Genomic DNA, 288,358 nt, shown 5'->3' on the forward strand with positions numbered 1-288,358 from the left:
CATCCCGGAATCTTAAGAATACACAGTGGGAAGTGGTACTGCCTGATGCCCTGCATTCCATTAGATCATTGCTTTCAATGGCTACTAATGTGACCCCCCATGAAAGGCTCTTTAACTATCCGCGGAGATCTACTACGGGATATTCGGTACCTTCATGGCTTACTATGCAGGGACCTGTGTTGCTTCGACGCCATGTTAGATTGTCAAAATATGATCCTTTAGTGGAGGAGGTGGAGCTGTTGGAGGCAAATTCCCAATATTCGATTCCAAGATGGGAAAGAAAGTACTGTTTCAATTAAAGACTTGGCTCCTTGTGGTGGCCAGCCCTCTTCCGAGGATACTAATAATAGTCATGATTCAGATAATGTGGATGTTGTTATAGATACTACGAATGTTTCCAATCCTATTGCAGATAATTATACTTCTATTAGTCAGCCTTTGAGGGATGTTCATGACTGTCCTAGTTTACTTCCTGATGGGATTTCCAATCCGGAAACCGTTGATAATCAGGATATGGATAGCCTTCCTGCAGAAGATACTTCGGTGCCTCCGGGTGTGGGAGGGCAAGGAATTTCACCAAGGTTAAGGAGGTCGACACGAACAAGATATCCGGTCGACCGATTGAAAATGGACTTTTAAATTGATAGTAATGTTTTAAAGTTGTTGAAATATTATATTTGTATTTTAGTTGTAAATAAATTAATTATAAATTGTAAAGGTTATTTAGGTTGGAGCATGTTTTAAAAGGAGGGGTGAATGTGGTGATTATTTCCTATGTTTAATAAGAAGTATTGTGAATGGGGTGGTTGTTCTCTGTATTAGTAAGAAGTATTGTAATTGGTTGGTTGTTTCTACCTTGAGATATATGTTGTAAACTCATTGGTAGTGGATGTCAGGTGATTTGTGGTGGCCATCTTAAATTCAGTTCTCTAGTCATTGTTGGAGACTGGTGTTGAAAGATGTGCTACTGGGTTTTTAAAGTTAATAAAGCCTAGATTAGAAAGGCAAATCTATTCTTTATTTCAGGGATAGAAGTGACAAGCAGGGAAGTCATGTTAAACTTGTAGAGAACCTTGGTTAGACCACACTTTTATCAGCCGTGGCTCAGTGGGCAGCACTCTTGCTTCTGAGTCAGAAGGTTGTGGGTTCAAACCCCACTCCAGACACTTGAGCACAAAAATCTAGGCTGACACTCCCAGTGCAGTGCTGAGGGAGTGCTGCACTGGCAGAGGTGCCGTCTTTCGGATGAGATGTTAAACCGAGGCCCCGTCTGCTCTTTTCAGGTGGACATAAAAGATCCCACAGCACTATTCCGAAGAAGAGCAAGGGGAGTTCTCCCCGGTGTCCTGGGCCAATATTTATCCCTCAATCAACATCACTAAAAACAGATTATCTGGTCATGATCACATTGCTGTTTGTGGGAGCTTGCTGTGCACAAATTGGCTGCTGCATTTCCTACATTACAACAGTGACTACACTTCAAAAGTGTAACGTGCTTTGGGACGTCCTAAGGTCGTGAAAGACGCTATATAAATGCAAGGTCCTTTTTTATAATGGATTGCTACCTGATTCTCCACTTCCCCCCTCTCCCACCCACCCCCTTTCTTCTGCCTCCTGGAATTCTCTTTCAAAATCACTTTTTGCTGATACCAGCTTCCTTAAAACCAATATCTCCGTTCGCACTTTGTCTCTTCCTCTTCCTGCTCAGTGTCTACCTCACCACCTTCTGAAGCACGTGTGACATTCTGCTAGGAGCTGAGCGCTATGTAAGTGTGAATTGCATGTTTCAAGACCACTAATTATATTTTTACGACTGTAATTACTGCTATTGGATGTGGACATGTGCCTTTTTCTAAAAATTTGATCTTTGAATATGGGCGTCGCTGGCAAGGCCAAACTTAATTGTCCATCCCCAGTTTCCCTGAGAAGGTGGTGGTGAACCTACTTGAACCGTTGTAGTTCGATAGCAAAATACTGCAGATGCTGGAAATCCGTTCAGTCCGTAAGGGGACCCCGAGCTTCCGGTCGCCTGTCATTTTAATTCACCGCCCCATTCCCACTCGGACCTCACCGTCCTCGGCCTCTTGCATTGTTCCACATAAGCTCAGCGTAAACTCGAGGAACAGCACCTCATCTTCTGATTAGGCACTTTACAGCCTTCTGGACTCAATATCGAGTTCAACAATTTCAGATCATAACCTCGGCCCATATTACATTTTTACTTATATATTTTATCCACACCTTTGTTTTTGCCTTCCCCCCTGTCCACACCCCCCCCCCCTTTTTTCCTCTCTCCCACATGGCAGCTGTGCCCCATTCTGCCAGCGCATTTCACACCTAATCTAGAGCCGTCTTTTGTCTCCACTAGTCCTATCACCATCTCGTCTCGTTTTGAATACCTCTTAATGTCTCTTCTCTTTCGTTCTCTCCCAGCCTGACCTCTTAATCTATTTCATTCCCTGTGCCTCTTTAGTCTTGATAAAGGGTTTTGACCCGAAACGTTGACTCTATTTCTCTCCACGGATGTTGCCTGGCCTGCTGAGTTTTTCCAGCATTTTCTGTTGTTATTTTGAACCGTTGTAGTTCTTGTGCTGACTGTTCTTCATGCAGCAATTGCCAATTAAAAGTCAGCCATGTGCCCCCTTTTTAAAGGGGCACAAACAATAAAGACTGTAACTTAAAACAAGTGAAAAGGAACCTTAACAAATCAAATTAAAATTCCATTTCCAGTGGAGATGATGCACTCCAGTCCCTCTGGTGCCTCGTTCTTGTGCTGATGGTGCTCCTACAATGGTGTGAAGTAGAGAATTCCAGGATATTGACCCAGCCACGATGAAGGAGCGGTGATATATATTCAAGTCGGGATGGTGTGTGACTTGGAGGGGAACTTGGAGGTGGTGGCGTTCCCGTGCGCCTGCTGCCCTTGTCCTTCTCGGTGGTAGAGGTCGCGGGTTTGGGAGGTGCTGCAGTGCATCTTGTAGACGGTGCACACTGCAGCCACGGTACGCCAGTAGTGGAGGGAGTGAATGTTTAAGCTAGTGGAGGAAGTGCCGATCATGTGGACTGCTTTGTCCTGGATGGTATCGAGCGTCTTTAGTGTTGTTGCAGCTCCACTCATCCAGTAGCAGTGCTGATGTTCCAGGATTGGCCTGGAGTCTCCAGGAATTGAAGATTAATCTGCTGGACATCCGTGACCTCGACTGCCTAGAATGACAAGAACAGCGGGAGCACGAGAACACCACCACCTCTAAGTCACACAGCATTCTGGGAGAAAAACCATCGAGGCATGAAAATAAATAATTTTTTGTCATTTGCTTTGAACACCTTTGCTTATTGGTTATTACATAGGATTACACAGCATATTTGGCCCAACCAGCCCATGCTGGCGTTTATGCTCCACTCGAGCCTCCTCCCATCTTCCCTCATCTAAATCTATCAGCATAACCCTCTATTCCCTTCTCCCTCATATGCTTGTCTAGCCTCCCCTTAAATACGTCTATATTATTTGCTTCAACCACTCCCTGTGGTAGCGAGTTCCACGTTCTCACTACTCTCTGGGTAAAGAAGTTTCTTCTGAATTCCCTATTGGATTTCTTGGTGACTATCTTATATTGATGGCCTCTAGTTATGCTCTTCCCCACAAGTGGAAACATTCTCTCTCTATCCACTCTATCAAAACCTTTCATAATTTTAAAGACCTCTATTAGGTCACCCCTCAGCCTTTTTTCAAGAGAAAAGAGATCCAGCCTGTTCATCCTTTTCCTGATATGTATACCCTCGCATTTCTGGTATCATCCTTGTAAATCTTCTCTGCACCCTCTCCAGTGCCTCTATATCCTTTTTATAATATGGCGACCAGAAATGTACGCAGTACTCTTAAGTGTGGTCTAACCAAGGTTCGATACAGGTTTAGCATAACTTCCCTACTTTTCAGTTCTATCCCTCTAGAAATAAACCCTAGTGCTTGGTTTACTTTTTTTATGGCCTTGTTAAGTCGCAACTTTTAGTGATTTATATATTTGTACTCCTAGATCCCTTTGTTCCTCCACCCCACCTAGACTCACACCCTCCAAGTGATAAGAATTTCTACCCAAAATTCACAAAAATATGCCCGGAATTCAGAAATTTGAATGACGACCAAAAACTCCCATACCTACTAGGGGAAGAGAGAAATTGTGTAACCTTAGCGGCACACTATGTTACAGCTTGCCATAAACAAAGGGATAACCACTAAATATAAGAAAAGAGTATATACAAATTATATGAATGTATATTTATACACTCAGGGATATATCTGTTTATACACTGTATGGATAGATCTGTATTTATGTGTTCAACCATGAATGTTTTTCGATGCTTTGGCAACATAAGATGTACCTTGTCATGCCAATAAAGCGATTTGAATTGAATTGAATTGAATTGATAAGTGACCTCCCTATTCTTCCTACCAAAATTTTACACCTCACATTTATTTGTGTTGAACTTCATTTGCTAATTATATGCCCATTCTGCAAGTTTATTAATGTCCTCCTGTAATTTGTCGCAGTCCTCCTCAATATTGACTATCCCCCCTAATTTGGTGTCATCTGCAAATTTAGAAATTGTGTTTTTGATTCCAAAGTCTAAATGGTTAATGTAAATTGTGAACAGCAGTGGTCCCAGCACTGATCCTTGTGGAACACCACATCCCACCTTCTGCCACTGTGAATAGCTACCCTTTACTCCCACTCTCTGCTTTCTGTCCTGAAGCCAGCCAGCAATCCATTCTGCTACTTGTCCCCTGACTCCGCATTCTCTGACTTTGTTCATCAGTCTATTATGGGGTACATTATCGAAAATATTGGCGACGGGGGAAACAGGTTGGCCTGAGAGTCAAGAATCAACCAATACGGTAACGAGGAGTCTATTTGATTCCCAATTGGCCATGGGAAGGCATTGCCCCGCGTGGATAGACGCATTAGCGACCGATGGCGAGAGTGTTGGGGTGGGGGGGGGGTGGTTTGCAAGGAAGTCATCTGAGAACGGTAGTGTAGTGGTTATGTTACTGGACTAGTAATCCAGAGGCCTGGACTAATGATCTGGAGACATGAGTTCAAATCCCACCACAGCAGCTGGGGAATTTAAATTCAGTTAATTAAATAAATCTGGAATAAAAAGTAATGGTGACCATGAAACTACCGAATTATCGTAATAACCCATCTGGTTCACTCAAGTCCTTTACGAAAGGAAATCTGCTGTCCTTACCTGGTCTGGCCTATATGTGACTCCAAACCCACAGCAATGTGGTTGACTCTTAACTGCCCTCTGAAATGGCTGAGCAAGTCACTCCATTGTACCAAACTGCTACAACATGGCACACAAACTCCAGTGGTTGAAGAAGGCGGCTCACCACCACCTTGTCAACAACAACAACTTGTATTTATATAGCACCTTTAATGTAGTAAAACGTCCCAAGGTGCTTCACAGGAGTATTAGAAGACAAAAAATTTGACACCGAGCCGCATCAGGAGAAATTAGGGCAGGTGACGAATAGCTAGGTTTTAAGGAGCGTCTTAAAGGAGGAAAGAGAAGCGGAAAGGTTTCGGCAGGGAATTCCAGAGCTTAGGCCTTGGCAGCTGAAGGCACGGTGGTGGAGCGATCATAATCAGGAATGGTCAAGGGGACAATTAGGGATGGACAATAAATGCTGACCTTGCCAGCAACGCCCAAATCCCAGGCGTACAAAAACAACTTGTCTTTAAGAAAGAAAGACTTGCATTTATATAGTGTCTTTCACGACCACCGGACATCTCAAAGTGCTTTACAACCAATAAAGTACTTTTGAAGGGACGACCAGAGGTCGTCCCATCCTCTGTCGTCGAATTACAGTATGCAGACGACGCTTGCGTCTGCGCACACTCGGAGGTTGAACTCCAAACCATCATTAACACCTTCACCGAAGCGTACGAGAGCATAGGCCTTACACTAAACATCCGTAAGACAAAGGTCCTCTACCAACCTGCCCCCGCCACACAGTACTGCCCCCCAATTATCAAAATCCATGACAAGGCCTTGGACAATGTGGACCACTTTCCATACCTTGGGAGCCTACTGTCAACAAGGGCAGACATCGATGGCGAAGTCCAACACCGCCTTCAGTGTGCCAGTGCAGCCTTCGGTCGCCTGAGGAAGAGAGTGTTTGAAGACCAGGACCTCAAACCCAGCACTAAGCTCATGGTCTACAGGGCAGCAGTGATACCCGCCCTGCTGTATGCCTCAGAGACATGGACCATGTACAGCAGGCAGCTCAAAGCATTGGAGAGGTATCACCAACACTGCCTCCGCAAGATCCTGCAAATCCATTGGCAGGATAGGCGCACCAATGTCAGTGTTCTCGCTCAGGCCAACATCCCCAGCATCGAAACTTTGACCACGCTCGATCAGATCCAATGGACGGGTCACATCGTCCGCATGCCCGATACAAGACTCCAGTGCAGTGCTGAGGGAGCGCTGCACTGTCGGAGGTGCTGTCTTTGGGATGAGACGTTAAACCGAGGCCCCGTCTGCCCTCTCAGGCGGATGTAAAAGATCCCGTGGCCCTATCCCAGGGTCAGGACCAGGTACAGGGTCAAGGGTCAGGAGCGTGGGAGTTCTCCCCGGTGTACTGGGGCCAATATTTATCCCTCAATCAACATCACTAAAAACAGATTATCTAGTCATTATCACATTGCTGTTTGTGGGAGCTTGCTGTGTGCAATTGGCTGCCGCATTTCCAAAATTACAACAGTGACCACACTTCAAAAATTACTTCATTGGCTGTAAAGCGCTTTGAGACGTCCTGAGGCTATATAAATGCAACTCTTTCTTTCCAGCCAGGCATGGACAGGTACATGGAGAAGCTCCCTCTCCAGCATGAGCGGTCGGCCCCGCCCCCTAATTGTATATGCAGATTTTTAAATGCTGACCCCGCCCCCTTGGTGCGCGCGGCCGCTGCAGGCCAATGAGCGGGGCTGCAGGCCAATGAGCGGGGTGGAGGGAGTGAGTGAGTGTGGGGTGCGGCTGGTGGATGGAGATTGTCCGCTGCCTCCTGTTCGGCGTGGCCGTGCTCCTCGGGCCGGGCCCGCTGCCGGCGGCGGCGCTGGAGCCCTTTAGCACTTTCTTTGCTGCTGGAGCGGCCGGAGCGGCCTATTATTATTTCAACTGTCGTTTCCAGGAATGCTGCACCAAGGACTGGATACCGCTGAATGTGACAGGTACAAGGCAGGAGTCAGGACTAGGTACAGGGCAGGGGTCAGGACTAGGTACAGGGCAGGGGTCAGGACTAGGTACAGGGTCATCAGGGGTCAGGAACCAGATACAGGGGCAGGGGTCAGGGACCAGGTACAGGGGTCAGGAACTAGGGGCAGGGGTCAGGACCAGGGACAAGGTCAGGGTCAGGGACCAGGCACAGGGGCAGGGATCCAGGCGCAGGGGTCGGGGACCAGGGGCAGGGGTCGGGGGTCAGGGACCAGGCGCAGGGGTCAGGGACAGGGGGCAGGGGGCAGGGGTCAGGGACAGGGGGCAGGGGTCAGGGACCAGGCACAGGGTCAGGGACCAGGTACAGGATCACTTGTCTGGGTCAGGACAAGAAACGGTTCAGGGTCAGAGTTAGGTTCAAGGGCTGGGTCCAGGTAGGCTGCACACAGCTGTAAGCTCTGCCCTGACTTTGTTCAGGAGTGTTGTCAGTATTTAATATTCCATAAGACTGGTTGTTTTTTGGTGGGTTTCAGTTCAGTCATCCTTGGAAAATCCCCATGTAATGTTTCAGATAACATTTGTAAAAGGTACATTTTAAACCAAAAGTTTTAAAAACTTTATTTTTCAATCCTTTCTTCCCATTTTCTCTCCTATTTATGGTACACTCTTTTTTCCCACTAATACTTATACTGCACACATTTTAATTTTTCTTATATTTAAAGTTTAAGTGATCTTGCTGATTTTTTTTGCTGACCTTTTTCCACCTGCAAACCCCCCCCCCCCCCCCCCCCCAACAGACATTCTGTCCCTCATTTACTTTCAAACTGGACCAAGTTGTCGGCACCTGAAGTGAGAGTGGATTCACTGCAAGCATTTAAAAGGGAGCTGGACGAGGTCCAGAGAGTGTCCGTTGTAACTGCATATAGAAACATAGAAGATAGGAGCAGGAGTAGGCCATTCGGTCTCTCGAGCCTGCTCTGCCATTCAATGCGATCATGGCTGATCATCCAAAATCAGTACCCTGTCCCTGCTTTCTCCCCATATCCCTTGATCCCCTTAGCCTTAAGAAATATATCTAACTCCTTCTTGAATATATTTAATGAATTGGCCTCTACTGCCTTCTGTAGTAGAGAATTCCACAGGTTCACCACTCTCTGGGTTAAGAAATTCCTCCTCATTTCTGTCCTAAATGGCCTACCCCTTATCCTTGGACTGTGACCCCTGGTTCTGGACTCCCTGACCATTGGGAACAGCCTTCCTGCATCTAGTCTGTCCAGTCCTGTCAGAATTTTATAAGTTTCAATGAGATCCCCTCTCATTCTTCTAAACTCCAGCGAGTACAAGCCCAATCGTCCCAATCTCTCCTTATACATCATTCCTGCCATCCCAGGTATCAGCCTGGTGAATCTTCGCTGAACTCCCTCCATGGCGAGAACATCCTTCCTCAGATAAGGCGACCAAAACTGCACACAATACTCAAGATGTGGTCTCACCAAGGCCCTGTACAACTGCAGCAAGACATCCTTGTTCCTGTACTCAAACCCTCTCGCTACGAAGGCCAACATACCATTTGCCGCCTTAACCGCCTGCTGCACCTGCATGCTTACCTTCAGCGACTGGTGCACAAGGACACCCAGGTCTCGTTGCACTTCCCCTTCTCCCAATCTGTTGCCATTCAGATAATAATCTGCCTTCCTGTTTTTGACACCAAAGTGGATAACCTCACATTTATCCACGTTATATTGCATCTGCCATGCTTCTGCCCAATCACCCAACCTGTCCAAATCATCCTGGAGTTTCTCGGCATGCTCCTCACAGCACACACGCCCACCCAGCTTTGTGTCGTCTGCAAATTTGGAGATATTACATCTAGTTCCCTTGTCTAGATCATTAATATATATTGTGAATAGCTGGGGTCCCAGGACCGATCCCTGCGCTACCCCACTAGTCACTGCCTGCCACTCGGAAAAAGACCCGTTTATTCCAACTCTTTGCTTTCTGTCCGCCAACCAGTTCTCTATCCAAGTCAATACCTTGTATTGGGGGATGTGTCACCCAGTCCCCGAGGTCTCCTCGAACTTGTTTGAACACCTTTTGGGGTCGGAGAAGAATTTCCCAATGTATTTTTCCTAAATGATCTAAAAGTTTTTTTTTTTTTTGCTTCTCCCAGGAGATTGCTGGTCTGGTGGGGGACGGGGAATGATGGCATGTAGAGGTTACACACTGACAGTATAGGACAGGCTTGATGGACCAGCTGCTCTTTATCTGATCTGTGTCGTATGTGCAAAGCACCTTGAGCACTTAACAAGGTACAGCAGCAAAAATGAGATGATCAGAACTGTTTGCCCCCTTCAAGGAAGGGGGGGGGGGGGGGGCGGATGGAGAAATAAACATTTCTTGTGCAGGTGTTTTGTTTATTCATTCATGGGACATGAGTGTCATGGGCAAGGCCAGCATTTATTACCCATCCCTCATTGCCCTTGAGAAGGTGGTGGTGAGCCGCCTACTTGAACCGCTGCAGTCCGTGTAGTGAAGGTTTCTTTGTAGCAGTTTGGTATAAAAAAAATTCTAGGCCACTTCAGGGGGCAGTTAAGCACGGCAGATTCCCTAAAGGGCATTAGTGAATCAGATGGGTTTTTACAACAATTCGGTAGTTACATGGTCACCGTTACCGATACTGGCTTTTTAATTCCAGATTTATTTAATTAACTGAATTTAAATTCCCCGGCTGTCGTGGTGGGATTTGAACTCATGTCTCCGGATCCTTAGTCCAGGCCTCGGGATTACTAGTCTGGTAACATAAAATGAAAGACCTTGTAACTCGTGCACAGCACAGATGCAAGTAATTTATTATAGCAAAATACTGCGGATGCTGGAAATCTGAAATAACAACAGAAAATGCTGGAAACACTCAGCAGGCCAGGCAGCATCCGTGGAGAGAGAAACAGAGTTAACGTTTCAGGTTCTGATGAAGGGTCCCAGACCAGAAACATTAGCTCTGTTTCTCTCTCCACGGATGCTGCCTGGCCTGCTGAGTATTTCCAGCATTTTCTGTTGTTATTGCAAGTAATTTATGTTGATTAAAGGATATGCTGATAGGGTGAGATGAAGTAGGGTGGGAGGAGGCTCATGTGGAGCGTGAACACCGGCAGAGACCTGTGGGGCCAAATGGCCTGTTTCTGTGCTATACTTTCGATGTAACTCGAAGATTGTGTCACAAGTGGTTTCTTTTCTATAATCTGAAATGGGCTTTCATTACGGTGCATCTCCTTCTGACTTCTAGTGGTGTTTGTTTGGCATCTTGTGTTGAGGAAGGGGCAGCTGGCCCTTTGATATTAGTCCGGTTGTTTTTCACTAGGATAATTAAATCCTTCCTTTGCAGCGGGGAGCTCCCAGATTGGGCAGAATGGAGATCTAGGAAAGTTGAGCAGGGGAATGAAAGAGGGAGGGACAGACTAATGGAGCACCCTGAGTGGGGGTAAGTCAATTGATGGGTTAGCAAAAGAAAAGAAAGACTTGCATTTCCATAGCGCCTTTCACGACCACCAGACGTCTCAAAGCGCTTTACAGCCAATGAAGTACTTTTTTGAAGTGGAGTCACTGTTGTAATGTAGTAAACACGGCAGCCAATTTGCGCACAGCAAACTCCCACAAACAGCAACGTGATAAAGACCAGATAATCTGTTTTTGTTACGCAGGAGAGGACCGTGTGATAATGAGTTGTGAACTAGTTCCCACAGTTACAGATACAATCCATGGAGAGCAGCCCAGTGCTGTCATGTCTATCTGCGCTATAGATAAGAGGATGTACACTTGGCGACTGTGGTGTATGGAAAGGGTAGCCTCGGCCCCATTTACCCGAGCACTGTTGGTATGAATGGGTTTACTCCTGTTGCAACGAGCATATTGTTTCTGTAGATCCCACATCAGCTAATTGTTACATGGTGCTTGCAATGAACTGTCCTCTGTAGACCTTACTTCCTGTTTTTCTCATACTTTTACGGCACTTCTATTATAAATTTCTGTGTGCACATTCTAATGCCTGTGTAAGCTTATTATGTTATAGCTGCACTCTCCAACCTGTGGTAGTGTTATAGTGCCTTTTTCTGTGTCCAAGCCCCTACTTTCCCCAAGTTGACGTAAGTTGTGCTGGTTAATTAAACTATAAAGGATATAAAATCAAAGTTATTGTGTAAAAATAAGGACAGAATGTACGACTTTTTGAAAGTGTCAGCCGTGACTCTGTGGGCATCGCTCTCACCTCTGAGTCAGACAGTCGTGGGTTCGAGTCCCACTCCAGAGGCACAAGCACAGAAATCTCGGCTGTCACTCCAGCGCAGCACTGAGGGAACACAGCACTGTCGGAGGTGCCGTCTTTCAGATGAGACATTAAGCCGAGGCCCCGTCTGCTCTCTCAAGGGGACATAAAAGAGCCCATGGCACTATTTCGAAGAAGAGCAGGGGGAGTTCTCCCCGGTGTCCTGGCCAATATTTATCCCTCAACCAACATCGCTAAAAAAAACGGATTATCTGGTCATTATCACATTGCTGTTTGTGGGAGCTTGCTGTGCGCTAATTGGCTGCCGCGTTTCCAACATTACAACAGTGACTACACTTTTAAAAAGTACTTCATTGGGTGTAAAGTGCTTTGAGACGTCCAATGGTCATGAAAGGCGCTATAGAAATACAAGTGAGACCACACCTTGAGTATTGTGTGCAGTTTTGGTCGCCTTATCTGAGGAAGGATGTTCTTGCCATGGAGGGAGTGCAACGAAGATTCACCAGGCTGATACCTGGGATGGCAGGAATGTCGTATGAAGAGAGATTGGGTCGATTAGGCTTATATTCGCTGGCGTTTAGAAGAATGAGAGGGGATCTCATTGAAACTTATAAAATTCTAACAGGACTGGACAGACTAGATGCAGGAAGGATGTTCCCGATGGCGATGGAGTCCAGAACCAGGGGTCACAGTCTGAGGATAAGGGGTAAGCCATTTAGGACAGAGATGAGGAGGAATTTCTTCACCCAGAGAGTGAGTGGTGAACCTGTGGAATTCTCTACCACAGAAGGCAGTTGAGGCCAATTCATTAAATATATTCAAGAAGGAGTTAGATATATTTCTTAAGGCTAAAGGGATTAAGGGATATGGGGAGAAAGCAGGGACAGGGTACTGAATTTGGATGATCAGCCATGATCTCATTGAGTGGCAGAACAGGCTCGAGGGGCCGAATGGCCTACTCCTGCTCCTATCTATGTTTCTAAGTCTTTTTTTAAAAATGAACACTAAATTGACTCCTTGCGTGCAACTCCATGAGAGATTAACTTAACATATGTTTAAAATAATTAGTTTCACTTCCCTGCATTTTGACTGCATGCAATAGTTTCAGTTTCGGGCGGTTTTTTAGTCTGCTTATTTTTTGGAGCGTACATAAAGGCACCAAGCAAACAATCTAGAAACGAGCTTTTCACGCGGGTATATTAAACAAGCACTTCCTTGTACTACGCAACCCCACTTCCTTTTGCAGTCACTCGGGAGAAATACACTTCCCCAAGTCGCTTACAGCTGCACTTTCAAACTCCAAACTCGCCTTCGGCCCTCCCTTTTCCACAATATTTCTGCAAGGCCGGAGACGCGGAGACCCTGCTGTTAAGCTAGGCAGGGCCCCATTTAAATAATTCTGTGCAGACTCCAGGCCAGATTGATGGGCTGACCGGCGGGCGGGCGTGAGTGGAAATTTAGCGGCAGGAGGCCGCTGCCGAGGACCCCATGGGAACGGTCCCCTTCAGTCAGTGAGAAGCCTCAGGGCGTGGGGTGCGGGGAAGGAGAGGAAGGGTCCAGGCCATCATGATTTTGGGGGGTGGGGGGAGGAGGAGGATCCAGGCTGTGATTTGTGGGGAGGAGGAGGATCCAGGCTGTGATTTGTGGTGGGGGGGGGCGGGGGGAGGATCCAGGCTGAGATTTGGGGGAGGGGGGAGGATCCAGGCTGAGATTTGGGGTGGTGGGGGGGCGGAGGGGGATCCAGGCTGTGATTTGTGGGGGGCGATCTGTGGTTGGGAGCCTGCCGATGGCAGCGATCGGGGAGGTCGAAGCCTTTCCTTGTGGGTGGGGTGCAACGTTCCCCCTAAGCTGCGCGACCGCTCAGCCCGGGACCGGTTTTCTTAATGTTAAATTTCACGCATGCGGGAAACTGTGAATGGGCAGCGCAGGCCCTTAAAGGGCCGCCCACCCCAAAAAAATTAGGGGAACATTGGTGGGGTGTAGCGGAGAGGAAGAATTGAGGCCAGGGCGGCTGATGTGGCACTGGGCTTCAGGATGTTCATTCACTCCGACGCACGCCTGCGTAGCGCTGTAATGCAGTGAATCTGTCGACGGTGGAATGCTAAAGCTCCTGTTTAGCAGCTGGGTGGAGGGGGGGAGGTTTTTCTAGCTCCGTCATTCCAGAGTTTTTTTAGGCCATTGAACAGAAGATCGAACGGCCTTCTCCATAACAGTGCACACTTTCGAAATCCGGCCACAACTCATTCCGCATCATTGGGCCAGATCTTGCTGGAGCAGCACATCGGAGTTAGTTCAACTTTGTTCAGCATCCTTCGGCTGGAAATTTTGAATGCGCCGTCACTTGCTGGAAGTGCGAGCTGATAACAGCGCAGCGAGGGCGACGGAGCACTTGGGACCTTGGTGAACGACGGGACCAGCGGCCTGTCTCCTTAACCAATAAGATTTAAAGATTGAGGGGAAAAAAAACTAGAGGAAGGACTGCGAAGGAGGGTGAATTTGAGTTAGATCAGGTGTAGAAAGAGAAATAAAGAGAAGGAAAGAAAGATTGGATTGAGAGAGAAAAAAGGGACAGAAAGGAAAAGTAAGAACAAAAAAGTAAAAATTTTATATTGACTTTTTTTTAAAATCTCTAACGGCAATTTATTACCTGCAGGAATGAGATGGAACAATTGAAACTGTTCACTTTCTGGGCCAGAGAGGTTGATTGGTATTGCATTAACAATTATTACAACGTTATAAGGGTACTTATGCTCTTAATTAGCAGACTTGACTTTCTGCGGTGCGTTAGAATGGGAGTTAGTTTCCAGGGTCTCTTACTGGTGTTTTGAGGATTGTATTCTGTGATTATGTCCATTTTTCTTCTTGTGAAAAACAGTTATTCGCCTTGATTGCCTCTTGCTGGGACATGCATTAGATCTCGGGTGACCAACTCTGATTGGATGTATTCCTGGAGGTGTCATCACGTGAACTCCTGCCTTCAACTGCCCCACCCCGCCCCCACGCTCCTGCCATTGGTCGCCCATACTTTCCCGCCATTGGTCGCCCAACACGCCCATACTTTCCCGCCATTGGTCGCCCAACACACCCATACTTTCCCGCCATTGGTTGCCCAACATGCCCTTCCCACAGCCAAAGGAAAAGCGAATAGCCTCTCCGTGAACCCATTGGATGATTCTTCACTCAGTCAAGTAGCCTTTTTCCCCCCCCCATGTATGATATTTTTTATGGTTAATAAATGAAAGTGTTTAAAAGAATTTTTTTTTAAACACAATTTTTATTGCCCTAATGATTTTTCTCCTGGGTGTTGCTTGCAGCAGTGTACTGGAGACTTCAGGCCAATCCTGGAGGGTTAGGCCAAGGGGAAATCTGTAACTTGTTCCATGGAACCCCAGCGTAAGCTCGAGGAACAGCACCTCATCTTCCAATTAGGCTCTTTGCAGCCTTCCGGACTCGATATTGAGTTCAGCAATTTCAGATCATAACCTCAGCCCCTATTATATTTTCACATTTTTTATCCGCACCTTTGTTTTGGCCCTTCCCCCTTTTTTTGTCTCCCATTCTGCCAGCGCATTTCACACCTAATCTAGAGCCGTCTTTGTCTCTTTACTAGTCCTATCGCCATCTCGTCTCATTTTTGAATACCTCTCAATGTCTCTTCACTTTTGTTCTCTCGTCCCATTTCCCAGCCCCCAAACTGGCCTTTTTAATCGGTTTCATTTCCTGTGCTTTTTCAGTCCTGACGAAGGGTTTTGACCTGAAACGTTGACTCTATTTCTCTCTCCACGGATGTTGCCGGGCCTGCTGAGTTTTTCCAGCGCTTTCTGTTGTTATTTCGGAATCTGTAACTTGCCCGCTGGATGTCCCAGAACAATTTCTCCAATGCTTTCTGTTTTTTTCCGCAAATACCCGATGGAATTCTGAGGCGCTGTCCCGTACACTGTTGTGATACCACCTAATACAGTTGCTTATATCAGTAGTGTCCTGCTTGTATAATTACCAGACTTTCTGTTCGATTTTAAAATAGGTTTAGAAACGGACTTGAAGAAGAATCTGTTTGGACAGCACATTGCAATCGATGTGATTCCGAAGGCAATTGAAGGTTTCTTGAGTAACTCTGAACCGACGAAGCCTCTCGCCTTATCTATACACGGCTGGACTGGTACTGGCAAAAACTTTGTCAGCAAAATAATAGCTAAAAGCCTTTATAAAGAGGGAGAGAACAGTAAACATGTTCATTTCTTTGTGGCTTCTTTGCACTTTCCCATTGCTCAACATACCAACCAGTACAAGGTAATTACCAGCCTCTTCCTCTTCTCTGTATTAGTAATGTGTCCCTTGTACAAGATTCAAGATTAGAACAAACACTCCCAGGGCAGGTACAGCACGGGTTAGATTAGAGTAAAGCTCCCTCTATACTGTCCCGTCAAACCCTCCCAGGGCAGGTACAGCACGGGTTAGATGCAGAGTAAAGCTCCCTCTACACTGCCCCATCAAACCTCGAATGTGTAATTTAATCCAGTCAGGCTGTAGACAGAGTACTGCATTAAAGTCATCCATTGGCTCAACAATGGATAGCACTTCAACACAGCACAGCACCATCACTTGGGCCGGGCTTTGAGTGATATCATGCATGTCATCGGCCTGGCGGCGGTGTCAATATTCGCTCTGTTTCAGTGTTTAATTCACTGTCTCTTCTTCCCCAGGCCTTGAAGTTCTGCTCTCCTCTCTCTCTGATGAGATTTCCGTTTGTCTCTTTTACCCTGTTCATAGAATAGAATCAGAATGGTTACAGCACTGCAAGAGGCCATTCAGCCTGTCGAGTCCGTGCTGGCTCCTTGCAAGAGCACTTCAACTAGTCCCACTCCCCTGCCCTTTCCCTGTAGCCCTGCAAATGCTTTTCCTTCAGGTACTTATCCAACTCCCTCTTGAAAGCCACGATTGAATCTGCCTCCGGCACCCTTTCAGGCAGTGCATTCCAGATCCTAACCACTCACTGCGTTAAAAAAAGCTTTTCCTCATGTCGCCTTTGGTTCTTCTGCCAATCACCTTAAATCTGTGTCCTCTGGTTCTCGACCCTTCCGCCAGTGGGAACAGTTTCTCTCTATTCTGTCTAGACCCCTCATGATTTTGAGCACCTCTATCAAATCTCCTCTCAACCTTCTCTGCCCTAAGGAGAACAACCCCAGCTGCTCCAGTCTATCCACGTAACTGAAGTCCCTCATCCCTTCTTGCATTTGATTGCATGTTTGCTAACGCTCGCTTTCACGCACCGCCGCATCTGTGTTTTTTTCTCAACAACTGCCTTCCAGCCTTAACAGCATGTTTAACAACTTTTAGATCTTAACCGCCACTCCCGTTTGCACTGGGTGTTGGAGGATGGCTGCAGCAGAGCCCCCGGGAGTGGAGGAGGTGTGGGCTGGTGCTTGTGGTGGGGATCCCCTTTTCGGTACACAGCCAGTGGGGTGGTCCGCGCTTCTTGGGTCTACCTGCCTTTCTTCCGCCACGTTCCCAGGCTAGGGGAGCCTTCTCCTCTTTGCCAGATCTTCCATGCTTCCCTCCCCCTCTGCTATTCCACTGTAGCCATTTACACCTCCTCTGGACGCAGCTTTTGTTTCTATACTTCTCCCATTACCACCCCCTTTTGCCTTGCTCCATCATTCCTTTTGTCTTTTAATCTCTCCTGCCTTCCACCCTATCACAGACCTCCCCCTTTGTTCGTTCCCTCCCCTACCCTTTTCCCTGCCTCTGTACTTGCTTAAAAGCTGTTAAATCTCTTAACTTTTCATGAGAACTGGAAGGTGTTATCATGAAATATTAAATCTGTTTCTTTCTCCGCAGATGCTGCCTGACCTGCTGAATGTTTTCCAGCATTTTCAGTTTTTATTTTGTACTATTCTGTGTGTTGGTTCCAGGCCAATAACATTGAACATTGCCAGGACACCTCTCTCTCTTTTGGGGGGGTTTCAAGGAAGTACATTCCCATTTTATGAAGCTATTGTATTGTGTGTATGCAGGCATGTTTACGTCTACATTCACAAGCACACTTTCATGAAAGTGCACATTGCCACGCATATCCTACGATGCTGCCGCATGAGGCTTGCGGGAGAAACACATTTACACATCCGGGCTTCTTGGCATAAGTGTGCTTGCACTGCGAGACTGAAGCAGTTGTTTGGTCTTGGGTTCAGGGAAGGGGTAGGGGCGGTGGTGATTATTTGGGCCTAGGGAGAAGGCAGAGTGTCTATTGACACCACTGTTGTCGGCCACTGAGTTGGAGGTGGGGCAGAACATAATGGCAGGACTCACAGCAAACAGTCTATCTTGCAGCCAACAGAGTCTTGTTTAAACAGCGCACTGCAGCAAACAGTCTACAGAGTCTATTTTTTTTAATTTTTTTTAATATAAAAAGAGTCCCTACAAACTACAGCAAACGGAACCCGTGACCGAAAACTGCAGACCAATAAAATCAGGGTGATTTCTCCAACAACATGCAGTGAGTGCAGGATAGTTACAGGATACAAAATCTGCATAAAATCAATCCCAGTCACTTACAGCAGCACGTGATTGGCGGGGGAATTACCCAGTCGTTTTCCATTCTGGCCGGGAATGGTGGTGTCACTATCTGCTGCCACATACTGGTGGCTGTGTTGGTTGGCGACGGTGCCCATTCTGGGCAGTGGTTTTATTTATCCCTGCATAAATATTAAGTTGAACTATCCAGGATATTAAAAGTGCATTCCCATAAATTAATTCAATCAGCGCAAACAAATATTTGCACCTGCAAATGTGAATAATTTGTCTCTATTGTAAATAATAGAGATGTCTGCAAGAACCTTAAAAGGGAATAGTGCCAGAGTTAGAACCACCAGGAATAGTGCTGTCAATTGAATTGATGATTTAAAAAAAAAAAATTTTTAAAAAGGGGCTTGGCGTGCATTCAAACACTCTTTAATATTTTTTTCCTCAATTAATTCAGCAACAGTTGCAGCAGTGGATTAAGGGGAATATTAGCGCATGTGAGCGATCCTTGTTTGTTTTTGACGAAATGGACAAAATGCACCCAGGACTCATTGATTCCATTAAACCGTTCTTGGATTGCTACAGCCACCTCGATGGAGTGAGTTATCGAAAGGCCATATTCATCTTCCTGAGGTAAATATGAGCTGGTTTTGGGGTCTGTTGCACCTGTGAGGTGTGTGCCTTTTTTTTTCTCTCGTGTCTGAGTGGGCAGGCCAGGCAGCCTGCTCCTGAATTCTGAGATAGATAGATTGATTTATGGACTCTAGGGGAAGCAAGGGATATGGGGATAGAGCAGGAAAGTGGAGTTGAGGTGGAAGATCAGCCATGATCTTACTGAATGGTAGAGCAGGCTCGAGGGGCAGTACGGCCGACTCCTGCTCCTAATTCTTAAGTTCTTATGGTAATCTTGCCCAGCTGCCAAGAAGTGGACAAGAGTTGCCTGATGGACACATCCCGTATGACATTCCCAGTGGGTTTCCCTCTCTTTATTCTCGTGGGAGGGACGTAGGGACTTGCTCTGGGGGGGTCATGTTGACTTTGGACAATAGTGTAAAACTGGCGATATCAGATCAACAGTCCATATACACCTTTCCCAATGGAAATGGAAGATCGGGAAAGATGTCTAACAACAATAACTTGCATTTATATAGCGCCTTTAACATAATGAACATAAGAATTAGGAGCAGGAGTCGGCCATATGGCCCCTCGAGCCTGCTCCGTCATTCAATAAGATCATGACTGATCTTCAACCTCAATTCCACTTTCCTGCCCGATCTCCATATTCCTTGATTTCCCCTAAAGTCCAAAAATCTATCTATCTCAGCCTTGAATATACTCAACGACTCAGCATCCACAGCACTCTGGGGCAGAGAATTTAAAGATTCACCACCCTCTGAGTGAAGAAATTCCTCATCTCAGTCTTAAATGGCCGACCCCTTATCCTGAGACTATGCTCCCCTAGTTCTAGACACTCCAGCCAGGGGAAACAACCTCTCGGCATCTACCCTGTCAATCTCAAGGAGTTATCAAACAAAATTGAACATGGAGCCACATAAAGAGATATTAGGACAGTTGAGCAAAGACTTGGTCAAAGCAGTTTTTATGGAGTGTCTTAAAGGAGGACAGATGGACGGAGTGGTTTAGGGAGGGAATTCCAGAGTTTAGGGCCCAGATAGCTGAAAATTTTGGTTGCACAAGAGGCCATAATTGGAGGAGCGCAGAGATCTGAGTTGTAGGGCTGGGGGAGGTTAGAGATACGGAGGGGCGAGGCCATGGAGGGACTGGCCTTTTGTGCTTGGCACATAATAGCAGCGCTAATGATCCACAGTACAGAAGTACTAGCGTGTCAGATGTGGCTCAGTGGGTAGCGCTCTCGCCTCTGAGTCAGAAGGTTGTGGGTTCAAGTCCCACTCCAGAGACCTGAGCGCACAATCCAGGCTGACACACTAGTGCAGTACTAAGGCCTCTGGCCCTCCATTCACCATAACATTTCTGCAGCTGCTGATCTACTCAACCACACCCTCACCACCACCTTTGATGCCCTAGTCCCTACTAAAACAATTACCCTCTCTCACCCTGGCCGTTCCCCCAGTACGGCCCTCATCTTCGCTCCCTCAAGTCCAAGGGACGCAGACTTGAATGGATATGGTGGATAACTGGTTTAGCCATTCACTGCCAGATCTGGTTGGACCACATAAAGCATTATCGGGTCCTACTCTTGTCTGCCAAAACTGCTCACTATTCCAGCATCATTCTGCAATGCAAACATAACCCCCGGCTAGTATTCTCTACTGCTAACTGTCTTCTTAAACCCCTCTCCCCTGTCTCCTCCACAGTCACCTCCAACAATAAGTGCAAAGAGCTCATGGACTTCTTTGTCTCTAAGATTGAGACCATCTGATCAGCTGCCACTTCCCTCCCTTCCTTCCCCATGCCCACTGGGCCAAACTTCCTCTAAGGTTCGCTCCTGCCCTAGCCCTAGCCCTGAACTCTCATCTTTATCCGGTTTCTCTCCGATCTCCCCTCTAGACCGTTCCACGCTCATCTTGTCAATGAGGCCCACTTCCCACTCCCTCGACCCAATTCCCACTAAACTGCTGAGCACTCAACTTCCTTTTCTGGCTCCCATGCTAGCTGATATTGTTAACAGATCTCTCTCCTCAGGTACTGTCCCCCTCTCCTTCAAATCTGCCGTCATCACCCCTCTCCTCGAAAAACCAACACTTGACACCTCCGTCCTTGCAAACTACCGCCCCATCTCCAACCTCCCTTTCCTCTCAAGTCCTTGAACGTGTTGCCACCTCCCAAATCCGTGCCCATCTTTCCTGAAACTCCATGTTTGCGTCCCTCCAATCCGGTTTCCGCCCTTGCCACAGTACCGAAACGGCTCTCATCAAAGTCACAAATGACATACTTTGTGACTGTGAAAAAGGTAAGCTATCCCTCCTCGTCCTTCTCGACCTGTCTGCAGCCTTTGACACGGCCAGAAAATCACCTGCAACGGCTTCTCTTCCCACTCTCACATCGTTACCTTTGGGGTCACCCAAGGATCTATCCTTGGCCCACTCCTATTTCTCATCTACATGCTGCCCCTTGGCGACGACATCCGAAAACACAGCATCAGTTTCCACATGTACGCTGATGACACCCAGCTCTACCTCACCACCACTTCTCTCGACCCTTCCACTGTCTCTAAATTGTCAGACTCCTTGTCTGACATCCAGTTCTGGATGAGCAGAAATTTTCTCCAATACTGGGAAGACTGAAGCCATTGTTTTTGCTTCCCACCACAAACTCCGTTCTGTAGCCAAGACTCCATCCCTCTCCCTAACATCTGTCTGAGGCTGAACCACACTGTTCGCAACCTTGGTGTCACATTTGACCCTGAAATGAGCTTCTGACCACATATCTGTGGCATAACTAAGAACGCCTATTTCCACCTCCGTAACATCGCCCGTCTCTGCCCTTGCCTCAGTTCATCTGCTGCTGAAACCCTCATCCATGCCTTTGTTACCTCTAGACTTGACTATTCTAACGCACTCCTGGCCGGCCTCCCACGTTCTACCCTCCGTAACCTTGAGGTCATCCAAAACTTGGCTGCCCGTGTCCTATCTCGCACCGAGTCCCATTCACCCATCTCCCCTGTGCTCGCTGACCTACACTGGCTCCCAGTTAAGCAAGGCCTCTGTTTGAAAATTCTCATCCTTGTTTTCAAATCCCTCCATGGCCTCGCCCCTCCCGATCTCTGTAATCTCCTTCAGCCCCACAACCCCCCCCCGCCCCCCCCGAGATATCTGCGCTCCTCTAATTCTGCCCTCTTGAACATCCCTGATTATAATCGCTCAACCATCGCTGGCCGTGCTTTCGGCTGCCTAGGCCCCAAGCTCTGGAATTCCCTGCCTTAAACCTCTCTGCCTCTCTACACCTCTCTCCTCCTTTAAGATGCTCCTTAAAACCTACCTCGTTGACCAAACTTTTGGTCACCTGCCCTAATTTCTCCTTATGTGGCTGTCAAATTTTTGTCTTGACACACCTGTGAAGCACCTTGGGACGTTTTATTGCATTAAAGGTGCTATATAAATGCAAGTATTTGTTGTTGTATTGTGTGACAAGAAACTAAAGGGAAATAAGTTATTTGATTCATTTTTTGAAACCCTGGAGATTGGGTGGAATTGTGGGACCATGATGCCTTTATTTTATAGAATCTTGCAGCACAAGAGGAGGCCATTCAGCCCGTTGTCCCTGTGCCGGCTCTTTGAAAGAGCTCTCCAATTTAGTCCCACTCCACAGCTGTTTTCCCCCAGAACCCTGCAAATTAGTCCTCTTCGTGTACGTGTCCATTTGCCTTTTGAACGTTCCTATGGAATCTGATTCCACCACCCTTTCAGGTAGTACATTCCGGATCTTAAAAACCCTCTGAAGAAATTTCTCCTAACTTCCCCTCTAGTTCTTTTGCCAATTACTTAAGGTCGTTGATCTCCTTACTTTTGCTCCTACCTACACTCTTTGAAATAAACACTGGTTTGAAGAGAACTAAAATAATACATGTCTGTAACACAGCTGGTTGCAGACTCGCCTCTGAGTCAGAAGGTTGTGGGTTCAAGTCACCACTCCAGGGGCTTGAGCACAAAATTCCAGGCTGACACTCCAGTGGAGTGCTGCACTGTCGGAGGTGCCGTCTTTCAGATGAGACGTTAAACTGAGGCCCCGTCTGCTCTCTCGGGTGGACGTAAAAGATCCCATGGCATTATTTCGAAGAAGCGCAGGGGAGTTATCCCCGATGTCCTGGCCAATATTTATCTCTCAATCAACGTAACAAAAATAGATTATCTGGTCATTATCACATTGCTGTTTGTGGGAGCTTGCTGTGTGCAAATTGGCTGCCGCGTTTTCCACATTACAACAGTGTCTACACTTCAAAAGTACTTTGGCTGCAAAGCGCTTTGAGATGTGCAGTGGTCGCGAAAGGCACTATATAAATGTAACTTTTCTTTGTTGCTAGCAATGTCGGTGGTGAGAAGATAAATGAAGTTATGCTAAATTTCTGGGAGCGTGGGATGAAAAGGGAAGATATTCGAGCTAAAGACTTGGCAGACAATCTGTCCTTGGAAATCTATAACAACAAAAACAGTAAGTGTTTGACGTTTATTGAGCAGGGAACAGAAAAGATCATGTGATGAAACTTCATCTCCTTGACGACAAACCTGCTGACTGACCAGCCCAATGGTGTCTCTTCACATTCATTGCCATGCTCAGTTTCCCTGGAAATGGCTCCAAAACCATCACATTATACTGCTGCTTTGCAGCATTTCCCGCCACTTGTTTTTGTAATATTGCCTTTTGTTTCACTTTCTGTATATTTTTTTAATATAAAAATAAAAAGCTGTCCCCACCACAATTCAAAAATTCTGTCTCCGAGAAGTCTGAGAACATCAGACTGAATACCAGGTTCGGGTATTGTGTATATTCATCTCCCACGCTGAGGACTTTCTAATATTATTGCTTTGCCCATTTATAAAATCTTACAGCACAGATGGAGGTCATTCAGCCACTGTGCCTATGTCAAATCTTTTGAAAGCTATCTAATTAGTCCCCATTCTCCCTGCTCTTTCCCCATAGTACTGCAAATTTTTTCTTTTCAAGTGACTTTCAAAAAAGAATTGGATGTATACTTGAAAAGGAAATATTTGCCCGGCTATGGGGAAAGAGGAGGGGGAGTGGGCTGGATCGCTCTTTCAAAGAGCCAACACAGGCACAATGTGGCCAAGGCTGGGAACTCAACATCCAGGGGTATTCAATATTCAGGAAAGATAGGCAAAAAGGAAAGGGAGGTGGGATAGCATTGCTGGTTAAAGAAGGGATTAACACAATTGTAATGAAGGATATTAGCTCTGATGATGTGGAATCTGTATGGGTAGAACTGAGAAATACCAAGGGGCAGAAAACATTAGTGGGAGTGGTATATAGACCTCCAAACAGTAATGCGGAGGTTGGGGATGGCATTAAAAGGGAAATTAGAGAAGCGTGCAATAAGGGCACAGCTGTCATCATGGGTGACTTTAATCTGCATATAGATTGGTCTAACCAAATTAGTAACAATACTGTGGAAGAGGAATTCCTAGAGTGTATACGGGATGGTTTCCTGAACCAATATGTCGAGGAACCAACTAGCGATCAGGCCATCTTAGACTGGGTATTATGTAATGAGAAAGGATTAATTAGCAATCTTGTTGTGCGAGGCCCCTTGGGTCGGAGCGATCATAATGAGATAGAATTCTTCATTAAGATGGAGCGTGAAGTAGTTGATTCAGAGACTTGGGTACTGAATTTAAATAAAGGAAACTACGATGATATGAGGCGCGAGTTGGCTAGGATGGATTAGGGAATGTTACTTAAAGGGTTGACGGTGGATAGGCAATGGCAAACATTTAAAGATCGCATAGATGAACTACAGAATTTGTTCATCCCAGTTTGGCATAAAAATAAAACAAAAAAGGTGACTCAACCGTGGCTAACAAGGGAAATTAAGGATAGCATAAGATCCAAGGAGAGGACATACAAATTGGCCAGAAAAAGCAGTAAACCTGAGGATTGGGAGCAGTTTAGGGTTCAACAAAGGAGGACAAAGGGATTAATTAAGAAGGGAAAATAGAATGAGAGTAAGCTTTCAGGGAACATAAAAACTGACTGTAAAAGCTTTTATAGTTATGTGAAGAGAAAAAGATTGGTGAAGTCAAGCGTAGGTCCCTTGCAGTCAATCAGGGGAATTTATAATGGGGAACAAAGAAATGTCAGACCAATTTTAAATACATATTTTGGTTCTGTCTTCACAAAGGAGGACACAAATAACCTCCCAGAGATGTCAGGGAACATAGGGTCTGATGAAAGGGAGGAACTGAAAGAAATCAGTATTTGTAGGGAAATGGTGTTAAGGAAATTGATGGGATTGAAGGCCGATAAATCCCTAAGACCTGATAATCTACATCCTAGGGTACTTAAGGAAGTGGCCCTAGAAATAGTAGATGCATTGCTGATCATCTTCCAACATTCGATGGAATCTGGAACAGTACCCATGGATTGGAGGGTAGCTAATGTTACCCCACTATTCAAAAAAGGTGGTAGGGAGAAAACGGGGAATTACAGACATCGATAGTGAGGAAAATGCTAGAGTCCATTATAAAAGATGTAATAGCAGAGCACTTGGAAAACAGTGACAGGATCAGACAAAGTCAACATGGATTTACAAAAGGTAAATCGTGCTTGACTAATCTACTGGAATTTTTTGAGGATGTAACTGGTAAAATAGATAAGGGAGAACCAATGGATGTGGTATATTTGGACTTTCAGAAGGCTTTCGATAAGGTCCCGCATAAGAGATTAGCGTGTAAAGTTAAGGCACATGGGATTGGGGGCAAGGTATTGACTTGGATAGAAAACTGGTTGGCAGACAGAAAGCAAAGAGTTGGAATAAACGGGTCTTTTTCCGAGTGGCAGGCAGTGACTAGTGGGGTACCGCAGGGATCAGTCCTTGGACCCCAGCTATTCACAATATATATTAATGATCTAGACAAGGGAACTAGATGTAATATCTCCAAATTTGCAGACAACACAAAGCTGGGTGGACGTGTGTGCTGTGAGAAGGATGCCGAGAAACTCCAGGATGATTTGGACAGGTTGGGTGATTGGGCAGAAGCATGGCAGATGCAATATAACATGGATAAATGTGAGGTTATCCACTTTGGTGGCAAAAACAGGAAGGCAGATTATTATCTGAATGGCAATAGATTGGGAGAAGGGGAAGTGCAACAAGACCTGGGTGTCCTTGTGCACCAGTCACTGAAGGTAAGCATGCAGGTGCAGCAGGCGGTTAAGAAGGCAAATGGTATGTTGGCCTTCGTAGCGAGAGGGTTTGAGTACAGGAACAAGGATATCTTGCTGCAGTTGTACAGGGCCTTGGTGAGACCACATCTTGAGTATTGTGTGCAGTTTTGGTCGCCTTATCTGAGGAAGGATGTTCTTGCCATGGAAGGAGTTCAGCGAAGATTCACCAGGCTGATACTTGGGATGGCAGGAATGACGTATGAGGAGAGATTGGGTCGATTGGGCTTGTACTCGCTGGGGTTTAGAAGAATGAGAGGGGATCTCATTGAAACTTATAAAATTTTGACAGAACTGGACAGACTAGATGCAGGAAGGATGTTCCCGATGGTAGGGGAGTCCAGAACCAGAGGTCACAGTCTAAGGATAAGGGGTAGGCCATTTAGGACAGAAATGAGGAATTTCTTCACCCAGAGAGTGGTGAACCTGTGGAATTCTCTACCACAGAAGGCAGTAGAGGCCAATTCATTTAATATATTCAAGAAGGAGTTGGATATATTTCTTAAGGCTAAAGGGATCAAGGGGTATGGGGTGAAAGCAGGGACTGGGTACTGAATTTGGATGATCAGCCATGATCGCATTGAATGGCGGAGCAGGCTCGAGGGGCCGAATGGCCTACTCCTGCTCCTATCTTCTATGTTTCTATGGGACGAATGGCCTCCTTCTGTGCTGTACGATTAGAGCACAAATTCACGTTTGGGCTTTTCTTTGATTTTTTTTTTTTTATTTGAAGATTAAGGAAACTTAAACACGGAATAAAAACAGAAAATGCTGGAGAAACTCAGCAGGTCAGGGAGCATCTGTGAAGAGAGAAACCGAGTTAACGTTTCAGGTCGATGACCTTTCATCAGAACTGGAAAAAAGCAGGAAATGGAACAGATTTTTAAGCAAGTGTATGGGCTGGGACAGGGGGGAGGGGGATGAAAGAACAAAAGGGAAGGTCTGTGATAGGATGGAAGGTGGAAGAGATTAAGAGATATTCAAGGCAAAAGGAGATGGTAATAGAACAGGTTAAGAAACCAGGGATGCTCTAGATGAAGTGTAAATTGTGCTGGCAGAATGAAAGACCGCTGCCATATGGGGCAGAAGAAATAAAGACACTGACAAAAAGTGTGGAGATATCTATATCTATCTATCGAGGTTATGATCTGAAATTGTTGAAATCGAGCTTAAGTTAAGCTTCCGTGGAACAATGCAAGAGGCCGAGGACGGTGAGGTCTGAGTGGGAGTGGAGCGGTGAATTAAAGTGACAGGCGACCAGAAGCTCGGGGTCCCCCTTACGGACTGAACGGAGGTGTTAAACACGGAAGACCAGCTAGTGAATACAGAGGAATAATACAGTGTCAGCTGTGGCTCAGTGGGTAGCACTCTTGCCTCTGAGTCAGAAGGTTGTGGGTTCAAGTCCCACTTCAAAAGATTTGAGTGCAAAAATCTAGGCAGTGCAGAGCTGAGGGAGTGCTGCACTGTTGGAGTTGCCATCTTTCGGATGAGACATTAAACCGAGGCACCATCTGCTCTCTGGTCGATGCAGGAGATCCCGCGGCACTATTTCAAAGAAGAGCAGGGGAGTTATCTCCGGTGTCCTGGGGCCAATATTTATCCCTCAACCAACATCACTAAAACCAGATTATCTGGTCATTATCACATTGCTGTTTGTGGGAGCTTGCTACATTACAACAGTGACTGCACTTCAAAAGTAGTTCATTGGCTGTAAAGAGCTTTGGGAAGTCCGGTGGTCGTGAAAGGCTCTATAGAAATGCAAGCAGACCTTTTTTTAAAATAATTAAACAATAAAAGTAGAAAATGCTGCACAAGCACAGCCGGTCTCTGAAGACAGGCCCCCACCTGAAATGTTAACCTTTCATCCAAACTCCTGACCTTTTTATTTCCGATTTCCAGCACTTATTATTTTTTGTAATGTATATTTCACATCTGTAAGTGTTAATATTTATGGTTGTTGCTGCTCGCATCTGAGCAGTTTTATGTTAGCCGTGGCTCAGTGGGTAGCACACTCACCTCTGAAGCAGAAGGTTGTGGGTTCAAGCCCCACTCCAGAGACTTGAGCACATAATTCAGGCTGACACTCCAGTGCAGTGCTGAGAGAGCGCTGCACTCAGAGGCGCCATCTTTCGGATGAGACGTTAAACCGAGGCCCTGTCTGCTCTCTCGGGCAGGAGGACATAAAAGATCCCATGGCACTATTTTGAAGAAGAACAGAGGAGTTCTCCCCAGTGTCCTGTCCAATATTTATCCCTTGACTAAAATCACTAAAAACAGATTATCTGGTCATTACCTCATTGCTGTTTGTGGGAACATGCTGTGTGCAAATTGACTGCCGTGTTTCATAAGAACATAAGAATTAGGAGCAGGAGTCGGCCATACGGCCCCTCGAGCCTGCTCTGCCATTCAGTAAGATCATGGCTGGTTTTCGGTTTCAACTGCACTTTCCTGCCCGATCCCCATATCCCTTGATTCCACTGGAGTCCAAAAATCTATTGATCACAGCCTTGAATATACTTGCCGACTGAGCATCCACAGCCCTCTGGGGTAGAGAATTCCAAAGATTCACAACCCTCTGAGTGAAGAAATTCCTCCTCATCTCAGTCTTAAATGGCCGACCCTTTATCCTGAGACTATGCCCCCTAGTTCTAGACTGTCCAGCCAGGGGAAACAACCGCTCAGCATCCAGCCTGTTAAGCCCTGTAAGAATTTATACATTTCAATGCGATCACCTCTCATTCTTCTAAACTCCAGAGAGTATAGGATCAATCTACTCAATCTCTCCACATAGGACAGCCCTCTCATCCCAGGAATCAATCTAGTGAACCTTAACCTGCCCGGTACCAGGGTTAAGGATATCCCCTTGCGGCTGGAGAAGAATTTGGAGGGGGATGTTCCAGTTGTTGTAGTCCACGTAGGAACCAACAACATAGGTCAACCGGCACCACGCCGGTCCCATCGGTGCCGGATAAAAAAAGAGTTTCCTGTAATAATCTCTGGATAGTTACCTGAGCCATGTGCAAATTGCCATAGGGACAAGCAGATCAGAGAGTTAAATGTGTGGCTCAAAGAATGGTGTGGGAGCAAGGAGTTTCCATTCATGAGGCATTGGCACCAGTACTGGGGAAAGAGGGAACTGTTCCGTTGGGACGGGCTCTGCTTAAACAGGGCTGGGACCAGTGTCCTGTCGAATCGAATAGTTAGGGCTTTAAACTAAAAAGTGGAGGGGGGGGAGGGGTCAGGTGAGGGGAAATTTAGAAATCTAAAGAGAAAAGTCAAGGCAATGGAGCAGTGTAACAATTTGGGTAAAGATAAGCAGTGTGACAGGAAGGGACAGAGTTTAACAGTAATAGTGCTTCAGCGAATAAGGTGAAGGGAGGTAATAATGGTAAAAAGTTAAAATTAAAGGCTCTTTATCTGAATGCACGAAGCATTCATAGCAAGATAGATGAATTTGTGGCACAAATAGAAATAAATGGCTTTGATCTAATAGCCGTTAGAGATGTGGTTGCAAGGTGACCGAGGTTGGGAATTAAATATTCCAGGGAACTTGACATTTCGAAAAGCCAAGCAGAATGGAAAAGGAGAGGGGGTAGCCCTGATAATAAAGGATGACATAGGAGAGTAGAGAGAAAGGATCTCGGCTCGGAAGATCAGGAAGTAGAATCAGTAATGGTGGAGATGAGAAATAATAAGGGGCAGAAAATACTGGTGGGAGTAGTTTATAGGCCTCCAAACCGTAGCTACACTATTGGACAGAGTAGTAATTAACAAATAATAGGAGCTTGTAACAAAGGTAATACAATAATCATGGGAGGCTTTACTCTTCATAGACTGGGAAATCAAATTTGCAAAGGTAGTCTGGAGGATGAGTTCATGGAATGCATTAGAGACAGTTTCCTAGAACAATATATTATGGAACCAACCAGGAAATAGGCTATTTTAGATTTTTGTCTTGTGTAATGAGGAAGAATTAATTAGTAATCTCATGGTAAAGGATCCTCTGGGGAAGAGTGATCATAATATGATAGAATTTCACGTTGAATTTTAGAGTGAAATACTTCAGTCCAAAATGAGAGTCTTAAACTTAAATAAAGCCAATTACATGGGTATGAGGGGCGAGTTGGCTAAGATAGATTGGGAAATTAGATTCAAAGGTGTGACGGTAGATAAGCAGTGGCAAAAATTTAAAGAAATATTCCAAAATTCTCAACAAATTTACATTCCACAGGAAAAGTGATCTATCCGTGGCTAATTAAAGAAGTATAGCATTAGATTGAAAGAGGCTTATAATGTTGCGAAGTATTGTAGTAAGCCTGAGGATTAGGAGAGCTTTATAAACCAGCAAAGGATGGCCAAAAATTTGATAAAGGGGGAAAATAAAATGAGTGTAAACTAGCAAGAAATATAAAAGCAGATTGTAAGAGCTTCTACAAGTATGTAAAAAGGAAGAGAGTAGCAAAAGTAAGTGTTTGTCCCTTAGACAGGTGAAATTATAATGGGGAATAAGGAAATGGCAGAGACTTTAAACAAATATTTTGTATCTGTCTTCACAGTAGAAGACACAAAGAGCATACTAAAATAGAGGGGAACCAAGGGGCTAATAAGAGTGAGTAACTTAAAGTAATTAATATCAGTAGAGAAAAAGTACTTGTGAAACTAATGGGACTAAAAGCAGACAAATCCCCTGGACCTGATGGCCTACATCCTAGGGTTCTAAAAGAGGTGGCTGCAGAGGTAGTGGAGGCATTGGTTGTGATCTTCCAAAATTCCCTAGATTCTAAAACGACCCCAGTGGATTGGAAGGTAGCAAATGTAACCCCACTATTCAAGAAAGGAGGGAAGAGAGAAAACACAAATTACAGGCCAGTTAGCCTGACATCAGTCATCTGGAAAATGCTGGAATTCATTATCAAGGAAGTGGTAACCAGGCACTTGGAAAATCATAATATGATTAGGCAGAGTCAACATGGTTTTATGAAAGGGAAATTGTGTTTAACAAATTTATTAGTTTTTTTGAGGATGTAACTAGCAGGGTAGATAAAGGGGAACCTGTGGATGTAGTATATTTGGATTTCCAAAAGGCATTTGATAAGGTCCCACATAAAAGGTTGCTACGCAAGATAAGAGCTCATGGGGTTGGGGGTAACATATTAGCATGGATAGAGGATTGGTTAATGGACAGATAACAGAGAATAGGGATAAACGGGTCATTTTCGAGTTGGCAGGCTGTAACTAGTGGGGTGCTGCAGGGATCAGTGCTGGGGCCTCCGCTATTTACAATCTATATTAATGACTTGGATGAAGGGACCGAGTGTAATGTATCCAAGTTTGCTGACGATACAAAGCTCGGAGGGAAAGTATGCTGTGAGGAGAACACAAATAGCCTGCAAAAGGATACAGACCTTGCCTCAACTCATTCGCTGCTGAAACCCTCATCCATGCCTTTGTTACCTGTAGACTTGACTATTCCAACACACTCCTGGCTGGCCTCCCACATTCCACCCTACGTAAACTTGAGGTCATCCAAAACTCGGCTGCCCGTGTCCTAACTCGCACCAGGTCCCGCTCACCCATCTCCCCAGTGCTCGCTGACCTACATTGGCTCCCGGCTAAGCAACGCCTCGATTTTAAAATTCTCATCCTTGTTTTCAAATCCCTCCATGGCCTTGCCCCTCCCTATCTCTAATCTCCTTCAGTCTCACCCCCCCCCCCCCCCCCCCCCCGAGCTATATGCGCTCCTCTAATTCTGCCCTCTTGAGCATCCCTGATTATAATCGCTCAACTTTTGGTGGCCGTGCCTTCTGTTGCCTAGGCCCTAAGCTCTGGAATTCTCTGCCTAAACCTCTCCGCCTCGCTACCTCTCTTTCCTCCTTTAAGACGCTCCTTAAAACCTACCTCTTTGACCAAGCTTTTGGTCACCTGCCCCAATTTCTCCTTATGTGGCTTGGTGTCAAATTTTTTGTCTTTTAATACTCCTGTGCGGCGCCTTGGAATGTTTTACTACTTTAAAGGTGCTATAAATACAAGTTGTTGTTAAGTGAGTGGGCAGTATGGTGGCAGATGGAGTATAATGTAGGGAAATGTGAAGTTATTCACTTTGGTAGGAAGAATAGGACAACAGAATATTTTTTAAATGGTGAGAAACTATTAAATGTTGGTGTTCAGAGAGATTTAGGTGTCCTCGTACAGGAAACACACAGTTAGCATGCAGATCCAGCAAGCAATTAGGAAGGCAAATGGCCTGTTGGCCTTTATTACTAGGGGGTTGGAGTACAAGAGTTAGGAAGTCTTGCTACAATTGTACAGGGCCTTGGTGAGACCACACCTGGAGTACTGGGCACAGTTTTGGTCTCCTTATCTGAGGAAGGATATACTTGCCTTGGAGGCGGTGCAACAAAGGTTTACTAGATTGATCCCTGGGATGAGAGGGCTGTCCTATGAGGAGAGATTGAGTAGATTGGGCCTATACTCTCTGGAGTTTAGAAGAATGAGAGATGATCGCATTGAAACACATAAGATGCTGAGGGGGATTGACAGGGTAGATGCTGAGGGATTGTTTCCCCTGGCTGGAGTGTCTAGAACTAGGGGGCATAGTCTCAGGATAAGGGGTTGAGTATTTAAGACTGAGATGAGGAGAAATTTCTTCAGAGGGTTGTGAATCTGGAATTCTCTGACTCAAAGGGCTGTGGATGCTGAGTCGTTGAGTATATTCTATGCTGAGATAGATAGATTTTTGGAGTCTTGGGGAATGCAGGGATATGGAGATCAAGCGGGAAAGTGGAGTTGAGGTCGAAGATCAGCCGTGATCTTATTGAATGGCGGAGCAGACTCGAGGGGTCTTGTGGCCAACTCCTGCCCCTAATTCTTATGTTCTTATGTTCGTTGCACTGTCTCTAAGGCAATTATATCCTTCCTCAGATAAGAGACCAAAACTGTGCACAGTATTCCAGGTGTGGTCTCGCCAAAGCCCCGTGCAACATTACAACAGTGACCACACTTCAAAATCACACTTCATTGGCTGTAAAGCATTTTGGGGCATCCTGGGGTTGTGAAAGGCGCTATATAAATGCAAGTTCTTTTTTTTATTACTGCGATGTCGCAATTTATGTCAGCATTATATTGAAGGAGCCGAAAACATTTTATATTAAAGAATCTGAGCAGCCTGCAGTCTAAGAATTATATGAATGTGACTGAGATGCACATTTTTTTTTTGTTTTATTTCCGCAGGTGGATTCTGGCACACTGGCCTCGTCGAGAAAAACCTAATAGACTATTTTATTCCTTTTCTCCCATTGGAGTACAAGCACGTTGTGTTGTGTGCAAAAGCTGAGATGCAATCAAGGCATTTTAAAGATGTTAAGCAAACGGCTATCAAAGTGGCAGAAGAAATGATATACTTTCCAAAGGACAGTAGGATATTTTCAGTCAAGGGCTGCAAAACTGTGGCTGCAAAGGTGGATTACTGGGCAGCCGCAGAAAAAAACTAGATAGAATAATGCCTTTTATTTTTAAGTAAATCCCTTTATATATCATGGTGTGGCAAATTAAATGGTATCATAGCTTTTTATTTGGACAAATTGGGGTTCAACGCTTTAATATTTACATAAATGGCAGACTTGATCCTGGATTTTTCTAAACTTTGAAGTCTCTCCTGCATGAAACTGTGTTTTAGGACATTTCAAAAACAAAATATTTAGACCAGAAGTTTTCCCTTTTTATATATTAGTATAAACGGTGACTCTTTGAATCTTGGATTTTCATTCACTCAAATGTCAGGATGGTTGGTCCAGTACTGCCTGGTGTTTCAAGGACAATGCAGTCCGCTTGATTTGCACCCCATCCACTACCTTAAACATTGACTCCCTCCACCACTGGCGTACCGTGGCTGCAGTGTGTACCATCTACAAGATGCACTGCAGCAACTCGCCAAGGCTTCTTCGGCAGCACCTCCCAACCCCGCCACCTCTACCACCTAGAAGGACAAGGGCAGCAGGTGCATGGGAACACCACCACCTCCAAGTTCCCTCCAAGTCACACACCATCCTGACTTAGAAATATATCGGCCGATCCTTCATCGTCGCTGGATCAAAATCCTGGAACTCCCTCCCTAACAGCACTGTGGGAGCACCTTCACCACACGGACTGCAGCGGCTCAAGAAGGCGGCTCACCACCACCTCAAGGGCCATTAGGGATGGGCAATCAATGTTGGCCTTGCCAGCAATGAATGAATAAAAAAAATGCACTGAAGGGAAAGTGGGTGGGGGAGAAACTTCTAATTGTGGGAAATGCTCAATCTGCAACAGAAATTCTCCTTTTCCTTTTTACATGACGTTAGCTGTGATGTTGTTCACACATGAGAAGCTGAACAGCATAACAGAATAGAGATGTTAAGCACTTAATTTTGTTTTAAAGGTACTATTAAGGGTCATCTATTAGTCTCTCCAGACACATTGCAATTTTGCCCTGGTGCAATCACTTCCTAGCTCACAATTAATATTAGGTTATCCTGCTGCATATTTACTAATTTTATTATCTATCCAGACAATGCGATTCAGTGAGAGGCAGTACATTGGGATGTGCGAGAAAGCTGCACAACGGGACTGACTGCACTGCTGCTAAACGTGTAAAGAGTAATTCACTCTTGGGCATCACACTAGCCGTACTGAAGGAAAGTTTTGGTGAAACCAGTTTTGAAGCCCATGTGCTTAGAGGGCTCTTCGTCTGTAGTGGCCGTTTAACATCTGTTCCAACCACAAGTCTGAGTTTGGAGTTGAATCTGTATTTGATCTTTCAGGCAGACTTGGGGTGATAGGTTTCACTCTGTTCCGCAGAGTTGGTAGATCACAGATCTCGTGTCCCACATTGCGTTGAGTGGTTGTGAAGATCTTTTAGTTTAATTCCTGGGAACTCACTCCCTAACAGCACTGTGGGAGTACCTTCACCACACAGGCTGCAGCGGTACAAGGTGGCTGCTCACCACCACCTTCTCGAGGGCAGTTCGGGATGGGCAATAAATGCTGGCCTTGCCAGCCACGCCCACATCCCATGAATGAATTTTTAAAATGCACTGAAGGGAAAGTGGATGGGGGAGAAACTCCTAATTGTGGGGAATGCTCAATCTGCAACATAACCACTACGCTACCGTTCCCCCACCCCACGGGAGACGTATGCACCCAGACCATGGTGCCGACTGACTGGTTCAGGGTGCGTAGTCCTGGGTTACCTGCATAGGAAGAAAAAAGTTTTTAAAATATTTATTAAAAAAACAAGTTAAACTAAGATATAAAATTAGGATTGGATGATTTTCTATACAGTAGAAATCAGTGTAATGACTAATGATAAAACAATGGGGGTGTTTGTCTTAAGACATTCTGATTGGGTCTGCGTGAGTATGCTATGGTTTAGAAGTACTTTAGGCTGTTAAGTACTTATTCCTGTAGGGCGGGGTCTTTACAGTGAAAAATGTGTTAATGCAATAAATGTAGGTCATATTTTAATATGGGAATCTTCGCCCTCTCTGTCTCTCCTTGCTCGCCCTCTCCGCTCTCTGTCTATGTCTCTCTCTTCGCTGTCTCTGAAAACATCTCTCTTTGCCCCCTCTCTCTCTCTATATATATATATATATATATATATATATATATATATTATATATACACACACACACACACACACACACACACACACACACTGCCTCTCTGCCCCCCCTTTTTCTCTCTCTCTCTCTCTCTCTCTCTTCACACTCACACACACTCTCTCTCTCTCTCTCTCTCTCTCTCTCTCTCTCTCTCTCTCTCTTCACCCCCTCTCTCTCTCTTCACCCCCTCTCTCTCTCTTCACCCCCCTCTCTCTCTCTTCACCCCCCCCTCTCTCTCTCTTCACCCCCCCCTCTCTCTCTCTTCACCCCCCCCTCTCTCTCTCTTCACCCCCCCCTCTCTCTCTCTTCACCCCCCCCCTCTCTCTCTTCACCCCCCCTCTCTCTCTCTTCACCCCCCCTCTCTTCACCCCCCCTCTCTCTCTCTTCACCACCCCCCTCTCTCTTCACCCCCCCCTCTCTCTCTCTCTCTTTGACCCCCTCGCACTAATGCTCATTGTGCTCACTCCATTTCTTGCCTTTTCTCTTATAAATATCAAATGTGAAATGAGTATTGGCAATCTTAATCTAGCTCCCAGTGGGTTTGGCTTAGCAGCACAAAAATGTCTATAATTTTGCACTAGAGACATTGTTCAGACTAAGTTTGGGTGATGTGCGAAATGGCCCCATGGAGCAAGTGGTACTGAATCTTCTCCAGCCATCACCATATATTTAAATAATTTTTTGTAGACTATTTTTGCCAAAAGAAAATGCTTTTGAGCAGGAAATCCAATGGTGACACTGAAATAAACATGCACAGGGACCCGAAGAAACTTCATTTACTGAGGAAAGCTCATGGTCATTCTCACAATGGCAGCGCTTGATGTTGACACACTGGGTGACTAAAAGTAGAAACCTGTCAAACTAATAACCTAGCAACTTGCTTTTTGTGACAGTTTTGTATGTAAACGTTTATATTTTGTTTCTCCCTCAGCAATGAGTAACACTGGTTTTAACATTGTATTTGCACTATTGCCTTTTACCCACATTTGTACAAATGTTGAGTCAAATTTTTTTTTATTTTTTAACTAAAACTATGCAACACTGTTCTGTCTGCTCTGGGTTTATTTGCTGCACGAGCCAAGAAAAGGTTTTGTGTATTGGATTTCTTTCCCTGTTTTTGAATGGCCAATATCAGATTGATCTCTCCCAATGTATGATAGCAAAATACTGCAGATGCTAGAAATCCGAAATAACAGAAAATGCTGGAAAAACTCAGCAGGCCAGGCAACATCCGTGGAGAGAAATTAGAGTCGACGTTTCGGGTCGAAACCCTTTTTCAAAACTGGAAAAGAAATAAAATAGATCGAAGGCAGGGCTGCGATAGAACAAAAGAAGTAAAGAGACATTAAGAGGTATTCAAAACCAGACGCGATGGTAATAGGACAGTGGAGACAAAAGACGGCGGAGATTAGGTGTGAAGTGTACTGGCAGGATGAGAAACAGCTGCCATGTGGGAGAGAGAAAAAAAAGGGGGGGGGGGGGGGGAAGGGAAGACCCAAAACAAAGGGGTGGAAAAAGATATAAGTAAAAATGTAATAGGGGCTGAGGTTATGATCTGAAATTGTTGAACTCGATATTGAGTCCGGAAGACTGCAAAGTGCCTAATCGGAAGATGAGGTGCTGGTCCTCGAGTTTACGTTGAGCTTCCGTGGAACAACGCAAGAGGCCACGGACGGTGAGGTCCGAGTGGGAATGGAGCGGTGAATTAAAATGACAGGCGACCGGAAGCTCGGGGTCACCCTTACGGACTGAACGGAGGTGTTCCGCAAAGCGGTCACCCAATCTGCGTTTGGCCTCCCCAATGTAGAGGAGACCGCATCGTGAGCAGCGAATACAGTATACTAGATTGCAAGAAGTACAAGTAAATCGCTGTTTCACCTGGAAGGGGTGTTTGGGGCCATGGACAGTGGGAAGGGATGGGGGCAGGTGTTACATCTCCTGCGCTTGCACGGGAAGGTGCCAGGCGAAGGGGAAGGGCTGTTGGAGGTGATAGAGGAGTGGACTAGGGTGGCTCGGAGGGAGCAGTCCCTACGGAATGCTGAAAGGGGAGGGGAAGATGCCTTTGGTGGTGGGATCACTTTGGAGGTAGAGGAAATGGCAGAGGATGATCCGTTGAATGTGGAGGCTGGTGGGGTGAAAGGTGAGGACAAGGGGAACCCTATCGTGGTTCCAGGAGGGAGGGGCAGGGGTGAGGGCAGAAGTGCGGGAGCTAGAACGGACACGGTCGAGGGCCATGTCAACTACGGTAGAGGGGAATCCTCGGTTGCGGAAAAAGGAAGACCTGTCTGAAGCACTGGTGTGGAAGGTGGCATCGTCGGAGCAGATACGGCGGAGACAGAGAAACTGGGAGAATGGAATCGAGTCCTTACAGGAGGCGGGGTGGGAGGAAGTGTAGTCCAGGTAGCTGTGGGAGTCAGTGGGTTTGTAGTGAATATTGGTCGATAACCTATCCCCAGAGATGGAGACGGAGAAGTCGAGGAAGGGAAGAGTCAGAGATGGACCATGTGAAGGTGAGGGAAGGGTGGAAATTGGAGGCAAAGTGAATTAAATTGTCTAGTTCAGGGCGAGAGCAGGAACCGGCACCGATGCAGTCATCAATGTATCGGAAAAAGAGGTGTATCCTTGATTTCACACGGACCGTCCCAGTTAGCCTCCCAGGACTGCCCCAACCCCCCTCCCCACTTTTAACAATTCCATCAGCTCACCGAACAACAGGAGATGTTCAACAGAAAGTGCTGGAAACACTCAGCAGGTCAAGCAGCATCGAGGAGAGAGAAACAGAGTTAACATTCCGGGTCGAGCCTTTCGTCAGAACGTTGGGTTCGGATTCGACCCGAAACGTTATCTCTTGTTTCTTTCTCTCCTCGATGCTGCCTGACCTGCTGAGTGTTTCCAGCACTTGGTTGTTATTTCAGACTTCCAGCATCCGCAGTATTTTGCTATTGTAACAGGAGATGCTCCTTTGTTTTTTGTAGCTAGCAACAAATCATCTACATATGGCAGCAGGCATTCTGGTTTAGCCTGCCTTTCCACTCAAAAGCAGATTGAAGTGCCGGAAGCTCTAAAGGTGTGAGACCAACTTTAAAAAAAAAACTAGTACAGCGAGCAATTAACTCCACTTATGAAACCGTAGGGGTGGGGGTGGAGTCAATCATACAATGGCAGTTTGCAGAAGCTGTATTTCCTTTTTACTTTTTAAAACTCTTTTGCGTACTTACCACTTGTACTTAAGTCAAAATGAATCCACACCACCCGTCTTTTTAATTTAAAATGTATAAAGCCAATTTTCCCTTAGCTCTCCCATTCCTGGGGGTACAATATTAAATTGAACAACCATTCACACCTTTTAAAAATGTTTTCCTGTAATTTTTTTTTTATGTATTCGTTCACGGGACGTGGATAATGCTGCATTAATCGCCCATCCCTAATTGCCCTTCAGAAGGTGGTGGTGAACCGCTGCAGTCCTTGTGTACTCCCACAGCTGGATTGGTGGTAAAAACAGGAATTGCTGGAAACACTCAGCAGGTCAGGAGAGAGAAATAGAATTAATGTTTCAGGTCGATGACCATTCGTCAAACCCGAAACGCTAACTCTGTTTTTCTCTCTCTCTCTCAAATTCAAATTTTCAAATTCAAAATTCAAATTCAAACGCTTTATTGGCATGAAAGTTTACAGGGAACCATATTGCCAAAGCTTACATAACAAAAAGTACAGGTTTCCAACATTCTGTAGGTGTCAAACAATTTTGACCTTCGTTGGGTACCGACAGTATTAATTTAAACAGTCGTTGACCCTCGTTGGGTACATTCTCTCCACAGATGCTGCCTGACCTGCTGAGTATTTCCAGCATTTTCTGCTTTTAGCATCTGCAGTATTTTGCTGCTGAATTTGTCATAGTGGTTTAGAAACATAGAAGATAGGAGCAGGAGTAGGCCATTCGGCCCTTCGAGCCTGCTCCGCCATTCAATGAGATCATGGCTGATCATTCAATTTCAGTACCCTATCCCTGCCTTCTCCCCATATCCCTTGATCCCTTTAGCCTCAAGAAATATATCCAACTCTTTCTTGAATATATTTAATGAACTGGCCTCCACCGCCATCTGTGGCAGAGAATTCCACAGGTTCACCACTCTCTGGGTGAAGAAATTCCTCCTCATTTCAGTCCTAAATGGCTTACCCCTTATCCTTAGACTATGACCCCTGGTTCTGGACTCCCTGGCCATCAGAAACATCCTTCCTGCATCTAGTCTGTCCAGACCTGACAGAATTTTATAGGTTTCGATGAGATCCCCTCTCAATCTTCTAAACTCCAGTGAGTCTAAGCCCAATCGACACAATCTCTCCTCATACGTCATTCCTGCCATCCCAGGTATCAGCCTGGTGAATCTTCGCTGCACTCCCTCCATAGCAAGAACGTCCTTCCTCAGGTAAGGTGACCAAAGCTGCACACAACACTCAAGGTGCGGTCTCACCAAGGCCCTGTACAACTGTAGCAAGACATCCTTGTTCCTGTACTCGAACCCTCTTGCTACGAAGGCCAACATACCATTTGCCTTCTTAACCACCTGCTGCACCTGCATGCTTACCTTCAGCGACTGGTGCACAATAACACCCAGGTCTCTTTGCACTTCCTCTTCTCTCAATCTATTGCCATTCAAATAATAATCTGCCTTCCTGTTTTTGCCACCAAAGTGGATAACCTCACATTTATCCACATTATAGTGCATTTGCCATGTTTCTGCCCAATCACCCAACCTGTCCAAATTGTACTGGAGTTTCACAACATCCTCCTCAGCTTACCCTCCCACCCAGCTTTGTCTCGTCTGCAAATTTGGAGATATTACATCCAATTCCCTCGTCCAGATCATTAATATATATTGTGAACAGCTGGGATCCTAGGACCGATCCTTGCGGTACCCCACTAGTCACTGCCTGCCACTCGGAAAACGACCCGTTTATTTCAACTCTTTGCTTTCTGTCCGCCAACCAGTTCTCTATCCAAGTCAATACCTTGCCCCCAATCCCATGTGCCTTAATTTTGCACACTAATCCCTTATGTGGGACCTTATTGAAAGCCTTCTGAAAGTCCAAATACACCACATCCACTGGTTCTCCCTTATCTATTTTACCAGTTACACCCTCAAAAAATTCCAGTAGATTAGTCAAGCACGATTTACCTTTTGTAAATCCATGTTGACTTTGTCCGATCCTGTCACTGCTTTCCAAGTGCTCTGCTATTACATCTTTTATAATAGACTCTAGCATTTTCCCCACTACCGATGTCAGGCTTACCGGTCTATAATTCCCCACTTTTTCTCTACCACCTTTTTTGAATAGTGGGGTAACATTAGCTACCCTCCAATCCATGGGTACCGTTCCAGAGTCTATCGAGTTCTGGAAGATGACCAGCAATGCATCTACTATCTCTAGGGCCACTTCCTTAAGTACCCTGGGATGTAGACCATCAGGCCCTGGGGATTTATCGGCCTTCAATCCCATCAATTTCCTTAACACCATTTCCCTACAAATACTGATTTCTTTCAGTTCCTCCCTTTCATCAGACCCTATGTTCCCCGGCATCTCTGGGAAGTTATTTGTGTCCTCCTTTGTGAAGACAGAACCAAAGTATGTATTTAGTTGGTCTGCCATTTCCTTGTTTCCCATTATAAATTCCCCTGATTCTGACTGTAAGGGACCTACGTTTGACTTCACCAATCTTTTTCTCTTCACATATCTATAAAAGCTTTTACAGTCAGTTTTTATGTTCCCTGAAAGCTTACTCTCATATTCTATTTTCCCTTTCTTAATTAATCCCTTTGTCCTCCTTTGTTGAATCCTAAACTGCTCCCAATCCTCAGGATTATTGCTTTTTCTAGCCAATTTATATGTCCGCTCCTTGGATCTTATGCTATCCCTAATTTCTTTTGTTAGCCACGGTTGAGTCACCTTTTTTGTTTTATTCTTATGCCAAACTGGGATGAACAAATTCTGTAGCTCATCCATTCGGTCTTTGAATGTTCGCCATTGCCTATCCACTGTCAACCCTTTGAGTGACATTCCCCAATCAATCCTACCCAACTCGCTCCTCAGACCATCGTAGTTTCCTTTATTTAAATTGAGGACCCTTGCCTCTGAGTCAACTACTTCATTCTCCATCTTAATGAACAATTCGATCATATTATGATCACTCCAACCCAAGGGGCCTCGTACAACAAGATTGCTAATTAATCCTTTCTCGTTCCATAATACCCAGTCTAAGATGGCCTGATCTCTGGTTGGTTCCTCGACATATTGGTCCAGGAAACCATCCCGTAAACACTCCAGGAATTCCTCCTCCACAGTATTGTTACTAATTTGGTTGGCCCAATCTATATGTAGATTAAAGTCACCCATGATGACTGCTGTGCCCTTATTGCATGCTTCTTGAATTTCCCTTTTAATGCCATCCCCAACCTCCGCCTTACTGTTTGGAGGTCTATATACCACTCCCACTAATGTTTTTTTCCCCTAAGTATTTCTCAATCCTACCCATACAGATTCCACATCATCAGAGCTAATATTCTTCATTACAATTGTATTAATCCCTTCTTTAACCAGTAATGCTACCCCACCTCCCTTTTCCTTTTTGCCTATCTTTCCTGAATATCGAATACCCCTGGATGTTGAGTTCCCAGTCTTGGCCATCCTTGAGCCATGTTTCCGTAATCCCAACCAAATCATATTTGTTTACCTCTATTTGCGCAGCCAATTCATCCACCTTATTACAAATGCTCCTCGCATTAAGACACAAAGCCTTCAGGCTTGTTTTTTTAACGCTCTTAGACCGATTCGAATTATTAGTTACTGTGGCCACGTTTGATTTAAACCGTTGATTTCTCTGACTGCCACTTTTGTTTTTCTGCTTCCTATCTTTTGCTTTTATCCCTGTTTTCCTTTCCTCTGTCTCCTTGCTCAGGTTCCCAACACCCTGCCATTTTAGTTTAAACCCCCCCCGAACAGTGCTAGCAAACCTAACCGCAAGGATATTTGTCCCGCTCTGGTTCAGGTGTAACCCGTCCGACTTGTACAAGTTCCACCTTCCCCAGAAGCAGGCCCAGTGCTCCAGGAAACGAAAGCCCTCCCTCCTGCACCAACTCTTTAGCCATGCATTCATCTGCTCTATCCTTCTATTCCTATACTCACTAGCACGTGGCACCGGGAGTAATCCAGAGATTACAACCTTTGCGGTCCTACTCTTTAATCTGCTACCTAGCTCCCTAAATTCTTGCTGCAGGACCTCATCCCTCTTCCTACCTATGTCGTTGGTCCCAATGTGAACCACAACCTCTGCCTGTTCACCCTCCCCCTTCAGAATGCCCTGCAGCCGTTCAGTGACATCCTTGACCCTGGCACCAGGGAGGCAACAAACCATCCTGGAGTTACGTCGACGGCCACAGAAACGCCTATCTGTTCCCCTTACAATAGAATCCCCTACCACTATTGCTCTCCCACTCTTTTTCCTCCCTTCCTGAGCAGCAGAAGCACCCCTGCTGCCAGGAAGTTGGCTGCTGCTGCCTTCCTCTGGTAAGTCATCCCCCTCAACAGTATCCAAATTGGTATACCTGTTTGAAAGGGGGATGGCCACAGGGGTCCGCTGCACTACCTGCCTGCCTCTACTGCTCTGCCTGATGGTCACTCATTTCCCTTCTGCCTGTGCAGCCCTACCCTACGGCGTGACCAACTCATCAAACGTGTAATCCACGACCCTCTCAGCATCGTGAATGCTCCAAAGTCCATCCATCCGCAGCTCCAGCGCCTCCATGCAGTCTGAGTGGCTTGCGAGGCCATTTAAGATAAGAGTCAACCACATTGACTGTGAGTCTGGAGTCACATATAGGTCAGACCGGGTAAGGACGGCAGGTTTCTTTCCCTAAAGGGCATTAGAAACATAGAAGATAGGAGCAGGAGTAGGCCATTCGGCCCCTCGAGCCTGCTCTGCCATTCAGTGCGATCATGGCTGATCATCCAAATTCAGTACCCGGTCCTTGCTTTCTCCCCATATCCCTTGATCCCTTTAGCCTTAAGAAATATATCCAACTCCTTCTTGAATATATTTAATGAATTGGCCTCTACTGCCTTCTGTGGTAGAGAATTCCACAGGTTCACCACTCTCTGGGTGAAGAAATTCCTCCTAATTTCTGTCCTAAATGGCTTACCCCTTATCCTTAGACTGTGACCCCTGGTTCTGGACTCCCCGACCATTGGGAACATCCTTCCTGCATCTAGTCTGTCCAGTCCTGTCAGAACTTTAAGTTTCAATGAGATCCCCTCTCATTCTTCTAAACTCCAGCGAGTATAAGCCCAATCAACCCAATCTCTCCACATACATCATTCCTGCCATCCCAGGTATCAGCCTGGTGAATCTTCGCTGAACTCCCTCCATGGCAAGAACATCCTTCCTCAGATAAGGTGACCAAAACTGCACACAATACTCAAGATGTGGTCTCGCCAAGGCCCTGTACAACTGCAGCAAGACATCCTTGTTCCTGTACTCAAACCCTCTCGCTACAAAGGCCAACATACCATTTGCCGCCTTAACCGCCTGCTGCACCTGCATGCTTACCTTCAGCAACTGGTGCACAAGGACACCCAGGTCGCGTTGCACTTCCCCTTCTCCCAATCTATTGCCATTCAGATAATAATCTGCCTTCCTGTTTTTGACACCAAAGTGGATAACCTCGCATTTATCCACGTTATATTGCATCTGCCATGCTTCTGCCCAATCACCCAACCTGTCCAAATCATCCTGGAGTTTCTCGGCATCCTCCTCACAGCACACACGCCCACCCAGCTTTGTGTCATCTGCAAACTTGGAGATATTACATCTAGTTCCCTTGTCTAGATCATTAATATATAATGTGAATAGCTGGGGTCCAAGGACCGATCCCTGCGGTACCCCACTAGTCACTGCCTGCCACTCGGAAAAAGACCCGTTTATTCCAACTCTTTGCTTTCTGTCCGTCAACCAGTTCTCTATCCAAGTCAATACCTTGCCCCCAATCCCATGTGCCTTAACTTTACACGGTAATCTCTTATGTGGGACCTTATCGAAAGCCTTTTGAAAGTCCAAATATACCACATCCACTGGTTCTCCCTTATCTATTTTACTCGTTACATCCTCAAAAAATTCCAGTAGATTAGTCAAGCACGATTTACCTTTTGTAAATCCATGTTGACTTTGTCCGATCCTGTCACTGTTTTCCAAGTGCTATGCTATTACATCTTTTATAATGGACTCTAGTATTTACCCCACTACCGATGTCAGGCTTACCGGTCTGTAATTCCCCATTTTCTCTCTACCACCTTTTTTGAATAGTGGGGTAACATTAGCTACCCTCCAATCCATGGGTACTGTTCCAGATTCCATCAAATGTTGGAAGATGATCAGCAATGCATCTACTATTTCTAGGGCCACTTCCTTAAGTACCCTAGGATGTAGATTATCAGGCCCTGGGGATTTATCAGCCTTCAATCCCATCAATTTCCCTAACACCATTTCCCTACAAATACTGATTTCTTTCAGTTCCTCCCTTTCATCAGACCCTATGCTCCCCGACATCTCTGGGAGGTTATTTGTTTCCTCCTTTGTGAAGACAGAACCAAACCAATAACAACCTGGCCCTCAACATCAAGAAAACCAAAGAAATCATTGTGGACTTCAGGAAGTCTAAAGGCGGAAGTCACACCCCCATCCACATCCATGGGGCTGTGGTGGAAAGGGTGGACAGCTTTAAGTTCCTCGGAGTCCACATCACGGAAGACCTCTCCTGGTCCCTCAATACCTCCTCTCTGGTGAAGAAGGCCCAGCAGCGCCTATATTTCCTAAGGAGGCTGAAGGGATGTAACCTGTCACCCCTGATCCTCTCTAACTTTTACCGCTGCACAATAGAGAGCATCCTGATGAACTGTATCACAGTATGGTATGGCAGCTGTAGCTACTATGACCGGAAAGCCCTGCAGCAGGTAGTCAAAACTGCCCAACGCATTACCGGCACCCGGCTACCGACTATAGAGCACATATACCAGAAACGCTGTTTACGGAGGTCATGGACCATCATCAAAGACCTTACCCACCCCAGCCACAGTCTGTTCGCCCTCCTGCCATCTGGGAGACGCTACAGATGCATTCGCACCCGAACGACCAGATTTAGGAACAGCTTCTTTCCCAGGGCTGTCATCCTACTGAACTCCACAAATAAACTCTAAAGCCTGCACATCTGCCAATGCACTTTATTATGTTTATGTTAATGTATTACAAGCCAAATGAATGTTGAATGTTTAAATGTCTTAATCTAAATGTACACTTTTGGGAGCCGCAAGCCTACATTTCGTTGTACTGCACTTGTGCACCAACAATGACAATAAAGTTGATTATTATTATTATTATTATATGTATTTAATTGGTCTGCCATTTCTTTGTTCCCCATTATAAATTTCCCTGATTCTGACTGCAAGGGACCTACGCTTGACTTCATCAATCTTTTTCTCTTCACATATCTATAAAAGCTTTTACAGTCAGTTTTTATGTTCCCTGAAAGCTTACTCTCATATTCTATTTTCCCCTTCTTAATTAATCCGTTTGTCCTCCTTTGTTGAATCCTAAACTGCTCCCAATCCTCAGGTTTACTGCTTTTTCTGGCCAATTTATATGTCCTCTCCTTGGATCTTATGCTATCCCTAATTTCCCTTGTTAGCCACGGTTGAGTCACCTTTTTTTGTTTTATTTTTATGCCAAACTGGGATGAACAAATTCTGTAGTTCATCCATGCGGTCTTTGAATGTTTGCCATTGCCTATCCACCGTCAACCCTTTGAGTGACATTCCCCAATCAATCCTACCCAACTCGCGTCTCATACCATCGTAGTTTCCTTTATTTAAATTCAGGACCCTAGTCTCTGAGTCAACTACTTCACTCTCCATCTTAATGAAGAATTCTATCATAATCTGACCGCTCTGACCCAATGGGCCTCGTACAACAAGATTGCTAATTAATCCTTTCTCATTACATAATACCCAGTCTAAGATGGCCTGATCTCTAGTTGGTTCCTCTACATATTGGTCCAGGAAACCATCCCATAAACACTCCAGGAATTCCTCCTCCACAGTATTGTTACTAATTTGGTTAGCCCAATTAGTGAACCAGTTGGGATTTTTTAATAACAATTTCATGGTCACCATCACTCATGCTAGCTTTTTAACTCCAGATTTATTTAATTAACTGAATTTAAATAGTGAAATCAAATGGTGGGATTTGAGCTCACGTTTCTGGATCATTAGTCTGTATTACTAGTCCAGTAACATAACCACTATTCTACCATTCCTCAATGGGTAAGGAACTCTGGAAATAACAATTTTTTCTTGATCATCCCAAGTGGCGCACTTGGGGACTATTCAGACAATTTGGCCTAGAAATTCAGCTGCTTGCGCCACCAGTTTGCGCCCAAAGAGGCCACTCAGAGGCTTTAGCGCCACTGGCCACAACCACCGCGATATTTAGCGGGGCGCTAATGGCGGCGTTAGCCTGTTGCGCTGCGCCGCCACCGATGATGTCATCGGTGTGCGCAGCGCCCCGCTACCGCCCCGAACGCCATATTAGGTCGCGCCCGCCTCTTTCGCGCCAGCCGCAAATAGCGACCGGTACACAGGGGCCAACCTGTGGCAGTAGTGGCGCGAGTTAAGGTGGAGGTGCGGCCGGCCGCTTTTTCGGCGGCCGCCTGCCCGCACCTCCGTCCCCGGCCTCCTACACCCCCCCCCGCGGCATTGCCGGCTGTTTCCCGAGAGCCCGGCACTTCTCCTTGGTGCCGGGCTCATTTGCTGGCACTCGCGAGCGGGGATCGCGCTGTTGCAGCCACCTCCCCCTTAACAGTGGGAGGAAGGCCTGCAGTACCGCAGCGTGCCGTGCCGCAGCGGGTGGCGCTGCGGCCCTTTGCGCGCCGATATTCAGTTTCAGCACCCCAAGCGGGGCGCGGGAAGCCTCGTTTAGCGGCTGGCTTCCATTTGGGGCGCAGAAACTGAATATCCCGATGGCGCAAGTGGCTCCGCGCACAGCGGTAATTCCGGCGCCCAGACGAGCTTGGCGCCCCAAACTGAATTTTTAGCCCTTTTTATTACTAGCTGGCTACAATGCAAATCCGCAGAAACCCAGTTCCATCATTTAATCAAACACTCCAGTGAATTACTCCAAATCAGGTCAAAATCAAAAACAGAAAACAGCAGCAAATTCTCTAACCAAGTTACCAGTTGCTAACATCACTATTAACTTTCAGGATCCTGTAGCCAGCAGCAAACTTTTACACGTTCACAGACACTTTCCGAGACTGAACACCGAATCCAGCAGCTACTTCCTTTTTAAATAAAAACAGAAAATGCTGAAAATGCTATTTGTAACAGCAATTTTAACTTTCGCTGTGGGCTTTGCTGTCAGCCGTGGCTCAGTGGGCAGCACTCTCATCTCTGAGTCAGAAGGTTGTGGGTTCATAGTCCCACTCCTGGGACTTGAGCACATAAAGCTAGGCTGACACTCCCCATGCAGTGCTGAGGGAGGGCTGCACTGTCGGAGGTGCCGTCTTTCAGATGAGACGTGAAACCGAGGTCCCGCCTGCTCTCTCAGGTGGACATAAAAGATCCCATGGCCCGATTTCAAAGAAGAGCAGGGGAGTTCTCCCCCGGTGTCCTGGGGACAATATTTATCCCTCAACCAACATCACTAAAACAGATTATCTGGTCATTATCACATTGCTGTTTTTGGGAGCTTGCTGTGCGCAAATTGGTTGCCGCGTTTCCTACATTATAACAATGACTACACTTCAAAAGTACTTCATTGGCTATAAAGTGCTTTGGGATGTTCTGTCTAAAAGGTGCTACTACCTAGAAGGACAAGGGCAGCAGGCGCATGGGAACATCACCACCTCCAAGTTCCACCTCCAAGTCACACACCATCCTGACTTGGAAATATATCGGCCGTTCCTTCATCATCGCTGGGTCAAAATCCTGGAACTCCATCCCTAACAGCACTGTGGGAGCACCTTCACCACACGGACTGCAGCGGTTCAAGAAGGCAGCTCACCACCACCTTTTCGAGGGCAACTAGGGATGGGCAATAAATGCTGGCCTTGCTGGCGACGCCTGTTGAGTCGGAGTGTTCCAGATATGCTTATTCTAAATCACTGGACACAGACAACAAGAATAACTTAAACAGGTCTTTACTAATCGAAGGTCAGGGCTGAACTGCTTAGCAAATTACTACACAGAGTTTATATACCGGTGTGGTCACCACCGGTACTACAATATACAGTAGCCAAGAGAAAGTAGTCCATCTCTTAAGGTAGACTCTTAAGGTGGTACAGGTTACATACACCACAATTCCTCCCTTTTTAGCTTAACAGTGTACATCCCAATTTAAACATAACATGGATAACATATATACAACTTCATGCAAAACTGTTCAAAGATTCAGTCTCTGAGGAGGCCTCCTGATCCGAGTTGGATAACGCCTTTCAGGGGTCTCTGATTCTCGTTGCTGGGGTGACTCATCTAGTTGATCTCTTTGGATTGGACATCATCAGGTACATTTGCGTCTGAGGTAGATGCTTCAGGTTCACTAACTTCTTCCACTGGTGTCTCTGTCGTAGTCATGGGTTCGACCCTTGTTCTCGATTCTACAAGTTGGTCAGCATGACGTCGTATTACGTTTTCACCAATATCCACCGTGTACATCAGGGGTCCTTGTCTGGCACGAATTGTTCCAGATTGCCATTTCTCATTCTTATAGTCCCGGGCTAACACTGGTTGTCCTATTTCGAAACTCCGAGTGATCTTGTTATTTATATGCTGGAACTGTTTGTTTTCGACTTCCCTCCGCACATTTGGTTTTAACAAGTCCAACCTGGACCGCAACTTCCTGTTATAGAACATCATGGCAGGGCTTTGATTTGTCACTGCATGAGTGGCGTTTCGATATGCCATTAGGAAATTGTCCACCTTGTGTTGTAGTGGAATCTGGTCTTCGCTCATGGCCTTTATCGCCTTTTTGAACGTTTGTACAAATCTCTCGGCCAACCCATTTGTAGCCGGATGATATGGGGCAGAGGTATAATGTTTCACCCCATTCTTCTTCATGAATTTCTGGAATTCTTCTGACACGAACTGCGGTCCGTTGTCTGAACATATTTGTTCTGGCAATCCATTTCTTGCGAATATCGTTCTTAGAACTGCGACCGTCTTTTCCGAGGTAGTGGTCGCCATCTTAATCACTTCTGGCCATTTAGAATGTGCGTCTACCGCAATTAAAAACATGGAGTCCATGAATGGACCTGCGAAGTCAATATGTACATGTTGCCATGGGGTTGAAGGCCATTCCCATGGATGCAGCGGTGCAATTGGAGGTGCATTTTGAACTTTTTGGCACCTTGAGCAGCTTTTAGTCAGATCCTCTATTTGTTGGTCGATACCTGGCCACCACACATAAGCCATAGCAAGGCTTTTCATCTTGACTCCCCCCAGATGACCTTCATGCAGTTCCTTTAGAACTCTCTCCCTTAATTTAGGAGGAATAATCACCCTTGTTCCATACATCAATGTTCCTTGACAGACGGACAGCTGTTCTCGTCTGGCTGAGAATGCCGGTAACAGTGGTTCACCATGAGCTGGCCATCCCTTCACTGTCAATTCGTAGACCCGAGACAGTGTCGGGTCGTTCCTGGTTTCTCTCCCAATACTTGCATTGGTGATTGGTAAACATTCGATGATGGTCGAGTGAAATAACTCAACAGGGTCAACTGTCGGTGCCTCTTCCGCTGTAGGTAGTGGCAGGCGCGACAGCCCATCAGCATTACCATGTTGCTTTGTACCTTTGAATTCGATCTGATATTGATGTGCCCCTAGGAAAAGGGACCACCTCTGGAGCCTCTGCGCTGTCATCACCGAAACCCCCTTCTTAGGGTTAAAAATGGAAACCAACGGCTGGTGGTCTGTCAGCAGCGTAAACTTTTGCCCTTGCAGGTAATGATTAAATTTTTTTACTCCCCACACAAGGCTGAGAGCCTCCCTATCTATCTGAGCATAGTTGCGCTCAGCGGAGGTCAATGATCTGGATGCGAACGCGACTGGTCTTTCCAAGCCATTTGGCAACTTATGTGAGAGCACTGCCCCAATACCATATGGAGAAGCATCACAAGCTAAACGAATAGGCAGCGTTGGGTTAAAGTGAGCCAACACTTCCTTAGAGGTGATCAATGCCTTGCTTTTGTGAAAGGCCCGCTTACAGTCCTCGCTCCACTTCCATGGCACTCCCTTCTGCAAAAGAGCGTTCAGCGGGTGTAGCACCGTGGATAAATTTGGCAGAAACTTATGGTAATAGTTAATCAACCCTAGGAACGACCTCAACTGGGATGCATTTTCCGGAGCGGGAGCCTTCACAACAGCTTCGATCTTGTCAGGTGACTTGTGAAGCCCCTCCTGGTCAATGACGTGACCACAGTACGAGATTTGCTTCTGAAAGAACTCACATTTCTGGCGATTAACTCGAAGTCCATATTCTTTCAATCTGGTGAGCACCTGTTCCAAATTTGTAAGGTGTTCCTCATCATCATCTCCTGTAATCAGAATGTCGTCCAGGTAGCATTGTGTGCCTGGAATTCCCTGTAATACCTGCTCCATGGCCCTTTGCCAATCGCTGGAGCCGATGCCACTCCAAAAACCAGTCTATTATACCGATATAAGCCCTTATGCGTGTTGATCGTGAGATACTGGCGTGACGCTTCCTCAACTTCCATCTGTAAGTACGCCTGCGCCAGGTCTATCTTGGTGAAGTGTTTCCCGCCAGACAACGAAGCGAAGATATCCTCAATCCGTGGAAGCGGATATTGCACCGTGTGAAGCACTGGATTAACAGTGATCTTGAAATCACCACAAATGCGAACCTTCCCCGGTTCCCCCGGCTTGTTACTCAATGAACGCTTCATGACGGGAACAATGGGCGTAGCCCATTCACTCCAGTCCACCTTTGACAGTACTCCGGAACGTTCTAGTCCCTCCAGCTCAGCTTCCACAGCAGGTCGTATCGCATAAGGTACCGGTCTAGCTTTGAAAAATTTCGGGTTTGCATGTTCTTCAACCTTGATGTTTGCCGTAATTCCTTTCAGTGTTCCCAGTCCCTGCTGGAACACCTCTTTAGCATCGTCCAATATTCTGGACAGTCGTTTAGGTTTGACATCGTCCTTTTTACCGGAATCTACAGATAGTGCTTTTAAGGAATGCCAGTCCATATTTATTTTCCTAATCCACTCCCGTCCCAGTAGTGGTGGACCTCCCTCAGGTAACACATATAAGTCCATTCCTCGGCTTTCTTTACCCTTGTGGACCACCTTTACCTTTATCTTTCCGATGGGGTATACTCTTTGCCCCGTGTATGTTTTCAATACAATCTCCGTATCCCTTAGGGGAATGTGTGGAAATAACCTTTTGTAATCTTGCTTATTCATGACCGTCAATGCCGATCCAGTGTCCAATTCACATCCCGTGAATGAATAACAAAATATTTAAATGCAAGTCCTTTCCTTCCTTTATCAGAGTTCATGATGCATGTATTAGTTAAAAAAAAGTCCTTGAATTGATTTGAAATAAGTCAGATGGGAATCCACTAAGGGAAAAATTGCATACATTGATTCATTTATCGGGTCACGGGACAGCATCTGTAGAGAGAGAAACCGAGTTAACCTTTCAGGTTGATCATCGAACTGAAACGTTAACTCTGTTTCTCTCTCCACAGATGCTGCCTGACCTGCTGAATATTTCCAACATTTTTCTGTTTTTATTTCAAATTTCCAGCATCCACAGTATTTTGCTTTTGGTTTAGTTCTTTATTTATGTTGTGCCCCTCTTTTAAAAAAAAAAGGAGGCATGTTTGTTTAAAGTTTTTTGCTGGATGGCACTGGGGCAAACCAGTGTCTCCTTATGGTTTAATTTTAAAAAGGCATCTGTGGAGAGAACAAACAAGCTAATCCAAAACTATGCTGCCCTGTATCCTAACTCGCACCAAGTCCTGTTCACCCATCACCCCTGTGCTCGCTGACCTACCTTGGCTCCCGGTCCGGCAACGCCTCGATTTTAAAACTCTCATCCTTTTTTTGCAAATCCCTCCATGGTCTCGCACTCCACCCCGCCCCCCCATTTCTCTAACCTCCTCCAGCCCTACAGCCCTCTGAGATCTCTGCGCTCCTCCAATTCTGGCCTCTCACGCATCCCCGATTTTCGTGTCTCCACCATTGGTGGCCGTGCCTTCAGCTGCCAAAGCCATAAGCTCTGGAATTCCCTTCCTAAACCTCTCCGCCTCTCTACCTCCCTCTCCTCCTTTAAGGTGCTCCTTAAAATTTACCTCTTTGACCCACCTGTCCTAATATCTCCTTATGTGGCTCGGTGTCAAATTTTGTTTGGTAATCGCTCCTGTGAAGCGCCTTGGGACGTTTTACTAGGTTAGTTTCCACTTGAAGCTAGAAAAGTACACGAGGGAGAAAGGAATAGAAAGGTACGTTGATAGGGTGAGAAGAAGTAGTAGGAGGCTCATGTGGAGCATAAATACTGGCACTGACCTGTTAGGTTAAACTTTAGGGGTATGGTAGTATAGTGATTATGTTCCTCTTAAATTCATCTACATATATTCTAACCATTCTGTGGGTAAAGAAATTTCTCCTGAATTCTTTATTTGATTTATCAGTGACTACCTTATATTTATGACCCCTAGTTTTGGACTTCCCCCACAAGTGGAAGCTTTTGGTCACTGTTATATCCATGTGTCTTAATGTTGTGTCCTTCAATAATCAGACAAAGACTGCAGGGAACGATCAACAGGTGTTTACTGAATGAGGGTTCAAACTGCAACTGACTGTACAGATCACTACTCAGGGTTTATATACAGGTGTGGTCACTGCCGGTACTACAGGATACAGGAGCTGTAAAAAGTAGTTCTCCCCCTTAAAGGTACATACATTACAATTCCTCCCCTTTTAGATTAACAGTACCATAACACTCATTTAACAATTAAATATCAACTAATTACAATTAACACTTTTAACATGCAACATTAACTGAAAATAGTCTATTTATAAATTCAGTCTTTGGGGAGGCTTCCTGATTCTTTCTGGATAACGCCTTTCCCGAGTGTCTCGCTCTTGGTGCGGAGGCGATTCTAACACCCTGTCGTCAGTTGATTCATCAGCTTCCAATGCTATTGTTTCTGAGGTAGATGCGAGCTGTACGTCGGGTTCCTCACCAGGTACGTATGGCCGAGACATGGGGTTGACTCGTTCCTGTGACTCTCGGATCTGGTCAGCGTAGCGTCTCACAATGTTCTCCCCAACATCCACTGTGTACATTAGTGGCCCCTGCCGTGTGCATATCATTCCTGGTTGCCATTTCTCTGTTCGGTAGTCGCGGGCCAAGACTGGTTGCCCTACATTGAAGCTCCTTGTCGGCTTCTCATTGATGTGCTGGAATTGCTTACTCTCAACATCTCTTCGTACATTTGGTCTGAGCAAATCCAGATGAGATCTCAACCTTCGGTTAAAGAACATCATGGCCGGGGCCTGGTTGGTGACTGCATTTGTCGCATTTCTGTAGGCTAACAGGAAATTGTCCACCTTATGCTGCAGTGGAATGTCGTCATCGCACATGGCCTTTACTGCTTTTTTAAAGGTTTGTACGAACCTCTCAGCCAATCCATTTGTGGCTGGATGATACGGGGCGGATGTGTAATGCCTTACCCCATTCCTTTTCATAAATCTTCGAAACTCTTCGGAGACAAACTGTGGTTCGTTATCAGAGCAAATCTGCTCTGGCAAGCCGTTCCTGGCAAAAATAGTCCGTAGGACTGCAATAGTTTTCTCCGTGGTGGTGGAGGACATTTTGATGACCTCAGGCCATTTCGAGTGCGCATCCACAGCTATTAAAAACATTGAGTCCATGAATAGACCAGCAAAATCAATATGCACCCATTGCCATGGAGATGAGGGCCACTCCCATGGGTGTAGAGGGGCATGTGGTGGTGCATTTTGGACCTTCTGGCATCCTGAGCAACTCTTTGTCAGGTCCTCGATTTGCTGATCGATCCCCGGCCACCACACAAAAGCCCTAGCAAGGCTTTTCATTTTCACCCCTCCCAGATGACCTTCGTGAAGCTCATTGAGCACTCTCTCCCTTAACTTGGGTGGAATTACCACTCGGGATCCACACATCAAGGTCCCCTGGCATACTGACAGATGTTCTCTTCTGGATGAGAATGCTGGCAACAGTGAGTCACCGTGTGCTGGCCATCCCTTCACCGTCAAATCATATACCCGAGACAGTGTCGGGTCATTTCGGGTCTCCTTCTCTATACCAGCGTTAGTTACTGGCAAGCATTCAATTATAGTCGAATGAAATATTTTGACAGGATCCACTGCTGGTGCTTCCTCCGCAGTAGGCAGTGGCAGGCGTGATAGCCCATCAGCGTTTCCATGCTGTTTCGTGCCCTTATACTCGATTTCATATTGGTGCGCCCCTAGAAAAAGGGACCATCTTTGTAGCCGTTGCGCAGTCATCACCGGAACGCCCTTCTTTGGATTAAAGATGGAGACAAGTGGTTGGTGGTCAGTCAGCAAGGTGAACTTCTGCCCGTGCAGATAGTGATTGAACTTTTTCACTCCCCACACTAGGCTGAGGGCCTCCCTGTCAATCTGGGCGTAGTTACGCTCGGCTGAGGTTAGTGACCGAGACGCAAAGGCTACTGGCCTCTCCGAGCCGTCCGGGAATTTGTGCGACAGCACCGCTCCAATGCCATAGGGTGATGCATCACACGCCAACCGAATTGGTAGTGCTGGGTTGAAATGAGCCAACACCTCTTTTGATGTGATCAATGCTTTGCTCTTCTGGAAAGCTCGTTTACATTCGTCACTCCACTTCCATGGTACCCCCGTTTGCAGTAGGGTGTTCAGTGGGTGTAGTACGGTAGACAAATTCGGCAAGAACTTATGGTAGTAATTCACCAGCCCGAGGAACGACCTCAGTTGTAACACATTTTCCGGTGCTGGAGCCTTGACTACTGCCTCAATCTTTTCAGGGGACTTATGTAACCCCTCTTTATCAATAATGTGGCCACAATACGAGATCTGCTTCTGGAAAAACTCGCATTTGTGGCGATTAGCTCGGAGCCCATATTCCTTCAATCTAGTGAGCACTTGCTCCAGGTTGGCGAGGTGATCACTGTCATTTTCGCCCGTGACCAGGATGTCGTCCAAATAACACTGGGTCCCTGGAATCCCTTGCAGGACTTGTTCCATTGCCCTTTGCCAAATAGCCGGAGCTGATGCTACCCCGAACACCAGCCGGTTGTATTGGTAGAGACCTTTATGAGTGTTGATCGTGAGGTACTGTTTTGAGGCTTCTTCTACCTCCATTTGCAGGTACGCCTGGGCCAGATCAATCTTAGTGAAGCGTTTCCCTCCAGATAGCGAGGCGAAAATATCTTCAATCCGCGGAAGCGGATATTGTACAGTGTGAAGGACTGGGTTCACTGTCACCTTAAAGTCCCCACAGATGCGAACCTTCTTTTGTTCCCCAGGCGTATTACTCAACGACCTCTTCATTACAGGAACGATGGGTGTAGCCCACTCACTCCAGTCCACTTTGGACAGTACTCCTGAACGTTCCAAAGCTTCCAGCTCTGCTTCGGCGGCTGGGCGGATTGCATAAGGTCTGGGCTTAAAAAACTTTGGGCTTGCATTTTCCTCTATTTTGATCGTTGCTGTTATGCCTTTTAGTGTTCCGAGTCCCTGCTGGAACACTTCTTGTGCGTCAGTTAGCATTTTTGACAGTCGTCCAGGTGTGACGTCGTCATCCTTTTTGGCATCTACAGTCAGTGCTTGTATGGAATGCCAATCTAGCTGTATCTTCCGGATCCATTCACGTCCTAGTAGTGGTGGTCCTCCATCTGGCAATACATATAGGTCCATTTTTGGTGTTTCCTTGCCACTATATATAACGTTCACCCTTATTTTTCCTTTGGGGTAGACTTTTTGCCCCGTGTACGTCTTCAAGACAATCTTTGTATCTCTCAAGGGTATATGTGAGAATAGCCGCTTGTAGTCCCTTCGGTTTATGACTGTTAGGGCTGATCCTGTGTCCAATTCCATTTTCACTTGGACTCCTGCTATCTTGAGCGTGACCCAGATAGTTTGGTGATCCTCCGTTTTGATCACATTATGTAGTTTCAGACAACCCAGCTCCTTGCTTCCGGAGTCTGTATCACTCTTCAGTTCGTCTGAACTACTCTCCGTCACCTTATGTACCTTCTTGTACTTCTCCTGTGGAGATTTCTTGCTGCTGGTTTTCTTTCCCGACCTGCAGACTCTTGCTATGTGTCCTACTTTTCCACACTGTCTGCACACTTTGTCCTTGAACCAGCAATCATTACGGTCGTGTGTTGTTCTGCCGCAGCGATAGCACTTCACTGTTCCGTATGACATTTCATTTGTGCCATATTCTTGCGGTCTCCGTTATATCTCTGCAGCGCCCCGTGCTGCTGCTTCGTGTGATACTGCAATGCTGAAAGTCTTGTCCAGCGTAAGATCCTTTTCTGATAGAAGCCGTTTCTGGGTTCCTTCACTTTGAAGCCCACACACAAACTTGTCCCTTAAAGTATCTGCTAGTCCCGTTCCAAACTGGCAGTGTTTCGATAGCTTGCACAGTTCCGTCAAATACTCAGCATTACTTTCATCTTTATGCTGGTTCCTTTTGTGAAACTTAAATCTTTCTGCTATCAGCAGCGGTGTGGGGTTTAAGTGATCCTGTAGGATTGACACTATGTTTTCAAAATCCTTTTCTACTGGCTTCTCTGGGGTTACTAGGTTTCGTAGTAAGCCATACGTTTTTGCACCCATTGAATTCAACAATACCAGCGCTTTCTTGTCATCTGGCACTTCATTCGCCTTGCAGTATACTTCTATGCGTTCGACATATGTCGTCCAATCTTCGACTTGTCGAACGCTGTGATACTGCCACTCTTCGGCATTTTTGGGTGTGGTTAGACTGGCTTAAAATGGCATCTCCCACGCTTTCCTTTCTTCCCCGCTGCGGCTTAAAATGGCGTCTCCCGCGCTGCTGCCAACGCCGCTCTCGGTGGTCCTCGTGGCAAATGGCGACGCCCTGTGGGTTTCGTGCGCTGCTCCTGCGCTGCTGCCAACGCCACTCTCTGCGGTCCTCGTGGCAATGGCAGTGCCTCGCGTTTTCCTGTGCGCCTCTCTCCCCCGTTGACGCTGCACGGCCCTTGAACACCAGCTGCGCTCTGCTCTCTCTCGTCTCTCTCCCCGTTGACGCCGCTCGGTCCTGAACACCGGCTGCGCCCTGTGCGCTCTGCCCTCTCTCTCTCCCCTGTTGAAGCTGCTCGGCCTTTTTCTGTGCCGCTCGGTCGGCTCTAGCCGCCGCTGTCCGGGAAGGGTCTGCGCAGTATCTGTTGCCAGCCCGTTTCGCTGGACCACCGTGACTGGAAAGCCAAGCCTGGCTCTCGACAGCCTCCCCTGTGTAGTGTCCAAGGATCAATAATACTCAGACTGCAGGAGAACAATAAAACAGGTATTTACTGAACAGGGAGTAATTCAAGACTGAAATACAGAAGCCTGCTATGGCTTTATATACAGGGGTGGTCACTGCCGGTACTGCAGTATAGAATCAGTTCTTCTCTTAAAGGCACATACACAACAATTCCTCCCCTTTTAGATAAACAGTACATAACATTCATTTAACAACTAAATAATAACTAATTACAATTACAATTTTCTCTGTACTATATACATCAACTGAAATAATCATTTATAAGTTCAGTCTTTGAGGAGGCTTCCTGATCCTGACTGGATAGCGCCTTTCTCGAGTATCCTGTTCTTGTGGCGGAGTTGATTCTGGCTCATTGTCATTGGTTGGTTCGTCAGCTTCCAATACCACTGCTTCTGAGGTAGACGCAATCTGTACTTCGGGTTGATTACCAGGTGCACCTGCTCGTGGTATGGGTTTGGTTTGTTCCTGTGACTCTAGAATCTGGTCAGCATGGCGTCTCACAATGCTCTCTCCAACGTCCACTGTGTACATTCGTGGTCCCTGCTGTGTGCATATCGTTCCTGGCTGCCATTTTTCTGTTCGGTAGTCGCGGGCCAAGACTGGTTGCCCTATCTTGAAGCTCCTGGTTGGCTTCTCATTTATGTGCTGGAATTGCTTATCCTCAACATCTCGTCTTATGTTTGGTTTGAGCAAATCCAGGCGACATCTTAGCCTTCGGTTGAAGAACATTATGGCTGGAGCTTGGTTGGTGACTGCATGTGTCGCATTCCGGTAAGCAAACAAGAAATTATCCACCTTGTGTTGTAGTGGTATGTCGTCATTATGCATTGCCTTTATTGCCTTTTTAAAGGTCTGAACAAACCTCTCAGCCAATCCATTTGTGGCTGGATGATATGGGGCAGATGTGTAATGCTTCACCCCATTATTCCTCAGAAACCTCCGGAAATCCTCTGACACAAACTGTGGCCCATTGTCGGAGCAAATCTGTTCTGGCAAGCCATTCCTGGCGAAGATGGTCCGTAGGACTGCAATTGTTTTTTCCGTGATGGTGGAGGACATTTTGATGACCTCTGGCCATTTCGAATGGGCGTCCACAGCGATTAGGAACATTGAGTCCATAAATGGACCAGCAAAATCAACGTGTACCCATTGCCATGGAGATGAGGGCCACTCCCATGGATGTAGCGGGGCCTGTGGTGGAGCGTTTTGGACCTTCTGGCATCCTGTGCATCTCTTGGTCATATCCTCGATTTCTTTATCGATTCCCGGCCACCACACAAACGCCCTGGCTAGGCTCTTCATTTTTACCCCTCCCAGATGACCCTCATGAAGCTCATTGAGCACTCTATCTCTCAACTTGGTTGGAATTACCACTCGGGATCCACACATCAAGGTCCCCCGGCACACTGACAGCTGTTCTCTCCTAGGCGAGAATGCTGGCAACAGTGAGTCGCCATGTGCTGGCCATCCCATCCTCGTCGCCAGTGTAGTGTCCGAGGATCAATAATACTCAGACTGCAGGAGAACAATAAAACAGGTATTTACTGAACAGGGAGTAATTCAAGACTGAAATACAGAAGCCTGCTGTGGCTTTATATACAGGGGTGGTCACTGCCGGTACTGCAGTATAGAATCAGTTCTTCTCTTAAAGGCACATACACAACACCCTGCGATGCTCAAATCTCCGCTGGATGACTGGGCGGTTGCCCGTGGTCGACACCCGTGCTTCTGGACTCGACCTCCTTCCACTGTTCTCCAGGAGCGAATCCCAGGGAGGTGATGCAGAGTTCCAGGTAGGCGCGAATCTGCGTCGTCGCCAATGTTATATCCATGTATCTTAATGTTGTGTCCTTCAATAATCAGACAACAGACTGCAGGGAACGATCAACAGGTGTTTACTGAATGAGGGTTCAAACTGCAACTGACTGTACAGATCATTACTCAGGGTTTATATACAGGTGTGGTCACTGCCGGTACTACAGGATACAGGAGCTGTAAAAAGTAGTTCTCCCCCTTAAAGGTACATACATTACAGTCACCTGCCCTAATATCTCCTCATGTGGCTCGGTGTCAAATTTTTTGTCTTATAATATTCCTGTGAAGCACCGTGGGATGTTTTACTACGTTAAAGGTACTATATAAATACAAGCTGTTGTTGTAGTTGTTTGAACCTTTTCCTGTTTCTAGTGCTAGTTGTTGTAGTGTGAGCCTTTTCCTGTTTCCAGCGCACAGTGTTGTTGTTGTTGTAGTTTTTGCCCCGCGCAAAGATGGCGGCCGTGGTGTGGGCCAGGGGCAGGGCGGAAGTGACGGCGGCTGGTTTCCGGGGTAGCCTGAGTCGAGTTGTTGGGTTTTTTCTTTTCGCGGTGTTTTGCCGGCCCGAGGAATGAAGCCGGTGTCCCGGGCCGCGCTGCTCCTGCTCCTCCTCCTGTCCCCCCCGCGGTCGGTGGCCGAGGAGCCCATCAGTGTGGGCATCGCGGTCGGGGTGGCCACCGCTCTGACCGGCCTCCTCAGCACCTTCCCCACGCTCTACTGCAAGTTCCAGGAGTGCTGCGAGGCCCAGTGGGTGCAGCTCAACCTCACAGGTAAAGCCTCATCCAAATGTTACAATGCACTGGTGTCTACAATGCACAGGGTGTCTACAATGCACAGACTATTCACAATGCACAGGGTGTCTAAAATGCACTGGGTATTTATTTACAATGTACAAACTATTTAAAATGCACTGGGTATTTACAATGCGCATAATACATAACATGCCGTTTATTTAAAATGCACAGGGTATCTACGATGCACAGGGTATCCACAATGTACTGTTTATTTACAATGTACAGGCTATTTTGCAGAACCCCCCTCTCCAGGGATAGATATTACAATGATTGGCACTATAGTATGATGAATAATGCATTTAAAAGATCTCAATTGCCAATAATAATTTGAGCCCAGATTGTAGGAAGAAGAAAGACAGACTTGCATTTCTGTAGCGCCTTTCATGACCTCCGGATATCTCAAAGTACTTCATAGCCAATGAAGTACATATGAAGTGTAGTCACTGTTGTAATGCAGGTAATGTACTACTAATGTAATAGTTACTCAGTTAGTTTCTATATATTGTTAGGCTCTGGCCGTAGTCCATGTCCTTTATTGCTCTCGCTGAGCATTGTTAAGTCTGTGTGTTATAATGAGAATTATTACACAGACCACAAGAGTAAATTTTAACAGTTCTTTACTAGTCGAAGGTCAGGGCGGAACTGCCCAATAAATCCTTACACAGCACTTATATACCGGTGTGGTCACCACCGGTATTACAGTATACAGCAGCCAAGATAAAGTAGTGCAACTCTTAAAATAGTTCTCTTAAAGGTGGAACGGTTACATACACCACAATCCTCCCCTTTTAGCTTAACAGTATATATTCCCCATTAACATAACATAATAACATATATACACAACTTCATGTACAACAGTTCACAGATTCAGTCTCTCTGGAGGCTTCCTGACTCGGTCCGGATAACGCCTCGGTGGTGTAGTAGTTTTCGGTGGTGTAGTAGGTTCTGTTGGCAAGGTCGATTCGGCTTGAATGCCAGTGTCGGGTTCATCTGATTCCAGTATCACCGGATCGGAGGTAGATACTATGGGTATCTCTGCTTCATCATTAGGCGTATAGAGTTGTGGAGTAGGTTGTCCCTTTTCGGATGACTCTATGATCTGGTCAACATGGCGCCTTATTATGCTTTCACCAATGTTCACGGTATACATCAGCGGTCCTAGTCGTGTGCAAATAGTTCCAGGCTGCCATTTCTCGGTACGGTAGTCCCGGGCCAAAACTTGTTGACCTATCTGGAAGGTTCTAGTTGGCCTTTCATTCATGCCTTGAAATTGCCGGTTCTCTACGTCCCTTCTGATGTTTGGCTTGATCAAATCCAGCCGGCATCTTAGTCTTCTATTGAAAAACATCATGGCGGGAGTTTGGTTTGGAACCGCATGTGTTGCATTCCTGTACGCCAACAAGAAGTTATCTACCTTATGTTGTAGATTTATGTCTTCATTACCCATGGCCTTTATGGCCTTCTTGAAGGTCTGGACAAACCTTTCAGCTAATCCATTGGTGGCGGGATGGTATGGGGCAGACGTGTTGTGCTTAACCCCATTGTTTTTTAAGAACTTCCTGAATTCTTCGGACACAAATTGCGGTCCATTATCAGAACAGATCTGTTCCGGCAGCCCATTCCTGGCAAATATGGTCCTTAATACTGTGATGGTTTTTTCCGTGGTGGTGGAGGACATCTTTATTACCTCCGGCCACTTGGAGTGTGCATCCACCGCGATTAAGAACATTGAGTCCATAAATGGACCAGCAAAGTCGATATGTACCCTTTGCCATGGAGATGAGGGCCACTCCCATGAATGTAGAGGGGCTTGTGGTGGGGCGTTTTGGACCTTCTGGCATCCTAGACAGCTCTTGGTCATTTCTTCGATGTCTCCATCGATACCTGGCCACCACACAAACGCTCTGGCTAGGTTCTTCATTTTTACTCCACCCAGATGCCCCTCGTGAAGCTCCTTTAGCACTTTATGCTGGAGTTTGGGTGGAATCACCACTCTGGATCCACACATCAACGTTCCTCGGCACACTGACAGCTGCTCTCTTCTTTGCGAGAATGCTGGCAACAGTGGTTCGCCATGTGCTGGCCATCCCTTCACCGTTAAATCGTAGACTCGTGAGAGAGTCGGGTCATTTCTCGTTTCCTTTTCAATAGTGGAATGTCTACCAGTAACAAATTCTACCATGGTTGAGTGGAACATCTCCACTGGGTCCACTGTAGGCGCCTCTTCTACCGTTGGCAACGGTAGGCGCGATAAACCGTCAGCATTCCCATGCTGTTTTGATCCTTTGTATTCTATGTCATATTGGTGTGCCCCTAGGAAAAGGGACCACCTCTGTAGTCTTTGCGCTGTCACAATGGAAACGCCCTTTTTAGGGTTGAATATGGATACCAATGGCTGGTGGTCTGTCAGCAGTGTAAACTTCTGGACCTGCAGGTAATGATTAAACTTCTTTACTCCCCACACCAGGCTGAGAGCCTCCCTATCTATCTGAGCATAGTTGCGCTCAGCGGAGGTCAATGATCTGGATGCAAATGCGACTGGCCTTTCCGAGCCATTTGGCAACTTGTGTGAGAGTACTGCTCCAATACCATAAGGAGAAGCATCACAAGCTAAACGAATAGGTAGCGTTGGGTTGAAGTGAGCCAACACTTCCTCTGAGGTGATCAATGCCTTGCTTTTGCGAAAGGCCTTCTTACAGTCCTCGCTCCACTTCCATGGTACTTCTTTCTGCAAAAGAGCATTCAGCGGGTGCAGCACCGTGGATAGATTTGGCAGAAACTTATGGTAATAGTTAATCAACCCTAGGAACGACCTCAGCTGGGATACATTTTCCGGAGCGGGAGCCTTCACAACAGCTTCGATCTTGTCAGGTGACTTGTGCAGCCCCTCCTGGTCAATGACATGACCACAGTACGAGATCCGTTTCTGAAAGAACTCACATTTCTGGCGATTAACTCGAAGGCCATATTCCTTCAACCTGGTGAGCACCAGTTTCAAATTTGCAAGGTGTTCCTCATCGTCATCTCCTGTAATCAGGATATCGTCCAAGTAACATTGAGTGCTTGGAATTCCCTGTAATACCTGCTCCATGGCCCTCTGCCAAATTGCTGGAGCCGAAGCCACTCCAAAAACCAGTCTATTATATCGATACAAGCCTCTTTGCGTGTTGATTGTGAGATACTGGCGCGACTCTTCCTCAACTTCCATCTGTAAGTACGCTTGCGCCAGGTCTATCTTGGTGAAGTGTTTCCCGCCAGACAATGAAGCAAAGATATCCTCAATCCGCGGAAGCGGATATTGCACTGTGTGAAGCACTGGATTAACTGTGATCTTGAAGTCTCCACAGATGCGGACCTTCCCCGGTTCCCCTGGCTTGTTACTCGATGAACGCTTCATGACGGGAACAATGGGCGTGGCCCACTCACTCCAGTCCACCTTAGACAGTACTCCTGAATGTTCAAGCCCTTCCAGCTCAGCTTCCACAGCAGGTCGTATCGCATAAGGTACCGGTCTGGCTTTGAAAAATTTTGGGTTTGCATGTTCTGCAATCTTGATTTTTGCCGTAATTCCTCTCAGTGTTCCCAGTCCCTGTTGAAACACCTCTTTAGCCTCATCCAATATTCTGGACAATCGTTCAGGTTTGACATCTTTTTTTCCGGAATCTACCGTTACTGCTTTTAGGGAGTGCCAGTCCATATTTATTTTCCTGATCCACTCCCGTCCCAGAAGTGGTGGACCTCCCTCAGGTAGTACATATATGTCCATTCCTTGGTGTTCTTTGCCCTTGTGTACCACCTTGACTTTTATCTTTCCGATGGGGTATACTTTTTGCCCCGTGTATGTCTGCAATACTATCTCCGTATCCCGTAGGGGAATATGTGTGAATAACCTTTTGTAATCTTGCTTATTCATGACCGTCAACGCTGATCCAGTGTCCAGTCCCATCTTCGTCGCCACTGTTAAGTCTGTGTGTTATAATGAGAATTATTACACAGACCACAAGAGTAAATTTTAATAGTTCTTTACTAGTCGAAGGTCAGGGCAGAACTGCCCAATAAATCCTTACACAGCACTTATATACCAGTGTGGTCACCACCGGTATTACAGTATACATCAGCCAAGATAAAGTAGTGCAACTCTTAAAATAGTTCTCTTAAAGGTGGAACGGTTACATACACCACAAGCATGGTTCCAGTTATTGGACAATTCTAAAAGGGGGTTGGTTATATATAACAACTTGCATTTATATAATGCTTTAAATGCAGAAAAATGTCTGTGCTTCACAGACGTGCCACTGAGGTTGCAAACCGTCTGGTTCAGCCTGAGGCAGTGGCCAGTGGAGAGGGATGGAATCACTGGTAAGGCTACAGAGTTTGTGGTGGGGTTGCGAAGACGATGGCTTTGGTTTGCCCAATATTTAACTAGAGGAAGTTACAGCTCATCCAAGACCCGGATGTTGGACAAGCAGTCTGACAGCACGGGGTCAGTGGAGGGGCTGAGATAAGTGGTGGGGAGGTAGAATTGGTTGTCACCAGCATACACACCCATTGGGCTGTAAGAAGCAACAGTGTCAGTCATGGTTCAGTGGGCAGCACTCTCGCTTTTGAGTCAGAAGGCTGTGGGTTCAAGTCCCACTCCAGAAACTTGAGCACAAAAATCTAGGCCGACACTCCAGTGCAGTACTGAGGGAGTGCAGCACTGGTAGAGGTGCCGTCTTTCGGATGAGATGTTAAACTGGCTGCTGCATTTCCTACATTAAAACGGTGACTGCATTTCCAATGTACCTAATTGGCTGTAAAGCACTTTGGGACGTCCTGAGGTCATGAAAGACGCTATCGAAATGCAAGTCTTTCTTTGGTTCTTTTTACAAGTGGAAGCTGGCCCCATGGCTTCAGATGATATGGCCAAGGAGATGCAAGTAGATGAGGAAGGTGGTGGGGAGGCAAGGATGGACCCTTGGGTGACTGTAGAGGTGACAGTGGAGGAATAGGAAGAGAGGTCATTGCCAGGGACGCTCTGGCTACAATTGGAAAAGTGGTACCAAGCAAGGGAAGACCCCATCGGACTGGGCAACAGAGGGGAGGTGTTGAAGGAGGTTCACGAGATCAACTGCGTCTTGAAGGCTGCAAGACGAGATGGGATAATGCACGACATTCTCAAAGTCAACAAATGAAACAGTGAAAAGGGAAGTAAAATTGTGGCATCGTTGAGGAACAGTGGAAGAGTTACGGAGCCCAGCAGAAGCCTGAGAGTGAAATTAATAGATTTACACCACTAAGGGGTAGGACATGATTGTTTTTCCTCTGGGCTGTGAGTACCCAATCTTGGTGGTGCGGACATGCAGAAGCACCAGCCATCGGCCAGATGCTTTCCCTTGACAGAGGTATGATAACTGGCGTCTCGCTCTCCCTCACAACTAGAGACAGTATATGACAGGAGGGAGAAGAGGGATGGGAAGAAAATACATTGTGAAATAACTCAGGCCTTGGCTGGAGTATTGTGTCCCATTCTGGGCACCACACTTCAGGAATGATGTCAAGGCCTTAGAGAGGGTGCAGAGGAGATTTACTAGAATGGTACCAGGGATGAGGGACTTCAGTTACGTGGAGAAGCTGGGGTTGTTCTCTTTAGAGCAGAGAAGGTTAAAGGGCGATTTAAGAGGTGCTCAAAATTATGAGGGGTTTTGATGGAGTCGATGGGGAGAAACTGGTTCCACTGGCAGGAAGGTCGGTAAACAGGAGACACTGATTTAAAGTACAGGAAACTCTTTTTTTTATCCGGCACCGGCGTGGTGCCGGTTGATCAAAAAGTCCGGATTACAGAGAGGTGTACTTACCAAGGTATGAGAGCCCCGTACATGGCCATAGATCCAGGCGTCCCTGTTGCATGGCAACAGGTGCAGGAACCCCGGTTACACGGCCAGTAATATGAAGTAAAACTTACCTGAACCTACTCCTGAATTTTGCTGGTTAAGAGAGGTTTCCGGTTATTTAGGTGCCGGTAAAGAGAGTTTCCTGTAATTGGTAAAAGAACCAGAGGGGGAGAGGAAATATTTTTTTCTTTGTGACTCCTGACAACGCAGGAGCATTCTACGCATTAGTGTCCGGTCCCAAATGTAAAAAATATCGCAAATCACACAACACCAGGTTATAGTCCAACAGCTTTATTTGAAATCACAAGCTTTCGGAGCGCTGCTCCTTCGTCAGGTGAAGTGAAGAGAAACATACAGGCACAGCATATATAGTCAGAGAAAACTGCCAGATGATTACAGGTAATCTTTCTAACTGCCCTTTATCACACCTCGGCAGAGAGATAATCACAGCAATCAAAGGTGTGAATGGTGTCCAAACAGGTCAGTCAGGAAAACATTACATCAAAGAACAATGAGGTGGGGTCACAAGGGGTCAAATGTTGCAGATGCTGGGGTCTGTATGAAAAACAGAAAAAAACCAAAAAACTTTGCTGGAAATCACAGCAGGTCCGGCCGCATCTGTGCAGAGAGAACAAGCCAACGACGACTTGAGTCTGGATGACTCTGTCAGGTGGGGTGTTACATGTAGTGTGACATGAACCCAAGATCCCGGTTGAGGCCGTCCTCATGAGTGCGGAACTTGGCTATCAGTTTCTGCTATCAGGACATCATTGCCAGGGACGCTCTGGCTACAATTGGAAAAGTGGTACCAAGCAAGGGAAGACCCCATTGGGCTGGGCAACAGAGGGGAGGTGTTGAAGGAGGTTCACGAGATCAACTGCGTATTGAAGGCTGCAGGACGAGATGGGATAATGCACGACATTCTCAAAGTCAACAAATGAAACAGTGAAAAGGGAAGTAAAATTGTGGCATCGTTGAGGAACAGTGGCAGAGTTACGGAGCCCAGCAGAAGCCTGAGAGTGATATTAATAGATTTACACCACTAAGGGGTAGGACATGATTGGTTTTTCTTTGGGCTGTGAGTACCCAATCTTGGTGGTGCGGGCATGCAGAAGCACCAGCCATCGGCCAGATGCTTTCCCTTGACAGAGGTATGATTTTTTTTTTTATTCATTGATGGGATGTGGGCGTCGCTGGCTAGGCCTGCATTTAGTGCCCATCCTTAATTGCCCTTGAGAAGATGGTGGTGAGCCGCCGCCTTGAACCGCTGCAGTCCATATGGTGTAGGTACACCCACAATGCTGTTAGGAAGGGAGTTCCAGGATTTGGGGCCAGCGACAGTGAAGGAACGGCAATACAGGTCCAAGTCAGGATGTTGTGTGGCTTGGAGGGGAACTTGTAGGTGGTGATGTTCCCATACGTCTGCTGCCCTTGTCCTTCTAAGTGGTAGAGGTCGCGGGTTTGGAAAGTGCTGTTGAAGGAGCTTTGGCGAGTTGCTGCAATGCATCTTGTAGATGGTACACACTGCAGCCACAGTGCGCTGGTGGTGGAGGGAGTGCCAATCAAGCGGGCTGCTTTATCCTGAATGGTGTCGAGCTTCTTGAGTGTTGTTGGAGCTGCACTCATCCAGGCAAGTGGAGAGTATTCCATCACACTCCTGACTTGTGCCTTGTAGATGGTGGAAAGGCTTTGGGGAGTCAGGAGGTGAGACACTCGCCGCAGAATTCCCAGCCTCTGGCCTGCTCTTGTAGCCACAGTATTTATATGGCTGGTCCAGTTCAGTTTCTGATCAATGGTAACCCCCAGGATGTTGATAGTGGGGGATTCAGCGATGGTAATGCCATTGAATGTCCTGAATGTCAAGGGGAGATGGTTAGAGTCTCGCTTCTGACCTTATGATGGAGGGAAGGTCATTGATGAAACAGCTGAAGATGGTTGGGCCTAGGACACTGCCCTGAGGAACTCCTGCAGTGATGTCATGTGATTGAGATGAATGACCTCCAACAACCACAGCCAACTTCCTTTGTGCTAGGTATGATTCCAACCAATGGAGAGTTTTCCTCTTGATTCCCATTGACTTCAGTTTTGCTAGGGCTCCTTGATGCCACACTCGTTCAAATGCTGCCTTGATGTCAAGGGCAGTCACTCTCACCTCACCTCTGGAGTTCAGCTCTTTTGTCCATGTTTGGACCAAGGCTGTAATGAGGTCAGGAGCTGAGTGGCCCTGGCGGAACCCAAACTGGGCGTCAGTTAGCAGGTTATTGCTGAGTAAGTGCTGCTTGATAGCACTGTCGACGACACCTTCCATCACTTTGATGATTGAGAGTAGACTGATGGGACGGTAATTGGCTGGGTCGGATTTGTCCTGCTTTTTGTAGACAGGACATACTTGGGCAACTTTCCACATTGCCGGGTAGATGCCAGTGTTGTAGCTGTACTGGAACAGCTTGGCTAGGGGCGCAGCTAGTTCTGGAGCACAAGTCTTCAGTACTATTGCCGGAATATTGTCAGGGCCCATAGCCTTTGCAGGTAAGTTTTACTTCATATTGTACTTGTCTTCCTCGATCTGTTGCTGTGCAAGGGTGTGGCTGCAGCTGTTGCTAAGCTACAGAGACGCTTGGAACTTGTGGCCATTGTTCTGCACTTGTTGCTAAGCAACAGGGTTTGTTGTTTTATACGGAGCTGTCAGCTCTCCATATCTTTTACTATAGCTTTCGGTTATCCGGAATTTTTGATGAACCGGCACCACGTTGGTGCCGGATAAAAAAAAGTTTCCTGTACCACACTTCAGGTAGGATGTCAAGGCCTTGGAGAGGGTGCAGAGGAGATTTACTAGAATGGTGCTGGGGATGAGTTATGTGGAGAGACTGAATAAGCTGGGATTGTTCTCTTTAGAGCAGAGAAGGTTAAGGGGCGATTTAAGAGTTGCTCAAAATTATGAGGGGTTTTGTTAGAGTAGATGGGGAGAAACTGGTTCTACTGGCAGGAAAGTCGGTAACCAGAGGACTCCGGTTTCAGGTAATTGACAGAAGAACCAGAGAGGAGGGGAGAATTTGTTTTACACAAGTTGTTGTGATCTGGAATGCGCTGCCTGAAAGGGTGATGGCAGCAGATTCAATAGTAACTTTCATAAGGGAATTGGATAAATACTTGGAGGGTAAAATCATTTGCAGGGCTGTGGGAAGGGACAGGGGAGTGGGTCTAATCGGAGAGCTCTTTCAAAGAGCTGGCACAGGCACGATGGGCCGAATGGCCTCCTTCTGTGCCACATGATGCTATTCTTTAAAAAATAAAATATATTTGCTGTTTAAAAAATTGAGTAATGATGGCGAAACTCTGCTTTTAAAAGAATGCTTTTATTTGTGTGATAATCTAGTCTTGTTTTATTTACAAAACCAGGGTTGAAGATGGACTTGGAAAACAAACTGTTCGGACAACACATTGCCAAGCAAGTTGTTTTGAAGGCTATCAAAGGTTTCTTGTCTAATCCAACCCCCAAAAAGCCCCTAACTCTGTCTCTACACAGTTGGACTGGGACGGGCAAGGACCTAATTAGTAAAATAATAGCTGAGAACATTTACAGAAAAGGGCTGGAGCGTGACTATGTCCATCAGTTTGTCTCCCATCTGCACTTCCCTTATGCTCAGCATCTCAACCACTATAAGGTAACGTCACGGTTTGATTGAAACTTGTATTGTTCGATGGGATGTGTTCAGTTAAGTGCTTCTCACCGGCTAAGGAGCCGAAACAAAGTGAAATTAGAACCAGGGATATGTGGAGAGTAATGGAAACCCAGGTTGTCTGGGTTATATATAAAATGATGGATACCCAGTGAGTTGGAGTTTGTAAATTAATTGAGGGGTTCAGGTGATGCCATAACCTAGAAAAGTGAGATTTAAGCAATATGTAAACACCATCTGAACCCTGAGGTCTAATTAGTGCCTGAAAATCGCTCCCATGTATTTAATTTTTTTAAATAATGTACAGTGTAAAGTTGCTGGTCATTTCATTTATTTATTTTGATTCTATTCCCCTCTTTTCCCCCCCCCCCCCACGCCCCCACCGGATGTTGATGTTGGTGACTGGGTAACATTCGCGTTGAAGAACCAACGAGCGTGACAATTAATATTTAGACCTAGGGAAAGGGGCCTACCTACTGGCAGAGTGTCTATTGACGCCACTGTGTTAGCCAATGAGCTGAAGGCCTGACGGGACAGACGGCAGGACTCACAGCAGTCTCTTTTTACAGCAGGCGGAGTCTCTTTTTACTGCAGAGTCCATTTTTACCGCCGCACTATATTTTATAGTCCACGGAGTTAATTTAAAAAGAATCCTTACAGACTACAGCAAACTGAGCTCGTGACCGAAAGTGCAGACCGATAAAAGCAGGGTGATTCGGTGGATCGTTTCTTAATACAAATTCTGTGTATAAAATCAATTCCAGTCACTTACAGCAGCGCGTGATTGACGGGGGAAATACCCAGTCATTTCCATTCTGGCCGGGAATAGTGGTGTCACTATCTGCTGCCACATACAGGTGGTTGTATTGGTTGGCGATGGTGCCCATTCTGGGCAGTGGTTCTATTTATCCCTGCATAAATATTAAGTTAAACTATCCAGGATATTAAAAGTGCATTCCCATGAATGAATTCTATTAGCTAGAACAAATATATGTATGTGCAAATGTGAATAATTTGTGTGTAATAGAGAAGTCTGCAAGAACTTTAAAAGAAATAGTGCCAGAGTTAGAACCACCAAGAACAGTGCTGTCAGAATTGATATTTTTTTTTAAAAAAGGAGCTTGGCTATTTTTAGGGGATTCAAACATTTTTTAAAAGTTTTTTCCTCAATTAATTAATTCAGCAACAGTTGCAGCAGTGGATTCACGGGAATGTTAGCGTGTGTGGTCGATCCATGTTTGTTTTTAGTGCAGCAGACAAAATGCACTCTGGACTCATTAATTCCATTGAACCATTCTTGAATTATTACAGCCACCTTGATGGAGTGAGTTATCGAAAGGCCATATTCATCTTCCTGAAGTAAGTATGAGCTGGTTTTTGGATCTGTTGCACCTGTGAGGCGTGTGCCTTTATTTTCCTCTTCTGCATCTGATTGGGCAGGCCAGGCAGCCTGCTCCTGAATTTATGGTCATCTTGCCCAGCTGCCAAGAAGTGTACAAGAGTTGCCCGATGGGCATGTCCCGTATGACATTCCCAGTGGGCTTCCCTCTCATGGGAGGGATGTAGGGACTTCCTCTGGAGGGGGCCATGTTGACTTTGGATAATAGTGTAAAACGGGCGATATCAGATCAACCGCCCATTATACACCCTTTCCCAATGGAAATGGAAGATCGGGAAAGATGTCTTAACAACATTAACAACTTGCATTTATATAGCGCCTTTAACGTAGTGAAACGTCCCACGGAGTTATCAACAAAATTGGATACTGAACCACAGAGATATTAGGACAGGTGACCGAAAGTCTAGCCAAAGAGATAGGTTTTACGAAGCATGTTAAAGGCGGAGAGGCTTAGGGAGGGAAGGCCAGAGTTTAGGGCCTAGACAGCTGAAAATTTTGGTTGCGCAAGAGGCCAGAATCGGAGGAGCGCAGAGATCTTGGAGGGTTGTGGGGCTGGGGGAGGTTACAGAGGTCGGGAGGGACGAGGCCACGGAGGGATTTGAAAACAAGGATGAGAATTTTAAAATCGTGGCATTGCTGGATCGGGAGCCAATGTAGGTCAGCGCGCACAGGGGAGATGGGAGAATGGGACTTGGTGCAAGTTTGGATACAGGGTCGCAGAGTTTCGGATGAGCTCAAGTTTATGGAGGGTGGAAGGTGGGAGGCCGGCCAGAAGAGCGTTGGAATAGTCAAGTCTAGAGGTAAAGGCGGCTGATCAGATTATACCCCGTTTTACACTATCGCCCAATGTCAAAATTACCCGCCCCCAGCACCCCCTAGAGACTCTTCCTCTGTAGCCCTGCTGTTATTGGAGCCCCAGAGTGAGAAAATAAAACATGCTTCCCCTCATGAGCTGGCACTCAGCAGGCACAATAGCACCAAGTGGTGCTTGCCTTTGATGCTCTTGTGCGCTGGTCAAATCTTTCAACTGAACCCACAATTGGGTAAACCATGCCTTATTGCTACGGCTGCCCTGGGTGTGTCTTGCTGCTGGTGGCTGCCTGGGAAAGCTTTCAGTTGGTGGGCCCTGGGTCACGAGAAGGGGTATAGTTCAAGTTCAACTTCAAAGTGCTTAGACATAAGAAAAAAAGGTAATTTTGTCAGAACCAATCTTTTAAATGGACACTGGAGCCCGTGCTTTTGAGCTTAAGCCTCCTCTAGCGCCATACTGATATACCTATCAATTCATCCAATGAAAAGCGACGAGTTAAGATAGTAACTATAGGTTTTTATTGGCTAAATAACAGAGCCCACCCTCGTGGGTGATCGGGTCCAACAAGGAGGAATACCAGCCAGTCGACCACCTTTATACCTGGGCAAGCAGGCGGAGCCATGGGCGGAGTCAGCTGTGGTCAGCCCAGGTATAACAGCGTGACAAGAGGTGACCTTGTGTAGTGATACAACAGTGTAAACAGTGATAACCATAGTGTAACGATAGTGAACGATAAAAGTGGTTTACCACATTCACCCCTTGTTTAGATTTGAGTCCGGCGGGGTGAAGTGTACTACCAGTTCGGGTATGTCAGTCTGTCCGGAGGCCTCGTAAGTCTCTCTGATCGGCGCGGCGGCGGTGATGCAGTATCCGATGTTAATGCTGGTGTCTGCGTGGTCGGCGAAGGCTCGTGGGGTTCCGGCATGCCGTCTACCTGGGGTGGATTTGGGGGTGTGGTGGGGGGTAACGGTGGTGTCTCAGGGGTGCCCGAGGGTGCAAGGTCTCGTAAGGAGACTGTGTCCTCCCGCCCGTCTGGGTATGCCACATAGGCGTACTGGGGGTTGGCGTGCAGGAGGTCCACCCTCTCGACCAGGGGGTCCGTTTTATGGGCCCTCACGTGCTTTCGCAGCAAGACGGGCCCCGGAGAAGTCAGCCATGTTGGTAGCGAGGTTCCCATAGTCGACTTCCTGGGGAAAACAAACATTCGTTCATGGGGGGTGGCGTTAATGGCCGTGCAAAGCAGTGACCGGATGGAATGCAGCGCTGCCGGGAGGACTTCCTGCCAGCGAGAGGTTGGCAGGCCCTTAGACTTTAAGGCTAAGAGAACGGCCTTCCAGACAGTCGCGTTCTCTCTTTCCACCTGGCCGTTCCCTCGGGGGTTGTAGCTGGTGGTCCTGCTTGCAGCAATACCTCTCGCTAGTAGGAACTGGCGAAGTTCCTCGCTCATGAAGGATGAGCCCCGGTCGCTATGTATATAGTTCGGGAACCCGAACAAGGCGAAGAGGTCGTTCAGGCATTTGATGACCGTGGTACTGGTCATGTCTGGGCAGGGGAAGGCAAAGGGGAAACGGGAGTACTCATCAATAATGTTGAGGAAGTACACATTACGGTCAGAGGACGGGAGGGGCCCCTTAAAATCGATGCTCAAGCGCTCGAAGGGGCGGGTGGCCTTGATCAGGCTTGCTCTGTCCGGCCTAAAGAAATGCGGTTTGCATTCGGCGCAGGTTTGGCAGTTCCTGGTCATGGTCCTGACCTCCTCGATGGAGTAGGGCAGGTTGCGGGCCTTAATGAAGTGGTAAAGTCTGGTGACCCCGAGGTGGCAGAGGTCGTTGTGGAGGGTCTGCAGTCTATCAATTTGCGCGTTGGCGCATGTACTTCGTGATAGAGCATCTGGGGGTTCGTTCAGTTTACCAGGCCGGTACAAGATATCATAATCATAGGTGGAGAGCTCGATTCTCCACCTCAAGATCTTGTCGTTCTTGATTTTGCCCCTCAGCTTGTTATTAAACATAAAAGCGACCGAACGCTGGTCGGTGAGGAGGGTAAATCGTTTGCCTGCCAGGTAATGCCTCCAGCGTCGTACTGCCTCCACGATTGCCTGGGCCTCCTTCTCGACTGAAGAGTGTCGGATCTCAGGGCCCTGGAGGGTCCTTGAGAAGAAGGCCACAGGTCTCCCCGCCTGGTTAAGGGTTGCTGCTAGGGCGAAGTCGGATGCATCGCTCTCCACTTGGAAAGGGATAGACTCATCCACCGCGTGCATCGTGGCCTTAGCAATGTCTCCCTTTATGAGGGAGAAGGCTGCGCACGCTTCTGCTGTCAGGGGGAAGGAGGTGGACTTCATGAGGGGTCTGGCTTTGTCCGCATAATTCGGCACCCATTGGGCATAGTAGGCGAAGAGCCCCAGGGTTCTCTTCAGCGCCTTTGGACAGTGGGGGAGGGGTAGCTCCATGAGGGGGCGCATTCTTTCGGGGTCGGGGCCGATGACCCCGTTCTCTACTACGCAGCCGAGGATGGCGAGACGCGAGGTGTTAAACACACATTTCTCCTTATTGTAAGTGAGGTTCAGCCGTTCGGCCGTACGGAGGAATTTCTCCAGATTAACATCGTGGTCCTGCCGGTCGCGGCCGCAGATGGTGACGTTATCTAGATAAGGGAACGTGGCCTGCAGCCCGTTCTGGTCAACCATCCGGTCCATCTCCCTTTGGAAGACCGAAACCCCGTTGGTGACGCCGAAGGGAACCCTAAGGAAGTGGTAGAGGCGGCCATTCGCCTCGAAGGCGGTATACTGGCGGTCCTCAGAGCGGATAGGGAGTTGGTGATAGGCCGACTTAAGGTCGATGGTGGAGAATACCCGGTACTGTGCAATCTGATTGACCATATCAGATATGCGGGGAAGGGGGTATGCGTCCAGCTGGGTGTACCGGTTTATGGTTTGGCTGTAGTCGATGACCAGGCGGTTTTTATTGCCGGTCTTAACGACTACGACCTGGGCACGCCAGGGGCTGTTGCTCCTCTTGATGATGCCCTCCTTCAGGAGACGCTGCACCTCAGAGCTAATAAAAGCTCTGTCCCCGGCGCTGTACCGCCTGCTCTTGGTGGCGACGGGTTTACAGTCGCGGGTGAGGTTAGCGAACAGGGAGGGGGGCGGGACCTTGAGGGTGGATAGGCCGCAGGTGGTATGCGGTGGGCGGTTTAAAGGCTGCTGGTTGTCGACTGTGAGTGGGGGGAGGGGTCCACCGTATGCCAAAGTGACACTTTGAAGGCGGGATTGGAAGTCCAGCCCTAGTAGGACGGCAGCGCAGAGCTGGGGCAGGACGAGGAGTTTAAAATTTTTATACTCCGTGCCCCTAACCGACAGGGTCACAACACAGTAGCCGCTGATGTCTGTAGAATGGGACCTCAACGCCATCGAGATCCGGTTGCGCGTTGGCCGGACAGTGAGGGAGTAGTGGCTCGCCGTGTCTGGATGGATGAAACTCTCCGTGCTTCCGCTGTCGAACAGGCAGGTCGTGGCGTGGCCGTTTACTTTGATGTCCATCATGGACTTGGACAGGTGATGCGGGCGAGCTTGGTCCAGTGTGACGGAGGCTAGTGTATGGCTGAGCGAGCTGCTGTAGTCTGCGGGTGAGGCGGTGGTCGGGTCTGGAGACAAGGTGGCGGTCGAGTGTGGTGGGCAAAATGGCGGCGCCCACGAGGTTGAATAAAATGGCGGAGGAGATGGCCGCCCCCACAACTCACATGAGGTACTGCTGGCGTCGGTGGCCTTGATCAAAGATGGCCGCCCCACGACTCTCGAGGGGATACTGGCATCTGTGACCTTGATGAAAGATGGCCGCCCCCACAACTCGCATGAGGCACTGCTGGCGTCTGTGGCTCTCCCCCTGCAGGCCTTAGCGAAGTGGCCTTTCTTGTGGCAATCGGAGCAAGTCGCGTTTCTTGCAGGGCAGCGTGTCCTCGGGTGTTTCGCCTGGCCACAGAAGAAGCAGCCGGCGGCCTGATCGCGGGGCTCCGATGTTGCAGCCGGTACCGGGGGTGGCGGTCCCGATCGGTTCTGGGACGCCGACGCTGAGGTAGGTCCCAGAGGTGGCGGTGCGAGGGGTATTGCGGCCGGGGTCGGGCCGGAGTCCCAGCGTCGCGCAGCACAGTACCTGGAATACGCCTCGAGGTCCCGATGGGCCACTTCCAGAGAGCGAGCGAGGGCTGCAGTTGTATTCAGGTCGAGGTCCTTTGATTCGAGCAGTCTTTGCCGTGAGTAGTCGGACCGAAGGCCTTTCACGAAGGCATCGCGCATATTCCCTTCAGTATTTTCTGCAGCCGTTACAGCTTTAAAGTCACAGTCCCTGCCGAGTGTTTGTAGCGCCCATAAAAATTCATCTACAGACTCTCCTGGCTGTTGCGAGCGGGATCTTAGGAGATGTCTGGCATACATAGAGTTTACCGGGCTCCGGTACTGCTCTTTCAGCAGGTTGAGGGCGTCCTCGTATGTAGTAAGGTCCTGGATGAGTGCAAATACTTTAGGGCTCACTTGGGCGGTCAGAACTCTTAGTTTGGATCCCGGAGGCACGCCAGATTCTCCCAGGTAGGATTCGAAACAGCTCAGCCAGTGTTTGAAGTCGAGGGCTGAGTTCGCTGCCTGTGGGTTTAGATCCAGGTACGGCGGTCGGCGGGCTCGCAGCCAGGCCGGCTGCTGTGGCTGTTGTAGCTGGCCGTTTGGCTGGTCGTTTGGCTGCTCCGATCCACTCATTTCAAAATTTAGCCAATAAAATTGATATACCTATCAATTCATCCAATGAAAAGCGACGAGTTAAGATAGTAACTATAGGTTTTTATTGGCTAAATAACAGAGCCCACCCTCGTGGGTGATCGGGTCCAACAAGGAGGAATACCAGCCAGTCGACCACCTTTATACCTGGGCAAGCAGGCGGAGTCATGGGCGGAGTCAGCTGTGGTCAGCCCAGGTATAACAGCGTGACAAGAGGTGACCTTGTGTAGTGATACAACAGTGTAAACAGTGATAACCATAGTGTAACGATAGTGAACGATAAAAGTGGTTTACCACACATACTTAACAGGGTTAAAGGCACACGGGGCGCCCAGTACGTACCACGAGGTGTTGTTTGGATACTGAGCCCCAAGAAGCTGGCAGGAAAGAGGGAATGGCTTTTTGTGCTTAGCGCATAATAGACTGCTTGCCTAGCCTGTGTAGTCCACAGTGCTAATGATCCACAGTACTGAAGCTTCATCTGACCTGGCAACCAGGCTGAAATTGCTGTTTCAGTTTGCCAGTACATTTCACTTGAATGTACATTTTACCTTGTACAGCATGGATGAGCAATCATTTGGGCTGGAGGGCCACTTAACAAAGTTTTGGTGAGCTGTTGAAGGCCGCACACCAGTGTTCCCTCCCAAGGTGTGCGGCTGCACGACCGCGCACCAATCGCGAGGTTGCGCTCCGACTGCTCACCAGCTGCTGCCGCTGGAAGAGATTTTTTGCTTTCCCAAATTATTTGCAGAGAGCCCACGGCTCCTATCTTGAAGTCTAGCAGCAAAACCAACCTGTTACCGTGCTCGATTTGTCTGGAGTACACGATCCCATTTAAAACTGTACTTGTTCACTTTTGTTAAAGTTCATGTTATCATTGCAAAATATGTAATATTTTAGTGTACATTTTCTCAATGTGTCGTTTTTTTTTTAGAAAATTCCTTTTTGTAATTTTTCTCCGTGTTTGCATGAGCTAACTTTATCAAGGGCTCTTCACTCTGCTATTTAAAAAAAAAAAAAAAAAAACACCAGAAACCCAAGCAGGAAGAAGTTGGGCTTCTCAGTGTGTGAGAGAGAATGAGTGTGCATATTTATTTTTGGGAAGTGGGAGTACACAAAAGGTTCAAACGGGGACAGTTTTAACTGTGGAGCAGTGTTGGCTTAAGCCAGGGGATGGGTTTATTTATCGTTTTTATCTCCCTGTAGAATGTCCGTTCACTTGCGAACAAGGCCCTTGTCATCCATGAGCTTATCGTGGATGACTGCATCGACATCATGGCCCTGACGGAAACTTGGTTGAGGGGTGATGACACCTTACCCTTAAATAAAGCCTCCCCACCTGGCTATACCTTCCACCACTTGCTCCGCTCAGACCGCCGTGGTGGCGGTGTGGCTCTCATCACCAAATCGCACCTTGGTCTGTCCCCCCTATTCCTCTGGCAGTTTCTCCTCCTTTGAGCATCTCCTCTTATTCCACCCCTCCCGCCTCATTTAAAATTCTTGTTCTCTACTGCCCATCCAAGTACCATAAACATTTTATTACTGAGATATCTTAACTGTTCTCCCTCAGACTCTGCACCCAGCGAGTTCTCATCCTCGGTGATTTCAACCTCCATCTCAATTCATCATGCTCTCTCTCCTCTGTGTTCACTAGTCTCCTATCCTCCCTTAATCTCTCCCTCCATGTAAACTCCCCAACCCATATTTACGGCCACCCCCTCGACCTTGCCATCTCTCGTGGCCTTGCTACTCCCATCGTGTCAATTGCAGATAAGGCCATCTCTGACCACTTCCTTGTATCGCTCTCCACCCACATCCCCCTTCCCCCACCCAAACCTACTTCCTTCTGTGTCTGTCCCTGGAAAAAAAACTCTCTCCAAACCCTTACAGCTGCACTTATGAAATCCCAACTGTCCACCATGACATTTCTGCAGCTACCGATCTGCTCAACCACACTCTCACCACCACCTTTGATGCCCTAATCCCTATTAAAACTATTACTTTCTCACCCTGGCTGTTCCCCCTGGTACGACCCTCATCTTTCATCTTCACTTCCTTAAGTCCAAGGGACGCAGACTCGAATGGATATGGCGGACAACTGGTTTAGCCATTCACCGCCAGATCTGGCTGGACCACATAAAGCATTATCGGGTCCTGCTCTCGTCTGCCAAAATTGCTCACTGTTCCAGAATCATTCTGCAATGCAAAGATATACCCCGGATACTATTTCCTGCTGCTAACTGTCTTCTTAAACCCCTCTCCCCTGTCTCCTCCACACTCACCTCTGACAACAAGTGTGAGGAGCTCATGGACTTCTTTGTCTCTAAGATTAAGACCAGCTGCCTCTGCCATTTCCTTTCCTTCCCCATGCCCACTGGGCCAAACTTCCTTTAAGATTCCCCCCTGCCCTAGCCCTGAACTCGCATCTTTCTCCAGTTTCTCTCCAATCTCCCCTCTTGACCTCTCCGCGCTCATCTTGTCCATGAGACCCACTTCCTATTCCCACTAAACTGCTGACAACCCAACTTCCTTTTCTGGCTCCCATGTTAGCTGACATTGTTAATGGTTTACTCTCCTCCGGTACTGTCCCCCCCCCTCCTTCAAATCTGCTGTCATCACCCCCTCTCCTTAAAAACCGACCCTTGACCCCACTGTCCTTGCAAGCTACCGCCCCATCTCCAGCCTCCCTTTCCTCTCAAGTCCTTGAACGTGTTGTCGCCTCCTAAATCCGTGCCCATCTTTCCCGGAACTCCATGTTTGAATCTCTCCAATCAGGTTTCCGCCCTTGTCACAGTACCAAAATGGCTCTCATCAAAGTCACAAATGACATCCTTTGTGACTGTGACAAATGTAAACTATCCCTCCTCGTCCTTCTTGACCTGCCTGCAGCCTTTGACACGGTTGACCACTCCATCCTTCTCCATCGTCTTCCAGCTGAATGGGACTGCACTCGCCTGCTTCCATTCTTATCTTTATAATCATAGCCAGAAAGTCATCTGCAATGGCTTCTCTTCCCACTCTCACATCGTTACCTCTGGTGTCCCCCAAGGACCTATCCTTAGCCCCCTCCTATTTCTCATCTATATGCTGCCCCTTGGCGACATCATCCGAAAGCATGGCATCAGTTTCCACATATACGCTGACGACACCCAGCTCTACCTCACTACCTCTTCTCTTGACCCCTCCACTGTCTCTAAATTGTCAGACTGCTTGTCCGACATACAGTTCTGGATGAGCAGAAATTTTCTCCAATTAAATATTGGAAAGACCGAAGCCTTTGGTCCCCGCCACAAACTCTGTTCCCGAGCCCCCGACTCCATCCCTCTCCCTAGCATCTGTCTGAGGCTGAACCACACTGTTCGCAACCTTGGTGTCATATTTGACCCTGAAATGAGCTTCCAACCACATATCCGTGACATAACAAAGACCGCCTACTTCCACCTCCTTAACATCGCCCGTCTCCGCCCCGCCTTAGCTCATCTGCTGCTGAAACCCTCATCCATGCCTTTGTTACCTCTAGACTGGACTATTCCAACGCACTCCTGGCCGGCCTCCCACATTCCACCCTACGTAAACTTGAGGTCATCCAAAACTGCCTGTATCCTAACTCGCACCAAGTCCTGTTCACCCATCACCCCTGTGCTCACTGACCTCCATTTGCTCCAGGTTAAGCAATGCCTCGATTTCAAAATTCTCCTCCTTGTTTACAAATCCCTCCATGGCCTCGCCCCTCCCTATCTCCGCCTCACAACCCCCTGAGATCCTCTAATTCTGCCCGCTTGAGCATCCCTGATTATAATCGCTCAACCATCGGTGGCTGTGCCTTCAGCTGCCTCAGCCCTAAGCTCTGGAATTCCCTGCCTAAACCTCTCCGCCTCTTTTTCCTCCTTTTTAAGACGCTTCTTAAAACCTACCTCTTTGACCAAGTGTAACCACTACTTATTGGGTTAGGGATGTAACAGGTTTTAAGCAGGTGCAGAGGCAGGGAAAGGGGGGGGGGTAGGAGAGGGGAGGAAGGACGGTCTGTGCTAGGATGAAAGGCAGGAGAGATTAAATGTTGCAAATGGGAATGGCAGAATCATCAACAGCAGCAGCCTGAAAAAATGGGGGCAGGAGTTATAGTCTGAAATTGTTGAACTCAATGTGAGTCCAGAGGGCTGTAAAGTGCCTAATCGAAAGATGAGGTGCTGTTCCTCGAGCTTCCGCTGAGCTTCACTGGAACAGTGCAAGAGGCTGAGGACGGTGAGGTCTGAGTGGGAGTGGAGCGGTGAATTAAAGTGACAGGCGACCAGAAGCTCGGGGTCCCCCTTACAGACTGAACGGAGGTGTTCCGCAAAGCGGTCACCCAATCTGCGTTTGGTCTCCCCAATGTAGAGGAGACCGCATCGTGAGCAGCGAATACAGTATACTAGATTGCGAGAAGTACAAGTAAATCGCTGTTTTACCTGGAAGGGGTGTTTGGGGCCCTGGACAGGGGGGAGGTATAGGGGCAGGTGTTACATCTCCTCCGCTTGCACGGAAAGGTGCCAGGCGAAGGGGAAGGGCTGTTTGGGGTGATGGAGGAGTGGACTAGGGTGTCTCGGAGGGAGCAGTCCCTGCGGAATGCTGAAAGGGGAGGGGAGGGGAAGATACGTTTGGTGGTGGGATCACTTTGGAGGTAGCGGAAATGCCGGAGGATGATCCGTTGAATGTGGAGGCTGGTGGGGTGAAAGGTGAGGACAAGGGGAACCCTATCGTGGTTCCGGGAGGGAGGGGCAGGGGTGAGGGCAGAAGTGCGGGAGATCGAACTGACATGGTCGAGGGCAGTGTCAATCACGGTAGAGAGGAATCCTCGGTTGCGGAAAAAGGAAGACATGTCTGAAGCACTGGTGTGGAAGGTGGCATCGTCGGAGCAGTGGGCTTGTAGTGGATGTTTGTTGATAGCCTATCGCCAGAAATGGAGACAGAGAAGTCGAGGAAGGGAAGGGAAGAGTTGGAGATGGACCATGTGAAGGTGAGGGAAGGGTGGAAATTGTGAATGAAATTTTCTAGTTCGGGGCGAGAGCAGGAAACGGCACCAATACAGTCATCGATGTACCGGACGAAGAGGTGAGGGAGGGGGCCTGAGTAGGACTGGAACAAAGAATGTTCCACATAGCCCATGAAAAGGCAGACATAGCTAGGGCCCATGCGGGTTCCCATAGCAACACCTTTAATTTGGAGGAAGTGAGTGGAGTCAAAGGCGAAGTTGTTCAATGTGAGAACAAGTTCAGCCAGGCGGAGGAGGGTGGGGTTGGATGGGGACTGATTGGGCCTCTGTTCAAGGAAGAAGCGGAGCGCCCTCAGGCCGTCCTGGTGGGGGGTGGAGGTGTAGAGGGATTGGACGTCCATAGTGAAAAGGAGACGGTTGGGGCCAGGAAACTGGAAAATTTACAGCCTTCTGGACTCAACATTGAGTTCAACAATTTCAGTGTTTCCAGAATTTTCTCGTTATTTCAGATTTCTAGCACCCACAGTATTTTGCTATTGTCCAAAGTATAGAAACTGTCTTCCGAAGCCCCTCCAATCTTTCAAAGGATATCCAAGGTAATACAACACCCAGCTGAACACCCCCCCCCCCCCCCCCAAATTAAAACTGCTAGAATTTGCACATCTCAAAAGGCTACAGAGAAATGTAATTCTATTTCAAAGATATGGTGGATTTAAAAAGCTGTAATTGTCTTGTGAATGTGCCAGATGGGAAATGACATTGAAAGTGAAGGTTGTATTGTGTGAAGAGAAACTAAAGGGAAAGAAGTTACTTGATTCATCCTTGAAACCCAGGAGATTGGGTTGAATTGTGGGACCATGATGCCTTTATTTTATACAATCATAGACTTACAGCACAGGAGGAGGTCATTCGGCCCGTCGTCCCTGTGCCGGCTCTTTGAAAGAGCTCTCCCATTTAGTCCCACACTCCAGCTTTTTCCTCCATAACCCTGCAAATTAGTCCTCTTCATGTACATGTCCAATCGTCTTTTGAAAGTTTCTATGGAATCTGATTCTACCACCCTTTCAGGTAGTGCGTTCCAGATCTTAACAACACTCTGAAGTAATTTCTCTTCATTTCCCCTCTAGTTCTTTTGCCAGTGACTTAAAATCTTTGATCTCCTACTTACTTTTGCTCCTACCTACACTCATAAACACTGGCTGAAGGGAACTAATATAATACATGTCTGTGGTTCCTTTGTTGCTAGCAATATCGGTGGTGAGAAGATGAATGAAATTGTGCTAAATTTCTCGGAGCGTGGGATGAAAAGGGAAGATATTCAATGGAAAGACTTGGAAAACAGTCTGCTGGAAACCTATAACAAAAAGAGTAAGTGTGTGTTGTTTCTTGAGCAAGGAACGGAAGAGGTCTTGTGATGAAACTTCGTCTCCCTGACAACAAACATGCTGACTGACCAACCCAATGGTGTCTCTTCACATTCATTGCCATGCTCAGCTTCCCTGGAAATGGCTCCAAAACTATCACATTATACTGCTGCTTTGCAGCATTTCCCTCCACTTGTTTTTGTAATATTGCCTTTTGTTTCACTTTCTGTATTTTTTTTTTTTTTAATCTAAAAATAGAAAGCTGTCCCCACTACAGGAAACTTTGGTTTATCCGGAGGTTGTATGGCCGGAAACTTTGCTCTAACGGCAGAAATCAGCAGCCGTTTTGGTTAGTTTTTCTTTCTCCTAGCATTCTTTTAACAGGCAGGCTCTGGAAAGTGTCTTTATAGCTTAGCAACAGCTTCAGAGACGCTTCCAAGGTACGGGCCGAGTGTTTACAAGCTAAGCTGTTGCTGAGCAACAGTGTTTGTTGTCAAATACGGAGATTTTCATCTCCGTATGCTTCAACGTTGACTTTGCATGTCCGGCAATTTTGATATATCTGCAACACGTCGGTGCCGGATATCAGAACTTTTCCTGTACTATTAAAAAATTATGTATCCGAGTAGTCTGAGACCATCAGACCGAATACCAGGTTCGAGTATTGTGTATATTCATCTCCCTGGCTGAGGATTTTCTAATATTTCACAATCCATTGTCCCATTCCAGAGACTTGAGCAAAAAATCCAGGCTGACACTCCCGGTGCAGTGCTGAGGGAGTGCTGCACTGTCGGAGGTGCTGTCTTTCGGATGAGACGTTAAACCGAGGCCCCGTCTGCGCTCTCAGGTGGACGTAAGAGATCCCGTGGCACTATTTCGAAGAAGAGCCGGGGAGTTATCCCCGGAGTCCTGGGCCAATAGTTATCCCTCGACCAAAATCACTAACAACAGATGATCTGGTCATTACCTCAGTGCTGTTTGTGGGAGCTTGCTGTGCGCAAATTGGCTGCCGTGTTTCCTACATTACAACGGTGACTACAAAAAAGTTTCTCATTGGCTGTAAAGCACTCTGGGACATCCTGAGGTTGTGAAAGGCGCTATATAAATGCAAATCCTTTTTATTACTATAATATCTCAATTTATTTCGGTATTGTATTGGACGAGCCGAAACATTTTATATTAAAGAATGCCTGCAGTCTAAGAATGATACGAATGTGACTGTTTTTTGTTTTATTTCCACAGGTGGATTCTGGCACACTGGCCTCGTCGAGAAAAACCTAATAGACTATTTTATTCCTTTTCTCCCATTGGAGTACAAGCACGTTGTGTTGTGTGCAGAAGCTGAGCTGCAATCAAGGCATTTTAAAGATGTTAAGCAAACGGCTATCAAAGTGGCAGAAGAAATGAAATACTTTCCAGAGGACACAATGCTATTTTCAATCAAGGGCTGCAAAACTGTGGCCTCAAAAGTGGATTTTTGGGGAGCCACAGAAAAAAACAGATAGAATAATGCCTTTTATTTTTAAGTAAATCCCTTTTATATATCATGGTGTGGCAAATTAAATGGTGGTATAGCTTTTTATTTGGACAAATTGGGGTTCATCGCTTTAATATTTACGTAAGTGGCAGACTTGATCCTGGATTTTTCTAAACTTTGAAGTCTCTCCTGCACGAAACTGTGTTTTAGGACATTTCAAAAACAAATATTTAGACCAGAAGTTTTCTTTTTTTTTATTAGTATAAACGGTGACTCTTTGAATCTTGACATTTGAGTGAATGAAAATCCAGGATGGTTGGCCCGGTACTGCCTGGTGTTTCAAGGGCAATGCAGTCTGCTTGATTGGCACCCCATCCACTACCTTAAACATTCACTCCCTCCACCACTGGCGCACCGTGGCTGCAGTGTGTACCATCTACAAGATGCACTGCAGCAAGTCACCAAGGCTTCTTCGGCAGCACCTCCCAACCCCGCCACCTCTACCACCTAGAAGGACAAGGGCAGCAGGTGCATGGGAACACCGCCACCTCCAAGTTCCCCTCCAAGTCACACACCATCCTGACTTGGAAGTATATCGGCCGTTCCTTCATTGTCACTGGGTCAAAATCCTGGAACCCCCTCCCTAACAGCACTGTGGGAGTACCTTCACCACACGGGCTGCAGCGGTACAAGGCGGCGGCTCACCACCACCTTCTCCGGGGCAGTTCGGGATGGGCAATAAATGCTGGCCTTGCCAGCCACGCCCACATCCCATGAATGAATTTTTAAAATGCACTGAAGGGAAAGTGGGTGGGGGAGAAACTCCTAATTGTGGGGAATGCTCAATCTGCAACATAACCACTACGCTACCGTTCCCCCACCCCACGGGAGACGTATGCACCCAGACCATGGTGCCGACTGACTGGCTCAGGGTGCGTAGTCCTGGGTTACCTGCATAGGAAGAGAAAAGTTTTAAAAATATTTATTAAAAAACCAAGTTAAACTAAGATATAAAATTAGGATTGGATGATTTTTTATACATTACAGTAGAAATCAGTGTAATGACTAATGATAAAACAATGGGGGTGTTTGTCTTAAGACATTCTGATTGGGTCTGCGTGAGTATGCTATGGTTTAGAAGTACTTTAGGCTGTTAAGTACTTATTCCTGTAGGGCGGGGTCTTTACAGTGAAAAATGTGTTAATGTAATAAATGTAGGTCATATTTTAATATGGGAATCTTTCTCTCTCCTTGCTCGCCCTCTCTTCGCCCTCTGTCTCGCTGTCTGTCTGTGTGTCTCTCTCTCTTCGCTGTCTCTGAAAACGTCTGTGTCTCTCTGTTCGACCCCCCTCTCTCTTTGCCCTCCTCTCTCTCTCTCTCTCTCTCTCTCTCTCTCATCACCCCCCCCCCCTTTCTCTCGGCCCCCCTCTCTCTCTCCGCCCCCCCTTTCTCTTTCTCTCGCCCCCCCTTCTCTTTCTCTCGCCCCCCTCTCTCTTTCTCTCTCGCCCCCCCCTCTCTCTCCACCCCCCCTCTCTCTCCACCCCCTCTCTCTCTCCACCCCCTCTCTCTCTCCACCCCCTCTCTCTCTCCACCCCCTCTCTCTCTCCACCCCCTCTCTCTCTCCACCCCCTCTCTCTCTCCACCCCCTCTCTCTCTCCACCCCCTCTCTCTCTCCACCCCCTCTCTCTCTCCACCCCCTCTCTCTCTCCACCCCCTCTCTCTCTCCACCCCCTCTCTCTCTCCACCCCCTCTCTCTCTCCACCCCCTCTCTCTCTCCACCCCCTCTCTCTCTCCACCCCCTCTCTCTCTCCACCCCCTCTCTCTCTCCACCCCCTCTCTCTCTCTCCACCCCCTCTCTCTCTCTCCACCCCCTCTCTCTCTCTCCACCCCCTCTCTCTCTCTCCACCCCCTCTCTCTCCACCCCCTCTCTCTCTCCACCCACTCTCTCTCCACCCCCTCTCTCTCTCCACCCCCTCTCTCTCTCCACCCCCTCTCTCTCTCCACCCCCTCTCTCTCTCCACCCCCTCTCTCTCTCCACCCCCTCTCTCTCTCTCCACCCCCTCTCTCTCTCTCCACCCCCTCTCTCTCTCTCCACCCCCTCTCTCTCTCTCCACCCCCTCTCTCTCTCTCCACCCCCTCTCTCTCTCTCCACCCCCTCTCTCTCTCTCCACCCCCTCTCTCTCTCTCCACCCCCTCTCTCTCTCTCCACCCCCTCTCTCTCTCTCCACCCCCTCTCTCTCTCTCCACCCCCTCTCTCTCTCTCCACCCCCTCTCTCTCTCTCCACCCCCTCTCTCTCTCTCCACCCCCTCTCTCTCTCTCCACCCCCTCTCTCTCTCTCCACCCCCTCTCTCTCTCTCTCTCCACCCCCTCTCTCTCTCTCTCTCCACCCCCTCTCTCTCTCTCCACCCCCTCTCTCTCTCTCCACCCCCTCTCTCTCTCTCCACCCCCTCTCTCTCTCTCCACCCCCTCTCTCTCTCTCCACCCCCTCTCTCTCTCTCCACCCCCCCTCTCTCTCTCTCCACCCCCTCTCTCTCTCTCCACCCCCTCTCTCTCTCTCTCTCTCTCTCGCAGCCCCCCCTCTCTCTCTCTCACCCCCCCCCCCGATTCTCTCTCTCTCGCCCCCCCTCTCTTTTTCTCTCTCTCTCTCTCTTGCCCCCCCTCTCTTTCTCTCCACCCCCTCTCTCTCTCTCTCTCTCTCTCTCTCTCTCCACCCCCTCTCTCTATCGCAGCCCCCCTCTCTCTCTCTCTCTCTCTCTCTCTCTCTCGCAGCCCCCCCTCTCTTTCTCTCTCTCTCTCTCTCTCTCTTCACCCCCCCTTTCTCTCTCTCACGCCCCCCCTCTCTCTCTCTCGCCCCCCTCTCTCTCTCTCGCCCCCCCTCTTTCTCTCCACCCCCTCTCTTTCTCTCCACCCCCCCTCTCTTTCTCTCCACCCCCCTCTCTCTCTCTCTCTCTCCACCCCCCTCTCTCTCTCTCTCTCTCTCTATCGCAGCCCCCTCTCTCTCTCTCTCTTTCTTTCTCTCTCCGACCCCCTCGCACTAATGCTCATTGTGCTCACTCCATTTCTTGCCTTTTCTCTTATAAATATCAAATGTGAAACGAGTATCGGCAATCTTAGTCTAGCTCCCAGTGGGTTTGGCTCCGCAGCACAAAAATGTCTATAATTTTGCACTAGAGACATTGTTCAGACTAAGTTTGGGTGATGTGTGAAATGGCCCCATGGAGCAAGTGGTACTGAATCTTCTCCAACCATCACCATATATTTAAATATCTTCACCAAAAAAAAAATGCTTTTGAGCAGGCAATCCAACGGCGACACTGAAATAAACCTGCACAGGGACCCGAAGAAACTTCATTTACTGAGGAAAGCTCATGGCCATTCTCACAATGGCAGCGCTTGATGCTGACACACTGGGTGACTAAAAGTAGAAACCTGTCAAACTAATAACCTAGCAACTTGCTTTTTGTGACGGTTTTGGTTTTGTATGTAAACATTTATATTTTGTTTCTCCCTCAGCAATGAGTAACACTGGTTTTAACATTGTATTCACACTATTGCCTTTTACCCACATTTGTGCAAATGTTGAGTCAAATTTTCATTTTTTTAAAAATAAAACTGCAACATTGTTTTGTCTGCTCTGGGTTTATTTGCTGCATACTTTAAACTAGTCCGGAAAAGGTTTTGTGTATTGGATTTCTTTCCCCATTTTTGAATGGCCAGTATCAGATTGATCTCTTCCAATGTATCCTTGATTTCACACGGATCGCCCCAGTTAGCCTCCCGGGACCGCCCCGACCCCCTCCCCACTTTTAACAATTCCATCAGCTCACCGAACAACAGGAGATGTTCAACAGAAAGTGCTGGAAACACTCAGCAGGTCGGCAGCATCGAGGAGAGAGAGAAACAGAGTTAACGTTCCGGGTTGAACCCTTCGTCAGAGTGTCGGGTTTGGATTTGACCCGAAACGTTAACTCTTGTTTCTCTCTCTCTCCTCGATGCTACCTGACCTGCTGAGTGTTTCCAGCACTTGATTGTTATTTCAGATTTCCAGCATCCGCAGTATTTTGCTATTGTAACAAGAGATGTTCCTTTGTTTTTTGTAGCTAGCAACAAATCATCTACGTATGGCAGCAGGCATTCTGGTTTAGCCTGCCTTTCCACTCAAAACCAGATTGAAGTGCCGGAAGCTCTAAAGGTGTGAGACCAACTCTTTTTATTAAAAAAAAACTAGTACAGCGAGCAATTAACTCCGCTTATGAAACCGTAGGGGTGGGGGTGGAGTCAGTCATACAATGGCAGTTTGCAGAAGCTGTATTTCTTGTTTACTTTTTAAAACTCTTTTGCGTATTTAATACTTGTACTTAAGTCAAAATGAATCCACATATCTTTTTAAAATATAAAGCCAATTTTCCCTTAACTCCCATTCCTGTGAGGTACAATATTAAATTGAACAACCATTCACACCTTTAAAAATGTTGATTCCTGTCATTTTTTAAAAATTTATTTGTTCACGGGACGTGGATAATGCTGCATTAATCGCCCATCCCTAATTGCCCTTGAAGGTGGTGGTGAACCGCTCCAGTCCTTGTGTACTCCCACAGCTGGATTGGTCGTAAAAACAGGAATTGCTGGAAACACTCGGCAGGTCAGGAGAGCGAAACAGAGTTAATGTTTCAGGTCGGTGACCCTTCATCAGAACCCGAAACGCTAACTCTCTCTCTCCACAGATGCTGCCTGACCTGAGTATTTCCAGCATTTTCTGCTTTTAGCATCCACAGTATTTTGCTGCTGAATTTGTCATAGCGGTTTTGTATAACTGAGTGGCTTGCGAGGCCATTTAAGAGTCAACCACATTGACAGTGAGTCTGGAGTCACATATAAGTCAGACTGGGTAAGGACAGCAGGTTTCCTTCCCTAAAGGCCATTAGTGAACCAGTTGGGATTTTTTTAATAACAATTTCATGGTCACCATCACTCATACTAGCTTTTTAACTCCAGGTTTATTTAATTAACTGAATTTAAATGGTGAAATCAAATGGTGGGATTTGAGCTCATGTCTCTGGGTCATTAGTCTGTATTACTAGTCCAGTAACATAACCACTATGCTACCATTCCTCAATGGGTAAGGAACTCTGCAAATAATTTTTTCTTGATCATCCCAAGTGGCGCACTTGGGGACTATTCAGACAATTTGTATTACTAGTTGGCTACAATGCAAATCCGCAGAAACCCAGTTCCATCATTTAATCAAACACTCCAGTGAATTACTCCAAATCAGGTCAAAACCAAAAACAGAAAACAGCAGCAAATTCTCTAACCAAGTTACCAGTTGCTAATATCACTAACTTTCAGGATCCTGTAGCCAGCAGCAAACTTTCACACGTTCACAGACACTTTCCGAGACCGAACACCAAATTCAGCAGCTGATTCCTTTTTAAATAAAAACAGAAAATGCTATTTGTAACGGCCATTTTAACTTTCGCTGTGGGCTTTGTTAGCTGTGGCTCAGTGGGCAGCACTCTCATCTCGGAGTCAGAAGGTTGTGGGTTCGAGTCCCACTCCTGGGACTTGAGCACATAAAGCTAGGCTGACACTCCCAGTGCAGTGCTGAGGGAGTGCTGCACTGTCGGAGGTGCCATCTTTCAGATGAGACGTGAAACCGACGTCCCACCTGCTCTCTCAGGTGGACATAAAAGATCCCATGGCCTGATTTCAAAGAAGAGCAGGGGAATTCTTCCCCTGTTGTCCTGGCCAATTTTTATCCCTTAACCAACATCACTAAAACAGATTATCTGGTCATTATCACATTGCTGTTTGTGGGAGCTTGCTGTGTGCAAATTGGCTGCTGCGTTTCCTACATTACAACAGTGACTACACTTCAAAAGTACTTCATTGGCTGTAAAGTGCTTTGGGATGTCCTGTCTAAAAGGTGCTACTACCTAGAAGGACAAGGGCAGCAGGCGCATGGGAACATCACCACCTCCAAGTTCCCCTCCAAGTCACACACCATCCTGACTTGGAAATATATCACCGTTCCTTCATCGTTGGGTCAAAATCCTGGAACTCCATCCCTAACAGCACTCTGGGGGTACCTTCACCACACGGACTGCAGCGGTTCAAGAAGACGGCTCACCACCACCTTCTCGGGGCAATTAGGGATGGGCAATAAATGCTGGCCTTGTCGGTGACGCCCACATCCCATGAATAACAAAATATTTAAATGCAAGTCCTTTTCTTCCTTTATCAGAGTTCATGATGCATGTATTAATTTTAAAAAGTCCTTGAATTGATTTGAAATAAGTCAATTGGGAATCCACTAAGGGAAAAATTGCATACACTGATTCATATATCGGGTCACGGGACAGCATCTGTAGAGAGAGAAACCGAGTTAACCTTTCAGGTTGATCATCGAACTGAAACGTTGACTCTGTTTTTCTCCACAGATGCTGCCTGACCTGAATATTTCCAACATTTTTCTGTTTTTATTTCAAATTTCCAGCATCCACAGTATTTTGCTTTTGGTTTAGTTCTCTATTTATGTTGTGCCCCTCTTAAAAAAAAAAAAAAAAAGGAGGCATATTCGTTTAAAGTTTTTTGCTGGATGGCACTGGGGCAAACCAGTGTCTCCTTATGGTTTAATTAAAAAAAGGCATCTGTGGAGAGAACAAACAAGCTAATCCCTTATTGTAGTAAACTTGAGCTAATCCAAAACTATGCTGCCCTGTATCCTAACTCGCACCAGGTCCTGTTCACCCATCACCCCTGTGCTCGCCGACCTACCTTGGCTCCCGGTCCGGCAACGCCTCGATTTTAAAACTCTCATCCTTTTTTTGCAAATCCCTCCATGGCCTCGCACTCCACCGCCCCCCCCCCCCCATTTCTCTAACCTCCTTCAGCCCTACAGTCCTCCGAGATCTCTGCGCTCCTCCAATTCTGGCCTCTCACGCATCCCCGATTTTCGTGGCTCCGCCATTGGTGGCCGTGCCTTCAGCTGCCAAAGCCATAAGCTCTGGAATTCCCTCCCTAAACCTCTCCGCCTCTCTACCTCCCTCTCCTCCTTTAAGGTGCTCCTTAAAATTTACCTCTTTCACCCACCTGTCCTAATATCTCCTTATGTGGCTCGGTGTCAAATTTTGTTTGGTAATCGCTCCTGTGAAGCGTCTTGGGACGTTTTACTAGGTTAAAGTTTCCACTTGAGGAAGCTAGAAAAGTACACGAGGGAGAAAGGAATAGAAAGGTACGTTGATAGGGTGAGAAGAAGTAGTAGGAGGCTCATGTGGAGCATAAATACTGGCAATGACCTGTTAGGTTGAACTTTAGGGGTATGGTAGCATAGTGATTATGTTCCTCTTAAATTCATCTACATATATTCTAACCATTCTCTGAGTAAAGAGATTTCTCCTGAATTCTTTATTTTATTTATCAGTGACTGCCTTATATTTATGACCCCTAGTTTTGGACTTCCCCCCACAAGTGGAAGCTTTTGGTCACCTGCCCTAATATCTCCTCATGTGGCTCTGTGTCAAATGTTTTGTCTTATAATATTCCTGTGAAGCACCGTGGGACGTTTTACTACGTTAAAGGCGCTGTTGTTGTAGTTGTTTGAACCTTTTCCTGTTTCTAGTGCTAGTTGTTGTTGTAGTTTGAGCCTTTTCCTGTTTCCAGCGCAAGGTGTTGTTGTAGTTTTTGCCCCGCACAAAGATGGCGGCTGCGGTGTGGGCCAGGGGCGGAAGTGACGGCGGCTGGTTTCCGGGGTAGCCTGAGTCGAGTCGAGTTGTTGGGAGGTGGAGGGTTTTTTCTTTTCGCGGTGTTTCGCCGGCCCGAGGAATGAAGCCGGTGTCACGGGCCGCGCTGCTCCTGCTCCTCTTCCTGTCCCCCCCGCGGTCGGCGGCCGTGGAGCCCATCAGTATGGGCATCGCGGTCGGGGTGGCCACCGCTCTGACCGGCCTCCTCAGCACCTTCCCCACGCTCTACTGCAAGTTCCAGGAGTGCTGCGAGGCCCAGTGGGTGCAGCTCAACCTCACAGGTAAAGCCTCATCCAAATGTTACAATGCACAGGGTGTCTACAATCACAGGGTATTTAAAATCCACAGTTTATTCACAATGCACAAGGTATCTACAATGCACCGGGTATTTATTTACAGTGCAATTTATTCACAATGTACAAGGTGTCTAAAATGCACAAGGTGTCTAAAATGCACAGGGTATCTACAATGCACAGGGTATTTATTTACAGTGCACAGACTATTTACAATGCACTGGGTATTTATTTACAATGTACAAACTATTTAAAATGCACTGTGTATTTACAATGCACATAATACATAACATGCAGTTTATTTACAATGCACAGGGTATTTAAAATGCACAGGGTATCCATGATGTACAGGGTATCCACAATGTACTGTTTATTTACAATGTACAGGCTATTTTGCAGAATCCCCCTCTCCAGGGGTAGATATTACAATGATTGGCACTATAGTATGAATAATGCATTAAAAGATCTCAATTGCCAATAATAATTTGAGTCCAGATTGTAGGAAGAAGAAAGACAGACTTGCATTTCTGTAGCGCCTTTCGTGACCTCCGGATATCTCAAAGCACTTTATAGCCAATGAAGTACATATGAAGTGTAGTCACTGTTGTAATGCAGGTAATGTACTACTAATGTAATAGTTACTCAGTTAGTTTCTATATATTGTTAGGCTCTGGCCATAGTCCGTGTCCTTTATTTCCCTCGCTGAGCATGGTTCCAGTTATTGGATAATTCTAAAAGGGGGTTGGTTATATATTACAACTTCATATAATGCTATAAATGCAGAAAAATGTCTCTGTGCTTCATAGAAGTGCCAGGAAAACGGATGCTGCGCCAAACAAGGTGACCAAAAGCCTGGTCCAGGAGGTGGGTTTTAAGGAGAATCTTAAAGTGGGAGTGGATTCTGGAGAGTGGGACTTGGGCTGTTGAAGGGAAGGCTGCCAATGATGGGGCGAAGGGACACGGGATGCACATGAGGCTGGACTCGGAGAAATGGAGAGTTTGGGCTTGAGGGGGGTTAGAGATCGGGAGGGACAAGGCCATGGAGAGGTTTAAAAAGCAGGGATGTGAATTTTAGATTTCAGATGTCGGGGGACCCGGAGCCACTGTAGGTCAGTGAGGACAGAGGTTTTAGATGAATTGAAGTTTCGGGAGGCCGGCCAGGAGATTACTGGAGTAATTGATTCTGGAGGTGACAGAGGTATATGAATGAGACTTTCCTCGGCAGATGGGGTGAGGTAAGGACAGAGGCAGATGACGTAATGAAGGTGGAGGTAGGGGGTCTTGGTGATGGAAAGGATAAGGAGTCTAAAGCTCAGCTTGTGCTCGAACATGTCACTGAGGTTGCAAACTGTCTGGTTCAGCCTGAGGCAGTGGCGAGGGATGGAATCATTGGTAAGGCTACAGAGTTTGTGGTGGGGTTGCGAAGACGATGGCTTTGGTTTGCCCAATATTTAACTAGAGGAAGTTACAGCTCATCGAAGACCCGGATGTTGGACAAGCAGTCTGACAGCACGGGGTCAGTGGAGGGGCTGAGATAAGTGGTGGGGAGGTAGAATTGGTTGTCACCAGCATACACACCCATTGGGATGTAAGAAGCAACAGTGTCAGTCATGGCTCAGTGGGCAGCAGCACTCGCTTTTGAGTCAGAAGGTTGTGGGTTCAAGTCCCACTCCAGAAACTTGAGCACAATAACCTAGGCTGACATTCCAGTGCAGTACCGAGGGAGTGCAGCACTGGTGGAGGTGCCGTCTTTCGGATGAGATGTTAAACTGGCTGCTGCATTTTCTACATTAAAACGGTGACTGCATTTCCAATGTACTTAATTGGCTGTAAAGCACTTTGGGACGTCCTGAGGTCATGAAAGACGCTATAGAAATGCAAGTCTTTCTTTGGTTCTTTTTACAAGTGGAAGCTGGCCCCATGGCTTCAGATGATATGGCCAAGGAGATGCAAGTAGATGAGGAAGGTGGTGGGGAGGCAAGGATGGAGCCTTGGGTGACTGTAGAGGTGACAGTGGAGGAATAGGAAGAGAGGTCATTGCCAGGGACGCTCTGGCTACAATTGGAAAAGTGGTACCAAGCAAGGGAAGACCCCATCGGACTGGGCAACAGGGGGGAGGTGTTGAAGGAGGTTCACGAGATCAACTGCGTATTGAAGGCTGCAAGACGAGATGGGATAATGCACGACATTCTCAAAGTCAACAAATGAAACAGTGAAAAGGGAAGTAAAATTGTGGCATCGTTGAGGAACAGTGGAAGAGTTACGGAGCCCAGCAGAAGCCTGAGAGTGAAATTAATAGATTTACACCACTAAGGGGTAGGACATGATTGTTTTTCCTCTGGGCTGTGAGTACCCAATCTTGGTGGTGCGGGCATGCAGAAGCACCAGCCATCGGCCAGATGCTTTCCCTTGACAGAGGTATGTTAACTGGCGTCTCGCTCTCCCTCACAACTAGAGACGGTATATGGCAGGAGGGAGAAGAGGGATGGGAAGAAAATACATTGTGAAATAACTCAGGCCTTGGCTGGAGTATTGTGTCCCATTCTGGGCACCACACTAGGAAGGTTGTCAAGGCCTTGGAGAGGGTGCAGAGGAGATTTACTAGAATGGTACCAGGGATGAGGGACTTCAGTTATGTGGAGAGACTGGAGAAGCTGGGGTTGTTCTCTTTAGAGCAGAGAAGGTTAAAGGGCGATTTAAGAGGTGCTCAAAATTATGAGGGGTTTTGATGGAGTCGATGGGGAGAAACTGGTTCCACTGGCAGGAAGGTCGGTAAACAGGAGACACTGATTTAAAGTACAGGAAACTTTTTTTATCCAGCACCGGCGTGGTGCCGGTTGATCTAAAAGTCCGGATTACAGAGAGGTGTACTTACCAAGGTATGAGAGCCCTGTACACGGCCACAGATCCAGGCGTCCCTGTTGATGGCAACAGGTGCAGGAACCCCGGTTACACGGCCACAGATCCAGGAACCCTGGTTACACGGCCACTAATATGAAGTAAAACTTACCTGAACCTATTCCTGAATTTTGCCGGTTAAGAGAGGTTTCCGGTTATTTAGCTGCTGGTAAAATGAGAGTTTCCTGTAATTGGTAAAAGAACCAGAGGGGGAAGAGGAGAATTTTTTTTCTTTATGACTCCTGACAACGAACCGCAAGCTGCGCAGAAGCATTCTGCGCATTACTGTCCGGTCCCAAATGTAAAAAATATCGTTCACCGCAACAGACGGGGGATCTGAGAAGTGCTGAAGCACGTCGCCAATAAGTTTCATTAATGTTCGCGATTCCCAATCTCCCGTCCCCACGACCGTTACAGGAACCTGCGACTGCTTCTCGTCTCAGAAGAGTAATTTGCAAAAATATTAACAAACCCAACCCACCCGTAGGCAAACTAGACGGCGCTGGGGGCCAAACGCTCCCCCGCCTGCGAGCTGTCGACTCTGACCAACCACAATTTAGTGCATTAAACAAGTGTCTGACAGCTGAATAAATTCTACAATTCATGCAATTAATTAAATTAAAACGACAACTGAACAAGATGTTTTTTTTAATCCGCTTCTTTATTCCTAATTTTGGGAAGTCTGACGACAACGAACAAAAAAAAAGCCGCACTGGAACTGCGCCCGTGCAGTGACTCGCAGTTTGTTGGCGGCAGTCGCGTCTGTTTTTTTTTTACGCGAGTTGTAACGATCTGGAATGCGCTGCCCGAAAGGGCGGTGGAAGCAGATTCAATCGTAACTCTCAAAAGGGAACTGGATAAATACTTGGAGGGGGAAAACGTTGCAGGGTGTACGGGGAAAGAGCAGGGGGAGTGGGACTAATTGGAGAGCTCTTTCAAAGAGCCGGCACAGACACGATGGGCCGAATGGCCTCCTTCTGTGCCGTACGTTGCTGTTCTTTAAAAATAAAATATATTTACCATTTAAAAAATTAGAAGTAATGACGGCGAAACTCTGCTTTTAAAAGAATGCTTTTATTTGTGTGATGATCTGAGTCTTGTTTTATTTACATAACCAGGGTTGAAGATGGACTTGGAAAACAAACTTTTCGGACAGCACATTGCCACGCAAGTTGTTTTGAAGGCTATCAAAGGTTTCTTGTCTAACCCAAACCCCAAAAAACCCCTAACTCTGTCTCTACACGGCTGGACTGGGACGGGCAAGAACCTAGTTAGTAAAATAATAGCTGAGAACATTTACAGAAACGGACTGGAGAGTAACTATGTCCATCAGTTTGTCTCCACTCTGCACTTCCCTCATCCTGAGCATCTCGGCCACTATAAGGTAACGTCACAGTTTGATTGAACCTTGTATTGTTCGATGGGACGTGTTCAGTTACGTGCTCCTCGAGACTTAAGGAGCCGAAACAAAGTGAAAATAGAACCAGGGTTATGTGGAGAGTAATAGAAACCCAGGCTGTATTGTAGTCGAAGAGTTCAAATGGGTTCTAAATAAAATAATGGCTACCCAGGAGTGAGTTATAGTTTGTATTTTAATTGAGGGGTTCAGGTGATGCCATAATCTGGAAAAGTGAGATTTAAGTAATATGTAAACAGCATTTGAATCCCGAGGTCAAATTAGTGCCTGAAAATCGTTCCCATGTATTTAATTTTTTAAATAATGTACAGTGTAAAGATGCTGGTCATTTTATTGATTTTGTTCTATTCCTCCGACCCCCCGAATGTTGGCTACTAACTCTGTGATGTTGGCGACTTGGTAACAATCTCATTGAGGAATCAACGAACGTGACATAATTATTGCATTCATCAAGTGATGAGAATTAATCAGCAAAAAGAACAGCGCAGCACCAACACGTATGTGGCCTGCAAAACACCAATCTCCGTGGCGTTACAATCGTTCAGGAGCAATAGTTGCCCAGGTCACGAGGGACTGTTTTAATTGCTGTGAAGTGAGCCATATTTAATTTAAAGTAAGGGATGTTGCAGTGATAAAAATAATAAAGATAGGAACAGGAGGAGGCCCTTTAGCCCCTCGAGCCTGTTCCACCAGTCAGTGAGATCATGGCTAATCTGTGACCTAACTCCATATACCCGCCTTTGCCCCATATCCCTTAATACCTTTGGTTAACAAAAAGCTATCAATCTCCAATTTAAAATTAATTGATCCAGCATCAATTGCTGTTTGCAGAAGAGAGTTCCAAACTTCTACCACCCTTTGTGTGTAGAAGTGTTTCCTAATTTCACCCCTGAAAGGTCTGGCACTAATTTTTAGACTCTGCCCCCTCGTCCTAGAATCCCCAACCAGTGGAAATAGTTTCTCTCTACCCTATCTGTTCCCCTTAATATCTTGACAACTTCGATCAGACCATCCCTTAACCTTCTAAATTCCAGGGAATACAACCCTAGTTTGTGTAATCTCTCCTTGTAATTTAACCCCTGGAGTCCGGGTATCAGTCTGGTAAATCTACGCTGCACTCCCTCCAAGGCCAATATATCCGTCCTAAGGTGTGGTGCCCAGAACTGCTCCCAGTGCTCCAGGTGTGGTCTAACCAGGGCTTTGTATAGCGATGTTTCTTAAGTTTATAGAATCTTACAACACAGATGGCGGTCATTTTTTAAAAATTCATTCATGGGATGTGGGCATTGCTGGCAAGGCTATCATTTATTGCCCATCCTTAATTGTCCTTGCGAAGGTGGTGGTGAGCCGCCGCCTTGAACCGCTGCAGTCCGTGTGGTGAAGGTACTCCCACAGCGCTGTTAGGGAGGAAGTTCCAGGATTTTGACCCAGCGACGATGAAGGATCGGCGATATATTTCCAAGTCAGGCTGGTGTGTGACTTCGAGGGGAACTTGGAGGTGGTGGTGTTCCCATGCGCCTGCTGCCCTTGTCCTTCTAGGTGGAAGAGGTCGCGGGTTTGGGAGGTGCTGCCGAAGAAGCCTTGGCGAGTTGCTGCAGTGCATCTTGTAGATGGTGCAAACTGCAGCCACGGTGTGCCGGCGCTGGAGGGAGTGAATGTTTAATGTGGTGGATGGGGTGCCAATCAAGCGGGCTGCTTTGTCCTGGATGGTGTCGAGCTTCTCGAGTGTTGTTGGAGCTCCACTCATCCAGGCAAGTGGAGCATATCCCATCACAATCCTGACTTGTGCATTGCAATTTTTTTTATATCACAAGGGCATTGAGCCTCTTTTGCCTACAGTGCACAGCATTAGATATAATTGATATTTTCTAAATAGGAAACATTAGCAAGTGCACTGTGTGGAGTTACTAAATCCTAACTTTCTGTGTGTTAATTGGAAAGTGGTGGAATAAATAAACTCTCCAAGTTGCAACATGATATTTTTAGGTCACGTGTTTAGTAATGGTTAATGTGATGACGTTCTTGTGGAATTATCCTGGGCTTGCTCCACATTAACTTACTGGATGCCCTTTGATACTATATAGATCCTTAGAATTGCTTCATTGATAAGTATGTGATCTGGCAAGGTGAGTCACTCGTTCCAATTGGTCTCCATAGAAATGGCAGCAATATCAATGGGGACTTTGATAGGAAGCAGCGATATTCAAAACACTAGCAGTAATCCACGTAAAATGTGCATCTGAGATTGTGTTTCGTGTGCGGGAGTGGGAGGGTCACATGGTGTTAATGTACATTTTCATGCAAAGGATTGGAACACATTACCACAGGTGTCTTCTGAAGCAGATTGAATCACATTTAAAAGGGAATCCGATTAATCACCCAAAGTAGCAAAATATTAGAGTGTAGGGAAAGAGCAGGAAACGGAGATTAGTGTAGATAGTTCTGGTGTGCAGCTACCAGTGGCACAGGCACGATGGGCCAGTCTGGCGTCTTTTTCTATGCTTAGATTTCTATGATGTATGTCTTGACTGCACAAAATTCCATTGCACCATGTGTACATCAGGAACAGGTGACACGCCATTACTGTACTCCCTCTTTAACAGCCAAGCCCTGCTGTTATAGTGGCATTTTGTTCATGCCACACTGAAAGAAAGATTTGCATTTATACAGCGCCTTTCACGATCTCTGGACGCCCCAAACCGCTTTACAGCCAATGAAGTACTTTTTGAAGTGTAGTCACTGTTGTAATGTAGGAAACGCGGCAGCCAATTTGTGCACAGCAAGCTCCCACAAACAGCAATGTGTTAATGACCAGATAATCTGTTTTAGTGATGTTGATTGTGGTATAAATATTGAGCCAGGACACCAGGGAGAACTCCCCTGCTCGTCTTCGAAATAGTGGCCGTGGGATCTTTTACGTCCACCTGAGAGAACAGACGGGGCCTCGGTTTAACATCTCATCCGAAAGACGGCACCTCCGACAGTGCAGCACTCCCTCAGCCTGGATTTTTGTGCTCAAGTCTCTGGCGTGGGGACTCAAACCCACAACCTTCTGACTCTGAGGCGAGAGTGCTACCCACTGTGGCAACCGTGCTGTAAACTCAATCAGCTCTGACTCGAGGCAACATGCTAACATGCCAGCGAGACTGTATGAAACAGAGTTGGTGCTGTGAATAGGTGTGTGGGGTGCAGAGGGTGTGGTGCGGGTGGGTATCGGAGAGAAAAGGAATGTCACTTCTGTGAATATATAATACAAAAATAAATGTTTCCCCTCAGGAGCAGCTACAGAAGTGGATTCGCGGTAATGTTACCTTGTGTGACAGGTCCATGTTCATTTTTGATGAAATGGACAAAATGCAGGCGGGCCTTATTGACGCCATCAAGCCTTACTTGGACTACTACGATAACATTGATGGAGTGGTGTACCGGAAGGCCATATTCCTTTTCCTAAGGTAAGTCCACGTTTGTTTATTGCAGACCGCATGGACACAGTTGGGTCACCAACTTAATTGCTTTACAAAGTGAATTAGAAATTTTAAAAAATGTAGGTGGGTAAACCAGCCCATTTTAATACAGACAAGTGTAAAAGTATTGCATGTCGGAGGAAAGATTTGTTGAAACAGAAACATAGAAGATAGGAGCAGGAATAGGCCATTCGGCCCCTCGAGCCTGCTCCGCCATTTAATGAGATCATGGCTGATCATCCAAATTCAGTACCCTGTCCCTGCTTTCTCCCCATCCCTTGATCCCTTTAGCCTTAAGAAAGATATCTAACTCTTTCTTGAATTGGCCTCAACTGCCTTCTGTGGTAGAGAATTCCACAGGTTCACCACTCTCTGGGTGAAGAAATTCCTCCTCATCTCTGTCCTAAATGGCTTACCCCTTATCTTTAGACTGTGACCCCTGGTTCTGGACTCCCCTGCCATCGGGAACATCCTTCCTGCATCTGGTCTGTCTAGTCCTGTTAGAATGTTATAAGTTTCAATGAGATCCCCTCTCATTCTTCTAAACTCCACCGAATATAAGCCCAATCGACCCAATTGTTGAAATAGACTTGCATCTCTACAACGTCTAGGTTTACTAGGTTGATTCCTGGGATGAGAGGGTTGTCCTATGAGGAGAGATTGAGTAGATTGGGCCTCTACTCCCTGGAGTTTAGTAGAATGAGAGGTGATTGCATTGAAACTTACAAGATTCTGAGGGGGATTGACAGGGTAGATGCTGAGAGGCTGTTTCCCCTGGCTGGAGAGTCTAGAACTAGGGGTCACAGTCTCAAGATAAGGGGTCGGCCATTTAAGACCGAGATGAGGATGAATTTCTTCACTTGGAGGGTTGTGAATCTTTGGCATTCTCTGCCCCAGAGGGCTGTGAATGCTGAGTCTTTCAGTATATTCAAGGCTGAGATCGATAGATTTTTGGGCTCTAGGGGAATCCAGGGATATGGGGATCAGGCGGGAAAGTGTAGTTGAGGTCGAAGATCGGCCATGATGTTATTGAATGGCGGAGCAGGCTCGAGGGGCCGTATGGCCTACTCCTGCTAATTCTTATGTTCTTCCACGATCCCAGAGTGCTGTACAGCCAATGAAGTGTAGTCACTGTTGTAATGTAGAAAACGTGGCAGGCAATTTGAGCACAGCAAGGTCCCACAAACAGCAATGTGATGATGACCGGATAATCTGTTTTTAGTGATGTTGATTGAGGGATAAATATTGGCCCAAGACACTGGGGAGGACTCCCCTGCTCTTCTTCGAAGTAGTGCTATGGGATCTTTACGTCTGAGAGAGCAGACGGGGCCTCGGTTTAACGTCTCATCCGAACGACGACATGTCCGACAGTGCAGCGCTCCCTCAGCACTGCACTGGTGTGTCGGCCTAAATTTTGTGCTCAGTCTCTGGAGTCCCACTGTGGACAATGGAGGAGAGGTGTTGTGGTTAACCAAAGGCTGCGTTGAGGTTGAGGAGGACGAGGAGGGATAAATGCACCACGGTCGCAAGTCACAGAGGATGTACTTTGTGACTGTGGTTAGGTACTTTGTTACACACCACAGTTTTCCATTGTGTTTGTCCTAACTTTCCCATTGTGAACAGCAATGCAGGTGGAGAAAGGATAACTGATATTACGCTGGACTTTTGGCATAAAGGAAGAGAAAGGGAGGACCTTCTCTTGAAAGACCTTGAGAGTAAAGTGTCCATTGGAGTCTTCAATAACAAAAAGAGTAAGTGTGTTGGCCACATTTTGGCAGGGTTTGAAATGGGCTGTACTGGTTCATCATGTCGGTATCGGCTCTCCTCCCCACAAATTGATTAGCAGGCACTTTTTGCGCAAGAACGGGGGAATATGCAATGAGAGCAAGAAAACATTCACCAGTTGTTGGAAACCTTGTGTAAGCAACGTGTGGGTCACTATTGGATGTTTTCAGAGTGTAAACTGCTTATCGGTTCATCAAATTTTCTCTCTCAAACACATACAGACGTACTGTTCCAGTGGTTCCAGTATCTTGCTCAAGCTTTTTTTTATTCGTTCATGTGATGTGGGACGTCGCTGGCAAGACCAGCATTTATTGCCCATCCCTAATTGCCCTCGAGAAGGTGGTGGTGAGCCACCGCCTTGAACCACTGCAGTATACTTCCTTGTAGTGGTTTGGTACAATTGAGTGGCTTCGCTCGGCCATTTCAGAGGGAAGTTAAGAAACCAGATTGCTGTGGGTCTGGAGTCACGTCGGCCAGACCGGATAAAGATGTTCGTGAACCAGTTGAGTTTTTACAACAATCCAATAGTTTCAGGGTCACCATTACTGATACTAGCTCTTTATTCCAGATTTATTTAATTAACTGAGTTCCCCAGCTGCCGTGGTGGGATTTGAACTCTTGTCTCCGGATCATTAGTCCAAGCCTCTGGATTACTGGTCCAGTAACATAACCACCATGCTACCCTGCCCAGTTATGAAGTGGTCATTCTTCCTGTATGAGTTTAGACGGTGAGTGGTGGGGAGGCTGCTCTCAGCCAAGCCTGATCCTGCCCATGCCCGGTGTCTGCGCTCGTGTACTTTCCAGCGCTGATTGCTCGAAGCTGGTACAATGGCTGAGTGCCTTTTCCTCTAGCGAACCCAGGGGCACCGAGATCAGTTGCACTGTTGCCGACGCTGTTTGGCTGAACGCTAATTCAGTGCAGACCGGGAATGGAACTTGGGAACTTAGTGACCCCGCACGGCCTCGCTTCCACATCGGGTGGTGTGTCTATCCATTGAGCTTAATGGGAGGGAGTGTTTAAAAGCTGGAACTTCTGAGTTCCCTCCTTCAGATGGGGACTGGGTGGTCACGATTTGTCGGTACATCTGTGGACTTGAACTTGAATCCATCCTGGACGATGGGCCCTCCCTCCTACCTCTTTACTGAATAGAGACGGGCAGTCAGTCTGCTGTCAAGACTCTGCCCACCTTGGTGCAGTATGGGTGGGGTGGGGTGGATTGACTTCCCGTCTCTTCCTATGGCACCCATCCTAATGGTTGAGTTTGGAAACTCCCTGCATCAACAACGAGTTGTATTTGTACAGCACCTTTAACACAGTAAAATGTCCCAAGGCGCTTCACGGGAGCGATTATCAAACAAAATTTGACACCGAGCCACATAAGGAGATAATAGGACAGGAGACCGAAAGCTTGGTCAAAGAGGTAGGTTTTAAGGTGCAGCTTGAAGGAGGAGAGGCGGAGAGGTTTAGGGAGGGAATTCCAGAGATTCAGGCTTAAGCAGCTGAAGGCTCGGCAGCTAATGGTGGAGCGATGAAAATCGGGTATGCGCAAAAGGCCAGAATTGGAGGAGCGCCGAGATCTCGGGGGTGGGGGGTGTTGTGGGGCTGGAGGAGGTTACGGAGTTAGGGAGGGGCGAGGCCATGGATGGATTCGAAAACAAGGATGAGAATTTTAAAATTGAGGCTTGCTGGACCTTGAGCCAGGACTTCTAGATGGATAGCTATAGCGGTGTGGATGAAATTCAACTCAAAACTTGTGTGATTGAGAAACTTTGCCTGTTGACGACCGGTGACTTATTAAATCCAGGTAACCGATTCATTTTTTTTTGTTGGATAGGTGGGTTCTGGCACACCAGCCTCATTGACAAAAACTTGATCGACTACTTTGTCCCTTTCCTTCCCCTTGAGTACAAACATGTGAAGTTGTGTGTCGGGGAAGAGCTGAAAGCCCGGGGTTACGAGGAGGACGAGCACATCATTACCGAAATAGCCGATGAAATGACGTACTTTCCAGACAACGAAAAGATCTATTCAGACAAAGGCTGCAAAACTGTGGCCACCAAGGTGGACTTTTACTTGTAGTGTGCGCTTGCGGGGGGAGGGGGGGTGTTTTTTTTAAATTGGAAAAAACTTTGTTTTTTTCTACACTGGACACTTTTTATATTTAAAAAAAATTAAAATTGAAGGGACCATTGTGTGCTGCAGTTGATGACACTTATAATCTGCTTGTCTTGGGAGTGGGGGGAGGTGCGCAGATAACGCCTGAAGCCCCTTCCACCCTATCTGAGTTTGCCACAGATATCAAGCTGCTATTTACCAATCCGGAGTGTCACACTTTGTTTACATAGTGGGGGAGAGATCAGGCCATTGCAAAATCTTCTCATCAGATAGTCTGCTGTGAAAACCTAACCTCTTGAGTAAATATCCTTAGCGTGTGCACCTTGCTATCAAATCTGTTGATTTATTGTGACTTTATTACCTTCTCTTCCCCCCCCTTCCCCCCTTCTCTCTCCCCCCCCTCCCCCCTTCTCTCTCCCCCCCCCCCCCCTCCCATGTAGTTACAGTGAGAAGACGTCCCACCCATACTCAAGTTTCTCATTCTTTGCAGTGGACATGCAGATACAGGGAGAAGCTTGTCCAAAATGAGCCTTTTGATTACTGAATGACTTGACTTTTTTCAGTTCTTCTTTTCCTTTACACAAAACGCGAGGGAGTTTGTGTGTCAACATTTTTACCGGTAGAAACGTAAAGACAGAACTTTCCATTTTTATGTTTTAATCAGGCCAATTAAAAATAGTGAGACAGTCCTCCAAAAGGGCGAATCTCGTGTCCGTTTTCAGCAGTTGCTTTTGCTGTACAAAATATTTCACGCAGATAACCTGGACAACCTTGGTGCCATATTGTAGCGTCCAGTTATGTGACAAGCCCAATATAAAGAAAAATACATACAGGAAACTTTGGTTTATCCGGAGGTTAACTGTCCGGAATGCTCGATCCACCGGCAAAAATCAGGAGCCGTTTAGTTAGTTTTTTTTTCTTCTCGTTGCTTTTTTTTCCACCAGCCAGGCTCTGCAAGGTCTCGCTGAAGCTGTTGCTAAGCTACAGAGACGCTTACAAGGTATGGCCGACTGTTTAGAAGCTGTTGCTAAGCAACAGCGTTTGTTGCCAGATACGGAAGCTCCGTATGTTTCAACATTAGTGCTGGTTTGTCCGGCAGTTTTGATGGGACGGCAACAGCTCGGTCCCGTCGGTGCCGGATATCACAAAGTTTCCTGTATGTATTAAAACTTTTACAGTGTGACTTTTTTTACCGATTTTTTTTCACTGTTAATAGGAATTTTTTAAAAATTAAATTTTAACGTGAGAACGCGTGTGTTATTTTCCAGATTGTCTTTGACTTTGGAAATTTTTGTGAATTGGATTTCTAATGCAATTTGTATTTAAAATGACTAGGAAAGAGGAAAGTGTTAAAAATTGAATTCAGTAACACAAATTATAGAGGCCTTCTCATCAGCCTACAGGAAACCCAGGACGAGATTGTAAGGCCTATTCATATTTCAGTTATGGGCTTTGACTCAGTGGGTAGCACACTCTCGCCTCCGAGTCAGAAAGTTGTGGGTTCAAGACCAATGCTCCTGCTAAGCTGCGCCGACACGCAGCGGTCTGGAGGTCCCGCGCAGGCCGCTCACAGGCTTTTATATTGGGGGGGGAAAAACAGCGCATGTGCGAAAATTTGAATGGGCCGCGCAGCCAGTTAAAGTGCCTGTGCACCAAAAAAAATAAAAGAGGGAACATTGTTCGAGACCCACTCCAGAAAGAAGGGATTTAAGGTTGGGGCTGTTGGTTTTATAATAAATAGTAAATTAATTTTTTGTAAAAACTATTATATAGAAATTAAATTGAATAATAATTGTAGTTTGAGATTTAGAATGGCACTGGATTGTGGAATCAAAATTGAGGTCCGATGGTGTGAGGATGATTATATATATATATAGTTTTTAAGGTGAGATGTATAGAGTTTAATATAGTAATGGAGAGTTTGAAACTTTAATTGGGGAAATTGACAGTAGCAAAGTATAGTTGAAGTAATTTATTTTAAAATATTTGTTTTATTAAATAAAAAGTAGACTTAAGCTTTGTCTTAATCAGCCAATCAGTATACCTTCCATCCCTTTCTCTCCAATCCCAGGCCCACCTGCATGTGTTGCTGGAGCTCCCACGTGAACCCGCACCAGTTGGGTGGTGGCTCCAGACTGAGCACCGTGTCGAAGGGAAGACCATCTGGCTAGAGTACAGATAACTTTCTTTTATCCGGCACGGACGGGACCGACGTGGTGCCGGTTCATCAAAAATTCCGGATAACCGAACGCTATAGTAAAAGATAGGGAGAGCTGACAGCTCCGTATAAAGCAACAAACCCTGTTGCTTAGCAACAACTGTAGAACAATGAACACAAGTTTCAAGTGTCTCTGTAGCTTAGCAACAGCTGCAGCCACACCCTTGCACAGCACAGATGGAAGGCGGCAAATAAATATGAAGTAAAACCAACTCCTGAATTTTGCCGGTTAACTGACATTTCTGGTTATTTAGGCGCCGGTAAATCGAAAGTTTCCTGTACCTTGGCCTGTTGCTTCCTCCTGCCCTCTCAGCTTTGGGTGGGTTAAGAGATGATGACTACCACTTGCTTTTCAACTGTTTGGCATTGTGCATTTCCTTGGAGCAGTTCAGCAAAGGAAGAGGGTTGGGCCCCATGTCTTAGAGAGGAAAGACATGCATTTATATAGCGCCATACACAAACTAAGGATGATCCAGAGCGAATTAAGTAGATTTAAAGTGTAGTCACTGTTGTAATGTAGGAACTCTGGATGATTCCTCTCCTCCAGTAGCCCAGATACAGCTGAATTTGTAGGGTGGTGTGACAGTGCAGTGGGTTAGTGCTCTGATACGCACTTTCTGAAGCCTGAGAAATCTCGAGTCAGTTGAGAGAACCAACTGAATTTGTAGTGATGTGGTGTGGGAACCTAAAATCTGTACCCCTTGATGTCCTTTCTTACTGCCTTGCAAAAAGTTAGTGAATTTTACAGCGCTGTGAAGGGTTATCCCTTGTGGTGATAGCGAGCTTTGTTGCCCAACATATTGAACTCATGAAATAACAGAAAATGCTGGAAAAACTCAGCAGGCCAGGCAACATCTGTGGAGGGGGAAACCGAGTTAACGTTTCAGGTCAAAGACCCTTCGTCAGGAGTGAGAAAAGTCCCTTTTCTCAGTCCTGACGAAGGGTCTTTGACCTGAAACGTTGACTGTTTCTCTCCACGGATGCTGCCTGGCCTGCTGAGTTTTTCCAGTGTTTTCTGTTATTTTGGATTTCCAGCATCTGCAGTATTTTGCTATCGTATTGAACTCATGACCTTGGATAACCTGTTGGCACATATACTTCCCCTCTCACCGAGGTACAATGCTCCTATGCATTTTCTAAAGGCTGCCATTTGGCATCAACCTGGGAACAAAGGACCACCCCGCTGCCTTGGCTGGCTGAAGTGGCTCGGGAGTCTAAAAAGGGGAAGAAAAAGTGCACTGAAACCAAGGCAGCAGTTTTTTAAATTTTCTATTTTAAATTGTGTTTTTGCTGAGCTGTTGTGGATCATCATGTGGTGCAGTGCTTTGGTTTCTTGAAGAAATCTTCCACCATGGTCTTCACCTCAAGTATTTATCCACAAAATACACTTTTGTCTAATGGAGGAGGGCAGGGAGGTGCCCGTGGCGGCTTTATTGGGTCTGGCAGCTTTAGAGTTTCTGGAGGTTAGGTATGGAAAAATGACATTTCCTTGCCTCGCCTTGGCTCACTGCACTGTCTCTCCTGCAATTCATTGCTGTCAATGCAAGTTGTCTCTCTCTTTCCTGTTTATATATGTTTCTGCAGTCTCTTGTAGCCCAACTTTGACAGTTGATGGCTGTGATCGATTAAAAAAAAAAATATTTTGATTTGAAAGTTGATCCATCAATTCATTACTTTTTTGGCTCCAGGTTAGAGCCCTGCATTGTAAGCAATGTTTTTGTCACTTATGAAGCAATGAGGGGTTTTATCATGAATTTATAATCCCATCCAGTAAACTGTCTTGGGAGTAAAAGTCCCCGTTACCCTCTGAAGCCACCTGGGCAGCAGCATCTGTGTAATGTTAATTAAAATACCACTAACAACTGTGGTACATGGTCACTATATTGGAGGTTCTGTAATGATTGCCACTACAGGATGAAATTTACTGGATCATTTGAGCAAGTCACGTGAGTTAGAATTAGCATCTCATTTTATACATAAAACATACTTGAAATATAATTTGTAAACTCGTTTTAACATTGACACCGGAGAGACTTGGAAAAATGGCTGCAGCGCCCAGACCACCCTGGTTGTACATATGTTGATGATTTCTTAACTTTTAAAAGAGAGACAATTTTTTGAGAATTGGCGCTCTCTATTTTTGTCCTCTTTCAATAAACAGTCAAACCATCCCATCATGGAATTCAGTGGTAATGTAGAAAGCCATTTCACAGCTGTTGTGTGATATATATCTGGAAAGCTGCCACACATGATTGAAAGCGAGTGCCACTGACCACACCAATAAATCTTGTGGATGAAGCCCACCAGGAATAATGTGGGATAAGCCAAAACACTTAAAATGACTGAGTGGGTGAGAGAGAGACTTATACTCACATTATCTTAGTTTTGATGATCCTGTGTTTCAAATTGAAAATGCATACAACCACTATTTGGTCTATCAAGCCCATTCCTCCAAATGTTAGACATTTAAAAACAAGAGTGTGCACAGTCTGCATGGGGTGGGGGTTTGAATAATCACCACTGGCCATCCAAGTGAAAATTCTGATTCTTTAGCATGGAAGGGTCAGGACAATGAATTTAAAACACCTTGGTATATATGCCTGTGCTCGCTGACCTACACTGGCTCCCAGTTGAGCAGCTCCTCTAATTCTGCCCTCTTGAGCATTCCTGATTATAATCAACCATTGGTGGCCGTGCCTTCTGTTGCCTTGGCCCTAGGTGCTGGAATTCCCTGCCTAAACCTCTCTTTCCTCCTTTAAGACATTCCTTAAAACCTACCTCTTTGACCAAGCTTTTGGTCACCTGCCCAAATTTTTTCATCTTATAATATACTCCTGTGCAGCGCCTTTGGACATTTTACTATGTTAAAGGCGCTATATAAATACAAGTTGTTGCCATTACAGCCTACGTTCTTCACCTGATAGTTTGTGTTCCTTGATTGAACCATTCCTCTGATCCCAAAAGGGCTGTTGGTCATTCCATTGCGGGGGGGGGGTTGGTCACTGATCACCTTTGCCCATCTCCAGAGCCTTTAATTCACGTCAAAACCAGATACTTGGTGAGCTCCATTTTTGAAGACATTAAACAGCGTAACACTATCTACATTTGATGGGAAACTATTGTAGATATTATACACATACACACGGCGGGAGAAATTATTTTCTTCTATCCTTACTTGAGGCTTTGTATCTGTGCCCTCCAATCCTGTGATCAAAGTTTGACGACCTTCCATCCACGCTATCCATACTTTCCACCACTTCACAACTAACCGTTCACGCATAGCTTTGGGTTTTGAGTCTTGCTGTAATTTACCCGATTCTTGTATCCTCTACACTATCAATTTATTATTTAAGACATGGGGCCTGCAGTTGTACTTAATATTCCAAATATGGTTTTACCATTGTTAAATTGCATCCATCAAATTGCATAAATGATTTCATACAAGCCATAGTGGCTGTGGAAGTAATGTTAATTGATTTTCAAACACCAGCCATTGCCCCATTACTTGCTGACTGATGGTCACCTGTCTTGTGAAACTTTGCAGAGAGAACCATGAACTTAACTTTTTTTAAAAAGTGCATCAATTAAACGATGTAAAAGTAGGAATAGACTGGATGTTGGATGCTTCTCCCCCCCACCCACCCACCCAGAGAGTAGTGAGCCGCTGGTGTGGCGGGTGCCCACTCTACACCTTCAAGAGGGAGCTGGACTGGGGCAGAGATCGCATCATCTAGAAGGTAAGTGTCTTTATAGACAATACGTGATCTGGACTGGTTTTGATCACCTGAGGGGGGTCAGAATCTGAGTATTTTTTCCCCCTTATTGGCCCTGGGTTTTCCCAGATTATATAGTTGTGAGGGTAGGAGGGGCAGAAAGGGGAGAAGTGTCTAGTCATGGTGGTGAGGCAGGCTTGACGGGCCAGCTAGTCTTTTCCTGCTTGTTATTTTTGTATGTTTGTCAGCCAGAAATTTTCCCTTCATTATGTCGACCTAATTTGTGCAGGGCGCTTGAATGCAATGAACCTTTTGCTAGACTGGTCTCGTGGCCCAATGCCAGCAACAGATTTAATGCTACCAGAAGGACCTTCCTTCCTCAATACTGTAGATGAAGTAGCAGAGGATCTAAAACAGACAGAAGTTTGTTTTGCTCTCGGACAGCACGTCTGGGTTCTTGAACCGTCTGCTAATGCAAGAGTAATGCGGATGGCTCATCCTCTCACTTACTGATTTATCTTGTCTACCTTAGGTACCCTAGCAGAGTTTGGGAACTCTATGGCACAGTACCACGAATATAGGTTTCCTAATTGCATATAGAATGCCATGCAAAATAAACCAGGAAAGCATTTTTATAAAATTAAACAAGGATAAGAAATTTATTTTGGATGCAATTACAGCACAAAGAAGGTAAGACATTAACCATAAACCTGAAGAATGAATGTGAAAGCTACCTCTCCTCAACTTAATTTACAAACAGAAATTATTGTATCACATTATTGAGTGAGTGAGTTATTGAGCAGTTTTGTGGATGAGTGAGTGAATTAAATAGGAATCGAACCCGATTTTAGGAGATGAGATTACTTGGTTCTGGAACAGTGTGTCACTGTGCATCACGACAACACCATATGTGACACAATCCCGTTAAGATAATGTCACTGTCAGAACTACAAACTGGTGCACTAGAGCTACCCCAGTTCTGCAGAGGTGATAAGATTGTCCTGTGCCATCATAGATTCCTCCAATTCAGCTTTTATACAGGATTCAGAAGTGGAAATTGATATAAACGACCATGGCACAGAGGACGACGGTCAAGATAAGCTCACACCTCACTTATTATTCCCCGTTATATTGAGATATTTTTGAAATTAAAGTTATATTTTCCATTGCAGTCTGATCTGCCACTCAGCTTAGACACAAAGCAATGAAAACAGTTCAAAGATGGTGTGAAGCAGGGAACTTTTCTCCGAGTCCATTATACCATGATGTACTCTGACGTAGCATTAGACAGAACAGTGTAGGTTCACTCCTGAAAGCCAAACTACTGCCCATTTTCCCCCCCAAACAGTTTTAAACTGATCAAGTCTTGTTTTTACACGAGGAGTTTAGGATGCACTAAAAGCTGGATTTTCTTGTTGTTTAAAACAGAACAATCGAGCCGCCCGTCAGTACCTTCTGCTCATTTTCTTGAACTTTTCGTAATGGTAGTCATCTGTTGCCTTTTCGTTGGAAGGGCGTTTGCGATTTGGAGGAGATTCTGCACAACAAAGGAAGGGCATTTTTAATACTTGCGCTGCAGTGACCTCTTAAAAAGCAACAAATCATTAGAATTTAAAACAGAAAATACAGCTCGCCCAAAACTGACTTTAAAGAGATGGAATACGTAGACAGCAATGATTGAGTGAAGTACTTTGAAGGAATCGCCTTAACACCATCACCCACGTCCCTGCGGCAAACTAATGTGTACAGGAAACCAGTGAGGATCACCGGGGGAGGAGGGGGGGGGCTTAAAATGGGATCTCCATTGGTAAGCATTACACGGTAGCACTTACCCATAACATTACCATCTCCTGTTTAATGTGGAAAAAGCTCAGATTAGAATTACAATGTTCATTACTCTTTGTATTTCATTTTATAAAAAAATTCACCACAGCAAACTGGGCTGAACTATTAATGGGTAAACCTACAGTGGGAAGTAATCAAAGCAGCATTTTGTACGATACAAAACTAGTAAATAGCCATAAAAGGATCCATTTCTGGTAGTTAAGCAACCCTGGTCAACAAATGAGGTAAGAAACTGTATCAAGCTAAAAGGGGCTTACGCACATGCAAGGAAAAGTGGAAATCCAGTGGACTGGAAGAGCTATAACAAGCAACAAAGGGATACAAGGAAAGCAATGACTGGTGCAAAAAAGGGAATACGAAAGGGCTATCAAAGCTAACCGTAAATGTTTTTATAAATATATTGAGAGCGTGGTAAGGGGGAAATATGGGCCCATTAAAGACAGATGCAGGTGAGCCTATAATGAACAATAAGGAAATGGCAGACTTGTTAAATTAGTACTTAGTATATTTTTCACTGGAGGAAGAGGACAAGATACCAGTGATATTTAAACTGAGTCAAGTGCAGGAACTTACTGGACTTAATACAAGTAAGAAACTGGTAATGGAAAAAATAATGGGACCCAAGATAGACAAATCTACAAGACCTGATGGTTTCCACCCCAAGGTATTAAAATAGGTGAGGAAATTGCAGATGCGTTAATCATAATTTTTTTAAAGCTCTCTGGATTGGAAAATTGTAAACGACACTCCATTATTTAAGGGAGGGAGAAACCAGGAAACTACAGAACGGTCAGTTTATCAGTTGTGAAGAGGTTACTGGAATCTATCATCAGGGACAGAGACACTGAGCACTTGGACAAGTATGAGCTGACCAGAGTCAGCATGGAATAGTGATGGGCAGAGGATATATCTGACTAATCTAGTTGAATTTTCTGAGGAGCTCACCAACATGGTGGTTAGGGGAGTGTCTTATATATGTTGTCGATATGGACTTCCAGAAAGCATTTGATAAAATAAAAGTGCATGGAATTGGAGGTAAACTTATGACATAGGTTGCTTATTGGTTGGGAGGCAGGAGACACAGCAGGGACATAGGGAATGTAGTGATTGACATAAGTGGTCTTTCCCAGGGATCTGTACCTTTCACTATATATTAATGACTTGGGTAAAGGAATAGAGAGTTGTATATCCAAATTTGCATATGGCATCAAGTTAGAAGACACAGTAAGTTGTATTGATGGAAGCAGGAAGTTACAAAGGCACAAAGTGAATGGGGAAAACTGTGGCAGATGGAGTTCAACGTGAGGACATCCACTTTGGATCCAAGAAACGCAAATCGGAATATTTTCTTAATAGCGAGCGACTAGGAACTGGAGGAGCAAAGGAATTTGGGTGTCCATGTACACAAAGCTAGTGCACAGGTACAAAAGTAATCAAAAAGGCAAATGGAATGTTGGCCTTTATCTCAAGGGTTGGAATACAAAGAGGAAGAACTGAGGCTTCAGTCGTACAGAACCTGGGTCAGACCCCATCTGGAGCACTGCACCTCAGGAAGGATCTATTGCCCTTGGATGGAGTGCATCGCAGATTCACCAGAATGAAACCGTGGCTCAAAGGATTAAATTATACGGACAGGTTGCATAAACTTGGCTTGAGTTTAGAAAGTTGAGGGTGATCTAATTAAGGTGTTTAAAATGATGAAGGGATTCAAGAGAGAGAAACTATTCCCTCTGGTGGGGGAATCCGGAACAAGGGGGCACAATTTTAAAGTGAGAGCTAGACCATTTAGGAGTGAAATCAGGTTCTTTCCACACAGTAAAAGGTATCAGAAATTGGAACTCTTTTCCCCCCAAAAGGCTGTGGTTGCTGGGTCAATTGAAATTTTCAAGATTGAGATCAATAGACTTTACTTGGGTAAGGGAATCAAGGAATATGGATCAAAGATGGATATGTGCACAAATCGTTGAAGGTGGCAGGGCAGGTTGAGAAAGCAGTTAAAAAAAAGCATACGGGATCCTGGGCTTCATGAATAGAGGTATAGAGTACAAAAGCGTGGAAATTATGATGAACCTGCATAAAACACTGGTTTGGCCTCAACTGGGAGTATCGTGTCCAATTCTGGGCACCACACTTTAGGAAGGATGTGAAGGCCTAAGAGAGGGTGCAGGAAAGATTTACGAGAATGATTCCAGGGATGAGGGACTTCAGTTACGTGGGTAGACTAGAGAAGCTGGGGTTGTTCTCCTTAGAGCAGAGAAGGCTGAGAGGAGATTTGATCGAGGTGTTCAAAATCATGAGGAGTCTGGACAGAGTAGATAGAGAGAAACTGTTCCCATTGGCAGAAGGGTCGAGAACCAGAGGAGACAGATTTAAGGTGATTGGCAAAAGAACCAAAGGCAACATAAGAAAAAACTTGTTTACGCAGTGAGTGGTTAGGATCTGGAATGTACTGCCTGAGGGTGGTGGAGGCAGATTCAATCATGGCTTTCAAAAGGGAATTGGATAAGTACCTGAAGGAAAACATTTTGCAGGGCTACGGGGAAAGGGCGGGGGAGCGGGACTAGCTGAAGTGCTCTTGCAGAGAGCCAGCATGGACTCGACGGGCCGAATGGCTTCTTGCTGTGCTGTAACCATTTATGATTCTATAAAGGTGGGTATAAATTGAGTTTAATTACAGATCAGCCATGATCTGACTGAATGGCACAACAGGCTCAAGCAGCTGAATGGCCTCCTCCTGTTCCTATGAGTCCTTCTCCTTTCCCTCTGCTAATGCTCTGTATCCAGCGATAAGGAGGGGTGCAAGACCAGTGTCGGCCAACAGGTGCTTAGATCTTTGTTCTGTAGAACCAACTATGCTTCCCATGTGGCCTCCCTTGGATAGCCTGGCTCAGACCAGGAACCCGCTGTGTGAGGAATTACGGGTGTCCTGGCTAACCACCCTCCGAATGAAGTGGAATTGAAAGTAGAAAACTGCGAGTTTTAATCTGCAGCCAGTAGTCTGAATTTTTAAAGTATTATTGGTGTGATCCATTGCCTTACTAAGACTGACAATGAAATGCTGACATTCTCTACTTACGTTCAGGTTCTGGTTTATCAGTGTCTCCCACTCTCAGGGGCCGAGGTTTGGCCTCCTCTTTATTGCGTTTTGCAGGTGCGTGCAATTCCTCCCGGTAGACTACAACAGAGAACACAACAGCAATGGGAAACGTTTACCGAGGACTCTGTCGGCACTTAGCTCAAAGCCTTCTGAACCATTTTATATTTTTTAAACTACTGCACTTTATAAGAAAATGTAATTTAAGTCCCTGCAGCTGCAATGTCATTCCTCGAAGCAGAGGTCTATAATCAGGATCAATGGGAAGAGACACAGACTTTTTCAGCAGTAAAGATGACCATTTTTCCCAGCCTAGAATATAGGTTCCACTTTCTTGACTGGCGAGTCTCAAACAGTGCAAAGTTTTACTTGGTTGTGTAGGACGTGTGAAATTGATGGGCAGGAACAGACCAGCTGGTCCATCCAGTCTGCCTCACACCATGATGGCTGATGCAGCAAGACTAAACACTCCCCTGCAGCCATGGCATCTCCTGGGAGAGGCAAAATATGAGAGAAAAACCACAGGGCCAGTAAGGGAAATAATACTCTGGAAAATCCCTCTGTGCCCCCTTGGGCAACCAGGAGAAGGGAAGTAGAAGCTGCCCCCCGACCTCCACTGCTGGGATGTGGGTGTCCCTGGCAAAGTCGGCATTTATTGCCCATCCCTAATTGCCCTCGAAGGTGGTAGTGAGCCATCTTGACAACCGAGTGGCTCGCTAAGCCATTTCAGAGGGCGGTTAAGAGTCAACCACATTGCTGTGGGTCTGGAGTCACATATCGGCCAGACCGGGTAAGGGCGGCAGATTTCCTTCCCTATGGTGAACCAGATGGGTTTTTACGACAATCCGGTAGTTTCATGGTCACCATTATGGATACTGGCTTTTTTATTCCAGATTTATTTAATTTACTAAATTTAAATTCCACAGCTGCCATGGTGGGATTTGAACTCGCGTCATTAGTCCAGGCCGCTGGCTGAATAGTCCAGTAACACAACCACTATGCCACCGTTGCCGACGCCTGCCAACAGTGCAGGCCTGGGGGCAGTTCCAATACGGGAAATGGTTTGTACCGCGAGAAGAATATAACTTTCAGACCGTCTGGGGTCAGAGGGGAAACAAATGTCAAAGAAAATCCCAAAGAAAAAGGAATGGGATAAACTCCACACCCTCCCCCTCTATTGTGTACTCAGTTTGTAACAGCCAAGAACACAGCCTATTATTTTCAGGTAATTTTTATTCTTCCAAGCAATAGCTTTGAATCCAGAAGTAGGCTATGCAAAGGCTGTATTAAGTGAATAATGGAGCATCCTGAGGGAGTGGTTCACATTGGAAGGGAGGATCCCTGCACACACATACAGGGGTCCCTTACCGACAAGACCACACATGAACCTCAATCAGCCAAAATGGATTGTCCCTCATGCATTTTGGCATTTAAAATGAGCACTGTGGTACTGTCATAAGGAACAAAAGTCCTGGTTCATATAGCAGCTTATCATGTGCCTCAAATATCAAGATGCTTCATAAGAACATAAGTAGTAAGAGCAAGAGTAGGCCATACAGCCCCTCGAGCCTGCTCCGCCATTCAATAAGATCATGGCTGATCATCGACCTCAACTTCACTTTCCCGCCCGATCCCCATATCCCTTGATTTCCCGAGAGTCCAAAAATCTATCGATCTCAGTCCTGAATATACTCAAAGACTCAGCATTCACAACCCTCTGAGTGAAGAAATTCCTCCTCATCTCAGTCTGAAATGGCCGACCCCTTATCCTGAGACTATGCCCCTTAGTTCTAGACTCTCCAGCCAGGGGAAACAACCCCTCAGCATCTGCCCTGTCAATCCCCTTCAGCATCTTGTATGTTTCAATGAGATCACCTCTCATTCTTCTAAACTCCAGAGAGTATTGGCCCATTCTACACAATCTCTCATCATAGGACAGCCCTCTCATCCCAGGCAAGGAATTGCTTCTGAAGTGCAGCGGCCATTATGTATGCAACACAGCAGTCATTTTGTACGAAGTTAAGATCCCACAAATAGCAATGACTGATCAGTTGAATGATTTATTTATATTTTGGTGGGTGTAAATGTTGACTAGGACACTGGGGGGGAATCCCCTGCTTTTCAAGTAGTACCATGGGATATTTGACATCCCCCTAAACAGGCAATCGGGACCTCGGTTCAATGTCTCACCTGAAGGACAGTGCCTTTGATAATGTAGCACTACTCCAGCACTGCACTGGAGTCTCAGCCTAAGTTAGTGGCTTAAACCCACAGCCCTCTCGCTGCCGAGTCAGAAGTTACCAACTAAGGCAACGTGACAGCACTGGGCTATAAACCTGCCATTTAGTTACAGTTACACGCCACAGTCCACCGTTAGTCAGAATTAACAAGCGGAGATCCAATGCTGCCCCCTTCCGTCCTTGCAGATCAAAACCAGTGAATACTGCAATAGTGATCAGGACAGATTTGACTCCTTTCAATGGAGCTCCATAGTAAATTCACCATTAGAGCCCTTCAGCCCCCTTGCAGGATTCCTGCCGCCCCGAGACGTGAATTGACAAAATGTCTCCCTGTCCTCGAACAACCCGAGAAGGGAAAAAGCTTGTTCCCTTGGCAATGATCGATCGAATGCTGGCCAAAGCCACGATCCAAACCACTCCCTTTTGCCTTACACCATCATCCCTTTTGTCACTCCTGCCCTCCACACTATCGCAGACCATCCCCATTGTTCTTTCCTCCCCTTTTTCCTGGCTCTGCGCTCTTTAAAAACGATTGAACCTCTAATATCTTCAATTCTGACAAAAAGTCACATAGAAACATAGAAGATAGGAGCAGGAGTCGGCCAGTCGAGCCTGCTCCGCCATTTAATGAGATCATGGCTGATCATCCAAATTCAGTACCCTGTCCCTGCTTTCTCCCCATATCCCTTTAGCCTCAAGAAATATATCTAACTCCTTCTTGAATATATTTAATGAATTGGCCTCAACTGTCTTCTGTGGTAGAGAATTCCACAGGTTCACCACTCACTCGCTGGGTGAAGACATTCACCCACAGACCTGTAGCATTAACTCGGTTTCTCTCTCCACAGATGCTGCCCGACCAGCTGAGTGTTTTCCAGCATCATCGGTTTTTATTGTCGGATTTTCAGCATCCGCAGTATTTTGCTTTTGTGTTCGGTCTAAATTGAAGCTGACTGGTCATCTGGGACACATTTACACAAGGCAATCCCTGTGCAGGAAACTGCAACACTAATAAAGATCGGTATCGGAGACGTGTCGATACTTACAGCGGTTGTGCTGAACGTAATTGACCGCGATGTTGGTGGGCACGAAGGAGGTGCTGTTATCCTTCTTCTTGTTGCGTTGTTCTGCCAGGAGCTGGGCTTTTGCCTCTTCAGTGCTGATAATATTCTTTATTTTTGCACTTAAAATTAAATTAAAAAGTGCAGTCAATGGCAACATGAGGGGAAAAAATGTTTTCCCACAGCGAGTTATGAGCTGGAATGCGCTGCCCGAAAGGGCGGTGGAAGCAGATACAATATTAACTTTCAAAAGGGAATTGGATAAATGCTTGAAGTGGAAACATTTGCAGGGCTGTGGGGAAAGAGCAGGGGGAGTGGGGACTAACTGGAGAACTCTTGCAAAGAGCCGGCACAGGCAGAACCGACTGAATGGCCTCCTTCTGTGCTGTATTATGCTAGGATGCTGCTGTAACTAGAAACAAACATCACTGGTTCCTTGAAGTCTTGCTCTCTTGGAAATAGAAGACCTGAGGGTAATTTGATACAAGTATTTAAGATTATGAGGTGTTTGGAGAAAGTGGATTCAGAATCATTTTTTCTCTGCAGAATACCAAATTCAAGAACATATTAAGGATGACAAAAGAAAGTGGGAAACTCAGGCAAGAATTTTTCAGTGAAACAACAACAACAACTTGTATTTATATAGCGCCTTTAACGTAGTAAGACGTCCCAAGGCGCTTCACAGGAGTATTTTAAGACAAAGAAATTTGACACCGAGCCACATAAGGAGGAGAGAGAGCCGGAGAGGTTTAGGCAGGGAATTCCAGGGCTTAGGGCCCAGGCAACCAAAGGCACGGTCACCGATGGTGGAGCGATTATAATCAGGGATGCTCAAGAGAGCAGAATTAGAGGAGCGCAGAGATCTCGGGGGGGGGGGGGGGGGGGGGGGTTGTGGGGCTGAAGGAGATTACAGGAGATAGGGAGGGGCGAGGCCATGGAGGGATTTCAAATTAAGGATGAGAATTTTGAAATCGAGGCGTTGCTTAACTGGGAGCCAATGTAGGTCAGCGAGCACAGGGGTGATGGGCGAACGGGACTTGGTGCGAGTTAGGACACAGGCAGTCTTATCAAAGGGTGATAAATGTGTGTAACAGGGTATCTGCAAGGGTGGTAGAACAGGGAACTATGACTGGTTCAAAAAGGGGCTGGAAAAGTTCCCGTCAGCAACTAGAATTCAGGGTTAAGATTTAGAAATGCGTCACGATGATCTTGTGGGAAGTTGGATGGGTAGAGTAGGTGAACCAGCTGTCTACCCCTGCCTGAAAACTGGGCTTTGTTACTATGTAATTGAAAGTATACAAGGAGTCTCAAAAGGTCTAGTGGCAGACTATTGGAATTCCAGTACCAAAACACATGGAGTCTGAATATTAAATTCAAAAAGTGCATATTGACACCGGTGTCAGCCAATGAGTTCGAGGCAGGGCAGGACTTAACAGCAAACAGAGTCTATTTACTCAGCAAACATCAGAGTCTATTTAAAGAGAGTCTCTGCGCCCTATAGCAAACAGAACTCACGACCGAAACTACAGCAGAGCCTCCAGCAAACATAATACAAATTATGTGAGTAAAATCAATCCCAGTCACTTACAGCAGTGCGTGATTGACGGGGGAATTACCCAATCATCTCCATTCTGGCCAGGACTTGTGGTGTCACTGTATGCAGCCTGTTAAATTGAATTTATACACACACACCACAGGATATGTTTATCATTAGTGAAATTGCACCCTCTTTTTGCAACTTGCTGGATAAAGCAAGAGAAATTGTGAGGTTTTGCAATTATTGTTATAAGAGCATAAGAAATAGGAGTCGTCGGCCATACAGCCCCTCGAGCCTGCTCCGCCATTCAATAAGATCATGGCTAATCCTCAACCTCAACTTCACTTTCCTCCACTATCCCCGTATCCCTTGATTCCATTAGTGTCCAAAAATCTATCGATCTCCGTCTTGAATATACTCATCGACTCAGTATCCAGAGCCCTCTGCGACAGAGAATTCCAAAGATTCACAACCCTCCAAGTGAAGAAATTCCTCATCTCAGTCCTAAATGGCCGACCCCTTATCCAGAGACTATAACCCCTAGTTCTAGACTCTCCAGCCAGGGGGAAACAGCCTCTCAGCATCTACCCCGTTAAGCCATTTAAGAATTTTACACATTTCAATGAGATCGTCTCCCATTCTTATACACTCCAGAGAATATAGGCCCATTCTACTCAATCTATGATTATTGTTGCCAAAAGGTGTTGGTTGATGGGATAGAATAGCCTGCCAGATAAAGAGCATTGTGCGACTGGGACCACGGTAACTGGATTTTTCAGTGGTATAATCCCATCTGTGCTTCAGTTTCTTCAAATGGCCGTTACAGTTGAACTAAAAGATAAACAAAACACTTACTCAATGCCCAGATCCACCTCAGGAATGCCACTCAGCATCTGATTGGATAACATTTCCTCTGTGCGTTTGGCAGACGAAACGTTGATATTATCGGGCAGTTCGTAGAGTTGGTCCTCTGGGTTTTTGACCTTTGTCTTCTGTTCCTCGTTCTCCAGGATTCCCTTCCTCCTCTTCAGCTCTGTCTCGATGTACTTCATCCTGACACGGAAGAAATGGTCACTCTCCAGTACAGTGATGAATTAAACAGAGTAACAAGTCACAATAGGTCAAGAGCTTCAAAGTCCCTTAATGTCTTGTGTTACAACTGCTGCTGGGAAGCAAGGAGGAAATTAGTTCCCACCCCCACAGACATCCCATAAATGTGGCAAGCAAAGTATTTGCCCAAGTTATTTTTAATGCTACATAGAATGTCAAGGCTTTGGAGAGGGTGCAGAGGAGATTTACTAGAATGGTACCAGAGTTGAGGGACTTCAGTTATGTGGAGAGACTAAGAAGCTGGGACTGTTCTACTTAGAGCACAGAAGGTTAAGAGGAGATTTAATAGAGGTGTTCAAAATTACAATGGGTTTTGATAGAGTAAGGGGTAATTGTTTCTACTGGCACGAGGGTCGGTAACCAGAGGACAACAGATTTAAGATAATTGGCAAAAGAACCAAAGGGGAAGAGGAGAATTTTTTTTTAAATAAACACAGCGAGTTGCGATCTGGAATGCCCCGTCTGAAAGGGTGGTGGAAGTAGATTCAATAATAACTTTCAAAAGGGAATTGGATAAATACTTGAAAAGGAAAAATTTAACAGAGCTATGGGGAAAGAACAAGGGAGTGGGACTAATGTGATAGCTCTGTCAAAGAGATGGTACATGCACGATAGGCCGAATGGCCTCCTTCTATGATTTTAACAAGAATAATCCTTGGACATTATTTTTTCAATTCAATGTTTCACCCTCAACTCTTTTCCCTTCTCAATTGTGTTTTGCAAGAGTTGATAGCATTATAACTGAGAACTACTGTCCTTAGTGAAAAAGCTCTACACAGCTTAAAGAGCAGTGCAACCTACAACCACTTTAAGTGGGTTACTGCAATTGGCAATCAGATTTATTTCCCCACATAGAGTGGGTATAGGTTAATTTTGAACGATAATCAGATTGGAAAGTGGGCCCCCCTCCCCGGGAACTTCTGGTCATGCAAAAAAACACATTACAGAGGAGTCAAAGTTCATATTGATCAAGAGGTACTGAACCAAAACACTCCAAGTAGCAGAGTTTGAACTTCCATACCAGTGCTTCCGACATGTCTTCCTTTTCCCTCAACCGAGGATTCCCCTCTACCGTGGTTGACACGGCCCTTGACTGTGTCCATTCCATTTCCCACACTTCTGCTCTCACCCCATCCCCTCCCTGCCAGAACCACGATAGGGTTCCCCTTGTCCTCACCTTTCACCCCACCAGCCTCCACATTCAACAGATCATCCTCCGCCATTTCCGCCACCTCCAACGTGATCCCACCAACAAACACATCTTTCCCTCACCTCCCCTTTCAGCATTCTGAAGGGACCGCTCCCTCCGCGACACCCTGGTCCACTCCTCAGTCACCCCTAACAGCCCTTCTCCTTCGCCTGGCACCTTCCTGTGCAAGCGCAGGAGATGCAACACATGCCCTTTTACCTCCTCCCTTCCCACTGTCCAGGGCCCCAAACACCCCTTCCAGGTGAAACAGCGATTTACTTGTACTTCTTGCAATTTAATATACTGTATTCGCTGCTCACGATGCGGTCTCCTCTACATTGGGGAGACCAAACGCAGATTGGGTGACTGCTTTGCGGAACACCTCCGTTCAGTCCACAAGGGTGACCCTGAGCTTCCGGTCGCCTGTCACTTTAATTCTCCACTTCACTCCCACTCTGATCTCTGTCCTCGGCCTCTTACATTGTTCCAATGAAGCTCAACGTAAGCTCGAGGAACAGCACCTCATCTTTCGATTAGGCACTTTACAGCCTTCCGGACTAAACACTGAGTTCAACAATTTCAGATAATAATCCCTGCCCCCATTTTTCATGCTGTATGATTTTGCCATTCCCATTTGCAACATTTTATCTTTCCTGGCTCTTACATAAGCACAACATGTTCTTTCAATCCCTTCCTCTCCTCCCTCCCCTTTCTCTGCAACGGCTTAATATCTGTTACATGTCCAGCTTTTTCCAGTTCTGATGAAGGGTCCCAGACCTGAAACGTTATCTCTGTTTCTCTCTCCACAGATGCTGCCTGGCCTGCTGAGTATTTCCAGCATTTTCTGTTGTTATTTCAGATTCCAGCATCCGCAGTATTTTGCTATTGTATTAGAGTTTGAACAGTTATTTTTTTCCCCTGAAATAGATGAGCCTTGTACAATAGAGGAACTTTGGGGATTCAGGATTACATTGCTTGTGCCAGAGATAGCCTCAGGCCAACAAGGACAAGATTACCTGCCTGTCAGGTGCGTGGGTACAACAGATCACTCGGATGGTGGCCTGTATAGTGCAACAATGCACGTAACTAAATTTAGAGAGTGTGAGTGTGCGCACGCTGGTACAGCAAAACGAGGAGAAAAAAAAACAAGGTCATTCTCCCATTTCAAAGCAGTGCGACGCAAGGTCGAGACGTACATGTCGGCATCCTCATCACGTCGGTTTGTCTCCACTGAAAATGACGTGCCCAAGTTTAAGTCGGTGTCTTCCTCTTCGACCCTGGAAGAGAAGAAAACATGTTCAATTCTTCAGTCAGTTTCGAGGGACAACAGGGTCAGACCCACGAGTGTATTACCGACAGACTAATCGTTATTCTGCCAAAACCTGTTGAGGGCTGCAGTGGCATTTTGGAATCACAAAAAAGACTTGCATTTATATAGAATCTTTCACGACCACCGGACGTCCCAAAGTGCTTTACAGCCAATGAAGTACTTATGAAGTGTAGTCACTGTTGTAATGTAGGAAACGCGGCAGTCAATCTGCACACAGCAAGCTCCCACAAACAATGAGATAATGACCAGATAAATTGTTTTTGTTATGTTGATTAAGGGATAAATATTGGCCCCAGGACACCGGGGATAACTCCCCTGCTCCTCTTCGAAATAGTGCCATGGGATCTTTTACGTCCACCTGAGAGCGCAGACGGGACCTCGGTTTAACGTCTCATCCGAAAGACGGCACCTCCGACAGTGCAGCACTCACTCAGCACTGCACTGGGAGTGTCAGCTTAGATTTATGTGCTCAAGTCTCTGGAGTGGGATTTGAACCCACAACCTCCTGATTCAGAGGAGAGTGCGCTACCCACTGAGCCACAGCTGCAAAGATTGCAGGCACTTTATAACTGTTACGACACCAGCACGTTCTCCCAAGGATGGAGCCGATCGCAGGTTCATGCTTGCGATTTCCCCAAGTGCTGAATTCCAGATGTCAGCCGTGCCGCTGTGGGAACAGGCAGAATGCCAGCCAAGTGCTTCCATGCAGATTGAAGGTTTTGGGGGGTGGGGGGGGGGGGGGGGCGGAAGTCTCCTCCCAAATTTTGCCCACGTACCTCACACCAGCTGATTTCAAGGTGGGGAGGGGCGGGGGGAGCGAGCCTGCCCTGGCTTTAGTTTGACAAGATAGAGGGAGGGAGCAAACATTTCAAGATATGTGCTTACATCTTTGTCTCAGATGCAAGTCAAGTAAACAACATAAAACGTCAGAGCGCTATTTTATTTCCCCACATGTTTCCTTACCATACGAGTCAAGAATAGACAAGCAAAAAGCAAACAGAATAAGCAAAACTACATGTTCTCTAATACCACAGAAACAATGGGGATCCACATAGATTAAATGTCACAAAGTATGCAGCGACATGACTGCCAATTTGTATTCTTGAAAGCTACAACAGATGTTAATTCCACTTTAGGTTGGGCCTGAAGAATAGCTCTTTCAAAAGAGTCGACACGGGCACGATGGGCCGAATGGCCTACTTCTGTGCTGTACAATTCTATGAAATAATAAAATTAGCAAATAAATGGCAGATTGTGTGTTACTTTTCTGATTTCCCCACCTTTCTCGCTTTCTGTCCTTTATTATCTTCATGTCGATCATGCCGCCAGTCTTCAGTTTAAAGGGGTCATCCTGTGCGCAGCAAAAAAGATGCTGTCAGTTTTTAAGCGTATTTTCAAACAAAAACAATCTCTTGTACACAATTCTCCTTCAACATCAGTAGTGGACAAGTAAAATTCCCAGCTCAGTGACACATTACCCCAATCACAGAGTGACTTAACCTGTAGTTATACAGCGGCGTTCATGCAGAAGGGCACCTCGCTGCTTTACAAGAGGAAGAGGACGACACAGAGGAGGAGATGCAAAGAGACTGGGTGGGAAACTAAAGGCATGGTTGAAGGGTTAAGTTTTGAGGAGAGTCTGGAGGCAAAAGAGTGGAAAAAGGCAAAATGGCTTTAACAAATGCCATTTCTTTGCTTTTGCACATTAGAGTCGTCCATGTGCTTAATAGAAAAGCTCATGAACAGCTGTTAAACTGTAGGCTCACCCTTCGCCAGTTGTACAAGCAACTAAGTGTGATACTTACAACTGGGGGGGCGGGGGGGGGGGGGGGGGGGGGGAGTGCAATCGTCAGTGAAACTCCCCCCTCCAGCCATACAGGCCTGGCCAATACAATCAGACCAGCCAGAATACAGAGTGCGCATTTCAAATTACATAGGAACAGGAGGTGGCCATTTAGCCCCTCGAGCTGATCTGCGACCTAACTCCATATACCCGCCTTTGGTCCATATCCCTTAATACCTTTGGTTAACAAAAATCTATCAATCTCAGATTTAAAATTAATAATTGATCAAGCATCAATTGCCATTTGCAGAAGAGTGTTCCAAACTTCTACCACCCTTTGTGTGTGTGTATAGAAGTGTTTCCAAATTTCACTCCTGAAAGGTCTGGCTCTAATTTTTAGACTCTGCCCCCTAGTCCTAGACTCCCCAACCAGCAGAAATAAATAGTTTCCCTCTAGCTACCCTATCAGTTCCCCTTAATATCTTGAAAACTTCAATCAAATCAACACTTAACCTTCTAAATACTAGGGAATACAACCCTAGTTTGTGTAATCTCTCCTCGTAATTTAACCCTTGGAGTCCGGTCTATTAAAAAAACACCGGGGGTGAGGAGGAAAATTATTTTTTAATGCCGTGAGTTGTGATGGTCTGTAATGCACTGCCTGAAAGGGCGGTGGAAACAGATTCAACAGTAACTTTCCAAAGGGAATTGGATAAATACTTAAAAAGGAAAAATTTGAAGGGCTATTGGGAAAGAGCTGGGAAGTGGGACAAATTTATTAATTAAATAAATCTGGAATTAAAAAACCTAGTACAGGAAACTTTTTTTTAATCCGGCACCGACAGGACCGGCGTAGTGCCGGCTTATCAAAAAGTCCGGATTACAGAGAGTTATAGTAAAAGGTACGAGAGCTCCGTACACAGCAATAAATCCAGGCTTCCCTGTTGCTTAGCAACAGCTGCAAGAAACCCGGCCAAAGACCAAGCGTCCCTGTTGCTTAGCAACAAGTGCAGAAACCCCCGATTACACAGCCAAGAATCAAGAAACGGCCACTAATATGAAGAAAAACTTAACTGAACCTGCTCCTGAATTTTGCCGGTTAACCGAGATTTCCGGTTGTTTGGGTGCCGGTAAATCGAGTTTCCTGTATCAGTAATGGTGACCATGAAACTACTGGATTGTCGTAAAAACCCATCTGGTGCACTAATGTCCTTTAGGGAAGGAAATCTGCCGTCCTTACCCGGTCTGGCCTGTATGTGACTCCAGACCCACAGCAATGTGGTTGACTCTTAACTGTCCTCTGAAATGGCCTAGCAAACCACTCCGTTGTCAAGAAGGCAGCTCACCACAACCTTCTCCAAGGCAATTAGGGATGGGCAATAAATGCTGGACATGCCAGCAATACCCACATCCAGTGAGTGAATTTTTAAAAAATTGGAGAGCTTTCAGAGAGCCAGCACGGGCACGATGGGTTGAATGGCCTCCTTCTGCACTGTATGATTCTGTGATAATACAACACAGCAAGCAGTGGTACAGCCCCTTTGACAGTAATGACGAGACCATTAGCCATTTGTAGGGCTTGTGAATTAGGTGATGGCTCATGTTCTGAACACAACGAACTCTTATGATTCGTTGCACTGAAATTGACAGATTATGGCATGTCGCAACTTACCACAGTTGACGATTCTTCCGGTACTTGCTCCCCAACCAGCAGGGCGGCAGCACTGTAACGAGCAACAGAAAGAAGTGACTAAAGGCAGTTTGGGCCCCCACCCCCCACAGTGGCCATTTTGTTTCTGCTTGGCGCTTACTTCTGATGGCACCGCAGAGACTGGAAACTCACTGTCCGAGTTAGCATCACGGATTCTTTTAAATCTTGCTTTCTGAATGACCAGCATGAAGCTCCATTCCATTTAAACCCTCCCTCATTGTCATTTTAAGCTGAACCACACTTCCTTTTTAAAAAAAATACTAGTTCTGTCTTACCCTTTGGTTCGTTTTGTACAACAATGACCTTTTGAACAGGCGCTGCCATTAAATATCCTGGGTGTTGTAGTTGGGTACCAGTTGATTCCACGCTAAATTGCTTTGCCACATTAGGAATATAGGAGTAGTTAAACGAAAAAAGACCAGGGCACGTCTAGTTCGCCTTCTACCAGCCCGGTAGTCGAATGTCACAACTATAATGGAGTTGATGATTAATCACAGTGATCAACCTCTATCAATGAGTCTACAACAGACCCAGACGTGAGGCGAGGAGAACCCCCCAGTGGCAGAACTTTGGGAACCACAGGTCCAAAGTCACCTGTTCCTCCCGAGCACGCGACACTCACCACACATCATGTCTCAGATTACTCATTCACTGTATCCCAAAATGTTATTTTCTGAAAGAAACCTATCTAATCTGCATCTGAATGAATCAATACTAACTGCTTCCACCATCTCCCTAGGGAGCCTGTTCCATAGATTGACCACTCGCTCACTGAAATATAGTTTCCACAGATTAGTTTTGAATTTAACCCCTTCAACACAGGCTGTGTCCTCTGGTTCTACTCTTCTGAACAAGGTGAAACACCTCGTCACGGTCGGCATTATCCAGTCCCTTTAGAATCCTAAAAACAGCAATCAGATCACCTCTCAACTTTCTATTTTCCAGTGAGAACATGCACAATTTGAGAAATCGCTCATTATTCCTCCATCATTCTGGTTGCTCTCTTCTGTATCCTTTCAATAGCTCAATATCCTTTTTGTACTGTGGCAACCAGAACTGTGCACAGTATTCCAAATGATTTATAAGTGGTGGGGTTACCTCACTATTTTGGCTCAATATTGGCCTTTTAATACATCCCAACCTCTGATTTGCTTTACTCGCTGCTGCTGAGCATCGTTACGATAGCTTCACTGTGTCAATCAGGACCCCCAGTTCTCATTTTCCAGGCACATTATTTTATTTTATTTCCATTTAAAAGTCCCTTCTTGGATTTTTTTTGTCCCCCATGTGCATTTCTTTCCATTGAATTTCATCTGCCACCTGTCTGCCCAATTCTCAAGTATATTCAAATCCTCCTGTAGCTTATCCTGTTCTGCTTTGGAGTCTTCGTTAGCTTTGTATCATCTGCGTATTTAGCTTGTGACTCCGAGCTCCAGATCATTCATAAAGATATTAAACAAAAGAGGCCCCAAAACAGACTGTGGGACCCCACTGGTAACATTCTCCAGGCTGATGACAATCCCGGGACCACCACTCTCTGTGTTCCATTGGTCAACCAACTACGTATCCATTAAAAAATATTTCTACTGATTGCCGCTTCCTTTATTTTAACTACCCGTCTTTCCAGAGGAACTGTATCAAAGGCCTTACTGAAATCCATGTACACCACATCCACTGCCTTACCCCTATCCAGCTCCTTTGTCATACCCTCAAGAAAACCAGTAAGTTAAGATTGGCAAGACCTCCCCTTCATGAACCCATAATTGACTATCTTTTAATGATTTTACATCTATCGAAATGCTCCATAATCTTATCTTTAACAAGGGTTTCCACAACTTTAGCCACAATGGATGTCAAACTCACTGGTCTGTAGTTTTGTGGGATACTTTCCATACCTTTTTAAAAAAAAAAAAAAAAATAGGAATAACATTTGCCTTTCTCTAGTTCCCAGGCAGCTCTCCAGTATTCAGTAACTTCTGGAAGATTTGTGCCAGAGTTCCTGCGATTTTCTCCCTTATTTCCTTAAGAATCCTCGGCTGTGTCTTTACCGGCCCCGGAGATTTATTCACCTTATGGCTGCACAGCTGTTCGGCGACCCTGCCGAGAGCGATGTGAATAGTGTCACAGCTTACCCTCTTGCACCCTCGAGTTCCCTTTCCAGATCCAATAAGCTACCCGTCTCCTCCTTGGTGAAAACTGAGCCAAAAAAAACTCGTTTAGCGCTTTTTGCATCAGCTGTCGTTCCCTGGTCCGACCAATGTTCCCTGTGAGCTGCGTGGCAAGCAGCGCTCCCAGGACCCCCGCGCAGCCGGCTTTTCAATGAGGAAAAACCCGGTAGTTTGAGTGGCCCGCGCCAAACAAAATCGCAGGGAACATTGCATCCGACCTCCTTCCAGTGACCCCAACTCCATACTCGGTTTCCCTTAATAGAACTGAAAAACTTAGCCTCATTTCTCTTGCCATATTCAATTCGAAATTTTTCTTTGATGCCCTTTTTACACACAACAACCTGCATCGATACAGCGCCTGACACAGTAAAACATCCCAAGCAATGTTTCCCCTCATTTTTTTTGTATGCGGTCCCTTTAACTTTGCTGCGCGGCCGCTGATCCGCCTGCGAGGTCCCACGTAACACTGGTCGCAAGGCGCTTCACAGGAGCGTTATCAAGCAAAATCTGACATCGAGCCACAGGAGGAGATATTAGGATAGGTCTTGGTCAAAGAGGTCGGTTTTAAGGAGCATTTTAAAGGAGGAGAGGTATAGGTATGCCTTTTGGTATTGAATCCATCTTAATTCTGCACCATTTTCTTTCAATAGCCTTAATTGCTTCGCCCCCCCCCACCCCCGTCACCCCATTTAACCAGACAGGAATGCCCTTAAGCTTGGTGCCTTTGCCCGTGGGTACACGTTGGCCCATCGCATTCAGAATCACCTCCTTGAAGGAACTGCACCAGTTCCTCCACTCTCCTAGCTCACTTTGACAAGACTTCTCAAACACTTATATAAAGTTGGTCCTCTTAAAACGTAGCCATTTGTTTTGGGTTTCAGTAACCTCTCCAATTCTTGTTATGTCAAATGTGATCACATTACAGTCACTGGGACTTAAAGCCTCACCCACCATTGTATTCAGAGCCAAGAAGGAGCTCTGTTGGCACTGATGCAACATGTTGACGTGGCTCCTGTGAAAGCCCCCCGCCCCCACATAAAAGACTTTGGTTCGCAGAAACTCCGAGCTGTAATGATTTGGCACATCCACGTTATATGTACTGTTCACCTGTTACTTTAACATGATGTTCCATGATGGGTACAGGCTGTGCCCATTTTATGCCACATGAATTGCACCTACCTCACTCCATTTTGTCTTCTCCTCAGACTCTGAATTTCTTTCAGCTCATCTAGTTTTGACCTTTGGAAATAAGAAAGTTTACCATTGGTGAATTAGAAAAATGTTTTCTTACACAAAAACACCCCATCAAGAACTTTACAAAAAAAAGGACTTGCATTTCTATAGTGCCTTTCATGACCACCGGACGTCCCAAAGCGCTTTACAGCCAATGAAGTACTTTCTGAAGTGTAGTCACTGTTGTAATGTAGGAAACGCGGCAGCCAATTTTGTGCTCAGCAAGCTCCCACACACAGCAACGTGATAATGACCAGATAAACTGTTTTTGTTATGTTGATTGAGGGATAAATATTGGCCAGGACACCAGGTTTGGGGGGGGGGGGGGGGGGGGAAACTTCCCTACTGCTCTTCGAAATAGTGGCCACGGGATCTTTTACGTCCACCTGAAGGGGGCAGGCGGGGCCTCGGTTTAACATCTCATCCGAAAGACGGCACCTCTGACAGTGCAGCACTCCCTCAGCACTGCACTGGAGTGCCAGCCTAGATTTTTTTGTACAGGGTACTTGCAAAATGTGAATAAAAAATATTTATTCTGTCTGTATGCCGAACAACAGATTGGTAGACTGAAGGTTTCATGTCACTGAATTGAACTTGGGATATCAGAAAAGGTAGAGATGTGAGGATGGTTGGTATAACCTGGCTTGTTCCTAGCAGCCCGTTAATTACAAAGCAGTAGAGACCGTCACCTGACCACTCTGACTGACTAAGTACACAATACGCAAACAAAACTCTTCATAATATCAAGTGTTACCACTATGGGGCACTGCAACTTTATTTCTAGACATTGTTTATAAACTACCATTGCCTAACGCTTATAGGAGCAATCCTGGATCACCTGGACCTAAATTAGGATTGTCTAATAGAAACACTTGATCCATACCTCCTACTTAACTCATTTTAAATTTTAAAAAGGGTACAGTAATTTGGGGCAAGTGTAATGCTGGTTCAGACCTACACACGTGTTGAGAATTTGAATTCAGTTCACTAATGTCCTTTAGGGAAGGAAACCTGACGTCATACATGGTCAGGCCTATATCTGACTCCAGACCCACACCATCGTGATTGACTCTTAACTGCCCTCTGAAATTGGCCCAGCGAGCCACTCAGTTGTATCAAATTGGCAACTATGGATGAACAATAAATGTCAGCTTTGCCAGGGAAGCCCACAACAAATGAATTATTTTAAAATCTTGACCAACCTGGGAGAAGAAGGAATAAATTGTTCATAAAGGAGCAGATACACGCCCACAGTCCTCATGTACGTTATAAGATGTGCTTGTGAATGAGCATAAAACAATGGGCAGAGCTGTCAACATGGAGGAAATCTTAAAGCAAAAAAAAGGGCGACAGTTCCAATCCTTACACAAGCTGAAGGACGTTTTATGAAGTTGAAGACTGAGCCAAATTTGTAAGGTGACTTTAGGCCTCTTAAAAGCTTTGGAGCGAGACAAATCCTTCATTTACTTTACAAAAGCAAACTACTGTGGATGCTGGAGGTCTGAAACAGAAAGAAAGTCCTGGAAAACACTCAGCAGGTCAGAGTGGAGAGAGAAACAAGAGTAAACGTTTCAGGTCGGTGACGAAAGGTTTCCCTCTCCACAATTGCGGAGTATTTCCAGCATTGTCTGGTCCTCCTTCATGTACCTTTTAGCTGGCAAGCAAGACAAATAATGAGTTTGTGCATATTGAACAATAATTGTTCAAAAATGGGGTTGGGAGTTGATCCAAACCGAGTGGACGGGTCTCAAAGGGGAGGGGAGGAGGTGGAAACATATATATTATATCCTGGTCAGAAATGTCTGTCATAATCCCAATATTTATATCACTTTATAAGCTTTTGTATTTTCTGAGCAGGGAGGCCTCGGCCCTCACCTAACCTCCACCACCCGCTGCTCGTCCTCCTCATCCGAGTCGGACTCCTCCTCTCTTCTCCTCCTGTAGCTCTTCCCCGCCGGCATTCCCGGTCCTGGTGGTCGTCGCCTTCTCTCAAAATACAATTAAAATTTTTATAACCGAGCACCAACTCTCTCTCTCGCCTTTCTCACTCCGAGTGAAAAGCTGCGTACTTACAGCAGAAGGAAAGGGGGGGGGGGGGGGGGGGGAAGCCTTTGGCAGATGGACATCGAGTTACTTCCGGTCCGTTCAAATATCTTTCGGCAGCTGCTGCACCACATTACCCACAATGCTCCGGGGGAACTAATCATGTGACCCCCCTCTAAGGGCGTTTACATGAAACAACTTGCATTTCTATAGCACCTTTCACTACCTCAGGACATCCCAAAGCACTTTACAGCCAATAAACAACAACTTGTATTTATATAGCACCTTTAACATAGTAAAATGTTGTACAGGGCCTTGGTGAGACCACACCTTGAGTATTGTGTGCAGTTTTGATCGCCTTATCTGAGGAAGGATGTTTTTGCCACGGAGGGAGTGCAGCGAAGATCATTTCCACCCTTCCCTCACCTTCACATGGTCCATCTCTGACTCTTCCCTTCCCTTCCTCGACTTCTCCGTCTCCATCTCTGGGGATAGGTTATCGACCAATATTCACTACAAGCCCACTGACTCCCACAGCTACCTGGACTACACTTCCTCCCACCGCACTCCCTGTAAGGACTCTATTCCATCCGCCCAGTTTCTCCGTCTCCGCCGTATCTGCTCCGACGATGCCACCTTCCACACCAGTGCTTCAGACATGTCTTCCTTTTTCCGCAACCGAGGATTCCTCTCTACCGTGATTGACACTGCCCTCGACCATGTCAGTTCTATCTCCCGCACTTCTGCCCTCACCCCTGCCCCTCCCTCCCGGAACCACGATAGGGTTCCCCTTGTCCTCACCTTTCACCCCACCAGCCTCCACATTCAACGGATCATCCTCCGGCATTTCCGCTACCTCCAAAGTGATCCCACCACCAAACGTATCTTCCCCTCCCCTCCCCTTTCAGCATTCCGCAGGGACTGCTCCCTCCGAGACACCCTAGTCCACTCCTCCATCACCCCAAACAGCCCTTCCCCTTCGCCTGGCACCTTTCCGTGCAAGCGGAGGAGATGTAACACCTGCCCCTATACCTCCCCGCTTCCCACTGTCCAGGGCCCCAAACACCCCTTCCAGGTGAAACAGCGATTTACTTGTACTTCTCGCAATCTAGTATACTGTATTCGCTGCTCACGATGCGGTCTCCTCTACATTGGGGAGACCAAACGCAGATTGGGTGACCGCTTTGCGGAACACCTCCGTTCAGTCCGTAAGGGTGACCCCGAGCTTCCGGTCGCCTGTCATTTTAATTCACCGCTCCATTCCCACTCGGACCTCACCGTCCTTGGCCACTTGTATTGTTCCACGGAAGCTCAACGTAAACTCGAGGAACAGCACCTCATCTTCCAATTAGGCACTCTGCAGCCTTCCGGACTCAATATCGAGTTCAACAATTTCAGATCATAACCTCATTTTTTCTTGTAATTTTTCCACTCCTTTCCCCCCCCCCCACCGCCTTTCCTTTTGTTTCTCTCTCACACCTGGCAGCTATCTCTTGCCCTGCCAGTACACTTTACACCTAATCTCAGCCTATTACCATCTCGTCTAGCTTCTAATACCTTCTATTGTCTCTTTTTTACCTCTTTTGTTTCTTTTATTCTTTTGTCCGATCGCAGCCCTGCCTCCGATCTATCTTTTCTTTCCAGTTTTGAAGAAAGGTTCGACCCGAAACGTCAACTCAAATTTCTGTCCACAGATGTTGCCTGACCTGCTGAGTTTTTCCAGCATTTTCTGTTGTTATTTCACCAGACTGATACCTGGAATGGCAGGAATGACGTATGAGAAGAGATTGGGTCGATTGGGCTTATACTCGCTGGAGTTTAGAAGAATTGTAATGTATATACCTTTAAGGGGGGAACGATCTTTTACAGCTCATGTATACTGCAGTACCGGCAGTGACCACACCTGTATCTAACACTGAGTAGTAATCTGTACAGATCAGTTCCAGTGTGAGCCCCGTTGAGTAAACACCTGTTGTACCGTTTCTCCTGCAGTCTGTGTCTTATTATACACAGACACAACATTGGCGACAAGGCAAGTTCGAACCTACCTGCAACTCTGCATCACCTCCTGGGGATTCGTTCCTGGAGATCAGTGGATTGGAGGTCAAGGCCAGAGACTCAGGCGTCGACCACAGGCAACCGCCCAGTCATCCAGCAGAGACTCGAGAATTGCGGGGGAGGCTGTCGAGAGCCAGGCTTGGCTTTCCAGTCGAGGTGGTCCAGCAAAACGGGCTGGCAACAGGTAGTGCGCAGACCCTTCCCGGACAGCGGCGGGCTAGAGCCCGACCGAGCGGCACAGCAAAGGGCTGAGCAGCGTCGACGGGGGAGAGAGAGAGAGGGCAGAGCGCACAGGGCGCAGCCGGTGTTCAGGGGCCGAGCAGCGTCGAAGAGAGGGAGAGACAGACGTGCAGAAACCCGCGAGGCGCCGCCATTGCCACGAGGACCGCCGAGAGCGGCGTTGGCAGCAGTGCAGGAGAAGCGCGCGAAACCTACAGTGCGCCACCATTGCCATGAGAACCGCCGGGAGCGGCGTTGGCAGCAGCGGGGGAGGAAGGAAAGCGCAGGAGACGCCATTTTAAGCCATTGGGAGACGCCATTTTAAACCACACCCAAAATGCCGAAGAGTGGCAGTATCACCGCGTTTGACAATGAAGTCGAAGATTGGACTACATATGTCGAACGAATAGAGGTGCACTGCAAGGCAAATGAAGTGTCAGATGACAAGAAAGCGCCGGTATTGTTAAATTTAATGGGTGCAAAGACGTATGGTTTATTACGAAATCTAGTAACCCCAACGAAGCCAATGGAAAAGAGTTTTGAAGACATAGTAACGATACTACAGGAACACTTAAACCCCACACCGCTGCTGATAGCAGAAAGATTCAAGTTTCACAAACGGAACCAGCATAAGGATGAAAGCAATGCTGATTATTTAACAGAACTGCGCAAACTATCGAAACACTGCCAGTTTGGAGCGGGACTGGCAGATACCTTAAGGGACAAGTTTGTGTGTGGGCTTCAAAGTGAAGGAACCCAGAAACGGCTTTTATCTGAAAAGGACCTTACGCTGGAAAAGGCTTTCATCATTACGATATCATATGAAGCAGCAGCACGGGGCGCTGCAGAGATACAACAGAGACCGCAAGAATATGGCACAAACGAAATGTCATATGGAGCAGAGAAGTGCTATCGCTGCGGCAGAACAACACACGACCAGAATGATTGCTGGTTCAAAGACAAAGTGTGCAGACAGTGTGGAAAAGTAGGACACATAGCACGAGTCTGCAGGTCGGGAAAGAAAACCAGCAATAAGAAACCTACCAAAGAAAAGTACAAGAAGGTACATAAGATGACGGAGAATAGTTCAGACGAACAAAAGAGTGATAACGACTCCGAAAGCAGGGAACTGAGTTGTCTGAAACTAGATAATGTGATCACAACGTAGGATCACCGAACCATTTGGGTAACTCTCAAGATAGCAGGAGTCCAGGTAAAAATGGAATTGGACACAGGGTCAGCCCTAACAGTCATAAACCGATGGGGCTACGAGCGGCTATTCTCACACATACCCTTGAGAGACACAAAAATTATTTTGAAGACGTACACGGGGCAAAAAGTCTACCCCAAAGGAAAAATAAGGGTGACCGTTATATATAACGGTAAGGAAACACCAAAACTAGACCTGTATGTATTGCAAGATGGAGGACCACCATTACTGGGACGTGAATGGATCCGGAAAATACAACTGGATTGGCATTCCATACAGGCACTGACTGTGGCTGACAAAAAAGATGACGACGTCACACCTGGGCGACTGTCAAAGATCCTAACTGACGTGAAAGAAGTGTTCCAGCAAGGACTCGGAACACTAAAAGGCATGACAGCGATGATTAAAATCGAAGAAAACGCAAGCCCAAAATTTTTTAAGGCCAGACCGGTACCTTATGCGATCCGCCCAGCCGTCGAAGCCGAGCTGGAGAGTCTGGAACGTTCAGGTGTACTGTCCAAGGTAGACTGGAGCGAGTGGGCTACACCCATCGTCCCTGTGATGAAAAAGTCGTTGAGCAGCATGCCTGGGGAACCAAGGAAGGTTCGCATCTGTGGGGACTTTAAGGTAACAGTGAACCCGGTCCTTCACACCGTACAATATCCACTTCCACAGATTGAAGATATTTTCGCCTCGCTATCTGGAGGGAAACGCTTCACTAAGATTGATCTGGCCCAGGCGTATCTGCAAATGGAGGTAGAAGAAGCATCAAAAAAATACCTCACAATCAACACCCATAAAGGTCTCTACCAATACAACCGGCTGGTATTCGGGGTAGCATCAGCTCCGGCTATTTGGCAGAGGGCAATGGAACAAGTCCTGCAAGGGATCCCAGGGACCCAGTGTTATTTGGACGACATCCTGGTCACGGGCGAAAATGACAGTGATCACCTTGCCAACCTGGAGCAGGTGCTCACTAGATTGCAGGAATATGGGCTCCGAGCTAACCGTCCCAAATGCGAGTTTTTTAGAAAACAGATCTCGTATTGTGGCCACGTTATCGATAAAGAGGGGTTACATAAGTCCCCAGAGAAGATTGAGGCAGTAGTCAAGGCTCCAGCGCCGGAAAATGTGTCACAACTGAGGTCGTTCCTCGGGCTGGTAAACTACTACCATAAGTTCTTGCCAAATTTGTCTACAATACTACACCCACTGAACACCCTACTGCAAACTGGGGTGCCATGGAAGTGGAGTGACGAATGTAGACGAGCTTTCCAGAAGAGCAAAACACTAATCACATCGAAAGAGGTATTGGCCCATTACAACCCAGCATTACCAATTCGGTTGGCATGTGATGCGTCACCCTACGGCATTGGAGCGGTGCTGTCGCACAAATTCTCGGACGGCTCAGAGAGGCCAATAGCCGTTGCGTCACGATCACTAACCTCAGCCAAGCGTAACTACGCCCAGATTGACAGGGAGGCCCTCAGCCTAGTGTGGGGAGTGAAAAAGTTCAATCACTATCTGCACGGGCAGAAATTCGCCTTGCTGACTGATCACCAGCCTCTTGTCTCCATTTTTAATCCGGAGAAGGGCGTTCCGGTGATGACTGCACAACGACTACAAAGATGGTCACTTTTTCTAGGGGCGCACCACTATGAGATTGAATATAAGGGCACGAAACAGCATGGAAATGCTGATGGGCTATCACGCCTGCCACTGCCTACTGCGGAGGAAGCACCAGCAGTGGATCCTGTCAAAATATTCCAATCGACTATAGTTGAATACCTACCGGTAACTAACGCTTGTATCGAAAAGGAAACCCAAAATGACCCGACACTGTCTCAGGTATATGATTTGACGGTGAAGGGATGGCCAGCACATGGCGACTCACTGTTGCCAGCATTCTCGACAAGGAGAGAACAGCTGTCAGTGTGCCGGGGGACCTTGATGTGTGGATCCCGAGTGGTAATTCCACCCAAGTTAAGGGATAGAGTGCTCAATGAGCTTCATGAGGGTCATCTGGGAGGGGTAAAAATGAAAAGCCTAGCCAGAGCTTATGTGTGTTGGCCGGGAATCGATAAACAAATCGAGGACCTGACCAAGAGTTGCTCAGGATGCCAGAAAGTCCAAAATGCACCACCACAGGCCCCTCTACACCCATGGGAGTGGCCCTCATCTCCATGGCAACGGGTGCATATTGATTTTGCTGGTCCATTCGTGGACTCAATGTTTTTATTAGCCGTGGATGCGCACTCGAAATGGCCTGAGGTCATCAAAATGTCCTCCACCACCACGGAGAAAACTATTGCAGTCCTATGGACCATTTTTGCCAGGAATGGCTTGCCAGAACAGATTTGCTCTGACAACGGACCACAGTTTGTGTCCGAAGAGTTCCGGAGGTTCTTGAAAAAGAATGGGGTAAGGCATTACACATCCGCCCCGTATCATCCAGCCACAAATGGATTGGCTGAGAGGTTCGTACAAACCGTTAAGAAGGCAATAAAGGCTATGTACAATGACAACATTCCGCTGCAGCACAAGGTGGACAATTTCCTGTTCGCCTACCGGAATGCGACACATGCAGTCACCAACCAGGCCCCAGCCGTGATGTTCTTTAACCGAAGGTTAAGATCTCGCCTGGATTTGCTCAGACCAAACGTACGAAGAGATGTTGAGAGTAAGCAATTCCAGCACATCCATGAGAAGCCAACAAGGAGCTTCAATGTAGGGCAACCAGTCTTGGCCCGCGACTACCGAACAGAAAAATGGCAGCCAGGAACGATATGCACACGGCAGGGCCCACTAATGTACACAGTGGACGTTGGGGAGAGCATCGTGAGACGCCATGCTGACCAGATCCTAGAGTCACAGGAACAAGTCAACCCCATGCCTCGCCCATACGTACCTGGTGATGAACCCGATGTACAGGTCGCATCTACCCCAGAAACAGTAGCATCAGAAGCTGATGAACCAATCGATGACAGGGGGCCAGAATCGCCTCCGCACCAAGAGCAAGACACTCGGGAAAGGCGCTATCCAGAAAGGAACAGGAAGCCTCCCCAAAGACTGAATATATAAATAGACTATTTTCAGCTAATGTTGCATGTTAAAAGTGTTAATTGTAATTAGTTTGATATTTAATTGTTAAATGAGTGTTATGGTACTGTTAATCTAAAAGGGGAGGAATTGTAATGTATATACCTTTAAGGGGGGAAATATCTTTTACAGCTCATGTATACTGCAGTACCGGCAGTGACCACACCTGTATATAACACTGAGTAGTAATCTGTACAGATCAGTTCCAGTGTTGTAGTGATCAATAGCATGTCATTCTATAGTGGACACTAGGTGGAGCCGTAGAGCTATGTATATAGCTGTATGTATAAGACTACACTACCCAGCTATATATATATTAAGACTACATTACCCATGAGGCTAGGCTACCCACAATGCAGCAGTCAAGATGGAAGCTTCTACAAGATGCTGTACAAGTCCACATGTGCTCAATAAAAGTGTCTAGCAAAAGCGAGCTGTGTTCATAATAAGAATGTCTATTTATTAATGAACATAACATGGTAGCAGGGTGGTGAAGATCTGCTGAAAATTGTGAAAAGTGACATGGAGAATTTGAAGCCACCAGAGCGTTTGAATCTCGAGGGAAATGTCGACTACAATTGGCGGATTTTTAAACAACAATTCGAACTCTACATTGCAGCCATCGGATTCGGTACGAAGCCAGACGCAAGGAAGATAGCGTTGCTGCTTACGGTTGCAGGCCCACAGGCGATAGAGGTATTTAATACATTTGTATTTAATCCAGCGGAGAACAGAGACAAATTAGACGATGTGCTACAGAAATTTGATGCACATTGTTCTCCCAAAAAGAATGAGACGTATGAAAGATACATCTTCCGTTCTCGAACACAGCAACAAAATTAGACTTTTGATAGCTTTATAACTGATCTGAAACTGAAAGCACAGACATGTAATTTCTCTGAGCTCAAAGCATCCATGATTCGTGACCAGATTGTGTTTGGTATTCATGATAAAAAAGTCAGGGAACGTCTGTTGAGAGAAACCGAACTAAATTTGGAAAATGCGGTGAAAATATGCCAAGCCAGCGAGCTAGCTTGAAAGCACGCGAAGACTTTCAGTGAAATCAATAATGATGCGATTGTAATGAGTGATAATGCTGCTGTCGGTGCTGTGTCCTACAAGGGGAAGAAACATGGGCAGAACAGAAATGAAAAGCAATCGGAGGATGAAATTTTTAATTGTAAACGCTGTGGTTACAAACACCAGTTAAGACAATGCCCAGCGTTTGGAAAAATGTGCACAAAGTGTAATGGAAAGAATCACTTTGCCAAACAATGCTTTTCAAAAGTACAAACTAAGAAAGGGCAACGAGTTAATGTAATTGAGGACACTGATTTAAGTGAGACATTTTTTGTCGGAATGGTGTTATGTGACGATATCAAAAAAGATACAGAAAATGTGCAGCCCTCAGAAATGGACAATGCTGAACATAAAGTCAATGCAGTAAAAGTGGACAAATGGATGATCCCACTGCAGATAAATGGAGCATTAGTTACATTGAAACTAGACACTGGGGCAAAAGCAAACTTAATCAGTATGAGTGTCATAAAAAATATGTAAGAAAAGCCCAAAATACAGAAAAAGTCAGTACTACTGAAGAGCTATAATGGACAGAAAATAGATAGCTTAGGTGTATGCAGACTTAAAGTGACAGTCAAAGACAAAGTGCATCATCTCATGTTTTCTGTTGTGGCTGAAAGACTTGATTCGATACTAGGTGACAAAGCTTGTGAAGACTTAGAACTGGTCAAGAGAGTCTACCGTATAAACTGTGCCATAAGCAGACCAGATGACTCAGGTGATGAAGCAGAGAGCCCATCAAGGATGAAAAAGCCAAAGGGTATCCATGTCTTCAAAAAGCCTAGTTTCTCCAAGAAGAAAGAAAAAGACTTTAAGGTCAAAGAGAAGCCAAAGGAAGAAAAGCACAAGGAGGAAAAACACAAGGAGGAAAAGTCCAAAGATATAACCGCAGCGGATGTTGTTAAGCAGTGGAAAGCGAAAAAGAAAAAGAAGAAGCCTGCACCAGAGCAGGAAGCAGTTCCGGTGGATACTCCTTCTTCCCTCAGGCCAATCTTTGGTGTTCCATTAGCCGAGGCTGCTGAGAGGACTATGCTGTATGATGGGATCCAGCTGCCAGCAGTTTTTCGAGAGTGCATTGACTACATTGAGAGTTATGGCATGAAGAGTGAAGGAAACACTGAAACCCTCTCCAAGCAAAGATCGCAAGGAGACCTCGATCTATACAAGAGCAGATTGATGACAATGCCGCAACTGCATCTTGTCATTCACCGCCAGAACAATCTCATGAAGACACATCAGACTTACCCGTGTTAAGAAGATCCACACGTGAAGTAAAAAAGCCTGATAGACTTAATCTTTGAGTACAATGTAAAGCTTTGAAAATGTGTTGACTGTTTTGAAAATGTTTATGTTTATAGAGCACTAACAAAAGTGTTACTGATATTATCTTTATTGTTTTCTTGAAAGTTGATTGATATTGATTTTGTTAAACCTCAAAGAAAGGGGGATGTAGTGATCAATAGCATGTCATTCTATAGTGGACACTAGGTGGAGCCATAGAGCTGTATATAGCTGTATGTATAAGACTACACTACCCAGCTATATATATATTAAGACTACATTACCCATGAGGCTAGGCTACCCACAATGCAGCAGTCAAGATGGAAGCCTCTACAAGATGCTGTACAAGTCCACATGTGCTCAATAAAAGTGTCTAGCAAAAGCTAGCTGTGTTCATAAAAAGACTGTCTATTTATTAATGAACATAACAAGTGTGAGCCCCGTTGAGTAAACACCTGTTGTACCGTTCTCCTGCAGTCTGTGTCTTATTATACACAGACACAACAAGAATGAGAGGGGATCTCATTGAAACTTATAAAATTCGAACAGGACTAGACAGACTAGATGCAGGAAGGATGTTCCCGATGGCGGGGGAGTCCAGAACCAGGGGTCACAGTCTAAGGATAAGGGGTAAGCCATTTAGTACAGAGATGGGGAGGAATTTCTTCACCCAGAGAGTGGTGAACCTGTGGAATTCTCTACCACAGAAGGCAGTTGAGGCCAATTCATTAAATATATTCAAGAAGGAGTTAGATATATTTCTTAAGGCTAAAGGGATATGGGGAGAAGGCAGGGACAGGGTACTGAGTTTGGATGATCAGCCATGATCTCATTGAATGGCGGAGCAGGCTCGAGGGGCCGAATGGCTTACTCCTGCTCCTATCTTCTATGTTTCTATATAGCGCCTGTAACACAGTAAAACGTCCCAAGGCGCGGCACAGGAGTATTTTAAGACAAAAAAATTTGACACCGAGCCACATAAGGAGATATTAGGGCAGATGACCAAAAGCTTGGTCAAAGAGGGAGGTTTTAAGGAGCGTCTTAAAGGAGGAAAGAGAGGTAGCGAGGCAGAGAGGTTTAGGGAGGGAATTCCAGAGCTTAGGGCCCGGGCAACAGAAGTCTTATAATCAGAGATGCTCAAGAGGGCAGAATTAGAGGAGTGTAGATATCTCGGGGGGAGGCGGGGCTGGAGGAGATTACAGAGATAGGAAGGGGCAAGGCCATGGAGGGATTTGAAAACAAGGATGAGAATTTTGAAATCGAGGCGTTGCTGAACCGGGAGCCAATGTAGGTCAGCGAGCACAGGGGTGATGGGTGAACGGGGCTTGGTGCGAGTTAGGACACGGGCAGACGAGTTTTGGATGACCTCAAGTTTACGTAGGGTGGAATGTGGGAGGCCAGCCAGGAGTGCGTTGGAATAGTCAAGTCTAGAGGTAACAAAGGCATGGATGAGGGATTCAGCAGCGGATGAGCTGAGGCAATGGCGGAGACGGAAGATGAAGTACTTTTTAAAGTGTAGTTACTCTTATTAAAACCCCTCATAATTTTGAACACCTCTATTAAATCTCCCCTTAACCTTCTCTGCTGTAATGAGAACAACCCCAGCTTCTCTAGTCTCTCCACCTAACTCATCCCTGGTACCAATCTTATAAATCTCTGCTAAATTGTATTTTTTTTAAATTCGTTCTTGGGATGTGGGCGTCACTGGCAAGGCCAGCAATAAATTGCCTTTGAGAAGGTGGCGGTGAGCTGTTGTAAAGTAGGAAACACAGCAGCCAATTTGCACACAGCAAGCTCTCACAAAGAGCTATGTGATAATGGCCAGATCATCTGTTTTAGCGATATTGGTTGAGGGATTAAATATTGGCCAGGACACTGGGGATAACCCTCTGCTCTTCTTCGAAATGGTGTCATGGAATCTTTTATGCCCAGCTGAGATAGCTGATGGGGCCTCGGTTTAACGTCTCATCTGAAAGACAGCACCTCCGACAGTGCAGCACTCCCTCAGTACTGCACTGGGAGTGTCAGCCTCGATTTTTGTGCTCAAGGTTCTGGAGTGAGACTTGAACCCTTTTGACTCAGAGGCAAGGGTGCTACCCACTGAGCCACTGGCTGACACACACATAATTACATAGAATTCACAGCACAGGAACAGGCCATTCGGCCCAACTGGTCCATGCTGGTGTTTGTGCTCCACACGAGCCTCCTCCCACCCCTCTTCATCTCACTCTATCAGCATATCCTTCTATTTCTTTCTTCCTTATGTGTTTATCTAGCTTCCCCTTAAATGCATCTCTGCTATTCACCTCAACACTCCTTGTGGTAGCGAGTTCTATGTTCTAACCACTCTCTGGCTCAATCAACATCACCAAACAGATGATCTGGTCATTATCACATTGCAGTTTGTGGGAGCTTGCTGTGCGTGCAGCACTTTAAAAAGTACTTCATTGGCTGTGAAGCGCTTTGGGACGTCCGGTGGTCGTGAAAGGCGCTATATAAATGCAAGTCTTTCTTTTTTCTTTGCCTATCTCAACCCCGGCACCAATCTAGTAAATCTCTGCTAAATTGTATTGTGTGTTTATGACTGCAGGATGGGATTTGCATTTAATCAGCAGCGAAAGAAAACAGTAGCATAGACCTGTTGGGCCGAATGGTCTGTTTCTGTGCTGCAAACGTGTTATGCCATCCCAGTGCAAGAAGGAGGTGTGGATGGGTGGGGTCAGTGACCTGGCACATGCCCATCCCAGCACTGAGCAGGCGCGGAGTGGGGCGGGGGTGGAGCCCTGTGTTGTTCCAGATACCCCTGTCGCCATCTGGGTACGTTAGGTTTATTTCTAGAGGGGTAGAATTGAAAAGTAGGGAAGTTATGCTAAACTTGTATCAAACATTGGTTAAACCACATTTAGAGTACTGTGTACAATCAATTCTGGTCGCCATATTATAAAAAGGATATGGAGGCACTGGAGAGGGTGCAGGAAGATTTACAAGGATGTTACCAGAAATGTGAGGGTATACATACCAGGAAAGGATGAACAGGCTGGGTCTCTTTTCTCTTGAAAAGAGAAGGCTGAGGGGTGACCTAATAGAGGTCTTTAAAATCATGAAAAATTTTGATAGCGTGGATAGAGAGAGAGTGTTTCCGCTTGTGGGGAAGAGCATAACTAGAGGCCATCAATATAAGATAGTCACCAAGAAATCCAATAGGGAATTCAGAAGAAACTTCTTTACCCAGAGAGTGGTGAGAATGTGGAACTCGCTGCCACAGGGAGTGGTTGAAGCGAATAGTATCGATGTATTTAAAGGGAGGTTAGACAAGCACGAGGGAGAAGGGAATAGAGGGTTACGCTGATAGAGTGAGATGAGGAAAGACGAGAGGAGGCTCGAGTGGAGCATAAACGCCGAATGGCCTGTTTCTGTGCCGTATATCCTATGTAATCCAAATAGTACAAAAGCAAAATACTGTGGATGCTGGAAATCTGAAATAAAAACAGAAAATGCCAGAAACACTCAGCAGGTCAGGCAGCATCTGTGGAGAGAGAAACAGAGTTAACGTTTCAGGTCGATGACCCTTTGTCAGAACTGGAAAAAGTTAGAGATGTAACAGATTTTAAGCAAGTGTAGGGGCAGGGGGGCGGGGAGGAAAGAACAAAAGGGAACGTCTGTGATAGGATGGAAGGCAGGAGAGATTAAATGACAAAATGGATGAAGGTGCGAGGTGAAAGGAGATGGTAATGGGACAAGTAAAGAAACAAAAGATGAGTCTAGAAGAGGTGTAAATGGGAATGGTAGAATCATCAACATAGGAACAGGAGGAGGCCATTCAGCCCCTCGAGCCTGTTCCGCCATTCAATGAGATCATGGCTGATCTGTGACATAACTCAATATACCCGCCTTTGCCCCATATCCCTTAATACCTTTGGTTAACAAAAAGCTATCAATCTCTGATTTAAAATTAACAATTGATCTAGCATCAACTGCCGTTTGCAGAAGAGAGTTCCAAACTTCTACCACCCTCAGCTACCATGTGAAAAAATAGGGGCCGAGGTTATAGTCTGAAATCGTTGAACTCGATGTTGAGTCCAGAAGGCTGTAAAGTGCCTAATTGAAAGATGAGGTGCTGTTCCCGTTCACCCATCACCCCTGGGAACGAGTGTACTGTATCCAAGTTTGCTGACGATACAAAGCTCGGAGGGAAAGTATGCTGCGAGGACACAAAGAGCCTGCAAAGGGATACAGACCTTGCCTCAACTCATTTGCTGCTGAAACTTCATCCATGCCTTTGTTACCTCTAGACTTGACTATTCCAACGCACTCCCGGCTGACCTCCCACATTCTACCCTATGTAAATTTGAGGTCATCCAAAACTCAGCTGCCGGTGTCCTAACTCGCACCAAGTCCCGTTCACCCATCACCCCTGTGCTCGCTGACCTACATTGGCTCCCGGCTAAGCAACGCCTCGATTTCAAAATTCTCATCCTTGTTTTCAAATCCCTCCATGGCCTCGCCCCTCCCTATTTCTGTAATCTCCTCCAGCCCCACAACCCCCGAGATATCTGCGCTCCTCTAATTCTGGCCACTTGAGCATCCCTGATTATAATCGGCCAAACATTGATGGCCTTGCCTTCTGTTGCCTAGGCCCTAAGCTCTGGAATTCCCTGCATTAATCTCTCCGCCTCTCTACTTCTCTTTTCTCCTTTAAACTGGGGTTGTTCTCCTTGGAGCAGAGAAGGTTAAGAGGAGATTTGATAGAGGTGTTCAAAATCATGACGGGTCTAGACAGAGTAGATAGAGAGAAACTGTTCCTGTTGGCAGAAGGGTTGAGAACCAGAGGACACAGATTTAAGGTGATTGTCAAAAGAACCAAAGGCAACATGAGGAAAAAAAATGTTATGCAGCGAGTGGTGAGGATCCGGAATGCACTGCCTGAAAGGGTGGTGGAGGCAGATTCAATCGGGGTTTTCAAAAGGGAGTTGGACAAGTACCTGAAGGGAAAAAATTTGCAGGGCTACGGGGAAAGGGCAGGGGAGTGGGACTAGCTGAAGTGCTCTTGCAGAGAGCCGGCACGGGCTCAACGGGCTGAATGGCCTCTTCCTGTGCTGTAACCATTCTATGATTCTAATTTCTCCTTATGTGGCTCGGTGTCAAATTTTTTGTCTTGTAATACTCCTGTCAAGCGCCTTGGGACGTTTTGCCATGTTAAAGGTGCTATATAAATGTAAGTTGTTTTTTTTAATTCATTTATGGAATGTGGGCATCACTGGCAAGGACAGCATTTATTGCCCATCCCTAGTTGCCCTTGAGAAGGTGGTGGTGAGCTGCCTTCTTGAACCGCTGCAGTCCGTGTGGTGAAGGTGCTCCCACAGTGCTGTTAGGGAGGGAGTTCCAGGATTTTGATCCCATTCCCAGCAACCATGAAGGAACAGTGATATATTTCCAAGTCAGGATGTTGTGCGACTCGGCAGGGAACTTGGAGGCGGCGGCGTTCTCGTGCGCCTGCTGCCATTGCCCTTCTCGGCGGTGGAGGTGGTGGGGTATCGGGCAGGTGCTGCCGAAGAAGCCTCGGCGAGTTGCCGCAGTGCATCTCGTAGAGGGTACACCCTGCAGCCATGGCGCGCCACTGACGGAGGGAGTGAACGTTTAAGGTGGCGGAACAACCGCAACATTAGGTGGTGGTGGTGGAGGGCACCCCGTCCACCACCTAATGTTCCGATTCCTCCAGCTAATGTTTTTATTTAATTTTAGCATTTTATTTACAGTTAATGACATTTACAGAGCTTTTCAGCTCTTTGTACAAAGTCACACGCCATCATTCCCTATGAGGCAGGAGTCCCAGTCTCTTCATAGAAACATAGATGTAAGAAGTCACACAACACCAGGTTATAGTCCAACAGCTTTATTTGAAATCACAAGCTTTCGGAGCACTGGTGTTGTGTGACTTCTTACATTTGTCCACCCCAGTCCAACACCGGCATCTCCACACCATAGAAACATAGAAGATAGGAGCAGGAGTAGGCCATTCGGCCCCTCGAGCCTGCTCCGCCATTCAGTGAGATCATAGCTGATCATCCAAATTCAGTACCCTGTCCCTGCTTTCTCCCCATATCCCTTGATCCCTTTAACATTAAGAAATATATCCAACTCCTTCTTGAATATATTTAATGAATTGGCCTCCACTGCCTTCTGTGGTAGAGAATTCCACAGGTTCACTACTCTCTGGGTGAAGTAATTCCTCCTCATCTCTGTCCTAAATGGTTTACCCCGTCCACCACCTAATGTTCTGGTTCCTGCAGCTAATGTTGGGGCTGCCACTGTAGTGATGGGAGGAAGAGAGAGGGTGGAACTACAGCTCCCAGAAGGCGTTGCGCCGACCCCGCCCACTGCGACAGTTGTAGTCCCGGCCGGCATCCGGGTAACCGCGCCGGGCGCGGGGGGAACTACAACTCCCAGAAGGCAGCGCGCGGCGTCCACACCACTCAAGATGGCGGAGCTGCGACGAGCGCTCGGTTGAAAGAAAATAGAAAAAGGAGAGGGAGGCGAAGGCGGCGGCGGGCCAGGTACATTGTTGGCGTCTTTAATTTGCATTAAAAAAATGATGGCCGGTCTTTTTTGTTTTCTTTTGTCTGAAACCCGCTGTAAATCGCCTCTTTTTGTTGGTGGCTGGGTCTGTCAGCTGCTGGGCTGAGGGTTTGTCGGCCGCTCCTGTGTCCACCCCACACAACAACAACAACTACTTGTCTTTATATAACGCCCTTTCAAACGTAGTAAAACGTCCCAAGGCGCTGGACAGGAGTATTTAAAAAGACCAACAAAATTTTTTTTTTGCCACCCAGCCACATGAGGAGCAATTAGGGACAGGTGAGCAAAAGCTTGGTCAGAGAGGCAGGTTTTAAGGAGCGTCTTAAAGGAGGAGAGTGAGAGGCGGAGAGGTTTAGGGAGGGAATTCCAGAGCTTGGGGCCCAGGCGGCTGAAGGCACGGCCGCTGATGGTTGAGCGATTTATAATCAGGGATGCTTAAGAGGGCAGAATTAGAGGAGGACAGATCTCTTTCGGGGGGGGCAACGGAGGGATTTGACAAGGAGGATGAGAATTTTTGAAATCGAGGCATTGTTCAACCGGCAGCCACTGTAGGTCGGCGAGCACAGGGGGCGATGGGCGAACGGGACTCGGTGCGAGTTAGGACGCGGGTGGCCGAGTTTTGGATGAGCTCAAGTTTACGGAGGGTAGAACGTGGGAGGCCGGCCAGGGGTGTGTTGGAATAGTCCAGTCTAGAGGTAACAAAGGCATGGATGAGGGTTTCAGCAGCGGATGAGCTGAGGCAAGGGGCGCAGACGGGCGATGTTACCAAGGTGGAAATAGGCGGTCTTGGTTGCGCTGTGAATATGTGGTCGGAAGCTCATTTCTGGGGTCAAATATGAGGCCAAGGTTACGAACAGTGTGGTTCAGCCTCGGACACTGCATCCTCAGTCCGATTTCAATGCTCTGCTGTGACATTTTTGTCAAAAAACAGAACACATATATTAAAAATAAAACGCCCACCCACACCCACTGAATTCAGTTTTCTGCCCGGCAGCCACAGTGAGGTTGGGATGTGGAGAAGCCATTGAGAATGAAGAGTCATGGGGTTGGTTTCCAAGATGCCTATTGACTGGGTGAATTGTTGCTGTCTCACGCAACCAGTGTCCTTGCTTCCTCTGAGGATTGCATAGATAGAACCACCGCACCTCCCCCTCCCCTCTCAGTGAGCCCAGTGACAGCCCAGCCAGGGCTCAGATTTTGGTTTTCTTTTGGGTGGAAGAGAATTGGATTACATAGGATATAATTGTTTCTAAGAAGCACTGTCTGGTCATCATCAGCCTGTTCATTGCCCCACCCTCCCCACAACAAGGTGACCTGAGATCAGCAAGGGGACTGAACCTTCGAAGCACTAGAGTGACATTGTACATCCACGTTCACTGCTCTTGGTCTTAAAAATCACGATTCATCCCTGATCTAATGCAAAGGACAAGTAACAAGTTTGTGAAAGTGGATCTTTCCATATTACAAGCTGTCCACAACTGGTAGATTGGAAGTTACAGTAACACTGGTTTAATAGCTGCCTGAGATCTGTCTCCCAACAGTTGTGAGTTGATCCAGTGAGCAGATGAGCCCCATGGAGATCTCTGGTTCAATCCCAGGTCTATACTGAACAAGTTGACTTTATTCTGAGCTGCAGTTTGGGATGTGTAACTGGTCTCTCTGTGCCTTGGAATAGAGAGAGCAAAAATCAGCCAGGAATTCTGCTCTGATCACTATCCAATGACTCCCTGCTGGAAGTGCATGTATATGGACATTGAGTGGTGACCAGATTTGACTTGGTTGCAATGCCACCGTGGTTAAGTAATCTGCCAGTGCTCAATGTCAAGATTTACACATAAATAATGGCCACCTGGACAATGATTAGCACATAAGGAACTGTAATTCCAACAGGGAGTCAAAAGTTTCAGGGGAGGGGGAGAAAACCATGACCATCTAACATCCTATCATTCCCATTACTAGTGATTGAGTAATCTAAAGCGAGATACTGCCCGACAAGTGTCCTGAGATTGGCAGCCTGTTTCAGTTTGTTTTCATGTTTGGTATGTAGGATTACTGGGGCTGTGTAATATTTTACAAGGTTCAAATCAAATCAACTTTTATTGTCATTGTTAGTGCACAAGTGCAGTACAACGAAATGTAGGCCATACATGTGGAAATATTTTCTGTATATTTACAATCAAACTACGGTATCATTATGGTGCACAAACTTTGGTTTTGAAAGGCATCAGAATGTGGATTTGGTGTCGAACAAACTGTATGCGACATGAAATATGGATAGTCTTTTTAACAGAGATCTAACTGGACATTTTGTTTGAGAGTTAGCAGACCAGTCAACTGGCCAAGATGTTCTTCATATTCTGAACCCCTCTCTTGCCCCATGCAGCAGCATCCATGTGGTAATAAGTACTATATTTACCGAACTGGCTGCAGTTGAGGTCAGATTAATTAATTTCTGTGCCTAGTATCTATCAGCAATGATGGGGCAGCCTATAAATCTGTGTAATGTTTTGATCTTAATAGCTGCAACTTTTATTACAGTGTCTCAGAGCTTGGGAAGATGTCTACTGCAGCTGATATCTGCCTTCATCTGGGTTCAATAGGAGAGATCACCAAGGAGGAACTGTTACAGAAATCAAAGGTAAAAGGATTGCTGAGCTTATGGATTGAGTGGGCAAGACACATAAAGTATAGGCAGCCTGAAATGCTATTGAAACTCTATTATAATCACTGCCAGTACTGGGTAATATTTGCACTGCCATGGTAGCAATAATTGTATCGATAGTGTGGCTAATATTGATGAATGTCCCTTGTGTTTTTGGCTCAGTGCAACACTTTCTCCTGAGTCAGGAGGCTTTGGGTTCAAGCTCTACCCCGGACATAATCTAGGCTGACACATCAGTGCAGTAGGTGTCGTCTTTTGGATAAGGCATTAAACTGATCCACCTGATATAAAAGGCCCAATGACACTATTCGAAGAAGAGCAAGGGGAGTTTTCCGAGTGCTGGCCAACATTGATCCCTCAACCAACACCACCAAGATTACCTGGTCATTTATTTCATTGCTGTTTATGAGGCTTTTCTGTGCAATATATATCCTGCTGTATTTCCCTACCCTACAAAAGTGATTGCACTTCAAATGTAATTTGTTGAATCACTTTAGGACGCCCCGAGATCATGAAAAGCATTATATAAAGGCAAGTTTTTTCTTCTTCTTTATACTTTCCTTGGCCAATGATTCTTGCACAGTGGAGAGGGTAACCAGATGGTCTGCTGCTAGTCTTCCTATGTTTAGAGCCTCTACTCAGTGTTAGGATCGGTGAAATTGCCAATTTAGCGGAAAAAAAAGAAAGACTTGCATTTCTCTAGTGCCTTTCATGACCACCGGACATCCCAAAGTGCTTTACAGCCAATGAAGTACTTTTTGAAGTGCAGACACTGTTGTAATGTAGGAAACGGGGCAGCCAATTTGTGCACAGCAAGCTCCCATAAACAGCATAATGACCAGATAATTTTTTTTGGTGATGTTGATTGAGGGATAAATATTGGCCAGGACACTGGGGAGAACTCCCCTGCTCATTTCGAAACAGTGCCATGGGATCTTTTGCGTCCACCTGAGAGAGCAGTCAGGGCCTCGGTTTAACGTGTCATCCAAAAGATGCACCTCTGACAGTGCAGCTTTCCCTCAACACTGCACTGGAGTGTCAGCCTAGATTTTTGTGCTCAAGTCTCTGGCGTGGGACTTAAGCACAAAAATTGGGAAAGGCAGAGTGGGAAAGTCCACCCCCAGTGGCGCCAACCCTCTGGTTTGCCTTTGTCGAAGTTTCGACTGTTCAATAAGACTCTGTGAAACAAAGTGATCGTCAAAGGCAGACTTTATTTAACTTCTTGCTAGCAAGGGGAGCCTCACGTAGGCAATGGCTATCGTGAGTTCTCCGAATACATGGACAAAAACACCTCTTTTTATACACAAAGATCAAAACCTTTTATCACATGGTATAGTATTGAGAGACACAATTAATAACATTAAAAAGAGATGAGTAAGGAATGTTTAAGGTCAACAAGAAGATGACTAAAGGGTCAGCAGAGCCTCGGTGTCTTAAGATAAGGTTAGCCAATAGATAATCAAAAGTCATGATGCAGGAATACCTTTAGATAAAGTTAATTAATTTTATACAATGGAGACGGTTTGTCTCTCACTTTGGTTCTGGACATTCATATGAATGTTTACAGTACATGTCCTTCGGTTATCATTAATTTGTTCTGCTAAGCTTATCTTGTTTATGGAACTGTCTAGCCTGCAAGCTACAAAGGAGTCACATCCTCTTCCTTAAACCGCTTCCTAATATGGGCCTGCCTGTTTCCCCTTATTTTGTACTGTGTGAAGCCATTTTGGCCTGCTGAACGTTCCAGACTCCATTTTAATATAACAGAGTATGTGTGCTTATTTTATACTAATATGTGTGGATATATATATCTATGCTAATGCACTTCTACACCTTCTACATTCCTGCTAAACCTTAGGTTTCCCTCCCTCCCCATTGAGGTCAGATCAAAGGACCTCCATGCTGCCAAAGCCCAGCAGGCCCCGTGCAGTGCTGTCAAACTTCAGGACCCCTACCCCAGTTCTCCCTAACTATTCCCCAGTGCTACCAAAATACAGGATTGCTCTCAAGTACAGCTCAACCCATTCCCCTCCCTTGTTCTGCTAAATTCCAAATGTCTGCCTCCAACTCATGCATCTTACAACTACCTTGGTGTGTAGTCTCAGCTTTAAAAATTTAAGAGGGTAAAATTGAAAGGTGTAGGAATATATATAAAATATAGTTCACTCATTTGCAGTTTTCACTGAATAATGGACCAGAGTTGTCAAATTCAATCCCTAGAGCACCACTAAAATTCTCAGTTCCATTTAATAAAATGGAATTTGACTTATTCGACCACTGTAAATCAGTGGCCCGAATATTCTGTCCTATGTGGTATAAATACCCCTTATTATTATAAAACAGCAAATTCGCTAACTCAGTGAGCAACTCCATGGGAGGTCTACAAATCAAAAAGAAATGCAGGCAATCTGTGGTGGTCTGTGCTGAACCTATCTGTTGTTGCAAACTCTACTCTTAATGGATATTTTCAAGACATCACCTACCACTCCAGGAAACATAGGAACTGGAGTCGCCCATTCAGCCCCTTGACCCTGTTCGGCATTCAGTTGCATAATGGCTGATCTGTACTTCAATTTAATTTATCCGCCTTTGTTCCATATCCCTTGATACTCCGTCGCTTTCAACTGTCCCAGCATCCACAGCCTTTTGGGGGAAGAGTGATCCAGATTTCCACTGCCCTTTTGGTGAAAAAGTGCTTCCTGAATTGACTCCTAAATGGCCTGGCTCTAATTTTAAGATTGTGCCCCCTTGTTCTGGATTTCCCCACCAGAGGAAACCGTTTCTCTTGTGCATCTGCCCTGTCGAATCCCTTAATCATTTTAAAGTCCTGAATTCGATCACCAACATTCCATTTGCCTTTTCGATTACTTTTACACTTGTGCACTAGCTTTCAGTGAGTTGTGTACATTCCTTTGCTCCTGCACGGCTCCTAGTCTCTCAGCATTAAGAGATGTCTTTCTCGGGTCCAGAATCGATGGCCTTACACTTCCCCACACTGAAGTCCATTGACCATAGTTCTGCCCACTCACTTAGTCTGTCTATGACCCTTTGTATCTTCCTGTTCCCATCCACACGACTTACTGTGCCTCTTAACTTAATGTCATCTGCAAATTTGGATACACAACTCTCTATACCTTTATCCAAATCATTAATATGTATACGGTGTATCGCTGAGGCCTCAGTTCAGACCCCTGCGGATCACCTGGGAGTCGGAGACTGTCAAATTATTTTCAAGATAATCTTATTTAAATTCTCGTTCTTCTTTCATGTGTAATTGATAGCTTGTTAATCCAACTAGGGCAATCAGACCTAACCTTTAAGCAAATCTTGACCACCTTGCACTGCAGAAGGGCATGTCTCCAAGCAGCAAGCATTAGTTCTTTTTGTCTGCAGGAGGCATTAAAATAAGTCACTAACGCACAAGCATCCTACTTCAGAATTGAAGTGGAGGGCACTAGTTTAGGAATTGCACACACAATCTATTAAAGAAAGTGATTTAACTGCATACACAAAGAGATAAAGCATCACTTACTCCAAAAGCAGACTTGCTAAAATGGTGGACAAGTGGGAAATAGATAAACATACACCATCATTCTGACCAGCAACTGCTGTATCTAAAGGTGAGCAATGCTTTTTTTGCAGGCGGCTAAGAAAAAGATTGAACGCCAAGTATTAATTCCTGTTCCTTCTGCCCCTGCCACCTGGCCCATCGTCACACTGTTGCAGTATACATAGGCACAATAGTACAGGCCCAAATGCCTATAGATACTTGTGCAATTAAAGACCTGGTCTTTTTCAGAACAGCAGCTGTTTGTCAGGTGGTTGCTAAAAATAAGTGCTGTATATTCACAGTACACGACCCCACTGAGAATGATTCAAAACTCTGAGTCTATCGAGTGGTTTAATGAGTCAGCAATAAATACTTGTCAACGAAGAGCTTCTGATCAGCAGAAACCGCTCCTACAGTAACGCATACCGCATCTTCTATATTTCCCCTCTAGTAGCAAGCAAAATATATAAACAACTTAAACAAAATGCTTCATATGTTGAGCTGTTACCTTGTTTAACAATGGAGTGGAAAAACTTTTAAACTGATAGCACGGTAAGGTTTGCATTACAAATCCTGTGTTCCACAACACACACACATTGATCACGTGTCTAACCTTGGGCGAGCAGTCGTACTGCAGCAGTAAGAGAATTTGCAAAGCAGATTTGCTGGCACACATGCCTCCTCTTTGAATTTGAGTTCCGTAATCTAACTTCAGGATTTCAGTGAGCGAACACCTGTCCAAGCCTTTCGATTTTAGACTTAAGCTTGATAAAATCATAATGTAAACATCAGCATAGTGCAGTTCTGGTGCTATGCACACAGTCGCTCTCCCCGTTTGGCGCAGGGAGCAGTGCACCCTGCATGTCACCTGCGTCAGGTACAGAATGAGGTTTTATGGGCGAAGGATTGCATAGAATGTACAGCACAGAAAAAGACTATTCGGCTCAATTGGTCCATGTCGGTGATTGTGCTCCACACGAGCCTCCTCCCATCCCTCTTCATCTAACCCTATCGACATAACCTGTTATTCCTTTTTCCCTCCTGTATTTAGCTAGCTTAAATGCATCTTTTTTTAAATTTGTTTTTTTTAATGGGATGTGGGCGTCGCTGGCAAGGCCAGCATTTATTGCCCATCCCTAATTGCCCTTGAGAAGATGGTAGTGAACCGCTACAGTCCGTGTGGTGAAGGTGCTCCCACAGTGCTGTTAGGGAGGGAGTTCCAGGATTTTGACCCAGCGACGATGAAGGATCGGCGATATATTTCCAAGTCAGGATGGTGTGTGACTTGGAGGTGGTGGTGTTCCCATGCGCCTGCTGTCCTTGTCCTTTTAGGTGGAAGAGGTCGCAGGTTTGGGAGGTGCTGCCAAAGAAGCCTTGGTGAGTTGCTGCAGTGCATCTTGTAGATGATGCACACTGCAGCCATGGTACGCCGGTGGTGGTGGGAGTGAATGTTTAAGATGGTGGATGGGGTGCCAATCAAACGGGCTGCTTTGTCCTGGATGGTGTCGAGCTTCTTGAGTGTTATTGGAGCTGCACTCATCCAGACAAGTGGAGAGTATTTCATCACACTCCTTACTTGTGCTTTGTAGATGTTGGAAAGGCTTTGGGTAGTTGGGAGGTGAGACACTCGCTGCAGAATACCTAGCCTCTGATCTGCTCTTGTTGCCACAGTATTTATGTGGCTGGTCCAGTTAAGTTTCTGGTCAATGGTGACCCCCCCCAGGATGTTGATGGTGGGGGATTCGGTGATGGTAATGCTGTTGAATGTTAAAGGGAGGTGGTTAGACTCTCGCTTGTTGGAGATAGCCATTGCCTGGTACTTCTGTGGCATGAATGTTACCTGCCACTTATCAGCCCAAGGTTGAACGTCGTCCAGGTCTTGTTGCATGTGGGCATGGACTGCTTCGTTATCTGAGGAGTTGTGAATGGCGCTGAACACTGTGCAGTCATCAGCGAACATCCCCATTTCTGACCTTATGTTGGAGGGAAAGTCATTGATGAAGCAGCTGAAGATGGTTGGGCCTAGGACACTGGCTTGAGGAACTCCTGCAGCGATGTCCTGGGGCTGTGATGATTGACCTTCAACCACCTCAACCATCTTCCTTTGTGCTAGGTATGACTCCAGCCAGTGGAGTGTTTCCCCCCCCCGATTCCCATTAACTTCAGTTTTACTAGGGCTCCTTGATGCCACACTCTGTCAAATGCTGCCTTGATGTCAAGGGCAGTCACTCTTACCTGACCTCTGTAATTCAGCTCCTTTGTCCATGTTTGGACCAAGGTTGTAATGAGGTCGGGAGCCGAGTGGTCTTGGCGGAACCCAAACTGGGCATCAGTGAGCAGGTTTTTGTTGAGTAAGTATTGCTTGATAGCACTGTCGATGACACTTTCCATCACTTTGCTGATGATTGAGAGTAGACTGATGGGGCGGTAATTGGCTGGGTTGGATTTGTCCTGCTTTTTGTGGACAGGACATACCTGGGCAGTTTTCCACATTGTCGGATAGATGCCAGTGTTGTAGCTGTATTGGAACAACTTGGCTAGAGCCGCGGCTAGTTCTGGAGCACAAGTCTTCAGCATGATAGCTGGGATGTTGTCGGGGCCCATAGCCTTTTCTGTATCTAGTGCGCTCAACCATTTCTTGATATCACGTGGAGTGAATCGAATTGGTTGAAGACTGGCTTCTGTGATGGTGGGGACCTCAGGAGTAGGCTGATATGGATCATCCACTCGGCACATCTGGCTGAAGATGGTTGCAAAGGCTTCAGCCTTGACTTTTGCACTAACGTGCTGGACTCCACCATCATTGAGGATGGGGATATTCCTCCTCCCATTAGTTGTTTAATGGTCCACCACCATTCACGACTGGATGTGGCAGGACTGCAGAGCTTTGATCTGATCTGTTGATTGTGGGATTGATTAGCCCTGTCTATAGCATGCTGCTTCTGCTTTTTAGCATGCATGTAGTCCTGTGTTGCAGCTTCCCCAGGTTGGCACCTCATTTTTAGGTACGCCTGGTGCTGCTCCTGGCATGCTCTTCTACACTCCTTATTGAACCAGGGTTCGTCCCCTGGCTTGATGGTAATGGTAGAGTGAGGGATATGCCGGGCCATGAGGTTACAGATTGTGGTGGAATACAATTCTGCTGATGGCCCATAGCAGCTCATGGATGCCCAGTTTTGAACTGCTAGATCTGTTCTGAATCTATCCCATTTAGCACAGTGGTAGTGCCACACAACATGATTGGGGGTGTCCACAGTGTGAAGACGGGACTTAGTCTCCACAATGACTGTGCGGCAGTCACTGCTACCAATATTGTCATGGACAGATGCATCTGCGACAGGTAGATTGGTGAGGACGAGGTCAAGTAGGTTTTTTCCTCGTGTTGGTTCTCTCACCACCTGTCGCAGGCCCAGACTGGCAGTTATGTCCTTCAGGACTCGACCAACTCAGTCAGTAGTGGTGCTACCGAGCCACTCTTGGTGAATACATTGAAGTCCCCCACCCACAGTACATTCTGTGCCCTTGCTACTCTCAGTGCTTCTTCCAAGTGGAGTTCAACATGGAGGAGTACTGATTCATCAGCTGAGGAAGGGCGGTAGGTGGTAAACAGCAGGAGGTTTCCTTGCCCATGCTTGACCTGAAGCCATGAGACTTCGTGGGGTCTGGAGTCAATGTTGAGGACTCCCAGGGCCGCTCCTTCCCGGCTGTATACCACTGTGCCGCCTCCCCCGGTGGGTCTGCCCTGCTGGTGGGACAGGACATAGCCAGGGAGTTTGGGACATTGGCTGAAAGATATGATTCTGTGAGGGAGACAGCTCTCCCAATTTTGGCACAAATCCCCAGAGGTTGGTGAGGAGGACTTTGCAGGGTCGACTGGACTGGGTGTGCCATTGCCGTGTCTGAAGCTGGTGCCGAGGTCGATGCCAGGTGGTCCGTCCGGTTTCATTCATCTTCTTGTGTTTCGTAGCGGTTAGTTACAACTGAGTGACTTGCTAGGCCATTTCAGAGGGGCAGTTAAGAGTCATCCACTCTGGGTCTGGAGTCACATACAGGACGGGTAAGGATGGCAGATTTCCTTCCCTAAAGGACATTAGTGAACCAGATGGGTTTTTACGACAATCCGGTAGTTTCATGGTCACCATTACTGATACTAGCTTTTTATTCCAGATTTATTTAATTAACTGAATTTAAATTCCCCAGCTGCCATGGTGGGATTTGAACTCACGTCTCTGGATCATTAGTCCAGACCTCTGGATTAATAGCCCAGTGACATAACCACTAGGCTACCGTTCCCTTACTCGCCTCAATACTCCTTGTGGTAGCAAGTTCCACGTTCTAACCACTCTCTGGGTGAAGATGTTTCTCCTGAATTCCCTATTGGATCCATCAGTGACCATATTATTATACTTACAGTTTTGATCTCCCCCCACAGGGAGAGTTTGAGGATGCAACTAATGATGTACATTAACTCCTTTTAGCATTATGTTTTGTGAAGATAGTTGGTAGCATTTATCTGAAGTATATTTGTTTCTTCCAAAATTGTTTAGCTGATTACACTGAGATTTTCTCCTTGAGAAACACCTATTTGCTCAGTTGATTTTATCCAATTTTTTTTGACCTGAAATCGGTGGGGGGGGGTGGGGCGGAATAACATCCAAAAACCAGAAAGCCGAGATATACTGCATCAGCTTGTGGTTTGATGTGATTTAGATTCCTCCCTGCCTATCCCATTGGATTCCTGCCTTGAATGCACTGGGCCTTTATGTGTACTGAGGGGCAAGGTTCCTGCTGGCACAATTTTTTGATTTAAAACTGAGCATTAGAATTAAATAGATGGTTAAACATGGGCAAGGAGCTATTGGTAAATGAATATCCTCTGATGGCCTGTTTAACATATTCTCTTTTAATCTATTACCAGTTCTAAAGTGCCTTCATGTAGCCACCTCAAGCTATTTTGTCTTCTATCGGTGAGAACTGAAATACTGCCGGACTTTCCTTACTTGTGAATAAAGGAAAGCAATTTTTGTTTTCTTTCTGTTCTTCCCAGTGCGCTAAACTATGACTGTGAAGCACAGGCTGAATCTCCAGCAGTGGTACAGGTCATTGCAAACAATACTGCTATTGTATTACGTCAACCAACGTGGCTCAATTGTAACACAAAAGCAAAATACTGTGGCTGCTGGCAATCTGTAATAAAAACAGAAAAAGCTGGAAACACCTGGCAGGTCAGGCAGCACCTGTGGAGAGCGAAACCGAGTTAATGTTTCAGGTCCATCCATTAATTCTGTTTCTCCCTTTCAGTGGAATGAGAACGGATCTGGCCCGGGTAAATTGGAATCAAAGATTGGCAGGCAAAACTGTCGTGGAACAATGGGCTGCCTTTAAAGAGGAAATAGTTCGGGTACAGTCGAGGTACATTCCCACTAGGGGGAAAGATAGGGCAACTAAAGTCAGAGCTCTCTGGATGACAAAAGGGATAGAGAGTAAGATGAAGCAGAATGAGTGAGTATGTCAGGTTGAGAATACATCTGAGAATCAGGCTAAATATAGAAAGTTCAGAGGAGAATTGAAAAAGAAAATAAGGTATGAGAATAGAATGGCAGCTAACATAAAAGGTAATCCAAAAGTCTTCTAGAGGCATATAAATAGTAAATGGGTAGTAAGGAGTGGTCGGGGGTGGGGGTAGGGCCGATTAGGGACCAAAAAGGAGACCTACGCATGGAGGCAGTGGGTATGGCTGAGGTACTAAATGAGAACTTTGCATTTGTCTTCACCAAGGAAGAGAATGCTGCAGTAGACATAGTAAAGGAGGAGGTAGAGGAGATAATGGATGGGATAAGAATTGATAAAGTCGAGGTACTAGAAAGGCTGGCTGTACTTGAAGTAGATAAGTCACCAGGACGGGATGGGATGCATTCTAGGACACAGGGAAGTGAAGGAAGAAATCGCGGAGGTACTGGCCATAATCTTCCTATCCTCCTTAGAAACAGGGGTTGTGCCAGAGGACTGGAGAATTGGAAATGTTACACCCTTGTTCAAAAAAGAGTGTAAAGGTAAGCCCGGCAACTATAGGCTGGTCAGTGTAACCTCGGTAGTGGGGAAGCTTTTAGAAACTATAATCAGGAACAAAATTAACAGTCACTTGGACAAGTGTGGATTAATTAAGGAAAGCCAGCGCGGATTTGTTAATGGCAAATCGTGCTTAACCAACTTGATCGGGTTTTTTGATGAGGTAACAGAGAGGGTTGATGAGGGCAATGCGGTTGACGTGGTGTACATGGATTTCCAAAATGCGTTCGACAAAGTGCCACATAATAGGCTTGCCAGCAAAGTTGAAGCCCATGGAATAAAAGGGACAGTGGCAGCATCGACACGAAATTGGCTAAGTGACAGGAAACAGAGAGTAGTGGTGAATGGTTGTTTTTTTCGGACTGGAGGAAGGGATACAGTGGTGTTCCCCAGGGGCCAGTTCTAGGACCACTGCTTTTCTTGATATATATTAATGACTAGGATGTGGGTGTACAGGGCACAATTTCAAAATTTGCAGATGACACAAAACTTGGAAGTATAGTGAACAGTGAGGAGGATAGTGATAGACTTCAAGAGGACATAGACAGGCTGGTGGAATGGGCGGACACGTGGCAGATGAAATTTAATGCAGAAAAATGCAAAGTGATACATTTTGATAGAAAGAATGAGGAGAGGAAATGTAAATTAAAGGGGGTGCACGAACAGAGAGACCTAGGGGTATGTGTGCACAAATCGTTGAAGGTGGCAGGGCAGGTTGAGAAAGCAGTTAAAAAAGCATATGGGATCCTGGGCTTCATGAGTAGAGGTATAGAGTACAAAAGCGTGGAAATTATGCTGGACCTGCATAAAACACTGGTTCGACCACAACTGGGAGTATTGTGTCCAATTCTGGGCACCGCACTTTAGGAAGGATGTGACGACCTTGGAGAGGGTGCAAAAAAGATTTACGAGAATGGTTCCAGGTATGAGGGACTTCAGTTACGTGGATAAACTAGAGAAGCTGGTGTTCTCCTTAGAGCAGAGGAGATTTGATAGAGGTGTTCAAAATCATGAGGGTCTGGACAGAGTAGATAGAGGGAAACTGTTCCCATTGGTAGAAGGGTCGAGAACCAGAGGACACAGATTTAAGGTGTTTGGCAAAAGAACCAAAGGCGACATGAGGAAAAACCTTTTTACTCAGCAATAGGGTTGCAAAATTCTGGGAATTTTTAAAAGAGGAAACTTTCCATGGGAATTTTCAGGAATTTTGGGAATTTATGGGAATTTTGAGTTTTTTTGCACACTGATGGTTTTTGTCTCTGACCCTTATATTATCTTTGTCATCAAAATAGACATACTGTTCCATACAAATAAAAACAGGCTTTCAAAACTTTATTTAGGTTATAATTTTGAACTTTATTGAACCCCCACAAAAAAGACCCATCTAAAATAAAATAAAAAGAACGTCAGCTTATTTAGCCTGTAATTTGTCCTTATTTTGTCCCTTTTGAGTCTTCTACTTCTGAGTCTTCTGCTCCTCATTGCTCCTCCTGATTCTCTGACTCTGACGTGTCCATTTCCTCCTCTGTGTCAGTGTCTAGCTGTGTGGTGGACACTTCTGTATCTGGCTCAATAAGTTGTAGGTTCGCCCGGATAGCCACCAGTTTCTCCACTCTCTTGTTAGTCAGCCTGTTGCGCACCTTTGTATGCGTATTCCCAAAAAGTGACCAGTTTCGTTCAGAGGCCGCTGATGAAGGTGGGATTTGGAGTATCACCGATGCAATAGGTGACAGGGCCTCAGATGCACAAAGTCCCTTCCACCAGGTATGTGCACTGATATGCTTGCATGATTCCCATATCCCATCCCCATTCCAAAGACCTTGCTTGGTAGAGAACTTTGCCAGACTTCCCAGAACTTTGCCCACATCCAGATTGAGATGGTGTGAGAGGGTAGAAATCACACTGTAAGCGCTGTTGATCTGTTCTCCAGAAAGTATTGGTCTCCCAACATGCTTTGGGTCCAGCATGTATGCTGCAGCATGAATCGGCTTGACACAAAATTCTTGACGCGTCTGCATGAATTGAACAATTGCCTTCTCCTCTGCTTTGAGCAGCAGGGATGTGGGTAGGGCAATGCTGATTTGTTCTTTTAAATCAGTAAAAAGCCTGAGAACATCTGACAAGACAGCGTCATCTCCTTCAATCTGAGCAATTGCAGATGCTACTGGTGAGAGTAGTTTAAGGCTGCTAACCACTCTCTCCCAAAACACATCATCCAGCAGTATTTTCTTGATGGTGGTTTCCATATCCCCAGACTGGGATATTGCCATTTCTTGCAGCGACTCCTTACCCTCCAGAAGGCTGTTGTACATTATGACAACACCACCCCATCTAGTGTTGTTGGGCAGCTTCAGTGTGGTGTTCTTGTTCTTTGTCATTTGCTTGGAGTTGTAGGTTGCTGCAACTACCTGTTTTCCCCTGACATACTTAACAACTTGCTTGGCTCTCTTGTACAGTGCTTCCATGGTTCTCAAACCCATGATGTCCTTGAGGAGCAGGTTAAGCCCATGAGCTGCACACCCAATAGACGTAATATGAGGGTAGGCCTCCTCCACTTGAGCCCAAGCAGCCTTCATATTCGCAGCATTGTCAGTAACTACTGCAAAGACCTTTTGTGATCCAAGATCGTTGATGACCGCTTGCAGCTCATCAGCAATGTATGTGCCTGTGTGTCTGTTGTCCTTCGTGTCTTTGAGCTTTCCTTGGACTCTGTTATACTCAGCCTCCAGCAAATAAGTAGACAAAGCATGTCTGGTGGGAGGACAGTATGCAGGGCGAATAACATTGAAAAATCTCTTCCAGTACACATTGGCTGTGAGCATGAGGGGTGAGCCTGTTGCATATACAGCTTGAGCAAGGCACTCATCTGCATTCTTCTGGCTATGGTTATCCATTGTATCAAAGAACCTTCCAAGTGGGCCAGGAGTTGCTGATGATAAGGAGCCTGATGCTGAATGAGAACCATCATCTTCTTGAATGGAAGCAGAGGAACTCTGGGCTGACTGCTGTGAGCTTTGAGTGAAGTTGTTGCATTTGGATAAATGCTGCTGCATCTTTGTGGCATTCTTTACATATGGCTTTCTACAGTGTTTGCACATGTACACAGTCTTTCCATCTTTAATGCCTGGGGTAAAATCCTTCCACACATCCGACGGTAAACGTGGCATTGTTCTATGCAGAGAAATAAAGGGCATTCATCTCTGTGTCGAACTGCGGTCGATCAGCACGATTGCAACAGGGTGAGTACATTTTTGCTGATGCTCCATGTGATGGAAGCATGACCTGTACACACACGATGCTACATCACCAATAGTGTATTATTTTGTATATTTTAAATTGAAGGACAACAGAGTTCAACAAGTAACTGGTTTATTTGGTATAAAGTCTGATTTACTTACTGCATCATCACAACATCAGCAGAAAACAAAATGACTTCCCTCAGGACCCCTAACCTGGATCTTAAAAAAAACTATAGCAGTCTTACAGATGCCTGCAGGCCAATCACAATTCGATATGCAAATATTACAAATAGAGGGAGCTAATCGCTCATCCACTCATCCAACCAATCAGGACACATTTGTTCACAGTCACACACAAAACTTGTAATTATTAAAACAAGCCAAGTAAGAAGATAAACATATATTGATTAAGAAATTCCTTAATAATTAAGATTCCATCTCTGTTAGTAATTTTAAGAGAGGACCTGTGGAAAAAAAAAAGAAAGAAATACAAAAAAAACAATATTATGCTAGCATGTGCTTTTTTGGGCAAAATTCCCAAGCTAAACTTCCTGTGGAAAATTTCCGGAAATTTACCGGAAACTTTCCACCCCTTTGCAACCCTACTCAGCAAGTGGTTAGGATCTGGAATGCACTGCCTGAAAGGGTGGTGGAGGCAGATTCAATCACGGCTTTCAAAAGGGAGTTCGATAAGTACCTGAAAGAAAAACATTTGCAGGGCTACGGGATAAGGGCGGGAGAGTGGGACTAGCTGAGGTGCTCTTGCAGAGAGCCGGCATGGGCTCGATGGGGCAAATAGCCTTCTTCCATGCTGTAACCATTCTATGATTCACAGATGCTGCCTGACCTGCTGAGTATTTTCAGCCTTTTCTGACTTAATTGTAAAGTTCTTCAAAAATTTTCTCTGAGGCATCCCCAGTATAGCACTGGTGGTGTGGGTAATAATATTGTCCAGCCCTGTACATTTTGTGCCCAACATCATTGTTTACTGATCAAGTTGCTTGTTTTTTAATGCACCTCGTAACGGGCATGATTTGGTACTTTCTGTTCACTTTATGAAAAAAATTGTTTTCCTTGTTCCAATTGTGATACAGAGCTGTGAATTTCAAACAGCTAGCTTAAAGATCTTTTTAAAAAAAAAAAAAAAAATACTTTGGTTACTCCACTATCTGGAATTTGGTAGCTCTCCTCAAAATGCCGTGGTCATCTGCCTAACTACAGTGGCCTCGTGCAGAGACTCTGACGAAATGTAAAATGTGTTGAAACACACAGATCTGGCTCAGGTTCCCAGCAAAAGGAGAACTGATATTGAAGGTTGGAAATGGGGGTGAGGGTTGTAACTAACAATGTGGAGGACGGCACCAAAATCCAGGAAACCATAACCAGGCTTGCAGAGCGGCCAGATCAATGGCAAATTAAATTCAATATAGCAAAGTGTGAGGTGGTTAGTTTTGGTAGGAATAAGTAGGTCACTTACTCCTTGGAAAGTAAGAAAGTAAATGGGGTAGAGGAGCAATGAGATCAATTAAAGTAGCAACATAAGAGTGCAAATTAAGTATCCGGGTTCATTTGTAGAAGGATAGAATACAAAAGCAGGGAGTTAAAGTTACAGGAAACTTTGGTTTATCTGGAGGTTGTATGTCCGGAAATCTCGATCTAACGGCAGAAACCAGCAGCCGTTTTGGTTAGGTTTTTTTCCTTCTAGCATTTTTTTTTAGCAGTCAGGCTCTGGAAAGCGTCTCTGTAGCTTAGCAGCAGCTTCAGAGACGCTTCCAAGGTACGGGCCGAGTGTTTGCAAGCTGTTGCTAAGCAACAGTGTTTGTTGTCAGATACGGAGATGAAAACCTCCGTATCCTTCAACATTAGCGCCGGTCTATCCAGAAGTTTTGATAGATCGGCAGCAGCTCGGTCCCGTCGGTGCCGATATCGCGAAGTTTCCTGTACATAGGACCTTGGTTAGACCACACTTTTACTGTGCAATTTTGGTCTCCATACTACAAAAAGGATGTTGAAACACTGGAGAAGTGCAGAAACGATTTACAAGAATGTTAGCAGAATTGAGAGGATGCAACTATCAGGGAAGATTGAGCAGGCTGGGGCCATATCAGACAAGTACGTAGTAATGTTTTGCAGGTATTGAAGTTTCCCAGTTTGGATGGCTTGCAATGAATCTTTATTTATCCTGGGTGGGGCATGAATTTTACATCTGCGACAGGTAGAGTTTTGCGGACGAGATCAAGTAGGTTTTTCCCCTCGTGTTGGTTCTCTCACCATCTGCCGCAAGCCCAATCTGGCAGCTGTGTTCTTCCGGACTCGGCCAGCTCGGTCAGTAGTGGTGCTACCGAGCCACTCTGGGTGATGGACATTGAAGTCCCCCACCCAGAATACATTCTGTGCCCTTGCTACCCTCAGCGATTCTTCCAAGTGGTGTTCAACATGTTACTTGTAGTGTTGTAACTTAAATAAAACTGTTTGAGGTAATTCTACTAAAGCCTGTTTTTTTTTTTTCAGGGAACATGCCAATCCTGTGGTGTTGGTGGACCAAACCTATGGGCCTGCCTTCAGGTAAGGAGTGGTTTCTATTGCAAAATGTTATTTCTGTGATTGCAAAAGTAGCTCATTGTATAGAAGCAGACTCCAACTATGGTCCCTAAGCTGAGAAATAAGAATATTTTTGTCCCTAGGTAACTACAGCCTTGGTCCAGATATTGGATCCTTATGTACGTCTAGGGGTTAAGCACTTGCTGTTGGTTCCTGATTGGGTCTGGTATAGCTATTCTTGCTACTGGGCTTCAAGTTGCAGATTGTGAATATTAGCTTGCAAATACCTAAACCTTGATGCTTTCATAGGAAATTCCTTTGTACACAATTTTAATGGAGATGTTAATCTGATTAAAAGAAAAGGGCGAGTGCCCCTATTAAAATAACAGACAGCAAGGGATATCACACGAATGTGTTGAGCAATTTGTATGCTGAAATTTATACTGCACAAGTTCAAGGCCAGAAAAAAAAGGCCTGTGCTTCGAACCCTTGGTAATCCATGTCTTGTGTGAAATAGGCAAACAGAAATCCATCTATTTGAGTCATATTCTGAGGAGTTAATTTTTACTCTTTTTGGAGAATATGGGCCAAGCGTATTGATGTCAACACCAGGAAATGACACATTCACCAGACCAGTTCGCTACTACTGAACTGTCCTTGATGCTTCACATTTTAAACTATCCTGAAACCAGTTGCAGTTTGCCAGGTCTGCTAGCATCTAGATTAGATGGTTCTCAATCCTAGAAGTGCAGAGAATAATGCTGATTCTGATTGGACCTTGTCCAGTATACTCTGGCCTTGGACCAGGGAAAACTGGTGCTGGGTGAGTACCAGTTGCAACAGTGGTTTATAAAGACGTTCTAAACTGTGTTTAATGCTGGTAAAACTCTCAAGCTGTTTGTTATAAAGAAAGACGTATATATATCCACAACAGCAACTTAAGTTTCTAAAGTGCTCCACAGGGAGTGTATCTCAAAGTGCCTTATATTGAGGAGGAAAAACACAATGGACGTCGAGCAGAATGATAAAATTGAGAGGGTGAGGCTGAAGGCACGGTAAAGGCTTTGAAAGTAGGGCAGGAGATAATAAGGCAGAGAGAACTAGGCAGGGTGCTTCAGAGGACAGGACAAAGCAGCCCGCTTGATTGGCACCCCATCCACCACCAGCGCACCATGGCTGCAGTGTGTACCATCTACAAGATGCACTGCAGCAACTCACCAAGGCTTCTTTGACAGCACCTCCCAAACCCACGACCTCTACCACCTAGAAGGACAAGGGCAGCAGGGACTTGGGAACATCACCACCTGCGAATTCCCCTACAAGTCACACACCATCCTGACTACTTGGAAATATATTGCCGTTCCTTCATAGTCACTGGGTCAAAATCCGGGAACTCCCTCCCTCCCTAACAGCGCTGTGGGAGTACCTTCACCACACGGACTGCAGCGGTTCAAGAGGGCGGCTCACCACCACCTTCTCGAGGGCAATTAATGGGCAATAAATGCTGCCTTTGTCATCAACGCCCACATCCTGTGAATGAATTTAAAAAAAAAAAGAAGCATAGTGGCTGAATGAGTGGCCATCAATAATGGAGCAGAGCAGAAAGTATGAGGAACAACAAGTAGCCCCCTTTTGGAGGAGCCAGGGGTGCATACAGGGACGCAAGGCTGGAGCAGATCACCAAAGGTAGGGTGGGGAGAAGCATGGAGGAATTTGAAAATGAGGATGAGAAGTTTGAAGCCAACTATCTGGGGCACAGTGAGCCAGTGGAGTTTGGAGGGGACGGGGGAGTGATGGAAGTATGGGACTTTGTGCTGTTGAGAACGCGGACACAATGGGACCGTGCATTAATGTTTCACTGCGTCATGGAATGAGGAATAAGACCTGTGCTCATGACCATGATTGCTTCTGTGATCACTTTTTGATCAATGCCATGAAGTTGGGAAGCTACAGGTGGAGGCCAGGTACTCCCAAAAGCAGGAGTGAAGAATTGAAGACTCATTGCATTAGTTGATTTTCCGTCACCTCTTTGTGGCCGCCTCAAGAAGAATGTTGGTAGAGGCTTGTGAGCAGGTTATTCTCCCATTTTCAGTTACGGTTCTATGCATAGAATGGAGTTAAGAAAATATTAGTGTTAATAGTGTAAATAATTCATATACAAGGATTTTAAAAAACACAAAGTTGCATGCTGGAAAAGGATGAATTTCTGTGAGCTCAAAACAAGTGCAACTCTGATTCAAGACAGTTTCCACACATTAGTTTTTCATTTTCCATTTGTTTTTCAAGCCATTTTATTTGTGGTCCTATTTGGCAACTTAATGCTTATATTTGGTTCTTTTTTTCCCTCTCTATTCCCCTTTCTCCCAAACAGAATGGCTGCGCCTATGTAGGATGTGGGGAATCGTATGTCGACCACAGCACATTACATTCGCAGGTAATTGAGATCTTTACAAAGGAGAGAGAGAGAGAAGCAAATTACATTCTTCCTCCGGCTGCAGACATCTCCATAAATTATGACCATGTCGCTGCTTTATACCACTACAGGATAAGCGTTTCTTGCCGGGCAAGCTGGAAATTGCTGCTACCCCCCCCCCATTTTCCCTTGTAATTCTTGTACAGGAAACTTTTTTTTTTATCCGGCACCAACGGGACTGGCATGGTGCCGGTTTATCAAAAAGTCCGGATTACAGAGAGGTATACTTACCAAGGTACGAGAGCTCCGTACACAGCAACAAATCCAGGCTTCCCTGTTGCTTAGCAACATGTGCAGATACCCCGGCCACAGACCAAGCATCCCTGTTGCTTAGCAACATGTGCAGGAACCCCGATTGCACAGCCACAGATCGAGGAACGGCCACTAATATGAAGTAAAACTTACCTGAACCTACTCCTGAATTTTGCCGGTTAACCGAGATTTCCGGTTATTTAGGTGCCGGTAAATCGAGAGTTTCCTGTAACTCTCTTCTGATATCAGGCACTGTTGTGGTCTGGCCAAGGACTTGCTACATTTGATTCCAGTTCTGGTAGTGAATTTGAGTGCTAGGCAACCATGGAGCTGGATTCGGGCACTGCATTGGCTGTCCTACCAGACCAGCCGCCTTCTATTTTATTTTCCAACCTTAATGTTACAAGAGGATGCGATCTTCAGCGTTCTCATCAGGGGGGCTTGGCTCACTGAGGTTTGAGCTTCTATAATGATCGTTGCAAAGCTTCAGTTATTAGAGACAATGATCTTTTAAAACAGAAGTCCCATCCTAAGAATTTTCTTTAATGCCGTTTAACTGGTTATTAGATTTCGCTTATCGTTATATACTTGTTGTTTAACAGCTCAATCGTCTTGAGATATATAATTCTCAAACATAATTTGAGAATGTTGGACCTGTAGTTAATGCAATTCTTGTTTCGTCTGCCAAATGCTACCTACAGAGATGCGCTGAGCTTTCAAAGATTGCTGAGAAAGAGAGAGGAAATTTGAAGAAAAAAATCTGTGATGACAGAATGAAAATAAAAACCTAACTAGAAATGAGCTGGAGTAAGGGAATTTAAAAGAATACATGGAGCTAAAATTGAAAGGCGTGCTTAAAATGCTGTGTGTGCTTTTCAAGATATACCAGCGAACTGTCTTTCCGACGACCCTTATTGTAATACTGTGAGGAAGAATGCAGATAATTACATATTCTAGGGGTAGAAATGGAGTGTAGAATGCCTCCATTTAAGATTTTTTTTTTTTCACCAAAACCTTTGTTTAGTGGAAAGTACTAAAACTAGGTTTCCACACTGGGCGGGGGGGTGGTGAAGTAGCAATGACATTTTAAGTCTCTGTATTCAGATGAATGAAGGGCAGCTTTGGAAGCCATAAAGAATCTGTTTTACTTCAATAAAGTAACACTTTGTGATGGGAGAACTCCTATTCTGTAGGAACTTGTGTTTCCGATGTCGTAATAGTATTTGAAAACAAAATTGTGATTTTTCTCCCCTCTGAGATTCCATCATTTTCATTGCATTGTCATATAGCCCTATTTTTTTTTTTAACTACTACCACAGGCTAAGAAGCATAACCTGACAGTGAACCTGACTACGTTCCGAGTTTGGTGTTACGCATGTGAGAAGGAAGTTTTCTTGGAACAGCGACCCGTTGCGCCCAGCCCAGCCCTATCGAGCAGATCAACAGAGCAGGTAATGCACAGGTGGCTTACTGTTAAAATCTATGTAATGAGACTAGTGCTGCTGTTTGAAATCTCAGAATGCTCAGCCGTTGAATATATTCAAGACAGAGCGATAGATTTTTGGATAACAAGGGATATGGGGCTAGCGCAGAAGGTGGCGCTGAGGTAGAAGATCAGCCATATGATCTTATTGAATGGTGGAGAATGGCCTACTCTTGCTCCTATTTATATTCTTCTCAGATTGTATTTTTCCATAGTAGACTGATTGAGGGTATTTAACTTGCTCAGGCAGAGCTGCACTCTGATGGATAGATGAAGGTAGCTGGGCATCAGGGAAGCAGACTTGTTATTCAGTTTGTTGGTGGTATGAAAATGGCTGTTCTACAGGTTGAGCGTCCCGAATCCGGCAACCTCGGGACCGAGGCTGAGCCGGTTTTCGGGTTTTTCCGGACTTCAGAACGTACTCCTGATGTCTGAAGTCCAGAAACGCCCGAGCCCAGGTTGCGCTATTTCCAGTTTTTGGTAGGCTTCCTTCAGGGTGTCCGGATTCCGGAACATTTTACGGATTCCGGACCCCTGCTACCAATCGTCCCGGATTCCGGAACTCGGGATTTGGGACGCTCAACCTGTACAACAATGCAAACTAATATTTGTGAGCCAATAGCTCTTGTAGGTTTCAATATTGTGTCTGGGAATATTGCAGTAACGTGGCAATCTTTTCTTCTTAGGACTCTGGCTTATCACTTGGCAACCATCCAATCAAAACTGTTCCCATTGCTGTTGCAGATGAGGGAGAATCAGAGTCTGAGGATGATGAGCTAAAACCAAGAGGTACTTGGAGTGCAGACGGTACTGAATGCGGCCAAAGCAAAAACATTGTTGATGTTGAGTTGATAAAGGAGATATTCAGTGATTTAAATCATTGTGTTCAACCTGGGAGTTTATCTCAATAGAAAGGATTCGATGGCCTGGAATTTGCGCTCCGGATGACGGAGAACTGGCAGCGTTCGCCGTCATTCTGCCTCTGAAACTGACCGCAACTTCGGGATTTAGCGCATGCGGAAATCCTTAAGTTGTGGTCTGTCATTTACTGCTCCGACACAGGCTGCGCCGTGCCTTCCACCCCTGCCCCCCGTGCCCACAGAACCGGCAACCAGTGAAATCACCCAAATCAGGGAAACTGACAAACTTCGGCTCTTCTGCAGTTACATTCCCCACTGATAATTGGGCCCAAAGGGATCAGGTGTAACTGGGGTTTTAACAGCGTATTGACTGCTAAACAAAGGTTATGGGCCTGAAAAACTAATTTTAATTTTGTGCAGTGTGAAATTTATCCATTTTAAAAATTAAAAATTTTAAGAAACTTAATTTTTAATTTTTTTTAATAAGTTTGTTCATCTTTATTTCAAGTTTATCTTTTCCCCATGTGAGAGCCCCAATCTTTGTTTTGCTCTCCAACATTTTTAAAAAGTTAGAATTTTAAGAGCTTACACACATCCTTGTTCGCTGTCTGAGAATTCTGCGTTTTGATTGGCTGCTTAGACAGCTTGTTGAGGTCACAGGAGTTCGCACAAGGGGATCCCCACTGTACTCCGTTGATTTGAATTGAATGTCGGAAAACCCGAACTTCTCGAACTTGTGCAAAGTGAATGCCTTCCCTTCGCCGCTGACGACAAATTCCGGGCCATTATGATGGTGTAGCTAGTTTGTGTTCAAATGTATTGTCATGACACCCCCAAAATTGACTTCGGTGGGTTTTTAAAATTTACTTTCTCTCCTCAAATCTATCCGTTAGGGCTCACGGGGATGAAGAACATTGGAAACTCTTGCTACATGAATGCTGCGCTACAGGCTTTGTCCAACTGGTAGGACAAGTTGTTTACTGAGACTAGGTTGCTCATATAAATATTTGCTGGAAAAATGAACTAATGTATCACTAATTCCTGGTCAGACTTTCATCCAGACCTGCCACTGGTTACTGAAAGGCTGGGGGGAAAAAAAATACATTTTTCCATTTCACATCTTCATTGGTTTCCTGAAGATAACAACATACTGAAAGAGTTGGGCTCTTCCATGGGATAATTCCATAAAGAATCATGTCACGTAGAATGATACAGCACAGAAGGAGGCCATGCGGCCCATCGTGCCGGCTCTTTGAAAGAGCTATCCCATTAATCCCACTCCCCTGCCCTTTCCCTATAGCCCCACAAATTTTTATCCAATTCCCTTTTGAAAGTTATTATTGAATCTGCTTCCACCACCCTTTCAGGCAGTGCATTCCAGACCATATTATTGTATCCAATACAACTTAAAACAATTCATAGTGTACAAAAATGTTACTATGATAGAAAAAAACTAAGGGTTTGTGAATGTGGGTTCAAAAGAAATTAATTTAAAAGTATTTGTGCCCACATTCCTCTTCCCCCATTCTAAAATATGGTGAGTGTCTCCCTCTTAAACCATCTTTAGCTGCAAGTGCAGGTGGGAGGGGCCAGCCTGCTCACCCCTCTATGTGGTAGCTGCCAATATTTCCCTCTGATCTATTGATTGGATATGTAGTTAAAATGTTGTAAATAGACTTTCTGTGATTAAGACTTTCGTTGTAACGTGTTTGTTTTAGAATTTTTTGCTTGTGAACTGCCATTTGCTATATTTATAATAAAGCCCCTCTTTGTCTCACCGTGGCACCTGAGGTCTTTTGTGAATGTGACCAGTTTTTAAATGCTGTCGGCCTCTTGTTACCGTTGGCCTGCAGTCGTGGCACTCGCAGCGCGACATTAATTCAGTTGTCCGCCATGGGTTTCTAAAGTGTAACTACTTTTCTGTTATAGCCCACCGCTCACCCAGTTCTTCTTGGAGTGTGTAGGTTTGGTTCGTACAGACAAGAAGCCAGCTCTTTGCAAAAGCTACCAGAAACTTATCTCTGAGCTTTGGCACAAAAAACGGTATGTACCACTATATGAATATGGATTTATTTTTGCAAAGATTGCTAAAATGGTGCCTCCAGGTTGTAAAGGGGAACAAACAGTGTGTTGGTTGGAGTCAGACCTTGTTTAACTCGATGGACGACATTAGAATCCATTTGGCGAAGACTATTAAATATTTCAAGTAGTTATGTCGCTCTTTGTGTGCTGCGAGGGTATAGCACTGAAGGAAGCATTGCTCGGCTCCAGATTGCATAGGCAGCTTCCTCAGTTAACCAGATTTCACCTGGTTGCTTTGACTAGCGGAAGGGTGATTTGCTAATGCTTGGCCAATTTTAATCATTTTTAAAGCCTTACATGGAGTTTGGATATATGTTGACATGGTGCACCGCACTCGGGAGTTGGGGATAATGTTACAAGCCACCACACTGAAGTTTAGCCAATTTACATAGTAACACTCTTGGGCTACAGATTACTGACATGAACATTCCCTCAAAAATGTTAAGTTTGCTCTTGAAGAACGTGTATGCAGTTTGTTTTTTCCTGACCCATAGTGAAGTTTTTACTTTAGGTTGTTGTCCTTTTTAGTTCTGGAACTTGGGTTCAAATCTAAAGAAGAAAATGGATTTTGGCGGGCAAGGTTCCTTGAGTAGACTCAATCCCGGTCCCAGCTGACTTGTGTCCACGACACACAACTGCCCGTAACTCAGTTTTAATTGGCACTGAGCCGGTACTCCCGTTCAGTGAGGCCATCTAGGTGAGAAATTCTGTAGTCTTCTTCTGTAGTTGAAACCATTGTTGGAACAGTGTTGGGGCATTTTATTTAAACTCGTGCTGTACCTAACCTAACTTAATCTAGTTCCTGGGTTCTAATGACCAGAGAACAGTGTTCAGTTTTCTGTAGTTGACCCTCTAGTGAGCAGAAGCTCAAAACGTAGCAAAGGTGTCTCTAACGCATGTGTTGTGTGATGTAAGAAAAAGGAGACTTACCATCAAGTAACTTTAAAGTAAGCTTTAAGTAACTTATAAACACACTATATACACAAGAGAGGTCTTTACCATGCCTCTGGTAGAAGCCTCTTACAATACTGAACAGACCAGTATTTATACCAGTCCAACAGGAAGTGACATATGACAGGAAGTGAGGTATGTACATAGTTCATAGTTCACAGGAAGTGATGACATAACTTCCCGGAAGTTATCATTTTTATCACATTCTTCCCTCCTGCAGGATTAGGAGGCTGTGGTCTACCTTTTGGTCCGCAGCCGCCGAACAAGGAAGAGTCGCACCCGTTTGGATTCCCGTCGTAGAGGGTCGCTGGTCCGCTTACATGCGGTTGGCCATTGGTCAGAGTCTGTGTGGCCTGGATTGCCCTGTGAAGGGTCGGGGAGATCATGGCTTCGAGTACGAGCCCCAATAGGTTCAAAGTCGGACTGCCTCTGTTCAGAGGGAGGTGCAGAGCTGGTCTGTGGCGGATCAGTACTTTCATGCGCGGTACTGGGAGGGTCGCAACCTTGAGCACGGGGTTCTACCGGCACCAAGCTAGTTGGTGTCCGATCAGGATCCTGGAGAGGGGTACCCGATAGGTCCCAAGAGTTTCCTGGTGAAATGTCATCACCCGATGTCCCACTAGGTCCTGGTGGGCAGGGAGCCAGATCCCGTAATGATACGGTAGATTCTCGGCCGTCGGAATATCGTATGTTTGCATAGGTGGGGTTGGCATCGGTTAGTTCGACCTCGTCTACAAGAGGGTCATTTTTAGACGTCCGAACGTATCTTCGGAGTAATACAGGTCCAGGAGTAGTTAGCCATGACGGGAGTGATGTCCCATGAGATGAGCGACGCTGGAATCCAAAGAACCGCTCATGAGGTGTAGTATTTGTGGCTGTAGAAAGCAGGGACCGTATAGAGTGCAATGCATCCGGAAGCACTGTTTCCCATTGCTGGTCTGGTAGGCCCCGAGATCTTAAAGCGAGACGTACGGAATTCCAGATGATACCGTTATACCTCTACCTGCCCATTTCCGATGGGATGGTATGGTGTTGTTTTGCTTGTAGCAATTCCCCGTTCTGAGAGGTAGTCCTTGAGTTCCCTCGACATAAAGGATGGACCCCGATCTGAGTGAATATAAGCCGGCATGCCACAGAGAGAAAATACCTGCTCAAGGCAGCAGATTACTGTGGACGCCAGCATATTGGAGCAGGGGAAGGCAAACGGAAAACGTGAATATTCGTCGATCATGGTGAGCAAATATGTGTTCCGAGTTGAAGAGGGCACTGGGCCCTTAAAATCGATGCTAAGTCGTTGCATCGGTTGGGTTGCATGTATGAGTATACCATCTGAGGGGCGGAAGAACTGAGGTTTTAATTCCGCACAAAGCCGGCATTCTGAGCATATTTTCTTTACATCTCCAGTGGAAAAAGGGAGATTCCGTGATCGTACGAAATGTAGCATGCGCGTAACGCCAGGATGACACAAACCATTGTGGACATCCATGAGAGTGGAGGATGACATAGTGGAGCAGAATGCCCGTGTGAGGGTGTCCGGGGCCACATTCGCCTTGCCAGGCCGATAGAGAATGGTATAACCAAAAGAGGCCAGTTCCATCCTCCAAAGTTGTATTTTATTATTCTTAATTTTGGTTCGTTTTCGATTATCGAGCATGAAAGCGACTGATCGTTGGTCCGTGATCAATGTAAAGTGCTGGCGAGCTAGAAAATGGTTCCACTTCCGTACTGCCTCTATGATGGCTGTGGCTTCTTTCTCAACCGGAGGATAATGTAGCTCGGCACCTTGTAAGGTCCTGGACATAAATGCTACAGGACGACCTTCCTGATTCAGAGTAGCCGAGATCGCCACCTCCGAGGCATCACATTCAACCACGAAAGGGAGATTCTCATCAATGGAGTGAAGAGCCGCTTTCTCCAACTGTTTTTTGAGAAGGTTAAAGGCTGCAACAGCCGCTGTTCCCAGTGGAAATGATCTAGCATGCAGCAAGGGTTGGATTTTGTCCGAAAAATGAGGAATCCATTTAGCGTAGTATGCAAACAGACCGAGAGCCCGACGTAAAGAAGCCGGATTCTTAGGTGACGGGAGCTCTTGGAGCGGGCGAAGTCTTTCTGGGTCTGGCTTAATGATACCATTGCCTACGCAGTAGCCAAGGATGTTGATGGTCGGTTGCGACTCAACAGATTTGGATTCATTCAGGGTCAAATTACGGCGATGGAGGGCATCCCGAAATTTTTGGAGGTTGGAGTCGTGTTCCTGTTGATCGTGACCTGCAATGGTAATGTTATCAAGATAGGGAAAAGTGTCCCTTAGGTTTTCCTGCTTAACCAGGCCATCCATTGCCCGTTGAAAGACAGCCACTCCATTAGTAACCCCGAATGGGAGGCGACGAAATTGGTACAGCCGTCCATTAGCCTCAAAGGCTGTGTACTGCTTATCTGAGACCTTCAAGGGTAACTGATGACAGGCACTTTTTAAATCGTAAGTTGAGAACACTTTGTATTCGGCCAGTTTATTAACCATATCATCAATGCGTGGCAATGGGTAGGCGTCCAAGTCGGTATATTGATTGATGGTTTGCGAATAATCGATGCATAGTCGCTGTTTGTGAGGTTTTAGAGGGTTCTTGACAATGACGACTTGAGCCCGCCAGGGCGACGAACATGGTTCAATGATATCCTCTGCTAGAAGTCGAGAGATTTCAGCCGCAATAAAAGATTGGTCTTCCTGATTAAAGCGCCGCGATTTCGTTATTATCGGTTGGCATTGAGGCGGAATACTGGCAAATAATGAGGGTTCATCAAGTGAAGCTGCTGATAATGCACAAAATGGTAATTTAGATGGTATATTAGAAATAGTAAGTCCGGGTTTGGATCCACCAAACTCAATGGTGAGTTTCTTATGCTGTTTTTGGAAGTCCAGCCCTAAGAGGAGATCACTACATAAGTCTTTGAGCACCGAAAGTCGGGTGGAGGGATACATACGACCATGAAGTGTCATATCAGCAACACAAAAGCCGGAGATTCTGGTATTAAGTGATGACTGGGCCATCGCAATTGCCTGGTCCGATGGGAAGACATGTAGTTTCAATTTCGCAACAATCTGTTCCTTAATGAAACTATCAGTACTTCGAGTCAATTAAGGCATCTAAGGTATGCCCTTTAATTGAAATTTTTGTGGCTGCCTGAGACAGGTTCTGTGGGCAAGCAGCTGTAATTGGTGTCGTTGCACAGAGAGTGGCTAAAACTCTCGGTGTGCTTCTTCGGGAGAGAGCTCGAGAGGAAGCTTGATAGGTCCTAGCTGGAGCATCTTGATAGGCCCTAATTGGGGCAGTTCGGTAGGCCTTAGCTGGATTGGCCCTTGTAGAGGCCCTTGATAGGCAAACTTTAGCAAAGTGTCCTTTTTTCCCGCAATAACTGCAGATTGCATTGCGAGCAGGGCAGGTTTTCCTAGGGTGAAAAGCATCTCCGCAAAAGAAGCATTCCTTCCTAGATTGCCAAGAGGCTGCTAAAGTGGGGTCGTCCTCCTCTTCTTCATCAGAATTATCAGAATTAGATTCCCCCATGATAGGGTTCACCTGAGACCGCTTGAATTGTCTGGTTGCAGCTACAGCAGCAGATCGAGATCTGGGCAGCTGATAGAGGTCTGCATTTCTCTTTGCCAAATCCAGTGAACAAGCTAGGTCAAAAGCTTTTTGTAGCTCAAGTGTTTTACTTTCTAGTAGACGCTGGCGTATAAATGGAGAGGCAATCCCGCAGATGAAAGCATCACGAATCATTTCTTGGCGGTACAGCTCAGCTGAGGCTGCCTGAAAGTTACAATCTACGCTGAGCCTGCGAAGTTCTTGCAGGAATTCGTCAATTGATTCCCCTGGCCCTTGTCGGGTTGTGGCCAGTAGATGTCTAGCATAGACCTCATTTGGGGTCTTCGCATACAGTTTCTTAAGTGCCCGAATCACCTCTTCGTAATTATCCCAGTCATCAACATATTCGAACACTTTTGGGGTCACATAATTGACAAGTATCTTCAATTTAGCAGGAGCATCCGCTTTACATTCATCCAGAAAATTCTCAAAAGTACGATACCAATGCTTCCATACCCTGCCAGCTGCTGGTGTATTCGGGTCCAAGTCCAGACGAATAGGTCTAAGGATTTTCTCCATGATGGGTGGTTCCCTGGATCCTTAACTTCCAAGTTTGTCTGAAGGTCTAGTATTTGTCAGTGTAAATACTAAGTTACTTAAATTGATGTAAGAAAAAGGAGACTTACCATCAAGTAACTTTAAAGTAAGCTTTAAGTAACTTATAAACACACTATATACACAAGAGAGGTCTTTACCATGCCTCTGGTAGAAGCCTCTTACAATACTGAACAGACCAGTATTTATACCAGTCCAACAGGAAGTGAGGTATGTACACAGTTCATAGTTCATAGTTCACAGGAAGTGATGACATAACTTCCCGGAAGTTATCATTTTTATCACATTGTGTATGCGTTTTGTGAATTCTTGGTTGGCTTGTAGGTAGAATCATAGAATTTTACAGCGCAGAAGGAGGCCATTCACCCCAATGGATGGATGTTCAACTGGGAGGAGAGAGTTTTACGTTGGGCGGTGAGAGTTGAAATATACTCAACTGATGAACAGAATTCACCAGATCTGGAATTGTATAGCTGCTGAATTTTTTTCTTTCTTTCCATGCTACACCTTGTAACATGAGAAATTTCTCATCCAGGACCAAGAATCCAGCTAACCACTCAACTGAGATTGATGAAAAACATAAAGAGCTCTGATTCAGGTGTAAATCCAAGTGTTTAGTTCCCACATTAATGTATTAGTGAGAATGTGGGAAAGGCATTTCAAACTACTTGAAATGGGAGGATGAGAGAGAAAAGAGTCTGAAGAGACTTGACTATATGAAATGGAATTGACTATTGCAAAGGGTCTGAAGAGATTTGATTGTATCAAATAAGATTAACTGATATTGCTCTCACTGTAATTAATTCCCCTTTTTCTTTCTTGTGCAGTCCTAGCTATGTTGTTCCTACGAGCCTTGCCCATGGCATTAAGTTGGTTAATCCTATGTTCCGTGGTTATGCACAACAGGTAAGGCCGGAGATGTTATGTGTCTTAGAAGAAAATAGTATTTTGTGTAAATTATACATTTAAAGGGTGTGCTTCAGCCCCCCAGCTGAGAACATGGATTGAGAAAAAGTCATTTGGTCCATAAATCCCACTCCTATAGACCACTTGCAATCAATGTTCGCTCTGATTTTTTTTTTGGTGTGCGGTCCCTTTAAATTTGCTGCAGTGCACCTTAGGGGGAACATTGCTTGCAATCTACTCCATCAGGGACTCCACCTGTCCGATTTAGTTTTATCAGGGAAAGAAAGACTGACTTGCTTTTATATAGCATCTTTCACGACCACCAGACGTCCCAAAGCACTTTACAGCCAATGAAAGTTCTGTGTAAATAATCTCTGATTCCCAGAGGTAATGAAGCAAAACTCTAGTTTCCATTCCCACATCTTCACCATTTACTTGTGATCTGCTGCTTTCCCTCCACAACTCCAGCAACACTGTGGCCATTATTTTCCGTGGAGCATTTATTCATTAACAGTCGGTACTTTTTTGTTGTAACACCATATCCTGCTACCACCCAGATATTTATTCAGCTTCTTGTCAGTTGTGTGTCAGCTTGGCTTGTTGGTGGCTCTCTCCCCTTCTGAGTTAGAAGATTGTGAGTTCAAGCCCCACTCCACGACTTGAACACACAAGCTAGGCTGGTACTTCAGTGCAGTACTGAGGGAATGCTGCATTATCAGAGGTGCTGCCTTTTTGGGATGAGACATTCAACCCAGCCCCTGCTTGCCTATTCAGGTGCACTCTCCAAAGCAGAGCATAGGTGTTCTCCCAATGTCCCGGCCAATATTTAATCCTTGGCCAATGTTTATTCCTCAACTGACACCATCGGAAATGGATTAACTCGTCGTTTATCTCATTTGCTGTTTCTGGGGCCTGGCTGTCTGCAAAATGGCTGCTGTGTTTGCCTAGATAATAGTGAATGCATTTGAAAAGTAATTCACTGGCTGTAAAGTGCTTTGGGACGTCCTGTGGAAAGGAAACACGCTATATAACTGCAGGTCTGTCTTTCTGAAGCAATGAATAAGCATAACATCACCTACATTTGTTGGGAGTTTGTTCCACCAATGTCTGTCTTTGGGGGGTGGTGGGAGAGGGAGAGAAAGTTTCTTCTAATCTCTAGACGTGCATGTGGCCCAATAGTTCTGCGCCCACAGTCCAAGTCAAATATCCTCCTTGCACCCATGCTCCTCAGCTAGGCTCATATCTCCCCTCAATGTTCTTTTCCTAAATGAGAACCAGTTCATTTCTTTGGGTCTCTTCTCCTAATAACCCAAAGTCTCAATCATTCTTGTTACTCTTTCCTGAAAGCCCTCAACACATGATGATAGAGAGCCCAAAATTGCACGCAGTATCCAAACATGTGGTCTCACCAGCTATTAATACAAGGATACTTATTTCAACTAGGCAAATGCCTTTTGAAGTGTAACCTATAGAATTTGATCCAGCCAGTTGACTGGTTGACGGTGAATGAATAAATGATCACACCCAAATCCTTACCAAATACTGACTCTCTAGAAAGAAAGAAAGACTTGCATTTATATAGCGCCTTTCACCAACATCGGGCATCCCAAAGCGCTATACAGTCAATGAAGTAATTTGGAAGTGTAGTCACTGTTGCAATGTAGGAAATGCAGCAGCCAGTTTGGCTCCCCTGCTCCCCTGGCTCCTCTTCGAATAGTGCCGTGGGATCTTTTGAGTCAGCCTGAGAGAGCAGACGGGTCTCGGTTTAACGTCTCATCCGAAAGACGGCACCTCCGACAGTGCAGCACTCCCTCGGTACTGCACTGGAGTGTCAGCCTAGATTTTTGTGCTTGGGTCTCTGGAGTGGGACTTGAACCCACAGCCTTCTGACTCGGAGGCAAGGGTGCTACCCACTGAGCCACAGCTGACACTAGGAGCTAAGAGGGCAAGAAGAAGGTTGTGCCCAGAGGACGAGAGGAGATGCACTGTTTCGGCACTGACTGTCCCATCCTCTGGGAGGTTGGAATGCACTGCCTGATAGGGCGGTGGATACAGATTCAATAGTGGCCTTCAAAAGGGGATTGAATAAATACTTGAAGGAGACAAAATTGCGGGGATGTGGGGAAGGAGCGGGGGAGTGGGACTAACTGGATTGCTCTTCGAAAGAGCCAGCGCAGACTCGACGGGCCGAATGGCCTCCTCCTGTGCTGTACTATTCTATGATTCTTCCCTGCACTATGGAAGTGAAAGGGAAAGGAGGAGAGGGGAAGGCATTCTTGGAGAAGTGGAGTTACAATGGTGATTAATTGGCACTCGGTATGTTTATGTGGAGCGAATATGTCAACTTTCCTTTACTGCTGATGGCTGACAAGCGATTATGTTTATCTTGCTTTAAACCAGTTCGCTGATGTGAGCTTTTCAAGCTGAAAAATAAAAATATATGTTTTGTTTAATATATACGTGATGCACAAGATTTAGAAATGTGAAAAAGTAGAGCCCCATTTCAAGAGGAACCTAAATATTTGTTTGGACTGAAAATGTCACTAGTTCGCAGAACATGACCTAATATGCTAGAGTTCTGGACTGTACCTCAGTTTAGGGCTTGAGATGAAAATTACAAAGCTAGCAACATCCTTGCAGCTGAAGATCTTGTTTAAATAATAGTTCTTAAAAATGTATTTATTCATTCACGGGATGTGGGCGTCGCCGGCAAGGCCAGCATTTATTGCCCATCCCTAATTGCCCTTGAGAAGGTGGTGGTGAGCTGCCGCCTTGAACCGCTGCAGTCCATCGTAGCAGTCGACAGAGGGGGCTTACTGGTGGCCATTTCAGAGGGCAGTTAAGAGTCAACCATGTTGCTGTGGGCCTGGAGTCACATATATAGCCAGACCGAGTAAGGACGGCAGATTTCCTTCCTTAACATAGAAACATAGAAGATAGGAGCAGGAGTAGGCCATTCGGCCCCTCGGGCCTGCTCCGCCATTCAATGCGATCATGGCTAATCATCCAAATTCAGTACCCTGTCCCTGCTTTCTCCCCATATCCCTTGATCCACTTAGCCTTTATGAAATATATCTAACTCCTTCTTGAATATATTTAATGAATTGGCCTCCACTGCCTTCTGTGGTAGAGAATTCCACAGGTTCACCACTCTCTGGGTGAAGAAATTCCTCCTCATCTCGGTCCGAAATGGCTTACCCCTTATCCTTAGACTGTGACCCCTGGTTCTGGACTCCCCCGCCATCGGGACCATCCTGCATTTAGTCTGTCTAGTCCTGTTAGAATTTTATAAGTTTCAATGAGATCCCCTCTCATTCTTCTAAACTCTAACGAATATAAGCCTAATCGACCCAATCTCTCTTCATATGTCATTCCTGCCATCCCAGGTATCAGTCTGGTGAATCTTCGCTGCACTCCCTCCATGGCAAGAACATCCTTCCTCAGATAAGGCGACCAAAACTGCACAACTAAATAATAGTTCCATGATCACAAGATAGGTCCTGACGAAAAAGACCTTTGGTCCCTTTTTCCTTCCGGAATATCCACTCTGCTGCCTTCTCACTACAGAATCCGGCTGTTTCTTTAAATGAATCCAGCAGCCATGCCTTAACTGCCCCTCCCAGCAGCCTGTTGCAGCTGTTGATCCACTCTGTGTGTTTTAAAAAAAAAACATAAAACTTCCTGACATTTGTCCTAAACCTGCCCTTCACCCCAAACTTGTTGCCTTGGCATATCTGAAAGTACCCATCTGTTATGCATATATGCTGGCTCTTGCCAGGAATCTGCATAAATGGTCATTATAACGGGTTGCTTGGCAGCCAGCCAAATAGTGCATTATAATGAAGCATAGTTGTGGTGAGAGTCTCGCTGATTACACAGCGCGTGTATGCTGATAGCTAGCACTTTATACAGGGAGTAAATGGAAAGTTCTTGTAACACTTCTTTTGTGTTGCACAAAGAAGGCTCTCTCTGATAACTTGTTCCACAAGTGATGAGGATCTCCCACAGCTCTGGCTTTCTTCTGTTCTTTCTGTCGTTGTAGTTCGAAATATTGCTAAGAATTATTTCTTGTAGCTGATGCTCATCATCAGCCATCTGTTTTTAAATTCAGCAGTTTATCTTTTTGAACGAGTGGCCATTGTTTCAACCTATTGGCGCTACACCGAACCAGTGTGATGACAAAAACAAAAGACCGATCCCTCAACTCGGCTTGACCTGTGCTGTCATGCGAAGCAAGATCCCTGTATAACTGAGCTGCAATTGGATGCTGTTTGTAATTCTTAGAAGGGGTGGGGAAATCCGATTCAGTGTACAGCTAGTACTACACGCCACAACAGAATAGGTCTACCCTTTCCTGGACCTCAACAGAACTTGTGGACATGGAGGAAGAAAGCATATTTGTCAATTTTTTTGAGTTTTGGAAAGCAAAATCAAGAGGAAAGTTTGAGAGAGCAATGTTTAAGGTAAAAATTTGAAGCTCGGTTTCAGTACTGTACCTAATTGTACAATAATCTATTTGATTTGTTGAACCAGTTTGTGTTGGACTGAATATCATATCCAGTCTTTGATAAAACAGTGTTCCTTCTCTCAGACATTGCAATGAAGATTCTCTTCTGAATATTGCTCCAATTGCTTTTCCTAATTTTAAAGGGACAGATGTATCTGGCAAATTTGTACATTGATGTAATTCAGATCAAAACATGCCACTGTACCATGACAGAAAGTAGCATTTAGATTTCAGTGTCTGACTCCTGGTCTTGAGCCCACAAAGCCAAGCTGACTCCAGTGCAGTACTGAGCCCACCTGGGCCATCGTCCTGGTGAAACGTTAAACGGAGGTCCCATCTGCCTCTTTCTGTGGCATTAAAGATCCCATGGCACTGCTGGAAGAAGAGCAAAGAGTTCTTCGTTCTTCCAATGTCCGAGTCAATATTCTTCCTTCAGCCAGCACCACCAAAATATATTTGACTTCAAGGATTAAGTTACGAGGAGAGATTACACAAATTAAGGTTGTATTCCCTAGAATTTAGAAGGCTAAGGGGTGATCTGATCGAAGTTTTCAAGATATTAAGGGGAACAGATAGGGTAGATAGAGAGAAACTATTTCCACTGGTTAGGGAGTCTAGGACTAGGGGGCATAGGCTTAAAATTAGTGCCAGACCTTTCAGGAGTGAAATTAGGAAACACTTCTACACACAAAGGGTGGTAGAAGTTTGGAACTCTCTTCCACAAATGGCAATTGATGCTAGATCAATTGTTAATATTAAGTCTGAGATTGATAGCTTTCTGTTAACCAAAGGTAATAAGGGATATGAGGCAAAGGCGGGTATATGGAGTTAGATCGCAGATCAGCCATGATCTCATTGAATGGCAGAACAGGCTCGAAGGGGCTGAATGGCCTCCTCCTGTTCCTATGTCCTAGTTGTTGCTGTTTGTGTTGCTTTGTGAAAAATGTTTCTACATAAGTGATGGCACTTCAAAGCCCTTTATTGTTGGGAAGCATTTTGCGACTTGCTGTTGTATGATAAGGTGCTCGAGAACCTTAAGTTCCCATTTTAGTGTGATTATCCCTGTCTGATGATAAATAATAATGCCCCCTTTTAAACATTTCAAGTCACCTTTGCCGTAATTACAGGTGCTATGATGGATTTTTTTTTCCGTGGCAGGACACTCTAAAGCAGTGTGCAGTTAAGGGAAGCTCGTAGTTGTACCACAGCCTTCCGTCCAAGTGCTATTACTAGCAACTGCCAACTGAAAATGCTAGAAATACCAATGTTTGAAGCAGAGAGAGATAATAGGACTGTGTCGAGAGCACAGGGCAGTGGAATTTATTTTGGATTGTTCGAGCAAAGACCTGGCACAGGCACAATGGATCATTTCCCTCATTCTGTGCTACAGCTTCTACATAGAATAAAAAAGATGTGTTTTGGGGTAGTCCCTTCATCAGATCTGGAGACTGGAAGATGAGACGGTCCTTTTAATAGGGTTGAGCAACGCAAGGGGGAGAGGCCGAAAATATCAGTTAAAAGTCATTTTTCAGGAACGCCAACCTTTCACAGAGAGGACTTAATGGGTTAAGTGACCAGCAAGCAAGGGTTTTTGAAAAGCTGAAGAGGGGCGAAAACTAGCAGATAATAAATGACGGAAAGTCTGCAAAGAATCATTAAAAGAACAAAAAGATGTGAAAACAGCCAAATAAGGGCCATGAAAAGGTACGGATAAGACGCATATCCTAAAACTGCCCTCCATAGTCGAGGAGAAACTTTGGCTGAGGCATTGCAGAAGCTCTGGTGCGAGAGATGGTCATCAGAGCAGATAATGGTGGAGGTGGAGAAACTGGGTGAAACACAGGCGACTCATTAGTTGAGACACTGCCTCACCTGGAATCCTGCACACACTTCCCACCGGAAAGTTAGAGGTATTTAAATTTTTAGATATGGAATCTTACCGCACAGAAGGAGGCCATTCGGTCCATCGTCCCTGTGCCGACTCTTTGGTAGAGCTAACCAAATAATCCCACTGCCCTGCTCTTTCCGCATAGCCTTGTAATTTTTTTCCCTTCAAGTATGTGGTATCTTGAGCGGGCCATAGATGGAGACAGACACAGGTTAACTTCATAACATGGTTTAATCAACTCTTGCACATAAAAGCTTCTGCCATGAGGCAGCATAAACAAAGAGTACAACAGTACAGATCAGACTTAACTCAGGAGAGCAATTGCCACAGCACCACCTGGTGGATCAGTTTACTCATAACCTCCCAGGTTACTGCAAAGTATTTATCCAATTCTCTTTTGAAAGTTACAATTGAATCTGCCTTTCAGGCAGCGCAGTCCAGATCACAACTCGCTGTGTTTATAAAAAAAAAAAAAAAAAGTTTCCTCATGTCGCCTCTGGTTCTTTTGCCAATCGCCTTAAATCTGTGCCCTCTGGTTACTGATCCTGCTGCCACTGGGAACAGTTTCTCCTTGTTCACTCTATCAAAACCATTCATAATTTTGAACACCTCCATCAAATCTCCTCTGCTGTAAGGAGAACAACCCCAGCTTCTCTAGTCTCACCACATAACTGAAGTCCCTCATCCCTGGTACCGTGCTAGTATATTTGTTTAACTTTAACAGTCAGTAGCAGATTGGTATGTTTTTTTCCTCAACTACTGAGGCAATGTGAGGGTTTTACACCCCACAGAAAGATCCCACTGTTAAATTCGAGTTAAACCGTTGGCCCGTTTTTAAACCATGCTGGCCTGATTCTCTCTTCCCGACTTACCACGCCAATGTGAGGCAGGACGTCTATTGGGAAAGTTCCCAGATATAATAGCAAAATTTCCAGCATTTTCTGTTGTTATTTCAGCAGGTGAAACAGCGATTTACTTGTACTTCTTGCAATCTAGTATACTGTATTCGCTGCTCACGATGTGGTCTCCTCTACATTGGGGAGACCAAACGCAGATTGGGCGACCGCTTTGCGGAACACCTCCGTTCAGTCTGTAAGGGTGACCCTGAGCTTCCGGTCACCTGTCACTTTAATTCACCGCTTCACTCCCACTCTGATCTCTCTGTCCTTGGCCTATTAAATTGTTCCAATGAAGCTCAACGTAAGCTCGAGGAACAGCACCTCATCTTTCGATTAGGCACTTTACAGCCTGCCAGACTCAACATCGAGTTCAACAATTTCAGATAATTATCCCTGCCCCCATTTTTCATGCAGTATGATTTTTGCCACTCCCATTTGCAACATTTTATCTTTCCTGCCTCTTACAAAAGTACAGGATGTTCTTTCAATTCCTTCCTCCCCTCCTAAGCCGCCCCCCCCCCCCCCCCCCTGTTTCTGCACCTGCTTAATATCTGTTACATCTCCAGCTTTTTCCAGTTCTGATGAAGGGTCCCAGACCTGAAACGTTAACTCTGTTTCTCTCTCCACGGATGTTGCCTGGCCTGCTGAGTGTTTCCAGCATTTTCTGTTGTCATTTGGGAAAGTTCCCAGGAAGCATTTGTTGGCCGCTGTACTTGAAACAACCCCGGGCCTCATGCAGTTTATAAGGTTGGTGATGGGATTCCGCAGGAAGGGCCTGTTGCCATGGTAACACTGCTGGCTTGGTTAGGCACGTATAGCTGCGCATCACCCCCATCTAAAAGGTCACCAGCCGCCATGGGGGCGAAAGGAATGGGGTCTTTACAGGAAGCAGGGCGGGAAGTAGCATAATCCAGGATAATCACAGTTTTGTGTGATTTAAAGACTGAACAGGTATATCCCGGAAGGAATAGATCTTTGGGAAAGCATAGATGGGAGGGAAGATATACTTAAATAAAAACAGAAAATGCTGGAGAAACTCAGCAGGTCAGGCAGCATCTGTGAAGAGAGAAACAGAGTTAACGTTTCAGATGCTGCCTGACCTGCTGAGTTTCTCCAGCATTTTCTGTTTTTATTTCAGACTTCCAGCATCTGCAGTATTTTCTTTTTGTATTAGGGAAGATATACTTGTTGGTGCGATCATGTTGTACGTGCTAGAAATGGCTGAAAATTATCTGGGAAACGTTGGAAGGTACGGACAAGAGGATCCGTATCTCCACTCCACAATATCAGCAGCCCCATTATCTTCCCCTTCCACCAGCTTTCATCTTTTTCTTGACAAAAAGCTGCTTAGCCAATTAACCCAGTAACTCTTCGCAATGACCTGATATTTGAATGTTTTCCCTCCCCTTTTTGTGCCTTGCATAGTATTGTCCGCCTTAAATCTACATTTATATAACAGAATTGTGCTATATTTTCACTGCCCGCCCCCTCCTCCCCTTCCCTGGGTTGTAGGTGCTGGTTATTCCCGTGCTGTTCCCTGATTAGCAGATGGACGCTGTTCAGATGGGTTCAACTCGGTCCCTTTTGTCCTCTGGATGGAAAGCCTCTGTCGGATTGCTGCATCTGGTGGCCCAAGTGAAAACTCGCCAGAATTGTTCATCTAAATTGGCTCCATTTGTCATTTAAAAAAAAATCAAATTCCCAAACCGATAAGTAGAGCAGGTGATCAGGTTTGGGGCCTCCTGCCACTTATTTAGCTGTTGCTTGGGAAACAAGAGATCTTGTTCCCAGACCCCTGCCTCTATAACCCTTCAACAGTGATGTCGCCAATTAATTAAAAAAAAAAAATCTCTTTTCCCTCCAACCACCACCCCCCCCCCCCCCCCCCCACAATAAGCAAGTGGTATCCTTCTACTTGGTGCCTCCCCCAGTGGCACTGTGATGAAGCACAGAGCAAAGTACTTGGAGAAGTGTAGCTACAAATTTGCACTGTTGACCCTGCACTAACAAAAAAATAACTTGTATTTCTATAGTGCCTTTCATGACCTCAAGACGTCCCAAAGAGCTTTACAGCCAATGAAATACTTTTGGAAGTGTAGTCACTGTTGTAATGTAGGAAACGCGGCAGCCAGAATTGCGCACAGCAAGCTCCCACAAACAGCAATGTGATAATGACCAGATAATCTGTTTTTTGGTGATGTTGGTTGAGGGATAAATATTGGTCAGGACACCGGGGAGAACTCCCCTGCTCTTCCTCGAGAGAGTGCAATGGGATCTTTAACATCCACCTGAGAGAGCAGACAGGGCCTCGGTTTAACGCCTCATCCAAAAGCCAGCACCTCCAACAGTGCAGCACTCCCTCAGCACTGCATTGGGAGTGTCAGCCTAGATTTTTGTGCTGAAGTCTCTGGAGTGGGACTTGACGCCTCTGACAGTGCAGTACTCCCTCAGTACTGTGTCATCTAAAAAAAAAAGAAAGACTTGCATTTATATAGTGTCTTTCACGACCTCAGGACATCCCAAAGTGCTATACAGCCAATGAAGAATTTTTTGAGGTGTGGTCACTTTTGTAATGTAGGAAACGAAGGAATAAAAGTTTGACAAACAGAGCATGACCAGGCCTGGAGCATTTCACCTACCGGTCGGTAGCACTCACCTGTTTGGACTGCCAGCAGGAATTCGAATAGACAGCTTATGAACATACCGTGATTGAGGAACTAAAATCGTTCAGGTCTTATGTTTTGCTCATTATTGAACTGCTGCACTACCAGCTTTCCGCCACTAGAGACCTCTGTGTGCTGGGTTAATGTTGGACCTCCTGCCAGTATTGCAGGGCTGCCAATTCATAGTCTTTGTTTCTCACAGATCATTGGGTTTTTATCAAACAGTTGGGTCCTGGGCTATAAGGCTACAGAATTATCAACCACCGGTTAACAGGTATCTGAGATTTACCCACTGTCTTTTTTTTATTACGCGTTCACGGGATGTGGGCGTCACTGGCAAGGCCGACATTTATTGCCCATTCCTAATTGCCCTTGAGAAGGTGGTGGTGAACCGCTGCAGTCCTTGTGGTGAAGGTGATCCCACAGTGCTGACTTGTAATAGTGGTTGGTTACAACGGAGTGGCTTGCTAGGCCGTTTCAGAGGGCAGTCAAGAGTCAACCACATTGCTGTGGGTCTGGAGTCGTACATATAGGCCAGACCGGGTAAGGATGGCAGATTTCTTTCCCAAAGGACATCAGTGAGCCAGATGGGTTTTTACGACAATCCGGTAGTTTCATGGTCACCATTACCGACACTAGCTTTTTATTCCAGATTTACTTAAATAACTGAATTTAAATTCCCCCAGCTGCCGTGGTGGGATTTGAACTCGCGTCTCCTGGATCATTAGTCCAGGCCTCTAGTCCAGTAACATAACCACTATGCTACCGTATCCCTGCTTCTGATTTTGCAGGACACGCAGGAATTCCTCCGCTGTTTGATGGATCAACTCCACGAAGAACTTAAGGAGCCCTTGTCAGAGCGAGACTCGGACTCCTCGAGTGACACAGACGAAAAGCGAGATGGCGACAGGAGCCCTTCGGAGGACGAGTTTCTCTCCTGCGACTCCGGCGCAAGCAGCGATAAAGGGGAAGGGGAGAACAGGAGCAGGTGTGCCTCCGAGAAGCAGATTGAGACCGAGCTGCTGATCCAGGATGAATGTGGAAAAGGAATTTCGGAAAAGGAGAGGCAGAAGGACAGAAAATTTTCATGTGGGCACCACCGACTAGGGTCAGTGGATGCAATTGATGAAGATGCAGATGTGGACACCTCTTTGAGTTCTGGAGATGCTGGCGGTTCTGGTGATGCTAGAGCCACCGTGGCTTCTAATAGTCCTTGTAGGATGCCAGGTGCAGTATTTAAATGCCTTTTTAAAAAATACTTTCTAGGACCTGAAGTCCTGGGGTAGAGAATAAATTTCTATCAAGTTCTCTGAGTTTAAGTGGGTCTAGGTACCGTTTTGGAACTAGGAGTAGGCCATATGGCCCCTCGAGCCTGCTCCACCATTCAATAAGGTCATGGCTGATCTTTGACCTCAACTCCACTTTCCCGCCCGATCTCCATATCCCTTGATTCCCTGAGAGTCCAAAAATCTATCGATCTCAGTACTCTACCATTCGGTGCAGTTGTTTCGGAACTAGCTTTTGGCAACACGTGTTATAAAATAAAACCTTCCTCCTTTGACGCAATGACATGCATGCAGAGAAAAGCAGAATGATATTCAATGATCTGGGTTAGTGAAGGGTGTGAATTCTCAGTTTTCTCCACCAGGGCTTCGAATTGAAACCCTCCCCCACCTGATGGGAACAAAGTCTTCTCTGATAGCTTTATGGGTGAAAGCTGAAATGAATCGAGCAGTTCCCAGCCCACAGTGTAAAAACTGACCGTAATGTGCTACAGCCAGCAGCCTCGCTCAGAGGCTATACGATATTTTTAAAATTTGTTCCTGGGATATGGGCATCGCTGGCAAGGCCAGCATTTATTGCCCATCCCTAGTTGCCCTTGAAAAGCTGGTGGTGAGCCGTCTTCTTGAACCGCTGCAGTCCGTGTGGTCAAGGTACTCCCACAGTGCTGTTAGGGAGGGAGTTCCAGGATTTTGACCCAGCGACGATGAAGGAACGGTGATATATTTCCTAGTCAGGATGGTGTGTGACTTGATGGGGAACTTGGAGGTGGTGGTGTTCCCATGCGCCTGCTGCCCTTGTCCTAGGCAGTAGAGGCCGCGGGTTTGGGAGGTGCTGCCGAAGATATAACCTGTTTGGTTCCTGTTTCTGTTGCAGAACCTGACAACGATGTAAACATGCGCCGCACGCCACGGTCCTGCAGCCCCATCCACCAGGAACTTCATTCCAAGTTGTCCAGCAGCCCACCTCGATCGAGTCCAATGCGGGCAGTGCTGTCGTTTTCCCTCAAAAAAGGTACCCTGCCTCCTCCCCAGTAGTTTTAAGTTGACCATTTCCTTCTGTTGGGTTTTTTTATCGGCTGAATTTTTAAAAGGGAAAAACTGAACCTAAATGTTGAAAATCTGAATTCTTTGTCATGGGTGATTATAATAATTGTATCTTTATTTTTAGTGAGTTCTTTTTCAGTTCAAAGTAACGTTTCTCACCAGTATTCTACCAGACATTCTTCAGTAGCTAAAAGGTAGCACGATAGCCAAATGAGGATCTTGTATTAGCATAGTCTTGTTTATGGAAAGATAAAACCAGCTCTCCCAGCTTTGTAGTCTTATTAAATGGTAAAGATTTTTTAAATCAGATAATGCAAATTATTCTCATCCAACTGCTATTGGTCCCACATACCTAGCCCACCTGTAACCACATGAATCTGGCAAATCCCACTTGTTTTTTTTTTTACAAAATATAGATTTTAATAACATGGAATTTTATTTTAGTCACTCTGCATACATCATTTGCAAAATGTAATTCAGTTCTTTTTCTTTTCTTCACTCAGCCCAGCTTCTGTTGTCTGCCAAAAAGAGAAAGCAGGCCAAGTATCGCAGTGTAATCTCTGATATCTTTGATGGGTCGATACTGAGTCTCGTCCAGTGTCTCACCTGCGACAGAGTAAGCATCACTCGAGTTTTTAAAAGAGTAATGTGGTGCAGAGTCCTGTATTAGTCCAGAGCAGTTGATGTGCTTTTAATTTTTCTTACTCTGTATCTGATGGATTCCCTCGTTAAGTATCGCATGTCTTTAAAGTTAAACTTTCTCCAATGGGATTATGTTGTGTGAAGCAGAATTGCCAAGTGTTATAGTTTTGCGCATTTTCCTTCTTTGCAAATCTGAATCCATTAAAACCTACTTATAAGAGAAATTAATAGCTTGAGTTCATTGTCTCCTGGAGTTGAGCTGATGTATTTTTCTGCACTTATCCCAGTAAATCGCATGCCCCTGGGCCAGTTATTTTTTTGGTTTGTGTTTCAGCTAACACATCTGACCCTGAAACAAATTATACAATATTGCAATAGTAAAGCTACTTAAATGTCAGGAGCAACTTAATTCCTCTAATAACCCTGTACAACTAAAGCACTTAAAAAAATAAATAAATAAATTTAAAAAAAAAGTAGCCACCTTTTGACTTCTGGTTGCCCTGCATTCTTGTTCCATTGTCTGTTTTCCATTCCTCTTTTTTCTAATTTTATTGTTATTAGCTAAAATGACCCACTTTATCTGTTTCTTATTCTAGATTCTTTCAGTGCCTGCATTAAAGGTTGATTATTGCAGAATTTTAATTGTTTTCATTAACATTTTATGCTCGTTTTTTCAGTACTGTTCGCGGTTTTTCTATTTCAATTGGTTTTCCTGTGGCACTTTATTTTAGAAAATGCTAACATTGAATTCTGACTTTTAGATACAGTGTTAACATTCCCAATAATATGGAGCATTGGAAAGTATAGTTGCAGTAATGCCTACTTGCTCCTCATTAAGAAAACACTAACTAAATCTATTGATTTTTCACACCTCACGATGATGTGACAAAGTAGTTTTGCAGCTACAAAGATAATGTTGAGCTCTACGGTGGACCAGCTAGTGAGGAAAGTCACTGGGGGTGTGGGAGAAGGGTAAATGGAGCAGGTTGGGGTCGGGTTGGTTCTGAGGGGTATATTTATGATGGAACATTGGAACCGTGTGGTCCTCCGTGGCAGGCTCAGCGTGGCGATAGCCAGGCAAATCTGTGGCACTCCAGGATGCCGTGGATGATCAGCCACCCAGTTTGTTTGGCTCATTGATGCGATTTGGAGGACCTGGGATTCTTCCCGCTCTGCTCCAAATACTAATGCAAGCCACTGTCTCTAACGGATAGGGTGGTCCCAGCTGGATAAACAGCAGAAAGCTTACCAGTGCTCTGTGCTGGTAAGCCGCGGGGTTTTTGCTGGTTAAACTTTAATTAGTAGCTCTACACACACATTCAAACCATTTCTCTTGTCAATCCAAGCCTAAGTTCTTAGTTTTAGATAAGTGGGACGTGTCCCTACAGGGAAAATGTGTACATTCTGTGTAAGGGGAATGGAAACTCTACTTGCTGGATTTCTCAGCAGGCTGGTTTAGATTGTTTGACAGTGACCGGTTTCTGTGCTTTCAGGACATGGCTGATCAAAAGGAAAAGTTCTGCACACAAGTGCCCTCTGCTGGCAGTATAAAACTCCTGTAATGAGGTTCTACCAAAATGTCCATTCAAAAATAATGGGCCACAATTTGCTGTCAAAATAACAGTGAACCTAATGGCGCTCACTGTTGTTTATGTGCTAATGGCACAGTGACTTCAGGCGAGGGGCAGATGCACAGTTAAATGAGAATATCCTAAAGTTGTTGCGGTAAACTCGCCACAGAAAGCTAAGTCTTGTCCATTTCAGTCTAAGTACCTTTTTAGCGACGTGATAATTGTTAATTACTGCCAGTCAACCTCTGGCACTGAAAATTAACTGTTCCAAGTGTGGAGTCTTTGTCCTTCAGGTTTTAATTGTTGTTGGGAGATTTTTAAAACTCCCTTAGCACTGTACTGAAGTATCAGCCTGTTATATGCTCAAGTCTCTGAAGTGGGACTTGAACCTATGACCTTCTGACTCAGATGAGAATGCTACCACTGAGCCAAGGCTGACGCCTCAGAAGGATTGTTTTACATAGGATATACGGCACAGAAACAGACCATTCGACCCAACCAGTCCATGCCGACGTTTATGCTCCACTCGAGCCTCCTCCCGTCTTTCCTCATCTCACTCTATCAGCATAACCCTCTATTCCCTTCTCCCTCATATGCTTGTCCAGCCTCCCCTTAAATGCATCTATACTATTCGCTTCAACCACTCCCTGTGGTAGCGAGTTCCACATTCTCACCGCTCTCTGGGTAAAGAAGTATCTTCTGAATTCCCTATTGGATTTCTTGGTGACTATCTTATATTGATGGCCTCTAGTTATGCTCTTCCCCACAAGTTTTACAGTTTTTTTTGCAGTTAGGGAAGTTTACATGTCCAACCATTTTTGCAAAGCTAATACCAACACTTCTTGGGCTACACTAATAAATAAATCTAACCACTAACAACATCCATGAAGATGATCCAATGCAAATAAGAGTAAACACCAGTTTAATGTTCACTTTCTGTCGCACTATAAACACATTTTGCGTGATCTGTGCTCTGAATCCATTTTATTCAATGGGATGCTGCAGAGGTCAACATTGCTAAAAGATCAGGCCAGTTTGCCTTACTAAGACCTCGGCTTCTGTCTGTAGAGTGCAGATGGCTGCAATACTTTACAGCTCTGATCTTGATGCACTCTGGATTGAAAGAGGCCCTGTGGTATCAAGGGGCTGCTTTGGTAGATAACCAGGGGAAATGGTTATACAACTAAAGTTTAAAAACAAAATAGAGAATGATTAATTTTAAAGGATACAAAGAAGTGGTGCAAAGACGGAGTGCAATGTTGGTGCGAGATGCAATTTACTTGCATGAAATAGCTGGTAATTGCACGCTGCACTAAAACATCAGCAGTTTTGGATTCCGATTAAACCTCTAGCTTTGTACGCTAACATTGTGGAACTTTCCTGTTACAGATTTCTTCCACAGTGGAAACATTTCAGGATTTGTCATTGCCGATCCCTGGGAAGGAGGACCTGGCTAAACTGCACGCATCCATCCACCAAAACTTACCAGTCAAAACTGGCACCTGTAGCGATGCCTACGCGACGCAGGGATGGGTAGCGTTCATCATGGATTATATTAGAAGGTAAATGGTGTTTGCAAGACTTGCTAGATACTGCATGACCACAACACATATCTTTGAGCCCTCCAAGCTATGCACTTTGTTTTAATGCACATTATCAATTATAAATTTGCGCTTGGGTCAATGGAGTTGTTTCCATATTGAGTGCTTTGTCTTTTTCTAAGGTCGGTTGTCAAATTTCAACTTTCTTGTATGTAACTGGTGTTGCTCTGGTCCATTTTTGTTTAAACTTGTCTTCCCTTTGTGCCAATTTTCTTATACTAAAATTGACAATAGCAATAAGTAAATCTTTTTTTTAAATTGACAATGCCAGTAAGTAAATCTCTTTTATATAAAAAAAAATAAAAATGAATGAATGTCCTTGATTGGGAAGAGAAGCACTGAGCAGAAGGCGGAGAGAAAGGCGGACGGTGCAGGGTGGAGGTATCCAGACCACATTCATGCAGCTGATATATTAGCAGGTTCCTCTAATGAGGCCATATGGGTGGAGCTTAAAAACAAAAAGGGGGCAAGCACTTTGCTGGGAGTGTACTATAGGCCTCCAAACAGTCAGGGGGAGATAGAGGAACAGATATGTAGGCAGATCTCAGAGAAATGTGCAAATAATAGGGTAATAATAATGGGGGATTTCAACTTCCCCAATATTAACTGGGATAGTCAAAGTGTGAAAGGCTCAGAGGGTGTAGAATTCTTAAAGTGCATCCAGGAGAGCTTTTTGAGCCAGCATGTAGAAAGTCCTACAAGAGAGGGGGCGGTACTGGACCTAATTCTAGGGAATGTGGCCGGCCAAGTGGAAAAAGTGCTAGTAGGTGAGCACTTTGGTGACAGTGACCATAATATGGTGAGATTTAAGGTGGTCATGGAAAAGCACAGGGATGGGCCGGAAATAAAGGTTCTAAATTGGGGGAAGGCCGATTTTAATAGGATAAGGCAGGATCTGGCCAAAATGGACTGGGATCAGCTACTTGTAGGAAAATCCGCATCGGAGCAATGGGAGGCTTTCAGAAGGGAGATTGAGATCATACAATGGCAACATGTTCCCGTAAAGGTCAAGGGTGGTTCCAAAAACCACAGGGAACCTTGGATGTCAGGGGATATACGAGAATGGATTAGGAAAAAAAGGAGGGCTTTTGGCAGATACAAAAGGCTAAAGGCGGAGGAAGCCCGAGAGGAGTACAAAAAGTGCAGGGGGATACTTAAAAAAGAAATTAGGAGATCAAGGAGGGGCCATGAAATAACACTGGCGAGCAAAATAAAGGAAAATCCTAAGATGTTTTATAAGTATATTAAGGGTAAGAGGATAACTAGGGAAAAATAGGGCCCATTAGGGACAAAAGTGGCAATCTGTGTGTGGAGCCGGAAGATGTAGGAGGGGTTCTAAATGAATTTTTTGCATCTGTTTTCACTATGGAGGAGGATGATGTAGACATAGAAATAGGGCGGGGGGGCTGTGATATGCTCGAACATATTAACATCGAGAGGGAGGAGGTATTGGCGGTTTTAGCAGGCCTAAAAATGGATAAATCCCCAGGCCCGGATGAAATGTATCCCAGGCTGCTGTGTGAGGCAAAGGAAGAGATTGCGGGGGCTCTAACACATATATTCAGGACCTCTCTGGCCACAGGGGATGTGCCAGAGGACTGGAGAACCGCTAATGTAGTACCATTATTCAAGAAGGGAAGTAGGGAAAAACCGGGGAACTACAGGCCAGTGAGCCTAACATCAGTGGTAGGAAAATTATTTGAAAAAATTCTGAGGGACAAAATTAGTCTCCACTTGGAGAGACAAGGATTAATCAAGGATAGTCAACATGGCTTTGTCAAGGGAAGATCATGTCTGACTAATTTGATTGAATTTTTTGAGGGGGTGACTAGGTGTGTGGCTGAGGGTAACGCAGTGGATGTGGTATACATGGATTTCAGTAAGGCCTTCGATAAAGTCCCGCACAGGAGACTGGTCAAGAAGGTAAGAGCCCATGGAATCCAGGGTGCCTTGGCACATTGGATACAAAACTGGCTTAGTGGCAGAAGGCAGAGGGTGATGGTCGAAGGTTGTTTTTGTGACTGGAAGCCTGTGGCCAGTGGGGTGCCACAGGGATCGGTGCTGGGTCCCTTGCTGTTTGTGGTCTACATTAATGACTTGGATATGAATGTAAAAGGTCTGATCAGTAAGTTCGCGGATGATACAAAAATTGGTAGGGTGGTAAATAGCGAGGAGGGTAGCCTCAGTCTGCAGGACGATATAGATGGGTTGGTCAGATGGGCGGAACAGTGGCAAATGGAATTTAACCCGGAAAAGTGCGAGGTGATGCACTTTGGGGGGACTAACAAGGCAAGGGAATACACAATGAATGGTAAGACCCTAGGCAAGACGGAGGGGCAGAGGGATCTGGGTGTGCAAGTACACAGATCCCTGAAGGCGGCGGAACAGGTGGATAAGGTGGTAAAAAAGGCATATGGGATACTTGCCTTCATTAGCCGAGGCATAGAATATAAGAGCAAGGAGGTTATGATGGAGCTGTATAAAACACTGGTTAGGCCACAGCTGGAATACTGTGTGCAGTTCTGGTCGCCACACTACAGGAAGGATGTGATCGCTTTGGAGAGGGTGCAGAGGAGATTCACCAGGATGTTACCAGGGCTGGAGCGCTTCAGCTATGAAGAAAGACTGGGCAGATTGGGTTTGTTTTCCTTGGAGCAGAGGAGGCTGAGGGGGGACATGATTGAGGTGTACAAAATTATGAGGGGCATAGATAGGATGGATACTGAGGAGCTTTTTCCCTTAGTAGAAGGGTCAATAACTAGGGGGCATAGATTCAAGGTAAAGGGCGGGAGGTTTAGAGGGGATTTGAGAAAGAACTTTTTCACCCAGAGGGTGGTTGGAGTCTGGAACTCACTGCCTGAAAGGGTTGTGGAGGCAGGAACCCTCACAACATTTAAGAAGCATTTGGATGAGCACTTGAAATGCCATAACATACAAGGTTACGGACCAAATGCTGGAATATGGGATTAGATTAGACAGGGCTTGATGGCCGGCACGGACACGATGGGCCGAAGGGCCTCTATCCGTGCTGTATGACTCTATGACTTGCAATCTCACCTCTGCATAACTGAAGTGTCTGGTTATTTGGATATTATGTCTGTTCCTCTACTTTGTGTCTTTGTGATATTAACAGATACATCACTCCAAAGTTATGGTGTCGCCATTAACAGGAAGCATTCCTCTGCCTGACCTCTTTTCAATGCACTCTGAGTTATCATTGCACTGAACTTACACAATCGGCACAAGTGGTCTCTTCTGCTAGAGTCAGACTGTTGACTGCATTTGCTGCAGAGTAAATTTTGGCTCAGTTCTAAGCTTCAAATATCTTCGAGTGAAGTTGAGTTAAGAATGAGAGGATAAATGAGTATTGGGGAAAAATAGAGGAATTTTCAAGTTATAAATTTAAACCTGATTTAAGAATTTTCTGTTTTATATTTCAAGAATAGATCTGCAGAATTAAGGTTTTATTTATATAAAAACTGAAAATGCTGGAATTATGTTTTTATTTCAGATTTCCAGCATCTGCAGTATTTTGTTTTTGTATTTTTTTATATATATGCTAGCCTTCTTTCCATATTGTGCTCGTCAGGTTTTCTCTACTTTCTCTCTGCTCAAAACCTATACTTTTGTCCCTGGTTGTAACTCTTGACTTTTATCTCAAACCTAAATAATCATTTTGACTGACCGTGGTACTCGTGCAATTCTCGTTGCAGATTTGTCGTGTCCTGCATCCCGAGCTGGTTCTGGGGTCCTGTAGTGACTTTAGAAGATTGTTTAGCTGCCTTTTTTGCTGCTGATGAACTGAAAGGCGAGTTCAGTGAGATTTATTTTTGTACTGTTTGCTTTTCATAGAAATGCATAGAAGTTACAACGTGGAAACAGGCCACTCGGCCCAGCCAGTCCGTATCGGCATTTACCCTCCACGTGAGCATATAGTTCTAATCACATTTACCCACCCTGTTCCCGTATCCCCTTCAATCCCTTTTTTCCTTCATCACCTATCCAATCTCATTTTGAACGTTGACCTAGTTTCTGCCTCGACCACCAACCCCAGCAGTGAATTCCACAGCCTCGCAACTCTTGGTGTGACGAAGTTTCTCCTGCCCTGAATCTCGTCCATTTGATCTTGTATCTGCGCCCCTCCATGACACGAGCAGAGCATAGTTTGAATAGCTCGAAACTTTGCCCTTATACAGTGAGACCTGCATTGAAGCAGCTGCCTTGGGCATCGAATCAGTGTTTTCTTAGAAACTGGCGGCCGAGTCCTGGTAATGAATATTAAAGAGATGCATTGATGAACCAAAAAATAAGTATTAAGCAATTATAATTAATTTGTCTCTTTCGCCCTCCCCAGCACGCCCATAAGTTTAAAAAAAAAAAAAAAATTCACAAGAAATTCCTATCTAGATTAGTTATTGTCGTCTACGGCCACTCTCTTAGGGGAGTCTTGGGCTTCTATCTGAGCTTAGTGGGTAGCACTCTCGCCTCTGAGTCAGGAGGTTGTGGGCTCAAGTCCCACTCCAGAGACTTGAGCACAAAAATCCAGGCTGACACTCCAGTGCAGTGCTGAGTGAAGGCTGCACTGTCAGAGGTGCCGTCTTTCAGATGAGACGTTAAACCATCTGCTCTCTCAGGTGGATGTAAAAGATCCCATGGCACTATTTCGAAGAAGAGCAGGGGAGTTCTCCCCGGTGTCCTGGCCAATATTTATCCCTCAATCAACATCACTAAAAACAGATTATCTGGTCATTATCACATTGCTGTTTGTGGGGGCTTGCTGTGCACAAATTGGCTATCACGTTTCCTACATTACAACAGTGACTACACTTCAAAAAGTACTTCATTGGCTGTGAAGCACTTTGGGACGTCCTGAGGTCATGAAAGGCGCTATAGAAATGCATGTCTTTCTTTCTGCAGCTGCCTATTTGGAGATGGCACACCTGCCAGGAGGTGGTCCCTATTTTTCTACTTTTCTCTTTGTTAACCTCTCTTTCCCCCTCCCCCTCTCCCCCACATCTCTCTCTCTTTCTCCCCCCCCCCCCCCCCCCCCCAGTCTGTTGAGAAGTGTATGAGCTTCCTTTGGGCGTGGGGTAATAATTGAGTTGAGCCAAAATAATCCCATGGAATCCTTTGTAGTCTATGGCACTTTTCCACCAGTGTCCGCTTGTGAGTGACTAGATTGCTAATTTAATTTTTCCAGCTGACCCTGGGTATGATAGCAAATCGCTGTTTTAATCAAGGTCATGCTTAGTCTTGAAACTGTGTAAATTGCTATTGTTGCAGATGTTTGGGGCATTGATTTATTATTTTATTGGGTGTGTCAATAATACAGTGCATGACCTGAGAGATAAAATCCCGACAAAGACCTGAGTAGAGGCCTGGTGCTGAACTGGAGGGAGGGACGGTTCCTTCCTGTACTGCTCAATGCCTCTTTGGGAGCAAAGCAATTCTTCCTCCCAATGTGTAGCAAGATCGTCAACACATTTACAATTTTACTGCACATGGTGATCAGATCAGTTCCCTCTCCCTCTGGTCCGAACCAGGAGCTGCATTAATGCAGAGTAACACAGCATACATCTAAGTAAGCTGTGCTTTGTGAAAGGTATTGAACTATCGCCCGAGTATCGCCCTATGAATAGGAACAGGAGGAGGTTATTTGGCCCATCGAGCTTGCTGTGCCATTTTTTTGTTAGCTGTGGCAGCTCTGTACCTTTTTAATTCCTGCCTTTTCTCCTTATCACTAAAATACCCTAAAGCCGTGGCTCAATGGTAGCACGCTCCTCTGAGTCAGGTTGTGGGTTCAAGCCCCACACCAGAGACTTGAGCACAAAAATCCAGGCTGGCACTGCACTGTCAGAGGTGGCGTCTTTCAGATGAGACGGTAAACCGAGGCCCCGTCTGCTCTCTCCGGTGAATGTAAAAGACCCCCTGGCACTATTTCGAAGAAGAGCAGGGGAGTTCTTCCTGGTGTCCTGGCCAATATTTCTCCCTCAACCAGCATCAAAAACCGTTTATCTGGTCATTACCTTATTGCTGTTTGTGGGAGCTTGCTGTGCGCAAATTGGCTGTTGCATTTCCTACATTACAACAGTGACGACACTTCAAAAAGAATTCATTGGCTGTAAAGCACTTTGGGGCGTCCCGAGGTTGTGAATGGCGCTATAGAAATGCAAGTCTTTTTCTTTTTCTTTAAACTTCTCAAGTAATTACTTGTGTTTTGAAAAGGAGACCTCAGTTGACATTGCATTTATAGCCTTCTGGGACCCTGTGTTTCAGACCTGTTTTGCTTTCCAGACAGTTAGATTATTAGTGACCAGTTGGAAACTTTATACTTTGTTACTTGAAGACTTAAAAAAAAAAGTTAATGGCTGCCTCCAAATTGTTTTCCGTAATATGCTTTTGTTGTTGTTGCAGGTGACAATATGTACAGCTGTGAGCGATGTAAGAAGTAAGTTGGAATATAAATCTGCTTTTCTTTGAACTAGTGCAAGTGCAGCTCTATGGGTCATTCTGATTGGGTTCCCACCAATGTTTTTTAAGAAAAATAATTGGGTAATCAATTAATCAATTTGCCTTTTCATGCACATGGCACAAAGTGTCATGGGTATTAATTATCGTGTCAGCTGTGGCTCTGTTGGTAGCACTCTCACCTCCTGAGCCACCATAAGGTAATATGGGTTCAAAATCTCGGCTGACACTCCAGTGCCGCACTGTCGGAGGTGCCGTCTTTCAGATGAGACGTTAAACCGAGGCCCCGTCTGCTCTCTCGGGTGGATGTTAAAGATCCCACGGCACTATTTCAAAGGGGAGCAGGGGAGTCCTACCCGATGTCCTGGCCATTATTTATCCCTCAGTCTATATAAATGCAATTCTTTCTCTTTTTTTCTTTATCGTGTACTGGCAGTTTTGGGATCTTTCCACCATTTTTCCACAGAGAGGGTTTGGAGAAAGAGTTGCTTTAAAACGCATTTCATGTATGGTGTATTCGTGCAAGTTTATTTTATTTTTTAAAGAAGGGTTTGAGACGATAGATGGTTGAGGTGCGACTGAGCTGTTTCTTGGTGAATAACAAGCAATTCATTAAGTTGTCTCGGTACTTGAGAAGCACCTCATGGCCATTGTGTTGGGGAGTCACTGGTCCCAGGTAATCGACAGCAGCTCTAGGAAGCCTTCCTCCTCCAGCTGTGAATAGCGAGAGATACAGCACAAGACACAGATTTTTTTAATAAATGGGAAGGCTGCAAAAAGAGTCACCTTTGTTAAGGAGATTGAGGTGAGGAGGTTAGAAATGCTGGAGGATAGTTAGAAACCATTGTGTTTTAAGTCGGGTAAGGTGACCCACAGATCTGGGGTAGCATTACACGTAGCTAAGTTGTGTGGATTGAATTAAACGAGTCCAGTCATAATGGTTGTTCTGTATGTTCATCTTGCTGTGAAATAAAGCAACCTAACGATTTTGTATCTGGCCTCCCCTCACCAAGTGTTTGTTCAGTCTGCCTTCAGAGAGATTGAAGATGCACACGTGTGAAAGACATGAATATCCAGTCCAGATCACTGGGATGCTATTGTTATATCCTTGGGTTACGCTATTTGTACTAGTAGGGTATAGGACAATGGGAGTCGACTCCCATTTAAGTAAGATTCTCAGGCCACTTGCGGGAGCAGCTGACGGCACTGGACCCGAGGAGGTATTTGCAGCCGAACTGCATTCGTAACCCAGACCCATTGGGTTGTTTGATAAAAATCAATTTATAGAAAAGTTCAAGCTTTGTTTTACATAAAGCTGGCCCCCACTGTTGGCGTGGTGTCACTGTCGGTATAGCCTCATCTATGTACAAGATTACAAATAGGCTTTCATAGCACCTTTGTTGGCCATAAATGTACAGTAAATGTAATGTGTGAATGATAATGGTATTCATTGAGTTTAATACAAACGGGTTACTGTGCGACTGACATTTTAGGAATTTTCAGTCACTGCCTTCAGTAATCTCTGCAACTTTCAGCTAACAATTTAGCAGGGCAATACAGAGGTTAGAACTGTTGAACATCTGTGTCCGTTTCTGTTCGTTGAGCACAGAATAGTGTTGATTGTGTACTTAGGTGATGCTTTTTTTTGGTAAGATCTGAGCTAGATGACCTTGTCCAACTTCTGCGTCCATCTTTTACGTTCCATCAGATACATAGGCTGTGGTTTATCACCGACTGAAGTAAAGCAGGAATTGAATTGGACTGTTTATAGCAGACTGATTTTCTTTTTCCTCCCCCAAATCTCTCTCCTTGGACTGTTTCATACCACTGTCCACAAAGTGAGAGAGTTGACTGGTTTAAGGTCTAAATAAGTGATTTGACACTGTTTACATCAGAATTGATCCACGTTTGTATTTGCAGTGTAGGTATGGTATTTGCATTGTTTTAAATTCACAAATCTTGTATGTTTCCCTTTTAAGGTTAAGGAATGGCGTCAAGTACTGTAAAGTCCTTAAACTTCCAGAGGTAGGTGGCAAACAAACATCCAACACACCAAAATCTTTCTTTCACAGATGTGGTTATCTAGTCTATTAACAGTTGCTGATAAAGCCATTCCTATTTTGTATGCAAGTCTGTCTATAATAGGTTGGCAAATCGTAATTGCAAACCTGCTTATGCAATGTATTTTTACATAATAAGCAAATTTGATTACCAATGTAAGTTGCCATTTCCGTTAATTATACTTTTTTTTTACCTTTCTTTCACTTACCTGCAAAAAAAAAAAGCCCATAATCAGTACTATGAAAAGCACAGAAGTGGCTTCATGTTCTGTTTTGAATGGGCAGGCGCACTTCCAGAATGCACCCTGTATGAAATGTTTTGAAGGAAGTCCTTGTGTGTTTTTTTGGCTTTATTGTATCTGATCCTGTGCGTATTGTATTTCTGTGTCTATCATCACTCCAGATTTTGTCATTGTGCACCAATAGTTTAATGGTAGATCTAAATTAAATTAAACGGAATTTCATATGCAGGCTGGTTGATGTGTTCCAATTCTGCAATTCAACACTTGCCTGTGCATATTTTAACCGAAGGAAGCTAAATTCATATTGAGGCTTTTTATTTGTTCTGGGATGTGGGCAAGGCCAGCATTTATTGCCCATCCCTAATTGCCCCTGAGGAGGTGGTGGTGAGCCGCCACCTTGAACCACTGCAGTCCTTGTGGTGAAGGTGCTCCCACAGTGCTGTTAGGGATGGAGTTCCAGGATTTTGACCCAGTGACGATGAAGGAACGGCAATATATTTCCAAGTCAGGATGGTGTGTAACTTGGAGGTGATAGTGTTCCCATGCGCCTGCTGCCCTTGTCCTTCTAGGTGGTGGAGGCTGCGGGTTTGGGAGGTGCTGCCGAAGAAGCCTTGGTGAGTTGCTGCAGTGCATCTTGTAGATGGTACACACTGCAGCCACGGTGCGCCGGTGGTGGAGGGAGTGAATGTTTAAGGTGGTGGATGGGGTGCCGATCAAGCGGGCTGCTTTGTCCTGGATGGTGTTGAGCTTCTTGAGTGTTGTTGGAGCTGCACTCATCCAGGCAAGTGGAGAGTATTCCATCACACTCCTGACTTGTGCCTTTGTAGATGGTGGAACGATTTTCTCTGAGTGAGATTCCCAACTTAATGGTAAATAATATTGAATTCATGGTTGAGATGTGCTCTTGCCAGAGTCAAATACACACTAATGCATTCAATTGGCAAAACCATTGCAATATCATCGTTTTTCAATTGAATCATTAAATAAAAATAGTGACTAGCTGTGGCTGTATATTATCTAGCTATTTTAATCTCGGCTCCTTCTGAAGGGCCTCTGAAAGCAATTTTAAGCTCACTAGTGCAAAGGGTATGAAAGAATAATAAACTCAGTGTGTGACAATATGTTGCAACCTGAAATTATTGTGATTGATTGATTGATTTTATTTTTAAATGGATAAAAGGTTGAATCCATTGTATCGCATTGACTGTCGGGTTAATTTTACGTCATCCCATTCCTCTTCCCCGCCCGCTCCCAGTCTGATGTGTGTACCTCATCAGGTCTACCTGCACCATTCCTGAGCAGAGAGGGTAGACAGGTGAGCTTTTTTCATACTGCTGCCCTTTAAACCAACTGGGAGTTGCACAGCAGTAGCAAGTGTCGACTTATCATCTGATATTGAGATTTAATAGTTCCCCCCCCCCCCCCCCACCAACCTTCTTTCGCCAAAATGCCCCTCTCACATTGAGTTCTTTGCCCCAGATGATCCAGCTTAGATTGGGATATTGTAACAGTTTGGTTGCTGTTAATTTGCAGCAAACTGATTGATAGATTGTGCTATGGGGAAAGAGCAGCGGAGTAGGACTAATTGGATAGTTCCTTGAAAGAGCCGGCACAAGCACCATGGGCCGAATGGCCGCCTCCTGCGCTGTATAAATCTGTGATTCTATGTAGTGGTAACTGCAGTATCCTTATCTGTGCCAGGCATTGGAAGGATGGATGGATGGATAGTATCATTACTACCACGTACAAATGACTGGATTAAAGCTTTTATTTCTTGAGTGTGGGTAGATACACTATTGTAGTAATTACATTACTTTATAACAAGTTGCCTCCCGTACAATGATTTAATACCAGTAAATTTGCCAATGGCATTGCCCTCAATCAATTGATGTATATAAAGATTGTTTTGTATACAAGATGGAAACAGATTCGGGGGAGACACTTTGGAAACTGTCCACAATGCCATCTGGTGGCTAGATACTGCAACTACACTGTGAGAGTTGGCATAGCAAAATTGAATGGGAAACGTTGACATTGCAATTTACAATGGTAAATGTTGACAGAAAAATATGACCAAAATTCTTGCCAACAGAAAGTAAGGTTTGCGGACGGGAAGTGTGCAGTCTATGCAAGATTTGTAATCCAGTTTTAAACAGCTAGCTCTAACTTCATATCTTTGTCTCCCATTTCCAGATTCTTTGTGTTCACTTGAAACGCTTTCGACATGAAGTGATGTACTCCTTTAAAGTAAATAGCCACGTGTCTTTCCCACTGGAAGGCCTTGACCTTCGACCCTTTCTGTCCAAGGAGAGTCCATCTCAAATCACAACCTATGACCTTTTGTCTGTTATCTGTCATCACGGGACTGCAGGCAGTAAGTAAATACAATGTAATTCTTTGAAACAGATTCCAATTGGCTCACAAAAGAGACTTGTGGATGGCTAAGACTGTGATGGATGTATTTTTTTTTATCCCAGCCACTGAATTGTTTAAAAGTCACAAGTTAGAAAGGAAACTATTGAAAACTGCCCCTCAATGTTGAAAAGTTCTAAATGATCAATCCATTTTTTTTTTACATTCTTTCAAAATATTGTTAAACAAATTGGCCCATAAATTCCGTTCCCTACGGGTGTGTACGCGCTGTGTACTCACCCGTAGGGCCAACGGAAGTGCCGGTTTAAGGCATGCGCTGGAAACCGGAATTTCCGTTCTGTGACGAAAGGGCTTGACCGGTCAAACGCCTGCGCTGGAGAGGCAGCGCGCACGGCTGAAACTTCCATTTTTTTCACAGTTGCCACAGTCCAGGTAAGTCGGAAACTGCTGCGCCTGGAAAAGCAGGCGCAAGGCCGGCAGCTCCTAGGCGCAAGGCCTGCTTTCACCAGGCTAAGAGTTGAAGAAAGTAAAAAAAATTTAAAAAAATTTCCACTGATTTATCATTTTTAAATACTTTAAAGAAAGGTAAGTTTATTTTTAGCCCCGTTAAAAACTTTAATTTTATTTCAAAAATTTATGTAATCTATAGTCATTTTAAAAATGTGATTTAAAAAAAAAAAAATTTATTTGAAGTTTTACTTATGTTTTGGGGCCGATCTCCATTCATAGATTTGACAGGTCTTCCTGTCAAGTGTATGAAGGGAGATTCCCTGCTCTGATTGGCTCCCCACGGCCCACGTGATCCCAGGGACGCTGCGAACTACCTGCGCCCCTGGGATACGCGGGCCCTGCACACCGGCAGTTTGAAGAGGCACAGCAACGGAATTCTGCGCCTCCCGGGAGCACTCCGGTCCAGGCGGAGATTTTTCCAAACCGCAGCCCTCCGCCCGCGGGAGGACATGCGAACGGAATTTCTGGGCATTGTTACTCAAGGTAGCTTAAGTTAAATAGATAATGAAGTAAGATGTGTTCCAGGGATGTAGTTTATGATCTCGGTGAGCTGACGAGAACAGGGAGCAAAATACATTCAGAAGAAAGCGGAAAGGTACAGGCAGCTCGTATTAATTTGAAGTCAAAATCTGCTTAAAAGAATTTATAATTTATCTGGTCGTTTAAATTAATAAAACGGCACAAGAGAATGAAGTAACTTGGAATTAAGAGGTGCAGACTCCATATTCAGGTTTTCAACTTTTTGAGCATTATGGAGCCCATTAGAATAATGTAGATATGTTGATCAGTTAATGCAGCAATTGATGCTTTACAGCTGGAGTGTGCAAGCTTTATTTCTTCATGGACTGCATTGATGCAGACCACGGAGCCTCGGGGACCACACACCCACAGTTTAAATCTTACATTCCCATTAGTTTGCTGATACTAATGATTTTTGGTGTTCTGATTTAAGATTTATCCAGCATTTGGAGCACCAGCCTTAAGAAGAGCTCTTTGCAAACCTCCAGGCCCACAAGATAAACCAGTGAGTAAGAAATATACAGTCTACTCCTCTTAATTCAAATTTTCTTGTATTCAAATTGTTAATTCAGAATTTTAATTTTTTTTAAGCACTAAAATTCCCACTTTGCTTAATTCAAATAATTGGCTAATTCAGCAGTCCCCCCCCCCCGCCCCCCCCAAAAATGAGTTTGAATTATCAGGAGTAGACGAAACACAAATTGAACAAAGTCGCCCGGCTTCAGAGGCCAGATTGCGAGGGCTCGAAGGCCACAGCTTGGGCACTCCTGCTTTAAAGATTTAAGAAAGGGGAAAAACACGTAATCCAACAAAGTCAGAAGTTTGTAATTGGGCAATTTCAGTTTCTCTTGATTGCGGCGAAATAACCTTATGCTAAGACCGGTGTTTCTGCAGGTGGTCACTACATAGCCTATTGCCAGAATGTAATTAATGGTCAGTGGTACGAGTTCGATGACCAGTATGTCACGGAGGTCCACGAGACAGTTGTACAGAATGCTGAGGCTTATGTACTTTTTTACAGGTGAGGCACGTTTGAATGACTACGGCTAAAATGTGCAATTAAAAACTAACAATCCAGAGACTTGAGCACATAATCCAGGCTGACACTCCCAGTGCAGTGCTGAGGGAGTGCTGCATTGTCGGAGGTGCCGTCTTTCGGATGAGACGTTAAACCGAAGCCCCGTCTGCCCCCTCAGGAGGATGTAAAATATCCCACGGCCACTATTTCGAAGAAGAGCAGGGGAGTTTTCCCCGGTGTCCTGGGGCCAATAGTTACCCCTCAACCAACATCGCTAAAACAGATTATCTAATCGTTATCACATTGCTGTTTGTGGGAGCTTACTGTGTGCAAATTTGCTACTATGTTTCTGACATTACAAAAGTACTTCATTGGCTGTAAAGCGTTTTGGGATGTCGTGATAGGCATTGTATAAATGCAAGTCTTTCTTTGTTTATGGTGTCCTGACACTCTGTTTTGTACGCTGGTTCCATAAAGTACATCTCAAAATGGTATAAGCATTGCAGTATAAAGTGTCCGGATTTGAATCTTTCAGATTTATAACAACAACTTGTATTTGTATAGCGCCTTTAACATAGTAAAACATCCCAAGGCGCTTCACAGGAGTATTATAAGACAAAAAATTTGACACCGAGCCATATAAGAAGAAATTAGGGCAGATGACCAAAAGCTTGGCCCAAGAGGTAGATTTAAGGAGCATTTTTACAGAGGAAAGAGAAGGCAGAGAAGGTAGAGAGGTGGAGAGGTTTAGGCAGGGAGCTCCAGAGCTTAGAGCCTAGGCAACAGAAGGCACGGCCATCGATGGTTGAGCGATTTATAATCGGGGATGCTTAAGCGGGCAGAATTAGAGGAGCGTAGATATCTCGGGGGCGGGGGGGGCGGTGGAAGGAAGGAGGAGTTGTGGGGCTGGAGGAGATTAGAGATAGGGAGGGGCGAGGCCATGGAGGGATTTGAAAACAAGGATGAGAATTTTAAAACTGAGGCGCTGCTTAACTGGGAGCCAATGTAGGTCAGCGAGCACAGGGGTGATGGGTGAACGGGACTTGGTGTGAGTTAGGACACGGGCAGTCGAGCTTTGGATGACCTCAAGTTTACGTAGGGTGGAATGTGGGAGGCCAGACAGGTGTGCGTTGGAATAGTCAAGTCTAGAGGTACCAAAGGCATGGATGAGAGTTTCAGCAGCGGATGAGCTGAGGCAAGGGCAGAGACGGGCGATGTTACGGAGGTGGAAGTAGGCAGTCTTAGTTATGCCAAGGATATGTGGTCGGAAGCTCATTTCAGGGTCAAGTATGACACCAAGGTTGCGAGCAGTGTGGTTCAGCCTCAGACAAATGTTAGGGAGAAGGATGGAGTCAGTGGCCAGGGAACGGAGTTTGTGGCGGGGACTGAAAACAATGGCTTCGGTCTTCCCAATATTTAATTGGAGATAATTTCTGCTCATCCAGAACTGGATGTCGGACAAGCACTCTGACAATTTTAGAGACCATGGAGGTGTCAAGGGAAGTGGTAGTGAGGTAGAACTGGGTGTCGTCGGTGTACATGTGGAAACTGACGCTGCATTTTCCGATGATGTCGCCATGGGGCGGGCAACATGTAGATGAGAACTAGGAGGGGGGCCAAGGATAGATCTTTGGGGGACACCAGAGGCAACGATGCGGGAGAGGGAAGAGAAGCCCTTGCAAGTGATTCTCTGGCTACGATAAGCTCAAGCACTGGGTTTCCTCATGCCACCTGTACAGTATAAAACTGTGTGCAGTTCAGCACCTGGTAGGCACTCGGTAGTTGTATCGGCCATCCATTGGTATGTGAAACTGGAAGCATCATGTAACAGTCAGAGTCTCTCGATAGCTTTGCTGATTTTTGACTTCATACTTTAGCACTGTCAATTTTTCTTACTAACCCAAAGTGCCTTTCCCTTAGCACCTTTTAAAAGACTCTGCTAGGGCTTTTAATTTCTAACTACATCCAGTGACCCTACTAATGTAAAGGATGCTCACTCAATTCTCTTTCCCCTGTATCAGCACAATGCTGGGAACTATTCCCATAACTTGTGCCTTTAGTAGCCAGAATAAAACTGGTTTTATTGTAATTTATACTTTCTGTAAATCAAAATTTGGATTGCTGCCAATAAAAAATGACGTATAGAGTGTGATCATTTTATATATATATAATATGTCTATATACCCTAATTTGTTCCATTAGTAGTTCAAATGCCTATCTAGTTTTTAGCCAAACTTAATTGGCTTTCCATAATCAGACTCTGATCTTTAAAGGTTCTAAATTAAGTTGCCTCGGAGTGACTTAGTAGTGAGACAATGGGCTAAAACTGCTGACTCTTTCTTGGAACTGACACACTTGTGCTATTTCAAGTAGCTTTTCCTTTGCTGGTAACTGACATGTAATTATCAACCCATGGAGGGAGACTTTCTCAAAAGCTAAATTGTTAAACGTTGTTGAGTATTTATTGGGGGCTTGTCCTTGGGAGTCAGTACTTCAACATAGATTAACATGGAGTTTTTTGCTGGGAAAATTTGCCTTTGTCTTACAAGATTGTATTGGACGTGCTTCACTAAGTTTCAACTAACTTTTTTATGCAAAACTGCTCTACTTTGAGCTTGTAAGATTTTTTTTTTTTTTTTTTAACGCACCCGGATACTGAAATAAATGTTTCCTTAAATGTAATTTCTTATCAATCACAAAAAACATTGCTGCATTGGCTCTGAAACAAAATGCATGGTTACAGGCTATTCGATAACTGTAGGAGATGCAAGTTAAATCTCCAGGGCATTTGGAAGAGGTTTTCAAAAGGGAAGTGCAGGACATGGGATCAGTGCATAGGGAAGAACATCAGGAGGATGTACTATTTTATGTAATTGTTTAACGGGTTGGATGTTGGTAGGGTTGTCCCTCCTTTTGAGTGTATTTTCTTTGGCCAATTTTCTTCCCTCCACTCCGCTCCTGAAGGTGTTCATTCCTGCTGGAATATGTTCCACAGTTCACCCTCCTGTACCTCTGTGATCTGGTGGGTTAATCTTAAATTGTGCAAGGAGACGGTTGCCTCCATTCTGAAAATATTTTCTGAACACTCTTTTGCATTTGAGGACTGCTTGATGAAATGAGATGAGCTGAAAGGCACTTTCACAATGAAGTGGTATACTTCCTACCAGCATTCGAAATGGTGTCCGGCAGCACATGTTACATTAACTTAATTTTAACCCTATTAAGCTTTTCTGTAGCTAAATAATATTTTATGTGCTTTGTATAACCTACGTTAATTTGGTTTACATTTGCAGATGAACACTTGCTTTTCATATAAGCCGCTTGGCTGTGTAGTCCTTTTATTTTGGAACTGATACTCAAAACCTTTCAATGGAAAAGTTATTTTCTGGTTACCCTGCTCTCCTCCCCCACTGTTGTGCTCTTTTAGCTTTTCGCTTTTTTATTGTTCAGCCAAGTAAAGCTGTCTCCTCAAGAGTTATCTGTAAAGCATTGAAGTAGAAGTAACTTGCATTCTTTGGGGAACCGCCGTGATTTCAGAATTTGCGTTGTGCTTCTCTACCATTCTTCTTCTCAGTTACTTTTTTTTAATGTATGTTGCAGGAAGAGCAGTGAAGAGGCGGTGCGTGAGAGACAAAAGGTTGTAGCCTTGGCCAACATGAAGGAACCCAGCCTCCTCCAGTTCTACATCTCCAGAGAGTGGCTGAACAAATTCAACACCTTCACCGAGCCAGGGCCAATCACCAACCACACCTTCCTCTGTTTACATGGAGGTCAGCACCCTGGGATAAATGGAAAATCTAGCACCTGTACCTGCACATTTAATTGAGCCAAATATTTCCCCTCTTTTTTCTCTCTCTCGTGTTCCCGCTGTGTCTCGCTCCCGCTCCCTTTCTCGCGCTCTCTTTCTTCTGTCCTCCTTCTGCACATGTGTGTATTCAGAAGTGAGTTCAAGACAGCGATAGGACAAGACTAACACCAATTCTCAGACCGATGCTTGCTTTGAGTGTGGGATCAACCCTTTCAACCCCTTTTGGTTGTTGTCTTAAGCCACAAATAGTTTGTGGTAATTGTGCACCCCGAAAATAATTGATTCCACTCTCTGCATAAGGACTGGCTTGCCGTGAGCCGTCACCAACCCAATTTCTTCCTGGAAGACAATGGGGCAAAACATTTTGATATCTGAACTTTAACTTGTATGGTTAAGTCTCTCTCCTTTATAGTTCCAGTTTCTGTGCATATCTCCCAAGTGCAGCTCAGACTTATTTCCAATATCAGCGGGATTTTTTTATTCTTGTCGTCCAGCTGGGTGGGACTGAACTCGCCTGGTTCCATTCTTAACTATCTAATCGTAGCCAGAGAATCACCTGCAACGGCTTCTCTTTCCGCTCCCGCATCGTTACCTCTGGTGTCACCCCAAGGATCTATCCTTGGCCCCCTCCTATTTCTCATCTACATGCTGCCCCTTGGAAGCATCATCCGAAAACAAAGCGTCGGTTTCCACATGTACGCTGACGACACCCAGCTCTACCTCACCACCTCTTCTCTTGACCCCTCCACGGTCTCGAAATAGTCAGACTGCTTGTCCGACATACAGTACTGGAATTAAATATTAGGAAGATCGAAGCCATTGTCTTCGGTCCCCGCCACAAACTCTGTTCCCTTGCCACTGACTCCATCCCTCTCCCTAGCATCTGTCTGAGGCTGAACCACACTGTTTGCAACGTTGGTGTCATATTTGACCCTGAAATGAGCTTCCGACCACACATCCGCTGCATAACTAAGGCCGCCTATTTCCACCTCCGTAACGTTGCCCGTCTTCACCCTTGCCTCAGTTCATCTGCTGCTGAAACCCTCATCCATGCTTTTGTTACCTCTAGACTGGACTATTTTAACGCATTCCTGGCCGGCCTCCCACATTCTACCCCACGTAAACTTGAGGTCATCCAAAACTTGGCTGCCTGTGTCCTAACTCGCACCAAGTCCTGTTCACCCATCTCCTCTGTGCTCGCTGACCTACATTGGCTCCCGGTTAAGCAATGCCTCGATTTTAAAATTCTTATCCTTGTTTTCAAATCCCTTCAAGGCCTCGCCCCTCCCTATCTCTGTAATCTCCTCCAGCCCCACAACCCCCCGAGATATCTGCGCTCCTCTAATTCTGCGCTCTTGAGCATCCCTGATTATAATCGCTCAACCATTGGTGGCTGTGCTTTCTGTTGCCTAGGCTCTACTAAACCTCTCCGCCTCTCTTTCCTCCTCTAAGACGCTCCTTAAAACCTACCTCTGACCAAGCTTTTGGTTACCTGCCCTAATTTCTTATGTGGCTCGGTGTCAAATTTTTGCCTTGTAACATTCTTGTGAAGCGCCTTGGGACATTTTACTGCGCTAAAGGTGCTGTTGTTGTTGTTGGATGAAACCTCATTTTATTGTCTCCCTCATTTTGTTCTCCACAATTGGCGGTTTAATGAGGAGACAACTGTACTTTAGAAGCCAGGGGCTAGAATTTAGCAACCCTGGCGCTGACTGGAGCTTTCACTCTTGAAACAAGGAATCCTTATAAGTAAAGATTAGGCATTCTTAAATGGGAAGTATCTGTGTGTACTTGTGAGCGCCAGAAAGTTGTAGAGAAACATTCACTTTCTTCGGGACATGTTGTCCAAGACCTGCAAGATGTTCAAAAGTGCTGGATTCTTGCACAGTTTCCATTTTGTGGGTTGACCATTTAGTGATTTTTTTGTTGTCTGTTTCAAAAATGCCTGATGTAAAAAGACTACTGAGCACTTGGTTTGAGTATATAACAAGGCTTTAATCAACTGTTTCACAACCATGAGATTCTAGTTACATCACTAGTTCCTGGTTACAGAAACATCCTGAGCAAGCTGGGCCCACCCACGAGTATTTATACTCCTTGGACCAGCTGGCCGCCCAGCGTTACTTCATGAGTCATGATAAGATTCATGACAATGACTACAGGCAGCAATAACTTTTCTTCGTTTTACAGGTATTCCTCCGAATAAGTACCATTACATTGATGATCTGGTGGTGATTCTGCCCCAAAATGTGTGGGAATATCTGTACAACAGGTAAGCGTAGAGAGATTCCTGAAAATGACAGTGGACACTTTTTTTAATGTTTGTTTTTAAAGAACTTGTGTCTTTTATCAGATGTTCTGATGGTTCTTGTTAAAAAGCCAATTTTATTACTTGGCCAGATCCAATCTGAACAAATGACTTTCATTGTCAAAAGGTACAAACTTTTGTTTTTGCCTCTGCTGTGCTGCTTTGGGGGAGGCTGAGCAGAAGCCATCCATCTCCTCAAACAGGAGAATGATCTAATCAGTGGTGCTGTTTGCACGGCTGCCAGTCATTATACACTCACTTGGATTATTGTGTGTTTTGGGCGTCCTACCTCGGGATGAATATATTGGCCTTGAAGGGAATCCAGCGACAATTCGCCAGGATGATCTCTGGAATGAAGGGACTCTGCCAAGATGAGAGACTGAATAAACCTTGGTCGTCTTCCATAGAGACGAGGAGGTTAAGGCTGATCTGATTGAGGTGTTTAAAGTAATGAAAGGGAATTGACAGGACAGATTGGGAATGACTTGGAAGTATCGGTGTGTACTTGGGACCTTGAGTTGGGGAATCCAAAACAAGGGTTTTTGAAACTAGAACTAAGCTGATTAAATGAAAATCCTGGAATCAATTCTTCACACAGAGGGCTGTGCTGGTATTGAATGCACTATCTCAGAAGATCATGAATGTGGATTCAATTAAAGGGTTTAAAAGCGGCGCGGATACTTATTTGGGAAGTAAGGGTATTGAGGGATAAGGAGAAAGGTTGGAGAATTGGGATTAACAAGATAGAGTTGCCATGCCTAACAAAGCGATGGGGCAGGGTCAATAAATTTGGCAATCTTCCTGATCATCTAACAATGTTGCTATATGTTTTAATGTTCTTGTCTTGTGATTGTGGCAGGTTTGGAGGTGGCCCTGCTGTGAACCATTTATACATCTGTTCCATTTGCCAAGCAGAAATTGAGGCAATTGCTAAAAGGAGGAAAATGGAAGTTGACACTTTTATAAAGGTCAGAGATCACAGTCTGAAAGGGGGGATTTTTAACTATGTTACAGTTGTTAATTGTGGAATTACCACATAACTGTTACAGAATATTGAAGTGGTTTGAGCTCTTCTGATGAGAGTAAAATTCCTGTGTAGGAGATGCCAATTGCTAGTACTCTTTCCTACCTTGTTACACTGTCTCACACCGTGTTATCGTGCCAATGCAGTCATTGTGCTCCCAGCCTTCTATCGGTGTCACTCTTAAACTAGTGCTGGAGCCGCAGCCTGGGTCACTTTCTCCGCTACTCCCTTCCCAACCATGGGAAATCCCCTGCCAATGGCACACTGGAGATTAAGAATTTGCAATGAAGGAAATTACAGATGTAAATTCAACTTCCATGACTCTGTAAATTGGTGCACCATTATGCTAATGAAAGGAACTTTAACCATTAGGATATAGATTGAGTTACAGCAAAGGAAGTAGATTTTAGAGTGCACCACTTAACAGTAAGAGACTAACCGCGGTGATGCTTTCAAGCTGGCTGTTAATGGATAGCAGGCTATCCGCGTTTACTGTAAAACCGATTTCCAGATAGAGTCCTTTGTTCTGCTTTAAAAATCCATCAGAGCCATGCTGGGAGGATTGATCCTGAAAACCTTTGTTGGGACTGTGATCTTGATTGAATTGTGGATAAGTCAAAAGGTTGATGGTTTTTAACCTTTGTCCAACAGAGCAGAGCTGCAGGTGTCATTTCGTGGAGCGCAACCAACATTATCTCATTCTAAAGCATAGTTACCTGGCCTTAGCTAAGTTTCCAAAAAGTTCCAATGTATATTTAATAGAAGGCAGCTTTAGACCAGTAAAGAAAGAATCATAAAAGCTGCACGAAAGCCTAGACTGCCCAAGAGCAGTGGGTGTTGCACTCCATTAGACTGCATTGGATCTTGCAAGAGCAGGAGTAACAAGTGCTTGGTCAAGATTTCACTGCAAGGGCTCTGTGTCACTGATCCATGGTGTAACTATATTTGCTTGCTCCTGTTTCTCAATCCTGACTTTCACAATTTCCTTGCTGGGACTGCAGCTTTTATCACTTGAATATTCAAGGCTCTTGAAATCTGCTCGCCTGAATTTATTACGTTAAAGTAGCAAAGTTGGGAAGTAAACCAACAGCAGAACATAAAGTCAGAAAAGAAGTAACTTGAGATACGGTACATAGAATTATAGAACAACTCATAGAACTTGAGCACATAAATCTAGGCTGACACTCCGGTGCAGTGCTGAGGGAGTGCTGCACTGTCAGAGGTGCCGTCTTTCAGATGAGGCGTTAAACCGAGGCCCCGTCTGCTCTCTCAGGTGGACGTAGACGATCCCATGGCACTATTTCGAAGAAGAGCAGGGGAGTTATCCCCGGTGTCCTGTGGCCAATATTTATCCCTTAATCAACATCACTAAATAAAAACCAGATTATGTGGTCATTATCACATTGCTGTTTGTGTGACCTTGCTGTGCGCAAATTGGTACCACGTTTCCTACATTACAACAGTGACTACACTTCAAAAGTACTTCATTGGCTGTAAAGCGCTTTGGGACGTCCTGATAGGGGCTATACAAATGTAAGTCTTTTTTCCTCCTTTAATACAGCCATCGTGCCTGTACCCGCTCTCTGAAAGAGCTACCCAATTAGTCCCTGCTCTTTCCCCATAGCCCATAGAATAATACATGGACTTAACTGGTTAACGTCTCAGTTTATGCTTTACTGGTCAGGCAGTTGGGTGAGTGCGAAATGTAAGATTCAGCTGAGAAAATATACCCACTGGTTCTGCCTTTTTAAAGAGGACGCACTGGGGTCTGCATGATTTCTTATTTTTAAAAATCATGGGGAAGCAAAAAATGTCACTGCACTGAGCCGTGGACTGCTGAGGTGCAGGCCTGCACCCACGTCGTCTTAATATCAGCTGAGCTGTCAAGGCACAGTGGAGAGACCAAAGCAAACCGACACCCGCCCCCCCCCCCCCCCCCCCCCCGCGCTTGGCAGAAGGAAAATCACAGGGCATATTCCCAGATCACTCTTGTGTACCTGGGCCGAGAGTGGTGTTGGTTTGGCACCAAGTCGCTTATCTATACTCTCGGATTGGAGAGTGTCTTGGGGAAGAGAAAAATATTTCATTTCTGTCGGTATTAAAATGCTTGAAATCCATGGGCTTGTCTAAACCAGATAACTTCTGAAATACTACCCAACAGTAGTAAACAAAACTCTGTGACACCCCTACTCATTATTTCCTATCCAGCTAAACAAAGCATTCCAGGCCGAGGAGTCTCCCAGTGTTATTTACTGCATAAGCATGCAGTGGTTCCGTGAGTGGGAAGGTTTCGTTAAAGGCAAGGACAATGGTAAGAAACAGCGGGTAGGAAATGTTTCCAATAAAAAAGATTGGCGTTTTCTCTGAACTCCAGTAGTGTGTAATCGACAGGGTTAGAAACAGAGAACATAGAAAAATAGGAGCAGGCGTAGGCCATTCGGCCCTTCGAGCCTGCTCCGCCATTCATTCTTTTCTATCAATTTTTCATGCCCCTTCCCTCCTCTCCTAAAGTCATTGATTTCTCACTGGCCAGTCAGTCCTCCTCTGGCACCTTGCCCAAGAGGCCTTTTTTCATCTGCGTGTCTAGGCATGGAGTGTCACCAGTTATTCCACTACAGGGGTATCTAAGCTGAGATCCAGGCTGTCTTCATTTCAAATCTGCATGCCTGCACTTTCCAAAGTTGTCACTGGATAGTGACCAAAATATAGAAACATAGAAAAATAGGAGCAGGAGTAGGCCATTCGGCCCTTCGAGCCTGCTCCGCCATTCAATATGATCATGGCTGATCCTCTATCTCAATACCATATTCCCGCTCTCTCCCCATACCCCTTGATGCCTTTTGTGTCTAGAAATCTATCTGTCTCCTTCTTAAATATATTCAGTGACTTGGATTTAGAACTTTACACATTTTATCTGGACACACAAATACTACAAAAAAGTATCGCTGTACAATTAGAGCTGCGCTTTTAAAATCAATAAGGAACCTGGAGTTCAACTCCGTATTGCATGTATTTATAGGCAGTCCTGGGAACATAGGAATTACTAGACGAAAAAGGCCAAGGTCCATCAAGTTCGCTTTCTGCCATCCCGGTACTCGCATGATACAACAATAAGAAGTTGTTGACAAAATCAATCAAGCAGTCTCGTGATAATGTTTTATTGTGAACATAAATAGTTCTACAGTACTGTTTCAGTAAATACTATAGGATTATTATTTCTGTTCACAAAAATATTATGAGATTGCTTGATTTTTTTTCTCCTCAGTGGAGGTGAGGAAGGTTTTAGGGTTCCTTAATTCGTGGGCTCAACAGATGGTGGGGCTGGAGTTCACAATAGAATAATCAGACATGGATTCTGGATGGAGTGGACTTGATGGACCGATGGCCTTTTCGGACTCAGGACTTTGTTCTAGTTGCTTTTACCATATAATCCTCTGGAATTGAGAGAAACTGAAATGTATATGGGGGGAAATGGCTAAGATAACTTCCCCTGAAGATGTATGATTTTTTTTCTTTCAGAACCTCCAGGTCCAATAGACAACAGCAAAATTGCAGTCATTAAAAGTGGCCATGTTCAACTTAAACAAGGTATGGATCTGAGTAGTTCAGTCACTACATAGTTGAGCTTTAATTGCAAAATGTTTCAAAGTAGTAAAACAGGAAGCAACTGGCATGAATTTCCTTTCTCCAAATAAGTAAACTATTTTTTTTTTTTAAATATTCGTTCATGGGATGTGGGCATCGCTGGCAAGGCCAGCATTTATTGCCCATCCCTAATTGCCCTTGAGAAGGCGCTGGTGAGCCGCCGCCTTGAACCGCTGCAGTCCGTATTCTTAGTATAGTTCTTTGTAGTGGTTTGGTACAAATGAGTGGCTTGCAAGTGGCCATTTCAGAGGGCAGTTAAGAGTCAACCACATTGCTGTGGGTCTGGAGTCACATGTAGGCCAGACCAGATAAGGACGGCAGATTTCCTTCCCTGAAGGACATTAGTGAACCAGATGGTGTTTACGACAATCCAGTAGTTTCATGGTCACCATTACTGATACCAGCTTTTTATTCCAGATTTATTTAATTAACTGAATTTAAATTCCCCAGCTGCCGTGGTGGGATTTGAACTCATGTCTCCGGATCTATGTCATATAACATAACCTCTAGGCTACTGTACCCCTCAAATTATGTTGCCAATGACGGTGGAGAGCAAAACTTGTGGCGGATATAAACCTCTGCTGTTGAACGAGATTCTCTTGCCGAGTCTTTTGCTCATCTTGTTTACTTTGGTTCTATTACTAGGCGCAGATTATGGTCAGATATCCGAGGAGACCTGGAACTACCTGTGTAGTATCTACAGCGGCGGACCTGAAATTGCCATGCGGCAGAACATTGTTCAAGCCGATTTGGACAGCCCGCAGGGGGAGCGGAAAATAGAAGCGGAAACCCGGGCCGTGTGACCACAGAGCCACTAGAAATAAAATTGGTTGAAAGGTACCTTTGTGTAAGAGGAGGCAAATGTTATTAATTCCCTTATGGAACCAAGGCGGGTACGTGGAGTTAAAATACAGATCAGCCATGATCTAATTGAATGATGGAACAGGCTCGAGGGGCTGAATGACTTACTCCTGTTCCTACATTCCCTGCATAGATGCAAAGCTGTTACAAATTTCAGAAAACTCTAACAATAACTTGTATTTATACAGTGCCTTAAACATAGTAAAACGTTCCAAGGCGCTTCACAGGAGCGATTATCAAATGTAAATTTGATACCGAGCCACGTAAGGAGATATTAGGGCAGGTGACCAAAAGCTTGGTCAAAGAGGGAGGTTTTAAGGAGCGTCTTAAAGGAGGAGAGTGAGACGGAGAAGTTTAGGGAGGGAATTCCAGAGCTTAGGGCCCAGGCAGCTGAAGGCACGGCCGCCACTGGTGGCGCAATTAAAATCAGGAATGCGCAAGAGGCCAGAATTGGAGGAGCTCGGAGGTCTCGGAGGGTTGTAGCATTGGAGGAGGTTACAGAGATAGAGAGGAGCAAATATTAAATTGATTCCAGCTCATTCCTGACATCATGAAGGGATTTGAAAACGTGGATGAGAATTTTAAAATTGAGGTATTGCCGACCGGGAGCCAAAGTAGGTCAGTGAGCAAAGGGGTGATGGTTGAAAGGGACTTGGTGCGAGTTAGGATACAGGCAGCAGAGTTTCGGATGAGTTCAAGTTTACGGAGGGCGGACGATGGGAGGCCGGCCAGGAAGAGTGTTGGAACAGTCAAGTCTAGAGGTAACAAAGGCAGTCCCTATTGACTTCCCCCATCTTATTTAGAAGATTGAATTCATGCCTAATTGCTCACTATAACACACCTGACATTCTGTACCAGAAACTCTTGAGGCACCACATGAAATCTCTTAAGCGGACAAAAGATGCTTTTTAAGTCATGGGACCAAAACTTCACACCGCTGAAACAGATTTTCCATTTAGTTGGTAAACTTATTTAAGGTAAAACTGACGGGCATCACCTGTGTTAAACTTGACTTTTACCAGGATTCAAGTCTACATAGAGCTGGAAGTGTACAGTACTGACCGAAGCAGTAAATGCAAATATTAAATTGATTTCAGCTCATTCCTGACATCTAAAAATCCGAATCTGGGTGTAATGCTGAACCAGTGATCGAAACCCAATGTGCCTAGTCCCATTTTGGGATTCCATATGCCGATGCAATTGTCATAACTGCCAATTGCCATCCAAGCAGAACTTTATCCCTACTTCATTACATATCACTTGTTAAGAACATAAGAAATAAGAACAGGAGTCGGCCATTCGGCCCCTCGAGCCTGCTCCGCCATTCAATAAGATCACGGCTGATCTTCGACCTCAACTTCACTTTCCTTCACTATCCCCATATCCCTTGATTCCCTTAATATCCAAAAATCTTATCGATCTCAGCCTTAAATATACTGTCCGATTCAGCATCCACATCCCTCTGGGGTAGAGAATTCCAAAGATTCTGGTTCGAGGTCCTGGAATTTTGTTTGGAATACACGAAGGGTAGGGAACCTGAGACACTTTTTATTGTAGGCGCCACATCTGTGCTGGTGGTTGGGTTGGTCACTGGCAAATTATTTTCTATCAAGTAGTACGTAGAATAAAGGGATGCTGCTTACCAATGTGTTTGAGTGAAAGTGGGATGCTGCGGCATTGAGCTCTGACTCCAGCTGGTGAAATTGTGTGGAATGTTTGCTGACAAATTCCCTAATCTTTTGGTGGTCATCTAGTGTTAAATTGGAACCCGATCATTCTAAGCACAGAAGGTGTAAAGTAGATGCACCAATGCCCCGCTTCCCCGATCTACAGAAACGATATGCTTCCCCAAAAGCAGGTTGGGGGAAGAGAAAATAAGATTGAGAGTTATTTCAGGTTGTTCCAACACCTGTCGAGCTAGCTGCACAGCATCATTGGCAAAGGCATGAAAGCTGATCGCTTGTCCACTGCTAGCTCGGGAATGGTGTATGGCATTTACATAAAATATGCAGCGCAGAAACAGGCCATTCGGCCCAACTGGTCTGTGCCAGTGTTTATGCTCCACACGAGCCTCCTCCCACCCTACTTCATCTAACCCTAAAACGAAAACAGAAAATTCTGGAAATACTCGGCAGATCAGGCAGCATCTGTGGAGAGAGGAAAAAAGTTAACGTTTCAGGTCGATAATTTTTTTAAATCTGTAGATCAGGGAAGCAGGGCATTGAATCATAGAAATTTGCGGCACAGAAGGAGGCCATTGAACCCATTGGGGTTGATTTTCCTGGCGCTGTCAGGCGGGGTTTCAGGTGTTTGGGTGGGGGGGGGAATCCCGATTTCGGGGGTCCCGACACCATCCCGCCCAAAACCCGCCTCCATGTAAGTTTCAGGTGAGGCTGGGACCCACCAACCCAAGGCGGGAAGGGATTAGTGCCAATTAACTGCCTGTTAACAGCTAGTTAACAGGCAGTTTTTAGCCTAATCCCTATTTTGAGGGGTGTCGTGTGGGATTCCCGACGGCTCCAAACCACGCCAGGTTAGAGCAGGCGGGCCGTCGGGTTGAAGGACTTGGAGGGGTCGCGATGTCGGTGTTCAGGTGAGTGATGGGTGCATGGGTGCAAAGGTAAGTGTGTTTGGTGTGTCTAAAGTGTGTAAAGAAGTTTAAATTACCTGTACTTACCTTAACAGCCTTTCCTCCTCTAGGTTTCGGGAGTCCTTCACTCAGCCGGCACTGAAAGCAAAATGGCTGCGAGCTGTCAAAAGTGACCGCCTTCAGCTTTCATTGCCGGTGAGACTTCTAACTGAGTCTGTGTAGAAGGACTCAGGTTAGAAGTCAGACTGTCAGTGTTTGACAGCTTCAAACAGCTGTGAAACACTGATATTTCATCTGTCAAGACCTCTTGACAGATGAAATTTCAGTCTGTGATGTCACCTGTTGCCGGGTGGCCCTTAATTGGCCTGCTGAGCCCGCTGGGTGGGCTTAACAAGGTCAATCAAGGGAAAATCATGTGGATTGGCCGAACGTCGATGTAGGCGGGACTAAAACCCGAAAGTTGTAGTCCCGCCTCCTTCCCGACAGCTTTATGAAAATCTACCCCATTGTGTCTGTGCCGGCCGAAAAAGAGCTATCCAGCCTAATCCCACTTTCCAGCTCTTGGTCCGTAGCCCTGTAGGTTACGGCACTTCAAGTGCACATCCAAGTACTTTTTAAATGTGAATAGCATTTCTGCCTCTACCACCCTTTCAGACAGTGAGTTCCAGACCCCCACCACCCTCTGGGTGAAAAAAGTTCTCCTCAACTCCCCTCTAATCCTTCTACCAATTACTTTAAATCTATGCCCCCTGGTTATTGACCTCTCTGCTCAGGGAAATAGGTCCTTCCTATCCACTCTATCTAGGCCCCTCATAATTTTATACACCTCAATCAAATCTCCCCTCGGCTTCCTTTGTTCCAAAGAAAACAACCCCAGCCTATCCAATCTTCCCTCATAGCTAAAATTCTCCAGTCCTGGCAACATCCTTGTAAATCTCCTCTGTACCCTCTCCAGTGCAATCACATCTTTCCTGTAATGTGGTGACCAGAACTAAACACACTACTCTAGCTGTGGCCTAACTAGTGTTTTATACAGTTCAAGCAAGCATAACCTCCCTGCACTCCTATTCCATGCCTCGGCTAATAAAGGAAAGTATCCTGTATGCAACCTTAACCACCTTATCTACCTGTCTTGCTACCTTCAGGGATCTGTGGACATGCACTCCAAGGTCCCTCTGTTCCTCTACACTTCTCAGTACCCTACCATTTATTGTGTATTCCCTTGCCTTGTTAGCCCTCCCCAAATGCATTACCTCACACTTCTCCAGATTGAATTCCATTTGCCACTTTTCTGCCCACCTGACCCCTCTATTGCTATCTTCCTGCAGTCGACAGCTTTCTTCCTCACCATCAACCACACGGACAACTTTTGTATCATCTGAAAACTTCTTAATCATGCCCCCTACATTGAAGTCTAAATCATTGATGTATACCACAGAAAGCAAATGATCTAGTACTGAGCCCTGCGGAACCCCACTGGACACAGCTTTCCAGTCACAAAAACATCCGTCGCCCATTACTCTTTGCTTTCTGCCACTGAGCCAGTTTTGGATCCAACTTGCCACTTTCCCTTGGATTCCAGGGGCTTTCACTTTTCTGACCAGTCTGCCTTCTGGGATCTTTTCAAAAGCCATGTTAAAATCCATGTAGACTACATCAAACTCACTACCCTCATCAACCCTCCTTGTTACCTCAGAAAATTCAAGGTCGGACACGACCTTCCCTTAACAAATCCATGCTGACTGTCCTTGATTGATCCGTGCCTTTCTAAATGACAATTAATACTGTCCCTCAGAATTTTTCCAACAATTTATCCACCACAGAGGTTAGGTTGACTGGCATGTAATTACTCGGTCTATCTTTCTCCCTTTTTAAACAACGGTACAATGTTAGTAGTCCTCCGGCACCACACCTGTAGCCAGAGAGGATTGAAATATTATGATCAGAGCTTCCGCTATTTCCTCCCTTGCTTCTCTTTACAGCCTGAGATACTTTTCATCCGGGTCTGGCAATTTATCTACTTTCAAAGATGCTAAACCCCTTAATACTTCCTCTTTGGCATTGGTGCATACACTTTACACCTTCGGTGCTTAGAATTGTCGGGCTCCAATTTAGCACAGATGCTGCCTGACCTGAGTAGTTCCAGCATTTTCTGGTTTTATTTCAGATTTCCAGCATCCGCAGTATTTTGCTATTGTTAATCTCGCCCCATCAGTGTACTTAACTAACTTCCACTCAAAGGCCATCTAATGCCATTTGCCTCAACTACTCCTTGTGGTAGCGAGTTCCACATTCTAACCGCTCTCTGGGTAAAGAAGTTTGACAAGAAGGAAACAAAATACAACAGATGGAAATATAAAGTTGAGGTGATCAGCATGGGAATCCTAAGGGCGGTTGTTTAACCAGCGTTAATACTGGGACTAACGAAGGATAAACCTCTTTGTTTTGCAGGCTATGTTACTGAACTCAAGGATGTGAACACTGCAACGTTTGCGCCTGTGATGAATCTACGTGAGCACTTTGTAATTTAACTGTAGAAATTGTCTTTTTTTAAATATTTTATTTCTTCCTGACTAAATGTATGGCTAGGGGGGGAAAAAAGCGCGTGGCATTATACATTGTATAGTAGACAGTGCTATGGAAACACTATAATGCTGTACTTGCATAAGTCTGACTGTATTTCCTTTAAAGTAGGGTCTACACTTCTGTCTGTCCAATGCGTATCTATAAAACTTAACTTGTTCTACCAAGCAGGTCTGTCATTTATATATCTTAACTACATTAAAGATTCAAGCCTGCGATGCAGACCTACGATATCACTACGACACGCACGCCGCACAGCTGAAACGGCCCCAAGCCCGGCAGGTTAAATGAAGTCTTCACAAGGAGGCTTTCGTAGAGAGAATTTCTCCCAGCGGTTTGGTTGGCGATTTTTACAAGGCGAAAATGTAAAGTTGGAAAGCAGTGACTCTGCTGTCTATGAAATCACGCAAAATGTGCCCGTTGCGGTCAGCTGCAGAGAAGTATTCCCTGCCTCTGCCATGACCTGAGACCTTAATGAGCTTCATGTGATTTGATGCCAGGAGCTTTACTGCTGAAAAGTGGCCTTTTTGGCTTTTCTGTAGAAATAAAAGATGAATTTGCCTTTTAAATGTCAGCTGGACGCACTGGTCAGTGCTGTTGCAAATATTTTTTTCCCACTGTAATCTATGCAGCAAGTGTTGGGTCTCCTCAGCATATGTACAAATATAATTGTAGTGGTACTCCCGTGCTCTTATTATTCTCCCTTCCTAAGCATCATTTCCCAACTTATTGGACAGACAGGTCTTTGTGAGTGCCACTTTATCCTACGATGAGAGATTGAGTAGATTGGGCCTATACTCTCTGGAGTTTAGAAGAATGAGAGGTGATCTCATTGAATTGTCTAAGATTCTGAGGGGGATTGACAGGGTAGATGCTGAGAGGTTGTTTCCCCTGGCTGGAGAGTCTAGAACTAGGGGGCATAGTCTCAGGATAAGGGGTCGGTCATTTAAAACTAAAGGGATCAAGGGATATGGGGAGAAAGCAGGGACAGGGTACTGACGGAACAGGCTCGAGGGGCCGAATGGCCTACTCCTGCTCCTATCTTCTATAAGACTGAGATGAGGAGGAATTTCTTCACTCAGAGGGATGTGAAACTTTGGAATTCTCTGCCCCAGAGGGCTGTGGATGCTGAGTCGTTGAGCATATTCAATGGTGAGACAGATAGATTTTTGGACTCTAGGGGAATCAAGGGATATGGGGACCGGACGGGTAAGTGCAGTTCAGGTCGAAGATCAGCCATGATCTTATTGAATGGCGGAGCAGGCTCGAGATGCCGTATGGCCTATTCCTATCCTAATTCTTATGTCCTTATGACCGGATGTCAGGTTTGTCAGAGTTTGTAAGCAGGTTAGCTTGTTCTGATTTTTTTTTTTCTTAATGTAAACTTGTGTATGGTCTAAAGGGCCTGGCCGGATGATCCAGGGCAGGTCAGGAATTCACCATAGCAGGAAGTGCGAGAAGGGACTTGTGATTTTACTTTGCTGTGCCATTGACACTATCAGTATATACTCTGTGCCAAAAGTTTAAAAGTCTGCACTGGGGAAAAGCCCTCAATTTAAATTAGAAATTCCCACCTGAAGGAGCAGTTAGCAGGAACCACAGTGCCAGACCTCTGATTAATCAACAGGAGCAGCCATGTTTGGAATGAGCACTAGTCTCGCGGGTAGAATCCAGAATGAGGGGGAGGATCCACACCAGATTAGATGAATAGAAAACTGCAGTAACCTGCTGCAACCCTCCATACAAATCTTAAAACAAAAATCGTCGTATGGCTGGGAATAAAGATAGCAGCCTAGGACTGAGATGAGAATTCTCTTCACTCAAAGGGTTGTGAATCTTTGGAATTCTCTACCCCAGAGAGCTGTGGATGCTCAGTCGATGAGTATATTCAAGGCTGAGATCGATAGATTTTTGGACTCTAGGGGAATCAAGGGATATGGTGATCGGGCGGGAAAGTAGAGTTGGGGTAGATCATCAGCCATGATCTTATTGAATGGCAGAGCAGGCTCGAGGGGCTGAATGGCCGATTCCTGCTCTTATTTCTTATGTTCTTTCCCACACACCCATTGGTGCTGCTTTGAGTGTGCAGGTTGGAGTGCTTACTTTGCCCTGAACTTTCATTGGGATCTGCAGTCATCAAAGAAGTTGATCATCTTGGGATCTGCAGTCATCAAACATTACTGTTGCTGGAACAAATAAGCTGTATCGTCTCCTCGTGATTCGGTTAATTCAAATTAATTGATTAATTCAAGCACGAAATTCCTGCTTTGCTGTATTACTTACTTTGCTTAATTCAGTTTATTGGATGATTCATTTGAAACAACTTTAAATGATTAATAAACTGAATTGCTAAATTGTAGAAGCTGGTGAGAGTTACAGCGATAAAACTGAATTTGATGGCATGTACATAATTGCTGCTCCATACGTACCACAACCTTGTCTCACCAGTTCAAGGCTTCATTCATTGACTGATGTAAGATTTTCAACAGTAGAGTTATGGGGAGAGCGCAGTAGAACATTTAAATTGTTCCTTAGATACTGTCATCCTTATCGTTTATAAAAAATAAAATTAAAAATTAACCAGCTTCTTTCTCTCCAATTGGAAGTAAAAGTCCTGACGTTGGCTAACACATTTTTGAGTTTGACATTTAGTTTTTCACGGCCTAAACTGATCCGAGGTCTGTCTGTCATGAAATATTTGGTTTGAAGTGAAATGCACAATTCTGTTCAGCGCAGTGCTGTCGTGTGACAGTTTCTACTGCATCATACTGATGGCGAGAGATGTTTGGTGCCCCTCCCCACAGCTGAAATTGGGTACAGCAGCACTTTACAGTAACGCTGTTCTACTTTTGCAGTGTTTTGTACCCAGCTTTAGACTGATTCTCTCTGCAGACCCAGATCTGTCTATCTTCATGCCACCTTCCCTGACAAAAATCAGCTCCTGGATCTCAAGCAAGTGGAATTTCTATCCAGGTAGCTAAGTACAATGTACTAGGTGTAGATGATGAGCACAGAATTTGTTTGTATAACTAGCTATAGGTGCCGTGTTTTTATTAACTATTACTATCCGTAAAAGTTGGTTTAGGTAACGCATTCGTGTAAATAATTGGATAATGGGGTTTTGTACCTTGTACTTTGCCAATTTGGGATTGCTGGAAGTTTAGTGACTGACGTTGTCCCTGTTTTGCTGTATGGAGGCTCGGGGTTTGTTACCCACTCGTCTGCATGCGCAGAATGACCTGGAGCACAGGGAGATGAGTTTCTTTTTATTTTGTACAGAGGGGAGGGTGGACGAGGAAGATAATGGAGAAAAAAAAATTTGTAAATGTTTGTACAGCAAGTATACCAGTCAGATTGTCCGTGAATCTAGAATAAGAGGATACTAAAGAGGCGATATTAGGCCTCTGATGAAATGCAGTATTAAACGGCTGGTGAGCTGCCTGACCCATCTCGGTACCTTATTTCACTTCAGATGTCCTAATATATCTCGTGGCTGCTTTCCAAACCAAATTTGATTGGGTGAATATTCTTGTTTAGCGTCAGGGTGCCAATGTCCAATTCTGAAACAGCCTCGACATTTTAACCTATGCAAGCTGAATTATTTTACCACAGTTTAATTATCAAATTATTTTTCTTGAGTGACTATCTGCCCCTCTTTCCCCCAGTGTCAGCCGTGGCTCAGTTGGTAGCCCCCTCGCCTCTGAGTCACAAGGCTGTAGGGTTCAAGTCCCACTGCAGAAACTTGAGCACAAAAATCTTGGCTGACACTCCAGTGCAGTGCTGAGGGAGTGCTGCACTGTCCGAGGTGCCGTCTTTTGATGAGACGTTAAAACAAGGCCCCCGTCTGCGTTCTCAGGTGGATGTAAAATATCCCAAGACACTGTTTAGAAGAAGAGCAGGGGAGTTCTCCCTGGTGTCCTGGCCAATATTTATCCCTCAATTAACGTCACAAAAACATTGTCTGATCATTATTGCTGCTTGTGGGACCTTGCTATATGCAAATTGGCTGCCGCGTTTCCTACATTACAACAGTGACTACACGCCAAAAAATACTTCATTGGCTGTAAAGCACTTTGGGACATCCTGAGGTGAAAGGCGCTATAGAAATGCAAGTATTTTCCCCCACCCTACAAAAAGAAAATATGTGGTTCCTGTATTGTCCCTTAAAATATTTTTTTAAATGTATGTACTTTTGAAAAGAAACTTATAAATTGAGTGAAGTATTTTCCCAATGCTGCTGTTTAGTTATGTTTTCAACCTCCTGCTCAAGTAGCTCGATCCATGAGTTGAAAGATTGCAGTATCTTGGTAGCATCCCAGTGTTGGGTGTAACTCAAGCTTGTTATCTATATTTAACAAAAATAAAGAACTTTACACATCCATTTTTTTTGGAAGTGTGGGGGGTGGGCGGGGAGAGGTTGGAAGTCCACCAACATTTGTATTTTAAAGACCTGTTCGATACATGTACCAGCAGATCTCCCCTGGCATTGCTTACAGTAGGCACTTGCGAGAGACCCTGAAATAATGTTTTTGATCAGCTGAAATTTTTCCAAGATTGAGTCAACAGCCTGCGGGTTTGTTTTTAAGCTGCAGGCACAGTTAAAGTGTGAGGCACGCTGTATGCAAGACTTGTACCATATAGGAATGGCGGAAGTTCGCAAAACGTGCGATCTGCCAGTGAGCCTGTGACACAGAGAGAAACTAGTACAGAGGCTTTAATTCAAGCTAATCCAGGAGCCAAGCAGCTGTTGCAAAAACTGAAATAGTGTGGTAGCTGGAACCTCCAAGGTTGATTTCCCCCCCCCCCAGCAAATCCATACGTGTGTGGTACACATTGGAACACCAGTTGTGCTGCATTTTTTTTCTATTCTTTTCCCTTTAAAAATGTGCTGGAGAAGAGCAGTGCCCGAGAGAGTGGTCTTGATATCAACAATGGGTTGATTAGCCTCCTCCTGTGCTAATATTTCCATGATTCCATAACATATAATTAAAGCCTCTGTACTAGTTTCTCTCTCTGTCGCAGGTTCACTGGCAGATTGCACGTTTTGGGAACTTCCGCCATTCCTATATAGTACAAGTCTTGCATACAGCATGCCTCTCACTTTAAGTGTGCCTGCAGCTTACGTACTTGGTGTACGTACAGTTGGACAGGTGTGTCGTCCACGTCCAGGCTGGTGTATGCAACCATATCTAGCCTCGAGATTTAAGGTGTTCTATTAGCCCCGGTCTGTTGCAAGATTACATGTATTTCAATGTGAAGTTTCTAAGGAATGTGTTAAGCTCCTTTGTGAAAGGTTCTGGTTTTAATTACCGATGCGTTTGTAAGAAAACACATCGAGTGCGCAAATTATTTTTGTAACTAAATATTTGTTGAAAGCCGCCAGATTTTTTGTTGCGCTTCCAACAATATTGGTTGCTCCGATTTAAAGCATTCAATTTCAGAATCTAATTGAAGTGTTTAAAATGATTAAGGGATTCGATAGGGTAGATACAGGAAACTTATTTCCCCTGGTGGGGAATCCAGAACAGGGGGACACGATCTTAAAATTACAGCTCGGTCATTCCGTTGTGAAATCAGGAAGCACTTTTTCACACAATGGATAATGAAAATCTGGAACTCCCTTTCTCTTTCCCCGCCCCCCCCCCCTAAAAGAATGTTGATGCTGGGTCAATTTTTTTTTTTCCAAGACTGAGATCAATAGATTTTTGTTACATAAGGGAACCAAGGGATATGGAGCAAAGGCGGATAAATTGAGTTGCGGTACGGATCAGCCATAGTCTGATTGAATGGCAGAAGTGGCTCGAGGGACTGAATGGCATCCTCCTGTTCCTATGTTCCAAATCCCCACTGTGTTATGCACCAGATCAGGAATGGGGAACAGAGAAACATAGAAGATAGGAGCAGGAGTAGGCCATTCGGCCCCTCGAGCCTGCTCCGCCATTCAACGAGATCATGGCTGATCATCCAAACCCTAGCACCCGGTCCCTACACCGACAGCCATCCCACCCAAGCCCTATCCCCGTAACCCTGTAACCCCACGTATTTAATCCCCCCTAACACTAAGGGTCAATTTTTATCATGGCCAATCAACCTAACCCGCACATCTTTGGACAGAGGAGCCATCTTCTACAATGGATGAATCTTGCCCCTCGAGCAGTCTGATTTAGCTAGTTAGTGGCATGTTGCAACATTTGGAGCATTGCATTGTAATATGCTCCCAGGAACATTCCCCAGTAAGGCATCGGTCACTTACCTTGGGAATTAGAGAATATTCCTGGATTCAAGGTTTGCCTTGTTTATGGCACATGATATGTGGAGAGCTAATATCTATCCCGTCATGTAGAGAATTGTGAGTTGGGTACTTGGAGTCCTACAACCAAAATACTCCCAAATCTCCCTTTTGCATGATACCTTCGTTAACTAATGGACTTTTGCTTTCATTAAATTCCCTTTTAATGTTTTGAAACTGGTGAAATTCTATCAGGAAGCGTATAACTGATTTGCCAAAATATGTTATTGAGGAAAAATGCCTAAAAGTCGATATAAAATGTGCTGTAATGCTGCACTCTGTTTGCTAAGGTTTCAATATGATCCAATTTTGCCACTCTTGTTATAGGATTGAATGTGAATCACTTACATTGGCCAGACTGCTGATTCAATGTCATAACGTGTTACTTTGGCACAGTTGTAAAGGTGGGATTAATCTGCTGTAATTTTTATCTTGTGTAGCGACTGCAAATTGCACACTTAAATTATTCTCATAATTATACACTTGGGGGTTTCATTATTGCTTTATAAGTAATGCGGATCTGTTAAGTGCATAAGATATTTAAATAAAGTGAAATAAATGGCATGAATAATTTTGTTAATTCCTCCTTCATTCCATTGTACAGTTTGAACTATTGTCAGCATAGCATAAATTTTTAGCAAAGTTACAAAGATAATTTTAGTTTACTGTGATTTTTTTTTATATGTATTTTTTTAAAAAGGGTTTATGTTTATTGAACTGCATCAGTTTCTCTCAAGTTCATTTCACAGATATTCACAAAGGTTAGTGGAATCTGCCCAGAACTATTTAACCTGCTACAGGCACACGCTGGTGAAAGAATTAGTTTCACTGCATTAAATCCATCTATTCTGCTTGACACTCAAAGCGAAAAATTCCCACAGCTCAATCCAACGGAAGCTTGTTCCGTGTCATTTCCATTTAACGGCACCATTTGCAAAGCTAGAAAACAAGATGTTAGAAAAATGAGCAATGCTTTGTGACTAATCTACAGTTTCCCGCCCCGTACGTGTAACAAAATGGCTAATCTGGTTTTCCCTTGGCAATTACAGAGCTTGTTCACTGTTCATCAAAATGCTGGTTTCCTAACACCCATAACTCAGTAACCACAAAGAATCGAAGAATTTGTGGAATCAGAAAGATTTGCCCATCAATACATGGCAAAGACTGCTGTACATTAATGTCCAATTCAGTATTGTACACACTCTCCTAAATTGTGTTGCCATCAGACCGAACATAATGTTTTTGTACTACTTAAATATATTTATGGAAATACACTTGACACTTCAGTTGCTGAAATCATAAGTCTCTCTTTGGAGCTGTAATTGGTGTCACGTAGGACTAGGTCTTGGCTGCAGAAGGGAGCTCTCAAGATAATTGGAGATTTGAACGTCTGATGGTCACCCCTAACTATTGCAAAATCATGGAACCTCTCAAAGACATTTTTTACGGGGTGGGGACAGTTCATCTCGTCCAGTTTTAAGCTTCACCGCTGGCGTTTCTGAAGCTTCTGCAAACGCTACAGGGTTTTCTAAATGAGTTTGGGTGGGAGATCCCACCACATTGGTACATAACTGGTCTCAATTACCAAATGTTTCCCTGGGTTAATAATGAGCATTCTGTTCAGGTTTGCCTTGCCCTTTTTGAGGGGTTCTAGGGGGGAAGTGGCCAACGCCTGTCCCTAAGACGGGCGGCCGCGCATCAACCTGGAGAGGTCCCGCACAGGCCGCCCACAAGCGGTAAGAGATACCGCGCAGCAAATTTAAAGGGACTGTGCACGGGGGGGGGGGGGGGGGGGGGAAATTAGAGGGAACATTGGAAGTGCTTCATTCAGAATTAGCACTTGGATTTCTGTGAAACTGGAAGTGTTTCATTTTAACAAACAGGCTAGTCTCCCAGTATTTGTTTTCTTTCTTCCCTAGGACATTGGCCCGTCTTCGATTTAATTCCGTGAATCTTAAAATCAGAACCTTAGAGTGGTTTGGATCCAGCTGCCACATTTTGAGCATGAGGTTGGCGAAGGGGTGACTGTCGATTGTACCATCAACTGGTTGATTGTCATGTAATGCAGCATGTTTGCACCCAGGAGCACCCTGCCATGGCCCCCATACTAATGAGGGGGGCCTGGTGAGGAAGAGAGAAACTTGACTCTCCGAATAAAAGCTGTAACATCATTTTTGTTTCTGAATTTAAGTTGGGGAAGAGGGAACTCATCAAGTCCTCTTTTAAAAAAAAAAAAAAAAAGATTGTTTCCAGACAGATTTTTGAACGATAAGGGAGTCGAGGGTTATGGGGAGCGGGCTGGGAAGTGGAGTTGAGGACAAGATCAGATCAGCCGTGATCTTATTGAATGGCGGAGCAGGCTTGAGGGGCCAAATGAGCTACTCCTGCTCCTACGTCTTATGTTCTTGTGTCTTATGTTCCGATAATCTTCTCCAAATTTCTTGGTAGGGGAAAGCCAAATCGCAGCTGAACACTTTGCTTGCCCTCCATTGATTTCTAACCTCCACAATCTGAAAATGGTTTGATTTTTTTTATAATTCCAAAAAGAGAAATGAACCTGATCGCACGTATTCCCGCTAAGAAGATGGAGCTTGGAATCCTCTCCGAATCCAGAATCTGCTTGACTCCCAAGAGCTGACTGTTTGGACAAGATGATTGATTTGAGCCCTAAGTTACAAAGCCCCATCCAAAATTTTTTTTTTTTAAAGGCCTTTGTTATAGAAGCCGCTGCTACTTTAATGTATAACATCAGGGCTTAAAAATACCTCAAGCTATTTGTCGAAAGATCTTTCACGGAGTGAGCTTTCACTGTTCTAGCTCTGAGCTGCAGTCCAATGGGTTGACTGCGGTTAATGTCTCCGTCTGATTCGCATGTGACGGCACGTGTAGATGGGCGATACACAGATATGGTGATGGTGTCATTGCTCCTGAACGGGAATGAGTATTTCAGATGTTTCATCATGCAATGCGTTATTCAAATAAACACACGTTCATTAAGAAAACTCCAGTATGTGTGTTTTTGTTTTCTGCTTTCGTTTGTCAAAAAGGGGACGGTGGTCAGAGGGCAATCCCTTCTAAGCCCGTTTTGCGTAGGCCCTAGTGACTGCTCAGTGTGGTATTGGCAGACGTATGGGAGTAGGCCAGCTGCCCTTTACCCTCTAAAGTGGGGACCAGTAGATTTAATAGTACGGGGGGGGGAGGGGAAATAAAACCAAACATTTTTTAAATGGTGAGTGGAATTAATGCATCATCTTCTTATGACTTGCTTCCACATTAAAAATGAGTTTTCAGGTGACTGATGAGTCCAATGCGGGACCTACAGCCTCTATCACAGGTGGGGCAGACGGTGGTTGAAGGGGCGGGTGGGTGGGGTGCTTGGGTTGACTTGCGCTGCCTGCGCTTGGCTTCCGCTTGCTCCCGGCGAAGAGACTCGAGGTGTTCGGCGCCTTCCCGGATGCTTCTCCTCCACTTTGTGCAGTCTTGGGCCAGGGTTTCCCAGGTGTCGGTGGGGATGTTGCACTTTTTCAAGTCTAGGTCTGTAGTTATACTCCCACAAATTGATTTTTGGATGCGCGTTGATGCTAAAAGTGACAGCGTAGCTCAGGCTGGGACCTGATTCCAGAACACGCTAAAGCCAAAATGGAGGCTGTCTCACAACACTTACCAAGAAATGATTTTAATATTCCAGGTGGCTGCCCTTCTGTGCTGATGAACGTCACTTTAGTTGCTGCACAAATGTCTCGGTCGCTTTTCCAGAGAGGAGGCACATTCCTACATTTAAAATGCGGTTGACTATTTAATCGGAATAATCCTTTGAAAAGACATATTTGTATGGGGGAGGCTTTGCTTCTGTGACACCGTCGTTCACCCATAACTGTCACTGACCTCTACACTCGCCACCTTTTGTGTTGGGATGTGGTTCAGGTTGTGAACTGGGTGGATTAGGACTGGAACCTGATTTAGTCCTGGCCCTAATACTGAACAGTCAACACCAATAACTTGCCCCCATTACCATCTACTCCATAGTTAGTGCCATGGAATCTTCATCCACAAGGGAAGGAAATCTGACAGTAAAGTTCATGCACATTGCCAAATATTTTGCACTCCAATGCTTGTAATCTCCCATACCACTTAAGAGTGGGACTCTCAGTTTAGTAGCATCCCTTAATTTCATGCTTTGGGATAGTTGTGCATTTCTTAGGCAATCTTGTTCTGGCCTGGGACTATAATATGATCCTAAATATGTTTGTTCCCCTTTTGAACTGAAAATCCTCTCCCAGCAGACCATTATAATGTCTTTCAATTCAATATGCAAGATCAATACATCGTTGGTCACCTGCATCCAGTTTTTTTAATAGATTACAGCCATCTCTTTAAAAATCTAGCCTCGCTCCAATGCAGTACTGAGGCAGCACTGCACTGTCCGATGCAACATTGAACCAAGACACAGTCTGTTCTCTCGGTTGGATATAGAAGATTCTATGCCACTATTTGAAGAAGAGCAGGGGAGTTCTCCCTGGTGTCCTGGTCAATATTTATCCCTCAACCAACATCACTAAAAACATCAATTTCATTGCTGTTTGTGGGAGATTGCTTTGCGCAAATTGGCTGCTGCATTTCCTACATTACAACAGTGACTACACTTCAAAAGTATTACATTGGCTGTAAAATGCTTTGGGACATCCTGTGGTCGTGAAAGGCGCGATAGAAATGCAAGTTCTTTCACACATCGCTGAGGTTGAACGTATGTTAGTTGGCATTAACACAGCGTGTCCTGATCTCGCCTATCTGCCTCTCCACTCTGGAGTGTGGGAACCCCATATCGTACATGAGTGGCTGCAGTGTGTGCCATCTACAAGATTCACTGCAGCAACTCCCAAACCCATGACCTCTACCGCCTAGAAGGACAAGTGCAGCAGGCGCATGGGAACACCACCACCTCTAAGTTCCCCTCCAAGCCTCACACCATCCTGACTTGGAAGTATATTGCCGTTCCTTAATCGTCGCTGGGTCAAAATCCTGGCACTCCCTCCCTAACAGCACTGTGGGAGGACCTTCACCACACGGACTGCAGTGGTTCAAGAAGGCGGCTCACCACCACCTTCTCAAGGGCAATGAGGGATGGGCAAAAAATACTGGCCTTGACAGCGATGCCCACGTCCCAGGAACGAATGAAAAAAAAAAAATGTGCACCATTATTTACTTTTCAATGGTACTGTGGTAAACCACTTTTGTCGTTCACTATCGTTACACTATAGTTATCACTGTTATATCGTTATCACTGTTCACACTGTTGTATCACTATACGAGGTCGCCTCTTGTCACGCTGTTATACCTGGGCTGAACACTGCTGACTCCGCCCATGGCTCCACCTACCTGCCCAGGTATAAAGGTGGTCGGCTGGCTGGTAGTCCTCCTTGTTGGATCCGATCACCCACGAGGGTGGGCTCTGTTATTTAGCCAATAAAATTGATATACCTATCAATTCATCCAATAAAAACCTATAGTTACTTTCTTAACTCGTCGCTTTTCATTGGATGAATTGATAGGTATATCAGGCACGTACTCTTAATTGATGTTTTTTAATGAGACTTCAACATCACCAAACCAGTTATGCTGAATATTACTGCCTCTTGCCACTTGGTGGTGCAATAGCAATGTTTTGGGAATTAATTGTTACCTCAATAATACAGAACAGTATAAAATACTGTAGTGTCCAAATTGCATTTGTGCAGACGAAATAAGTACTGCTATTGTGTAAAAAAAAAGCCTCCTGTGCGGTTTGAATAAAATAGCAAAAAAAAATGGAATGAACAGGATTAGACTAAAGTTAGACTGAAAGGAGCAGATCTTTCTCTTCAGTGTGCCAGTGCAGCCTTCGGTCGCCTGAGGAAGAGAGTTTTTGAAGACCAGGACCTCAAACCCAGCATTAGGCTCATGGTCTACAGAGCACCAGTGATACCCGCCCTGCTGTATGCCTCAGAGACATGGACCATGTACAGCAGGCACCTCAAAGCACTGGAGAGGTACCACCAACGCTGCCTCCGCAAGATCCTGCAAATCCATTGGCAGGATAGGCGCACCAATGTCAGTGTTCTTGCTCAGGCCAACATCCCCAGCATCAAAGCTTTGACCGTGCTCGACCAGCTCTGATGGATGGGTTACATTGTCCACATGCCCGATATGAGACTCCCAAAACAAGTGCTCTACTCGGAGCTCCGGTTCGGCAAGAGAGCCCCAGGTGGGCAGAGGAAACGCTTCAAGGACACCCTCAAAGCCTCCTTGAAAAAGTGTAACATCCCCACTGACACCTGGGAATCCCTGGCCCAGGACCGCACAAAGTGGAGGAGAAGCATCCGGGAAGGCGCCGAACACCTCGAGTCTCTTCGCCGGGAGCAAGCGCAAGCAGCGCACGTCAACCCAAGCACCCCACCCACCCGCCCCTTCAACCACCATCTGCCCCACCTGTGACAGAGGCTGTAGGTCCCGCATTGGACTAATCAGTCACCTGAAAACTCATTTTTAATGTGGAAGCAAGTCATCCTCGGTTCCAAGGGACTGCCTAAGAAGAAGGGGTGTACAAAAGACAATTGGGTGGGGAGGAAGGATTGTGTGTGTGTGATGGAGGCTGTCCAGCTATTTAAATGATTGGGCGGGCCCTTGGTACAGGGGTGTGATCCTCCCCACATAGATTTTCTTAAATGTGCCAAGCTCAAGCGATCCTTTCTGCCCAAGTGCAATAAAAGGAGAATTTGCTCCGCAAAATGTCTGAGTAGCTATTGCTATTGGTGAAGTTATCCGATTATTATTTAGTATTTTCCTTGCTTAGCTTTCCTGGGTTGCCTTCCGACAAAGAGCGAGCTCAGCATCGAACCTCACTATCACTGTCAACCTAATGCAAGTTAAACTTACTTTAAAAGCTGCTGACTAAATGAATCTGTTGCATAGTAAGTTATTTGAAAAAATAATAATTGAAGTCAAATCAATTGTAAACCATTTACCACTGTTTCAGAAATAAAGCTGTCATTGCAAAAGTTTTTAATAATTTACTAAAAAAAAGTTAGGTAGAAAGCCCCAAATGTTCACATTTGCGCCTGAACTCTTTTCATCAAAATTGTTATTTTTTATTTTGAACTTTTTCATTTAACACCCTCTTGAGCTGGCCGGTCGCCCACCCACAAGGCCGGCCCTGGGTGGATAGGAGTACAGGAAACTTTGGTTTATCCGGAGGTTAACTGTCCGGAATGCTCGATCCACCGGCAAAATTCAGGAGTCGGTTCAGTAAGTTTTTTTTCTTTTCGTTGCTTTTTTTTCACCAGTCAGGCTCTGCAAGGTCTAGCTAAAGCTGTTGCTTAGCTACAGAGACACTTGCAAGCTACGGCCGACTGTTTAGAAGCTGCAGGGTTTGTTGCTAGATACGGAGCTCAAAGCTCCGTATGTTTTAATATTAGCGCTGGTTTGTCCGGCAGTTTTGATGGGACGGCAACAGCTCGGTCCCGTCGGTGCCGGATATCACAAAGTTTCCTGTAGGTTGGGGCGAAACCTTAAAGGAGAACATTAAGAATAATGCAATAAAAACAGAACATGCTGGAGATACTCAGCAGGTCAGGCAGCATCTGTGAAGAGAGAAACAGAGTTAACGTTTCAGGTCGATGACCTTTCAGCAGAACTGGAAAAAAGCAGGAAATGGAACAGATTTTTAAGCAAGTGTAGGAGCTGGGAAAGGGGGGAGGGGAAGAAATAACAAAAGGGAAGGTCTGTGATAGGATGGAAGGCAGGAAAGATTAAGAGACATAGGAGATATTCAAGGCAAAAGGAGATAATAATGGGACAGGTTAAGAAACAAAAGATGGCTCTAGATGAAGTGTAAATTGCGCTGACAGAATGAAAGACAGCTGCCATGTGGGAGAGAAGAAAAGACACAAACAAAAAAAAAGTGTGGAAAAATATTATATATGATAGGGGCCGAGGTTATGGTTTGAAATTGTTGAACTCTATGTTGAGTCCAGAAGGCTGCAGAGTGCCTAATCGGAAGATGAGGTGCTGTTCCTCGAGTTTACGTTGAGCTTCAGTGGAACAATGCAAGAGGCCGAGGATGGTGAGGTCTGAGTGGGAGTGGAGCGGAGAATTAAAGTGACAGGCGACCGGTAGCTCGGGGTCACCCTTACGGACTGAATGGAGGTGTTCCGCAAAGCGGTCACCCAATCTGCGTTTGGTCTCCCCAATGTAGAGGAGACCGCATCATGAGCAGCGAATACAGTATACTAGATTGCAAGAAGTACAAGTAAATCACTGTTTCACCTGGAAGGGGTGTTTGGGGCCCTGGACAGTGGGAAGGGCATGTGTTGCATCTCCTGCGCTTGCACGGGAAGGTGCCAAGAAAAGGGGAAGGGGTGGTGAGGCTGATAGAGGAGTGGACCAGGGTGTCGCGGAGTGAGTGGTCCCTTCAGAATGCTGAAAGGGGAGGTGAGGGGAAGATGTATTTGATGGTGGGATCACGCTGGAGGTGGCAGAAATGGCGGAGGATGATCCGTTGAATGTGGAGGCTGGTGGGGTGAAAGGTGAGGACAAGGGGAACCCTATCGTGGTTCCGGGAGGGAGAGGCAGGCGTGAGAGCAGAAGTGCGGGAGATAGAACTGACACGGTCAAGGGCTGTGTCAACCACAGTAGAGGGGAATCCTCGGTTGAGGAAAAAGGAAGACATGTCGGAAGCACTGGTGTGGAAGGTGGCATCATTGGAGCAGATGCGGCGGAGATGGAGAAACTGGGAGAATGGAATAGAGTCCTTACAGGAAGCGGGATGGGAGGAAGTGTAGTCCAGGTAGCTGTGGGAGTCAGTGGGCTTGTAGTGAATGTTTGTCAATAACCTATCCCCAGAGATGGAGACGGAGAAGTCGAGGAAGGGAAGGGAAGAGTCGGAGATGGACCATGTGAAGGTGAGGGAAGGGTGGAAATTGGAAGCAAAGTGAATGAAATATTCTAGTTCAGGGCGAGAGCAGGATACGGCACCGATACAGTCATCAATGTACCGGAAAAAGCGGTGAGGGAGGGGACCCGAGTAGGATTGGAACATAGAACGTTCCACATATCCCATGAAAAGGCACGATTGGGTTTGGCTTGCTCTAATAAATATTGCAGTAGGTTATGAGTTTGTGCTGTGAGTTTCTCATCCTGGGCATTCCACAAATGTCTCAGTCGCTTTTGCACAAAGGAGGCACATTCCTGTATTTAAAATGTGGTTGAGTCTTTGATCTGAGCAATCCTTGGAAAAGACGCATCTTTATGGGGGAGGCTTTGCTTCCTTGACCCCATTGCTCACCCGTAACTGTCACTCAACGGCAGCTGTGTGTTGGGATGTGGTTAAGATTTTGAGGGGAGAGGGAATCGGAAGGTGAGTCTTTGTGACTTGACTTGCATACTTCCTGGTGATTGCTTGGCGTGTTGCCGAGAGAGCCTTTGGAACAGCTCGCCTGCTCCACCTTCTCAGGCTCGAGGGGCCAAGTGGCCTATTCCTGCTCCTATTACTTATGTTCTCCACTGAGCATGATGGATAAAGGGCCGGCCTAGAGGAGATGGGTCTCTTCTCTTGAAAAGAGAAGGCTGAGGGGTGACCTAATAGAGGCCTTTAAAATGATGAAAGGTTTTGATAGAGTGGATACAGAGAGAGTGTTTCCACTTGTGGGGAAGAGCAAAACTAGAGGCCATCAATATAAGATAGTCACCAAGAAATCCAATCGGGAATTCAGGAGAAACTTCTTTACCCAGAGAGTGGTGAGAATGTGGAACTCGCTACCACAGGGAGTGGTTGAAGCGAATAGTATAGATGCATTTAAGGGGAGGCTAGACAAGCACACGAGGGAGAAGGGAATAGAGGGTTATGCTGATAGAGTTAGATGAGGAAAGACGGGAGGAGGCTCGAGTGGAGCATAAACGCCGGCATGGACTGGTTGGGCCGAATGGCCTGTTTCTGTGCCGTATATCCTATGTAATCCTGGGCGAACTTGCATTTAGGCGCCCTTTCTTTAAGTTTAAGTATGTCGTCGTATTAGCGAAAGTTTCAGAAATAAAGCTGTCATCGCAAAAGTTTTTTATAATTTACTAAAAAAAAAGTTAGGTAGAAAGCCCCAAATGTTCACATTTGCGCCTGAACTCTTTTAATCAAAATTGTTACTTTTTTATGTTGAGCTTTTTCCATTTAACACTCTCTTGACCACCCAGCCCTGGGTGGTCGCCCGCCCGTAAGGCCGGCCCTGGGTGGATAGGAGTAGGGTGGGGCGAAACTTTAAAGGAGCACATTAATACCATTGACAATGGTGATGAGGTGAATGAATTTTAAGTCTGCGGTTGTACTGCCACTTTTAAGTTGGTGTAAAGAAGAAAGAAAGACTTGCATTTATATAGCGCCTTTCACAACCACCGGATGTCTCACAAGCCCTTTACAGCCAATGAAGTACTTTTGGAGTGTAGTCACTGTTGTAATGTGGGAAATGCGGCAACCAGTTTGCACACAGCAACCAGTTTGCACACAGCAAGCTCCCACAAACAGCAATGTAATAATGACCAGATCATCTGTTTTTGTTATGTTGATTGAGGGATAAATATTGGCCCCAGGACACCAGGCATAACTCCCCTGCTCTTCTTCGAAATAGTGCCATGGGATCTTTTACGTCCACCTGAGAGAGCAGACGGGGCCTCTGACAGTGCAGCACTCCCTCAGCACTGCACTAGAGTGTCAGCCTAGAATTATGTGCTCAACTCCCTGGAGTGGGACTTGAACCCACAAACCTTCAGAGGCGAGTGTGCTACCCACTGAGCCACAGCTGACGCTGTGTAAAGCAGTATCAGTGTGAAAGTGGCAGCATCACTCCAGAGTAAACTCCTGATCTGACTCTGGAACACTAAAGCCAAGCAGTATGAGACCTCCCCAGGAGGCTGTCTCACAGCACTTGGGCTTGGCACCGCATGGAGTGCTACTCCCAGTGCAATGTGAATCTGGGGTTAAACAGCACTCAGTCCTTTGTAAGAATGCAAACGCAGAGCTGTTTCCTGACCGGCAGAGTGCAAGTCACAGGCTGCAGTATAACTCTGACCTTGCCGGCTGCACGCTCACGCACACGCTCAGGCTGCTGGTTGCAGTTTATAATGTGGATATGATGGATTGTTTTACGAGACACCAGACCAATAGTTGATCACTTACACATATCAAACACTTGTTTGGTGTTTGGGCACTTACATGGAGGTCGCAAGCTGCAGAGATTACCGAACATCTCTTGAGTTCTGGAATCGAAGTTGCATAACGAATTAATGCCTTCAGCAGTTGTAAATGATTAATCTCTCTCTCTCTCGTGAAAGAACTATCAGGTCTGGTTGGTGAGATACCTTTTGTATATCAGTCATCACAGCTTTGTGAGATTGTTAATAACCCTGTCATTTTCTGTGGCAGTCATACGTTTGTTGTCTCAGTATATAAAAAAAAATCCTCTGCATGCCATGGGGGAGAGCTAAGTCTGTTCTAAACTCATGGGATTTAATGTGATTGATTGCTGAAGGAGACTTTGATGATGTGCTGCAGCCTGTTCAGTGAAAGCAGCAGTTCTTTCCAGAGAGCACTTGCAATTCCCTTTGTGGAGAATACACGAGCGTGTGTGTGTCTGTGTGTGTGGAGAGGTCAGGCAGGACAGGAGTTTATCAGAGGTGCAGCACTCGGGACAGGAAAAAAGTGTCAAAGTTATTGATGAGGGAAAGGCTTGGGAGACTGGTGAGGAGAGCCGTGAAGAATTCAAATCTTGAGATGCTGGAGACGTGGGTAAATGTTTAGGCAGCGGTGAGTGTTAAGGACGCTGAATAAGTTCTGAATGCAAATCACCTATTATTTCCACAATTTGAAAAGTTTAATAGGCTAATTGTGTATTGTACAAGGGCTAGACTGACCTAGAAAGAAAGACTTGCATTTCTATAGCGCCTTTCACAACCACCAGACGTCCCAAAGCGCGTTACAGCCAATTAAGTACTTTTTTTGAAGTTTAATCACTGTTGTAATGTAGAAAATGCAGCAGCCAATCTGCACACAGCAAGCTCCCACAAACAGCAATGTGATAATGACCAGATAATCTGTTTTAGTGATGTTGGTTGAGGGATAAATATTGGCCCCAGGACACGGGGGTGAACTCCCCTGCTCTTCTTCAAAATCGTGCCCGTGGGATCTTTTACATCCACCTGAGAGAGCAGACGGGGCCTCGGTTTAACATCGCATCCGAAAGACGGCACCTCCGACAGTGCAGCGCTCCCTCAGCACTGCAATGGGAGTGTCAGCTTAGATTTCTGTGCTCAAGTCTCTGGAGTGGGACTTGAACCCACAACCATTGTGACTCAGAGGCAAGAGAGAGTGCTGCCCACTGAGCCACAGCTGACACAATGCAATGCTTTCATATGTACATTTATTTTAAAAGTTTAGACTCATTCATCATTTGCAAATAGGGAAAATGTGTGTGTGGTGTCTACAGGTCATTAAATACATTGCATTTAATGAGTGCTTGTGGCTTTCTGCTTCACTACTGTCTGATCAATACTATCACTCGGTAATGGAGATTGCAGGGAAAACAATTGCCTGTGTCACCCAAATACTGGGATAGAAAGTTTGTAAAGACTGCAAAGAGAGGGAGAGACAGCATGGTCTGAAGAATGATTAAATGACCCTTGGCACTTAGTCCAATTTCTAAAGCAATAATACAATTTTTTTTAAAAAGAGGTGACACTTTAAGTATCATCTGAACTTTTCTCAGCACATCTGTTTAGTACTTACCCCAGAGGACACAGATGTACGGCGATTGGCAAAAGAACCAGAGGCTGCATAAGGAAACATTTTTCACGCAGCGAGTTGTTGTGATCTGGAATGCGCTGATTGAAAGGCCGATGGAAGCAGATTCAATAATAACTTTCAAAAGGGAATTGGATGAAAACTTGAAGGGAAAATATTTACAGGGCTACGGGGAAAGGGCGGGGGAGACTGGGATTAATTGGATAGCTCTGCCAAAGAGCCGGCACGGGCACGATGGGTCGAATGGCCTTCTGTGATGTATCATTCTATGATAATTGACTTAGCCTTAAATGATTACCACTTTTCCCCCTTTTTAAAAAAATACTTTGGACACTTTGAAACGGGATATCACAAGTGTGGTGGCCCTCTCAAAACTTTTATATCGATGTAGATTGACAAACCCTCAACTCTTTCACATAGTTTTTGTGCTTGAGATTGGCGGTATGTTGCAGATTCTGCTTCCTGGCAATGCAGAGTGACTGTATAAACTCTAACTGTGGACTCCTGCAGTGTGAGATCCCCTCAGACAGACCAGCTCATAACATGACTCCATGCTATTAAAAATGCTTGGGGACATCCTGCCCACTTAATAAATGGAAACAGTGGAGTGTTTTTATGTTTTGAAAGGAGGATGTTCCCACTATTGTTTTCAAACATTAAAAAAATTCAGCCAGGAGTTTATCTTGGTGCCTGTCTGTATCTACCCAGTGTCCAGGGTATGATTTGTGCTCAGTATATAGAGTGTCAGCTGTGGCTCAGTTGGTAACACCCTTGCCTTGGAGTCAGAAGGTTGTGGGTTCAGGTCCCACTCCAGTGCTGAGGGAGTGCTGCACTGTTAGAGGTGCCGTCTTTCGGATGAGACGTTAATCCGAGGCCCTGTCTGCTCTCTCAGGTGGACGTAAAAGATCCCATGGCCACTATTTCAAAGAAGAGCAGAGGAGTTATCCCTGGTGTCCTGGGCCAATATTTATCCTTTAATCAACATCACAAAAACAGATTATCTGGCCATTTTCACATTGCTGTTTGTGGGAGCTTGCTGTGTGCAAATTGGCTGCCGGGTTTCCTACATTACAACAGTGACTACACTTCAAAGAAAGAAAAAAAAAGAAAGACTTGCATTTCTAGAGCGCTTTTCACGACCACTGAACGCCTCAAAGCGCTTTACAGCCAATGAAGTACTTTTGAAGTGTAGTCACTGTTGTAATGTGGGAAAGTAGAAGGTACTTCATTGGCTGTAAAGCGCTTTGGGGCGTCTGGTGGTCGTGAAAGGCACTATAGAAATGCAAGTCTTTCTTTTCTTTTTTATAGCCCACAGTATGTATCGTCTACAAAATGCACTACAGCAACCCACCAAGGCTACAAACCCACGACCTCCACCACCTAGAAGGACAAGGGCAGCAGGCGCATGGGAACACCATCACTTCCAAGTTCCACCTCCAAGTCACACACCATCCTGACTTGGAAGTATATCGGCCGTTCCTTCATCGTCGCTGGGTCAAAATCCTGGAACTCCTTCCCAAACAGCACTGTGGGAGCACCTTCACCACACGGACTGCAACGGTTCAAGGCGGCGGCTCACCACCACCTTCTCGAGGGCAATCAGGGATGGGCAATAAATGCTGGCCTTGCCAGCGACGCCCGTATCCCGAAAATGAATAAAAAGAAACTCTGGTACTGGCAGCTGCGAGTTGTACTCTGCACATACCGGTGATACAATATAATCATAGCTGGAAGGGTCCCAGACCTCAAACGTTAACTCTGTTTCTCTCTCCACGGATGCTGTCTGGCCTGCTGAGTATTTCCAGCATTTTCTGTTGTTAATCATAGCCTGAGTAAGCCTCGGTGTTCTAGCCTCCAGATATCCAGTTAACACTTGGGTCGCTATTCCTAATTTTTTATTGTGTATTCACTTGAGTTTGCTGGTTAATGATCCATAGGTAGACGTCTTGACTAACAGCTTGTATGTTTCATCCATGCCTTAGTCACCTCCAGACTCGACTATTCCAATCCTCTCCTAGTTGCCCTCCCATCACTCACCCTCCCAAACCCTGCCACCCGAGTGCTGCCTGCTGCGTATTTCCAGCAACAGCCGTTTTTAATCTGAGATTTTCCACGTTTCCAATTCTTTTTCTTCTCACCTGAGACTAATTGGCGAGTGGAGTTTTCCAAATCAAATTCACCTCCTTATTAATAATGGATAATAGTGTTGTGAAGAGAGACGATTTCAATGCAAAGCTCTTCCCCTGTTATGTCTCTCCCTTGAAGTCGTATTTGACCCAGAAATGAGCTACTGACCACATATCCTCGCTATAACTAAGAACGCCTATTTCCACCTCCACAACATCGCCTGTCTCCTCCCCCGCCTCAGCTCATCCGCTGCTGACACCCTCATCCGGGCCTTTGTTACCTCTAGACTTGATTACAGGAAACTCTTTTTTATCCGGCACCGACGGGACCGGTGTGGTGCCGGTTTATCAAAATGTCCGGATTACAGAGAGGTATAGTAAAAGGTACGAGAGCCCCGTACACGGCCACAGATCCAGGCGTCCCTGTTGCATAGCAACAGGAGCAGGAACCCCGGCCACAGACCATGCGTCCCTGTTGCATAGCAACAGGTGCAGGAACCCTGGTTACACGGCCACAGATCCAGGAACGGCCACTAATATGAAGTAAAACTTACCTGAACCTACTCCTGAATTTTGCCGGTTAACAGAGATTTCTGGTTATTTTGGTGCCAGTAAATCGAGAGTTTCCTGTATTCCAATGCTGTTTCATTTCCTGCTTTTTTTCTCAGTTCTGACGAAGGGTTTCGACCTGAAACGTTAACTCTGTTTCTCTCTCCACGGATGTTGCCTGGCCTGCTGAGTGTTTCCAGCGTTTTCTGTTGTTATTTCGGATTTCCAGCATCCACAGTATTTTGCTATCCTATTCCATGCACTCCTGGCTGGCCTCCCACATTCCACCCTATGTAAACTTGAGTTCATCAAACACTCGGCTGCCCATGTCCTAACTCGCACCAAGTCCCGTTCGCCCATCACCCCCTGTGCTCGCTGGCCTACATTGGCTCCCGGTTAAGCAATGCCTCGATTTTAAAATTCTCATCCTTGTTTTCAAATCCCTCCATGGCCTCGCCCCTCCCTATCTCTAATCTCCTTCAGCCCCACAACCCCGTGAGATATCTGCGCTCCTCTAATTCTGCCCTCTTGAGCATCCCTGATTATAATCGCTCAACCATTGACGGCCGTGCCTTCAGCTGCCAAGGCCCTAAGCTCTGGAACTCCCTAAACCTCTCTGCCTCGCTCCCTCTCTCTCCTCCTTTAAGACGCTCCTTAAAACCTACCTCATTGACCAAACAGTTGGTCACCTGCCCTAATTTCTCCTCATGTGGCTCGGTGTCGAATTTTGTTTGATAATCACTCCCGTGAAGCGCCTTGGGACGTTGTACTACGTTAAAGGTGCTATATAAATGCAAGTTGTTGTTGTTGTTTTTAAAAAAAGGAATTGTAATGTATAGCACAGAGCTGCTCCCCACCCCCGCCCCACCCACAATGAAGAGACCAGGTCACACAGAGGGCCTGGTTTTCACTCAAATGATATCATCAAACCATTGCATAGACACAGTGTGAACTGGCTCCTTTTTGTCGCTGCATGTGAAAGATAAAATGATCTTTATTGCCTAAGCCAGTACTGGCCACGCTCTGCTCAGCATGTGGCCAAGATTGAGTTAGGGAATGACTATAAGCTCCCAACTGACATTGAAGAATGTAAAGCAGAATACCGATCCCAATCCACATAAGCCCTCTGAGCCCTTTAATCGCACTTCCCCTAGAGCCTGATCTCGTTGTCGGCATCTTATTAAAAACTAACTTCGTGGCGGTGGGGAGTCCAGAATAAGGGGGCATAACAGTAACATTTGAACTACACTGTTCAAGGGTGATGTCAGGAAGCACTTCTTCACATAAAGTGTAGTGGAAATCTGGAACTCTCTCCCACAATGATGGTTTTTGTGGGAGCTTGCTGTGCACAAATTGGCTGCCACGTTTCCTACATTACAGCAGCGGCCACTCTTCAAAACAGTGCGTCATTGGCTGTGAAGCGCTCTGGAACGTCCTGAGGCCATGAAAGGTGCTGTACAAAAACAAAACGTTCTCTTTTCCACACTGCCAGCCCACCAGCCTGGTGCCAGTGGGTGAGTGAGACCGGCAAGGGCTGATTTGCCCTGAGTTTTCCAGCTACAATTGAGAAAGTGCCAGCCCTTGCACTCGGCGTTGCCCCACAGTGCCACGGCTGGGCTTGACAGCTCACGGTGTAGGCAATCCCTGTCACACACCTGTCTCCATCTCCGCCCCTTGCCTCAGCTCATCCGCTGCTGAAACCCTCAACCATGCCTTGGTTACCTCTAGACTGGACTATTCCAACGCACTCCTGGCTGGCCTCCCACATTCCACCCTACCTAAACTTGAGGTCATCCAAAACTCGGTTGCTCGTGTCCTAACTCGCACCAAGTCCCGTTTGCCCATCTCCCCTGTGCTCGCTGACCTACATTGGCTCGCCAGTTAAGCAGCGCCTCAATTTCAAAATTCTCATCCTTATTTTCAAATCCCTCCATGGCCTCATCCCCTCCCTATCTCTGTAATATCCTCCAGCTCCACAACCCCCCGAGATATCTGCACTCCTCTAATTCTACCCTCTTGAGCATCCCTGATTATAATCGCTCAAACTTTGGTGGCCGTGCCTTCTGTTGCCTGGGCCCTAAGCTCTGGAATTCCCTGCATTAACCTCTTCGCCTCGCTACCTCTCTTTCCTCCTTTAAGACACTCCTTAAAACCTACCTTTTTGACCAAGCTTTTGGTCACCTGCCCTAATTTCTCCTTATGTGGATCGGTGTCAAATATTTTATCTTAAAATACTCCTGTGAAGCACCTTGGGACGTTTTACTACGTTAAAGGTGCTATATAAATACAAGTTGTTGTGGTTGTTGTACCGCCAGACCTGGGTCCAAACTCCTCTTCTTGTCAGTTTCTGCTCTCAAGGTCATTCTATTTTTGCACTGAAAATAATAAACATGAGCACGCACTTCACTGCCACTTGATTTAATTGTACAGGAAACTCTTTGGTATCCGACACCGATGGGACTGGGATGTTGCTGGTTGATTAAAAATTCCAGATGACGGAGAGAGTTATGTACCAAGGCTATTTTTAACAAACAAAGAGTCAGACTCCTGTTATTGAGGTGTTCGGACTTCCGACAGCGCCAAGAAGCCGAGTAGCGGCAGTATGGAAAACTACCCCCACTGACTAACTCGGCCACCGCGGGAGACTCGGACTCTGACTCGGCAACATTTCCGGTTATTGAGGTGTTTTTGGAATATGAATTTTGCCGGTTAATAGAGAATTCTGGATATTTAGGTGCCGTTTAAACGAGAGTTTCCTGTAATTGTTCGTGTTCCCTTTATGTGACCACTGAATCATGGCAACAGTCACCTCAACAAGTGTCTGACTCGTTATACAGTGAAGTTGTTGCAAAAATGATTCATCGAGAGTATTTTTCTGACAGAGTCAACATTTTGTTGGCCTGACTTCCTCTCACGGCCGTCTCTTCAACTTGTGAATTTAAACTACTCCACCTTCTGTTCAGATCCCTCCAGGGCCTCTCGCGCCCCTCCCTATCTCTGTAACCTCCTCCAGTCCCACAACCTTCCAAAAAACATAGAAACGTAGAAGATAGGAGCAGGAGTCGGCCATTCGGCCCCTCGAGCCTGCTCCGCCATTCAATGCGATCATGGCTGATCATCCAAACTCAGTACCCTGTCCCTGCTTTCTCCCCATACCCCTTGATCCCTTTAGCCTTAAGAAATATATCCAACTCCTCCTTGAATATATTTAATGAATTGGCCTCAACAGCCTTCTGTGGTAGAGAATTCCACAGGTTCACCACTCTCTGGGTGAAGAAATTCCTCCTCATCTCAGTCCTAAATGGCTTACCCCTTATCCTTAGACTGTGACCCCTGGTTCTGGACTCCCCGACCATCGGGAACATCCTTCCAGCATCTAGTCTGTCTAGTTCTGTTAGAATTTTATAATTTTATAATTCCGAGATCTCTGCGCTCCTCCAATGCTGGCCTCTTGCGCATCCCCGATCTCCATCGCCCCCACCATTGATTTCCATCGCCCCCACCATTGGCAGCCGGGCCTTCGCCTGCCCGCCGAGGCCCCAAGCTCTGGAACTCCCACCCTAAACCTCTCCACTTCTCCACCTCTCTCTCCACCTTAAAGACGCTCCTTAAAACCGACCTCTTTGACCAAGCTTTTCGGTCGCTTGTCCTAATAGCTTTTTATGTGGCTCGGTGTCAAATTTTGTCTGATAATCACTCCTATGAAGCGCCTTGGGACGTTTTACTACGTTAAAGGCGCTATATAAATGCAGGTTGTTGTCGTTGTAAAATGAAAAGGACTGGGTCCCTGATGTCGCAGCTGGTTATGGCGGTGAGTCGCTGAACTGCAGAGACCAGAGGATTTCAGGTTTGATACCATGCATCTGGTTGTTGCTATACAGCATCAGAGGGGCTAATGGTGGCTTCGCTGTCATTGGGCTAGAGAAGGGAGAATTAATCAGGGTTCCTGCTACGGATTGCTATCCAGTGCCGCTTGCTGAAAAGTGTGGATGTCCAGTGAGGGACAGGATCAAGCTTAACTGTGGCATTTTCCCCATCCCACCATCATAGAACCACAGAGGTTTCCAGACCAGAAGAAGGCCATTCAGCCCACCATGTCTCTGCTGGCACCATCCAAAACTAATCCCACTGCCTTGCTCATTCCCGTGGTGTCAGCTGTGGCTCAGTGGGTAGCACTCTCGCCTCTGAGTCAGAAGGTTGTGGGTTCAAGTCTCTCACTCCAGAGATTTGAGCATAAAAATCTAGGCTGATACTCCTGGTGCCAGTGCTGAGGGAGCGCTGCACTGTCGGAGGTGCCGTCTTTCGGATGAGATGTTAAACCGAAGCCCCGTCTGCTCTCAGGTGGACATAAAAGATCCCACGGCACTATTTCGAAGAAGAGCTGGGGAGTTATTCCTGGTATCCTGGGCCAATATTTATCCCTCAATCAACATCACTAAAACAGATTATCTGGTCATTACCACATTGCTGTTTGTGGGAGCTTGCTGTGTGCAAATTGGCTGCCACGTTTCCCACATTACAACAGTGATTGCACTTCAAAAAAGTACTTCATTGGCTGTAAAGTGCTTTGGGACGTCCGGTGATCATGAAAGGTGCTATAGAAATGCAAGTCTTTCTTTGTACTGAGATGAGGATAAATTTCTTCACTCAGAGGGCGGTGAATCTTTGGAATTCTCTACCCCAGAGGGCTGTGGAGGCTCAGTCGTTGAGTATATTCAAGACAGAGATCGGTAGATTTTTGGATATTAAGGGAATCAAGGGATATGAGGATAATGTGGGAAGGTGGAGATGAGGTAGAAGATCAGCCATGATCTTATTGAATGTCGGAGCAGGCTCGAGGGGCCGAATGGCCGACTCCTGCTCCTATTTCTTACATTCTTATGCTTTTATAGTGCGCTATAATCCACAGCTTCAAATATGCTTCCACTTTTTTCTTAAAAGGTACAATGGTCTCAGCCTCAACCATTCCTAATCAAGGTTCCCGCTAAGTCGCGCAGCCTCACAGCTGTCTGGAGGTCCCACGCAGGCTGTTCATCAGCTTTTCAATGCGAGATTTCACACGTGCGTGAAATTTTGAATGGGCCGCGCAGCCTGTTAAAGGGACCGCGCACCCAAAAAAAAATGAGGAGGACCATTGCTCCTAATGCCAAGGCATTCTATGCTCCAACAATCCTCCGCGTAAAGATTTCTTTCTAACCTTTCTCCTCACTCTGAGTGATCATTTTATATCGATGACCCCTTGTTACTCTCTCCCCTGCCAGCGAAAATGGTCTTTCTCTACTCATTCTCTCCAACCCCTAACACACCTCGATTAAATCTCTTGTGTCTTTTGCTGTTCCGGCGGAATTTGTTCCACTATCTCAGATCTCTGCTGATGACGATAGTTTCCCATCCCTGGCGTCACTGTTTGAGTCGCCTGTCAGCGGACCACCAGAGGAAACCTTACCTCCGTACCAACCCTATCGAATCCTTTTAACATTTTAAACACCTCGATCAGATCACCCCTCAATCTTCTATACTCGAGGGAATACAAGCCAAGTTTATGGAACCTGTCCTCATAAACCCCACCTAATTTTGGTGGAAGTGAGGTGAAGAATGTACCTCTCATGAGGTACTAAAGCTTCGTCGGGAGTGTTTCGGTCTCTTTAATCTCTCAGCCATTCGGTATGTTTAGTTTCCTCGCTGTAACATTGAGCTTTCACAGTTTTACCCTGAGGAAGGATATACTTGCCTTGGAGGCGGTGCAGCGAAGGTTCACTAGATTAATTCCTGGGATGACTATTCCAACGCACTCCTGGCCGGCCTCCCACATTCTACCCTACGTAAACGAGGTCATCCAAGACTCGGCTGCCCGTGTCCTAACTTGCACCAAGTCCCGTTCACCCATCACCCCTGTGCTCGCTGACCTACATTGGCTCCCAGTTAAGCAACGTCTTGATTGTAAAATTCTCATTCTTGTTTGCAAATCCCTCCATGACCTCGCCCCCTCCCTATCTCTGTAATCTCCTCCAGCCCCACAACCCCCCCCTCCCCCGAGATATCTGCGCTCCTCTAATTCTGCCCTCTTGAGAATCCCTGATTATAATCGCTCCACCATCGGCGGCCGTGCCTTCAGCCGCCTCGGCCCTAAGCTCTGGAATTCCCTCCCTAAACCTCTCTACCTCTCTCCTCCTTTAAACCTGCCCTAATATCTCCTTAAGCGACTCGGTGTCAAATTTTGTTTGATAGTCGCTCCTGTGAAGTGCCTTGGGACGTTTTACTACGTTAATGGCGCTATATAAATGCAAGTTGTTGTTGTTGATGAGGGGGTTGTCGTTTGAGGAGAGATTGTGTAGAATGGGCCGATACTCTCTGGAGTTTAGAAGAATGAGAGGTGATCTCATTGAAACATACAGGATTCTAAGGCAGATTGACAGGGTAGATGCTGAGAGGTTGTTTCCCCTGGCTGGAGAGTCTAGAACCAGGGGTCACAGTCTCAGGATAAGGGGTCGGCCATTTAGGACTGAGATGAGGAGGAATTTCTTCACTCAGAGGATTGTGAATCTTTGGAATTCTCTGCCCCAGAGGGCTGTGGTTGCTGAGTCGATGAGTATATTCAAGGCTGAGATCGATAGATTTTTGGACTCTAGGGGAATCGAGGGGTATGGGGATCAGGCGGGAAAGTGGAGTTGAGGTCAAAGATCAGCTATGATCTTATTGACTGGCGGAGCAGGCTCGAGGGGCCGAATGGCCTACTCCTGCTCCGATTTCTTATGTTCTTTAGTGCCACCAAGACAAGTGTAGGTGATTGTTTCTTTTGTGGGAGGAAATAATGTACCGACAGGGCTGGGAGGCGATTGATTCCTCTGTTCCAGACTGCTGCGCAATACAGGTCCAACTGAACACACACGATAACAAAATTTCACAGCCTTTCAATCCCGCCACTGAGAGAGAGGGTGTGATAGCAGCTGTGCAACGAGCAACATAAATCTGGAGCAGCAAATAAGGTTTATTATTGATTATTTTATTATTGTAATAAGTGGCCTTGTTACCAGACCCTGCTTCTGTGCTAATATTCATTCAGCAGGAACGTGAAGGCTGGGGCGAGTAGCAGGTCATAATCCTGCATTGTTTAAACAACGCGGATTTCTTAATTACACACGGTAAAACTTTCCGAGCTCAGCGACTCTGAGTTCTATGTGGATATTGTATCTATATGAAGTACTGAAATAATAAAGACATTTTACGATGGTGGCGTCAGAATTAGGTTAGACTCGAAACAGTATTGGTTCCCGTAGGAGCTAATACTCTAAGTGTCTGTTGCTTTTTTGTCTCCTCCAATTTCTGCCCCCTCCCCTACTGAAGGCAATGATTCATGTTGGGTGTCGCCTGGGTCAGAGTTAAAAAAATACCGTTCACCGTCAAAACTTTAATCAAATACACAGAAAGATCCAATATTTGCATTTCAGGTGATTACAAAGTATTTACAGCACAGAAACAGGCCATTCGGCCCAACAGGTCCATGCCAGTGTTTATGTCCACACCAGCCTCCTCACACCCTTCTCATCGTACCCCATCAACAGATCCTTCTACTCCTTTCTCACTCATCTGCTTGTCTAGCTTCCCCTTAAATGCAGCTCTGCTATTCGCCTTAACCACTCCCTGTGGTAGCGAGTTCCTCATTCTCACCACTCTCTGGGTAAAGAAGTTTCTCCTGAATTCCCTTTTGGATTTATTAGTAACTATCTTATACTCATGTCCCCTAGTCCTGGTCTCGCCCACAAGTGGAAACATCTTCTCTACGTCTACCCTATCAAACCCTTTCATAATCTTAAAGACCTCGATCAGGTCACCCCTCAGCCTTCTCTTTTCTAGAGTGAAGAGCCCCAGCCTGTTCAATCTTTCCCAATAGGTATAACCTCGCAGTTCTGGTATCATTCTAGTAAATATTTTTTGCGCCCTCTCCAATGCCTCTATATATTTTTTATAAAATGGAGACCAGAGCTGTTCCCAGTACTCCAACTGTGGTCTAACCAAGGTTCTATACAAGTTTAACATAATTTCTCTGCCTTTCAATTCTACCCCTCCAGAAATGAACCCCAGTGTTTTGTTTGCTTTTATTAAAGGCTTTATTAATGGATCCTCTGTTGTGGTTTTAGATGGTTTGTTTTTGATCTCTGGGAATTTCCTTGAATTGTTGATACTACAGGAGATTTGCTTTGGGCTCGTCTGTATTCCAAGCTCTACCTTCCTCCTCCTCCTCCATCTGGCCCAAGGGTGTCCTTCAATCTTTCAAACGGTCTTTGGCAACTCGTGTCCTTCTGCTCCTCTGCCTCACAAAACCATTTGAATTCAGGAATCTGACCTGGATGATTTGCTCCGGTCTGTTAATCCGAGCCACGTTGTTGAACATACGAAAATGACGGGCAGGTAAAGACCAGCTGGTCCATCAAGCCTGTCCCTACACCTCATGACCTGACACTTTCTACCCCCACGGCCTACAGAACCTCGTTTAGGTGTCCATTCTTCATCTGCGAGCCCTGAGAATGAGTATTGACGGCAACTCAACATTGGAGGGTATCGCAGCTGAGTGACCCAACATCCAACAGGGGTGCATGTTCCAGGAGAGGTGCTAGAGGAATACCAGTAGGAGCAGGAATCCTGGCTCACTCCCCCGCCCCCGCCCCCTTTATCAATGCAAGGACCCTTTTGTCATTTGCAGTGTTTCCACTGCTGCCCCTAAGATTATCCAACAGCGCAGGGCGATCACAACTATATAATCCATTGAAATATTAGCGTAGGAATTAGATATCATTCATGCTGCCACTTCTACATCAATGTGGAGAGGTGCTGGATGTGCATTGATGCAAACTCAGGGGTCATGTTGACGATCATCTCTAGCAGATAGTCTCACACCTCTTGTGCTTTACGAATTCCGGTCCAGTGCAAAAGTGCATTTCAAACCTGCCGGTCCACTTGAGTTCTGTGCAGGTGTCAAACTCTTCTATGGTAAACTCAGTGCAAGATGCAGCCAGTAAAGAAAAAACATGCATTTGTATAGCGCCTTTGCTGTCCTCAGAACGGTCCTGAAACGCTTTACCGCCAATGAGGTACTTTTTGAAGTGCAGTCACTGTTGTAATGTAGGAAACGCAGCAGCCAATTTACACACAGCAAGCTCCCACAAACAGCAATGTGATAATGGCCGAGATCATATGTTTAATTGATGTTGGTTGAGTGAATAATCCCCCTGCTTTTCTTCGAAATAGTGCCGTGGGATCTTTTGTTTTCACCTGAGAGCGCAGACGGGGCCTCGGTTTAACGTCTCATCCGAAAGACGGCACCTCCGACAGTGCCACCCTGGAGTGTCAGCTGAGATTTTGGTGCTCGAGAGCCCTACCCACTTTTTTTCTTTTGTATTTCTGTGGCGCCTTTCGCGACCACCAGACATCCCAAAGCATTTTACAGCCAATTAAATACATTTTGAAGTGCAGTCACTGTTGTAATGTAGGAAATGTGGCAGTCAATTTGCGCACAGCAAGCTCCCACAAACAGCAATGACCAGATAATTTGCTTTTGTGATGTTGATTGAGGGATAAATATTGCCCAGAACTCCCCTACTCTTCTTCAAATATTGCCATGGGATCTTTTACATCTACCTGAGAGAGCAGACGGGCCTCGGTTTAACGTCTCATCCGAAAGGCGTCTCCGACAGTGCAGCACTCCCTCGGCACTGCACTGGAGTGTCAGCTAAGATTTTTGTGCTGAAGTCTCTGGAGTAGGACTTGAACCCACAACCTTCTGACTCAGAGGTGAGAGTGCTGCCCACTGAGCCGCGGCTGACACTTACCATTGTTCATTGGATTCTGTGTTGTTTCGTTGCGAGGAGGTTGAGGAGGGGGAGGAGAAAACAGAAATAACAACAGAAAATGCTAGAAAAACTCAGTAGGCCAGGCAACATCGGTGGAGAGAAATTAGAGTGACGTTTCGGGTCTAACCCTTTTTCAAACATTTGTGAATACATTTGTTTGAAAAAGGGTTAGACCCAAAACGTCACTCTAATTTCTCTCCACGGATGTTGCCTGGCCTGCTGAGTTTTTCCAGCATTTTCTGTTGTTATTTCGGATTTCCACCATCTGCAGTATTTTGCTATCGAGGAGAAAACAGAATTGGGATTGCAGGAATAAATTTCCCTTGTGTAACAGTTTAAGCCGCGTGCCCAGGACTGGGCTGAAATCTTAGTCCTAGATCTACAGACAGAAATTCAGAACAATGTTCTTTTAAATGCCTTTGCTGATATTATTTGTGAGGACGGAGCTCTGGAATGGTGACCCCCCCCTCCCCCTCCCTGAGTATCACTTTGCCCTGTCAGCTCTGCACCCCTACTGATACCGCGTCATTACATTAAATACATACACCAATAGGCAGCTTCAAAACTGTCGCCACAAAAATCAGTAAGTCATCTCAAGAAGCGGCAGCCTTGTTGATTGATTTCCAACCATTATCCCTCCTGGCCCATTAGAAGCAGGTACAAGACCAGCGAGACTGTGTGAGTGGGACACGCTTACGTTGTTATAAAACTAAGGATTGACAATGCCACAAGCCCAGAAATATGAATGTGGATTCTGTGAAGCGCCTTGCGATGCTTCCTTTCTATGTTGAAAGCACGATATAAATGCAAGTCGCTGTTGTAGGACGACCAGTTCCCCTTGTGAGTGCAGTCCACCAGGCGGTCAGGTTCAATAAATTCAGCGTTGGCTGATTTCAGGTGAGGCGGCTGTCGGTGTGTCACTGAGCTGGGGAAAATCAACCACTTTTCAGAGCTTTCCCCCTAACACCTCTCCCTCACAGGCTTCCCTCCTTGCGTCGCACAGTCTATCATTTTTTGAAAACAAATGTATTCACAAAACGGTTCTACTTGGCACTCCGTGCAGTTGATAAGATTCTGTATCAACATCTTGTTTAACCTCAGCGTTGCCGCCTTTTACCCTTTTCTCAGCCCATTTCATTACTGCGCCTGACACTCTTCCTCATTATGCGGCGAGACTGTGCCGTTCATAATGTGAATTCTATTTTCTTTATAAAGGGTGTTGTGACGATGATTTATTTCTGTGTGTTGGCGGGGGGGGGGGGTTGTGGGTGGTTTCAATTCCATTATGTCTTGGGGGAGAAGAGGATTATGCTGATGATCAGTCGTGTACTTGACACCAGGAATTAGATTTCTGTTCTGTCCCACTTAGCTTGCCCAAGTAGTTAGCAGCAGTTTCGAAGAAGGGTTCGACCCGAAACGTCAACTCTAATTTCTCTCCACGGATGTTGCCTGACCTGCTGAGTTTTTCCAGCATTTTCTGTTGTTATTTCGGATTTCCAATATCTGCAGTATTTTGCTATCGTCGTAGTTAGCAGCTGGAGCGGCTGCTGAGGAACATACTCATCGCCTCCTGTTAATGGTTTAATGTTCAGACTGGCCTCATATTTTCCTCGTTAGCTTTAATTTTAACTAGGCAACTGCCCTAGTAAAGCAAATGAGGTCCTTAAAGTTAGATGCTTTGACACGTGTCCCCTTGTCGGAGGCTTGGCCAGTTGATGCATTGGGAGGGAGAACATGTGCACATCGCCGGCATCACAATGTTGTCTTGACGACACAATGACGTGTTTGGACGAGATCACATCACAATGTTTGACAAACAGGGAACAAAGCTTTGCCAAATGTTTTTAAATAGACAATGGCTGTTTGGATTGGATTGGATTATATTATATTGGATTAGATTAGATTAGATTGGATTGGATTGGATGATTGGATTAGATTAGATTAGATTGGATGATCGGATTAGATTAGATTGGAATTGATTGGATAATTGGATTAGATTGGATTGGATTGGATGATCGGATTAGATTAGATCAGATTAGATTAGATCAGATTAGATTAGATTAGATTGGATGATCGGATTAGATTAGATTGGATTGGATTAGATCTAATCTAATCTAATCTGATCTGATCCGATCTAATCTAATCTGATCCGATCTAATCTAATCTGATCTGATCTGATCCGCTCTGATCTAACCTAATCTAATCCAATCTAATCTGATCCGATCTAATCTAATCTAATCTGATCTGATCTGATCCGCTCTGATCTAACCTAATCTAATCCAATCTAATCTGATCCGATCTAATCTAATCTAATCTGATCCAATTAGATTGGATTGGATTGGATCGAATCGGATCGGATCGGATTGGATTGGTTCGCCCTTATTGAATGGCACTCTATATACAGAACAGAGCAGTGTGATTTTGTTGATGTAAGGGGGTTGGGAACCTGAGCAGGGAGACAGAGGAAAGGGAAACAAGGATAAAAGCAAAAGATAGGAAGGAGAAAAACAAAAGTGGCAGCCAGAGAAATCAACATTTTAAATCAAACATGGCCACAGTAAATAATAATTCTAATAGGTCTAAGAGCGTTAAAAAAACAAGCCTGAAGGCTTTGTGTCTTAATGCGAGGAGCATTTGTAATAAGGTGGATGAATTGGCTGCGCAAATAGAGGTAAACGAATATGATTTGGTTGGGATTACGGAAACGTGGCTCAAGGATGGCCAAGACTGGGAACTCAACATCCAGGGGTATTCGATATTCAGGAAAGATAGGCAAAAAGGAAAGGGAGGTGGGGTAACATTACTGGTTAAAGAAGGGATTAACACAATTGTAAGGAAGGATATTAGCTCTGATGATGTGGAATCTGTATGGGTAGAATTGAGAAATACTAAGGGGAAAAAAACATTAGTGGGAGTGGTATATAGACCTCCCAACAGTAAGGCGGAGGTTGGGGATGGCATTAAAAGGGAAATTAAAGAAGCGTGCAATAAGGGCATAGCAGCCATCATGGGTGACTTTAATCTACATATAGATTGGGCTAACCAAATTGGTAACAATACTGTGGAGGAGGAATTCTTGGAGTGTTTACGAGATGGTTTCCTGGACCAATATGTCGAGGAACCAATCAGAGAGCAGGCCATCTTAGACTGGGTGTTATGTAATGAGAAAGGATTAATTAGCAATCTTGTTGTACGAGGCCCCTTGGGTCGCAGCGATCATAATATGATCGAATTCTTCATTAAGATGGAGAATGAAGTAGTTGACTCAGAAACAAGGGTCCTCAATTTAAATAAAGGAAACTACAATGGTCTGAGGAGCGAGTTGGGTAGGATTGATTGGGGAATGGCACTCAAAGGGTTGACGGTGGATAGGCAATGGCAAACATTCAAAGACCGAATGGATGAACTACAGAAGTTGTTCATCCCAGTTTGGCATAAAAATAAAACAAAAAAGGTGACTCAACCATGGGTAACAAGGGAAATTAGGGATAGCATAAGATTCAAGGAGAGGACATACAAATTGGCCACAAAAAGCAATAATCCTGAGGATTGGGAGCAGTTTAGGATTCAACAAAGGAGGACAAAGGGATTAATTAAGAAAGGGAAAATAGAATATGAGAGTAAGCTTTCAGGGAACATAAAAACTGACTGTAAAAGCTTTTATAGATATGTGAAGAGAAAAAGATTGGTGAAGTCAAGCGTAGGTCCCTTGCAGTCAGAATCGGGGGAATTTATAATGGGGAACAAAGAAATGGAAGACCAACTAAATACATATTTTGGTTCTGTCTTCACAAAGGAGGACACAAATAACCTCCCAGAAATACCGGGGAACATAGGGTCTGATGAAAGGGTGGAACTGAAAGAAATCAGTATTTGTAGGGAAATGGTGTTAGGAAAATTGATGGGACTGAAGGCCGATAAATCCCCAGGGCCTGATAATCTACATCCCGGGGTACTTAAGGAAGTGGCCCTAGAAATAGTAGATGCATTGCTGGTCATCTTCCAGAACTCGATAGACTCTGGAACAGTACCAATGGATTGGAGGGTAGCTAATGTTACCCCACTATTCAAAAAAGGTGGCAGAGAAAAAGCGGGGAATTATAGACCGGTAAGCCTGACATCGGTAGTGGGGAAAATGCTAGAGTCTATTATAAAAGATGTAATAGCAGAGCACTTGGAAAGCAGTGACAGGATCGGACAAAGTCAACATGGATTTACAAAAGGTAAATCATGCTTGACTAATCTACTTGAATTTTTTGAGGATGTAACTGGTAAAGTAGATAAGGGAGAACCAGTGGATGTGGTGTATTTGGACTTTCAGAAGGCTTTCGATAAGGTCCTGCATAAGAGATTAGCGTGCAAAATTAAGGCACATGGGATTGGGGGCAAGGTATTGACTTGGATAGAGAACTGGTTGGCGGACAGAAAGCAAAGAGTTGGAATAAACGGGTCATTTTCCAAGTGGCAGGCAGTGACGAGTGGGGTACCGCAAGGATCGGTCCTAGGACCCCAGCTGTTCAGAATATATATTAATGATCTGGACGAGGGAATTGGATGTAATATCTCCAAATTTGCAGACGACACAAAGCTGGGTGGGAGGGTATGCTGCGAGGAGGATGTCATGAAACTCCAGTACGATTTGGACAGGTTAGGTGATTGGGCAGAAACATGGCAAATGCACTATAATGTGGATAAATGTGAGGTTATCCACTTTGGTGGCAAAAACAGGAAGGCAGATTATTATTTGAATGGCAATAGATTGGGAGAAGGGGAAGCGCAAAGAGACCTGGGTGTTCTTGTGCACCAGTCGCTGAAGGTAAGCATGCAGGTGCAGCAGGCGGTTAAGAAGGCAAATGGTATGTTGGCCTTCGTAGCAAGAGGGTTCGAGTACAGGAACAAGGATGTCTTGCTGCAGTTGTACAGGGCCTTGGTGAGACCGCACCTTGAGTATTGTGTGCAGTTTTGGTCGCCTTATCTGAGGAAGGACGTTCTTGCCATGGAAGGGGTGCAGCGAAGATTCACCAGGCTGATACCTGGGATGGCAGGAATGACGTATGAGGAGAGATTGTGTTGATTGGGCTTATACTCACTGGAGTTTAGAAGATTGAGAGGGGATCTCATCGAAACCTATAAAATTCTGTCAGGCCTAGACAGACTAGATGCTGGAAGGATGTTCCCGATGGTCGGGGAGTCCAGAACCAGGGGTCATAGTCTAAGGATAAGGGGTAGGACATTTAGGACTGAAATGAGGAGGAATTTCTTTACCCAGAGAGTGGTGAACCTGTGGAATTCTCTGCCACAGATGGCGGTGGAGGCCAGTTCATTAAATATATTCAAGAAAGAGTTGGATATATTTCTTAAGACTAAAGGGATCAAGGGATATGGGGAGAAGGCAGGGACAGGGTACTGAATTTGAATGATCAGCCATGATCTCATTGAATGGCGGAGCAGGCTCGAAGGGCCGAATGGCCTACTCCTGCTCCTATCTTCTATGTTTCTATGTTTCTAAGACACAATGGAGAAGTTTTATTTGTACTTTAGCAACCTAACGCCATCCTGGTGATTGAAACTTGCTGCAGACAGACCTAATTTTTCTTAGGTTAGTGAGGTGACACTGAAAATTAATATGGCGAGGGCAGCTATTTTAAAATTCATGGGCAACATGCTGAAAGGAATATAATAAAACCAACAAACAGGGGTGTGGTTGAGAAGACACTTACATCCGCTTCGCTACCAAATGTCATCTCCATTGTCTCCAGTTTAGTGTGAACAGATATGGCTACAGTATTGAATCACATACAGATCTATTCAGAATCTGATATTAAAGGGGCACCATAAAGCCAAGATGGTCGAGCTGGATAGCCGTCTTGAATTTCACTGGAGGGTGATTTTGGACGGTGACTGCCCATGTGGTGAGACAGAGTTTGGTGGAAGCCCAGTAAAGGACTTACCAATTGAGATGACTGTGGGTGACAGACTGACAGATAGACAATGTGACGTAAATCCCCCCACCCCCCACCCACCCCATGTTTTGGAGTGTGTGGGTGCGCATGTGTCTCCAGCTGCCTCGGCCCTGAACTCTGAAATTCCTTCCCTAAACCTCTCCACCTCTCCCTCCTCCTTTTAAGATGCTCCTTAAAACCTCCCTCTTTGACCAAGCTTTTGGTCACCTGCCCTAATATCTCTCTTTATGTGGCTCGGTGTCTTTTAACGCTCCTGTGATTTGCTACGTTAAAGGTGCTGTATAAATGCAAGTAGTTGTTGTATAAAAATCAGATGAGCACAGGATCAGACGTAATAACAACAGAAAATGCTGGAAAAACTCAGCAGGCCAGGCAACATCCGTGGAGAGAGAAACAGAGTCAACTTTTCAGGTCGAAACCCTTTGTCAAGACTGAAGAAGCACAGGAAATGAAACAGATTAAAAGGCCAGTTTGGGGGCTGGGAGAGAACAAAAGAGAAGTGAAGAGACATTAAGAGGTATTCAAAACCAGACGAGATGGCGATAGGACGAGTGGAGACAAAAGACGGCTCTAGATTAGGTGCGAAATGCACTGGCAGAATGGGAGACAGCTGCCATGTGGGAGAGAAAAAAAAAGGGGGGAGGGCCAAAACAAAGCTTTGGTTAAAAAATATATGTAAAAATGTAATGGGGGCCAAGTTTATGATCTGAAATTGTTGAACTCGATATTGAGTCCGGAAGGCTGTAAAGTGCCTAATCGGAAGATGAGGTGCTGTTCCTCGAGCTTACGCTGGATTTCCGTGGAACAATGCAAGAGCCCGAGTACGGTGAGGTCTGAGTGGGAATGGGGCGGTGAATTAAAATGACAGGTGACCGGAAGCTCAGGGTCATCCTTACGGACTGAACGGAGGTGTTCCGCAGGATCAGACGTGACTGTAAAGCCTCGCCCTCCTCCTACCTTTCCTCCTCGTGGTGGCCCACCGGGAATGTGGCAAGTTAGCATTGATTTGGGCTCATCCTGTTAATGATTCACATTGTCTTGGTTGCTTATTACAAAATTTATACTGATTAACCTCCCTTTGTGCATTATTCATGTATGAGAAGGCCTCACCTGCGTGTTTAATCTCATAATCTTTACTTGTGCGGGAAAAGTGCCAGTAAGAAAATGCAACGTGAGGAATGATGACAGAAACCACAGGGACGCCAGTGAAATTGATCGGCCAGCAATCGATTGTCACATCCTGTTAACCTGAGTCATTCCTAGTACGGAATGGTTCCATTGTTCCTCTCATTTATCAATCACTTTTTTCAGAATATGATTCCCCACCAACAAGCTTATTCCGAGTGACAATGCAAGCGAGTATTATAATACCGTCTCGTGTTTTGTTCAAATTCTATTCATATCCACTTATAGGGCTGTGCTTTGCATTCACTATTAAAAAAAGTTCCCCTTTCCTACTTAATCTAAAAAATTTAATTATGACTTGATAAAGAGAAGCTGTTTCCAATGGCTGAATGGTCGATAACCAGAGGGCACAGATTTAAGGTGATTGGCAAAAGAACCAGAGACGACTTGGGGAAAAACATATTTCTGCAACTGGTAGTTAGGATTTGGAATGCGCTGCCTGATACGGAGGTGGAAACAGATTCAATAGTAGCTTTCAAAAGGGAATTGGATAAATACTTGAATGAGGAAACATTTGCGGGGATATGGGGAAAGAGCGGGGGAGTGGGACTGACTGGATTGCTCTTCGAAATGGCTTCCTTCTGTGCTGTATCATTTATATGATTCTATAAATCTATGACTGCACACTTTCAGGACTTCTGTCTGAATATTGGCCCAGAAATTTGCGGTCAGTGGTGAAGTGACGGCGCTCGCCGCTGAGCTCGAAGAAAGCTGCCCACAAAGATCTAGCGATCTCGGTGGCGTGAATTTCAGCTCCCCCCGACCTTAGTTTGAATCTGGTGCCAAATCAAGAGAATCTCCAGTGTCCAGCAACAGTGATGTCATCAAGCAGGCTGAGTAGCCAATCACAGTGAAGAATCCTCAGACAGCAAACCAGGAAGTAAAATGCACAGATTCTAATTTACTTCTTTAAATTTTACAGAGAGCGATTTTATAAAGACTGGGACATACACAGGATTAAGGTAGAAGTTGAAATATCATCAACAAACTTAAAAAAAATATATTCTTTTAAAAACTATGTAATTCATATCATATTAATGGAAAAATTTGACATTCCACCAATATAAAATTAGTTTTTCAGGGCCAGAACGGTTCTTTAGTAGTCAATACAGCATTAAAAACCCAGTTACACTTCTTTCAACAAGGCTTGCCTTTTTCAAAGGGTGGGGGTTAGCAGTGATGTTCCAGCATAATAGGGGACATTTTTGTCCTTCTGTGCAATTTCAACTGATTGCCCGCTCTGGGGAGTTCCACAGCGCAACCTGTGGCGGAGCAGGGAATGACTGACCGCAACTTCAGGACTTCCGTGTTTATCTGCGCATGCGCTAAATCCTAAGGTTGCGGTCAGTTTCAGAGGGGTAATGACGGCAAGCGCTGACAGTTTCACCGTCGCACCATCCTGACTTAGCAGTATATCGGCCGTTCCTTCATCGTCGCTGGGTCAAAATCCTGGAACCCCCTCCCGAACAGCACTGTGGGAAACACCTTCACCACACTGACTGCAGCGGCTCAAGAAGGCGGCTCACCACCACCTTTTCAGGGGCATTTAGGGATGGGCAATAAATGCTGGCCTTGCCAGTGACGCCCACATCCCATAAACGATTTTTTTTTTTAAATTACCACCGCAAAATCCGGGTTATTAAGATAACTTGTAGCATAAAAAAATCAAAGGTGATTTAATATGATAGTGTAGCGATTCGTGTGCATCGCCACTAAATAATCGAGTTCGACTTCAATGAACTATAAATAAGTTGTTTATTTACAGGAACTGGTTAAATACAACAGGTAAGGTAGCAGGTAAGATGGCTGACTGTAGGAGCACCGTGGTGTAGGTCTTTCCCCAGCGGGGACGCCACGAGGACTGACTAGAAGTTTCCGAGCTCAACTGCCAGCAGGTTCCGAACTCAACTGCTAGCAGATTCCGAGCTCTACTCCCAGAAGGTTCCAAGCTCTGACGTCATGACATCATAACCCAGAGTACAGGAATGAAGCCTGAGTGCAGTAACAGATACATTTAAAGGTAAGTTAAAGGGAATTATGTATCTCAATGTAAGGGACAACCGGTGGTACCGCCACATAGGCCCCCCCAGAATTCGCTTTAACGAAAGTCCAAGGATGAGATGGTCTGACGAGCTGGTGGTCACGGCGGTCGTGCTGTCTCGACTTGGTAGGCGAGGTCTGAAGATGTTGCTCGTGAGCGGATCCTTACGCGCGTCGTGGCGAATAAAGTGTATCCGTCAGGCGAAGGACCGTGGAGACGTGCGAAACAGCAGGCCTTGTCAGAGTGACGGGCAAGTCGGGCGGACGTGGGCGATGACTCTGTTGATGTTGGAACAAGTCCTTGTTCTGACGAACCCTGCCGGAAAGCCAAACGAGCGATCCAGAAGGACTTGACAGGCGAGGTCGATGAACTCGCCGACAGGTGAGCGAACTCTTCGGGAGGCTGGAATGCACAGAACGGTGCGTGCCATAGTGCTACGACGTGAACACAACAGAGGGTGAAGAGTTGCTGCGTTGATCAGTGATCGGTGAGGCCAGCAACTTTCACGTGGCTGATCGCGGCCGCAGGATGCCCGTTGGACCCGTCCTCGATGTGTGCAGCATCAGTAGAGGTTTGCGTTTGTTAAAGGGAAAACTGGAGAAAGGGCGGCAACGGTCCGGGTTGTTGTTGCTTTCAGGCGGGGTCAACTCTGCCTGGAGGGCGGCAACACTTGTAACTGTTGTGGATTTAGGAGAACACAGCCGGGAGGGCGGCACGCTTTTTGTTCACGCCGAATCGTGTAGTAGGTAACACAACCAGCAGGCTGAAGGGCTGGCGCGTCGTCGGCGGAGAAGGAGTCGTCGTTTTTCACGAGGGATAGGTCCTCGTGGTTCGCGAGCGATGGGTCCTCGTGCGCGAGGAGTGCGTCCTCGTGTTTCGTGGGGGTGAGTCCTCGTGGTATCCCCGCAGGACGCGCTCCGATTTTGTGGGCCCGAACATGCTGTACCCCGCGCTTGGAGAGATGTATACTTGCTGTTGCTTTGGACGTAGAGGCGGACGATCCGTGTGACGGTAGGAAAGACGAGTACGGGGACCGTAAGCAAGTGCGTGGTCGGCGCCACATCGATGTTCTCGTCAAACGGGGCTTCTACCTTTATAAAGCACGAGGGAGGCTGCGGCTCCCTGGATTGCGGTAGCGACAGCTAAACGGCTGGTGCTTCCATGGCGTGCTTCTTTTGTGAAAATTGCTCACAAAAAAACGGGGTCCGGTTGAGTTTTGTCCGTGTCAAACGGGATCTGCTCCAGACTGCGCTTACCTTGCGAATACGTTCGCAAAGACGGGGTCGCCTTTGGAGGAATCGGTGTTAGGCGGTTGCTGTTCCGTGGTTGTTCGTCGGTTGTGCGTCGGTCGTCTTGTGGGAAGACAAGGTTCAGGCGCGCATTGCTACCATGAAAATTGTTCACGGATACGGGTTCACCAATTGTAGTGTTGGAATTGATGAGCTCCCATACTCACATCGTTGGGTCACCAATGTAGCGATTCGTGTGCATCGCCACTAAATAATCGAGTTCGACTTCGACGAACTATAAATAAGTTGTTTATTTACAGGAACTGGTTAAGTACAACAGGTAAAGTAGCAGGTAAGATGGCTGACTGTAGGAGCACCGTGGTGTAGGTCTTTCCCCAGCGGGGACGCCACGAGGACTGACTAGAAGTTTCCGAGCTCTACTGCCAGAAGGTTCCAAGCTCTGACGTCATGACATTATAACCCAGAGTACAGGAATGAAGCCTGAGTGCAGTAACAGATACATTTAAAGGTAAGTTAAAGGGAATTATGTATCTCAATATAAGGGACAACCGGTGGTACTGCCACAATAGAGTAATTCAGTTCTGATGATCCACTCTCACGATCGCTCTTTATGATTTGGTTTACTCTCATATTTGAATCTACTCCCTTACAAAAACAACCCGACAGGCGTTCTTTAAAAAAAAAAAAAAAAATTCTGCAAGTGTTTTTTTCCAGAGTGAGTCCTGGAAATATTTCCAAAGCAATGGGTTTTGGAGCTGTGGTGACCTTGTACAGATGGCCAAGAAAAGATTCGGATCTGTATTAGTTCAAGAATAATCTATCTCATTAGAAAAGAAAGAACTTGCATTTCTATAGCGCCGATCACCAGCTCGGGACGTCCCAAAGTGCTTTACAGGCAATGAAGTACTTTTTTTGAAGTGTAGTCACTGTTGTAATGTAGGAAACACAGCAGCCAATTCACGCACAGCAAGCTCCCACAAACAGCAATTAAATGACCAGATCATTAGTTGAGGGATAAATGTTGGCCAGGACAACATTGGAGTAGTTAAAACAGAATGTCTAGTTCTCAAAGTCAGCTGTAACATTCTGTATTGTGGAGGAGGGGGGGGGGGGGGGTGCAGGGGTGAGATGCCAGCGTACTTTGTGTGTTATACATTGCATTACATGAGTTGGGTTTTTTGGGGAGTGCTGCACTGTCGGAGGTGTGGTCTTTCTGATGAGAAATAAAACCAAGGCCCCGTCTTGCCCTCTCAGGTGGATGTGAAAGATCCCACGGCCACTATTTCGAAGAAGAGCAGGGGGAGTTATCCCCGGTGTCCTGGGGCCAGTATTTATCACTCAACCAACATCACTAAAAAAAACAGATGATCTGGGTCATTATCGGATTGCTGTTTGCGGGACCTTGCTGTGCGCAAATTGGGCTGCCGTGTTTCCCACATTACAACAGTGCTGGGGTTGGCCTTTCCTATGTTGTTGAGATAATCAGGGCAATAAAAAGATGAGGAAGGTGCCAGGTAGTTGAGCTGATCTGATCTGAAGTCAGTAACAGCTGCTCTTTCCAAGTATGAGTGGGATTCCTGTGCAATGCTTCAAACCGGCAAAGTGTTGAAGTGGGGTTCTTTCTGGTATTTCTATCTAACTTTCGTTTTCATTCAGTTTCAAGGTGCCTGGATCTAACCTACATTGGGAGGATTGGGTCGATTGCTGAGATTCATTTTGTGACGTGACCTTGGAGCTAAATAGCAGTGTATCGTTTTCAATTGAACGTGGTCCAAGCTTAGATATGCCAACACTTTTTTGTTTACTTTGAAAGTACATGAACTCCCAATGTTGGAGATGATCTAGTTTCTTCTCAAATTGCTGTATTTGTGCGATGGCTGATGACCTCACCCTCTGATTTATTGTCTGTTAACTCACGGGTTTCATGGGGCCCTGCCCTTCGATGACGGTCTTGTTTCTTTCATTTAGTCAGACACAGTTTTTGATAGTTCTCGCAAGCCTAAGCAACAGCTTTCCCTTTGCTTCAATAATGGCTTCCCCCATTCGTCCTTCTTCAACTGGCAACCTTCTGCCCTCACTCCAGAACCAGGGGTCACAGTCTAAGGATAAGGGGTAAGCCATTTAGGACTGAGATGAGGAGGAAGTTCTTCACCCAGAGAGTGGTGAACCTGTGGAATTCTCTGCCACAGAAGGCAGTGGAGGCCAATTCATTAAATATATTCAAGAAGGAGTTGGATATATTTCGTGAGGCTAAAGGGATCAAGGGATATGGGGAGAAAGCAGGGACAGGGTACTGAATTTGGATGATCAGCCATGATCTCATTAAATGGCGGAGCGGGCTCGAGGGGCCGAATGGCCTACTCCTGCTCCTACTATGTTTCTATCTTCACCAGCTTCCTCGTTTGTGCCCAACACTTATTTTACCCCAGAACTGTAAAGTCCAAATCTGTCCAAGACTAGAATACTGCCACCCACTACCCGCCCCCACACCCCCCTCCCCAAAGTAAGCGAGGCTCTGCTAGCACCTCTCTCACACTTGCGCAGGATACAGGGAAAAGATTGTTATTTGATGTGCAATCCTTCCATCACCTGTGGCTCCAAACTCTCTGGGCAGGATTTTCATTGGGCCGTGGAGGCGGGACTGGAGGCATGTGGGGGGTTAAAATCTCAAAATCGGGGGGCACAAACCCATCCCGCCCCCAACCCGCCTCCATGCCAGTTTCAAAGGAGGCGGATACCCGACCTGTGCTGGGACCCGCCTCCCCGAGGCGGGAAGGGGATTAGTGCCAATTAACTGCCTGTTAACAGGTAGTTAACAGGCAGTTTTTAGCCTAATCCCTATTTTTATTGCTGAAGTGTGGGATTCCCGACAGCTCCAAACCGAGGTGGACCGTCGGGCTGAAGGGCTTGGAGGGTTCAAGATGTCTGGTGTTCAGGTGAGTGATGGGTGCATGAGTTCAGAGATAAGTGTGTTTGGTGTGTGTAAAGTGTTTAAAGAAGTTTTACTTACCTTTACTTACCTTTACAGCCTTCCTTCCTTCAGGTCTCGGGAGTCCCTCATCTCACCGGCACAGAAAGCAGAATGGCCGTGAGCTGTCAAAAGTTGCAGCATTCAGCTTTCTGTTCTGGAGAGATCTCCAAATCAGCCTGAGAGGAAGGAATTAACTTGAAGTACAGATTGTCAGTGTTTGACAGCTTCAAACAGCTGTCAAACGCTGATATTTCATCTGTCAAAAGCTTGTGACAGATGAAATGTCAATCTGTGATGTCACCTGTTGCCGGATGGCCCTTAATTGGCCTGCTGAGCCTGCTGGGCGGGCTCAACAAGGTCAATCAAGTGAAAATCGCGTGGGTTGGCCACAACTCGATGGAGGCGGGACTACAACCCCGAAAGTTGTAGTCCCGCCTCCTCAATCAAAATCCAGCCCCCTCTTTCTCTCTCTCTCTCACAACCTATTTCATTGATATTACATTATGATCTGTGCTCCTCTGAACTGTCCTCTCTTGTGCCTTGTAAGGTGCAAATTTTCTAGTTTGGATGTTGGGTGAGGACAAAACGAGGCTCAGCTTTGATGAACCGCCTGTCAACACTCTCTTCCTTACCTCGCCAAAGAAGACTGAGAATCTGAGTGAGGTACTAAAGGCCAGTAGCTGCATGTGGAACTGTGCCCAGGAGACGAAGGGGTGAAAAACTTGAAAAAAGAATAGGGTTGAAGCTTATCAGTGTAGACAGATGATTAAATGTTCCACAGGTCACAATGGTTCCTCTGATGTTGAACAGTTTGATGAATCATCTGGCACTGCCTTGAACATCTCCAACATCTAACAGTGTATGTGTATGTGTATGTGTGTGTTTGTGTTTGTGTGTGTGTTTGTGTGTGTGTGCATGTGTGTGTGTGTGCGCGTGTGTGCGCGTGTGTGCGTGCGTGTGCGCGTGTGTGTGCGCGTGTGTGCGTGTGCGTGTGCGCGCGTGTGTGCGCGTGTGTGTGCGTGTGTGTGCGTGTGTGTGCGCGTGTGTGCGCGTGTGTGCGCGTGTGTGTGTGTGAATTCAGGAATTATCATAGAATTTTACAGCACTGAAGGAGGCCATTCAGCCCATCGTGTCTGTGCTGATATTCTATTATAGAATTAAGTATTTGCCAAGAGGTGAAAAAAAAAAGTCTGATTCCATGCAAGACGCCTCGTGGTTACATCCAGCGCTCCGAGCCTCTGATAGAGAACCCCGGTTGGACACAGTTCCAGTGAGACCGACAGTGATCCAGCAATTGAATTGTTCCTCCCTGAACGCAGCTGGGCTTCCAGCCAGTGGCCTCCCTGCCCCCTTCATTCTGCAGAGGTCAATAGGTGGCGGCTGATGAATGGGCCGCACTTCCCAGTGAAATGCTTATGGTAATGAAGCTCTGGGTGAAGAGGCACACACTCAAAGTCCCAGCTGAGCCGTGAATTTTGTTGGTCTTGATAAAATCTAGCTCTCTGAATGTCCATTCACCAAACGATACAAAAGTTAAAAAAAAAGCAAAGCCATAAACGATGTTTTGTTAATGCTGTCTCTAATTGTGTTTGTGTGCACATGGAAGCTTATATATCTGCTTATATGTGTGTGTGTGTGGGGGGGGGGCGCGTGTGTTGGGGGGGCGTGTGTGGGGTGTGTGAGGGTGTGTGGGTGTGTGGGTGAATGAGTGTGTGTGTGTGTGTGTGTGTTGTGGGTGTGTGTGTGTTGTGGGTGTGTGTGTAATACAAGTTCGGTCAGTTTGAATGACAGTATTGCGATTCTTGGGTGACACTTTTGTAGCCTGATCAGCTTCAAGTGCTCCTTCATGGGGCAGCCATGGCTCAGTGGGCAGCACTCTTACCTTGGAGTCAGGAGGTTGTGGGTTCAAGACCCACTCCAGAGACTTGAGCACAAAAATATAGGCTGACACGCCCAGTGCAGTACTGAGGGAGTGCTGCACTGTCAGAGATGCCATCTTTTGGATGAGACGTTAAACCAAGACCCCGTCTGCTCTCTCGGGTGGATGTAAAAGATCCCACGGCACTATTTCGAAGAAGAGCAGGGGAGTTATTCCCGGTGTCCTGGCCAATATTTATCCCTCAACCAACATAACAAAAACAGATTATCTGGTCATTATCACATTGCTGTTTGTGGGAGCTTGCTGTGCACAAATTGGCTGCAGTATTTCCTACATTACAACAGTGACTACATTTTGAAAGTAATTCATTGACTGTAAAGCCCTTTGTGATGTCCTGAGGTTGTGAAAGGCGCTATATAAATACAAGTCTTTTTTTCTTTTGTGTTCGGTCAGTTTGAATTGCATCCTTGGGTGACACTTTTGTAGCCTGATCAGCTTCAAGTGCTCCCACAGGTCAAATGTGGTACATAGTCCCCCTCACTTTTTTCTTACAGTACATCGCAACCTTAGTAACCGCCATGGGGACAGCATCCCCCCCATCACTTTAAACATTCACTCCCTCCACCACTGGCGCACCGTGGCTGCAGTGTGTACCATTGACAAGATGCACTGCAGCAACTCGCCAAGGCTTCTTCGGCAGCACCTCCCAAACCCGTGACCTCTACCACCTAGAAGGACAAGGGCAGCAGGTGCATGGGAACACCATCACCTCCAAGTTCCCCTCCAAGTCACACACCATCCTGACTTAGAAATATATCGGCCGTTCCTTCATCGTCGCTGGGTCAAAATCCTGGTACTCCCTCCCTAGCAGCACTGTGGGAGTACCTTCACCACACGGACTGCAGCGGTTCAAGAAGGTGGCTCCTGACGACCTTCTCAAGGGCAATTAGGGATGGGCAATAAATGCTGGGCTTGCCAGCGACGCCCACATCCCAGGAATTAATTTTTTTAAACGTCAGAAGTGAAATGTTTTGATTCACCGCTGCCTGGATGCACGTGTGATCTTTGCTGAATTGCTGTCACTTAAGGTTGAATTTACAGAGACGGGCTGTGGGTTCAATCCCACTGAGACAGGAGATGCATTGAGAAGGGACGGGATAGTTTCAGAAGAGGCAAGAGCTTCCTCCCATTTGGCTCGCCCTAGACCTTGCACTGCTACAGATTGCAATAGTGCCCAACAAAGGGTTAACTCTCGTCTCCTCCGGACTCCCGTCAATCCCAGCAGAGCGAGCTGCTTGTTTGGGAGGGGTAGCTGGGGGACTATCAAGCTTCTCTCTGTTACTCTGCCCTCACTTCTCCAGCACCTCGGATGTAATTACTTCAGCTGAGGAGGATGTGGAGTGTAATCTCCTCTCTGAACGATTCACTTTGATGGTAAATCAGCCAGTGAGCAATACAAATGAAAAGGGAATGTGCTTTCATAGCATTCCCTGTCCTCGGAGCACAGGTAGGTGCTTATTATTTGTATTCCTTTCAGCTCACTCTACGTCCTGAAGATTTTTCAAATGTACAGTTTCAGGTCATTCATTAAATTCTCATGGTTAGATTTGATATTGTGATTTCAATAGGAATATAGTCTGTGATAATGTACACTTCTGTGTTATGTACAATAAATGCACATTAAAGAGATCTGACTGTGCTCAGATCCTTCTAAATGTGTAGCCCTTTGCATCCAAAACTGTTACATACATTTCATACAAATCAAAGGCAGCAATGCGCAGAATGTGTATTCTATTACAAAGCTCTCATGTTTCTAAGCCGTTAGCGGTGTACTTTCCCAGATCATCCTCTGTGCTGACTGAACCCTCATTAAACAGGACTGCATCTGCTGAAGGCAATGCGAGCAGTCCCATCTAATCACGCTTAAACGATAACATGCCATTCGTCTTTCGAGTCTACCTCTTCCAAAAAGCCTTTTGGTATAATTTTGTTTTGTTTTTCCCATGATGCGCAGTAACAAGGCATACAATGGGGGTTTGCCTTAATAAAAAAAAGCGATAGGTTTTCCTGCCTGAACAGGCTGACAATTGGCATTTGAATTGCTGCTGCACATGTAGGGCTAGAATTTCCCAGGGCCGTGGAGGCGGGAATGGAGGCGTGTGGGGTGTTAAAATCGTGAAATTGGGGGTCACGAACCCATCCCGCCCCCAACCCGCCTCCATGCCCGTTTCCCAGGAGGCAGGTACCCGACCTGTGCTGGGAGCCGCCTCCCCGAGGCGGGAAGGGGATTAGTGCCAATTAACTCGATCGATAGCAAAATACTGCAGATGCTGGAAATCCGAAATAACAACAGAAAATGCTGGAAAAACTCAGCAGGCCAGGCAACATCCGTGGAGGGAGAAATAGAGTCAACGTTTTGGGTCAAAACCCTTTGTCAAGACTGAAAAAGCACAGGCAGTTTTTAGTCTAATCCCTATTTTTATCCCTGAAGTGTGGGCTGCCTGACGGCTCCAAACCACGCCAAGTTAGCGAGGCGGCCCGTCGGGCTGAAGGACTTGGAGGGTTTGAGATGTCTGGTGTTCAGGTAAGTGATGGGTGCATGAGTGCAGAGGTAAGTGTGTTTGGTGTGTGTAAAGTGTTTAAATAAGTTTTACTTACCTTTACTTACTAATGCAGGCTTCCTTCCTTCAGATCTCGGGAGTCCCTCAGCCCACCGGCACAGAAAGCAGAATGGCCGCAAGCTGTCAAAAGCTGCAGTCTCTGCTTTCTGTTCTGGAGAGATCTCTAAATCAGCCTAAGAGGAATGAATTAACTTAGAGTGCAGATTGTCAGTGTTTGACAGCTTCAAAGAGCTGTCAAACGTTGATATTTCATCTGTCAAAAGACACAATTTAGGACTCAGAACTCAGAGATTCAAACATGAAGTGCTTTACTGGAAGGAAAGGAAGTTCTGGAAAGTTCCGAACAAAGAGAGCTAAACTTAACAGAGAACACCCAACCATTTATCTCCTGTGACAGCGCCACCACAGGTGGGAGGAGAACACACAATAGAACACACAATACATAACATTTCCTCCCCTCTTAAATGGAAGGTCCACAGTATTCCTCAACAGGTAAGTTACTTTCAATGCACTCAACGAACCTAGGGTAGATGTAGACTGCCTCAACCCCTGACATTACCCTGGGGTTTATTCTGTCCCAGTCTTGTGGGTAAGTCACTAAGCCTACAGATCCAAGCGTCTTGGAGGCTGCCACTCTCTGACAGGATACCGGCGGTCATCGCTGGCTTCCACAGCAGTAGGCATTGACACAGGCCTGGATGGAGAAGGTGCCTGTGTCAGTCGAAAGTCAGGAGTTTGCACAGGTGCAACAGTCTCTTTGACTTCCTGTGTTGGAGAAGAGCACTGTGGCAAAGGATGCTGGTTTGTGGTATCATCCGGAAACAGTTCAGGCCAACCAGCCGTTGGAGCCTCTGTGGCTGTCTCTGCTCCTAGCAACAGTTGATCTGTGTGTCTTCTCCAGACGACGTCCTCAGCAGTCTCAACCGTAGCACCGTAGCAGGAACCCATTTCGGTCCAGTGTTGTAGTTTCGAGCTAGGACGTGCTCTCCAGGGTGAAACCGTCTCTCCTTGGCTCTTTTCTCTCTTCAACTTGAGCTTGTTGTTGACGATGGACAACCTGCTCTGCCCTTGGAGGTTTGAGTAAGTCAAAACTTGTCCGCAACTGCCTCTTCATCATAAGCGAAGCGGGGGAAGTTTTGGTTGTGGCATGCGGCTCGTTCCTGTAGGACAACAGGAAGCTGTTCAGACGTTGGTGGATTGAGCCCTGACCTTGCGATGCCTTCAAGGCGTGCTTCAAAGTTTGCACAAACCTTTGATCAGCCATGATCTCATTAAATGGCGGAGTAGGCTCGAGGGGCCGAATGTCCTACTTCTGCTCCTATCTTCTGTGTTTCTATGTTTGTGATGTTGTATTGGTGAGTTGTATGTTGTCGTGCTGGTTTCGAGTCTCACTACGTACCGTATTATTCAGAGTGAACGGCAGCGTGACTGTGCAGTGCAGTCGCGATTCACAAGTGAAAATGTCACTTGATTCAACAGCTGCCAGCTAGAAATTCTGGAATCCATTTAAGAGGCGTATGATCAGTAGGGAATTATTTTACGGAGGTACAAATGAATGTTAACACGTAAATACCAGGCTGATTTGAGGGAAGGAAGAAGAGGCGAGCAGAGGGACTTCCGATACAAGAGCCGAAAGGAAAATCGATTATCTTCACAGTAACAACTTTTATTGTCCTAGGAGGAGAGATTGAGTAGGCCAGGCCTATATACTCCAGAGTTTAGAAGAATGAGAGGGGATCTCATTGAAACATATAAAATTCTTACAGGGCTTGACAGGGTAGATGCAGGGAGGATGTTTCCCCTGGCTGGGGAGTCTAGAACCAGGAGTCACAGTCTCAGAATAAGGGGTCGGCCATTTAGGACTGAGATGAGGAGGAATTTCTTCACTTGGAGGGTGGTGAATCTTTGGAATTCTCTACCACACAAGGCAGTTGAGGCCAATTCATTAAATATATTCAAGAAGGAGTTGGATATATTTCTTAAGGCTAAAGGGATCAAGGGATATGGGGAGAAAGCAGGGACAGGGTACTGAATTTGGATGATCAGCCACGATCTCATTAAATGGCAGAACAGGCTCGAGGGGCCGAATGGCCTACTCCTGCTCCTATCTTCTATGTTTCTATGAAAGTGGAGTTGAGGCCGAAGATCAGCCATGATCTCATTGAATGGTGGAGCAGGCTCAAGGGGCCGAATGGCCGACTCCTGCTCCTAATTTTGATGATATGTGTGCAGCGATATTACAAACACTATCAGAATATATTTATGGTGTCATTACTGAAAGTGACCTAAGCAATTCTGTCCCTGTGACGTTTAAGTTCAGGTCACACTCATCTGAAGCATAACTGCCGGTCAGTTTAGTTCTGGTTAATGCATTGCACAGAGGCACAGACGCAAGTCACTGTGGTGTTGCACGATGAGAAGACTGTAACCTACCATTTCTTTTTAAAAGGGGCTGAAACAGTTGCCCCATAGTAGGTTTGATTTAAAGGTGAATTGACTTGGCACCATTGTGGGTTTGTGAGGCTCCAGAGGTCTGGTACAACATGGTGCGGGAGCTGGAAGCTCACATCAGGAGTGACACAGACAAGCAGTGTCCAGCAGTGAGAGAGAGAGAGAGAGGAAGAAAGGGAGAAAGAGAGAAATAAATAAATACACCAGCCACTACATGTACCTATGAACTGCTAAAGAGAATTTTAAAATTCTCATCCTGGTTTTCAAATCCCTCTATGGCCTCGCCCCCCCTCCCTATCTCTGTATTCTCCTCCAGCCCTACAAACCTCCGCGATCTCTGCGTTCCTCCAATTCTGGCCTCTTGAACATCCCTGATTATAATCACTCCACCATTGGTGGCCGTGCCTTCTGTTGCCTGGGCCCTAAGCTCTGGAATTCCCTCCCTAAACCTCTCCGCCTCGCTACCTCCTTTTAAGACGCTCCTTAAAACCTCTCTCTTTGACCAAGCTTTTGGTCACCTGTCCTAATATCTCCTTATGTAGCTCGGTGTCAAATGTTGTCTGATAATCGCTCCTGTGAAGGGCCTTGGGACGTTTTGCTACGTTAAAAGCGCTGTATAAATACAAGTTTTGCTATCCTGTAATCGAACTCTCGTTGTCTGGGGCGAACGTCACTTGTGGCTTTCACCAGAACGTAAAGTTAATCGAAGCTTCTCTTATCTGGTATTCGTTTAAGTGAAGCCAAATGTATTAGATATTGCCTATATGTGAATTGGATTGCTATACATGTAAAATCTACATAGAACCGATATATGATGTGCATGTAGCTGATAATGAAGCCTCGGGACCGTCTATTGATGATCAGCTGTACAATTTCTCATTTTCGCTCTGAGGAGAGTCGGTCGGCTGCAAGTGCTCGCAGGCAGCTGAGAAAAATGGGGTCAATTCACTGGATTGTGTTTTGTATAAAACAAGTAGGAAATAGACTCATGTGTCGTCGCTGGTTCTGTTTGATGAGACTGTCATGTAGGATAAAGCAATGCAAGGAATCTATCCTCAGGTCATGTTAGCCTGATGACACTTCCGCCATCAGCGCCCCCACCCCCCACCTCTGCACACAACTGGTCTACGAGTTTGTTGGCTGCTCAGAGCTGTTCCACCATCACCCCTCCCCGTAGGTACCCCACAGGCTCTGCTAATAGCAGCATCAGATTGGTCTCACACTCTCTGAGTCAGAAGGCTGTGGGTTCAAGTCCCACTGTAGTACATGATATTAATATAAAAGAAAGAAAGACTTGCATTTCTATGGCCCCTTTCACATCCCAAAGCACTTTACAGCCAATGAAGTACTTTTGAAGTGTGGTCACTGTTGTAATGTGGGAAACATGGCAGCCAATATTGCACACAGCAAGCTCCCACTAACAGCAATGCAATAACGACCAGATAATCTGTATTTTAGTGATGTTGATTGAGGGATAAATATTGGCCAGGACACCAGGGATAGCTCCCCTGCGAAATAGTGGCTGTGGGATCTTTTACATCCACCTGAGAGAGCAGACGGGGCCTCTATTTAACATCTCATCTGAAAAACGGCACCTTCGACAGTGCAGCGCTCCCTCAGCACTGCACTGGGAGCGTTAGCCTAGATTTTTGTGCTGTAGCCTCTGGAGTGGGACTATGAAACCACAACCTTCTGACTCAGAGGCAAGAGTGCTGCCCACTGAGCCACTGGCTGACACTTATGTATTGAGTATCCCATATCTCGAGTTCAAAGGATGAAGGGACACGGTTTGGATCTTCAGGCACAGTGAGTGGGTGTTTCGCCAATCTGTGAAGATAGATTTGCTGCCAGAAATCATTTTTTTTTTGTCAAAACAACCCTGTCAATAGCTGCGAGGAGCTTTGTGAAATGTACTGAAGTTTAACTGGGAGGCTCCAGAGAGATTTTAATCAGTCATTTCTGCCCTTGTAACTGCTTATCTAGAAATGGGAGCCAACGGCAACTAAATGTCGTCGGGGAAAAAAACAGAAAGAAAGTTAGCAATGGATCGCTTTCGAAAACAATTTGAACAGATTTGGATCATCAGTCGGCAATACTGATTTTTCCCACCGCACTTTTTGTCACCCCATTATGTCAAGGTCTTAGAGAGGGTGCAGAAGAGATTTACAAGAATGATACCAGGGATGAGGGACTTCAGTTACGTGGAGAGACTGGAGAAGCTGGGGTTGTTCTCCTTAGAGCAGAGAAGGTTAAGGAGGGATTTAATAGAGGTGACGTAAAAAAACTACTAGGCACTTGGTCTAAGCATTAAACAAAGCTTTAATCAACTGTTTTACGTGGCTCAGTGGGCAGCACTCTCGCCTCTGAGTCAGAAGGTTGTGGGTTCAAGTCCCATTCCAAGAAACTTGAGCACAAAAATCTAGTTGTGTCGTTCACTAGTTCCTGTTAAGACTGTCCTGCGCAAGCTGGGCCCATGCCCGAGTATTTATACTCTCCCTGGACAGCGCCACCCGCAGGCTGCTCAGTATTATTTCATAAGTCTTTCTTTCATGAATGACTGATTCATGTCAAGAGGTGTTCAAAATTATGAGGGGTTTTGATAGAGTAGATAGGGAGAAACTGTTTCCAATGGCACGAGGGTCGGTAACCAGAGGACACAGATTTAAGACAATGGGCTAAAGAACCAAGGGTGAGATGAGAATTGTTTTTTACACAGTGAGTTGTTGTGATCTGGAATGCGCTGCCTATAAGGACGGTGAAAGCAGATTCAATAGTAAATTTCAAAAGGGAATTCTTGAAAAGGAAAAAAAATTGCAGGGCTGTGGAGAAAGAGCAGGGGGACGTGGGACTAATTGGAGAGCTCTGCTCTTTCAAAGAGCTGGCATAGGCACGATGGGCCGAATGGCCTCCTTCTGCGTTGTAAGATTCTATAATTCTACAGAAAAGATGCAACTTGGGTTCATTAGGATGATTCGGGGGCTTGCAGGATGTAGTTATGAGGGCAGACATCAAAACTAGGGCTGGAGCAGGGAAGGCTCTACTTGTGACCGAATCGAAGTGTTCAGGTTTTGCAAGGGTTTTGAGAGGATAAGTACGAAAAAAATTTCTGTGCATTGGTTGGTGAAGAAGAAGCACAAACGTACAACAACCGCAACTTGCATTTTTACAATGCTCCTCACCCGCAGGAAGACGTCTCAAAGCGTTTTACATCGAGAAGGAAAAGACACAGTGGATACCAGGGAGGGTAAAGGGAAAATTGGAGCGGGTTAGGGTGGGAAACCAAAGACACAATGAAGAGAATGCTTTTTGGGAGCACTGTAGCGAGTACTAGGTTGGGAGTTCCAAAGGGCAGGTGCATTCTTCATTCTTTTCGGTATTTGCACAAGGAGAAAATGATGTGTGTGGGGATGTGAGGTTGGCGGGGATACAAGGGTTGGTGGGGATGTGAGGTTGGCGGGGATACAAGGGTTGGTGGGGATGTGAGGTTGGCGGGGATACAAGGGTTGCCGCCTCCAGGAATTAAAGATTCATCTCCAGGACGCTGCTGTGAGCAAACCTTGGAGAAATATCGTATTAAAATAAATTGTGTGTATTTTTGTTTCATTTTCTTTGAACACTTTTGTTTATTAGTTCTGAAAATATTGGAGATGGGAGAAAAAGAGGCTGTTTGACCTGGTAGTCAAGTATCGACCAATCGGATAATGAAGAGGCTGTTCGCGTTCCCATTGACCGTGGGAAGACGGAGCGCCGTGTTAGGTGACCAATGGCGGGAGCGTGGGGCAGAGCAGAGGGAGTTCACGATGAACCCGCCAGGAGTACGTTCGACCCACGGTTGGCAACCCTGAGGAGATGGCGGAGGTAGGGTGGGGCAAGACCATGGACTAATTTGAAAGCGAGGATGAGAACTCTGAGATCATCTCACTGAGGTACGAGTGGCCAGTGGAACTTGGAAGGAACGAGGTGATGGGAGGGTGGAACTTGTGTGGATGAAGACGTAAGTTGCAATGTTTTGGATGAGTTGAAGTTTGGGATGCGCTGCAGAAGGGAGATTGGCTCGGAGAACATTGGAGGTGCAGGAGGCACGGACTGAAGTTTTGGCAGCAGACTGGGATGGAAAGGGGTAAAGGTTGAAAATGTTGTGGAAGTGGAAAGAAATTGTCTTGGTAACAAAACAGATGTGGGCAAGGAATCTTAGGATTAGTACTGGTAATATAAAAGGAGACATTTTCAAGCAAACTGTTATTGGAATATGGAATACGATACTAGACGCGGTTACTAAAACTGATGTAACCATAGCATTTAAGAAGGAGCTAGATAAACACTTGAAGAAAAATATTACATAGAAATTACAGCACAGAAACAGGCCATTTGACCCAACTGGTCCATTGCCGGTGTTTATGCTCCACACGACCCTCCTCCCACCCCTCTTCATCTCACCCTATCAGCATATCCCTCTATTCCTTTCTCCCTCATGTACTTATCTAGCTTCCCCTTAAATGCATCTATACTATTCGCCTGAACTGCACCTTGTGGTAGTGAGTTCCACATTCTCACCACTCTCTGGGTAAATATTACAGGGTACTTGGAAAGAGTAAGGATAGGGGGTTCAAGTAAAGAGCCCTGACATGGTTTGCACTGGTACAGGCATTGTGGGCTGAATTGCCGCCTTCTGTGCTGACCTTTCAATGATTTTATGATGTGAGGGTCTACTACTAATCTGAGTAATACTCATTAGTGAGTTGCCCAAACAGGGGTTGGCCCAAGATTATATCAGGAGGTTGTCTGCTGATGAGTCAAGTTTCAACAGGGGCAGGTGAGCATCAGCAGCCACCTGAACTGGAGCTTCAGTTCAGCTCAGACTATGGTGAGGAAACTCTTCCCTCTTGTTTTGGAAACTCGGTGTTTCAGTGTTAGAGTATTGTCCTTTCCATTTTCATATTTGGTTTATAATACAACTGGGACAGAAGGTGGCTCAGTGGGTAGCACCCTCGCCTCTGAGTCAGAAGGTTGTTGGTTCAAGTCCCACTCCAGGGACTTGAGCACAAAATCTAGGCTGACACTCCCAGTGAGGGCGGGACAGTACTGAGGGAGCGCCGCACTGTCGGAGGGGCAGTACTGAGGGAGAGCCGCACTGTCAGAGGGGCAGTGCTGAGGGAGCGCCAGGGAGAGCTGCACTGTCGGAGGGGCAGTGCTGAGGGAGCGAGCGCCACACTGTCGGAGGGGCAGTGCTGAGGGAGCGCCGCACTGTCGGAGGGGCAGTACTGAGGGAGTGCTGCACTGTCGGAGGGGTAGTACTGAGGGAGTGCCGCACTGTCGGAGGGACAGTGCTGAGGGAGCGCTGCACTGTCAGAGGGGCAGTACTGAGGGAGCGTCGCACTGTCAGAGGGGCGGTACTGAGGGAGCGCCGCACTGTCGGAGGGGCAGTACTGAGAGAGCGCCGCACTGTCGGAGGGGCAGTACTGAGGGAGCGCCGCACTGTCGGAGGGGCAGTACCGAGGGTGTGCCGCACTGTGGGAGATGCCATCTTATCAGGTCAGACATTAAACTGAGGCCCTGTCTGCCCTCTTAGGTGAATGGTAAAGCTCTCACGACACTATTTCGAAGAAGAGCAGGAGAGCTATCCCTGGTGTCGTCACCTCACCAGTATTTATCCCTCACACAATGCATGAAAACACATTATCTGATCATTCATCTCATTGTCTGTGGGAGCTTGCTGTGCGCAGATTGGCTGCCATGTTTCTGACATGACAACACTTTAATAATGTCTTTCATTGGCTGTAGAACTCTTTGGGACGTCATGAAAGGCTCTGTATAAATGCAAGTCTTTCTTTTTGGGCAGCTCGGTTGGTGTAGGCTCGCTGGAACACATTCCTATCTCTCCATTAGCTGAATTTGACCCGAGTATAGACAGAGGGGATGGAAGGTTTTTTCTGCTCCGACTGCTGACGGACGCCATCAGTGAAATGATTCAGGGTATTCTCCACCCGGTGAGTCCACGGGCAGAGACATGAAACCGTCGCACTCTCGGGCAAAGCTGGGAGTTGGCCTGGCGACTCGGTTACACCTGCACCGGGTAACTGAGCCGTTCATACTGCGAGGCACCAGGCCGATCACTGATCTGTGCCCCAGGTAGCTGCTGAAAGTAGAAGGGTTACAACTGGCCACAGCTAGGGGAGGGTAAATTCGACCATGGTTCCAGCTCCTGGTCATTGGTCAGTGGCCCCTGCTGGAAGCTGTATGTCGGGAGAGGTTGGGAACAGGCCCTTCAGTCGTTTAGCCTGCTGCCATTCATTGTCTATTTGTATGAATTCTTCACCCAGCCCCTGAGTAGTTGGCCACCTCTGGACCTCTGAACGGTGTGGGACATTATTGAGGCGCAATGAAGAATGGCCACTTGGTTTGGGGGGGTACCAGAGGGTGACAGACTGACACCTGCGGGCTTGGACCCTAGTGGAATTCAGCACCTTCAGGGGAGGTGGGGAGAAGATTGAAGGTCAAAATAAGAGCCAAAAAAAACAAAGTGAGATGAAGCCAAACCTCTGAAACGAACATTCCCTCCTGAAAAGGGCAACTTCATCAGTTCCCACTTTTTTATTCGTTCACGGGATGTGGGCATCGCTGGCAAGGCCAGCATTTATTGCCTATGAACGATTGAGTGGCTTGCTGGGCCATTTCAGAGGGCAGTTAAGAGTCAACCACATTGCTGTCGGGTCTGGAGTCACATATAGGCCAGATCGGGTAAGGACAGCAGATTTCCTTCCCTGAAGAACATCAGTGAACCAGATGGGTTTTTACAACAATCCGGTAGTTTCATGGTCACCATTACCGACACTAGCTTTTTATTCCAGATTTATTTAATTAACTGAATTTAAATTCCCCAGCTGCCGTGGTGGGATTTGAACGCCTGTCTTACGAAGATCATTAGTCCAGCCCTCTGGATTACTAGTCCGGTAGCATAACTGTTCCCTGTATTCCACTTTTTATTCCGAAGAATCATGCCGCTGAAAGGATTCATTACGATATTCCCCTCTGTTATTTTAATGAGGCATAAAATCACTTGACATAAGTAAGTAGCATTCAGATAGAGGAATGTCAGTCAAACACATTGTGGGTAATTTCTATCCTCGCGGGTAGGCAGAAACTGTTTGTTTAACATTCAATAGTGAGGAAAGACACATTATTCACTTTACACACAGTCACAATGTCAATCACTCACGGGTCAAGCGAAAGCCAATCCATCGACTTTACCATGGCAACTTCAACATTTTCACTCTCAATGCGGCCAATGCTATCGCACAGTAAGCACGACCTGAAACACATTGAATTTGCATTGGACATGAGGACGTATTATTCTTTCCCCATTTAATTAAAGTTATGATAAATACAGAGGCAGGGATCCAGCCACGAGGTTGAGATTAGCAGGAAGGAAAAAATTAACAGGTACTTGGAGAGGTTTAAGCTAATTAAGGAGAGCCAACACGGATTTGTAAAAGGCAGATCGTGTTTGACTAATCTAATTGAATATTTTGATGAAGTAACAGGGAGGATTGATGAAGGGAATGCAATGGATGTTGTCTACATGGATTTTAGGAAGGCGCTTGACAAAGTACCACATAGAAGGCTGGTTAACAAAATTGAGGCTCATGGAATAGGTGGGTCAGTGGCAGCTTGGATAAGGTACTGGCTCAAGGACTTAGTGTTTTCAAGGGGAGACTGGATAGGCACTTGAGGGAAATAAACTTGCAGGGCTACAGGGATAGAGGGGGGAATGGGACTGACTGGCTTGCTCTACAGAGAGCTGGCGTGGACTCGATGGGCCAAATGGCCTCCTTCTGTGCCATTATGACTTTGACTCTATGGGCGGAATCTTACCTTCCAGGCCGAGTTCGAGACGGGACTGCTGGTTTTCGGGTTCCAGTCTCGCCCCCAGCGACATCTGATGAACAGATGCTATTTTCCCCTGATTGGCCTTGTTAAGCCCGTCCTATGGGCTTGCTGGCCAATTAAGGGAAAGCCGGTGTTAGATGACGTCAGTTGATGACGCTTCATCTGCCGGTTTTCTTAAAGGCATCTGCATCACATTTGTTTGACAGATGATTTGACAGCGTTTGGCAGCATTGAGGTGCTATCAAACACTGACAATCACTGTCCAAAGGTGAGCCCTTGCACCCAGGCTCTCTAATGGCTCTGTCCTTAGAACAGATGGCAGCTGCAGCTGAGATTGCAGAAGCCATCTGTCACTTCAGCCGATGAGATGAGGCTACACAAACACTTCACAGCTTGTCACCTGCAGAAACATCTAACTACATTAAAAATGACTTTCCCAACATTTCCTTACCTCTGATACACACCAGTGTCCCATTGCATCCTTCACACCACTTCTGCAGCTGTCATCTAAACACCAACATCACAACAGACCCACAGCACGCCACACTTACCCTGGTGGGGTTCCCCGACGTCGGGAAGCCCACAACAGCAGTCGAAAAATTGGAAAAAGCCTCTTAACTGCCTGTTAACTACATGCTAACAGGCAGTTAAGTGGCTATAAACCTCTTCCCGCTGCTAGGAGTTGGGTCCCTGCGCAAATCGGGGACCCGACTCCCAGGAAGATTGGTTGGAGGCGGGTTTTTTGGGGGGATTTTCCCAGCAGTCCTGCCTCCAGACCCGCCTCCTCAGGGCTGGTAAAATCCAACCCTATGACTCTATGAAGGAAAGGATATGAAACACACACCGCTTTGAGGTTCAAGTACTGCAACAACAGCAACAATAACCTGTGTTTATATAACGCCTTTAACATAGAAACATAGGAGATAGGAGCAGGAGTAGGCCATTCGGCCCCTCGAGCCTGCTCCGCCATTTAATGAGATCATGGCTGATCATCCAAGTTCAGTACCCTGTCCCTGCTTTCTCCCCATATCCCTTGATCCCTTTAGCCTTAAGAAATATATCTAACTCCTTCTTGAATATATTTAATGAATTGGCCTCAACTGCCTTGTGTGGTAGAGAATTCCACAGGTTCACCACTCTCTGGGTGAAGAAATTCCTCCTCATCTCAGTCCTAAATGGCTCACCCCTTATCCTTAGACTGTGAGCCCTGGTTCTGGAAGAACGTCCATAGGAGAACGTCCCAAAATGCTTCACAGGAGCGTAATCAGACAAAAATTGACAAAAAAATATTAGGAGGGGCGACTAATGTCTTTATAGATATCTAAAGAGGTTAAAGAGGTAAGTTTTAAAGGGGGGGGTCTTAAAGGAGGAGAGAGAGGTGGTGGAGAGGCGGGGACGGTTAGGGAGGAAATTTCAGAGTTTAGGGTCGAGACGGCTGAAGGCACAGCTGCCAGTGGCAAGGCATAAATTCAATCTGAGCTCCTCGGACTCTGCATATTCTTTTGCTCCAGTGAAGGAGACATTTCATTCAGGAGCTGCTGGTAACTCCTCTTCACAGTGACTACACGTCAAAAGTACTTCATCGGCTGTAAAGCGCCTTGGGACGTCCTGAGGTCGTGAAAGGCGCGGTATAAAATGCAAGTTCTTTCTTCAGGGCACATGTCTCGCTCACATAAGGAATAATGGGAGCAACTAATAAAAGGTACAAAGGCACCTTGAGTGTGTCAAGTCAGCCTGAGTCCAGCCTCCAATGCGGCAGATATCTGGCACTAAATGGTCTCAGTTTAGCAAACTCGGTCTGAGGGACAGAGAGTGGGGAAATGAAGCCTTGTGCTGATGGAATGGGTTGGTGTGAGTTAGGTGGGAGGAGGTATCGGAAGCTGACGGTTGTTTAATAGCCATTCCTGCCATTCGAGTTGCCAACTCTATTCCTGGAGGCTTCATCACATGACCAACCTCTCCTCCCGCCATCCCCAGTATTTTTTTATGACTAATGAACGGAAGAAAGTGTTCAAAGAAAATGAAACGGAACACACAATTTTTTTTTAATACTCCTATCATTTTCCTCCCGGGTTTCCTTGCAGCACTTTCCAGGAGATTCTTCTTTAATTCCTGGAGAAACCGGGACAATGCTGGAGGGTTGGGAAGCCAACCCACCGTATTCTAAGGATTTCAATCAGTCTGATGTTAGCAGGCTACTGGAGCCCGCGATCCCAATTTATGCCATGTTTAGCGCTACGTGTTGGGAGATTCACTATGAGACAACTACCAAACCCTTCCCCACCTGATCCTCGCGATTCCTTACTGGGGAATATTCTTGGAAGCGGTGAAGAGATTTCATTGCAAACCTCAGAGGGTGAAAAAAGCAAATATAGACTTACGGTCAGTTGTGGCTCAGCGGACTGCACTCTCACCTCTGAGTCAGAAGGATTGTGGGTTCAAGTCCCACTCCAGTGAGACTTGAGCACAAAAATCTGGGGAGTGCTGAGGGAGTGCTGCACTGTCG

At 45.7% G+C, this 288,358-nt stretch overlaps 5 protein-coding genes across 19 annotated transcripts; 4 read left to right on the top strand and 1 right to left on the bottom strand.

Moving 5' to 3' along the window:
• The first annotated feature begins 6,873 nt into the window (after positions 1–6,873).
• On the top strand, positions 6,874–36,573 carry LOC147101635 (torsin-1A-like). Of its 4 annotated transcripts, none has more exons than XM_085965360.1 (5): positions 6,891–7,232; positions 15,519–15,784; positions 18,471–18,646; positions 23,016–23,143; positions 32,813–33,093. In XM_085965360.1, exons 1-5 carry the CDS (start codon positions 7,046–7,048, stop codon positions 32,944–32,946), a joined length of 891 nt encoding a protein of 296 aa, XP_085821486.1. In that variant the 5' UTR covers positions 6,891–7,045; the 3' UTR covers positions 32,947–33,093. The 4 variants fall into 4 exon arrangements, with proteins under 4 accessions (XP_085821487.1, XP_085821486.1, XP_085821485.1 ...); XM_085965359.1 differs by lacking the exon at positions 32,813–33,093 and adding an exon at positions 33,122–36,573 and having other exon boundaries at positions 6,895–7,232; positions 18,477–18,646; XM_085965358.1 differs by lacking the exon at positions 32,813–33,093 and adding an exon at positions 33,122–36,573 and having other exon boundaries at positions 6,903–7,232.
• A 23,959-nt stretch (positions 36,574–60,532) lies between these two features.
• On the top strand, positions 60,533–86,972 carry LOC147101636 (torsin-1A-like). The gene is made up of 5 exons (XM_085965362.1): positions 60,533–60,731; positions 70,028–70,293; positions 71,492–71,667; positions 83,496–83,617; positions 84,856–86,972. Exons 1-5 carry the CDS (start codon positions 60,533–60,535, stop codon positions 85,116–85,118), a joined length of 1,026 nt encoding a protein of 341 aa, XP_085821488.1. The 3' UTR covers positions 85,119–86,972.
• Positions 86,973–92,751: 5,779 nt separating this feature from the next.
• Positions 92,752–109,195, top strand: LOC147101637 (torsin-1A-like). Of its 2 annotated transcripts, XM_085965363.1 has the most exons (6): positions 92,752–93,114; positions 97,143–97,408; positions 100,718–100,893; positions 102,529–102,656; positions 104,526–104,752; positions 106,878–109,195. In XM_085965363.1, exons 1-6 carry the CDS (start codon positions 92,916–92,918, stop codon positions 106,986–106,988), a joined length of 1,107 nt encoding a protein of 368 aa, XP_085821489.1. In that variant the 5' UTR covers positions 92,752–92,915; the 3' UTR covers positions 106,989–109,195. The 2 variants fall into 2 exon arrangements, with proteins under 2 accessions (XP_085821489.1, XP_085821490.1); XM_085965364.1 differs by lacking the exon at positions 106,878–109,195 and having other exon boundaries at positions 92,762–93,114; positions 104,526–106,847.
• Positions 109,196–111,366: 2,171 nt separating this feature from the next.
• On the bottom strand, positions 111,367–133,135 carry c23h9orf78 (chromosome 23 C9orf78 homolog). 4 transcript variants are annotated; one of them, XM_085965368.1, is made up of 10 exons: positions 132,919–133,135; positions 130,985–131,044; positions 127,599–127,650; positions 125,424–125,494; positions 124,010–124,090; positions 121,370–121,567; positions 118,963–119,099; positions 115,659–115,757; positions 112,570–112,587; positions 111,367–112,274 (listed from the first exon to the last, which is right to left on the bottom strand). In XM_085965368.1, exons 1-10 carry the CDS (start codon positions 132,945–132,947, stop codon positions 112,183–112,185), a joined length of 837 nt encoding a protein of 278 aa, XP_085821494.1. In that variant the 5' UTR covers positions 132,948–133,135; the 3' UTR covers positions 111,367–112,182. The 4 variants fall into 4 exon arrangements, with proteins under 4 accessions (XP_085821494.1, XP_085821491.1, XP_085821493.1 ...); XM_085965365.1 differs by having other exon boundaries at positions 132,914–133,135; XM_085965367.1 differs by lacking the exon at positions 132,919–133,135 and adding an exon at positions 132,241–132,393.
• Positions 133,136–148,456: 15,321 nt separating this feature from the next.
• On the top strand, positions 148,457–235,257 carry usp20 (ubiquitin specific peptidase 20). 8 transcript variants are annotated; one of them, XR_015073330.1, is made up of 26 exons: positions 148,457–148,582; positions 151,143–151,242; positions 166,636–166,689; positions 169,037–169,099; positions 170,710–170,841; positions 171,560–171,662; positions 172,627–172,696; positions 173,663–173,776; positions 179,790–179,868; positions 190,617–191,052; positions 191,983–192,120; positions 192,656–192,768; positions 195,755–195,927; positions 199,680–199,774; positions 202,381–202,414; positions 204,414–204,459; positions 206,930–207,110; positions 209,033–209,159; positions 212,757–212,926; positions 215,155–215,236; positions 216,132–216,240; positions 218,505–218,607; positions 219,816–219,884; positions 220,587–220,788; positions 225,844–225,903; positions 226,147–234,048. XR_015073330.1 is itself a non-coding variant. In XM_085965371.1 (25 exons), the coding sequence occupies exons 2-24, from the start codon at positions 151,162–151,164 to the stop codon at positions 220,742–220,744; spliced, it is 2,730 nt and encodes a 909-aa protein (XP_085821497.1). In that variant the 5' UTR covers positions 148,457–148,582; positions 151,143–151,161; the 3' UTR covers positions 220,745–220,788; positions 225,844–234,048. The 8 variants fall into 8 exon arrangements, 3 of the variants coding, with proteins under 3 accessions (XP_085821497.1, XP_085821495.1, XP_085821496.1); XR_015073326.1 differs by lacking the exon at positions 226,147–234,048 and adding an exon at positions 234,184–235,257 and having other exon boundaries at positions 148,458–148,582; positions 220,587–220,778; XR_015073328.1 differs by lacking the exon at positions 226,147–234,048 and adding an exon at positions 234,713–235,257 and having other exon boundaries at positions 148,458–148,582; positions 220,587–220,778.
• Positions 235,258–288,358: the final 53,101 nt, after the last annotated feature.

The sequence above is a fragment of the Somniosus microcephalus genome, chromosome 23, assembly GCF_052327205.1.
Source record: "Somniosus microcephalus isolate GS21.2 chromosome 23, FLI_Smic_1.0, whole genome shotgun sequence".
Taxonomy (NCBI): Eukaryota; Metazoa; Chordata; class Chondrichthyes; order Squaliformes; family Somniosidae; genus Somniosus; species Somniosus microcephalus.

Coding starts and splice junctions, on each gene's coding strand:
- LOC147101635 (XM_085965358.1), top strand. CDS start 7,046: ATGGAGATTGTCCGCTGCCTCCTGTTCGGCGTGGCCGTGCTCCTCGGG. Junction 18,647..23,015: donor GCCATATTCATCTTCCTGAG/GTAAATATGAGC, acceptor CTTTGTTGCTAG/CAATGTCGGTGGTGAGAAGA. Junction 23,144..33,121: donor AATCTATAACAACAAAAACA/GTAAGTGTTTGA, acceptor TTATTTCCGCAG/GTGGATTCTGGCACACTGGC.
- LOC147101636 (XM_085965362.1), top strand. CDS start 60,533: ATGAAGCCGGTGTCCCGGGCCGCGCTGCTCCTGCTCCTCCTCCTGTCC. Junction 60,732..70,027: donor GGTGCAGCTCAACCTCACAG/GTAAAGCCTCAT, acceptor TTACAAAACCAG/GGTTGAAGATGGACTTGGAA. Junction 71,668..83,495: donor GCCATATTCATCTTCCTGAA/GTAAGTATGAGC, acceptor CTTTGTTGCTAG/CAATATCGGTGGTGAGAAGA.
- LOC147101637 (XM_085965363.1), top strand. CDS start 92,916: ATGAAGCCGGTGTCACGGGCCGCGCTGCTCCTGCTCCTCTTCCTGTCC. Junction 93,115..97,142: donor GGTGCAGCTCAACCTCACAG/GTAAAGCCTCAT, acceptor TTACATAACCAG/GGTTGAAGATGGACTTGGAA. Junction 97,409..100,717: donor AGCATCTCGGCCACTATAAG/GTAACGTCACAG, acceptor GTTTCCCCTCAG/GAGCAGCTACAGAAGTGGAT.
- c23h9orf78 (XM_085965365.1), bottom strand. CDS start 132,999: ATGCCGGCGGGGAAGAGCTACAGGAGGAGAAGAGAGGAGGAGTCCGAC. Junction 127,651..130,984: donor AGAAGACAAAATGGAGTGAG/GTAGGTGCAATT, acceptor TGCTCGTTACAG/TGCTGCCGCCCTGCTGGTTG. Junction 115,758..118,962: donor TTACGTTCAGCACAACCGCT/GTAAGTATCGAC, acceptor TCTCTGTTGTAG/TCTACCGGGAGGAATTGCAC.
- usp20 (XM_085965371.1), top strand. CDS start 151,162: ATGTCTACTGCAGCTGATATCTGCCTTCATCTGGGTTCAATAGGAGAG. Junction 169,100..170,709: donor ACAGCACATTACATTCGCAG/GTAATTGAGATC, acceptor CTACTACCACAG/GCTAAGAAGCATAACCTGAC. Junction 218,608..219,815: donor CGTTAAAGGCAAGGACAATG/GTAAGAAACAGC, acceptor TTTTTCTTTCAG/AACCTCCAGGTCCAATAGAC.